The sequence below is a fragment of the Macaca nemestrina genome, chromosome 6 (assembly GCF_043159975.1).
Source record: "Macaca nemestrina isolate mMacNem1 chromosome 6, mMacNem.hap1, whole genome shotgun sequence".
Taxonomy (NCBI): Eukaryota; Metazoa; Chordata; class Mammalia; order Primates; family Cercopithecidae; genus Macaca; species Macaca nemestrina.
Genome location: NC_092130.1, coordinates 153,822,407 through 154,110,764, shown reverse-complemented (window position 1 = coordinate 154,110,764; position 288,358 = coordinate 153,822,407). Strand labels below are relative to the sequence as shown.

At 33.9% G+C, this 288,358-nt stretch overlaps 1 protein-coding gene across 3 annotated transcripts; it reads right to left on the bottom strand.

Moving 5' to 3' along the window:
• Positions 1 to 114,813: 114,813 nt before the first annotated feature.
• LOC105472991 (cadherin 9) lies at positions 114,814 to 281,114 on the bottom strand. Of its 3 annotated transcripts, XM_071099071.1 has the most exons (12): positions 280,766 to 281,112; positions 231,283 to 231,559; positions 157,449 to 157,743; positions 149,105 to 149,224; positions 148,362 to 148,529; positions 145,694 to 145,881; positions 144,539 to 144,792; positions 126,482 to 126,618; positions 125,886 to 126,007; positions 122,012 to 122,129; positions 121,659 to 121,910; positions 114,814 to 117,630 (listed from the first exon to the last, which is right to left on the bottom strand). In XM_071099071.1, exons 2-12 carry the CDS (start codon positions 231,508 to 231,510, stop codon positions 117,143 to 117,145), a joined length of 2,370 nt encoding a protein of 789 aa, XP_070955172.1. In that variant the 5' UTR covers positions 231,511 to 231,559; positions 280,766 to 281,112; the 3' UTR covers positions 114,814 to 117,142. The 3 variants fall into 3 exon arrangements, with proteins under 3 accessions (XP_070955172.1, XP_070955173.1, XP_024645875.1); XM_071099072.1 differs by lacking the exons at positions 145,694 to 145,881; positions 148,362 to 148,529; positions 149,105 to 149,224; positions 157,449 to 157,743 and having other exon boundaries at positions 280,766 to 281,114; XM_024790107.2 differs by lacking the exons at positions 125,886 to 126,007; positions 126,482 to 126,618; positions 144,539 to 144,792; ... (4 more) ...; positions 231,283 to 231,559; positions 280,766 to 281,112 and adding an exon at positions 126,070 to 126,146.
• Between the last annotated feature and the right edge of the window lie 7,244 nt (positions 281,115 to 288,358).

Here is a 288,358-nt window from a genome sequence, read left to right as displayed (position 1 = left end):
TTTTTTGTTTGTTTGTTTGTTTGTTTTTTGAGACGGAGTCTCTGTCGCCCAGGCTGGAGGGCCGTGGTGCAATCTTGGCTCATTGCAAGTTTTGCCTCCTGGGTTCACATCATTCTCCAGCCTCAGCCTCCCCAGCAGCTGGGACTACAGGCGCCCGCCACCAGGCCTGGCTAATTTTTTTATTTTTAGTAGAGACGGGGTTTCACCGTATTAGCCAGGATGGTCTCGATCTGCTAACCTTGTGATCCGGCCGCTTCAGCCTCCCAAAGTGCTGGGATTACAGGCGTGAGCCACCGCGCCCGGCGGAATTCATGATTTTTAAAGTGATTTATAATCTTATATCTGAAATACAAGTGGAAGAAAGATGAGAGGTTGAAGTGAAATTGTCCCCAGCTAAAAACAATACACAAAGACTTTCTGAATTAACTGACTCCTTTGCAGTCACCAAACCTACAAATAATTCTGTATTCTGAGAAAGCTAATGGGGAAATTAGTTTAGGGGCTTTTTACATTAAGCATCTAACATGTACTTAGTATAAAATAATTTCATAATGTTCTTAAGAAAAAAATTAATTGAAGTAGATATCAGAGTTGCATTTAAGTGATCTTATTAACTATTTCTCCCTATGTTCTTAATATATAGTTAATTGCAAGTCTATTCTTATTTCTCCTAATTTTTCATATGGACTACAGAGGTGAACTAATCTCTAACATGAAAACCACATTTAATAACAGAAAAGCATGCTCAGATGTATTTTAATCACCAACAGTCATTCTCAATGATAACTCTTTATAGCAAATTTGAGCACATAAAATTCCAAAGGAGTTAACGTAAGTAAAAATAAAACAGAAGATAATGTCAACCTACTGATAAACAGCTGGAAGCATAAACTCTATTGATTGCATTGTTAATGCCATTTGTTTAATCATAACTTTTCAGAATTTTACTGAATTTCTACTTGAAGATGAACATGTAAGCATAATGTTGTGAAGATAAATTACAAAGTTTGAAAATTGCGACAGTTCTAACTCTAGAATAGAAAGGCAGAAAATGTAGTTAGTGAAGAGAAAATTAAACAAAAGAAACTTCTCTTTCAAAACATAGGCAAAATTCAAATGCACAAGTGCAAAGAAATAGTCCTGAGTTATCAGAAACAAGATGAATAGAGAGGAAAAAGTTCCATCAAAACACATTTTGAAGTGATATTCCTTTTTTTGTAAGAAATTCTACAAAATTGGCAATTAGCAACTCTTGTTTATTGTGCAACTGGAATTCTATTTTAGTCATGTTTGGAAGAAAGCCCAAAACTGAAATTGCATAGTTAAGAGTCTTTAAAAGAAGACTAAGATATTTTGATAACCCTAAAAAAGCATATGTTATGATTCAGATGACTGGGTTAAATGGCTTTTTATGTAAAAGGTTTATGGAAACAAGAATAAATGTTCCACACAATAACAGCCAAAGGGCAGATGGGGGACACTGGTGTCTAGAGAAAGGATAATTGGAATTATGGAACACAATTTATATGTCTTGCAATTGGCAAGGAACATTTTCTTAATTTTTCACATGTACACTCCATGTTTACAAAGACAGGAGGAACACATTTAAATGAATAACACAAGAATTAATTTATTGTAATTGCCTGAAAGTATTTTATCTAAAGCACAGGCTTAGTCTGAATAATAGCCCTTTATATCTGCTTTTGTCTTCCAGGGTTGTTCCAAAATTTTCCTTTCCTGAAATCTACTAGAGTCAGAAAATAAGCTAATATCAAAATCTATGTGTTTTTAATTTTTGGCTTGAGGAAAAATGTTATGTAGCTTTTATGTATTTTACTACTTTATGTGCATAACTGGTCACATTTATCCCCAACTCCATCTTATTTATACTGCATTTAAATATTTTTATTTTTATTCAACCAAAAAGGTACCTCTTGGAACTATAGAACATTTACATGACCTTTTCTGGTATTTTTAGTTTTGTCTGGATTGAATTCACCAGTTACCTAGTAACGCAAACTTAAAAAGCATATTTTTCTAATGAAAATATTACAATGAAACAGTAGGTTGTGCTTTCCTTAAGCCCGAGGGCAAGGAGAAAAAAGTGACTACACATGTATGTTTACCTAACATTTTTTTGATACAACCATCCTTATTCTATTATACTGTGGAAATAATCCACTTAACAAGATATACTCATAGAAGTGTATGGCTCCTTACTCTAACAATATAAATGACTTTCTTCTTCCCCCTACTGCTTCATTTTTGTTTCTATTGTTTTAGATTTTTATTTTATACAAATAGAGTATTAGTTTCAGATTAATAGCAATTTATCCTCTTAATTGAAAACTTGAAAAATATCAAAGATTATCAAAAAGGAAAAAAAAAAAAAAACAAAACCCAAAAGGCATCAGTAATATCTATCACCATATGAAGATAACCACTGCTAATTTAGGTAGACTTTATGATTTAAAAACTAAATTTGAACAAATGTTAAATGTACAGTTCCATCAACTTTTCCAAAATGACCTCATCTTTGACACCACATCTTAATCATGATATACAATATCAACATTCAAAACCTCTTTGAGGATCCATGCTAATTAGTACTGCATCTGAGAATAAGCAATATTCTAGCTTCTAAGCCCTACACATGTATTTTTAAATTTATATAAATGAAATCACACTCCATTTTCGTGCCTGGATTCTTTTGACATTTCTTTCTTTTTTTTTTTTTTTAAGATTCATCCATCTATTGTGCGTAGTTGCAGTTTGTGACTTGATTCCATAATATGAAATTACTGTAATTAATAAACATTTAGGTTGCTTTTAACATTTGCCCCTTATGAATTATGCTGCTATAGACATGTTTGTGCATGTCTGTTGGCAAACATATACACATTCCTTTAGGGACAATATATAGATAAATTATGTCTGTGTTCAATTTTTTAAAAGATACCGTCAAGTAATTTTCCAAAGTATTTGTGCCAATTTATACTCTCATCGACATGTAAGAGGGTTCCGGCTGCTTTATACGTTTATCAAAACTCAGTATCATCTGTCTTCCAATTTGGCCATAGGTAGTATCTACGTGTGTTTTCAATTTATGTAGTTTTTCTTATTGACGACAAATTGGATAACTACACTTTTATATGGTTATTTATCCAGCACTGTTTATTTAAAGTGTCTTTTTTACTCACTGTCTTTTAAGGTCATTTTATAATATCAAGTGCCCTGACAGGTGTGGGTCTGTTTTGGAATTTAAAGGAGTATATTGCTTCTTTCCTATATAGTCTTGTCTATGACTAATACCAAAGTATCTTTGTTATTGGAGCTTTGTAGCAATTCTTGATACCTTGTAGTTTAGGTACACCAGTGAACACTGTGCTCTAATTTTTTTTTTTTTTTTTTTAGTCCTTTGATTTCTGTGAAATTTTAATAACTTTCTCAACTCCTACTTTTTTATTTCAACTTTTATTTTAGACACAGATGGTATATATTTGGGTATATTACATACGTATATTGCACCCAGGTAACGAGCATAGTACTCATTAGGCAGTTTTTCAGCCCATTATCCCCTCTTTATCTCCCTGATCGAGTAGTCCACAGTGACTGTTGTTTCCATGTTTACATCTATGTGTGCTGAATGTTTGGTTCCCATTTTTAAGTGAGAGTATGTGTTATTGGCTTTCTGTTCCTGTGTTAATTTGCTTAGGATAATAGCCTCCAGCTGCCTCTATGTTGCTGCGATTAACATGATTTCATCCTTTTTATGGCTGCATGATATTCCATGGTGTATAGGTAGAACATTTTCTTTATTGGATCTACTATTGATAAGTATCGAGGTTGATTCCATGTCTATTCTCTTGTGAACAATGCTGCAATGAACTTAGGAATGCCATTTCTCTTTTTGGTATAGTGATCTATTTTCTTTTGGGTACACACACAGTAATGGGATTGTTGGGTTGAATGGTAGTTCTGTTGTAAGTTCTTTGAGAAATCTCCAAACTGCTTTTTACAGTGTCTGAACTAATTCACATTTCCACCATCAGTGTATAAGCATTCATTTTTCTCCACACCCTTGCCAGGATCTGTTGTATTTTGACTTTCTAATAAAAGTCATTCAGACTTGTGTGAGATGGTATCTCATTGTGCTTTTGATTTACATTTCTCTGATGATTAGTGATGTACATCATTGTTTGCAAATATTTGTTGGTTACTTGCATGTCCTCTTTTAAAGAGGACATGCAAGTAACCAACAAATATTTGCATGTCTGTTCATGCCTTTTGCCCATTCTTCAATGGGTTATTTGTTTTTTGCATGTTCAATCCTATAGATTCTGAATATTAGACCAATTAGACCATTGTCAGATACACAGCTTGAAAATATTTTCCCCATTATTTAGGTGTTCTGTTTACTCTGTTGATAGTTTATTTTGCTATGCAAAAGCTCTTTAGTTTAATTAGGGTCTATATGTATGTTTGTTGCAATTGCTTTTAGGGACTTAGCCAAAAATTATTTGCCAAGACTGATGTCAAGAAGTGTATTTCCTAAATTTTCTTCTAAGATTTTTATACTTTGAGGTCTTACATTTAAATCTTTAAACTTTAAATCTTCACTCCTTCCTGAGTTGATATTTATGTATGCTGAAAGGTAAAGATCAAGTTTTAGTCTTCTGCATATTGCTAGCTAGTGATTCCAGCACCATTTATTGAATAGTGAACCCTTTTCCTATTTTTTTTTTTGTTGGTACAATTTAATATCAGATGGTTGTAGGTGTGTAGCATTATTTTTGAGTTCTCTATTGTATTCCATTTGTCTATGTGTTTATTTTTGTACCAGTAACGTTCTCTTTTAATTACTGTAGCCTTGTGGTATAGTTTGAAGTTAGATAATGTGATAGTTTTGTCTTTGTTCCTTTTGCTTTGAATTACTTTGGCTATTCAGGCTCTTTTTTGGTTTCATATAAATTTTATAATAGTTTTTTATTCCTAATTCTGGAAAGAATGACATTGGTAATTTGATAGGAAGATCATTGAATCTGTGAGTTGTTTTGCGCAGTATGACCATTTCAGCGATATTGATTTTTCTAATCCATGAGTTTTGAATGTTTTTTCCATTTATTTGTGCCATCTCTGATTTCTTCAGCATTGTTTTATAGTTCTCCTTACAGAGATCTTTTATCTCCATGGTTAGCTGTGTTCCTAGATATTTCATTTTCTTCATAGCTATTGAAAATGGATTTGTGTTCTTGATTTAACTCTCAGTCTGGATGCTTTTGGGGTATAGAAATGCTACTATATTTTGCACATTGATTTTTTTATCCTGAAATGTTACTAAAATTTTGTATCAGTTCTAGTAGCCTTTTGGTGGGGTCTTGAGAGTTTTCTAGGTGTAGAACCATATTGTCAGTGAAGAGAGATAGTTTGACTTCTTCTTTTTTTTATTTGGATGCCTTTATTTTTTTTTTTTCTATTGTCTGATTTCTCCGGCTAAGACTTGCAGTATTACATTGAGTAGGAGTGGTGAAAGTGGACATCTTTGTCTTGTTCCAATTCTCAAGAGGAATGGTTCCAGATTTTGCCCATTTAGTATGATGTTGGCTGTGGGGATGTCATAGATGGCTCTTATTATTTTGAGGTATGTTTCTTCATCCATTAAGAGTTTGTTATGTAGGGATGTGAGATTTTCTTGAAAGTTTTTACTGTGTCTGTTGAGATGATATTATTTTCATTGTTTTTAATTGTTTATATGGTGAATCAATTTATTGATTTGCATATACTGAAGATGTTTATTAACATGGGTATAGATCACTTCCAGTCAATTAGGATCTGTACCAAATCAGGCAGATGTGTAGACTAAATACACCACAGTCATTGATAGGGTTTGGATCTGTGTCCCTGCCAAAATGTCATGTGGAATTGTAATCCTCAGTGTTGGAGGTGGGGCCTGGTTGGAGGTGAATTGAACCATGGGGGCAGTTTCGCAGTTTCTCATGGTTCAACACCATCCAGACTTGATACTGTCATCGTGATAATGAGTTCTTGTGAGATCTGGTTGTTTAAAAGTGTAGGGCACCTCCTCCCTGTTTTTACCTCCTGTTCTGGCCATGTGAAGTGCTTGCTTCCCCTTCAACTTCTGCCATAATTGGAAGCTTCCTGAGGTCAAACAGATGCTGTCATGCTTCTTGTACAGCCTGCAGAATGGTGGAATAAGTAAACATCTTTTCTTCATAAATTACCAAGTCTCAGGTATTTCATTACAGCGGTGCAAAAACGGACTAATACAGTCATCTTCTAGTTTACCAGAGTCCTTAAACAATGTCCTCCAAAGTCTGAAATTGAATCCAATTGTGATATTGATAGCTCACCCTTAACTGATACTACACTTATATTTTAGGTTGTCTCAGTGCCAAAAGGGTCGCAGAAAATCTTCACTGAGAGTGAAAACTTCTACATGAGAATCAAGGGCTCATTGTGGAACTCACATATTTGTATGTCTCTTTTCTCTCTGGAATTTTGGACCCTAATATTCGACTTTTGTAACCCTTATATCCAATTGTTATGGACTGAATTCTGTGAGACTGTCCAAAGCACTGCTTTTACTTAGCATACTACTCTCCTCTGCCAGGATTATTAAACTTCTACTCTAAGACAAACATTAGAAAATAGGTAGGAATTGCAGATGCAGGAAGCTGAGATTGACTAACATAAATTAACCATACTCTTTGCATCTAGCCTCTCAAGACCTGCCTTCATCAGTAGATCTCACATATCATGAAACAGATGATTTTGTTATTGTTGTTTGCTTTTGTATCACTTGTGAGATGGTTAATATTGACTGACAACTAGATTGGATTGAAGGATGCAATGTATTGATCTTGGGTGTGTCTGTGAGGGTGCTGTCAAAGGAGATTAATATTTGAGTCAGTGGGCTGGGAAAGGCAGACTCACCCTTATTCTGGGTGGGCACAATCTAATCAGCTGCCAGCACAGCTAGAATATAAAGCAGGAAGAAAAATGTGAAAATACTAGACTGGCCTAGCCTCTCAAGCTACATCTTTTTTCCCGTGCTGGATGTTTTCTGTCCTCAAACATCAGACTCCAAGTTCTTCAAATATGGGTCTTGGACTGGCTTTCCTTGCTCCTCAGCTTGCAGATGGTCTATTTTGGGACCTTGTGATTGTGTGAGTTAATACTTCTGTCCCTCCAGAAAACTCTGACTAATACAGATTTTGGTACCAGGAGTTGTTCTAGAGGAACATAATATTAAGGATGGACTTCTTTCATCGTTTTGGGGGTTGCTAGAGTTGGCTGCTTTATATGATTAGACCTGAAAATTCTAATGACACTACTTGTAATAGTATGGAGAACACTGATCATGCTTGCATAAACTTTTTAGAGAGTTATGTAAAATAAATGCATTTGACACTCCTGATTCACTGCTCATGAGAGGCAAGGAATATAGGTACTCTTTACATAATACCTTTGACCATATGTGGAAAACCATGGAGCATAATGAAACTAGTTAGTGGATCCTAAGTTCACTGGACAAAGTGATGAAAGAAAATGATGAACTCAGGGATTCTAACTCCCAGCTTCAGAAGCAGATACTCAAATCTGCTAAGATTGCCCTGAGTGAGAGTCTTATCTCCTGTAGAGAAAGAACTGAAATTTTGGAAAAGCCTACAAAAGCTCTTATCATGCAAATGGCTGACCTGCAACGAAAGGTGCATGCTTCGCCTTGCCAGGTATCTACTGTCCAAGTGACAGCACTGATTGGAAAAGAATGGGAACTTGCAACTTGGAATGAGAATGTGGGGGAGGACCCTTATGAAGCTGAAGACACTGGGTTTGTAAACTCTGGCAAATCTTCTCTGACAGAAGAAATAGCTTCCCCATCCCCAGTAGTGGCAACATCCCCTCTCTGACCCATGCTGCCATCAGGCTTTCCGCCCTTGTCTGAGAAGATAAACCTTGCACTGCCTGAGGCAACAGTAATGCCTGAGGCGGTTACCAGGCAAGATAATGTTGATTCTCGTCATGACCCATCCCCAACACCACTTTTTTCTTCCAGACCAATAACTAAAGTCCTAGTGGGCCCCTAGAGATGACGTTCGGAGTGTGACCCATAAGGAGGTGCATGAGACTTGCAAAGAACTTCTTGAGTTTTCCAATTCATGGAAGAAGAAATCTGGAGAACACAATGAGAGTGGATATTAAGGGTGTCAGATAATGGTAGAAGGAACATAGAGCTGAATCAGACTGAATTTATTGATTTAGGCCCACTAGGGACAATGAATTTAATGTTGCAGCTTGGAAAGTTAAAAAAGGTGTTAATAGTTTATGTGCTTGGCTAGCTGAAATATAGATTAAAAGATGGCCCACTGAGTACAAGCTGAAAATGCCTGATCTTTCTTGGTGTAATGTAGAGGAAGACATCCAAAGGCTTAGGGATATTGGGATGGTGGAGTGGATTAGTCACTTTAGACCTATTCATTACAGCTGGGAGGATCCAGAAAATATACCCTTAATCAATGACTGGTGAAATAGATTTGTGAGAGCAACACCTGCATCTTTGAAGAGACCTGTAATTGCTCTTTTCTGTATGTCATATCTAACAGTGGGAACCACAGTCACTCAACTACAAAATGTAAATGCAGTGGGAATAATTTGATCCCAAAGTGTCAGAGGCCAAGTGGCAGCACTCAACCATCAAGGGCAAAGTGGGTGTGGCTACTGTAATGGACAGCAGAGGCAAAGCAGCAATCAGAATAGTCTGACTTATGTAGAGCTCCATCATTGGCTAATTAATCACAGTGTTCCTAGAAGTTAAATTCATAAAAAGCCTTCCAGAATCCATACTTAATTTATATAAGCAGAAAACTACTCAGTCAAATGGACAAAAAGACTAATTTGAATTATAAAAGCAGAGACCCATGGCCCCTCAATCAATTTCCAGACTTGAGCTAGTTTACAGACCCAGAACACCTTGAATGAAGGGCAGGCAGTGTCCTCTTAAGGAAGAACCCCACTACACTACCGAAAATTTATGCAATGAATCTTTCGCCCATCCTTCCCCAAGGAGACCTCTGACCTTTTACCAGGGTAACTGTGCACAGGGGAAAGGGAAATGATCAGACATTTCTGGGACTATTTCACAATGGATCTGAGCTGACATTGATTTCAAGGGACCCAAAACGTCATTGTAGTCCTCCAGTTAAAGTAGAGGTTTGCAGAGTTAATATAATTAATGGAATTTTACCTTAAGTCCAACTTACAGTGGGTACAGTGAGTCCCCAGACTCATCCTGTGGTCATTTCTCCAGTGCCAGAATGCATTTTTGGCATAAGCATACTTAGCAGTGGACAGAACCTCCACATTGGCTCCATAACTGGTAGGGTTAGGGCTATTATGGCGGTGAAAGGCAAATGGAAGCAATTACACCGGACTCTATATAGAAAAACAGTAACTCAAAACAATACTGCATTCCTGGAGGGATTACAGAGATTTGTGCCACCATCAAGGACTTGAAAGACATGGGGGGGGTGATTACCACCACAATATCCCCATTCAACTCTCCCATTTGGTCTGTGTAGAAGACAGAGAGACCTTGGAGAATGACAGTGGAATATTGTAAGCTTAACCAAATAGTGACTCCAATTGCAGCTGCTGTACCAGATGTAGTTTCATTGCTTGAGCAAGTTAACACATCTCCTGGCACCTGCTATGCAGCCATTGACTTGGCAAATGTCTTTATCACCATTCCTGTCCATAAGGCCCACCAAAAGCAATTTGCCTTCAGCTGGCAAGACCAGCAATATACCTTTACTGTCCTACCTCAAGGGGAATATTAACTCTCCGGCTTTGTGTCACAATCTTATTGGGAGAGACCTTGATCGCTTTGTGCTTCCACAAGATTTCACACTGGTCCATTACATTGATGACATTATGCTGATTGGATCCAGTGAGTTCAAAATAGCAAACATACTGGATTCATTGATGAGACATTTGCATGCCAGAGAATGGGAAATAAACCCAACTAAAATTCAGGGAACTTCTTTCTTCGGTAAAATTTCTAGGGCTCCAGTGGTGTGGGGCCTGTTGAGATATTTCTTGTAAGGTGAAAGATAAGTTGCCGCATTTAGCCCCTCCTACAACCAAGAAAGAACAATGCCTAGTGGACCTATGTGAATTTTGGAGGCAACACATTTCTCATTTGGGTGTATTACTTCAGCCCAATTATCGAGTGAACTGAAAGGCTGCCAGTTTTGAGTGGGGTCCAGAACAGGAGAAGGCTCTGTAACAGGTCCAGGCTGCTGTGCAAACTGCTCTGCCACTTGGACCGTATGACCCAGCAGATCCAATGGTGCTTGATGCGTCAGTGGCAGATAGGGATGCTGTTTGGAGCTTCAGGCAGGCCCCCATAGGTGAATCACAGTGGAGGCCTCCAGGATTTTGGAACAAGGCCCTGTCATCTTCTGCAGATAACTACTCTCCTTTTGAGAGATAGCTCTTGGCCTTTTGCTGGGCTTTGGCAGAAACTGAACGTTTCACTATGGGTCATTAAGTCACCACGCAACCTGAACTACCTATCATGAACTGAGTGCTTTCTTATACACCTAGCCATAAAGTGGGTCATGCACAACAGCATTACCTGATCAAATGGAAGTGGTATATATGTGATCAGACTCAAGCAGGTGCTAAAGGCACAAGTAAGTTAAATAAGGAAGCGGCTCAAATGCCCATGGTCTACACTCTTATCACCCTGCTTTCTCTCCCCCAGCCTGCAACAATGGCCTCATGGGGAGTTCTTGATGATCAGTTAACAGAGGAAGAGAAGACTAGGGCTTGTTTCACAGATAGTTCTGCACGATATGCAGGCACTGCCCGAAAGTGGGCAGCTGCAGCACTACAGCTCCATTATAGGACATCCCTAAAGGACAGTGGTGAAGGGAAATATTCCCAGTGGACAGAACTTCAAGTAGTGCACCTGGTTGTGTACTTTGCATGGAAGGAGAAATGGTCAGATGTGTGATTATATACTGATTTATCGGCTATAGCCAATGGTTAGGCTGGATGATCAGGGACTTGGAAGAAGCACGATTGGAAAATTAGTGACAAAAAAATTTGGGGAACAGGTATGTGGATGGACCTCTCTGAGTGGTGAAACACCATGAAGATGTTTGTATGCAAGTGCTCACCAATGTGTGACCTCAGAAGAGGAGGGGCTTAATAATCAAATGGATAGGATCACCTTTCCCCAGCCACCCCTGTCATCACCCAATGGGCCCATGAACAAAGTGGCCATGGTGGTAGGAATGGAGGTTATGCATAGGTTCAGCAATATGAACTTCCACTCACCAAGGCTGATCTGGCTATGGCCACTACTGAGTGCCCAATTTTCCACCAGCAGAGACCAACACAAAGCCCTTGATATGGAACCATTTCTCAGGGTGATCAGTCAGCTACCTGGTGGCAGGTTGATTATATTGGACCTCTTCCATCATAGAAAGGGCAGAGGTTTGTCCTCGCTAGAATAGACACTTACTCCAGATATGGTTTTGCCTATCCTGCATGGAATCCTTCTGCCAAGACTACCATTGCTGGAATCACAGAATGCCTTATCCACCATCATGGTATTTCACACAACATTGCCTCTGACCAAGACACGCACTTTACAGCTAAAGGATTATGGCAGTGGGCTCATACTCATGAAATTCACTGGTCTTACCATGTTCCCTATCATCCTGAAGCAGCTGGATTGATAAAACAGTGGAATTGCCTTTTGAAGTCGCAATTACAATGCAAACTAGGTGACAATACTTTGCAGGGCTAGGGTAAAGTTTCTCCGATAGCCAGGATTCCCGCGTCTAGGAATCAAAGGGTGAAAGTGGAAGTGGCACCACTCACCATCACCCCTAGTGACCCACTAGTGAAATTTTTGCTTCCTTCCTGTTCCCATGACATTATGTTCTGTTGGCCTAAAAGTCTTAGTTCCAGAGGGAGGAACACTGCCACCAGAAGACATGACAATGATTCCATTAAACTGGAAGTTAAGACTGCCAATTGGTGCCTTTGGGCTCTTGCTACCTGTAAGTCAACAGTCTAAGAAGGGATTTACAGTGTGGGCTGGGGTGATTGACCCAAGCTATCAAGGTGAAATCAGTCTTCTATTCCACAATGGAGGTAAGGAAGAGTATTTGTGAAATACAGGAGATCCATTAGGGTGTCTATTAATGTTACCATTCCCTGTGATTAACGTAACTACACCATCCCAATCCAGGCAAGACTACAAATGGCCCAGACCCTTCGGGAATGAAGGTTTGGGATACTCCACTAGGAAAAAACTGTGATCTGATGAGGTGCTTGCCAAAGGCAAAGGGAATACAGAATGGATAGTAGAAGAGGCTAGTCATCAATACCAGCTATGATCACATGACCAGCCGCAGAAACGAGGACTATTATTGTCATAAGTATTTACTCCTTCTTTTGTTAAAAACGTGTTTGTGCATGTATACACTTGTACTGAGAAAATATTTTCACTTAATTTCCTTTTTCCTTTATCAGGTGACATAAGGTTTATTGACTTCGTATCAGCATTTAAGTATCGTAAACTGTATGTAATAGCATTTGGGTTTGGGATTGGTGAATTTCCGGTTATAGGAAGTACAGTTGTAATATGTTAGGCATAATTATGACCTTATTATTGTCTTTATTTGAAGATTATGCATGATCTCAGGAGATGTGTATGTGTTCTAGCTGACAAAATGTGGACTCGTGATGGTTAATACTGAGCCTGAACTTGATTGGATTGAAGGATGCAAAGTAGTGATCCTGGATGTGCCTGTGACGGTGTTGCCAAAGGAGATTAACATTTGAGTCAGTGGGCTAAGAACGGTAGACCCATGCTTAATCTGGGTGAGCACAATCGGATCAACGGCTAGAGCAGCTAGAATATAAAGCAGGCAGAGGAATGTGAAAATACTAGACTGGCCTAGCCTGACAGCCTACATCTTTCTCCCATTGTGGATGCTTCCTGCCATTGAACATTGGACTGCAAGCTCTTCAGTTTTGGGACTTGGACTGGCTCTCATTTCTCCTCAGCTTGCAGATGGCCTATTATGGACCTTGTGATCATGTGAGTTAATACTTAATAAACTCCCCTTTCTATCTATCATCTGTCTATCTATCTATCTATCTATCTATCTATCTATCTATCTATCTATCATCTATCTTATTAGTTCTGTTCCTCTAGAGAACCCTGACTAATACAATCTGCTTTTCTAGTCTTCATTGAGGTAATTATTTGGCTAGAAGCTACTTGAAGGTAGTAGAATTAAAAATAACTCAGTTTTTAAAATATTGAACATGTAGTTTGTAATATTTAAGATACATTATAACATGTTATATGATTTTTATTACAGATTTCACTTATAAAAATCTATTTCATATGTTGCTAAAGTTCTTAGACATTTCTTTTACTACTGATTTTTTAAAAATGCAATATAAATCTTTCATCGACTACCCACCCCCAGAATATAATGAGTCCTCTAAATTTTTTTATCTGATTTTTTTTAAAGTTCAGAAAAGCATAGTTTAATTTTACTGATATTTGTACTACTCTCTGGGTCTTCTAGTTATCCATAGAGCTGTATCTATGCTTTTATTATATATAGCTTAGTTGTTTCTCTTATTATCTTTATTTTTCAGTTTCTCGGCATTTTAAAGTATATTTCACATTTTATGTATGTATTATCTATATCCCCTATATATTTTTTCTGACATGGAAATTTTAATAATTTTATTTAGTCAGTGTCATTTTTATGATATTTTACTTTTATTCAATATTTATGTTTATTTATGAGTTTATTTTCTCCCAAGGCTCACAAGTTTGCAGAACACATTTAATTTGTAGCCTAATTCTTTGTAACATGTTTCCCTAACTTGTGCAATAAAGATATTTTTTATAATTTTCTCTGTAAGTTTTTGTCACTAATTTTCATAATGCTAAATGTTTCCTTGGTCTTATTTTTGAGATTTATTTTTTACTTACCATTATTATATTAAAGAATATATCCACATATGCATTCTCTTTATACCTCTTTTCTATCCATCTGAGCTCAGGAAATTGTCTCCACATTTTAAGCTAGAGTAGATGTACGTATTTCATGAATTATTTTCCAGCTAATGTAAAACAATTGTGATGTGTGTGTGTGTTTGTACACACACTGTGAACATAATTAGATTCATCGATAGCTTAATAAATTGAAATCAACAATTATTAATTGTTTTAATGTATTAATGCATAAACATGTTATAGTGGCAAATTATATATTTTATTTATTTTAATGAGATAGTTCACCATATTTATGTTAGTACTATGGTTGTTCAGCTATACATTTCATTAGAGTTATATTAATTTTTTATGACATGAAATTAAGACAAATTAACTCCAGCTATTACTAAGCAGGTGTTTCTTTGTATTAAACTGATATGTATATACCTTTAATAATTAGAATTTAAAATTGAAAAGAACTTGTATTATTTTTATTTGTTACCACAATGTATAAATTTCCATTTTTCTATGCTTAGATAATGTTTTAAATTATGCAGATGAAATTTAAAATGTAAAGTGATACTGCAAAAAATATCTTTCTTTACTATTACACAAAATTCCAGTCTTACAGGTTGAATATTTGAGATTGGAAGAAATGCAAATAGATAGCATATACTTATTCTATAAGCATGCTAACATTAATTTTAATCTTACAAACAGGGTTTCCTGGAGAGAAGAAAAATATTGCGCTAGACAAAGTAAATTTCAGTGAAAACAAATTGACTGAGGAAAGTGGTGAGGATCCTGCAACAACTTATTGCATTAACGACTTACTCTCACCTCAAAATGCAACTTCAATTTCTAGTAATACAAGAGGTAATATAATTCCCAAGATTTAGTGCCTGTTTTATCTATTTTAATTCTTTCTTATTTGCATTCTCTCTTCATTACAGATATGTATTTCTCGTTCATACCCTGTGATCCCTCCACTTGAAGATTCTAGACTATGAATGGGTCTTAGGGTACTAAAAACATGTCAGGTAAATCTATGGAACATTGGAGACTTCAGACAATTTTTTTTTTTTTTTTTTTTTTATAAATTCAACCTGTAACATACATTGTTCAACTGCAAAAAATAAATAACTGATTATTCAATTAATTTAGTATTGAGTCTATAAATAGCAACAATTATAAGAAAACTACATAATAGTCCATCTCTGAGAATAAAGAAAGATCATATCAATGTCTAGCAACTACTGGTTTAAGTTAATAGAAAGAATGAAGGCCGGGCCGGGCGCGGTGGCTCACGCCTGTAATCCCAGCACTTTGGGAGGCCGAGACGGGCGGATCACGACGTCAGGAGATCGAGACCATCCTGGCCTACACGGTGAAACCCCATCTCTACTAAAAAATACAAAAAACTAGCCAGGCAAGGTGGCAGGCGCCTGTAGTCCCAGCTACTTGGGAGGCTGAGGCAGGAGAATGGCGTAAACCCGGGAGGCGGAGCTTGCAGTGAGCTGAGATCCGGCCACTGCACTCCAGCCTGGGCGACAGAGCATGACTCTGTCTCAAAAAAAAAAAAAAAAAAAAAAAAAAAAATAGAAAGAATGAAAGAGAAAGGGAGAAAGAAAGAGAGAAAGAAGGAGAAAAAAGAAATGATGAGTAGTAAAGAAGTACAGAAAAAAGAGGGAAAAGAAAGAAGGAAATTGTAACACAAATTTCAAATTAAAATACACTAGTACAATCAGAAATTTAAGTCTCACCTTAAACCTATGTACAGAATGAAGACAAAGAAGAAAATATTTGCTTGTATCTTTATACAAATTTTATAAATAATTTTTAATTTCAAGCTCCGGGGTCAATGAGAACTACTTAGGAAAATATGTTATTATGTATTAAGTTATGTGCCAATCAAAAACACAAGTAAAATAAATAGAAATCTATTAAATCAATGTTTTAGTGAACTTTAAATAAAAATATTTGTATTTTATAGGATTTTTATGTAAATTGTTATTTGTCATTTCCCTTGTAGATTATTACGCTGAAATATCAAAAACAGTGTCAAAGTTTAAGTTACATCCTAAATTATTGTCCAACTCTTCATAAACAAGTTTATTTAGCTTCTTCAGGCATAATCATTCTATACAGAAACAAAAATAAGATAAAATTATTAATTATTGCAATACCTATCATCAAATGAGTTTTGCAATATGCTGAAATCATTAAGAATCAGTGATTTCAGTGATTAGTACCTATGCCATACACAAAATTTAATAGGCCAGTAAACATGTTGTTTTGATGTATATATTAGCAAACGAGAGAGTTTGACTTAATCTAACAGTGTTATTTAAAAATTACTAAGACATGAACTAGGCACTGAAAGATTAAGACATAAAGTATTTCTGTAGCTTATTTCCAAACATAGAGAATAATTTAAAAATATTTTCTTGATTAAAACCCGTGTATGGAAATAGACAACATACATTCTTTCATTAATATATCAGATTATTTCATATTCTATTAATTAACTTTTATTTCATATTATTAGAATATGAAATGTTATTTCATATTCTATTAATTAACTTTTAGTCCATAACAGTTATTGGACCCAAATATTTTGCCCTGAATCTAATATCTTAAAACAACAATCAAATTCAGCTCATTATTCTTTGGTTGTCAATTTGACTGTACTCAGCTGAGAAGTGCTTCTGGTGATCTGGACTGAGCTCAGTCATGCATTTGTGCTCAGCTGCCAACCATCTACCAGCAAGGTGTCATCAGTTGATGAAGCAAGCTTGCCCAGGCTGGATTATACAATTTTGGAAAGGTCCCAAATACAGCAAGATATGTTTCATGGCCAACCTCAGAGTCAACATAGGAGAATACTACCAAAGGCATAGTCTCAGAGAGAGGAATAACTTATGACTGTACTAGTATTCTAACACATGTGTGCTCTGTCTTATTTGAAAGTCCTCGTGTGTACCCTCTTCCCTCAATTTGAATAAAAGTGTAGTCCTCTAAGCAAAACTTGTTCTGAACGATGAACAACCATGTCCTCTGCTAAAGCACATAGTTATTAAACTACAGTTATATTCTCTGGTAAATAATAGTCATGTGCAATGCTAAATGTGATGGGACATGAAATTTATTATATTTAGTGTAAAGTATTTTTAATAGGTAAAAGTTACAGGGAATATTTTAGTTGACAACTATGTACTTCTCTTTCAGTTTAAGAAAATATTATGAATAAAGTAAAAAGGAAGCCTCTGTTTCACTGAATACGTCTCCCTCATAAAGAGATATCATTACATCAATTTTGAGATTTATTATTCTTATTCATGCATTCAGATATGTATAGAATGTATATATCCTATTATATCTCTGTCCAAAATTGTCAATGTTGAATATATTAATTGAAAAATTATCTATATTATTACACAAGCCTTCTTTTTCACTAAATGTATTGTTGTTAGATGGATCCTTGTTAATAACGTAGTGCTAATGCATTGAAAATCACTGTTGAATTCTATTCGATTTTATGAGTAGACAGCACCATATGCATTTCCTTGTGGATGATTTTTGTTGTGCAAAGGAGTGATTAGATACTGTGTGTGTCCCTGATTTTAAAAACAAATGAACGGTTTATACTGGTTGAATTAATTAGAGGTAGATAATTTATGTTATTGTTAATGTTAGTCATTATGTTTTTGAATGAAATCAATATCTTATATAAATATAGACTATGATAATGAGTGTACATTTGAAAACACTTGGCTAAATTCAACATTTCATATATTTTCTCCTGTATATATATACACATAGTATTTGTACATATATACACATATATACATATACTATATATATACACACATATCTATATATACATATTCCGTGTGTGTATATGTATACACACACACAGGATAAAATTTATATTTATGTCTAAATTCATTTTAAATTTTTATATACAGTCATAAATTAATCTTTTTGCTTGTGGACATTTGTTTCACCACCATTAGTTGAATAAACTTGTTTCTTCATTGCACCTTTTTTATAAATCAGATGACTCCATTGTGTGGTTAATTCAGACTCTCTATTCTGTTTTTTTTTTGATATATGCATATCTATACTTTCATCAATACTATACTATCTTAATTACTAGCTATCTTGATTACTGTCTAAATTACTTAATTACTAAATTTTCAAATTGAGTAATACAAATCTTTTAACTTTGTTCTTTTCTATAATTGTTTGGCCTATTAAGGTTTCTTTTTTGCTTTGAATAAATTTTTAATTCACTTTTTTGGGATATTGAATTGCATTAGATCTATAATCAAATAATGGATGATTAACATCATAACAATATTGAGTCTTCCAATGCATGAACATAGTATATCTCTTGATTTATTTAGATCATCTTTAATTCTTTCGTAAAGGCTTTACAACTTGTAACAAGTGTGTATTGCACATATTCTGTTAGATTTAGGCAAAACTATTTTATTTTTGTGGGAGCTATTGCATTTTAAAAATTCTGATAACTAGTGTGCAGTGCTAGCATAGTATAATTAACTTTCATATGTAGATGTTTTATACCACAACATTTCTAAACTCATTTATAAATTCTAGAAAAGTTTTATGTATTTTGTGGGATTTTCTACATAAAAATTAAGTCATCTGCAAATACGGAAAATTTTTGTTCCTTTATTTCTATTCATTTTCTAGCCTTGTTGCACTGTCCACTATCTAGGACTTCCACTTGTTAAATTAAAAAAAAAAAAAATAGTCTGGTGCGGTGGCTCTCGCCTGTAATCCCACCACTTTGGGAGGCCCAGGTGGGTGGATCACTTGAGGATCACTTGAGGTCAAGAGTTTGAGACCAGACTGGTCAACATAGTGAAACACCATCACTGTCTACTAAAAATACAAAAATTAGCTGGGCATGGTGGTGTGCGCTTGTAATCCTAGCTACTCGGGAGCCATGAGGCTGGAGAATCACTTGAACCCGTTGAGGCGGAGATTGCAGTTAGCCACAGTCATGCCACTGCACTCCAGCCTGGGCGACAGAGTGAAACTCTGTCTCAAAAAATAAATAAATAAAAATAAACAATGAGAAGTCATCAGATAAAATTATCTTCAAATATATCAAATTTATCTGGGAATAAGCAAAGAGGATTATAATCTGCGATGCCTGGCCGTGGCAAGCCACAAGGTGCGTCCAGTGAGAGAAAAGTAAAGGGAAGCAGGGAGAAGTTCGCCTAAGAGGTTTTGAATCAAAGTTTGCTGGTTTCATAGACTCGGAGTCAGAGTGGTTGTCAGTTTAGTAGTGGAGATGCTGTTATTGGGCAAGTATTATTTTGAGAACATCTTATCTGAATAGCTGTGTCTTACTGAATGTTTAGAGAAAACTCTGACACAGAAGTATTTTCATAGTGTGAAACGTGCAAGCAGGAGATGTGTGAAGGACATGAAGGAATTTTGTGTGAGACTTTTAGAAAGTCTTTGAAAACAGTTATTTCAGACACGTAAGCATGAGTCCCCCTCTTTCATGCCTTTCTGGCCCTATTTTTTCTGGGTCTGACTAGTGACTTTATCCTCATTGCTGTAGCTGTTATACAGTATGATTTTGAAGAGGAGTAGGGAGAATTAACATCCTTGCTTTTTCCAGAAACTTATGGGGTGTATTAGTATGCTAGAGCCACCATAGCAAAAGACCACAGACTAGGAGGCTTAAACAACAGAAATTTATTTTTACAAAGTTCTGGAGCCTGGAATTCCAAGATCAAGATGGTGACAGGTTTGGTTTCTCCCAAGACCTTTCTCTAGGTCTTGCAGAAGGCCACTTTCTTGCTATGTCCTCACATGACCTTTTTTCTCTGCATGGGCATTGCTGGTGTTGGATGAAGACCCCAGCCTTACGACCTTTAAGGATTTATTTTCAGACACAGTCACATTGGGGTTTAGGGCTTCAACATATGAATTTTGAGGGGAGACAACTCAGTCCACAACAGTGGGAAGGTAATCACCGTGTCACCATTAAACGAGATGGTAGCTGTAGATTGTAGTAGATACCCATTATTAGGTAAGGACAAGGAGCTAACATTTCTATTTTACTGAGAGATTTTATCATGGATGAGTTCTGAGTCTGAATGAGTGTTTCTTCTGCATCTATTGGGATAATCATACAATTTAATTGTCTTATTTAGTCTGCTAATATGGTGAATGACATGGATTGATTTTTGGTTGTAGAACAACCTTTGTATTCCTGAGATGAATTCCATGGTCATTACAGGATTATCATTTTATATATTGCTATTACAGATTAAATTTGCTGATATATTATTGAGGATATTCACATCTATTTCCATGAGAGATATTAGTCTGTAAACATTATCTTCATTTCAATGGTTTTATTGGTTTGGTTATGTGACAGTCACTCTCTAAGAGGGTCCCTAATGATTTCCATATACTGGTATTTAGTGTCTAGTGCAAGCCCCTCCCTTAAAGTAATGTGCTTCTAATAGAACAGAGCAACACTGAGGGATGTTATATCTGTTATTAGGTTACAAAAACTATGACATCCATAGCACCAATAGATTCTCTTAACACTGGTTCTAATGAAGTAAATTCTTATGTTTGAGTCCCATTTGGCAAGAAACTGTAGGTGCAATTTTAATGAAAATTTTATTATAACTTTTATAAGTTGACAATACAGTGTAACAGGAAAATAAGTACTAATGGTTGATAAAATCCTATAAAATAAGACATGGAGAATCATTAAAAACAAATTTCAAAAAATATTAAGGAAAAGATATTATGAGATGTATACATTTAATATATGGCAAATTTAGTATTTTGATCACTGGTGGAGAGGCTGTAATATACAGTGCTTTATATTTAATGGATTGTCTTAATAATTTAAACAACTACATTTAATTTTACTTTATATACAATGCAACTTATAGATCAAAAACTTAAAATAAACATAAAATATTTAAAAATATTGGGGACATTTTTATTGGTATGGAACCAATTAATAATTTTGAGATTACAAACCACCATGGGAGAACAGTTTCTATTAAATAAAAAGCTACATGTTGCATTTGAAATAGTATTTGCGACATGTATTATATTAAAAATATATCCAAAAGCAACAAGGCAACCACAAAGAGATAATAGTGTATGTTCAAATAATATATAAAGGCAATTTATACCAGAAAAAAAGGGAAATAAACATAGGCAAAGAGCTAAAAAGTGATAAAAATAGGGACATTGAAATCAACGCATTCACTTTATTTTACTTTTTCACTTTCCTTTTAGAAAACAGTAAAAAATATTTTGTTAAATGCTAATAATGACTATTTTGGGAGAAACACCCCATAACAGACTTAATGAGATTTACAGTTTCTAACCCATACCTCAAGGGGAATTTGGCAATACTTACTTATTTGTAACATGCACATAACTTTGACAATATGTATATGAATAGATATGCAATAATATTAGATTAAAATTATTCGTAGATGAGGAAATAATAAATTTACATGGCGATTTCCACCATATAACGATTTTCTTGATTCCCTTCATAAACTAGGACAAAGGGATATTACTAAACAAGTTTTTATAAACCAATGGCTTAAGGGTTTGTTTAGGTTTAATTTTTAGCTCCCTCATTTATTTCTAAAATATCCTCTAATTCTTTCTCCCCATTCTCCTCTCTCTTACATTTATCTCTTAAGTCCTTTTATACTATTATAAATGAAGAAAAGGAGTTTCAAGGAGTTACGAGACTTACCCACGGTCATAGACTTTAATATGTGTTAGAAACAAATGTAAATTTAAGCATAGGTAACTATAAAACCAGCAATCTATCTGATATACTAGAAAGGACTAATTCTGGCCAATATTAATCTACTTATGAGAGTAATAGTAAGGTAATCTTTTTCTTCAAGTATGCAGATACCATATAAAATTTTCATGCCTAGTATTGTTTAAAATACTTGAAATATAGCAGTGTATATACAGAACCAGAACATGTATGTACTAAATATGTCTTTAGTTTTCATAGAAAGAATATGTCACATTTTGTTTAACACACTAGAATAATTGTTGTTCAATCACTTCCATACCTAAGACCCTAGCTGGTAGTGATTTGTGAATCATTACATTTATTCATTAAGTAATTTAAAAATGCTTTTTCTTTTTTTCTATAAAACTCATTTATAAAACCATTGGATAAGAACAGAGCTCCATAATTACTACAACATTTAACCCTTACACAAATTTTGAGGGTAGTGAAAGCAGGAATTATTTTCTGAGGAGTAAATTAAGGTTCAGAGCTCTTAAGTTTCCGTTTTTACTACCTGGTGGTGTGGGCACAAAAATACCAGTCGTTGAATGCCCTATCAGCTTTCTCACCATTTGTGTGTTTCTCCTGAATGTCATCTACAGATGTTAGCAAATGAAATACGGAGAAGTAAAAAGGCAAACAAACAAACAAACAAACAAAAAAAACTGTCCAAGACAAAGTAAAATTTGTCTTGGGTAGACAAAGGAAAGAAATATGTCAAACCTCTATCACTCACATATGATTAAATCCTTTATTTCAGAGTTTTATTGATTTTAATTTTTCAAATTATCTAGAAGTAGTCTTGTAGATAGATATATATATTGAACTTCTTGTACAACCTGTGGCCTTCTTTTTATACTTTGTTTTTTTGGTCATTTACATGGTTGCTTTATGTAGTACAATATCTAAAATAAATGAATAAATAAATAAATAATAGATGTATTCATTTATTTTTTTCTGAGAAGACCAAAGTGGAGAAAATGTGCATTATTTTTTCAGGTATCCCTTTGGAATGATCCTCTTTTAAGTCAAGTAGAAAAAAATCTCTTTTCCATTCCACTAACATGTTTAACCATTAGATTCTGGGTAGCTGTGAGTCATTACCTTGTGTTTAGTTTCCTAAAAATCAAATGCATAGGCAAAACACAAAGCAAGATGCATTCTTCTAAATATACATATATATATCATGTCTAGGATTTTAAAAATACTAGAACAGCAGCAATATAACTGTCTAGTTAACTCAATTCTACTCCATTTCTTTAGTTAGCATTTTCAAACTATTTCTAAGTTTATTATTTGCACCTGCATGTAAATCACACTGTTATTCACCTGAACAGCTTCTTTTGGATAGCTTCCCAGATTGGAGCCATTCATACACAAAATTGCCTTTTTGGCAGAAATTCTAAGTGAAGTAAATAGTCTTGATTGGTCGGTACATAAAATCCACAAATGTACAGTTAGGAAAGGAAGAGTCTGTACTGTAATTGTCCAAAAAGCAGTGCGTGGCAGTTGTTAAGTGAAGTATTTTTATTGGATATTTCTATACTAAGAAGTAGACAAGATTGCAGTTTTCATTTAGTGAATGGAATAAATTCAACCCTTGTAATTTCCCATTCACTTGAAGATCTTTGTTGCCATAGTGCCATGAGAGCGATACTCCACATTGATTTGTATTACTGCAGCTGAACCTCACCAGGCTTTTAGGAGCTACATAAGTGCTTACTGACTCTGTTTCATATTTGTATGTTTACAATTATACCAGCTTCTTTTTTATCTAGGATAAGTGAGAAAGACTGTATCAGGCTACTAATGAAGAGTATTAACATGTATTATACATTGTAGTTAAAAGCAAAGGATTTAAACTATTTGGATTTAAATCTTGCTCAAAAGGTGAAATCATGGGCAAGTTCAAGGGCAACTTACCTGATCTCTACAGGATTCAGATTCTTCAGCCTTTATGACAAGCAAAAATTAAGGGCATGTCTAATAGGGTAAGTGTGAGGAGCAAATGAGGGAATAAGTGAAAATAATTCATAAATGATCCATAATATGTATTTCTCTTCATGATAGTAGTAGTAGGTTAATATTAGCATTATTTAAATCCACTTAAATCTTTTGAAGTTAACATTGTAATAATTTAAAAATATAGTATTAACCCCTATTTTATGGTTAGAGAAAATTAAGTCCAGGGACATTGAGTCACCCCTTACAGGTCAAGCAGGAAAAGCAAACCCCAAAGAAAAAAAGTCTGTTTTTCTATTGCATGTGATTTAATATAAGAATAAGCATCCAATATTTGAGGGCTTTCTTATTTTTTTTCCAAATAAACATTCTTTCGGGTTCTTGTAATGCTTTAGTTTTATCATTCTAAGCACCAGTTATCATTCTGAAGTCCTATAATAGGACCGAACTTTTTACTTAGGTATTTTGTGCTTTAGATTGTAAAGTCCGTATATCATAATATACTTAATCTTAAATATGAGGGTATTTAGTTACTTCTTTCCCATTAAATCACAACAGAAAATTTGACTTAATAACCAGCAGAAGTTGTATGTGATACTGAAAAGAATCTCTCATACAATAAAACATAAATAACAATAATATATAAATAATCATAGTAACAAAATTGGCTTTTCTCAACAATATATTTATTACTTTTTAAAGTAGGAAATCAACAGCAGCATGAAATAGGAGACATATTATCGTAGAAAAATTATTCAAAATTATTAATTTGAAAGAAATGTTGCTAAATATTATTCTTGTCCACTGAAAATTTTGCATACTAAAAATATGCTCATTTTCAATATTTTCCTGAGTTAAATATGTATCCCTAAATTGCTGAACAATTTATAATATACTTTTTTTACTCATTTATTTATTAATACATATTTAAGGTAATGCTATATTTAAAACTGTTAAACACAAAAAAACACAAATCTGGTTGAAAGGTTCTTACAATTTTCTTGAAAAGATATCTATATTGAGAAACATTATTATGAAAACATTATAATGTATAAAATCATAAAATATGCATTAAAGAATCCAGAATTTTAAAAGAACCAAATTCTACAGTGTTATGAAATAGAACACTAAAATAGATAAAAACAAATACTATGTGATTGGCAGAAAATAAGGAGTAGAACAGTGAATTGTTGGAGGAAACACATCATGAAGATGTTCCAAATAATCTCTATTGACACAAGGGGAAAAGATTCTCACTTTCTGTGATTTGTCAGGAGAGTTTCAGTATTAGAGTCAGACAAATTTGATTATAACTGTAGAGCCACAAGCTGCCAGTGTATAATACTGTGCTTCAATTGCATCATCAGCAAAATAGAGATAACATTTACCTTATTGAGCTGCTCAGATGATTACATAAAGCAACACATTAAAGTATCAGAATTCTATTAATTGAAAATTTTTAGGAAATTTTAATCTCCTGTTCAATAATTCCTAAAGAAATATGTCACAGACGATGGAAGAGAGAATTACAAGGAAAACATATTCAGCTTCTGAAGACTTTGAGGAAAGATATAACAGTTTCAGAGAGAGCAGGTATTTTTCCTATTCATCTTTACCCATAGTAGCTGATCATATAAACAGAGCCTGTTTTACACATTTTAGTGTTTAAAAGTCTTTTAGTCTTACGTTAGTGGAAGAGACAGACTTTTAGTACATTATCCACTTTAAACATGCCCTGCACAAAGGTTAAGAGGTACACTGAATTAGGAGACCCTCCCTAAAAGAGAATATATCACAGGGGATTTAAAGATTAATTTCTTGAGAAGGGAAGGCTTGTTCTGACATGTGAAGAATGGGAAAGAGTGAACCATGTATAGAGGAGATTATAAGGAAATCTTACAGGAAAAACCTTGCTAACAGAAGAATGATGATAGATAGAAGAGAATGGAGAAAAAGGCCAACATGATTGAAACGGAAAAATCAATGGATAAGACAGGGAGGAAGAGAGAAAGAAAGAGAAGGGGGGGGAGAGAGAGAGAGAGAGAGAGAGAGAGAAGGGCTAATTTCAAGATCTTTCAGGATAATGCAAGTAATATTTGGAGCAAGATGAGTTTCTCAGATTTGCATGTTAGGAAGTGCTCTGCAATTTCAAGAAATTATTAGTATGGGGGCAGTGTGATAAGACTCAATGGTAGTAGATCATTTGGAAATTTAGATAATTATTTTAGAAAAATATAATGGTGTTCTAATAGAAGTGTTATGATTGACTAAGTTATTGTTGACCAATATTTGTTTAATTTGTGGGGGATAATTAAACTTCTTTTTATAGCCTGGTTTATACCTGTGACACATTTTGACCACAGAATTACATGGGAAAATGTCACTTAATAGAAGAAGAAGCTACAAGGAGCAGTATGTTCTCTTTTCTCACTGCCGGGAGACCAGCAATGTTCCAGTTAGAGAATACTCTTGTCAACCTATGTCTCTGAATTAAGACAACATAGAGCAAGGATGAAGCCAACCTGAAATCATCTTATAGTACAGGAGAGTTAAATTTTAAGCCACTTACATTTTGCAGTCATTGTTACTGGCATATATTATCCTGATTGATACAGTGGAAACATTGCACATGAAGATAAGTGATTCAGTTTGAGGGATATTTCTCATGTAAAATGGATTAACAACATGATGAATTGGATAATAGGTCTGTGTCAGTGACTAGTGTGAAGTTAAACTCCATCTGGTTTCACAACTGAGAACCAGATGGATAGAGATGACTGAGCTTAGATAGAAAAGAGAAGAAGATATAAATTATTGATCAGAATTAATTCTGGATCTCTGTTCCTTAAGACAATGCATTGCAGTTATCTTAACTATCTTATTCCAGCATTCGTATGAATCCAATTAAGTAATTATTAAACATAAAAGATCCTCTGGTGTCAAAGAGACTTTTGGACATGATAGTCATATTCATGAGTGTAATGAATGAAAGCACCTGTGACCATGGAAATGTTACTCTGGTTAAGAATTTCTCTTTCCAGAATTAAAGCTAAAGGTTTCAGAGTTCTAATATATTTTCAATAGATAATGTCAAGAATGATATTTCCTGCTTAATTCATGGGATATGAGTGTCACATGCTGGATGACAGTATTGTGCATGAATCATACCCGAATGACTTCTCTTCAATGTCTTCTCTTTAGCATTAACAATTATAATTGTCACGTTTTGAATAAGAGGAGTATTTCTAAATAATTCAACTTTTTACACAACTCGTTACTGGTGCCTCATAATAGTCTCTAAAATATGCCAACCATCAGTAATAGTTTCTGATAAATAAATAAAAATATTTATACTTTAAATAGCATTTTTATTTATATTACCTAAGTTTTCCATACTTACAATCTGTACTATAATCCACCTTTAGCTGAGGGAAGCAAAGGTGGACATTGATTTTGATATTGTGTGGTTCACAAGAGCACAGAATTTTTGTAAACATTAATCTGTAGCCTTATCTTTACATGTGAATAGAATCTTTTTTACTCCATTAAGGATGTGCCCATTCATTAATTATACTGTAGTAAGCGATTCATAGAGAGATGAAACCAGCAGACAGAACATGTGCATGTATTTTGCTTAAACTTGATTAATAGTTAATTATGAAATTAGAACTTCTTAAGGTGATTTCATGATGTAGTTGAACAGTGTAAAATGTAGTGCTAGTATAGATATATATAAAGGAAATGTAATAGGACATTATTAGCAGATCAATCCATGAATATACATTTTAAATACACACACACTTCTGTTTAGCACTAGAGTGCTAAATAATTGAGTTTATAAATGAGATTTTTGTTTCACTGTGAAAAAAGTTTCAACTTCAGAGTGTCATGGGTCTCTTTTATATGTACTCTTTTAGACAATATCATCTATTCTTTCCAAATTGAAGAAAATTTGTAATATAAAAGATAAAGTTTGCCAAATGTAATATCAATGTATTGATTAATCACTTTACTTGTGTTGAAAATGCCTAGATTAGATTTACTGACTATTAATAATTCTGTACATGTTTCATTAATTTACTTGCACTTTTATGATACTCTCTAAAATATCTCTGATCTTATCCACAACATAACGCTCCGATTTTAAACAAACTGCATTCCACTAATGGAAACAGAGCAATCTTTTCTTCAGTCCTGAGCTTTACCCTTTAAGTTCTACTTCTATTCCTGAGGAATTCTGAGTGCAAAACTTTCTTTCTGTAGTTCTACCACTTATTCAAACATGCATTAGCAGATTGAGCATATGATTTTCAGAATTTTAATGGAAAACTTGCTGAAAGCATTATTTTTCCTTTTATGCTTTTCTAGGAATTCACGTATTTTCTAAAAATTTTAAAAGGATTTTCACACAGCTAGAAATAACATGCACTTATTTTTTTCTCCCTGTCTCCCTTCTTTTTCAGTTGTCCACAGAATTATCCATTTTATTAGATTTTAAAATACAGCGTTTATGTTTGTTGATAATCTGTTGCAATTTCATTCCCTATTTAGTTTGATTTCCTGAATTAAATATTGTATATGTCCACTTATTTTTAGTGTCTAGAGGCAAATACATAGAAAATTGACTTTAAAAAAAAATAATGAAGTGTAATTTATATAACAAAAGGCTAAATCTTAAATACACAGATCATATAGTTTTTTCATAGTACACTCCTATATACCTACCACTCAAAACAAGACATCAAACATTATTTATCATTCAAGATCTTCAGAGATCCTTCACATTCATCAACGGTCACAGAGTAATCACTTTTGAAGACAGGGTTTCAGGATCTTTGTGTAAAGACTGCGAAAATCTGTTACTTGATGACAGCAAAGAGAAAATAGGGCAACACTTTCAAAATTAATTTTATCAAAGCTCTGAAAATTAACCTAAGACTCAAAAATCGAATGTGGGCCTCAAGAAAAGTGGCTGGATCTCAATAAAAATTTCAAGTTTTGTTGCATTTTAACCTGACTTGCTCTAGGGCGGAAAGCCACACAGGAAGTTCACCAACAAATATTCATGGGCAAGTCCATGAATATGCAGCATATAGCACATCTGCTATATGGTATACACATATGTGATATACATATAGCAGATGTGCTATATGCTATACAAATATATGTACATAGCAGATCTGCTATATGATATACATGAGAGCTATATGATATATATATAGCAGATCTGCTGTTTTGTGTATATATACATACAGCAGAAGTGGCTATATGTATATAGCTCTCCCTTGGTTTTCATTTACATGGAGTACCTTTATCCATCCATTCACTTTCAGTTTCTGTGGAGACTGGAGAATTTAATTCATTTATATTTAAGATTATTATTAAGAGCCAAGGACTTACTACTGCTATTTTATTCTTTTATAGTTGCTTTATAGATTATTTTCCTCCTTTCTTTCTATTTTGTTGTCTTCTTTTACGGTCAAGTGATTTTCTCCAGGAGCATGTTTTGATTACTTGCTATTTGCATTTTGTGTATTTACTATAGCTTGTTGCTTTTAGTTATGAATCTTACAAAAATCATTTTATAGTTACAGCACATTATTCTAAGCTCATAAAAAATGTATTAGTTTCTCAAGGAAGAAATCTCAAGGTAGATAAAAAATATGTTTTGAGGTAAGAACAAAACCGTAACAAACCAAAACTTATGGGATGCAGCCAAGCAGTGCTAAAGGAAAATTTATAGCAGTAAATGCCCAAATTGAAGAAAAAAGGGACAAATTTAATAAAGTAAACTTCTGCTATTAGAAACTAGAATTCCTAGTTTCTAAAAAAAAATCTAAAGAAATGAAATGGAAGGCGGAAATGAGGATTAGTACACCAATAAATGAAAAAGAGAGTAGAAAGCAGTATAAAATATCAAAAAATCAAGTCTCTTATTAAAAAAAAAAAAGAAAAATTGACAAACCTTAAACTATATATCCAGGACAAAGCAAGATTATAATTAATCAAATCTTGAATGAAAGAGCATCATCATTACGAAACTTACAGAAATAACAAGGATTGTAGAGAAATATTTTAAAAACTCTATTTGAAAAAAATGGATGACTACACATCAATGTGCTTTATAACTAACGACACAAAAATTTTGAACATTCTACCAAACCAGAACCAACACTGTATAAAAAGGATTACACAACACGACTAAGAAAAATTTATTCCAGGAATGCAAAGTGGTTTAACCTGTAAAATCATTCAACGCAATACATGACAGTAATTGAACAAAGGACAAAAAAAAAAAAAAATGGTAATCTCAATAGAAATAAAGAAAAATTTTTGACAAATTCCACCATGCTTTCTTTATTAAAATGTAGTACCAAACTGAGTGTAGAAAATAACTCTCAATCTGAAACTAATTGGCTTTTCTGAAAAATAACAATTAACATCATACATAATGATGAGACTTAAATGCTTCCCCTCTAAGACAGCAAACAAGAACAAAATGTCTGCTCTTGCTACTTATACTTAACATTATTCTAGAGCTTCAAGACTGGGCCATTAATACAGATCAAAGATATAATATCTATCCTGATGGACTGGAAATAAAGAAATAAAACTATCCCTCTTCACAGATGCCATGATCTAACATAAATGGAAAACTCCTAAGGAATACATACATACACACACACACACACACACCCCCCACAGACAAAACTATTATAACTAACATACAAGTTTATAAAATTGACAGAATTCAAGATCAGTGTACAAAAATCAGTTTTATGTATAGATACAAAGTGAAAATGTTATTAAAACATATTTGTTTATAATGGGTTTAAAAATATTTAAGAATAAGTATGGAGATTGACTTCTAACATGTATGTAATTTTGTTGCTGTTGTTATTTTTATGGTGATAAAATCTTTCTAAAATTAGATACTGCTATTAGTTGAACAACTTTGTGAATATTGTGAAAACCATTAAATTATACATTTTAAAAGCTGAAGTTTCTGATACATAAATTACATCTGATTAATGCTGTTATAATTACTCTTCTGAATTCTAGCATTATATATTATTTTTCACTGTTCCAGAAGTGCATTTAAATGAAGTAATATAGATTATAATCTTTTGTCTGTCTTCTTATATACAAAAAATAACTGCAAGATTCATACATACTGTTGCATATATCATTATTTCATTCTTGTTCTTGCTATGTAATATTCTATTACATAAATATATCAGAAATATTTATCCATAAATTTATAAATGTCTGCCTGGTTTTTAGTCTGGACTATCATGTGTAAATGCTAGGAAATCATTCTATATATCATTTTGTCACCGCATACATTTATTTCTCCTGTGAGAAGATATAAAACTGCCATGCTTGGAGCATAGGGTAGGTATATGCTTGGATTTATTACACATAGTAAGTCATCAAAAATGGTTAAATAAACATCCTCTCCCACCAACAATGCGTGAAAATTTCAATTATGTAATACAACACAGTGAAACTCTTTTAAAAAATTGATCTGTCACCAACTTTTGAATTTAATAGATATCGTGATTCATTTTAAGTCTTCTGTTTTTGCTATTCATCTCCTCTCTTCTTTGTTCTATAATTTTTCTGGTTTTCTGCCTACTTTCAGTTTAGCAATTAGCTATTACATGCAGTCTATGCTTTCATATTTTAATTGAATTTCATTTTCTTTACATATTGAAGTCTAATAAGTGATTAGATAACTCAATAAAGCATTTTAAATAATTAAATTATAATCCTAATAAGAAAGTCACCTATCATGAAAAGCACATCACAAAGTTTTTTCAATTTGTACGTGTAAATACAAAAATCTGAGACCTGAAGAACTGAATTTCTAAATCTAGCACTATAGTTTCTGTATTGACATACATTTTGTAGATAATCCAGATAAGGCCATAACTTTTATAGAGAAACATGCAGTCTTTGAAGGACGATTTTGTTTTACAGGCTACATTGAGGCAACCGTGCACCTAAGATTCAAGACTTTCACTGGTCTAATGCCAGAACAGCAATGATATCATATTGACATAACTTATTTATTGCTTCAAAAATATTTTTCTTTCTAGTACATGAAATTTCTGACAGGACAAAGTTACATTGTTACTTTGCATTTCTTCTGATTCTTCCATAAAATGATAGGGAGAAATGAAAAATCTATGGAACAGAACATTTTTTTATTCTTTTCTTTGAGACAGAGTCTCGCTCTGTCACCCAGGCTGGAGTGCCGGATCGCGCGGCTCACTGCAAGCTCCGCCTCCCGGGTTCACGCCATTCTCCTGCCTCAGCCTCCAGAGTAGCTGGGACTACAGGCGCCCGCCACCACGCCCGGCTAGTTTTTTTGTATTTTTTGTAGAGATGGGTTTTCACCATGTTAGGCAGGAGGAACAGAATAATTTTTAAAATTTATTACTGTGATTCTTTAATACGAAAAAATTAAAATATGTCATTTTGTCTCTTTTAATTTTATACAAACATCAGAATATATACTAATTTAAAGTTATAAGAATTTGTTTCTAAGTTATCAATTATTAATACAAAACTTGGCCTGGGTGGTGGCTCACACCTGTAATCCCAGCACTTTGGGAGGCCAAGGCAGATGGATCAGGAGGTCAGGAGATCCAGACCATCCTGGTTAACATTGTGAAACCCCGTCTCTACTAAAAATACGAAAAGAAAATTAGCCAGGAGTGGTGGTGGGCACCTCTAGTGCCAGCTACTGGAGAGGCTGAGGCAGATGAATGGCGTGAACCCTGGAGGCAGAGGTTGCAGTGAGCCGAGATCGCACCACTGCACACCAGCCTAGGTGACAGAGCGAGACTCCATCAAAACAAACAAACAACAACAACAACAAAAAACAGTTGAAGTATAAATTTTCCAAAAGGTCTAGGATGCAATATACCTCTAATAAAAATAACAGGTTTTAGATTTTTTATTCTTAAAATTTACGTTTACATTAAATGGAAACAAAAAGTATATCTGAGATTCTAATGCATAAATATCCCATATAAAAAAATTAAAACTGGTCGGGAGTGGTGGCTTGCACCTGTAAGCCCAGCACTTTGAGAGGCTGAGGCAGGAGCATCAATTGTCAGGACTTCAAGGCAAGCCTGGCCAATAAATAAAACTTACTTGTTTCTTAGTAAATATAAAGCACTTTCTAAAACCATTGCACATAGTGACTTGGGCAAGGAAGTCCATTGTGGTTTCCGACGAACACTTAACCAGGCAATATCAGTTAATTTTACTGATATACCATCCTAGAATATAAATTTATCTAATTGTAATTGTTGGATTTTACCATTATTAAATTACCGTTATACCACTTATGCACTTTGATTACATTATTTTTGCCTGTCTAGAAACAATAAACTTGAATAAAATCAGTATGAAATGCCTTAAATTGTTTCAAAATTAAAATATTTTTATTATGCTTGTGCAAATTTTCTTAAATGACCATGTAAAGCCATCAACATTTTCCCAAAATGTTGTGTGTTGTATGTGTGTTGTATTTGTCTATATCTCCTGGCAGAAATTAATGACTGAGATGGAAAGAGGAAGAGAGAGAGAGAGGGAGGAAGGGGGGGGGAGAGAGAGAGATTGAGAGAGAGAGAGAGAGACAGAAAAATGGAACCATACACCTGCCTGGCTCAGATGAATGATGTAACATAGATTTGGTTTTGAAATAATTACTTAGAAATTGTATTAAATTATTTGGTGGAGTAGCCACTTGTTTCATTCATTCGTGTGATTAAACTGAAAGCTACAGCACAGGCTGTCTTATTCAGAGGCAAAGCATTGTGTGCTGACTATACAAGGTTATTAAGTGACTGACTTGATTCTCCTTCAGACTGAGGTCAACGCCTACCCGAATTGGTGGAGTTTCCTTGCCTCCAAACCCTTTTAAAGCTTAAAATGTAAAATTTCTTTCTAAATGTAATGATTAAATGTCTCATATTTTTTTGTGTTTCACTTCATATCATTCCAACTTCTTGGACAACACTATTAAACACAGTATTATTTGAAATATAAAAATGAACGTTCCATTTAGCTATGGTGTATAGACCACTGTGAATTAACCTGATATCAATGATTTCAGATTTTTTTCCCAGGCATTTTTGAAGGGATCCTATAAAAGGTGACATTTCTACTTTACTGGAATACATTTTAAATAACTGTCAATATTTTAATTATTATATGGTGGTTAACCTAGATAAACCCCATTAGGGCATATTTTTTTCCATCAAGACCCAGTTTTGTCACTATCAACCCCTCTCTAGGTCCTTTCTGTGGTCAGAGGAGAAAACACTTGACATTCATGGAATGTTTAAAAACTTCTGAAAATTCTGAGTTATGTGTTGCTTTCAGTAGGACTCTATACAGCCTTTGTACCAAGACAGGTCTGAGGGTGACTCTATACAGCCTTTGTACCAAGACAGGTCTGAGGGTGACTCTATACAGCCTTTGTACCAAGACAGGTCTGAGGGTGACTCTATACAGCCTTTGTACCAAGACAGGTCTGAGGGTGACTCTATACAGCCTTTGTACCAAGACAGGTCTGAGGGTGACTCTATACAGCCTTTGTACCAAGACAGGTCTTCAGGTCTTCGGAGGGTCTTCTGCACAATACTCCCAAATCTTCATCCTCGTCATCCAGAAGAGTATTCTCGCATTGTGCGAAAAAGAAGGCTGTAATATAAGTAAAGGTCCTGAGTACTTAAAGTGCCTAAAATCTGTGCTTTTGGATCCCACCCTCCATGTCCATTGAAGTGAGTGGTTCCAAGGAAGGAAAGTTGTCAACGTGAAAAGAACAAAGGAGAGATGTACAGGTAGAATGCAGACAGTGTATCTAGAGACTAGCACCCTGTAACAAATTAGACAGCACATATGTAAAGAGGCAAAATACAGGCATCAGGAAGTGGCTGCAATAGAGAGTAAAATAATCCCCTCCTATCTTATTTCTATCTCTTCAGTGATGTATATTTGGAAAGTTGTCTTTTCTATAGCCAAAACCTGTCATACTACACAAGGAAGCTTCATGAAAATTATCATATCACAAAATATTTTTGAGGTATATGCCTACAAAGAGTTAGCACAGTCCAAGCCCATATATATACACACACATGTGTGTGTATATATATGTATGTGTGTATATATATGTAAAATTCTGGTAATTTTCTAAAAGGTCTAGGATGCAATATACCTCTAATTAAAATAACAGATATGTATATATACATATATATGTAAAATATATATACACACATACATATATATGTATGTATATATGTATATGTTGTATATATGTAAAACATATATGTATATGTATGTGTGTATATATATGTAAAAGAAATCATTTTGGCCTGGCACAGTGGCTCAAACCTATAATCTCAACACTTTGGGAGGCCAAGGAGGGTGGATCAGCTGAGGTCAGGAGTTCAAGACCAGCCTGGTCAACAAGGTGAAACCCTGTCTCTACAAAAAAATACAAAAAAAATTAGCCAGGAGTGGTGGTGGGCACCAGTAATCCCAGCTACTTGGGAGGCTGAGGCAGGAGAGTCGCTTGAACCAGAGAGGCAGAGGTTGCAGTGAGCCGAGATCATGCCACAGCATTCCAGCCTGGGCAACAAGAGCGAAACTCTGTCTCAAAAAATAAATAAATAAAAATGAAAGAGAAATCTTTTTGTATTAGCTCATATTTTCACAGAATACTACTTACATTAAAAACATAAAATATTGTCGTACAACATAACATACACTGTGCTAAAAAATACACAGGTTTGAATTTTTCACGTGAACTTTAAAAATCATTTTGAAAATGTAAGACATTTCAGGCTTTGCTCCAGGAATCATCCAATTCTCTCACACCTGAAGCTTGGCATATTTAATATGTAAGCACCTGGTAAATTGTCTGTTTTCAAAAAATTAATTTCTGAGATCTCCAAATGAAAAGATTTTTTTTGGAACAGAAAATAGAAAAAGATTGTGAATGTGTAAATGTATATGTGTGTGTTTGGAGAGGCTAGAGTTATTTTATGTGATTATGTGAAGACTACTTCACTCTCTAAACAGCTAATACAAAAATATTTTCAATTAGAGGCTGGTCTTCATTGAGAAAATACTTTTAGGATCTCAACATCTAGAACCTGATTGCTTGCTCATAAACAAAGAAGCAACGCTGAAACACAAGGGAGATAAAAATGTAAAGTTTTTGCAGAGTGAGCAGGCAGTTTGCCACAGTGCTCCAGGCAGAAGACAATTAAGATATCTAATGCTTACTACAATTTTAAAGTTTTTTCTGGGGCAAACCTATCTTGCTAAATTCAAGTCTTACAAAATCATATAGTAAAGTCCACATTGTTCATGAAGGTTTCCATGTGTTATTTCTCCGTGATAAGCTAGAAAAAAAAATTAGGATTCTTCGCACAGGTAGATTCTGGATTAATGAAAAGAAAGCATACTTGGCCAAAAAAAGCAGAACTTGAGAGAATTGCTTATGTTGTTATAAAATTATAAAATTGTTCCAGTGAATGCCTGATTCTGGTACTGGTAAAGTTGCGGTGTAATTATTATGTGCTACTGTGTGTTCCGTTTGTCTAAGCTAAGTACCTTCTTTGTAAAAATGCTGAAGTATATTCTAATAACATTTCCACCTGGAAAAACAAAATAAACTTATTCAAATATAATTATTAGTTCTTCTTCTCCTCCTACCTAACTCTCTTTGCAGAAGGTTCAACCAATATCTTTAAAAGACAAAACTAACAGTTTTATTTCAAGTCTCTAAAGTCAAAAACTGACGTTTATTTATATCTCTTGACTTGCTTATTACATTATTAAGAAAACCTACTAACAACAAACAAGCCAACTCATTATATATAAAATAGCCATGTGTTCATGACATTGTTAATTGTATATGATCTATTATAGTGTTAATTTACAAAATTTAGTATAAGTTGGCAGTATAAAATACCAGCTGAAAAAGATAATGTAGTTGTCACAAGGTAAATATTAAACAAAATGTGCACATAATTATTTTAATAGAAGTCTCTAATTATATCTCACAATTATTTGAAATAATTTACTTCTTTAAGACATTAGAAATGTCATATCATAGAGTCCAAAATTTAAGTGAAAGATTAACTTAGAGATATACAAATGCTTGCTGTAGCTCATTTGATTTCTATTTTGTTTTATTCATTTACTTTTCTAATAACAATTGGAAAAAAATTGAGTTTTGTTGGCAAGTGCCTATTTTCCACTAATTACAGTCTCATTGCTGTTAGTTTACATATTTTCTTTTTGTCCAGAAGATGCTGCTGCTGCTGCATAGATGCTCATACAACTTTGGCTACTGGCTGTTCATAGTCTCACTGTCACATTCATCGTTGACTAAAAAGGAGATTGATACACTTTTTTCTCAATGACTTTGTTTTTCATTCCACTCCTTGATTACTGTAATCTTAGAAAACAAGGTATCATAAAACATAAAGGGTCTTTTAAGAAATCCATTTATGTTATCTGATCCAGGAGAGAAACAAAAAAGAAGATTGGATTAAGATGAGATCAGGCGCTGAAGATTTACAATAGAAAGGGTAAAGATAGTAACCAATGTACATTTTCAAACACTAGAAAACACTTGAATAAACTGTTTTAATTGAAAAGCCAGTTTTCAGCTATAGAATATGCTGTAATAATTCAGAATGTCATGTTGAAAAACAGAAAAAAATAAAATCACAATAAGATAAGGAATAAGTAAAATATATTTTTCTTTTTTTGCTAACATGTTAAAACATACCATGCTGAAAATATATATATACATTTAAAAGTCCTCATTATAATTTAAGGAACTATTGTGTATGATCATGTTCATTTATATGCCCTATTCTATGTTTTCTAATTATGGAATTGAATTAATTAATTAGAAAAACAAGTTGAGAGGGATTCTGAAATAGTATAGCTCCACTCTTACTCTGAAGAAGTTGAAGGGATCTTCCAAGTAATACACATGTTCCATCCCCTGACCTTCTTGTTCATAAAATTGCTGAAATAATCACAATGTCTCTAAGTCTCCTCCATGCATATACATATGTGCATGCACACACATATACACACAAATGTAGATTAATAATTTAGGTAGAAATTTTTGGTTAGCTGCTACATATGGTGTCCTTTAGATAAAATGTATATCTTTTCACATTTGTGGTCCTAAAGTGGCAGTTTTAAAATAAAATAGGAGCTTTCAAAATGTGGTTATGTAGATGTATGAGTTATGAGTAGTATTAAAAATATTAACTTAGTATTTGTTTAAAAAATACTGAGATTTGATATGGCCAAGAGTTGATATACAGCATAAAATTTATTTTTGAAATAAATTTTAATAAAGATTACATTTAAAAGATTACTTGGGAAAATAGTAATTCTTTTTCATTCAAGTACAGAGTGTATTAAAGTTGACCATGTGTTTACAACAAAAGAAGACTTAGCAAATGCCAGATAAGAAAATCATACACAACTTCTTCCTAAGCTATAATGTGAAAATGAAATTGATAACAGTAAGTTAGTCAAAATAGCATAATTTTTGAACTGGAAGATACTTCAGAACACCGCATAAATAAAATAATAAATAAAAAATAAGATAATATAAATTTAGAACTAAAACAACAACAAAAAAATTTTTTTTAAGTGTTTGAAATAAGCATGAATATGTCCTATATGCCAAGACTTGTTCTGAACAATAACAACAAAAATTATGCAGCACACAAAAAGGTAGCAAAAACCAATTATGAGAAACAGGGTCAGACATGACATAAATATAGGACTGACATGGTAATTAAAATAACTATGCTTCATATACTAAAGCCTCTAATAGCAAAGAGAGCCCCAGAGAGATAGTTCCAGCCACAAAATGGAAACCGTAAGAGAAAAATCAAGTAGAAAATATAGAAATCACAACAATGTGTAGAAATGAAGATCTTCAATAAACTCATAAGTAGACTCAGCGTAGTTGAGGAAAAAAATCAGTAATGTTGAATAAACAATGATTAAACAGCCCAATTAAAATGAAAAGAAAAGAAACAAAAAAATTCTAGATCTTTGACACAATATCAAATATTCTAATTTATGCATAATTGGAATTTTTAAAGAATAATTGTTTAATGAAATAATGGGTGACACATTTTCAGAAGTAATGCCAAGCTGCACACTATTGTTCTAAGGTAAGTTAGTATCAAACTGGATAAAACCCAAAATATACAAACAGACTTGCATATACATACATGTGCGAATGTGCAGACACACACACACACACACACACACACACACACACATAAACATACAGCCCTAAGCATTTTGTAGTCAAACTGCTGACTGGTGAAGGCTATGAGAAAATTTTTAAGACATATAAAGAGGCATTTTGCTTTCAGAGAGCCAATGATAAGAAATACAGCTGACTGACCATCAAAAGTCATGTGAATAAGAAGACAATGGAGTGATATCTCTGACATATTAAACAAAACACCTGTCAACCTCAAACTCAATACCAGTGAAAGAATCTTTCCAAATTACAATTAAAAAAACATACCATGACAAACAAAACCTGAGTGATTTGTTCATTTCTGTATTCATTACCAGTAGAACTACACTACAGACAATGTTTAAGAAAGTTCTTCAAGCAGAAAAAAAAAAAAATGTGATGCAGTCAGAAACTTGGATCTATACTGAACAGACATTTGACTGTGGAATAAATTATACTTGATTCTTTAATGCAAAATGGTTACAGTATACATGTGTACTTATGCATATATAATAATATATATGTATAAAATTAAAATAACTGTAACAGAATATGGATTGAGAGAAAGATATTGGAATCATAAGGTCAATAAAATGTATGTGAGTGGCATAATATTATGTTAATATAGCCTCTGATTATTTACAAATGTATATTGTAAACCATAGAGATACTGCTGAAAAAAAGATAAAAAATATGAAAATAGACATATAAAAGCCACAAAGCTATAATACACTTAGTTAAAACCTGAGATGATTGGAAAAGTGAGAAAGAAACAAATAGAATACTGTTGGAGAAATGATATATTTTAATCAAATTTTTTTGATAATCAGATTAAATGTGAATGGTCTAAACTCAGTTGTTAAGAGATAGATTGTTAAATCAGATAAAGAAATGTAGAACTCAGCTATATTCTTACTACAACATTTCAATATGAATAAAAAGATACAGAGTTTTTCTTAAAAGGATGAAGAAAAATATTCCATTTAAATACGAATTCAAAATAAAGCTAGATTGGCTATATTAATTTCAGACAAAGTAGATTTCAAAACAAGAGCATTTACAAGAGACAAAGAGTGACGTTAGATAATTGTAAAGATAACAATTATTATTATCTAAGAAGATATACCAATCCTGTGCATGTATGTAACTAACAACAGACATTCAAGATTTGTGAGGCCAAGAAAATGCTGCATCTGAAAGGAGTAGTAGATATGTCCACAATTACAATGTAATTTTTTACCTATTTTTCAGTAAACTACAGAAAAGCCAGCAGAAAACAAGCAACAATTTCTATGACATGAAAAATCAGCTTGATCTAATTGACATTTTAGAACACGACACCCAATGAGAATAAAGAAACACATTCCTCTCAAGAGGACATTGATGATTCACCACAATAGATTATACTTGAGGGTCATTAAATAAACCTTAATACAACAAATACACACATTGAAATCCTATAAAATATGCTCTAAAAACAAGAAAATTTAATTAGAAATCAATAACCTAAATATATCTGGAAATTACTTAATACATGGAAATTAAACACACAGATAAACACAGAATCCAAGAGCAACATTCAAGAAAAATGTAAAATTTCTTAAATACATATATTTTCAAAAATTGAAAGTAAAGAATTAAACATCACAATTTGTGAACTGAAATTAAAGCAGTGTTTAGTGAAAATCATATAACATTAAAGGTTTATATTAGAAAAAGAAAGATTTAAAATCACTACCCTCTGCTTCCATCTGAAGAGACAAGAGGCAGAAAAGCAAAATGAACTCAAAGCAAATAGAGGGAAGAAAATGATTTTGATAGCACAAAAATCAATAGATTGAAAATTAAATGAATAAAAAGTCAATTCAAATAATCAATGAAGTCAACACACAAAAAATTAGATAGGACAACAATTATCTTAAGAGGCTGAACAATGGCCCATCTACAGAGGCCCACTAATTCCCAGAAATTTTGAATACTGCTTTACATGGAAACAGGGTCTTTGCTGATGTGATTAACATATGAGTCTTGAAATGAAGAGAGTATCCTGGGCTAAAAGGGTAGGCCCTAATGCAACCCTTTGTATTATCATAAGAGGGAGATTTGACAGAGGTAAGAGAAGTCAATTTGACTATGGGGGCAGACATTGAAGTGTCATGATGATGGAAGTGGCTACCCATCTGGCTGTGTGCTCCTCAGAGCTGGCAGGAGCCAGGAGCAGGTGAGAGCCCCAACCCCTACCAAGTTGGCTGGGTAGAAGCCCCACGTTCCTGGGCACAGATGCAGATGCCCAGCCGCAGCTCTGGACCTGGGCATCCCTGCCCTGTCAGGGTCCAGGAAGTCCCCCTTGCTCCTGCAAGGCTCCGAAGCACCTGCTCTTGCTCCCTGGCCTCTCCCTGCTCCTAGCTCTTATTTTGGAGTAAAGCTGTGACCAAGCATAGGTGCTGTTGCAATCCGGCCATGTGTGCGTGTGTTCAGGGCAGCTCTGACACACAAGATCACCTCTGCCACCTCTGCCCCTCAAGACTTTAAGCACAGGAGGGAGGCATGGGTGGGGAGGGTATTGGAATGCTGAGGGCAGCTCGGAACTGGCTCACACTCAGCCCTTGGTGTAAATAGCCAGGTGGCCATTGGTGGTGGGAGGCAGACAGGTTCCTGGGCAGAAAGGGGCCATTCCCCAAGTGATACTCCACCTTTAAGCCAGAGACAGCCTGAAGCCTGGGGACTGGGCTATCAGTTCCAGGTACAGGCCATGGCCCAGACTGAGAACTCATGGTGCTTTTTCCAGGCCCACCCATGGACCAATCAGCATATACTTCCTCCCTTCTGAGCCCACGAAAAAACCCTGGACTCAGCCAGACTCACACAGATGTCACGAATACCAGCTGTGGGAAGGAGTGACCCACTTTGGGTCTCCTGAACTCCTGGGGATGGTCTGTCTGCTGATAGAAGCTACCCACACTGTGTCTCCTCTCACCTGAGGGCTGCACTTATCAGGATGACCTGCCTGTGGAAAGGAGCTACCCACTGCAGGTCTCCTGAGAACTGTTCTGTTGATCAATGAAGCTCTCTCTGCTTGCTCACCCTCCAGTTGTCCACACACCTCATTCTTCCTGGAGGTGGGACATGAAGCCAGGACCTGCCAAATGTCAGGATTGAAAAGGCTGTAATAAAAACAAGGCTGAGCCGGGCGCGGTGGCTCAAGCCTGTAATCCCAGCACTTTGGGAGGCCGAGGCGGGTGGATTACGAGGTCAGGAGATCGAGACTATCCTGGCTAACATGGTGAAACCCCGTCTCTACTAAAAATACAAAAAACTAGCCGGGCGTGGTGGCGGGCGCCTGTAGTCTCAGCTACTTGGGAGGCTGAGGCGGGAGAATGGCGTAAACCCGGGAGGCGGAGCTTGCAGTGAGCCGAGATCACGCCACTGCACTCCAGCCTGGGAGACACAGCGAGACTCCGTCTCAAAAAAAAAAAAAAAAAAAAAAAAAAAAAAAAAAAAAAAAACAACAACAACAACAACAAAAAAAAACAAGGCTGAAACACATGCCCCACTTGCCATGTTGTGGATGACAAGAAGGAGAGGAGAGAGAAAAAGAGAAGAGAGAAAGAGAAAAGAGAGAAAGAAGACAGAAGGAGAGAAGAGGTGTCCCCCTTTGGGAAGTCCAGACCTAGGAGCTTCCTGAGGGAGGGCCATGACACCCTTTGGGGATCTGCGGTTCCTGGTGTATCCAAGCTTCTGACAACCATCGTGTTCTCCATTGTCTGCAGTGGAAGCCGCCTGTGGTATGCCTAGTTCAGCCACCACCTCACCAGGAAACGGTGTCTGTGCCAGAGACTGGAGCTGGCTGCCCCACTGCAACTGACGTGCCTGGCTGTGCACAGTGGCCAGACCCTACACTCACTCACAAACCCTTCACTACTGCGCACCTGGTTCAGTCTTGGCAGAGTTGGGATCTGGTAGTGTAAGCAGAGCGCAGCCTACTGGGCTCAGTGGGTAGAATGAACCCCACAGGCATAAGTAAACCCGGACAAAGGCATATTGGCCACAGAGATATTGAGCTGGAAACCTAACACCCTAAGGATACTGTGACAGTCAAACACATTCAAGGCATGTGGGCAGCTAAGAGGCCAGGAGTGATTTGCCCCCTAGAGCCTCTAGAGGGAACATGCCAAGGCTGGCACTGATTTTCAAGCAGTAAAACTGAGTTCAGACTTCTAGATTCCACAACTATAAGAACATAAATTTAATCTTTGTGGTCATTTGCTAAAACAACCACAGGAAATGAATACATTATCATATCAGGAATTGAAGAGAGAGCATCACTATCAATCCCACAGTCATTTAGAGAATAATAAAATTATACTGGGATATACTGTACATCTGTAAATTTGATAATTTAGAAGGGATAGACTTATAATTAATAGAAAAGTTAAATTTTATTAGTATATGTAGATAAATATATGTAGATGATATAAATATAGCTAACATAAACATATGTGTAAAACTAAATGCAACAGGATAGTCTGGGTTGAGTTCTGAAATAGAAAAATAATTTTAGTTAAAGAACTATTAAAATATAAAATAATGTTCATTATTTAATTAATGGAATTTGACTAAATAAAATGTCTTAATTTAGACAGATATACTATGTTTACATTATGGTATCGTTAAGGGAAGTTGAGTGAGGATGCATGGTTGCTTTCTGTACCGTCTAATTTTGCTATCAATCTACAATTATTTCAAAAATATTTTTGGCCAGGCGCGGTGGCTCATGCCTGTAATTCCAGCACTTTGGGAGGCTGAGGCAGGCAGATCACAAGGTCAGGAGATCCAGACCATTCTGGCCAACATGGTGAAACCCTGTCTCTACCAAAAATACTAAAATTGTCTGGGCGCGGTGGTGCTTCTCTGTAATCCCAGGTACTCCAGAGGATGAGGCAGGAGAATTTCTTGAACCAGGGAGTCAGAGGTTGCAGTGAGCCAATACTGCGCCACTGCACTCCAGCCTGGCAACAGAGCAAGACTCCATCTCAAATAATAATAATAATAATAATAATAATAATAGTAAAATTTATAAGAACATAAAGCAGTGATTTTTAGTCAATGGTTGGCCAGAAAATATCTACTAGGCCGTATACTTACAATGATCTATCATTAGAGATGGTCAGAAAATTTGGAACTATTGTCATCTGTTTGTGTAGAAAAAAAAAAAATATATATATATATCTAATTTTTAAGTGTACTTTTTTTTTTTTTTCTTTTTTTGAGGCAGAGACTCACTCTGTCGCGCAGGCTAAAGTGCAGTGGCGCGATCTTGGCTCACTACATGCTCCGCCTCTCGGGTTCACGCCATTTTCCTGCTTCAGCCTCCGGAGTAGCTGGGACTACAGGCGCCCGTCCGCACGCCCGGCTAATTTTTTGTATTTTTACTTGAGACAGGGTTTCACAGTGTTAGTCAGGATGGTCTCGTTTTCCTGACCTTGTGATCTGCCCACCTCGGCCTCCCAAAGTTCTGGGATAACAGGCGTGATCTACCGCCCCCACCAGTTTAACTCTTTAAAATATGCCTTTACTAAAAAAACATTGGTCTTAATTTTAAATACTATAAATAATCTACTGACTACATGTCTTATTTTTTATAAAATAAACCACCTCAATGTTAAAATGTAAAATAATAAATAATCGACGATGTTTAAAATAATTTATTTCATCCTTTGAACTACATAGGTAACCAAAAATAGTTTTTTTAAAAAATATTTAAATGGATAGTTAATATTTAATCAGATGTAGTTAATTTTTGGAATGTATTTGGCACATATGTCAAAAGTATTTTTATATAAAGTGTATTAAATATGCCTTTCTATGCACATTTTTAAAACAGAAGAATTAACTGAACAATGAAGAAGTTTTCCAATATGCTCTAAGAAAATAAATTCAGGCTTATGTCTGCAATCACAGCACTTGGGGAGACCGAGACAGGTGGTTCACTTGAGCTCAAGAGTTCAAGAGCAGTTGGGCAACATGGCAAAAACCCATTTCCACACACACAAATACACAAAACAAAATACAAAAATTAGTCAGGTATGGTGGCTCATGGCTGTGATCCTAGCTATTCAGGACATTGAGGTGGTAGAATCAATTGAGCCCAGAGAAGTTGAGACTGCAATGAGCTGAGATCAGGCCACCGCACTCCAGCCTTGGTAACAGAGCAAGACACTGCCTCAAAACAAAAACAACATATTATTTCAGAATTTTCTGTTTTTAAAAATATGAACATACATCAAGCAGTGCATCAAAGTATTCTGTATGATAATTATAATACAACAACCTACAAAAACACAAGGTTCACGTGATTACTGTATCTTAAGGATAACCTTAAAATGAGAATATCTATTTTGTATCTTAAAAATGAATCACAACACTATAGTGTTTTTAGTAACCTTCAGAAATGCCTGGTAACTTATTTTTCATCCTGTTTTCTGTTCCAAGGAACTTAAATGGATGACATCAATGATTCTGTTTAATCGGTCCTCAGATCACAGTGATGGGTTGCTACATTGTCCTTGTCTGGTTAATCTTTGTCATTTTTTAACAATAAACCAGCACAGCCAAGGGAAATAATAAAGCAAAGAAATGTAAAATCATTAAGTTATTCAGATAGTCTGTGGATAAGTTATTTCAATTGTGCATTCATTAATGATTATTTCTAAGCTAAAATTACAATTAAATTTGACAATTGAGGATACTAAACACTTTTATAGACTAATGTAAAATGTAATAGGGTCTTACAATTTTCTATTAAAATGTTTAAAAACCACCATAATAAAAAGAGTGATATTTTATATAAAATATTACCACATTAGATCCTTCAAAACTCAAATGAAGAGAGTGATTAAAATAAATACCTATAGATGAATTTTAATGGGCATACACTTTACCAAACCTTTTACGTACTTCATCTAATTGAATCTCATGATAATCCTGGGAAGTAAATGCTTTTATCTATATTTTACAGAGGAGAAAATTAGCAAAGTAAGGTTATGTGAGGTACGAAATTTCTACCTTTTGTAACTATGTGTTTTATGTATTTAGTAAAAGTGATGTATAATACTTCTAGTATGTTTTGCAATCTAGTCTTTTATTTAGAAAAATAACTTGTTTTAATGAATACAGACAGGTATATATGTATATAATTATGTATACATGTATGTATACATGTATGTGTATTTGTATATTTACATGTGTATCTATATGTGTGTATGTATATATGTATGTGTATGTATATATGCATACATATACATATATGTATATGTGTGTTTATGTATATATGCATACATATACATATATGTGTGTTTATGTATATATGTATATATACATATATAGTTGTATTTAAATATATAACTGTAGATAGTGTATGTGTGTATATATACACACACACATAGTGTGTGTACATGTATAAAATATAGATTTTGTGTGTGTATATATATACACATATATAGTTAATTTGGAAACTGTACCTTGAAGAAGCATAAAATGAAAAAGGAAAGAGTATTTTAAAGTAAGATCCTTTATTAAGATACTAGAATAAAAGCCCTGTAACAAAGACAAAGCTTGTATTAAAATTGTGGTAAGAGAAACAGAGTAGACATTCACAGAGATTGCATATTGTAGTGATGGAAAGAGAGAAGAGAGGATATAAAAAATACTTTCTCTTTTCCTGTTGTCATTTAAGTTAGTTTCTGGGAAATGTTGCCATATAATTAAGCTTAAAAAAATAAAATAAATAAATAAAAGAGGAAATAAGAATAAGTTTTTTGGGGGAAAGAATGAGAATTCTATCTTAAGCATATTTTTTGTTGAAACATTTTAAAACATCCAATTTAACTGTTAAAAAGTCATTTGGAATTTTGAAGAATCTGAACCTCAACAAAAATTGTAAGGTACAAAAGCAAATTCAAGGTAATTGTTATATAGGATGGCATCACCAGGGAGAGAATACAGGAGTACATTTTCCTAGGATTGGGCCTTGAGCTATTCTAGGAGCTTATTTTTGAAAGAGGCAAAGTCAACTAGGGATAATGGACCATATCAACTTGAAAAACGCGACAGCACAGAAGATTGTTGTAGAAACAGAGGAATAATTGTGCTATAAGAACTCAAATTGAGTAAGATGAGAATAGAAATTAAATTGACAGAGAAGCTGTGATTCTTTAAAAATGTAGATTCCAAGAAACGGTGAAAAGGAAATGCTGATTGCTTTGGTTTGATTATGTGAACAAATAAAGTATTCCATGTTTTTTGAAGGGGGAGAGGCATAAAAGGGGTGGTACACTGGTGAAAGAGGCAGAACTAAGATTGCATTTAATACAACTTTCAGTGGCCAGTTTTGGTGTTCTTTTCCAGCAACACAACTTTGAGGACTATCACTAAGTAATTCAAAGGGGAGGAGCCAAGACGACCAGTTAGACAAAACTGCAGTGTGTGGCTCTCACCGAGAAGAATGAAAACAACAAGTGAATCCTGCTCCATCAACTGAGGTATCCAGGTCCTCTCACTGGGAATGACTAGCCAGTTGTCACAACCCATGGAGAGCCAGGAAAAGCAGGGTGGAGCAATGACCCAGGAACCACCTGGGATAAAGGGAACTCGCACACTCAACCAAAGGAGGTGATGAGTGAATGTGCTACCCCACCTGGGAAACCAAGCGTTTTCCATGGACCTTGGAATCCCTCAGATCAGGAGATCCCTTTATGAGCCTATGCCACCAGGTCTTTGAGTCTCACGCAAAGAACGGTACAACCCACTCAGGTTATGGCCTGTGGCAGCAGGCTGGGCACTGCCTAAGATGACTGAGTTCCTGCTGGAAGGGTGGGCCACCATCACTGCGGCTCCAGTCAACCGTTTCCCACTGCTGGAGTCAGGGAGATTGGGCAGTTTGTACTGAGAGGAATTTTGCACAGCACAGCACAGTGGCTGTGGCAGATTGTGGCCAGACTGTTTCTAAAGGTGAGACCCGATTCATCCCTCCTCACCAGGCAGGGCCTCCCTACAGGAACTACAGCAACTCCAGCCAGGAGGTTACGGACAGAACTCTGATATCCCTGGGAAGGAACCTTTTGGGGTTGAGGCAGACACAGTCTTGTAACCAGTTCAACAAACCTAGTCTTTCCTGCCTACTGGCAGTCTGGATGAGGGAGATCCTCCCTAGTGCAGCTGAACATACTCAGCAAAAGGATAGCCAGACTGCTTTTTAAAGCGGGTCCGGATCTCATGCCTCCTGACTTGGTAAGAACTGCCAGCAGGGGTCGCCAGACACCTCATACAGGAGCATTCTGGCCAGCGTCAGCTCAGGCCCCTCTGGAATTTGTCACCACCAGGCCTGCCTTGCAAGAGCTCCTGAAGAAAACACTAAATATAGAAAGGAAATGTATTACCAGCCACTATAAAAACACACAACTACACAGACCATTGACACTATAAAGCAACTACATTAACAAGTCTGTAAAATAAATAGCCACCATCATGAAGATAGGATCAAATTCACACATAACAAGTTCAACCTTGTATGTAACTGGGCTAAATGTCCCAGGTAAAAAACCCAGAATGGCAAGCTGGATAGAAAGAAAAGACCCATCAGTATGCTGCATTCACAAGACCCATCTCGTGCAAAGATACAGATAGGCTCAAAATAAAGAGATAGAGGAAAGTTTAACCAAGAAAATTACAGCAGAAAAAATCAGGGGTTGCAATCCTTGTTTCCGAAAAAACAGACTTTAAACTAACAAAGATCAAAAAACACAAAGAAGAGCATTGCATAATGGTAAAGGATTGAATTTAACAAGAAGAGTTAACTATACTAAATATATATTCACCCAACACAGGAACACCAGATCCATAAAACAAGTTATTAGAGACCTACAAATAGTCTTAGACTCCCAGATTTTAACACCCCACTGTCAATATTAGATCATTGGAATAAAAAATTAAAAAATATATTTAGGCTTGGACTCTTCTCTGAATCAAGTGAAACTGATAGATATCTACAGAACTCTCTACCCAAAAGCAACAGAATGTACATTCTTCTTTGCACCATGTAGCATTTACTCTAAAATTGATTCCATAATTGGAAATAAATTGCTCCTCAGCAAATGAAAAAACTGAAATCATAAGAAAGAGTCTCTCAGACCACAGTGCAGTCAAATTAGAATGAAAGATCAAGAAACTCACTGGAATCCACACAACTACAAGGAAATTGAACAACTTGCATCTGAATGACTCCTGGGTAAATAATGAAATTAAGGAAGAATTCAATAAGTTCTTTGAAATCAATAAGAAGAAAGAGACAATGTACCATCTTGGGGATGCAGCTAAAACAATATTAAGAGGGAACTGTACAGCACTAAGTGCCCACATCAAGAAGCTAGAAAGATCTCAAATTGACATCCTAACATCACAACTAAAAGAACCAAAGAACCAAGAGCAAATAAACCCCACAGCTAGCAGAAGACAAGAAATAACCAGTATCAGAGTAGAACTGAAGGAGATGGAGACACACAAAAAAGTCCTTCAAAAAAATCAACAAATCCAAGAGCTGTTTTTTTGAAAAAACTGATTAAAAAATGGATTGCTAGCTAGACTAATAAAGAAGAAATCAGAGAAGAATTATCAGACACGATAAAAATTGATAGAGGATATTACCACTGACTACACAGAAATACAAACAACAATAAGATAATATTATAAACACCTCTATGCATGTAAACTAGGAAACCTGGAAAAAATGGATATATTCCGAGAAGCATACACCCTCCCAAGACTGAACCAGGAAGAAGTTGAATTCCTGAATAGACTATTAACTAATTCTGAAAGTAAGGCAGTAATGATCTACCAATCAAAGAAAGCTCAGGACCAGATGGATTTACAGCTGAATTCTACCAGAGGTACAAAGAAGAGCTGGTACCAATTTTTTCTGAAACCATTTCAAACAATTGAAAAGGAGAGACTCCTCTCTAGCTCATTTTTTGAGGCCAGCGTTATCTTGATACCAACGCCTGGCAGAGATATAACAACAACAGCAAAAAGACACAAAAGAAAACAATAAAAATAAACAAATAAACAAAAAAAGCCACTTCAAGTTAATACCCCTGATGAGCATCGATGCAAAAATTCTCAATAAAATACTGGCAAACCTAATCCAGCAACACATCAAAAAGCTTATCCACCACTATTAAGTTGGCTTTATTCCCAAGATGCTAGGCTGATTCAATATATTCAAAATAAATAAACATAATTCATCACGTAAACAGAACTAAAGACAACAACCACCTGATTATCTCAATAGATGCAGAAAAGACCTTCAATAAAATTCAACATGCTTTCATGCTAAAAACTCTCAATAAACTAGGTATTGAAGGAACATACCTAAAATAATAAAAGCCATTTTTGTCAAACCCACAGCTAATATCATACTGAATGAGTAAAAGATGGAATCATTCCCTTGAAAATCAGCACAAGATAAGGATGTCCTCTCTCACAACTCCTATTCAAAACAGTATTGGAAGTTCTGGCAAAGGCAATCAGGCAAGAGAAAGAAATAAAGGGTATTCAAATAGGAAGAGAGGTAGTCAGATATTCTTTCTTAGCAGATGACATGATTCTATATGTAGAAAATTCCATCATCAAAGCCCCCAAACTCCTTAAGCTGGTAAGCAACTGCAGCAAAGTCTCAGGATACAAAATCAATGTGCAAAAATCACAAGTATTCCTACACACAAACAGCAAGCAAGCAGAGAGCCAAATAATGAATGAACTCCCATTCACAATTGCTACAAAGATAATAAAACACCTAGGAATACAGCTAACAAGGGAAATGAAGGGCAACTTTAAGGAGGACTATAAACCACTGCTCAAGGAAATCAGAGAGGACACAAACAAATGGAAAAACATTCCATTCTCATGGATTGAAAGAATCAACATTCTGAAAATTTCCACAATGCCCAAAGTAATTTATAAATTCAGTGCCATTCTCCTCAAGCTACTATTGACATTCTTCACAGAATTAGATAAAACTACTTTAAAATTCATATGGAACCAAAAAAAGAGCCTGTATAGCCAAAACAAGCCTAAGCAAAAAGAACAAATCTGGAGGCATCATGCTACCTGTCTTCAAACTATACTGCAAGGCTACAGTAATCAAAACAGCATGGTACTGGTACCAAAACAGACACATAGACCAAAAGAACAGAATAGAGAACTCAGAAATAAGACTGCACATCTATAATCATGTGATCTTACACAAACCTAACAAAAACAAGCAATGGAAAAAGAATTTCCTATTTAATAAATGGTAATGGGAAAACTGGCTAGCCACATGCAGAAAACTGAAATTGGACCTGTTCTTTACACCTTATAAAAAAATTAACTCAACATGGATTAAATACTTAAATGTAAAACCTAGAACTATGAAAACCAAAAAAGAACATCTAGGCAATGTCATTCAGAACATAGGTACATACGAAGATTTATTGATATAAACAGCAAAAGCAATGCAAAAAAAAGGGAAAAATTGACAAATGAAATTGAATTAAACTAAAGAGCTTCTGCACAGCAAAAGAAAATATAATCTGAGTAAATAGACAACCTAAAAAATGGGAGAATTTTTTTGCAATCTATCCATATGACAAAGGTCTAAATACAGAGTCTACAAGAAACTTAAACAGATTTACAACAACAACAAAAAAGACTCCATTAATAAGTGGGTAAAGAATATAAACAGACATTTATCAAAAGAAGACATTTATGCTGCAAACAAACGTATGAAAAAATGTTCTTCATCACTGATCATGAGAGAAAAGCATATTAAAACCACAATGAGATACCATCTCACACCAGTTAGAATGACAATTATTAAAATGTCAAAAAACAACAAATGTTGGTGAGACTGCAAAAAAATAGAAATGCTTTTACACTGTCAGTGGGAATGTAAATTAGTTCAACCGTTGTGGAAGACAGTGTGGTGATTCCTCAAAGACCTCAAACCAGGAATACTATTTGACTGAGCAATCCCATTAATGGTTTATACCCAAAGGAATATAAATTATTCTGTTTTAAGGATACATGCATGCATATGTTCATTGCAGCACTATTCACAATAGCAAAGACATGGAATCAACCCAAATGCCCATCAATGATGGAGTACATAAAGAAAATGTGGTACGTATACACCATGGAATACTATGCAGTCATAAAAAGGAAGCAGATCATGTCCTTTGCAGAGACATTGATGGAGCTGAAAGTCATTGTTCTCAGCAAACTAATGCAGGAACAGAAAACCAAACACCGCATGTTCCCACTTATAAGTGGCTGTGGAACAATAAGAACACATGGACACAGGGAGAGTAACACACATTGGGGCCTGTTGGGGTTGGGTTGTGGGGAGGAAGAGCATCAGGAAAAATAGCTAATGCATGTTCGGCTTAATACTTAGGTGACGATTGATAGGTGCAGCAAAGCATCATGGCACATGTTTTCCTACATAAGAAACCTGCCCATCCTGCACATGTACCCAGGAATGTAAAATTACTTTTAATTTAATTTAAAAAGTGATACAGATATTTAAGGCGGTTTGAAATTAAAAGGTTAGTGTGTGTGTTTTAAGACGTGAGCTATTAGAATCTGTTTAGATGTGGATAAAATGATCTAATATCAAGGTAAAATCGTGAGTTAGCAAAAGACATCTTTAGGATGGAAGACAGCTGTGGATCCAGACTGCAAGAAGAAACTAACTGTAGGCAAGAAAAATAAAATACCTCTCAGTGTGTATGGGAGGGCTATAGGTAGAACTTCAGATTGTGCATTGGGAAGATGCATTAAATACATTTAAATGGTATATTTTCTTGGCAATGGTACAAGGCAAGACGATCTACTATGTGTGAGGAAGAAGGTGTGTGAGAAAAGTTATAGAGGCGAAATAATCACTTCAGAGTTTGATATATCAAATAATAGAATGCTGGGCATTGCTTAGTGTCTATTTGAGGCTTATAATTATGAATTTTAAATGAACTTATGTAAAGACATTATTGTTTTAAATGAGAATGAATGGGAATAGGTACCATGGGTTTATTTAGATATGCTTTTTATATCATTTCCAATAGTTTGTTAAAAGCATACTAGTATCTTAGCTTCATTAAATATTTTATGATTCCACATCTTATGATTTGAGGGGTGACTATTTCCTTGTCTTATAAATTTTATGAAGTTCTTATTATCAATTTATATTAGTAATAACAATAATTCCATAATGATTACCAGGCAATATTATATTTTGCCTTTATTTACCCAGATAAATCACACAAGAAAAATATGAAGTAGATACTGTATCTTCTTGACAGATTAATAAGTAGAAACAAAAAGAGTTAAATAACTTTCTCAAAGTCATAGTAATTGTTGGAAGAATTATGGCATGTTGACAAGTAGGCAAAAAAAAAAATTATTTTTTTTGAACAAAATGTGATACCTGGTTAAATGTTTTGCAAATGTCTATCACATTTTGAATCTCATGTGCCAAATAAACACACTTGAAATAGGTAAGATATTTAAAAATTTTAAAGTATTTTCAGATTTGGAATGAACTGAATAATTCTTAAGCAATAGTTTGCGTGAAGACACAACAAATAACACTGAATAAATTAGCAAGTTTCGGACTACAGAGAAAAGAAAAAGGTAGTCACAGAGAAGGTCAGATCACTTAAGTTTCAAAACCAGTTTTATAGAGAAAAAAAGTAAAAACTGGAGTAAACAGTATTAATAGATTGGTAATGTTGTGAGCATGAGAAACAATATTAAGGAAGATATAGTGATAGAATTTTGAATTTAAAGAAAGAAGGAAAATATGGTACATAGTTATAATGTGAAAATACACCAATAGAAAAGCTTATTGGTACAGTTTTTAACAAATATTGCTGTTTTTCTAATCTGCTCATTCTTGATATTGGATTCGTAGTTGCAGTTGGTATTTATGGATCTTCCAACTCCATAGTCATTATGCTAAAGTAGCTAAATATATTTTTATTTAAAATGCATGTAATTGACAAAAATATATTGAGAAATCATTTACTATTAATACAATGCAGATGGCTAAATATATTTAATGTTCTTTTAGAATTAAGCACATTTGCATATATAGCAGATAAAAAATTCAATTGAGCGTGTTGCTAATATTAACTTGAATAATTTTACGAATTAAGTGATAGACTTAGGGATGAATAATGATGGTATGTTGTTGTTCTGATAACCATTTCGTTTTTGGCTTAATCCTTTTATAGCAGATCTTTTTCCCAGGCCAGTGTGCATTTGAGTGGCTTGTTATCTAGAATCTGAGCATTTATTGCCTACTTAATATAGCTCAATTTACTTTTGTGAGTAATTGCCTGAAATTTAAACTTCAAATGGTCTTCAAAGGATGAGTTTAGTGAAAAATCATTTATTGCATTGTCTTCTACGTATTGGCACTGTGTTTCTTTGCTTAATGTAATTAAGAGAACAAGGGCAGACAGTCTGGGGCTGAATCTAAATTTCAGTAAATATTATTTGCATAATTTTGGATAATTTATTCTCCCATGAATCTACGATATCATTCTTTCTAAGATATTTAAACATTATTCAGAAATGTTTAAATTTGCAAAAAATATATCTCAATAAAACGTGGCCTTTGGTGTATCGAATTTTATCCTCTGTTAAAAAAAGACAGGGTGAGAGAGAGATAATGAGTGGAACTCCCTTTTAGGCTGGTTGAGAGTATTAATGAGTTAGGGTATGTAAAGTGCTTAGAAAAGTACCTAGTATATCATAAACAATAAATAAAAGCCATTTTATGGTTATTTTGTAATAGCGTCTCCTCATTTGTGCCATGTTCTAGCTCTCAGCTTTAATGTTCTGCCTCGTTCTCCACTGTAGCTCAATTCTGCAAATGCCTCTTTACGAAGTAGGTCTGGCAGGTTCTTTATAATGAGATTGGAAGGCTCTAGGAAATGAGAGTAACATCTTCCAGGCTCAATTCAAGTTGAAGAAGGGCAGGTTCTATTTTCTAGAAATTTATTTTGCTGACTCCCATTAAACATTCTCTTTCTTTAGGAAATTTTATTGGTTAATTTTTTCATTGCTTCCATATAATTATTTACAAAGCAAAGGCTTACAAGATACAGACAAAATTATTTGGAGTATGTTTTGCTTAAGAATTTTCCTGAAAACTCAATTATAACTTTTTGTTAAAATATCTCATTATATCTGTACTAGATACAAAGAAAAGCAACTTTTATGAATAAGTACATGTATACATTAAAATTAGATTAAGGAAATGGTAATATCTAATATTTTATTTAGTTTTGGTGATTTGGAGAAGAAAGCCAAATATATTTTTAAATTTATAATCTATTTTAAACTTAGAAAATCAAATTTGGACTCTATCTCTAAAAATTTACTATCAGAAGTTCAAAAATTAAAAAAAAAATAAACATTTCTCAGAATTGTCTTAATTGGTATTAAAGTATCTTCAATTTGTTAAATAGAAATTAGTTTTGATTTATTTACTATGCGTTCAAAATATGTATGCCCACATTATTAGACACTATGATTGCTTCAGTTATGCTTATATATAGGAAATTGCATACAATTCCATGTTTTAAAGCCATCTCGGTTTGTATTTAACAAAATGCAATATAAATTAGTCTAACTTGAACTTTTTAAATCCTGCTTTTTAAAATGTTGTGGGTTTCAATGAAGGTTTTCTTACTGCTTAGGTTATCTAAAGCAACTGAGCTAAAGTTATCTAACCAAGATTTATTGTTCAGTTACACAATGAAATGACAAGATTTAATATCACTAAATAAATATTAGGGGTCAGGATGAGAATATAATACAGTTGTAGGTATTACCAATTGTAAAGAAGGTCAACTATTAATCCATATTAAACAAAACAAAATTATCCTAAATTTGATAGTATGAGATTAAACTAACTTGTTAGGAGATATACTAGATTTAAAGGAAAATGATTATTTTAGAATTTTAGGATTGGGTTATATTGAACAAGCTGTCACTTGCATATTTTTGAAAAAATTAAATAAATTATAAACCAACAATCAAACTACAAATATGGACATGTGCAAAATGTCCATATTTGTTAGTGTTAGGTGGTGTTAGTGCACATTTAGAATAATTTATGTGTGTTTCTAAATATAATCTAAAATTCAGGGTTTACTAGTGGGCATTTTTGTTTGTTTGTTTGTTTTGTATTTTTCATTTGGGAAAGAGTTTTAATACAAAAGTTAACATTAAGTATAAAACCAATATTTCTTAAATGTGTCATGTGTCTTAGAGAAATGTTTCTTGTATTTTAAGATTTTATTCAACAGTAAACTTATAAAAATAACTTATTTTAATGGTAAAGACATTACAAACATAGGACAAAAAAATAAGCAAAATTTATTTGAACACACTGCATTACTTGTGCTGGTTTCATTGATACCTTTTTCTTGAGTAGCTATATAATACAATAAGATTAAATTTCATGGTTAAATTAACAAACCCCAATCTTTACAGAAAGACTAGTTCATATAGATTTGCTGTCAAAAAGAAAAGCAAATCCAATATTATATGCAAATGTAATTATTTAAATTAAGCTAAAAATTCTGAAAGATAATATCTTGCAAGACTCAATTATTCATTGCCTTTTCTTCATCGGGACCAAAAATAAATTGGTTTTGATCAGTCAGGAGTCTGACAAAAATGGTACCAGGCATTTCTCAGTGAGCTTTCAGTTGATTTGTACATTTCAGGATCCTCTCAACAAAGGTTGAAAAGCAATGTATGTGTTTCCCTCCTAAGGATGGTGTCTTAAATAAATAGAAGCCGTGCAAAAGCATCAGTATAGACGTATGTTTGTAAAACACATCAGAGAAAATAAATCAATAGATTATTTTAGAAATTGGCCTCCTTCCCTACTTCTCCCCTTATTTTGATGTTTCTATACATTGCCCTAAAGATTTGATGCAAGCTTTGCACTAGGACTACCTCAAAACAGTAAACATTTAATTCCTTTCTAGATGTTTCAACTAAGAATTATTGACAGAGTTTCACTTCATTAAGACTGGGATATGACAGTGGTATATCAATTAGAACATTTCATACACCAATATATAGAAAGGATATAACATCTTTTTAAAAACTGAACTTACTTTGAAAGTGAGACTGGCAAATCCATTCATATTCCATAGAACTAGTGATACTCTGATACTAGTGAATTCCGACATAAACTACAATTAAAGTTGCCTTAAATTTTATATAGAAAATACTTTGAAAAAGGTGATATAAAGTCCATTTAAAATATCAGAACACAATGTAAATTTGAAAAGAATAATGGTAACCATATTTATAGAATGCTATAACGTTACTCCATACAGTATTTTAAGTAAAATTTATTATTAATAATTTTTGTATAATAATGTTCATGAACATATTTTTATGAATTTGCTACTTATTTCACTGTTGATATTCTTGTCAGTACTCATAGCTAACACATCTTGACATACGGATAATCAATACCTATTTGATAAATGAATTACTAAATGAATAGTAGGACATTATTTTACTCTATATTAAGCAAATTCTCAGCATAGAAGAAAATAGGTAAAAAATAATTTATTACATACCTAATCTTGCCTCTAAGTCTGCCTCTTCCTCTTTGCACCTAAAATTATTTTTGTCTATTTTTTTTTCTCCTGGCTTAGACCAGCATTTTCAAAGCACTTTATGTGGAATATTTATTATTTAGTACGCTAAATAATTTTTACTAGCTAAAAGTCATAAGTATCAAATATGTTTGCAATATTAAGGGTTCATTTTAATGTAATTTTTGTGATCTCAGAAATCTGATTAAAGTGCAGATGCAGAAGTTATCACAGGTAATTTTACATGTAACTTAAGTTTCCCAACTATAACCACTGCTGATAGATTTTCTTTTTCTTCATCGTTTGCTTATTATTTGTCCATTTCTTTGCATTGTACCTAATTTATATAGTGCTTGCAAGAAAAAATGAAAATGCTAGGTTAAATGGCAAATAAAAGTGGAAATTAAACAATAACTAAAAAATTAGTACATGAAAACATATGCTCTTAGATCATGTATAATTTTTAGATTCGTTCTACTAAGTCAGTTACAAGATTCTTTCTGACACAGAAAAATAATCAGAATCTGTTACAAAAAGAAAAACTAGTTAAATAAGAAAACCTTGAGAAGTCCCTATTTTCAAGACAATGAAAGTTGAGAATAATTTTCTTCTTATCGAATCTCATGAAAAAGAGAGAACAAGATTTCTAAAATATGTTCCATATTAAAAGTCTCATGACTATCTTTTATAATACTCAAAATATAAACTTATATATCAAGATTGAACTAATAGAATATCCAAGAGATTAATAAAGTATAGTGTTCTTCTTGTATTATATTTTATGATTTTCAGGTTCTATCCAATGATATTATTTCACTAGTTCAAATATTAAATATAAGTAAAAAATACTAAATTGTGTTCTATTAAATTGACTATAAGTTATTAACTTCCACTTCTCTACTAGAGCTATTTAATATTATTCTGGATGCCATATTTATTCAAATACATTCAACAAAGGGTCTAGCATAACATTGGGAGTGATTTTACTATTACAATTATCACCTTTTATTCACCCAATGATGCTGCCATATACTGGAAAAATAAAAAGATCTCTGAACTGTATTTTTTTTAATTCTGAGTATAATATAGAGAGCATAACAAAAGCTTATAACTTATTTCCACATATTTTTACTGTTCAGCTGTGTAAAAACCATATGCAAAAAAATGCTGGAAAATGTCTTTCAAATACTTTATGTTATTTTATTTTAATTTTTGCTTTCGTGATGACCTTACAGATTTTTAACTCAGAATGCTATTATAATGAGAAACAACAGTCATCACCCTTATGTGTCAACTGAAAGCTGATACTAATTTGGCATTTGGAGTAAAAGAATGATAGCTACAGGAGCAGCTACATCCTATACAGCCATCTGTAGTCTCTTAAACACTTTAACAACAGGTCTTGATCAGAAGCTGGCATTTTTAAAGGTCATCTGGCTTCTCAGTGCTAGTCAATTACTGAACAAGGGAGTACCACTGACAGTTAAACACTGCGGAATTAGCTAAAGCACTATAGAAAGACACCAAGCACTTCTTACAGAAATATTCTGCATACATTTCAGAAAATCCCCCTGGAATTTTCAAATCAGCTTACGTTCAGCTGTACATAAACAATTCTATTTCTGTCTCCAAAGAAACTCTTAAACTACAGGTTGTAGAAAATGGTCAGAATTTCAATCATTATTTCTGTTTTGAGGTCTGATTTGGAATTCTTCCTTTAATGTTTTCTTACAATAATATTTTGAGATATCCTTAAAAATGAATTTAATTCTATAGTAATAATATTACGTAACAGATATAATCTATCTTCGCCTACATACATATGTAGTATCCAAGATACTGTGGTGAAGTCCACATAGAATATAAATTTATCACTAGACTACAATCTTTATGAGTGTAGATTTTTTTTTTGTCAGTTTTGTTCGGTGCCTAGATCAATGCCTAGCTTTGAATAGTTAATAAATATCAATTGAAGTAAAGAATGAAAAAAAAGAGAGAGAAAAAAATGGAATTGGCCATCTTTTAAATATCAAATTATTGAGCAACCAGAATAAGCATAATAATGAGGTAAGCATTAATATTTAGGAAGTGGCTCTTATGTAATGAAAATAACACAAACAATGGGGTTTGAAGAAAGATTTTTACATGTTTGTGACATCTAGCTTGTTTTTGAGCTCTGAATTGAAACAATGTGAGTCAGAATTCCAATTCTAACTGCAACTTGTTGAATGGCTGTGTATAACATATTTTATTTCTTGTTCAACGGGTTTTTAAATAAAAGGCAAGGCAAAAATTATTAAATACTTACCTCCTTGGGTTAATCTGAAGATTGAATAAGGTAATAGATTAAAATTATTTGTCATCTACAGAGGGTTGAGTTGTGTCTCCCCAAAAGACATGTTCAAGTTCTCACCTCTGGTCCTCTGGTACCTGTGAATATGAGCTTTTGAGATAGGGTCTTTCTACATATAATAAAGCTAAGATGAAATCATATAGGAATACTGTGGGCCCTCAATCCACTAACAGGTCCCCTTACAAGAGGAGAGGACACAAAGAGAAATAGGGAAGAGGGCTACGTGAAGATGGAGGCAGAATGTGGAGCAATACAGCTGCAAACCAAGGAATGCCAGAAACCACCAGAACCAAGGAGAAGGCAAAGAAGGACTCCTTCCTGGAAACTTTGCAGAGGTCATGGCCCTTCTGACAACTTTGTTTTAAAATTCTTGCTTCCAGAACTCAAGAAAATAAGTTTATGTTGTATTAAGCTACCCAGTTTGTGGTAATTTACAGGGCAGGTCTAGGAAAATGATAGGTGTAGTTAAAGTTCAATAAATATTATCTCTTTATAAAATATTATCACTCCATGACATTATTTTCTCATACAAATAAAACATAATAACATCTAACTTGCTATATTAATGTCAGGATGTTTTAAAACTATGTTATCAACTGCTTTCTTGTACTGATCTCTGATAGATGTTGATATAGTTTGGCTCTGTGTCCCTGCCCAAATCTCTTGTTGAATTGTAATCCCCAATTTTGAAGGAGGGGCCTAGTAGGAGGTAATTGGATCATGGGGGAGGATTTTCCATTTGCTGTTCTTGTGATAGTGAATGAGTTCTCACCAGATCTTTTTGTTCGAAAGTGTGCAGCATGTCCCCCTTTCTCTCTCTCTCTCTCTGTCTCTCTCTATCTCCTGCCAGCCATGTGAACATGTGCTTGCTTACCTTTCACCTTTTGCCTTGATTGCAAGTTTCCTGAGGTCTCCCCAGAAGTAGAATTGCTTTTGAGTTCTGTACAGTCCACAGAACCTTAAGCCAATTAAATCTATTTTTTTTTCTAAAGTACCCAGTTTCAGGTATGCCTGTTTAGCAGTGTGAGAATAGAATAAGACAGATGTTATCAGGAGAACATATTTTAACTATAGATTTTATGAAAGAAATATTTTTGAGGAGTAGGTCTTGTGAGAGCATATATCCATGTGCAATGGAGATATATACCTACCAAAAGGCAAATCACTGTATATTTTAATCAGTATCTTAGAAAACTTGGTGTACAATTTTGTGCACGAGTGCCTTAATAAATACTCTCTGATAATTCTCACTGATATAAGTGGTACTGAACAGTTCTCTTTAAGTTAGTATTTTTGAAGCTAATATTATTAGCATGAGAGATTATGGAGGAAAAACATCTTAAAGCAAATACAAACATTCAAAATTATGCAGACTATGAAACTTTAAAGTAAAGCATGTAATTTATTTTCCCCCTATGTTTGATATCTAGCAGAAAAAAAAAAATCCTACTGAATTAAGAATGGTAATCCAGATAGATGACTGTCCCTTTGGCCCCAGATAGCTCTGACATAAAACTCATCCCTTCATTGGCTTCAAAACAGCATCTAATCATAGAAAGATAATTTATTTTTTATGATTTGATTCATGATACGTGGGGTTACAAGAAGGACCAAATTGCACTGTGCACTCAATACTGCATTTTATTTGAACAATTCCACTGTCATTGTTTTTTCTCTAATTTGTTATTTATTTATTTATTTATTTATTTATTTATTTATTTATTTATTTATTTTCTGGCTGCTCTTACCCAAGTAATACCCAGCTCTCTGGCTTTCTTTTCTTTCTTCAAGAGAAAGTGCACCTGGCTCCTTCAGTTCCATTAAATTTACCTTTGATTAAGTAAAACAATTAGTCTGTTTCTCTGTTACTTCTATATGCAAGTATTTCAATACCGAAAGGTTTTTAGCAAGAAAAAGTCTTAACATATATTTGGCAAAACTTCACATCCTCACTTAGAACTCACTGTCTCTTTCACATCCTTCCAGGAAAAATAGATTATTTTAAGAATAAAATCACAATCATGTTTAAACTTTACCTTGCTCTATTTCTTTCACTCTAAAAGAAAACTCTTTTTACATATTCTGTGATACTAATACAGTACCTTAGAAAGGAAAACAGGCTTACGGTATAATTTCTCACTAATTATCCATCTGGAATCATAGGATACAAATGGTGTCTACTATCAGGCTCTTTCTTTCCTCAAATATATTTCTACTTGTCTGAGACTCTGATAGCAAATTTTGTCAAACACACAAAATAAAAAGAAAAGATGCTTAGGTATCTAGCCTCTGCCTCGATATATATTGATTCTCTAGGTACCTTAAAATAGAGTTAAGATTCAGCACACATCTAGAGAAAATCTGCTCCAAGGGGCAATATATTTGGAAGCTATGGAAATAGGGTTAAGTAGAGCCCTCAGTGAGCTCAAACTGTGAGAGGATAGACACATATGTAACTAAGCAACAAACAGATGATACATGTGCGGTTAGAGGGCTCCAAAATCAAAAGTTGTTTTTAAAAACATGGTTCCACTACTCACTTTTTGAAACTGAGTAATTTTCTTAACATCTTTGTGCCTCAGTTTGTATATATGTGAAAAAGGAGTCCTAATAACGCTCAACTCAGAGGGAGGTTACAGTCATACAGGAGGACTTAGCTCTGGTGTTGCACAGTAGGGTGACTACAGTTGACGATAATGTATTTTTTTTCCTAGCTAAGAAAGAGGATTTTGAATGTTCTCATCACAATAAAAAATAAATGACAAGTATTTGAGGTGATGGATATGCTAATTACCCTGATTTGATTATTACCCAGTGTATACATGTATTGAAATATCACCCTGTACGCACAAATATATAAAAGTATGAATCAAAACCAAAATAGGACTTTAATAAGTGATACAATTCCTATAAAACTCTTTGATTCCTGTGTGGTATATTTTAAGTACAAAATACATGTTTGCTGTTATTAATGCTGTTATTCATATGACGAATGAATAAATAAAATTTGAACCCATTTTTTCTCTTCTAAAACTTGATTGTTTTCCTTTTCTTTGTTCTCAGCTGATACCCTTCCCATTTATATTATGAAGATATCAAGGAAAGAAGATGCCAATGCTTTTAATTTTTCAAAATTACACAAAATAATAAGTGTACATACTTGAACTGCAGTTGCACCACATTCTCCACTTTTTCTCCTCTTATAAAGAAAAAGCATATATTTTCTTATTCAAGACCAAATCCTAGCCCTTTCTTATGTAAAGTACAATTGAAGGGCAAAATTTCCCCAGCTCAACCAGTTCACGTAAATTGAATTAGAATGTTCAGTATTTCTCCAACTTTCATGAATTACATATGAATTCCTGGGAATCTTGTTAAAACGCAGATTCTGATTTCATAGGTCAGGGATGGGGATAGGTATTGTTTTTCTAACAATCTTCCAGAAGCTGATAATGCTGCTGGTCCATGGACCTCATTTTCCTTAGCAAGAACCTCACAGAGAGATTCCCGTATCCCACAAGGATTCCCTCTTTTCTGTAACACTTTTCATGCAGTGTAACAAACTATCCCTATGCAACAGATCAATTATAATTTTATAACTATTCTAGCCTCTCTTTCGTAAAATAATATTTCTCCACCTAATTTTCAATGTTCTGTCAAACTGGCACTCTCTTAATTTGTAACCGAGACAAGCTATTTTCCTCCCTGGAAACTTTATCCCTGTATTTCACTATTACCAGAAGAATACAGTCTAGCTAAATCTCCATTGTGTCTTTAAATATTTGATTCCTTCTATTTTTATGTCTCACCTTAAGTGTCACAGATATAATTTAACTTTGTGTCTCCACCCAAATCTCATCTACAATTATATCCCCACATCAAGGGAGGGACTTGGTGGGAGGTGATTGGATTATGAGGGCGATTTTCTCCATGCTGTTCTCATTATAGTGAGTGAGTTCTCAAGAGAGCTAATGGTTTAAAAGTATTAGGCAATACCGCCTTTTCTCTCTCTCTCTCTCTTACTCTGCCTTTGTAGGAAGTGCCTTGTTTTCCCTTCACCTTGTACCGTGATTGTAGGTTTCCTGAGGCATCACCACTCATGTGCAACTGTAAGTCAATTAAACCTCTTCTTCTATAAGTTATCCAACCTCAGGTAGTTCTTTATAGCAGCGCAAAAATGGACTAATCCAGTCATCTCTTTGAAGAGCCCTTTAAGAATATCCAAAGAAAAGCAATTTAGCATCCCAGTTATATTCTGTCTTCAGCAATGGTACAACTCTGTTTTTTATTATTTTTTTTATTTTTTTTATTTATTTTTTTCTTTTAGATGGAGTTTCGCTCTTGTCGCCCTAGACTGGAGTGCAATGGCAGCATCTTGGCTTAATGCAACCTCCGCCTCCAGGGTTCAACAGATTCTCTGGCCTCAGCCTCTCTAATAGCTGGGATTACAGGCATCTGCCACCATGCCAGGCAAATTTTTGCATTTTTAGTAGAGGTGGAGTGTCATCATGTTGGCTAGGCTGCTCTCGAACTCTTGGCCTCAAGTGGTCCACCCATGTTGCCCTCCTAAAGTGCTGGGATTACAGGCATGAGCCACCACGCCAGGCCCAACCCTCTGTTTTCTTTGTTACGGATACTGTCTGGATGTTTGTCCTCTCCAAATCTCATGTTGAACTGTAATTCTCACTTGAGTTAATTTTTGTACATGTTGTCAGAAAGAGATTCAGTTTCAATCTTCTGCATATGGCTAGCCAGAAAAAGAAAACCAAATACTGCGTGATCTCCCTTATAAATGGGATCTAAATGATGAGAACACATGGACACATAGACGGAAACAATAGACATTGGTACCTTTTCTAGGGTGGAGGGTGGGAGGAGAGAGAGGATAAGGAAAAATAACTAATGGATAGTAGGCTTAATACGTGGTTTATGAAGTGATATGTACAAAAACCCCCATGACAGAAGTTTACCTTTCTAGCAAACTTGCAGTTGTATCTCTGAACTTATTATTATTATTTTTTTAATACAAAGAAACGTAATTTCCAGTGTTGAAGGTGGGCCTTCATGTATTGCTTAATACAATCTCCTTACTGCTGAGTGAGTTCTTGCTCAGTTAATTCACACAACATGTGGGTGTTTTATTTTAAAGAGTCTGGAAGCTCCTCCTTTGTGCTCATAGTCTCCCTCCTGCTAAGTGCCATGCTGTCCAACATGATTGTAAGCTTCCTGAAGCCTTCACCGGAAGCTGAACAGATGTTAGCACCATGCGTCCTGTACAGACTGCAGAACCATAAGCCAATCGAACCTCTTTTCTTGATAAATTACCCAGGCTCAGGTATTTTATACCGACGCAAAAACAGCCTAACAGTTGAATTGGACTCACTTATGCAATCCTACAACTCTCTCTTTAGTCATCTCTCAGAGATAGTGCTTCACCAAATGAATACTAATTTGTGTTAATTTCCTAATGCTGTCTTAGAAGTCACTACAAAGTTAATGACTTAAAATGGCACATATTTATAATTTACAGTTCTGGAGCCCTGAAATCTAAAATGAATTGGAGGAGCTCTAGGACCCATTGTGCCCACTTTCTGTTTGTGAAGACAAATAGTTGATTAGAGGAGCTAAGTGCTATCCACTAGCCATACGTTAAGGTATCTACCTGAACCAGCACTATGTTGTTTCAAGTATTTATTTCTCTCTCTCTCTCTCTCTCTCTCTCTCTCTCTGTGTGTGTGTGTGTGTGTTCATGTAAAGACAGATCAGGTTGTGTTTGGGTGATGAGCAGAGTTGTATGAACAAGAGTTTAAGAGATATATTTCCAAATTTGAAAGAAATTTAGATAGGATTTTGCTTTGTTCATTTCTGTTTGTTTGGCTGGTTTTGAAAAAAAATAGATAATAGATCTGCTATTTAAAAAATTTTAAATAACATTTTAAAAAATGTTTCCATCCGTTCCATCAGAAAGTATGTGATTTTAGAGCACCTGTTGCGTCAATATTAGCATTCACACAAGGAATTACTCGGTAAACAGTATTAGGGTACATAAAGACAGGTGGAAGACAGTAAACTTAGGCAAGGTGGAGCTATAGCTAGAACAACTGTATAGTAGACACTTCATGGTGATTCTCATTATCAGACTCATTTGTGGTAACAGTAATACCCTGGTTTTATTTAATTTCTCAGAAATTCCAGTTGAAATCTGGATGGAACTTTTCATGAGGTTTAGGATTAGGTAAAGCTATTGAACTGATGGGTGCTTAAGGACATGCCATTAGACATTAATATCAATTATGAACTTTGTATCCACAATGATGGTCATTCTTTAATTGCCTTAAATCTTTCTAGCCCCATTTTCTATGTGTTATGTTTGCTGCATAAAGCTTGACTAAACCTGGAAAAAAAGTAACCTGAGTTATAATGAAACAGGTTCCTTTGAGGGCCCTGGGTTTTCTAATTGATGATACCCTAGTTAGTTGCTTGCACGCAAAGACAAAAAAAAAAAAAAAAAAAAAAAAAAAAGGTCAGGGAAGAAAAAATGAGGTTTCCTATCTGAAAGGAGACAAATAATAAAAGTCTAGTAATATCTTACTTCCTTCTCAGTAAAATTGAGCCCAATAACAAAATAATTTTTCACTTTGTTTAAAGTGAAAAAAAAAGTATTAATCTTTTGCACAATGAGTTTGACATACTTGAAGATATTAGTAAATGAGTGTTATGGGCCCCAAACTTGAAGCTAGAAGCTAGAGAATTTCTATATTACTTTGTCTAAATAAAAAGGATGGTCATTAATTACCTGACATTGAGAACATTTCAAGTTATGCGGGACAGATTTAGAAATAAAGCAAAGTAAATGATTTCCCTAGGTTCTGTGAGGTTTGTTTCTGCTACTTTTTACATGCTGTTCTTCGAATAAGCATCTTGTACAAGACTGTGTCTGAGAAAATAACTCTGCCATACTCATCCCAAAATTAATCACTTTAGTGTGAATGACACATCCAGTGTGTGACTCACTGAGAGTTGCATGCAAATTGGAAAGAATCTGAGTTTAGAGCTCTCCCCACTTTTCCATGTATCTTTGAATTCTGTTATTTCTGTTTGCACTAATAACAGTTACTTACACACCACTTTCCTCAAAGCAAAGAGACAGAGGGTATGACTCATCACTAAATTTAAGCTGGAGAGAGGAGCCTGATGCAAGGTCATAATGCTTTCCAAATTGTGAAATTACCCTCATGAATTCTCTCTGCTGCTGAAATATTCCCAAGGATCTTTATTTCAATTTCATAAAAGGAGGAAACGATTATTTGTGTATGGCAATCACGAGGGTCCGGTGCCTCATATAAACTGTATCTTCCTCACTCATTTCTCTCATGGCAGAAAAAAAGTAGGTCACCATAGTTCTTGAAGAAAAAAATTATTTTCAAGAATATTTCTCTTGAAGAATATGACAGGGAAAGAGACATATTCATGCCAACTGCTTTCTAATGAGAACTGGTAATATAGACTCTGCTACATGGAAGTCAACAGCCACAAAAACCTCTACACTTTGAATAACAGATTTGGTTTGGTACAAAAAAATGAAATATTTTATGGGGGGATTTATGAAAAAGAGCAGCCATCTGGAGGTCCAGCTAGGAAGAGAAGATTGTGAAAGGTATTTAGTAAAATAACACCTGTAGAATATTTTATGTTCATCCAAATAATATTTCTCATAGAACTCAACATTTTTATGAAGTAAACTTTCCTAGAGTAGTGATTGCATAAACATTGATTAATGGTATGTGTAATCTTTACCCTATTCAAGGGATCCCCAGCCCCCAGGCCACAGATGGGTACTGGTGCATGGCCTGTTAGGAACCAGGCTGCATAGCAGATGGTGAGAGGTGGGAGAGTGAGCATTCCGCCTCCTGTGGGATCAGCTGCGACATTAGATTCTTATAGAAGCATGAACCCTATTGTGAACTGTGCATGTGAGGGATCTAGGTTGTGCACTCCTTATGAGAATCTAATGCCTGATGATCTGAGGGGGAACAGTTTCACCATGAAACCATCACCCATCACTCCTCACCTCCATCCCTGGAAAATTGTCTTCCACAAAACTGGTCCCTGGTGCCAAAATGGTTGAGAACTGCTGCCCTACCTCATGCTATAAACACACCAGGGATTCAACTGTCTTCTTTGTAGTTTTTCTACCAAGAGCGTTACACTAGCTGCTTCCTTTTTCTAAAAATTTTTGGACTTATTCTGTAATTGATGAGAAATAACTGAATGTGGTAACACACTCCTCCAGAGTGAACCCAGAGTTTGCTCTTCCAACCAGAAGCAAGTTCTCTGGCTCACACAGGTTCTGAATGCAATGGAAACCTTAACAATTGAATGAGATTTTTTTCATGCATGGTAAAAAAGCTTACTCATCCAGACCTTGTATGATAAAATCTTATTCCAAATAGAATACTGTATTACATTTTAAAAAAATTATATTCTGATCCTCAAGCTTCTTCAGGAAACTTGAGTGATCTTCCCTATAAGTAAAATCAAAAGAAGAATTTGAAGAATCCTATGTGTAACAGTGAACTAGTGCAAGATCCCTAGTCACACACTTATTTTGAGTGGGCTAGGAAATGAGACTTATTCATTGGCCCAATGTAGTGGAGCATTCCTTCAATCATTCAATCCAAATTCTGTTAGAGTATTAACATAAAAACTGAATTTTAGAGAAATATATAATTAATTTTCATTATATTTTTTCTTTCCTGGGATTCTTAGCCCCCAAGAGCATAAGCAGTGAACTTCATCTCCAGGTATTCATATTTTTATGTAGTCCTCTCTCACTTAAACATGACTGATTTGTAGAATTAATAGCACACTGTGGCTTTCAAGATTAGGTTATAAAAGAAATTGTGACTTCGTTTTGTTTTATTTAATACTTTGCTCTGAGGGAAGCCTACTGCCATGTTGTAAGGACATTCAAACAGCCATATAAAGAGGTTTAAATGGTCTGAAGCTGTCGCCTTTTGTTGATGGCCAAGACCAACTTAACATCCATGTTAACCAGCCATCTTGGATACAAATCTTCAAGCCATAGTGGAGCCTTACCATGACTGTAGTCTTGGCTAAAATCTTAACTGCAACTTCCTGTGATTCTCCAAAGCAGGACAATTAAATTTTTATGCACCTGATTTTCTGACCCAGAAACAATGAAGGAAAAAAACACATTTATTATTTTAAGCTACTAAATTGTGAGGAAATTTATCATACAGAAATAGATCATCAATAGCCCTTTTTCCTTATATTTCTTCTTTTCTTTTCTCTTTCTTCTATGTTTTAATTCTAATCATCCAAAATAATGTATTTTCTTACAATCAGTAATCTGGAGTATAAATAAGCATATTAAGTCTTGCCTTCATAATGAGCTTACTAGAACATCCACATTTCATAGTTATCATAAGAAAACTCTATTCTTGCAAATTATAGTTGGATTTCAAAAGAAAAAAATGTATATATACACATATTCATGTATAGTATGTATTTACATATATAAAATATATCTATTTACATACATTAAAGTATTATATATATTTATATATATTAATAAAGTAGGAACCTGAGATAAATAGACTTTAGCTGAGGAAGTTATCTTTTGGCTTTGTTAGATACTATTCTCTTTGTTTTCCCTTTTGTTTTTATGATTTGATTTGTTACTGTGTTTTACAGGCACAAAAATATTTATCTTTCAAACTGCAGCAATAATAGTATCCAATATATAATTTTACAAATAGCTACTGACTTTTTTCTCTGACTTTAACATTAAGCACTGACAGTTCAGTTTTTATAGTTTATTTACAATGTAATTAGGGTGAGTAAATTTCCTATTAAGATAAAATGAACAGAAAAATATTACCAAAAATAACAAACGGAAAATGGAATGTGATACAATATAAAACTGTACGTAACAGAAAATAGAGCATGTTAATATTGACAAGTTGATGTGAAGTGTGGAGATCAATTTAAAAAATGAAATCACACCCTTTATTCAGACTTTAAAGCTAAAATAACCTAAGACGGTAGAATATTTCTTATTTATCTCTTAACTCCTGGGTTAGTTTCCAGATTATTATCATAATATTAATTTGCTTAATACATGTTTTGTAAGTTTAGTTTCATTTCAAGGATTTCTTCAGAATTTCCATTTATGATTTTTACTGTTTTATTAATGTTATTGACATTTTTATTATTATTTATAGTACAAGTTCTTTCTTGTTTGGGTGCTTCGCTACTTTGTAAGTAAAGAATTATCCCTACAACTGCTTGCATTTCCACTCACCTTCTTATACTGAAAAACAAAATTGACAAATTACTATAGTATACGATAAAAACTTTTTAGTATGTTATAACATTATAAATAGTATACAATAAAATTTTCCCAAGTGATTCCTGACTTTTAATTACTTATTTATATATGTTTTTTTTTCCAGTCCAAAAATCTTTCTTGGACTTCTTTTTATTAGACTATCTAGAAACCAGGATTCTTTTTAAAGGAATAATTATGACATCTCACAAATGTAGCTTGTCTTTTATATTCCAGTGTATTCTGCCCTTTTTTATGGCTCTTTCTGTGTTTTTTCCAAAACTTTTTCAGAAGTAGATATTAGATTTTGCTTTCCTGAAATTATGCAAGTTTTTCAGTATCTTTTTTTTGACATTATTTTGTTATTGCATGTGTGTGTTTATGTGTGTATTTCTGTGTGTTTCATGTGTTTGATGTTTATCATGTTTGCAGTGTGGTCATGTTTGGCTGAGAAGTTTGTGAATAATATAGCTTAAGAATTCATAGATTTTTATGTATAGTGTATTGGACGAAAATATCCATTTCTTCTCAGATGTAGAGAAAGGAGACTGGGGAAAGAGAGTGACCAAATCATTAATCACTGAGATAATTAAAATGGAAATAGTCCTGGAAGGCACCTGTTGTGGCCTTTCCTGAAAGTATCTTTGTTCAGATATGTTTAATGCCTAAGTCCTAACGGAGATAAGCTTAATTATGTCTAGTACATGTTTTAAATATTAGAAATGTTACTTGAAATAAAGACATTTTGAATTTAACTAATTATGACAGTATTTATGAGCACTTATCATGAATCTTAGAATTGTCACCAAGAGTTAAAATTATTATGTTATTTCTGAGTAAACTTTATAATTATTGCAAAAGGTCATCCAGTAGAGTTTAGTTAAAATCATTTATCTTAGCAATAAATGTAAAATATTTCTACTTGCTATTAAGGAAAATATAGAAATAGAAATGAGCTTTCATTTAAATTATTTATATATATAGACAGATTTTTGAATTGAACTTTTGTCTGTGGGTCTCATGAACAATAGCTTTGGCATAATTTACAGTAATCATTCTAAAATTTAAAAATTTCCAGCAAATGTAAGAAAAACAAAAGATGACGAATCCAAAATTCTTATCCCAAATTTTGTGACAATCGCCACACCCTCCCTGAAGGCCCTTGAATCTCTGATTTTATTTGAGTGGCCTAGAGGTTGACACAGTTTAACAGTGAAATAGGTTAGCTTTAGTTTTTCATTTGATAATAAAAGCCATAGGAGTAGCCAAGAGACATCAGGAAGAATGATCATATATACATTAGTATCCCTGTTGGATTTCATAATCTTCACAATTTTAAAATTTTTTTCCAAACCCAGTCCCTTAACCATGGACAACCCATATCTAGCCAAATATCTTGTAGCTAAAAGTCAGCAATGCCCAGGACACAGATACAATACTTTTGTTTGAAGAATGAATAAAGACTAGAGCTGCCTGCGGACCCAGGTAAGTTGATTAGTCATTCCAATTTGACTAGAACAGAAGGTATAGCAACACACTGGACTTTTGGTGATAAAATTGGTACAGTCTTGAGTGAAAAGGGAAAGCTGGTCTTCCTAGGAGTATTCATGTAGGAATTAATATCACTGCCATAACTTAAGCACATATGTTATTGGTCAGTTTGGTAGACAGAATAATAACTCCATAAAGATATCTACCTCCTAATTTCAAGAGCACATGAAGTGTAACTTTAAATGACAAAAGCGATTTTGCAGATGAGATTAAGATTCTTGAGAGAGGGAAAATATTTTGGATTTTTGAGGTGGTGCAATATAATCACAAGCACTTTTACAAAAGAGAAGTAGAATGGTCAGAAGTAGAAAGCTATTGTGATTATGGAAGCAGGGGGAGATTTGAAGATGCAAAGCCTCTGGTTTTGAAGATGAAGAAAGATCGGATGATCTAAGAAATCAAGGTAGCCTCCAGATGCTGGAAAAGGAAAGAAATGGATTGTCACCTAGAGACTCCAGAAGAGACTAGCCGTGAAGTCATAATGACTTTAGCCTTCAGAGATTAATTCCGGACTTCCCACATCCAGCATTGTATAATAGTAAAATTTTGCTGCCTTAAGCCATTCAGTTTGTGAAAATTTGTTAGAGCAGCAATAAGAAACTAAATAAAGTCAAATTAACTGAGGTTTGTTGTTATTTCTTGGGCAGTTTAAATGCTTTTGAAAATTTGTGTTTCCTTTTATCCATATGATTAAAAACATATATTAGCTATTTACTAATATCTTACTTTTGCAAATAATTATGTGCATGATAATATCTGCTTGGTTAAAATGCAATTTCTAACATCCTTTTCCTGTTTTCCATAATTTTATTTCTGACTAACCTATCAGAGTCACAGGAAAAATGTTGTTGAGTCATCAAAACCATGCAGCACATTGGAATGTGAGATTTGTATTTAAAACTTGATTTTAACATTAATAGCTTAGACAATTAACACAATGCATTTAATCAGCCAGAATCAGGCCTTGTGTCCAACTCTAGCTATAAGAGAGGTGAGGAATTTTGTAACTGTCTTTTTTAACCTGCAGAGGATGGACAGAGCACTGTTGCAAGAAAGACTCAGTTGAGAACTATTGGTATTTAGGTAGCCAACAGAGTCTGCCAAAGGGTTGGTCCTATAGCCCCAAGGGAGATACAACTCTGTTAGGGGTCCCACATGTACAATAACAACAGCTCATTGGAGGGTTTGGGTGGCACTAGGAATTAAGACTTGATTTTATAGACAGACTATATGGCTGGAAATCAATTGTAAGAATTTTAAAAAAAAATTGTAAAGAATTGTAAATCTTTAAATTCCACAATTTAAAGAATTTGTGGAAAAAAGTAATTCTGCAAAAAATAATGAGGCTGTAAAAATGGTATGGTCAATATCATAGAATAATTTGTCAATTGTTTTCAAAAGAGAAAATTGTTAACATATTGGAAAAGTATTAATAAATGTAAAGGCATGCATGGATTTGCTCAGTTTGGACTTTGTTACTTATTAGCTTTTTAATGTTGAACACATTATATCACCCTTTTGAGTTTAATTTCCTCACAGACGTTGAAATTGATATTAATATTTGGTTATTAAAATGAAATAAAATAAGTAGACATATATAATGCAGCTACTAATCCCTGGAAAGTCTTCTGAATATTTTTTCCATTCTTCATCCTATACATCGTTTATTTTTTCTCCTTAAAAATTATTCATTAACAAGGACTCAATAATTTTCAGTTCATAAAAACCTAGTCAATGGGCCAGGAGTGGTGGCTCACGCCTGTAATCACAGCACTTTGGGAGGCCGAGGTGGGCAAATCAGGAGGTCAGGATATCGAGACCATCCTGGCTGAAACGTTGAAACCTCGTCTCTAATAAAAATACAAAAAAAAAAAAAAAATTAGCTTGGCGTGGAGGCGAGTGCCTGTAGTCCCAGCTACTCGGGAGGCTGAGGCAGGAGAATGGCCTGAACTCGGGAGGTGGAGCTTGCAGTGAGCCAAGATCGCGCCACTACACTCCTGCCTAAGCAAAAGAGCAAGACTCCGTCTCAACCAAAAATAAATAAGAAAATAAAAACCTAGTCAGTGGATTACAGTCTAGCTTGTTATGAAAAAATGTGTTTTCTTAACAAAACAGAGTCGTAAAATATCTCTTATTAAACTATTAGTTACTGATATATTGAAAATGATCTTTCATCAATGCACATTGTCAATAGTAGTAAGCAATATTTAGATAATCTCATATTTTTAAGTAAAAGAATTAAAAAGTTTGTAGGTGTGAAAAAGTCATTTTCTTCACTGATAGCCAGGTTCCTGGATGAGGCACCTATAATAAAAGAGATTAGCAAGAGAAAAGCAAACAGATTTAGTTAATATAAATTTTACACGACATGTGAGCCTCCAGAAATGTTTCCAGAGAAATAGGGGCCCCTGTGTACTTCAGATTTGATGAGGAGTGGTCAGTTGTGAGGAAGTATCATTGGACAAAAGATACGTTCTGATGGTAATGATCTGGTGGTACTTAGTAGGCCTGTTCATTCAGATGTTTGTTGACATCTGTGTGTCTTTGAGGATGAGAATGTTTCTTTCCTCTGGATATAGGGAGGCTACCTGTGGAAAAAGATCTTTTGACCTGCTTCAGGGGAGAATGGAGAGAGAAAGGGGACAGTGGACTCCCTATTTCTTCTATTTTCTCAAATGCCAGTGTGCTGTACTGGGGAGTGTGTCCTGAAACTCATCAAGTGAAAGTCATACTTGAAATTCATCTTCTTAGAAGTAGACCCCTTGGAAATTTTATTTTATTTTATTTATTCTTTTATTTATTTTTTTTGAAAAGGCGAGGTTTTTCCATGTTGTCCAGATTAGTCTTGAACTCCTGGATTCAAGCAGTCCATCCACCTTGGCCTCCCAAAATGCTGGGATTACAGGCATGAGTCACCATGCTAGGCCAAAAATTTTATAAGAATGTAAACATAATGCTATTGCTATACTATTTTTTAACTCAATTTTGAGTTGCCTTTGGTGCATACACTCATAATTAGAAAGTTTGAGGTAAATATTGAAGACCAATTAAGGGTTTCAAATGATTAATAAGTGTGAGATTATTAACCTGCAAAATGACATCTATGGTCAATAAAACAATGCAAGTAAATTATAATGCACAAAAAAAACAAACAAATACAAAAGGAACTATAACAAAGGGATGATAATTTTTGATATAGAACCACTTAAAATTGGCAATATTACAAGGTAGACATGATTCTTGCTGTGTACTTTACAAATGCCAGTGTTATTACCTTTTATTCACATTGAATAATGATGAATCCTTGCAGTCAATTTCCTATAACCCTCAGGATGTGATATATGTGATATACGAGCTAGGGTCAAATTTTATTTCATAAATCAAAAGAATGTGTCTTTCAGTGACACGAATACAATTTAAAGGTTAAGTAAGTGCTTCATCTTCTAGACTATCAGGCTAGAACTGTATATTTATGAAAAGTCTTTAAATATTTTTCCATTTCCATATTTTATTAAAAACAAATATTATTTTGTTTCTCTTTAAATGTCATGTTTTAGTTTGTAGTTGTGTATCACATGTAAATAGAAAGATAGAAACATATTTTCACTGTAATAAGGATCTTGGTTTTATTCCATAATATTTAATCACTAAAATAGAATTTTGAAAAAGTGTAAAACATTCACTTCCATAAAACACCCAGAGTCTTTGCATTTATGTTTCTAAATCATTACACATGATTCATTATGTATCAGTGAAAATGTCAAACATTTAAAATGATCTCAGTTCATTTAATGAGTCATTTAAGATGCTATTTTATTTTTTCTTTCTGTAGAAACCATTGAATGGTAATTCAAATAAGTATATCACACATTGTCATATTTTTACAGTATTGCATATGTAATGACTGTACTACTAAATCAAGTTTAAATAGTCATAGTATAGTTTAACCAGAAATCAACAACCAACAACATTGTCACTCAGGGAAACAAAACAAACAAAAAACATGCTTCCAGGGCACCTCTATTCCTTTTTTATTTTTGTTCCTCTATTTATAACTACCTCCCTTCCCTTAAAGACTTTGCTTATGCCCCACTCCCACCCCCTCACTGTATCACTCATCTTATTTCTGTTTCTGGATTTTGCTACTCTTCCTTTCTCCTTCAAACCATACTTTTCAGCTTGGAACTATCTATATATTTATTTAGTAATTTACACTGACTTATGTATGTTCTTGGTACTCATTTCCATCCACACACAGATTTTGACCTTTTGCACTGACCACTGAGATGTTGTTTCTCAAACTGGTTAATCGTAATAATAACTTAATAATATGTAGCAAACAGGAATCCCTATAAATTCAAAACTTTTCACCCAAGATACAGAATTCTCTAAAAATCACTGGCTTTATTTTTCAAATTTATGGTAAAGTTGTTATTTCACTCTGTGATATGTTGACTACATAGCTGATATTGTGAAATGCAAATTTTCTTAAACCAGGACAGGCACCGTGGCTCACTCCAGTAGTTCCAACACTTGGAGACCAAGGAGGGCAGATGGCTTGAGCCTAGGAGTTCGAAAGCAGTTTGGGCAACAAGATGACACCCCATCTCTACATGTCTATAGCCCCAGCACTCAGGAGGTTGAGGAGGGAGGATCACCTAAACCCAGGGAGGCAGTGGCTTCAGTGAGCTGTGACAGCCTGGGTGACAGAGAGGAGACCCTGTCTAAAACAAAACAAAACAAAACAAAACAAAACAAAACAAAATCCAGATTTTTTTGATCTGAAAACACCAAAACAGATGATTTGGTATGAAGTATTTGTAGTGTTAATTTTCTCTGTTTACATGAATACGGGCGTTTTATTGCATATATATGATGTGTTTGTTTAGCTATACAATACACTACACTACACAGTATATGCATCAAATTTGATTTAAGAAATCCAAACAATTAATTTGAAACACATTTTGCTGCATGGATTTCTATGTAATGCGGACCAGAACCAGCTAAATTGCATAATAATCCTTTGCTTTTATTTGAAAGTATAATTATGGCTTTCGGGTTTCTTCTGGTTAATTAGCTCATATGTGGAGGTCAGAGTGAGGGCGAGGTTCTATTTGGAGAAGAAATGATCTATATCTTACAAATGTATTATGAGTGCAGGTGTTAACTCTTCTTTGCAAATGTGGAGACTGAGAAAAGGAAAGACGAGATAGCTTGCCTAAGATCATATTACCAGGTCACCACTGAATCACAGTGAAGCGCCTTCCTCAATGAATATATTATTGCTTTTCTCTCTCTCATCTATAATTCCTGTAGTATTCTTCTCTGAGATAGGATTCTTAGTCTCAGAAATGACTGTAAGCTGTGATATTACTAGGTGACAATAGTTAGAAAACATCAATATTTTATCAGCAGGTTTCAGTTGCCTGTAATATGGCAATATGGCAAGCCCCAAGGAAGAGATACATATATTTTTTAATGTGGTTCTATTGTTGATACTTATGGAAGATCATCATGAGCTCAATATCTGATTCTTGTGTTTAGTGAAAATCAAGGTTAGGTGAATTTAGGGTGCTACTATTTCTGGGAAAAAATGATTGCATGATTAATTGATTCATTATTGTTAAGTAGTCTTGTCTTTTTATATCCATGCTAATTTATACTTTAAGATTTCTATACAGAAGTATTTTCAAGAAATTGAAGCACTATTGAGTTAAAGGCAATAAAAAATGTCACAACAGTTCAAATCAGTGGTAAATACAAGTCATGGAGAAGATTATTATTACATTACTCATCGTAACTTAAGAATTAAAGGTATTCTTTTGCTTACAATGTCACCTGTGCTTTTTCAAGTACATTTCATTTAAATAAAATAAAGAAAAATATAAAATACCACAAATAAGCCACCTTCCAAGTATTCATGCATCATGGGTACTGAGGTCCCATAAGAAATGAAAATTTTTAAATCAGTAAATAGCTCACATACTCTTATTTATATAGTTTATTGCAGTATTTTGCTTTAGTAAATTTTTAAATTATACTTTATTGTCTGGTAATACAAATATGACTAAATGACAGGTTGTTTTTCATGTTTCAAATATAAATGAATATAATCATGTCAAATAATTTAACATGGGCCTTTAAAACTACATATAAATATGTTTTAAAGTTTTATCTTAGTCCATTTAGGCTGATATCAAAAAAGTACCCCAAACTGGGTAGGTAATAAACAACAGAAATTGTTTCTTACAATTCTGGAGGTTGGAAAGTCCAAGATCAGGTCACCAGCAGATTCACTGGTGAGAACCTACTTCCTGGTTCATAGAATGTGATCCTTTCATTGTGTTTTCATATTGTGGATATGGCAGAAAACTCCCTTGGGCCTTTCTTATAAAACCACTCATTCCATTCATAAGGGCAAAGCCCTGATATCCTAATCACCAACAAAAATGTCCCAACTCCTAATACCATCACACTGAGCATTAGGATTTCAACATATGCATTTTGGGAGGACACAAAAATTCAGACACAAAAATAATATACCACTTACAATTTCATGTTTATAAACTGACATTTATTCTTAAGGGAAAAAGTATTTGTTTACAAAGAGTTTTATAACTACTTATGTTACTGTAATTTATTAAATGAACTCAGTTTTTAAATAACCTTAGGATACATGAAAAACGAAGCATTATCAGAAGACAATATACAGTCATGAATTGCTTAACATGGATACATTTTGAGAAATGCATCATTAGGCAATTTTGCCACTGGGCCAACATCATAGCATGTACTTTCACATACACAACACAAACCTCTATTGTATAGCATACAACCCAACTAAGCTGGATGGTACAGCTTATGACTCCTAGGCTACAAACCTGCACAGCAGGTTACTATACTGAATATTGTAGGTGATTATAACACAATGATAAGTACTTGGGCATCTAAACACAGAAAATGTATAGGCAAATATGGTATAAAAGACAAAAAATCGTACACCTGTATAGGATAACTCCACTATAATCTTATGGGACCACCATCATATATGTGGCTCATTGCTGACTGAAACATCCTTATGTGACACATGAATAACTACTTTTCTGAGAACCACACATTCTGGTCTAGGTTTTATTCAATAATAAAACTGTTTTCTTTCTTTACTACCTTTGCAGAAGAGTTTTCTTGATTCTTCTACCCTTTATTACATATATGTAAAGGCTACGAATGCATTTGAAGAGAAACTTTATTGAAATTTTCTATTGGATTCCAGGCTGTGCTGATTGGAAGTGTAGTTCCGTCAACCAAATTTTGAGCCAAGTCACCATTCATAGAGCATTAGCATCTGGGTTTTTGTTCTAGGTACAGGGAGTGAGAATGGACAGTAGCAAAGTCTCCATTTACTGCAATCTGTTGAGTAACTGCATCAGCAAGAATCATTTATTTGAGGCAAAATATCACATTAATTACCTTCTTGTGAAATCTGGGGCTTTGGCTAGCCACTGCCTTATGATACGTCAGAATTTTTAGTAGAGAAATTCCCACCCAAGACACTAGGAAATGTCAAAATCAAAGATCAGGTAAAACTATGAGTACAGTGGGAAAACAAAGTAAACATAAACCAGAGCAAGGACCAGAGAATTGGTAAATTAGAAGAAACAGGAGATGTACAAGAACTAAATGTGACTATCAAAACATAAAAGCCAAGAGAATAAGTGCAGAAGCCAGCAGATCAAGAGCAAGTCTAAAAAGTTTAAAATAATACCTAAAAGAGGTTATTTTTGTCAAAGTTGAAACAAAAAAAAAGTGCATATGCCCAAGGTGTGTAGTTATTTATTTATAAAAAGAATTAAGTCAATATTTTCCAGCTGTTATGTTGTATATGAATGGGTTACTAAACTTTAAGAATTTGGAGTAGAACATTAAAATATCTTATTCTAAGTTAAATTAAATGCATTAAAATTACAGACTAATTTTGTAATTCAAAAAATACTTTGGAAACTAAATTAACTATGGGGTCTCAGCTCACATAAAGAATAGAATTAACAATGTTGACATAGTGTAATGTACAGTTTGAATGCTATTGTATACAAAGTGAATACTATCTTAAGGCAAATTGTTGATCCATTTCAGATTCTGTACTCTGTTATATATCAGAGATGCACTATATTAAAAATACAAATTCAGGAAAGAAAAGGCAATAAGCGGTGAAGAGATGGAAAATTCCTTAAAATGGTTAATTACATCAAATTGGTAGATCAGAGGAATGCCACAATCTGATAACAGTTGACCCTCGAACAATGTGGGGGTTAGGGGTATCAATCCCCCCAACAGGTTGAAAACATGTGTGTAGATTTTTACTCCCTCAAAACTTAAATATTAATTATAACCTACTGTTAGTTATCCAGAAGCCTTGCTGATAACATGTCAATTACTACATATTTTGTATGTGATATGTATTGTATACTGTATTCTTGTAATAAAGCTAGCTGGGGAGAATGATATTAAGAATATCGTAAGAAAGAAAAAATATATTTACTATTCAATGAGTGGAATTGGATCACCATAAAGGTCTTAATCCTCTTCATTTTCATTTTAAGTAGGCTGAGGAGGAGGAGGGAGAAGAGAGGTTGGGCTTGCTGTCTTAGAGGTGGCAAAGGCAGAAGAAAATCTACTTATGAGTGGGTCCTCACTGTTCAAATATGTGTTGTTTGATGGGCAACTATAGACGGAATACACGAAATATATTGAATATAACATTACCTAATTCAAAGTGCTCCAGGAGTGTACATTACAAACATACAAACACAAAGCCTCCAAAACTTTTATGTAAAGAACCATTAGCTAGTCAAAAGAGAAATTAAATCTTGATTGATTGTGGGGATCAGTCAGAGTGGTGGGAAAAAGTACAGGGAAAGGAGGCAAATCTTCTAGGTCGGAAGGTTCTTCAGAGCCCCAGGGGAGAATAGCGGAAGGCAGCTGTTACAATATTTTTATATATACTGTTGCTGTTGAGCTGATAACTGTTTCCCCATGATGAAATCCTAACTTTATAATCGCCTAGAACTTGGAAATCCCCAGCAGGCACCAATTACTTACTGTGCAGTCACTTCACTTTCGTTTTCTAGGGTTCCCTTGCAATCCACTGCAGAGTTCCTCACATTGGGCACCACCTGCCAGGTCTGTCCAGCAGACCTTGACAAATGGATGAAATGAGTACTCAGACACAGGTATGCCATTTAAGAGCAGCTAGGGCTAGGTGACTGACCCACTCTAGTGGCCAGAGAGCAGCCCTGAGAAGCTGGAGCTGCTTGCTTTCATCCAATGCAGGCACACTGCTGAAAACCTGGAGCCAACCAACCTGTAGGTAATCAACATTTATTGTTCCCCTTTCAGGGAATGTAATGTGTGTGGATGACCAAAGAAATTAGCAAGCCTGTTTAAGATAAATTCCCCTACACTCTTTTGTACCTACTCCTTGCCCTCTGCCTCAGGGTATAGAACAACTGCCTACAGCTAGTCTACCTTGGGGCTCTGCAGAACCTTGCAACCATTCAGAAGGTTTCTGTCCTTTCCCTATAGTTTTTCCCACCACTCTGACTGATTCCCTACAGTTAATTTCTCTGACTGAGTATCTGTGATTGATTATTAGCAAGAAAAATATATGTTAGAGGATAATTTTATTCCACGATGTGTGCTCTGACTTTGTGGCACATATGTGTCTGAATATTTATCTTCCTGCTTGTAAATGTGTGTAAATGTGTGCTTGTAAATGTGTGTAACTGCATACACACACACACACACATATATATATACGCACACATATATATGAATATAAATGTGATTTTATCTTACTTGCAGATGTAGAAGTTAACTTCTACATTGATCAAATGCATAGAAAGATGAAACATGTTCTAGTTTCAAATATACAAGGTTTTTGTTTTTGTTGGTCTTCACTTCCCTGAAGAGAATTTTTTTAAATAGTTTCTAAGGAAGATAATAATGCAGTATCCCTGAGTGACTGTCTCATCTTGAGACAGCACAAATTATAGTTTCTAAATGATAATGAATTCGAATTAAATTTTGGCTCAGTAATGAGGTTGCACCATTTCATGCTTTGTCCTTGCTTCAATCTTTGTTTTGAAAAGAAAGTGTAAGACTGTTAACAGCTGATATTATCAAAGCAGATAATTGTAATATAGACATCTTTTCTGAGAGATTTTGACAGAATGCATGCCATAGAAACAATCTCTCAGCAACAAAATTGTTCAAATTGGGAAATAGTGCCTGGGTCTACTTATCCTTTTCACTTACACATTTGTGATTTTCTTTAAGCTATTCTAATTTCCCTATTAAGAAAACTCCAAGGATAAAAATACAGACTGCATTAATACTGTGTTCTATTTGAATTAGAAAATCAGAGCAGAGAATCATTACTTGAATGTTCCCTTAGATATAATCAAAAGTAGCACATTCATTTTAGATAGGAGAAAACCAAGATACAGGATGCCAGTGTGCATTGCCCAGGGCCATTTAGCTACTGACTGGCAGAGCCTCCAGGGAAATAGAATTATCCTTATTCTTTGTGAGCAGCTATCTTACTTAACTGGTAACAAATGTGGAAAATAAATTGAAGAACCCATAGGCATTATTAGGAATGAAGTATACTTTACACAACATTTATTTATTTATTTATTTATTTATTTATTTATTTATTTATTTATTTGATGGAGTCTCACTCTGACGCCCAGGCTGAAGTGCAATGGTGCAGTCTCCACTCACTGTAAACTCCATGTCCAGGTTCAAGTGATTGTCCTGCCTCAGCCTCCTGAGTAGTTGGGACTACAGGCACCTACCACCACAACCAGCTAATTATTGTACTTTCAGTAGAAACAGCATTTCGCCATGGTGTCCAGGTTGTTCTCGAACTCCTGACCTCAGGTGATTCACCCACCTCAGCCTACCAAAGTGCTGGGATTACAGGCATAAGCCACTACACCCCAGCCTAGTTTTAAGAAAGATTTGATTCTAGAAAATACTTTCCTTATAAATCCTTTCTGTTAATACTATGTGTGAAACTCACAGTGATTAAGAGTATAAAGAATTTGGCTGGGCGCGGTGGCTCAAGCCTGTAATCCCAGCACTTTGGGAGGCCGAGACAGGCGGATCATGAGGTCAGGAGATCGAGACCATCCTGGCTAACATGGTGAAACCCCGTCTCTACTAAAAAATACAAAAAAAAAAACTAGCCGGGCGAGGTGGCGGGCGCCTGTAGTCCCAGCTACTCGGGAGGCTGAGGCGGGAGAATGGCGTAAACCCGGGAGGCGGAGCTTGCAGTGAGCTGAGATCCGGCCACTGCACTCCAGCCTGGGCGACAGAGTGAGACTCCGTCTCAAAAAAAAAAAAAAAAAAAAAAGAGTATAAAGAATTTAAACATTATAGAAAATAATGTTTCATTAAATAAGCCCTCAATGAAAAGCCCTCATTAAATATCACACTGTACATTTTTTAAGACCATCTAGAAAATGATTACATATAAGAAGTTGCTTACAATTGTAAAAGAGTCTTATTTCAGATTATACTATGAAAACCAAAACCTTTGAATAATGATATTTTATTTGTACAAATTTAAAGGGTACAAGAGCAATTTTTTTACATAATTATATTGTGTAGTGGTGAAGACTGGGGTTTTAGTGTATGCATCACTCAAATAATGTACATGGTACCCACTAAATTATCTCTCATTTTCTACTGCCCTCTCATACCCCTAACTTTCTAAGTATTCACTATCTAATTTTTCATTCTCAATGTCCATGTGAACACAGGAATCATGATTTATGATCAATTATTAAAAATATAAATGCTTCCTGTATTCTATAAGTATATTATCATCCACATAAATTTATTTGATGTTAATTGATTTCATTTTGTTTACATAGCATGTATTTTCTTATATGAGCAGCTGCAATCTGTTCAAATATAAAAAGAATCCAGAATGCTCCTTTAGCTGTGCAATTCTGAACAATTAGTTCCAGTGTTGCCTCTGGCACTTTGGATCTAAAAATATAAAGAAAGAAAGCAAAAGAAAATATGCTTTAGTTAGTTTAAAACCAGAATGCTTCCATATATTTATAATAGCTATGTCTTTGGAAACTATAATATAGTCTATAGAGTCAACACATTATTGCAGCCAATACAATTGTATTTCTGTGTACTTTTATTAGTCATTCTTTCAACAAGTATTTAATGAAGATATTTTATGTGCTAGGTTCTATGTACATTGGTGGAATGATGGTGAACAAAAGCATGCAAGATTCTTAACAACCTAAAGTTTCATTCTAATAAAATAGACATTAACCTATCAAATGATCACAAAAACATGCAAATACATATAAAAATACCATAGTTCTGATGAAACAGTATATGATGTTGCCTTGAAAGGGTACAAGAAGAGGACTTTATCCTTTCAAACAGGTCAAGGAAATCTCTCTGGAAAATGTGAAATTTAAGCTAATATTAGAAAGAAGATTACAATTTAACAAAGCAGAAGGATGTGTGAGGAGGTAGAGTGAATAATGTCCCAAGATATGGAGATAATGAAAGTGATTTTGGACAGAAGGGTCACGTTTGCAGTAAAAGGACAGACTAACTGATGTCTGGAGATAATGGAAAGGGCATTGTAAGGCAAAGCTGGAGAGGCCTATGGGGGCAGACCTTCTATGTTCTGCTGATGAGCTTAAGAGAAATGGGAATACATTGATTTGTGTTTTTTAATTTTATTTTTAAACATACAGAGTAATATAAATAAGAGTTAAACTTTGTAAAAATATTGCTGAATTCAGAATAAATAAAGCGGTTTGAAGGGGGCCAAAGTATTTGGAAGCAAATTTAAAAGGTATTGCTGAACTCCAGGAATTATGTGTCTAGATCTTAGAGTGAAAATGTAGTTTTACTTGTGAAAATAGATGATTTTAAACAAAATTTAAGAGAAAAATAAATGACAGGTCGTCATGATGGATTGGATCATGAAGACTGCAGGAACGTGATAGCATGCTTTCCTGCTTGTATAATTGTGTGGAATCAGTTGTCATTTACTGGGACAGGCAATGCCAGAAAATAACCACTTTTGAGGGTGGAAATATCATAAGTCCATTTGGTTTTGTTGGGTCTAATCTACCCTTTAGTCTGCCAGGAGTGATTCCAGTAGCCATGTTTGTTATAGATCTGGAGCTAAGAGTATTTTAAATGAAAGAGTTATACACGGAAGCTGTTCTGACTAGAGGTAACTGTTTTGTAAGAAGTAACTTTGGCTGACAATGTAGAGCTGTCATTAAAATTGTGTTCATCTCAAGCTAATTTAATGCAATCACTTCCTAAAATCCACTCACAAATATGACTTTTATGCAAATGAGTAGAATCTGCTTCATTCTGAAATTAGCGCTAATCTTCAATTTACTACTTAAGGACATACTGAAATTTGAACTACAGTCTAATTGAAACAAATAGCATTATCTGAATAGAATTTTTTATTTACATATGGGTTCAAATATATGCCAAAATAGAGTTCATCACCCAAGACAAGTACATTTGACTGATTTGCCTGAGTAGTGAAGACTCTGGTATCTAAAGCACTAAAACGTATTTTAATTACTCCTGATGGATTGTTGAAGATATTGTTGCTTATATTCTAGATTCCTGCAACTATCAATAGTGTAATTTGGGATGGTTCTTAGTTATCATGCTGTGGGAGTCACCTTATATGTGAACCTTATGAAAAAGGCTTCAAATGTTATCTCTTAACTAAGACTTCATCATTACATATGGTATCGTTTGGTCTTTTAATTTAACATATAGAAAGAGATTATATGATAAGCACCAGGCATACCACAAATAATAAGACAAAAGTTCTTACCTCTGAGTCACTTACAGTCTCTCAGAGTGAGAACACTATAAATTTAAAGTGCTAGAAAGTTGTTATGGGAGGAACACAGGATTCAGGGTCAAGTAATAACCCAGAGGAAACGGTGGTCAATTTTCTTGGAGGTGAAGCTTAAAGTCTTGAAAGGGTAAAAAGGAAAGTGTTGTTTCTTCAGATAGGATTAAGTAGAGCTGATGGCAGAGATGCATCTTCTTAGAGATCTATGTCACAGCTTCTCCTCTCTTCTAAATCACCTACAACTTTCTTTTACTGCCTTATTCCAAGATAGATATTTTCACTAAGATAATGGAAGGAATGAGAGGAAACTTTCTACAGGTATTTACTATCAGGTCTATTAAATCTCTCTGAATCTATGTTCTTTGTCTTCCTATCACAATGAATACACTGTTTGCTTTCTTATTTCAGGCCAAAATATCCACTGGTACATTTTATCCCTTCCCTTCTCTACCATCACTTCATGAGCTTTCCTGTCTCCCTCCCTCCCTCCCTCCCTCCGTCCCTCCCTCCCTCCCTCCCTCCCTCCCTCCCTCCCTCCCTTCCTTCCTTCCTTCCTTCCTTCCTTCCTTCCTTCCTTCCTTCCTTCCTTCCTTCCTTCCTTCCTTCCTTCCTTCCTTCCTTCCTTCCTTCCTTCCGTGAAGCCAGCTAGGCTTCTGGGTCTGGTGGGGACTTAAAGAACTTTTCTGTCTAGCTAAAGTATTGTAAACACACTAATCCGCACTCTGTGTCTAGCTAACGGTTTGTAAATGCATCAATCAGCACTCTGTAAAAATACACCAATCAGCGCTCTGTGTCTAGCTAAAGTTTTGTAAACACACCAATCAGCACTCTGTAAAATGGATTAATCAGCAGGATGTGGGTGGGGCCAAATAAGGGAATAAAAGCTGGCCACTGGTGCCCGCAGCAGCAAACTGCTCAGGTCCTCTTCCACACTGTGGAAGCTTTGTTCTTTCCCTCTTCACAATAAATCTTACTGCTGCTCACTCTTTGGGTCCACACTAACTTTAGAGCTGTAACACTCACTGCAAAGGTCTGCGGCTTCACTCCTAAAGTCAGCGAGACCACAAACCAACCAGAAGGAAGAAACTCCGGACACATCTGAACATCTGAAGGAACAAACTCCGGACACACCATCTTTAAGAACTGGAACACTCACCGTGGGGGTCCACAGCTTCATTGTTGAAGTCAGTGAGACCAAGAATCCACTGGAAGGAATAAATTCTGGACTTCAATCCTTCCTTCCTTCTTTCCTTCCTTCCTTCCTTCCTTCCTTCCTTCCTTCCTTCCTTCCTTCCTTCTTGTTTTTTGATGGAGTCTCACCCTGTCACCCAGGCTGCAGTGCAATGGCACGATCTCAGCTCACTGAAACTTCTGCCTCCCGGGTTCAAGGGATTCTCCTGCCTCAGCCTTCTGAGTAGCTGAGATTACAGGCATGAGCCAACACGCCGAGCTAAGTTTTGTATTTTTAGTAGAGACAGGGTTTCATCATGTTTGCCAGGCTGGTCTTGAACTCTTGACCTTGTGATCTGGCCACCTCTACCTCCCAAGTTGCTGGAATTACTAGGCATGAGCCACCACGCCCAGATGACTGTCCGGTCTATTTGCCCTACCAGTCTGTTTTCTATTGAGTCATTTGCATCAATATAAACACTGGTTTTAATCTCCCACCTTTGAGAACTCTTTTTAGATTCCAAATTCCTACCAATTAATATAAACTTCATTAGCTCCTCATATAAAAGAAATGATTTTAACTTTAATAACTGCTGGTTTCCTTCTTTCTTTGTTCTTTGTACACACTTCAGTAGTGATTAAATTCCCACTACTCCACTGGTATGACTCGTGTTGAAATTACTAATGGATTCCAGATGACAAATCCAATGGAAAGCTTAAGACCTCCTCATCTTTCTCAACTGTCAGTAGCTTTTGACAAAAATAATTATTATCTGATAAAGTCTCTTGAATTTTAAAATAATTTATATAATGATGAGTTTCAAATTTATGTCTCAAGCAAAGATCATACTCCTTAACTCCAGAAAAATACTTTCTCAGTTACTTGCACTTATATGTCTAAGAGACTTCAAACTTAATGTGAACAAAAAAAAGTTGTTTGTAAACCCCTATCAAAACTAAACTTTCTGCGGTACACCAACCTCAATGAAAACACATTTTTATTATTTCACTTGCTCAGAACAAATATAAAGAATCATCCTTGAACCTTCATCATATTTCATATTCAATACATCGAAAATACCATTGTTTGTTCCACTAAAATTTAGCTCATATTTTTTTTGTTTTTATTTTACTACTACTCACCATTTCCACTGCAGCCATCCACGTCTGTGACACTAAGTTTGGTTCTTTATAAACATGTCACATCATATCACCCAAGTGTGTTTAGAAAAATGCAAACATTAAACTGACTCCAGAATATAGTTAGAATGTGTTTGTGTTTTAGTCATTTTGGAATGCAATAACAGAATGCCATAAACAAGATAGTTTAAACAGTATTTTTTTTTTTTTTCCTCATGAGTTCTGTTTGCTGGAAATTCCAAGATAAAAGTGCTGGTGGATCTGCTGTCTGCTTTGCAGATGGTCATTATCTTGCATTGTCCTCACATCATGGCTGTGTGTGTGTGTGTGTGTGTGTGTGTGTGTGTCCACTTTGCATTGCTATGAAAATACCTGAGGCTGGGCAATGTATAAAGAAAATAGATTTATTTTTCTTATGGTTCTGACAACTGTACAATAAACATGGTGCCAGCATCTCCTGCTGGTGAGGCCTCATGAAGTATATAATCATGACAGAAAGCAAAGGGGAAGCAGGCATGATTTTAACATCCAAGATTCAATGGCAGTGAAAGCATTGTGTAGAAATTCCCATTCCGTACTATTCAGTCATAAAAAAATAACGAAATAATGTCGTTTGGAACAAGGGATGGAGTTGGAGGCCATAATTCTAAGTGAAATAACTCAGAAATGAAACCAAATACTATATGTTTTCACCTACAAGCTATCGGTAGGCAACAGCATACATACAAAGTGGCACAATGTACATTGGAAACTCAGAAGTAGGGAGGATTGGGGGGATTAGGGAAAAAAAAAACTATATATTGGGTACCATGTATACTACTTGGGTGACAGGTGCAATAAAATCTCAGACTTTACCACTGTACAATTCATCCATGTCACCAAAGTCCACTTGACCCTCAAAATTATTGTAATAAAAATATGTATCAAAAAAGGAAAATAAAATAATGATGATGAAAAAAGAGAAATTACCATTTCAAAAGGAAGACAGGGCCTAAAGAAAGGGACAACAGACCCCATGCAACTCTAAACCTCAGCAGGGCAGACATTGCATACTGAAACTCCAAAACAATCTCCCTTGACTCCAGGTCCCACTACTGGTGCAATGAGTGGGCTTCCAAAGAATTGTGAAACCCCATTATTATGGCTTTGCTGGGTACATCTCACACGACTGCTGTCATGCTTTGGGCTTGAATGCCTATGGCTTTTTCAGGCTGAAGGAGCACACTGATGGTGTTCCTACTATTCTGGGGTCTGGAGGTTGGTGGTCCCCTTCTCATAGCTCTACTAGGCAGTGCCCTGCTGGGGACTTTGTATGAGGGCTCCAACTCTACATTTTCTCTTGGCATTGATGTAGTAGGGTATCTCTGTGGGGGCTCCCCTGCCTAAGCACTCAGGCTTTCCCATACATCCTCTGAAATCTGGCTGAGAGCTGCAAAGCCTCCTTTATTCTTGCATTCTGTGTGCCTGCAGGATCTATACTACATGGAAACTGTCAAGGCTTATGCCCTCCAAAACAGTGGCCTGAGTTATATCTAGGGCCTTTTGAGCTAAGGATGGAGTCAGAGTGGTGGGTGGGATGTGGGAAGCAGTGTTCTGAGGCAGCACAGGGCAGTGGTAGCCCAGACCTGGCACCTGAAGCCAGTCTGTTCTTTTAAGTCTCTGGGCTTCTGATGAGAGGGATGGTCTCAATGATTCCTAAAATACCTTTGAGTTCTTTTTCTCATTGTCTTGAATATTAGCACTTGGCTCCCTTTTAGTTAAGCTAATCTCTTTAGAAAATAGTGGCTCAGTAGGCTGTTTGGATTCTTCTCCTGAAACTGCTCTTTCCTTCTCAACCACATGGCCACCCTGCAAATTTTCCACATTTGTATGCTTTTCTTTTCTTTTCTTTCAATTACAAGTTTCAATTTTAAGTCATTTTTTGCTCCCATATCTGTTCATAGACTGTGAGAAGCAGCCAGACCATTTTTTATCACTTTGCTGCTTAGAATTTTCTTCCATTAGATACTCCAAGTCATCACCGTTAAGTTCAGCCTTCCAACAAGTCATCAAGTATGTACATCATACAGCCAAGTTATTTGCTGAGGTGTGACAGGGTGACGTCTTCACTCTATTTCCAAAAAAAAAAAAATTGTTATTTCCATCTGAGACTTCATCATCCTAGACTTCATTATCAATATTTCTATCAGCATTTTTGTTACAATTACTTAACCAGTCTCTAAGAAGTTAAAACTTTCCTTTATCTTTCTGCTTTCTTCTGAGCCCTCCAAACTTCTCCAACCTCTGTCCATTAGCTAGGTCCAAAGCCGCTTCCACAATTTTAGGCATCCCACTCCAGGTACCAACTGCTTGTATTTGTATTAGTCTGTTTTGCGTTGCTATAAAGAAACACTTGAGATGAGGTAATTTACAAAGAAAACAGGTTTATTTTGCTCGTGATTCTGACAACCGTACAAGAAGCATGGTGCCCATATCTGTTTCTGATGAGGCCTCAGGGAGCTTACAATCATGGAAGAAGGCACAGAGGGAGCAGGTGTGTCACATGGCAAGAGAGTGATCAAGAGAGGGGGAGAAAGTGCCAAGCTTTTTTTAACAATCAGATCTTATGTAAACAAATAGAGGGAGAACTCCTTTATTACCATGGGGAGGGCAGGAAGTCAGTCCTAAGAAATCTGTTGCTGTAATTCAAACACTTCCCATTATGCCCCTCCTCCAACATTGGTGGGCTCACATTCCAACATGAAACTAAGAATGACAAATATGTAAACTAGATCTCTCACTGTTTCTCTCTCTCTGCACGTGTGTGTGTGTGTGTGTGTGTGTGTGTGTGTGTGAAAGAGAGAGAGAGAGAGAGCAGAGGGCATGCTTTCCTTTGTTTCCTTATTCCATTATGAGCCTTTATTCCACTACAAGGGCTCAACTTTAACGACATAATTACCTCTTAAATATCCCATCTCCAACTTCAAGTTCCATTACATTGGAGATTAGGTTTTAATATATAATATATGAATTGTGAGGGGATATAAGTATTCCATCTATAGAAGTTTGTATAGGGAAAACAAATGGCTGATTATTGTTTTTCCCCCAGTGAACTATTGCAATTTCTTTACAGTCTTCTGTAAAATCTCAAGGTTCTGTTTTATTCCGTATTTTCTGATATAAATAAATAATTATATGAGCCTATCATGTGTTTGGCATCACATTAAGTAACAGGTATACAAAATGAATGAAAAAGACAAGATATCGTTGACTACAGAAAACAACCATCACGTAATTTCTACATGGAAAAACAAGTACTATGATTGGAGGGCATAGTTTTAAAGTATACTTAACAGAGGAATTTGAGATGCTCTTTATTCTAGACTCCACAGACCTAATAATCAGGTAAACTAAATACTTGTGTAAGCATCAACAAGGCAAGGATATCAGCTAAATAAATACACCTATTAAGTTCTTATATTCTTAAAAAGTCTCCAAGAACTTTTAAAACTGCCTCTGTTTCCTTGCTTCTTAAAGTGGTAGAACGCACAAAAGTCTTTAACCACATTTTTCCAAGAATAATTCCACATCCTTAATTGTATTAGCATATATTCAGTACTAGAGCCTTTCATTTAATGCTTATGACTACATTTACCTAAAAACAGAAAAGAGCATTATTGAATTCTGATGGGTAGAGCCATATGCCATTTCAAACCTAAAATTCTGCTGTACTGACCAATTAAATTTATATGTGGTAGACCATAAAAAGTTAGAAGCAAATGTGTTCTTATTCCAGTTCCTACTTACCCCTACTCTAATGGCTTATTTGACCCGGCCAGGGGCTTTAATTGGGACTTTAGAGTGAGACAACCAGGAGCTTCATAGTCAGAGGAGTAAATTTTTTTCCCTGAGGTTGTGGTTATCCTTTTTGTATTTTGTCAAAGAGCATGTTTAAATTCAAATATAGAATCCTGGAACAGATATAATGTTCCTACTGTGCAAAAAGGGGTAAAATAATGATGACCCAAAAGTAAAGTTAAAAAGAGATCACACTACACAATGGAGTGTCTGTTTTTCATTGATGTTAGTAATACAAGAAGTGAGGTGGAAGTAGAAGAAAAGATAGACCAATATGGCAGAAATAGAATCTTCAAAGAGCAAAATAAAAAAAAAAAATTAAAAAAAAAATGTGGGGGAAAAGAGAGCAAAGGATATAGAGAACTTATATACATTTTCTCAGTGAGTACAGCAAAGTTTTAATAGAATTAATAGTTTTCACACATTGGTTTGTTTCAGAGGGAGGCATTGTAGAGAGAGCCCTTTCAAAGCACACAGGAAGTGGCTGAAGTCAATAAAGAAACAGAAGAACAATTTGAGCCGGGCGCGGTGGCTCACGCCTGTAATCCCAGCACTTTGGGAGGCCGAGGCGGGCGGATCACAAGGTCAGGAGATCGAGACCACGGTGAAACCCCGTCTCTACTAAAAATACAAAAAATTAGCCGGGCGCGGTTGTGGGCGCCTGTAGTCCCAGCTACTCGGGAGGCTGAGGCAGGAGAATGGCGTGAACCCGGGAGGCGGAGCTTGCAGTGAGCCGAGATCGCGCCACTGCACTCCAGCCTGGGCGACAGAGCGAGACTCCGTCTCAAAAAAAAAAAAAAAAAAAAAGAACAATTTGAATGAAGATGGATCAAAAAGAAGACAGACATTTCTTAAAAGCCATCTTTAAATAAAATTTTACAAGCTCCCTAGTAAATATCTCAAGACAAAATTGGATGACTACACATTTAGCATGTTATCATGATGATTTGAAAATATGTATGTGTACACATATATGTAATATGTATACACAAAATGTATAACATATTTCATATGATAATAAATATAAATGTAAATATAAATTTGACTTAAGAAGGGAATATATGTTGATAAAACTGAAGTAAGCTTAGCTCATCAGCTTAAATGTTGTTACTGTCTTTGTTGCCATAGAATAAACACTTAAAGATAAATAACAACTTAGCTTTAAGTTTGGAGCATTTTTTTTTTTGACCCTGGGATTATTGACTGGAGAGATTAATATGTATTTACCTTATTTCTTTTGTAAAATTTAAGTTATTTTTAAACAGTTATTTTATTTACACATAATGTCAAGCCGACACCTGGAACAATAAATGTGGAGTTTTATTATAAACTTGATCCAAGTATCTGAAACTCAATTTTTACAGTGCTAATTGATATATTACATCATTCTGAGAATTTAGAAGAAGGAAATAATAATTTAAGATGATATCAAAATAAATATTACAAATTCCCACTATTCCCTTTTTGGGGTAATTGAATAGTTGCTGAATTTATACCAAAAAAGTTGAATTTAGATGAGATTAGAAATCATGCTATTAAGCTGACCTTATGTAGAAGTAATGCACACTTTGGGGGAAAATTTTCTTTCAGCTGGACTTGAAGAAATCCTTCAACTTCTTAAATTATACATTTGGAACATTTACTTAAATAAATAGTCATAAAATTCTGTGAACCTTAAAGGCTCCTACCTTTGGTCCCCATTATCTTCCACTCTGAAATGTAATTGGCAATCATTTCACCATGAGCCTCTGATAAACTCACCATATGGGAAAAGAGTAAATGTTTTCCAGTCATATCTACAAAAAATATGACTATGACTTTTGGTGATCAGAAGTAAGCATACATCTCTTAGTTGTTGGAAAATAAGCTTGTCCTTGCCATAACCTCTCTCCATATATTTTTTCCTGCTAACATGGTTTCACAGCAGAACCGAAAGTGAGTCAGTTCACAATCATACACATGCCGTTCGGCTTGATAGTTTTAAGACTTGAGATAATTGTGTTTGATGGTTATATGTCTAGAGAGAGAACAAACTGAATGGACATAATCAATCTTTTTATTTTGAGAATGTCATAACAATCGCTAACACTTGAGAAATACATAATAAAGCCTGTGCTGTCTCATGTGGCTTCTATGAAATGCTAAATCCAATGGCATTTAAACATGGACAAAGAAAGTTAAGTTCTAAATGTTTTAGATGAATCACTGGGTTAAACAATTGGTTATGTGACAGTTTACAACACCAAAATCAGATGCCATAAGATGCTATTCTGAGAATCTTTATTGAATATGCAGGTAATGCTTTCTAAATTTAACCACAGAATATTTTATTCATAATGCATCTTGCAAGATGGATATTCCTTGAAATATAATTTGAGAAATTCTAGTCAGCTGTTTCAAACTTAATTATTTTCTTCAGATTTTCCATTTCTAGCACTCCTCAGTTAACAGTAAACAACCCAAGTCATTAAATAGAAACTCACTAAAATTTTTGTCAAAATTTCAGCAAAATTGTTTGTACTTGCATCAATTTGTTTCGCTCATCTCCTACTTGAAAAAATGCCTCCAACTATGCAGTGAGTTCCATTGACTCTTGTTTCTCAGAATTCTCTTTCATCTCAGTTCTTTCCTATGTCTTCAGTTTCTCGAATCTTACTTACTGTCCCCATTATCACTTAAACATAATTTTCTCTTTTGAAGTTCTACAGAAAGGCATTATGATATGACTCACGCTGCATCTCAAAGCAGGATCATCCCCAAAGACAAATTGTCAGAATTGTTGCCCTAGAAACTCTGATGTGACTGAGTCAGAGATCTCTGACCCAAACTAAAATATTAACATTTTGAAAGTGCCTTAGTAGCGTGGATTTTTAGCAGAAATATTTGGAGTGCTCTATTTTGAAATTATCAGACATTTTTCTTACAAAAAGAAGTAAATGGAGAGAGACTGAAGTCACTGAAGTTTGGGAGAAACACTTGCCTGAGTTTGTCAGAGAATAGCTATTATTCTGTCTACTAATTCACAAAAATCATTTCTCTTTCTTCCTGAAACTATATCTAGATTATAGTTTCCAACTTTCCTTGCATGTGGTTATGTGTTTGCATTTTGGCCACCTTAATGTGGAAGGAAATCAGGTATAACACTTCCAACCTATTCAAAAAAGCCCCATACAAAACTCTCTATTTTTCTCTCTCTCCCTCTTACTCTTTAATTATCTCTTCTGTTCTCTCCTTATCTCTATTTCAGTCTCCATCTCTATCTCTTTCTCTTTTGCCTACAAGCCAAATGCAAAGGATGTTGTAATTACAAGATTGAAGGGATCAGTTGAGTTCTTGAGTTGCCGTGTGGAAAATCGCTTTCAGTAAAAATACACAGAACTGTTAAATGAGCACAAAATAAACCTCACTTATCTTGAATTACCTCAATGAGACTTGAAGGTTGTTTCTCTCTTATTTATTCATGAAGAATAACTTTTGCTTATGGTATTTGGATGGCATAAGAGTTATACTGATGAGATTCTTTGAAAGCGCTGTGATGTAGGAAGAATCTGCTACATTTGGGAAGGAAATTCTTAGTCAAAAAGTTTCAAGATAATGTATGTGTTTGTTTACATGTACAACATGCAGACTATAGAGAACAAAGAGCTGAGTTATTTTATAGCACTACATTTAAGGTGCCAACTTTCTTATCTCCTCTTTCTTTCTTAATTTTTTTTTTTTTTTTTTTTTTGTGATCCACACCTGGGAAGGTCAAGAATATCAGTTAGCAGGTGAGGAAGAAAATGATCAAAAGATTTGGTGGACTAACCTCCATAACAAATGATTAATCCACAGGAGACTCTGGCTGGAGTAGCTGAGGGTATTAGACCATAAAACAAGTTCTGAGTTTTGATGTGTGTACTATCTATTGTTTCTGCTCTTACTATGTTTTTGGCCTCAAAATTTAAGAGCAAAGTCAAGTGAGTACCAATAGTGTTTACTCTTCAGATCCTTGAGTCTCTTTTTATGTAATGCTGAAAATTTACATAAATAGTTCACTTAATACTTATGATTAAAAATACCCCTGGTTTTTAAAAAACGCACAACCAAGATCTGACTGTGGAAAGCAATAATTAAACTCTGCTCTTTTTCTAGCTTGTCGGGTTTGCTAAATGATCTCAGTCTGGGTCAAAATCAGAATTGAATGAATATTATATTGTTTTCACAGATGCAGCACATATTACAAGAGAAAATAAGAATGTCCTATGAAGAATTCAATAGAGAAACTGGTCTATATTCTGATATTGGAATAAATAAACAGCCTGGGAGATAGCAGATAAAGTAGGAGAGTAGGTGTCTTGACTAGATTTCTGTATAGAATTTGCTAAGCATGAGGCATTTCACTTAATGGCATAAGGATCCTAAGGACTAAATTTGGTAGATGTTCCCAAATCTAAAATCACTTCTATTCCATGTTTGGAGGATGGCTAATGGATAAGCTAGATTCAATATTTTTCTTCCAAAAGAGTATCTTGAGAATTTGGAGGATTGTTAATGGATAAACTAGATTTCATTTTTTTTTTCTTCCAAAACAGTATTTTTGATACTGTTAGTTATATCTTTTTCTAATTAGAAGACTTGATCTGAATTATTTCATAATAACTTTGGGAGGATTTATGATAAAATTAGCCTCTAACAGAAAGATCCAAAAATAACTTAGTTACTTAAAAATGATATACATTTCTTTTTCTTCTGTATATTAACTCAATGTCCATCTCAGTTTTTCCAGTGACTGACAGTGGAAAGCTCTGTTCTGTATGGTCTTCAGCGTCACGATTCTCCTTGATATTTGAGGCCTGTTTATTTTCCCATTATATACTAATATATTTAACTTCCTCAGTCACTATTTTCTTCTTCAGACTCCATGATTTCATTAACCCTTAAGCAAGCAAATTTTGGGATTGAATAAAGTCTGCTTTTTGGGAGCTAGATTGGTCTTCCGATAAAATATTCCTGAATTATAATATAGTGATTATATCTGCAGAACTTGGAGGCAGATTGTCTAGGCAAAATAACCAGCTTTGTTATTTATTAACTGTGAGAACTTATTTAACCTCTCTGTGCCTGTTTACTCATCTAAAAAAATTGTCTCTAATAATAACACCAACCTCATTGGAGAATTAAATCAATTAATAAATTTAAGGAACATATAATAGTGGCAAAGCCATAGTAAATGCTCAGTAAGTAGTATTGAATATTATCCACTATAATAACAAGTATCTTTAGGGAAGGTAAAGAATGAGGTAGGTTGTTATTCTCTTTCTGTCTCTTTTCATTGCTTTGTTTGCACTCCCCAAAGTGCCTGGCATATATTAGACACTGAAATATTTGTTGAGTTAATCAATTTCAAGTATTCCAAAGTATTATTTCATTATATAACTATTCATTAATACAAAGAATCCAGAGCTCAAAGCTCATGTAATATAATTGATATAGCTTAACATTTGTGAGCTAAAATATCCATATCATGATGAGATTTTCTGAATTTGAATCCTCGACCTGCCACTCTCTAAGTTTTATTTAACCTCCCTGAGCCTCATTTATCTGATCAATAATGTAGGATTAAAAATAGTACATCCTTTAAATGTATGATCAAGTAAGATTATATACCTAAAGTATTTAACTTCATGCTTGGGAAAACAATAAATGCAGTATAGGTACTTTTATTAGTATATTACTGTTATTTACCACTTAAATACTCATTAAAAGCGTAGGTACTCTATGCTGTAATTACATTAACGTTCACTAGGCCTACTTTATTCCCGTGTTGCTTTGTCTTTCATTAACTTTTAAAATGCTTGCTTCCTCAGTAGATATGTTTCATACCATTTTATATTCCATCTGCTCTCACTGGTATATGACTGCAATGAATGCCAACTGGTGATTCATTCTAGTGATTTAGAGAAACAGTATTCTTTAGATATAAAATCAAGTAAACCATTTTCTCCATGATCGATTACTCATGTCTTTTTTCCTAAAAAGAGATATTATTTAACAGGGCTGCCATTCAGGAACCTCTCAGAGACATGATCTTCTCCCAATATCTTCTTCATTTAAATGAAGTATTTTTGCCATTGTGTCCCAGAATAGCAATCCTCTCAGGCATTGGTTCACTGATGCTGTAACCACAGTTGCTAAGAGAGGTCTTCACAGATTTTTTTTCCATGTATTGCCTTTTGTTAATTCTCTCACTGATAAAGGACAAGCAGGTGAGCTTTTACTCTATCATCATTATTATTATTATTCATGATTCTTGGTAGTAGAGATAATTCCTTTGGAAATATTGCTATCCCTCCTTTAGTTTTCTCTCTTCAGCATCACTTGGAACACGCTCTAACTTTTATGAGGTAAGCTATTTCTAATATCCTCCAGTCTCTTAAAACAAGGGTTATTCACCCCAAATATCTATTATTCATATTTTGTGTGTGTGTGTGTATATATATATATATATATCTCAGTTTACATATATATCTCAGTTTGCATATACATCTCAGTTTATGTATATGCATCATACACACACACACACACACACACACACACACACACACACACACACACATGATATTAACTGATTCTGGAGCATAGGCATATGCTATGACCTAAATATAAATGAACAAGTAGGATTTGATTTCTACTCTCCTGGACCTAACACACCAATGAGAGAGATGCTGAATTTAAATAAAATGAAGTTATGCAGCTGGTGCATTTAAAGCAAATATCAGAGAGATCTAATGCATTCAATTTTGAAAAATGAAGGGAAATGTATACATCTTACGATGTTAATTGAGCTGACTTTTGAAATTCTTGAATTTTCCTTACGTTATTGCTGGTCATTATATTTTAAAAGACCATCTATTACCAAGAAGTAGGAATCATTTATTTTAGATATACAAGCTTTTTCTTTCTCATATTTTCTACAGAAAGAGTGCCAAGATGAATAAAGGACAAAACTCAATTAAAAATCACATTTCATGAGGATTTATTAACTCTCAAATTTTAGGAAGCCAATTGTCTTTACATTTTTGTACACTTATTAATAGGAAAATGTTATTGCCATCTGTGCTAAGATCTAATACTTCCAAAATAACCTTTTTGTCTTAAGTACGGTACTTTTTGAAGTATGGAATACTTGCATAATTATAAAAGTTTGACCTACAAAATGTTTAATAACAATAGATGTCTGTACACATAGAAAAATTGTTTTTCTACATATTTTGATTAATTAGAATGGTGTTACTATTAACAGAGAAGTTTGTGATTCTATCTTAGAGATTTAGAATTGAGAACAAATTAAATTTCCAAATTCCTTATGAAAATTGAAATCATACAGATTTATACAAATTGAGTATTTTGGTAATATTATCCTGAAAAAATAATTTGAAGTTGTTTTCACTTTAGATTATCCTTTGATTTATAACTTACATGGCAACTTTATTTAAAATTTTTAGAGCAAATCACAGTCCTATAATATCATATTCAGGTTGTTTTATTGTCTGCCTTTCATTAGAAGAATGTTTTCCTGAATTAGGTCCTTTGGAAAGAGTTGACACAAAATTTTTCAGCTTGTTCAGAATCCACTTAGGAGACAGAACTCACATATTTAGGTCAATTGAATGATCAGCTGGCTGAACAGCTATTAGGTATGCATTAAACAAGTTTTAGTACAAAGCACTATGTTAGAGTTTGCTTCTGGGTTTTAGGGAAGAGATGTTACAGAATCTCCAGGGTACAAAGAGCATGGGGTTCTCCTCCTCTCTGAACAAGCATGTGGCCCATGGGGCTCTGCTAGTTGAGCCAGCTCAGTGTTTGTGGAGAATAATATGGAAGTAGTGCACGTATCTATCTGGGTTCTTTTTGACAATCTACTTTAATATAAGCCCATGAACTTCAGTGGTGCTTCTTAGTGCTATGTATGTTAGGTTGGTTAGGCTTATTTCAACAGCAATGATTCCACACAATTCTTTGAACACAATGCAAAGGATCAATCAAATCATACATTCTGGAACCACAATGTCTTTCTTTTAAATCCTCAGTCTTCTGGCTTTTATTTTGTGGCCAAATACATCTATGTGCTTCTGTTTCCTCAACTGCGTAATAGAGATAAAAATGACAGCAACCTCAAAGTATTTTCAAGCGAATAAATGTATATGTAAACAAAAGTACCCAACACAATGTCCAGTACCTAAGATCACACAGTAAACATTTTTATATGTATAGAGTGTGGGGAAGTTGGATAGGACTTTCACCATGGTCTCCTAAGAGACAGTCCTACTGGCTCTTTTTTTTTTCTTTTTTGTCCTTTCTAGATCCGTTTTCCATGTTTCTATAATCTGCTCTGTGTTGATGAGTTCCATTCTGCTGGCTCCTAAAATCTATAGACTGCATCACTGGACTCTCTTGTCTTCAAGTTTCTCATAGGGTTTCACCAATGGGAAGCACCAGTAGATAAGAGAGCAAATGGGGAGAAAGGGCAATATATTGTTGTCTCTCCTTCCACTGGTAAGGTATTAGACTGATTCCCCTGCCACAGATACTGACTAAGGGCCATACTCCAGTGTTGTTCTTGAAACACTGCTTTTCTCCTTATTTTTCGGGACTCTGGGGGAAAGTCTTTTGTCACTGGTCCCTGGGTGTTTCACTGCTCTTTGTTGGTTCTCTTAATTCTGTAAACTCTTTCATATAAAATCTCTTTCTTCAATTAAATACACTGAACATGTTGAATATGACATCTTTCTGTTTTGATGAATTAAATACAAGGGCAAAAATGTGTCATTAAAAACTTTTTTGAGAGTCACTAAAATATCCCTAAAATGTCTCTGCTTTCCAATTGTGAAGCATCTTCCTTCATCTATTTGTATGTGCTTAATATTATAAAGAAGCAAGGGGTTAACCATGAAATGTCAGAGGTTACAAAAATATCTTGTTCATGGAAAATTGATATTTTGATCCTCTTCAAAGAGGAAATTATTCTTCTTCTAGCTGTTGCTATATAAAAAGTCCCTCTAATACATAATGGCACAAAACCAACCATTTCATTTGGACCACCATTCCATGTATTGGCAATTTGTCCTAGGTTTTCATGGGTGGCCCTTCTCATATTGACTTAGATATCATTTTCTAGGCTTAATAATAGTTCTAGAGCATTAACTAGAATAGCTAAGAGTCTCCCTTTACATAAGTTTGAACTCTTATCCTCCAGGAGGCTAGTCAGGCTTGTTCCCATGGTGGAGGAATGTTTCTTGGGGCAAGGGCAGAAGCTAAAGGTCCTCTTGAGGTTCAGAACTGGCACAGAATACTTCTTTCCTAGTCTATAGGATTAATGAAAATTAGCTCAGATTCCCTTAAGGGATGAGGGAATAGATAACAATTTTGGGTAAGAGAGGTTGTAGAGAATCTGTGTCCATTTTTTCAATCTACCCCATTCCTAAATCCCAAAATCAGGTGAAGGATTGCTCTGAAAAAAGCAATCATTATTCACAACACCGATGAGGGATATCTTTTAGAAAATGCAATTCAGCTTCTTTTCTCCCCTTAACTAGACATTATTAAGCTCTTGAATAAGTGATTTTCACTACTGTTATAATCATGGCATAACAGAGCATAGTGAGAATATTTTGGGGGGAAATCTGACATGTTTCCTATGGACGTGATTCTGGAGGCAGTTTTCACTAATGTTTAGGTATTGAAAGTTTTGATACTTAGTGAAACAGCCCATGAGGGTACGGACAATGTGGAATAACACTGCATTTTCAAAGAGGGAGGCCCTCTCCCGACTCCTCAGTGCTACCCCTCTCCACATTCTCCATTACTCTTAGGGGCCAAAGAAGAGTATCTTAGAACTCTGTAGTTTCAGTAGTCCCCTGGGAAGGTGCTCAGAAGCCTAAAGAGTTTACCCAGAGTAAAGGGACAAATGATCTCTAGAAAATGGGAGAACATTGATTTGTGTTCTCAATGTTCACAACTGAATATGAAGACAGTAGTTGGTCAATTTAGTAAGTCGTACTATACAAAATTGATTCAGTGCTTACTGAAGGAGATGATGTTTTCATAGACATTATTAGAATTTGATAGTTTTTTTAAAATGTTATCTTTGTAAGTGTTGCCTTGAGTCTTTAAGTTTCTTCAGCAGTCCTATCAAAAATTTAATATTTAAAATAATGCTATTAGCCCAAACATTTGACCATCTTATGGTAATGGGTACATACATTTTGTCAGACATTGAACTTTAAAGGAGTCTGATTGCCACTTTTCTTTACCTAATCTCCAACATACTACCTTGCTCACACTGGAGTCTCAAACACCTTTAGAAGACAAACATATTAAAACCTTGTGTTCACATGAAAGGCCCCAGTTTATTATAGAACAGATTTTAGCACAATGGTTTTCACAATAATTTTTGTAATGCTTACAATGGTAAATAAGTGTTTATTTTTCCCTGAAACTACCTGTTAGAAGCTAATCAGAATACAATTAAGTTGCATGATCTTGACATATTAATCTTAACTTAAAAACATAATTATATAGATACGCCTTGAATTATAAAGAGGTTAACCTATGTGAGCTGAAGATATTGCAAGAAACTTAACACATTGAACATCATAGCTTAACTTAGCCTACCTTACATATGCTCAGAACACTTTGCCTAGAGTTGGGCAGTTACCTGGCAACAACAGTACACTGTAGTATATCCGTTGTTTACCCTCATGATCATGTGGCTGACTGACAGCTAAGGCTCACTGCTGCTGCCCAGAACAGTGAGAGAGGATCCCACTGCTCACTACTAAATGTGTATGGCTTCTGCAACCATGGGAAAATCACAAAATTGTAAGTTGAACCACTGTAAGAGGACTCTTTGTATACATACATGGAAATTATATATATATATAATATATATACATATATTATATATAATATATACATATAATATATACACATATTATATATAACATATACACATATGTATATATCCATATATATTATATATACACATATGTATATATCCATATATATTTCATTCTCAATGGAAATGCTATACTTGTTCCAGGGAAGTAAGTGTCGATGAAGCTTCATCAGGATTTTGATTACAGAATTATTTTGGTCCCATGCAGTTGACAATTACATTACACATATTTATATGTGCTTATTCATCTTATTATAAAAAACAGTTTCAGAAGGAAAGATTTCTCTATTGGATAAGTATAGTACTAAGGAAACTAATCACTTAGAAGATTAGCACTTCAACAGCTCCAAAAGTGGAAATGGAAAAAATAGCAGTTTAAGTAAGATAAGCAAGACAAACAAGGGAAGATCAAGCATTTTTTTCTTGCTGCTCAATGTCTCCCAGTTACCATTATTTTCCTCCTGTCAATACGAATTGTTAGCTTTTGTACTCATAAAGTTCATTTGGCTAGAAAGATGATAAATGCTGTAAGAGCACATGAGAACTTTTGTAAGAGCATATTCTTTTTTAAATCATTGTCATCTTGGTTCTTAGCGGGTTAGAATTCCACTCATTTCTATGGTTGGTTTTTCTATATCTGGGATTTAATTTTAAATTAAATTTTAATGAAGTAGTTTCCTTCTCCTCATAAATTGAAGAAAAATGAGAATCAACTTTCTTCTGGTTTCCTCAGAATAGACTTCTGCTTCTACAATACTTGAAAATACAACTACCCTAGAGATTTGTCACACATTTTTTAGCTTGGGGCTTTCCTTTCTGATCACTTGCATTTACCACTTTTCCTCTTGGACTCTTCAGAGAAATCTGTAAAATGAGCTTTTCCATCAAAGATGAGCAGAATTTCCACTTAATCTTAAATTAATATTTTAATCCCAATTCACAAATGTTGTTTTTGCTGCATATGCAGAAATTTATCAAAAATAGGTGCCTGAAATTGTTAAGTACACATTTGTTTTTCTTCTGAAATATTATTTTATTTGTAGGCTTCTGTTGCCTGGTGGCATGCATATTTATCCTTAAATGGAAAAAGAATATAGTATTTTGAGGATAATAGAACACGTTTTTAAACTACTGAAAAAATAGCAAATCATGCTAATTAATTAATTTGTCATACGTAAGCCAATAGCAAGCAGTTTAGTTCTATTAGTTTCAATTGAATTAGAGCAGATTTTAGCATAAAAATTTTTAGAAATTCCAATCACTCTTACAATTACCATAGATCTATATTTAAATATCTTTTAGCATTTGTCCTAAATTACTTGTTATTCAGTGAGCAAAGCTAATGGTTATTGCATTGGAGATTTAATAAATAAAAGTTGAGAACATTTAATAAAATTTCATGATAATAAGTATGAGAGTACATTAATAATGAAAAAATGCAGAATGAGATTTTTCATCATAGCTGGAAGGTTAAGGAATTAATTTTACAGAGCATGAAATGGAAATAACTTCCCCACCATATTATTAACCAATGCTTAGATCAGTGTAATCAACTTCTTTATTCAGAGCATATCTATTCTCATATTTAGTGGCACTAAATAGGCATTTCCATCAGTTCAATAGGTTAATATGATTCAATAAATAATATCCAAGTAAGAAGTAGATCACATCATGTGATGATTCCTTGATAAGATGCCTTATTTTATTAAGCAAATACATCAACAATTCTGAAGCTAATGTAAGTGTAATTTTGTTAGCTACATTTTTACAAGTTACAAAGTATATTAGCATGCTGCCACTAGTACAGAATGTGACCATTGTAGTGAATGGAAAATAAATGAGATATTTAGAAAATGATGTTTCCCAGATAGATTTTTCCCAGTGAATGATGAATTGTGATTCAAACTGTGGATTATGTTTCTATAAAAATTAAAATATCAGTTTTTAAACATATTCAGATAACATATAAGAACAACCCTCCACACTGTCAAAATATATTGTTATATAGATATCAGCATATGACAGGGAACCAATACATTAACTTCTGTTTAACAAAATGTTATACTAGTTTTTGCCCCTGGCAGTGTATGGAGCTTTCTGTCATTACACAAAGTTGCCTCAGCACTGTAGAAAATATTTGCACTTTGACACATTTAAAGTCATGCTGGAAAAATGGGTGGATATGTGTGGAGCAGAGCAAAGGACTGCTAAAATACCTCCTTGGTTCACCTCTGAGATTTTATTTAATTGAATATCATTGACAAAAAACAAAACAAATAAACAAAACAAAACAAAAACACAGCATCTTATTCAGAGGCCAGAGAAAAATAAATATTGAAATCAGCGTCACCACTGTTCATTTATCTAGTTTCTCATTTCCCCGGAAAGATGTTCTTAAATTCCAGGCTGTTCTCTTTGTGATGGATGTAGCTAATAATAGGTGTGATGTTCAATATTATTTCTTAGAATTAGACTTAACTGCTGCTAGTCCCCATCTTCATTTGATTGCTCCGCAGATTAATTCAAAAACGCTCTTTCACAGTTTTAAAGCATCATACGGAAATGTCAGATATATGATCTTACTCCTGATCTCAAATCTCTGTTTGTCATAGTGCTTCCTATCTGTCTTCAAAGTGTGAACACAAATTTATCTATTAATGTTTGTTTTAGCAGAAGTCTCAGACACTTCAGCTTTGAATGAAAAGTGGACTTATATCTAACCCTACAAACACGCTACATGATTTATCCAAGGTGAAATAATATTGTACAAAATTCTGTGGGAATTTCTCCAATCAGAGTTTAAATTTTCCCTTTGAGAGGGATAGTTGACAGAAATTTTCCAACGTGCTGCATTTTAGCTTTACTGTTATGATTTTTTGGACATCGATTTTATAGTTACTAAAATTATTTGTTAACAATTTGGATGTTTTCTGTAAGGCAGGTATTATTATATTGTTCTTTAATACTATGCATTTCAATGACATTTCTCATTTTTCCACCTAGCCTATCCTTACTTTCAGCCATTCAAGAATGGTAATGAAGTACTCAATTCCTAGCCTAATATAAGTACACAGTAAATCTTCTTTGCAGGTGCTATACTAAACTGCTTGCTTTATACTACAACAGTGGACATTGCTTTAATATACTGCAGTTTTAAGTTAGCTTTGGCTATTTATTATTAGACTTTTAATGGCATCAGATTCAGATATTATTCTGATCAATAACTTCTTTGTGTAATTTCAGATCCTTTCTTTACAAGAAAAATGTCGTATTTTTTGTTTTTTCAAAACTCTGAACTCTTATTAGACCATTGATTATTTTTTCTTTTCTTTCAGCAATTGAATATAAAATTATATTATCTGAGAAAAACAATCTGATCAGACAGTTCCCAGCTCAATGCCACCATCCTCTGAGTTTTATACAATGATGATAATCTGGAATAGTATACTGATTAAAACGAAAGTCTACTGAGTCAGATTGTCTGAATTTAAAACTTTCCTCCACATTTTACCAACTTGTGATATTATATAGGTTTCAGTTTCCTATTATGTAGGATGGAGATAAGAATTATAACTAAAGGAAAGAGTTTTAAGAATTCAGAGCGTAATCCCCGTAAAATGTAAAATGATTAGTACAGTGCCTGGCACTTATTAAGTATTCAATGCATTTCCATTGGGCTTCACATATGTTAATGCATGTTGATATTTTATGCCTCTATTTATGAAACTCTTTAGTCTTTTAATAATCAAATGTAAATCACCCTATAGTTAAAATCACAAATACATTCTATACTAATATATTGTAGTTAACAAATAAATACAATAAAATTTTGAGCCGTTTCTTTATAAGAAAATCATTAGAAGATATTATCATTAAAGTATTGTGAAGATGGGGATAAAAGACAATGCAAAATATTTATCTTTAAATGTTTATCAAAGTTCTGTGTGTATTAAGTGGCAGTTAGCCTAATCAAATGACCATTTTAAGACATCAGTAACTTCGCAAAGGCTGACGGACCTTCACTTACAGTTTGGTATGGACATTGACGCTGATGATGCTCCCCACACACCAACAGGTTATGGAAAGGTTGATCATTTATGTAATTGAGGTCTCTGGGGAGAGCAGGAAGGCCTCTCAGGAGGATCCTAAATGACTAAAGAGAGGAAGGAAAGAGACCTGCCTAGGTTTTTATTGCACAGACTGGTGAGAGTTTGCTCATGTAGGGAGGACTTATGAGATTTGAATTTCTTGCCTGCATCAAAGGAGGGAACACCAGGGCTTTCTTACCAGCTTGTCCAGAAGCGGGGATCAAGGAGAAAAGGGAAGGATGAGGCTTAAAAGTTATCAGCAATGAAACATCAACAAATGGAGTCAGACTCCTTGTTAACAAACTGTGACTTTAAATTTTAGTGGAAAAAGTGGCTGAGTTTAATCAACCAGAGAGTGTCTTACATATGTTATTCAAAAGTACCTTTGACTGGTTTTTACTGGATATAGTAATCTTCATTCAACAGTTTTTAAACAATATAATGTGATATGAAAACTCCTAAAAATGTGAAGCCAAAAACACCTTTTGTTAATTTCCTTGTTATTTTTAAGCCCTTATCACATACCACTTTATATTTTAGTTAATTGTGTTTATTGAATTGAATTACAAAATCTTAAGAAAATAAAAGGTGTGCATTGTACTGTTTTAAATTTCTTACATGGCTTTGTTTAATGCCAGTATTTAAAAAGAATTTATAAAATTAATAAATCAATTAATTATTCACTTACATAAGACTCTATCCATGGACTTTTTTTGACATAGCATCCTGAAGAAAATGAATTAAAATTTGAAGCATCAAGAATACTTTTGATTAAAATCATTACTTTTATAAGTATAATAATCCTACATTTAATAAAAAAGGCTCTAATGTATTTTCTATGAAAAAAAGTTTGAAACTACCATGTCATACAACTGAAGCATTCTTAAGAAGTTAAATTATAAAGTGGTTATAAATGTGACATGCTCTGATAATTAGAAATCCTAATTCAAGTAAATATATAGGAAGTGTATACTTGACCTGGTTTCATTTGCTGCCATATAAATGCTGTTCTGGATCGTGTTATAATCGACTATTAAATGAATGTGTGCATAATAAATTTCTAATATATGAAAAACATTAAATGAATCTAGAATACAATGCACTGAAAAGTAGTATTGAATGAATGTGAAGACAAATAAAAAATTCTGAATACTTATATTCATTCCAAGAACATAATCACCTAATATATATTTTTCTTATAATTTTCTACATATGAATCTCTTATTTGCTAATACTAAAAAAGATTATGTATTAGACTTAAAATCATCAAAAATAAAAAAATGAGGTATTTATTAACAGCATTTATAACATTTAAAACAGTTGTTGCTAATGTTACATAATAGGAGTTACCAACTTAAATGCTCAATACCTACAAGGAGCAGGCAGATAATATAAATTTAATGAAACAGTGTGTAAATATCCATAAGAGAGATTTCTGATGACCAAGGAACTAAGACACATCCTTCCTTCTAGCAGAATTCCAAAGTGCCCAATACAGCCAGAGCAAAAAGCACAATTGATTACCAAGGAATATTTTTAGTTTAAAGTACAACAAAGCTATAATATTAGAAAAAAATAAACAATAGCATCATTTGGGAGATGTGTAGTCCGAATTATCTTATACTCGGGAGGAGGTGGAGCAAGGAAAAGGAACAGAATGTGCTTGATATGGGATATGGGGCTCAGGACTCTAGCTCTTCAGGGGAAATCAAGGCCATCCCCAGTTGCTGGTAAAACAAAACACCAGAATGAGGGCTCAGCGCAGATAGAGTGAGGAACTGGTCTGTCCAGACTAGAGCAGTTCAGCAAACTGTAGGAGAGATTTCCTCAAGAATCTAAAATCCATTCCCTACTTGTTTGTGTCTGAAGCTGAAATTTAGACAATTGCCATAGAGTTTGGGGCAGAATTAGTAATAAGGAAACATAGAAGACCAAGTCAAAAATGTCATAGAATAGCATACATCATAACATATATATTTTTGGTTACACTAAAATTAAATATAATAAAAATATAAGCCTCTTATTTGTGAAATATAGTTATAATATATGTCGTTGAAAAATTATTACTCTCAAGAGTTTTGTACTTATCTGTTCAGAAATAATAAGAATATTAAAACATCTAAAAGAAAACTGTCACAGACATGAAGTGGCAAGTTATAAAATCACCTTAGTGGAACATAAATATAACAAATAAATGCTTAAATTAACTTCACTGATATATTATTTAAGAAAATCTAGAGAGATTAATTTATAGGTAAAGTATCTTGATTTTTAAGTGTGGTCAATAGTATGGTAACTTGTTACAGTTTTTAACACAATGTGAGCTAACAATATACTTTCCAAAACAAACAAAACTAAACAAAACAAAAAGCTGACTACAAGTCAGATGAGGTTCAAGGTCATTTTTGTTGTTGTTGTTATTGTTGTTTTTGAGATGGAGTTTTGCTCTTACTACCCAAACTGGAGTGTAATGGTGTGATCTTGGCTCACTGCAACCTCTGCCTCCGGGGTTCAAGTAATTCTCCTGCCTCATCCTCCCGAGTAGCTGGGATTACAGGTGCGTGACACCAAGCCCGGCTATTTTTTTATTTTTTATTTTTAGTGGAAATAAGATTTTACCATGTTAGCCAGGCTGGTCTGAAACTCCTGGCCTCAGGTGATCTGCCTGCTTCTGCCTCCCAAAGTTCTGGAATTACAGACGTGAGCCAATGCGTCTGGCTGCTATTTTCACCATACAGATTGAAGTAGCTGATATTTCCCCTGCATTATAAACAATTATTTAAATGTATTTATTCTTAAAAAAAAAAGTCCCAATATTTTTATTGAAATTTGGGAAGAAATTAAGCATATTTAAGTAAGACAACATTTTCTTAGAGCTTAACTGTTCAGCTTGCCAGAAACCGTATCACACGACCCAAGTACAAGACAACAGTGGGCTAAGAGCTGCCCAGTGACTAGGCTGTTGTAAAGTTAATTATGACTGCAGAAAAGAAGGATATACATATTTTATTCCTTCTCTGTGTGCGCTTGTGTTTGATTCTGACATTTAGAATTGATGGTCTGAAATGCAGTAAAATTCCATTACCATTATCTTTTAGAAACCAAGATGATTAAATACAGCTTTAGTTGTGTCAAGTTTTTATTTTTTAACTTGAAAAATTATTCAAGTTTTTCAGAACTTTTTAAAAGATTCTTTCAAATAATAATTTAATTGTGATCAACCAGAATTTAGTAAACTATATTTCAATTTAACAATCTAGAGTATATTCAATATTGTGTTGAAGGCAGGTACATTGCTATAAATTTGAGTATAATTTTCCCTTTTTTCACATATGTTTCTGTGTGTGTGTATGTATGTTTGAGACAGGGTCTTGCTCTGTTGCTTAGGCTGGAGTGCAGTGGTGTGATTATAGCCCGCTGCAGCCTTGAACTCCTGGGCTCAAGCGGTCCTCCTGACTCAGCCTTCAAATTAACTAGGACTACAGGCACGCACAACTCCACCTAGCTAATTTTTTTTTAATATGTAAAATAGGTTTTCCCCTGTGTTGCCCAGGCTGGTCTCGAACTCCTGACCTCAGCAATTCTGCCACCTCAGTCTCCCAAAGTTCTGTGATTATAGGCATGAGCCACCATGACCAGACACATTTGATTTTTTCATCTCCCATGTATTTATAATATTCCACAAAATTTTTAAAATGCTCATATATAAATACTGAGCATTTTGTTCAACATTGAGCAAGTATTTTCTGCATGCCAACAAGGTATGAAACAACAATCTGGGCACATGAGATACTTTAATGAATAATATCTATAAAAATTATTGTCCAGAGAGATCAAGCATTTTAGTAACAGTAGACACACAAAAAATTAAAGGATAAACAAATTCTATATCAAGTTGATTGGTAATATGTGCTGTGGCAAACAATTATTTTTAAAAATAGAGAAAGGAGAAATGGATGTGGAGGATTGTGATTTTATTTTTTTTTATTTTATTTTTTTTATCAGCTTTGATTTTATTTTTTTAATTTTATTTATTTATTTTTTTAATTTATTTATTATTATTATACTTTAAGTTGTAGGGTACATGTGCATAACGTGCAGGTTTGTTACATATGTATACTTGTGCCATGTTGGTGTGCTGCACCCATCAACTCATCATTTACATCAGGTATAACTCCCAATGCAATCCCTCCCCCCTCCCCCTCCCCATGATAGGCCCCTGTGTGTGATGTTCCCCTTCCTGAGTCCAAGTGATCTCATTGTTCAGTTCCCACCTATGAGTGAGAACATGCGGTGTTTGGTTTTCTGTTTTTGTGATAGTTTGCTAAGAATGATGGTTTCCAGCTGCATCCATGTCCCTACAAAGGACGCAAACTCATCCTTTTTGATGGCTGCATAGTATTCCATGGTGTATATGTGCCACATTTTCTTAATCCAATCTGTCACTGATGGACATTTGGGTTGATTCCAAGTCTTTGCTATTGTGAATAGTGCTGCAATAAACATACGTGTGCATGTGTCTTTATAGCAGCATAATTTATAATCCTTTGGGTATATACCCAGTAATGGGACGGCTGGGTCATATGGTACATCTAGTTCTAGATCCTTGAGGAATCGCCATACTGTTTTCCATAATGGTTGAACTAGTTTACAATCCCACCAACAGTGTAAAAGTGTTCCTATTTCTCCACATCCTCTCCAGCACCTGTTGTTTCCTGACTTTTTAATGATCGCCATTCTAACTGGTGTGAGATGGTATCTCATTGTGGTTTTGATTTGCATTTCTCTGATGGCCAGTGATGATGAGCATTTTTTCATGTGTCTGTTGGCTGTATGAATGTCTTCTTTTGAGAAATGTCTGTTCATATCCTTTGCCCACTTTTTGATGGGGTTGTTTGTTTTTTTCTTGTAAATTTGTTTGAGTTCTTTGTAGGTTCTGGATATTAGCCCTTTGTCAGATAAGTAGAACTACAAACCACTGCTCAGTGAAATAAAAGAGGACACAAACAAATGGAAGAACATACCATGCTCATGGATAGGAAGAATCAATATCGTGAAAATGGCCATACTGCCCAAGGTAATTTATAGATTCAATGCCATCCCCATCAAGCTCCCAATGAGTTTCTTCACAGAATTGGAAAAAACTGCTTTAAAGTTCATATGGAACCAAAAAAGAGCCCGCATCTCCAAGACAATCCTAAGTCAAAAGAACAAAGCTGGAGGCATCACGCTACCTGACTTCAAACTATACTACAAGGCTACAGTAACCAAAACAGCATGGTACTGGTACCAAAAGAGAGATATAGACCAATGGAACAGAACAGAGTCCTCAGAAATAATACCACACATCTACAGCCATCTGATGTTTGACAAACCTGAGAGAAACAAGAAATGGGGAAAGGATTCCCTATTTAATAAATGGTGCTGGGAAAATTGGCTAGCCATAAGTAGAAAGCTGAAACTGGATCCTTTCCTTACTCCTTATATGAAAATTAATTCCAGATGGATTAGAGACTTAAATGTTAGACCTAATACCATACAAATCCTAGAGGAAAACCTAGGTAGTACCATTCAGGACATAGGCATGGGCAAAGACTTCATGTCTAAAACACCAAAAGCAACGGCAGCAAAAGCCAAAATTGACAAATGGGATCTCATTAAATTAAAGAGCTTCTGCACAGCAAAAGAAACTACCATCAGAGTGAACAGGCAACCTACAGAATGGGAGAGGATTGTGATTTTAATTAGACTGACCAATGTAGTTCTCACTAAGAAAGTCACATTAAAAAGTGGTCTTGAACGTAGTTATGAAGTTAACTTTGTGGATATCCAAGGAAAGATTATTCCAGAGAAAGTCAATCGAATGGAAAAAAAAAAGTGCTAGCCAGTTTTGAGGTAAAACAAGGAGACCAGGATAATCGAATTAAAATGAATGAAAGAAATGAGAATAATTTATCAGAGAAATAATGGGAATCTGATCTGACCAGTCCTTAGAGGCCACTGTGAGGACTGTCTCTCACTGCAAGTGAACAATTGGTAAGTTCTGAAAAGAGAAGTGAGATGTCCAAACTTATCTAGTTAAAAAAAAAAAAAACATATCTGCTCTGTATTGGGTTGAAAATAGATGGCAGGAGCAGAAGCTAGTGAGAAGAAACACTTAGAAGAACACTGCAATAATCCAAGTATGGTTATTAGACCAGCATTGTAGCAGGTGATATGATGAAAGATCATTGTATAGCAGTTAAATTTTGAAGGTATCATTCATAGGATTTTCTACAGTATTAGATATGGAAGATAACAGATTGAAATGAATGAAGATTGACTGCTTGGTTTATGGCATGGACAATTAGAAGGATAGAGCTGACATTAACTGAGATGGGGCAAGCTGAGAAAAGATAGGAGTGAAAATTAGTAATTAAAATTTGGACATGTTACTTTTGATATGTTTATTCAAGTAGAAATTTAGAATAGTTTGGATTATTACATAGAGGTGAAAGTGGGAGGTATAAAATCAGAAAATTTCAATCTATATCTTAGATACAGATATAGATATAGACAGGTATAGTAACATGGAAAATTGGTAAGAATACCAGAGACTTGAATTTAACCAGAAAAGAAAAAAGCCTGGACAACTCTAAAATAGAGAGCTAGAAAAGAAGAGAAAGAACCAATAAAGAAGATTGGGTAAAGTTAAAGTACAACCAACAGAATAAAGAATTCCGGAGGCTAATTATGATACTTGTGCCAAAGTGACAGGAATGATCAATATCCACCACTACTAAGGTAAGATATTATTACTTTTTTGTTCCTGTTTGTTTGCTTGCTTTTATTGTTAATACTATTTTATTTTCTTTGCTAAGTTTGGTATTTAAGTCATTGAAATTGATTCAATGTGCTTGAGAGCAAAATTGAATGGAATAATATCCAGACTGTGTATTAACATGCAAATAGTGTAGATAGGTTATTCATACTGAAAGAAATTCAGATATAAATATAGACATATTCTGAAAATTATTGAACTTTCTAAATAAAACAATGAAATTAAGTTTATATTTGGGATAATGGTTACTCAATTGATTTTAATTTAATACTATTTTAGTTTGAAATAATCAGAGCTAATTAATTTAGTTTGGCAAGTACACATTAAGAATAAATTATCTTCAACATTTAACAACCCCATAGTTCATGAGAATAAAGTAATAGAATCAAATCTTACTGAGGATATTATGTGCATCTAGTAAAATAAATTCCAAATCCAATAGGGTGAATGTTGTGATGTGTGTTTTCCTGAAGAATTTCAATGATTCATTTAGTTTGCTAGTAAGGAAATAATAAAATCTGGTCCATCTGGCTCCTGAATGCATTTTACCTACTATGGACATTTCATAGATTATTGGAAAAGGATAGGAAGTATTAGTGTTACACAGATCTGTTAATTTCCTTGATTCAATCAGATCCTCTGATTCATAGCATTTAAGTCAGGTATATAAAAACAATCACATACCAGTTAATATTAATTCTTCTAGCTCTGTGCTTCTTACAAAGACTTCCATAGGTCAGTCATTTCACAGATCAAGGAAAGGGAGAACTTTGAAACTAACTTCATTAGTTCTCAAAAAGATACAGCCAAATAATATTTTGCAAGTTAAAATATTTAATGTTTTATTCTATCTAATGACAATATTACTCTCTCATGTCAATCACAGATCTACACCTTGTAGGTAAGTTTGTTTGTTGCAGTGCTCTTAGTATTTCAAGCATGGTAAGCCCAGGCAAGCTATGTAACTACCAATTTATTCAACTCTCCCGCCACATAATGTCTTCGTTTTTTAAACAACCACTACATGGACAGTCAGTATAGGTCTTCTTAGAATTGATTTACTTATTGTTATTTAACCTTGTAGTGATTATAGAACAAAGTGATTACAAGACGCCTTGCTCAATGTCTAACTTATTTTTTAATTACCTCAAGTCACTCTATATATCCTATTAGGTATTTGTCTATCTATGATGGATGAGCTTTGGCAATGAGGAAACTAATTCCTTTCTAAGGTAAAACTAAAATATCTAATCAAAACTAAAACTAAAAATCTTTCTGTTTTCTGGGTGATTGTGTCCTGAGAAATATATCAAGTAATTCTCAATAGTCCAGTATGTCTTTTTCTTAGCGTTAAATTAAATCTTAATAAATATTTAATGTGTGCTACATATAGAAGATAAAGTTCTTGAGTTAGTCTTGGTCTACAAAAACTTTACAACATAGTGATATAGCAACAAATAAGTACATGTTTATAATTTGGTATTTGCTCCTTAAAACCTCTTGGTAACAGACTAGACAAAGTTAAATTTCTCCTATATGAATTCCACCTAGGAATCACCATAAGCATGACATTTGCTGCCTAAACTATGAATAATTGAAGAGGAATAAAAGGTGAATTCTTGGCACAGAAAATAGATAACATGCAATCTCTCTGTGAAGTTCCCATATCTTGGTTGAAATTTTATACTGTGAGCCATATCAGGGCCAGATTATACACGGCAGTCTTTCAAATATTCGCAGATGATGATTGCTTACGATTCCCATCTCTTCTTCTTTCCCATGGTTTGAGGTGCCTATATTCTATTTTCTGAACAATCGCAATAATTAGGAAACCATCACATTCTTTTAAGTCTCTTTTCTCTACTTTTCCTTAGCTTTTTCAAAACTTTCTCAACTATAATGACTTGGAATTTCCTCAATAAAATAATAAATTTAAAAACAAACTCTCTACTCTTCAATACACATTTTAAACATGTTACGCACACCTGAGCATATATCCCATGAATTGCCTCATCATGAAGAAAAAAAAAAAAATCAGAACTATGATTTCTCATTTTGAAAACTATACTACTGAGAGAAGATTGATTTCGATTTTTTCTATGTCTACATAACATTACTGACACATACTTCATTTACTCTCAAATATAATCCACTGGTTGATCCCATAGTAAAGTAAAGACTTGCAAAAAAAAAAAACACTTAAAGTTTATTATCCACAACTCTATATATATATAATATTTTATATTCCAAATGTGTCTCATACTCTATTGATGGTTAGACATCAGTGGTTCTATAAACATTAGTCAATATTTAAGTGATGAAACGGAAAAATAACAATTGGTACCAAAGTTATTTTATAGTTTCACTACATTGTAGGTCCAAATCCATGCAGTAGTTTCTGAACTGCTTATTCCCTGAGTGAACCATGTTTTACATTTAAAGGTGTAAAACATTTTTGTTATAAATGAGATCAGATCTGCCTCTAGGAATTAAATAAAATGAAATGTATTTTATAAATACTAGTTTATTTCATAAAAATACAAAAATATAAATATACATTTATAAAAATATGAATGAATTAACACAAAGACATTCTTCAACTAAATAAATATGGCAGTAATAGTCATTCCTATGTCATTAGGGATATATCTTTTCCATATTAATTTACAAAGCGGTTGCACAATGTTTAGTTTAATAGTAAAGGTGACTGAAAGTCAGTTAAGAAAACATTTATAAATTATTATACCTAAGAAAAGGCACAAAAAGCCTTTTAAGTATTTTTATTGATTATTGATGTGATATATTTCCTTCCGAGATTGTTAGGCAAAGAGGGTGAACTGGTTATTATTTTTTAAAAAATCTATATCATTCGTATTCATTCACGAAAACTTACTGATTAAGCAAATCCCTACTAAGACAACACCTACGTATTGTTTGTAATTTCAATTTTTGAAAAATTTCCTCCCAGGAAGAGAATGCAGGCCACTCAATCTAATAACATAGACAGTACTTCCACTAATGTTGATCAAGTCAAACAATCCTCTTAGTCTCGGTCACTATCATCACCCCCGTACATATCGGCAAGTTTTTTAAAACGAGGCCCCCAGTCACTGAGGTAATCATAATCTTGGTTACAATCAGCTGTGAGGGATTCTAAAGAGCTGAGCGAATCTGCTATGGAATCATTCCCTTCATAGGCATACGTTGCCAGTGAATCATATGGAGGTGCACTTGGGTCTGCGTCGTTTTCTTTTAGTCTTCGATGGATAAAATCTTGTACATCAATATTTTCCCATAGAGGCACAGTCCTCCTTATCTGAAAAATAGTTTCGGGCATTACATCCCGTCTAAGTTTACTGTCTTCTCTTGCCTCTGGATTTCTTAATGTGCCAATGTCAAAAGCCTGGGTATCTTCTTCCCCACCGCCTTCGTCGTTATAGGTGACAATGTTGTCCCGGACATCGTCTTTTGAAATTATCAGAGGTTCCTTTTTCCTTTGCCTCTTCAATGCAGCAAACAGCACGACTAAAACTATTAATAAGAAATGGGAAAATAGTGAGATTTCATGAGTCTGGATAAAATAGAGTACACTTCTGAGTGTGACATTTGTTTGGTACAGGAGATATTAAGATTAATCGAATAAAAATAATTAACCGCCCTGTAGAAATACAGAGTTTCTCAAGGCAAGGACTGGATGCACTATATTGATAAAGGAGCAGATATTACCATGCCATTAATTTACTGTCAAGACGTACTCTCCTATGAACTTCTGGCATTGAAAAAGCTTTATTCAAGTACAATTATTATATTTATCCAACTGCAATTGCCTGACACATCGGCAGTCTTTCCAAATGTGCACTTGTTTCAAATACAAAAACGCTAAAACTCTACTCATGATATTGATCATTCCTTTCACTTTGGCACAAGTATCATTTCTTAATGATTCAAGGGAATATATGCAAAACATTACTCATCTATAGATATATATATTTGTATATGCATTATATTCCTATATGATGCGTGTACATATGCACACACATGAATATGTCATGAATATGTATGTGTCACTGATTTTGTCACTTCCCAAATCTCATAGGTTTAACTAAATTCCTTTACTGGTCTAATTTTGTAGTGGGCTTAGAAAGCTGAACTATAACTCTAAAAGTTACAACATGAAATTCAAACTCATCTTTAACTTATCTTACAAAACACCTCAGACTGTATCTTGTTAATGAGGACTTCCTTGACATACAAGGTCTGATTTAAACTTTTGGAATGAAATGTTAATTGTATTCTCTCTACTTACTGTATTAGTTTTATTGTTTACATGCCTGTTACAAAGTTAACTGTGAACTTCTCTTTGTATAATATATTTTCTTATTTCTCATCATAATACTGGAATTCAAATTATGTGTACTGGAAGATGAACCTATTTTCTAATAAATGCATGCTGCAATTAATAACATTCATTTAAAAAGAAGCAAACACGATTTCAAAATACAAATTTTCCATTAAAAATTGGACAAACCCATAATGTTACATATAAGAAATGTGAGAATAAAATCAAGAAAATATCATCAAAACACACTTCAGCATTACCAGGGAAAAACACAAACTAGGTTTCCTTTACTTTAGGGAACTTAACTGTGTGTCGGTATTATTTATGCTTCACAGAAAATAAGAAAATGTTGGCTATTATTCCTTTTCTCAATTGTTACATCGAGATTAAACAAAGCATACTCACTGTCGTTGAGACTACACTTCAACATGGCCCGTAAGGCCCCTATAACTATACTAAAGCCCTGTCCAATGTTATTTTCATATTGACCAGCAAACTTTTCTCAGCTCTTCCTAACTGAAAGTAAGATTTTACAAAAGATAATTAAAGATTATCTTTAATGTCGTAAAAGTAAGATTTTATGAAAGATAATTAAAGATAATTAAATATAATTACGAAAGTTAAAGAAGTATCAGTAGTTAGACTTCACAGAATGGGCTTTGGGAGCTGAGCTATATTCAGGATCATCTTAGAGATATTAAAAAAAGAAAACTGCAGTAAAGATGAGACCTCTATACTCTCCTTTTAAAAGATGGGCATACGCTTAATTAAGTCCAACATGGATCTGACATCTATCAAATTTCAGCCACACACTAGAAAAAGAGATTTCTTTCTAAATTTAAGGTTAAATAAATTTATAAGTTATCTACTTTTTAATCAATAAAATAACAATTGTGTAGTCAATTATTAAGTATTAAGGGTTCCTTAACTAATAAAAACTTACTAATTCCCACAAATGGTCCGTAGAATCTGTTCTGAGCTTTCCTTTTCTACCATATTAATATTATCAGATCATTTCTTAGATTGAGGTTATTAATCTGGAACATGTGAACAGAATTCAGAAAGAATAGGATAAGAAATGAAAAAAAAAAAGTACCTCATTATTTCCATCCATCTGTAACTCAAATTTAGCATTTCTTTTCAATAGGATTATTGGCATAAACTATGGTGATAGTGGCAATATGTGTGACAGATATTTTATATTGCATCACAGTTTGACAGATAAATCAAACCATAGTTAGACTTGCTCCAGAACATGGCATGCATGATTTGATAAGCAAGCACAGTTTTCTTCGTGTTTTTTATTTCATTTGTGTAAGTGTATTTCCTTTTTGTCTTACATGTTTTACTCTAATAAATTTAAATCGTCATTCTGGCTAGGTCCATTCGCTTCATCAGGCTGCCAAAAGTGTCCCTACAACCAAAAAGTTTAAAATCCCAGCCCTAGATTTTAATCTTCCATCTTGCCTTATAAAACAGATATAAGCTAAGAGTTAGATTTCTTCAAAATGTATGAAAGTACATTTAAAATATTATTGTCAGTGTTATGTCACTATCTTATAAAAAGCAAACTCTCTTAACTATAGAAATGCAGTAACTATGTCCAGCCATTACCATAAAGACTCACAATAACAATAAAGTGCTTTAGTAACTTTGAAAATATAAATTTCTGAATTAGAAGCAATTTTAACTACAATAATAGAAAATTACTCCACATTTAGGCAATGAACTGGGAAAGTGAAAAATAAGAAATTAGGGCTTTCCATATTGCTCAAGGAACAAAGGTGGCTGACTTTGCAGAATATAAGAAGAAACTTTCTAGGATTTCTGCATAGAAAAAAATAGTATCAAATTTAGTTTGAGAATGTTCAAATATCTAAACTTACTTGGGGGGATGCTTTCGGTTCCCTATGTGTGCATGAGTATCTTTGTGTGCGTATGTACATTATATTAATACAGAAATTTTTCAAATGATCTAACAATAACGTATTTTCATGTGGTTCTAAATTAGGAAAGTGGAACTTCCTGAGTGAATAAAACAACGTGAAATCAGTAGCACTTAGCTAAAAGGCTAAGCCAAATTTTTATCTCCGTAGGGATACAAAAATATTTTACAAAGGAGTTGAACCCTCTAGCTGTAGGTGGGGATTGAAATTGCTGATGGCGGTGGTAGCAGTGTATTTGTTCTAAACCACACTGAGAAAATGTTTTTCTAAATAGTTGGATCATCTTAACTGAGACAAATGTTTTTCCCCACTTTCATCAATCCCCTACTGAAGTCCTGCAAGGATATCTGGCCAAAGGGATTTCATCCAGATAGCTTGAAAGGATTTGCAGAGAAAAGGAGCCAGCACATATGAGCATTAGAACATAAATTTGGCTAGCTCCCCTGCCCTAAGCATAAGCATTTGGGCTGAATATTTGATAGAAACAATTTTTTTTTGGAATGTTTTCCAGTGGAACAACTGTTTAATTGAATTAAATAGTTGTCCTGTTAGTGCATGTTCAAATAAAACATTAGCTGTTGGAACATGACTTTATTTAGAAAATATTGCAGGGCTAGGTATGACCACAGTGATATAGTGATATTTTTAAAACAGAACTTTAACTTCTTAATTTAATATGTCACACCAATGTATAACAAGCTATATAGGGGAAAATGTCTAACTGTGACAACTTTAATGCATTTGCATGTCAGACATCTGAGATAGATAACTCAGAATATGTTAGTAACTGTTATTTGTAAGGGCAACGTAGTCTTTAATTTGGGAATAATAGAAAGGAGAAGTCTATAGTAATCTGTGTTTGAATGCTAGCTAAAGCCTTTTCTAAATGAGTGACTTTGAGTAAATTATGTAGCCTTTCTCTAGAAGAAAAGTATTTACCTTATACAGTTGATGGAAAGATGAAATCAATGAAATCAAATGCCCTTAGAACAGTGAACAAAGTCAAAGATATAATACCAAATGATATAAAATATATTTTTTAAATACACATGTGTATAGCATTTGTTAGATCTTTATTTTTGGTCTCTGGAAAGCTGGGACTATCCCCACACACAAAAACTCTTACTTTTTCCTAATTGAAAGAACCATTTTAATAAAAAGTGAAAATGTTCTATCTTTATCTGTAGAGAAAAGTGTTATTCAGTGCACCATCCTCGGACCGTGAGGGAGAGATTTTTGTGAATTAAAGGATCATTCAGAGGGACAGAGCTTACTAAGCAGTATGAGGACACAGAGGAGAATCGCAACGAGAGCTCCCGTGCTCAGGCCGGCTGAAAGGATCAAGGCTTCTGCCGTGCAGGATTGCATGTTTCCTTGATTATCGCAGGCACACACCCGAATAGTGAGTGTGCCAGTGCTGCTTTGAATCGGATAATCGTTGTCAAAGATTAAAATTGGCAATAAGTAGGTGCTCATTTTGTTGCGACTGTAGCCATCTTTTCGAGTCATGATTCCTGCTGTGTTATCTGGTGGAGAAAAACATGTAAAAAACCAAAAACTTTCATATGTGTTTTTAACTATGTATCTTAAAGTTTCATGATTTTTAGTTTTAGAAATTTTCTTATACCTTTATTATCTACAATGGTGAAATTCGGATTGAGAGTAAATTCTGGCACTGGTTCAAAATAGAATTTGTGACCTCGGGGAGGGTCATCCTTATCCATGACACTGACAGTCTGAATCAACTGAAAGCAACATAAATAAATTAATTAATTAAGCCTAAGGCAATTTTCTTGTTATTAGACGATATCTTAAATCCAGGTATTTGTGCTTTAAATACATCACAAAAACAAAGCAACAAAACAAAATAAATGCCATTTAAAGAAAATTGGCCAATGCCTTATTTTTTATGGTTTTGTCTTAGGTAACTTATTTAGTTAAGAGTGAAAGACACCCAGTAAGCCCAATGGTTTTCAAGGCATCTTAAAGCATTATTGCTTTATACCTGGCCAGCTTAAAGAAAAATTCAATCCCTGCAATACCTATCCTCTTTTGATATTGTTGAAAGGCACAGCCCATTTTATTATTAATTGATGAGCAATCCGTTACATCCACTAGAAAATAATTCTTCAAAGGATGAGTACATAGAAGATGCATTTTTTAAAACACCAATGCTTAGCGCAATCACTCCTATATATTAACATTATTAATATATTTTTAAAATAATAAATCAATTTGTCATGTACTATCAGAAAGAAAATGATTTTGAAGCTATGGATACCATTACTACAACTTAACTATTTTACTTAAATTGCTTGCTTTTCCTTTAATAGTATTTGCAAAGACAGATATACAAAGAAATACTTTTAAGATTTTGTACAATCAATGTTGAGGTTTCAAAATTAGAACACCTCTTGGCTGAGCTAGTGTAAATAAATAAGAAGTGTGCCCTAATGGAATATGGAACAGCCAACTATGGGTTGGGCAAAAAAAATTTCACTGAGCATTTTATAGTGGAAAAAACACTGAGCTACACATTTGGGTGCCTCTCATCTGTGTGATTTGAAATCACAGTCATTTAATTACTCTGATTTTAACGTTCTGTTCTACAAAAACAAACAGGTTTCATAGTCTAACATTATGTGGTGAACAGTTATTGAAATTCACAATAGTTTAAGCTTTCCATTATTTCACTGTATACCTTTTATTACCATACTAACCTACATACTCACTAGTCAGTGCTACTTTCACTTTAATTTTATATTAATGATAATTATATCATTTTGACAGGGTGATATGTAACTGTATTTTTAATAAAGTCCTTTTGAAAGTGTACAATTATTAACAAAAAATTAATAAACTTTTCTCTTTAGAAAATTGGAACATAAGAAAATAATTATATAAGATCTAATATTTTGCTCAACCTTCTGTTCCTAAATAGCAATAACAAATCTGACTTTTAGTAATAATTTAAATCATAAAAAGTTGATCTTTTAATTATACGACATTTGAGGCCTTGAAATTATTGGATGGGCTTTGTATAAGTATATTTTATGAGGATATACATATACTTAATATCCATTTTATTTTTAACTTGGTTAAATTCAATGAGTAATATGTATTAAATAATTATAATTAGTTAATATAAATTATACTTAATTTTTATAAAATATTAGCATATAATATATCAACACACATGAATCAGTAAAAGATAAGCATACTAATAGCTATGTGAGTAAAGAATATTTATAGGTGATTGTAGTTTGACTTGTGCTCCCCCAAAAGATCTGTTCAAGTCCTAAATCCCAGTACCTGTGAATGTGACTTATTTGGAAATAGGCTCTTTGCAGATAAAATCAAGTTAAAATAAGATCATTCTAAATTAGAGGGGACTCTAATTCAATGACTGGAGTCTTCATAAGAAGAAGCAAATTTGGACACAGAAACAGATACAGGAAGAATGCCATGAAATGATGGAGAGAGATATTGGAGTAATTGGTGTCCACAAGCCAAAAGATGTCAAGGATGGCTGGCAAGCTCATGAAGCTAGAAAGTGCCAAGGGAGGATAGTCTCCTAGAGCTTTTAGAGAGAGTACAGCCCTGTTGCATGTTGATTTTATACTTCCAGCCTCCAAAACTATGAGAAATAAAATTCTGTGTTTTAAGTCATTCTGTTTGTGGTAATTTGTCATGGCAAGCTTTGGAACTAATACAGCTGTAAATTATTTTTAAGTCCATGTTTGTATGAAAAAAAAAGTTTGGCCTTAATGAGTTTACAAGAATTCACACTAAAAGTGTTACGAGAAATTTACATATTGGCAGATATTTAAAATCTAGGGTTGCCAAATACGTAGGCAATCATAGGTATTTGGTGGGAATATCACCTAGTTTATGACAGATTTGGAGAACTATTCGGGAACATTTATTAATATTTATAGATATAATTTAATTATTCCTACTTTGAGAATTATATCAAAGGAAAGTAGTACCAGGTGGTAAACAAGCAAAATGTACTACAATGCTCATTATAGTATGACTGGGATAGTGCTAGGGTAACATTTTGTGAAACCAAATTTCCATTAAGAAGGAAGTAATTGAATAAGTAATAATGTAACTATGCTATGAATATTAAGCATCAAATTCAAAAAATCATTTACTAAACTGAGATGCCCATTGTATGCTGTAAAATAAAGAGGAAAAGCAAATTTTTATCTAAATAGCTATGTAACAATTTCATGTTATTACAAACAAAAATCTCATTTGTATTTTTGTATATGTAGGTGGAATGTGTTATGTACCTCTGTCTTAGTCAGCTGGGATGCCATAACAATTCCACACACACTTAATGGCTTAAACAACAGAAATGCATTTTCTCACAGTTCTGGAGAATGTAAGGTTGAGATCTAGAGGCTAGTGTGGTTGACTTCTGGTGAGGGCTTGCTAATATATTAATAGCTGCCTTCTCCCTGAGTGCTCTCATGTGGTTTTTCCTTGGTCCATAAATTCAGGGACAGGAGAAGGGGAGAGCATGAGCTCTCTGTTATCTCTTCTTTGTATGCTAATCCCATCAGATCAGGATCTATCCCCTTATAACCTCACTTCATCTTAATGACTTCATTGAAACACCATCTCCAAATACAATGACACTAGGGTTGCATTTTCAAGATTTGAATTTGGACGAGGGCCACAAACATTCAGTTCATAATATTCTCTATTAGAATAGAAGAAAACCTGTATTTTAGATTATTTTCTGCCTTAAGGAGACATGATGGAATTATAGATGATTCTTCACATCTACCTATTTTATTTTCAAAGTAGTTAACTAAATGGTTAAGTTAATTTGGGTAAAATGTATGCAGTTACTGTTATAGAAAAATACTATATTTTTGCCAAAAATGAGCATATTCTGCATTTACTTAGAATTACTTTATATACATTTGAAAGAATTACTTTGTAAGAAGACTTTCTAATTCTTTTACATACAAATCTACTTCATTTCAATGATATGAAACTTTAAAGTTTAAAACTTACAAAATATCACTCATATCAAAATCTCCTAAAACTATTAAAAGTGGCAAAATGTAATCAAGAAAACAATGATTATGATTACCTTTATAGTAACATGAAACAATTTCATTTTCATACTTCATGTGTTATTTAATGATATATTTTCATTCTATTAGTGAAGATAACTCAGCATAAGCATAATTATGAATGTACGTAACAGCTTCTACATATGTGATACTCACTATAAACCTAGTATATAAATTAAAACATATGTTATAATATTCCCTACTATATTATTGATTACATTATAAAAACATTTTTAAATGGCTTTTTAAAAAATCACTGTGAGTTCTTTGTTAAGGATAAATAAATGGTGGACAAGAAGTATTGACAATAGTTTGCACAAAAGAAATCCTGCAAATAAAGTGATGTAATGTCATTTGACTTTGTAAAGAGAAAATATATTCTTTTAAGTTTTTAATGATTTTATTTACCTGCCCAGGTTTTGCATTTTCACAAACAAATGTTTCATAATACATGGCAAATTCCGGAGCATGGTCATTTATATCTAGAATTCTGATGAAGACAGGGATGTGGCTACTTTGTTTTGGGTTATCTGCAACGAGAACATGTGTAAGATTTCAGTCTCATTTACACAGAAGCAGTGAAACCACTCACCCATTTGTAGCTTAGCAACAGATCCTTTTTGTGGTGTTCACTTTCTCAATTGGGCTGCTGATGAATATCTCAGCTCTCTTACATGGTCCAAATGAAAAGCACAATGAAATTGAGGAAAACATAATTGAGAATGAGGTATTATTTGTAATAGATAATTTTCTTAGATTATTTTTATGAGGTTAAATTATATTTCTCTCTTATATAAGGTGTAAAAGAAAAGCAAATTTGAAATGAATGAATTATTTGATAATCCTTAAAAACAATTTAAAAATGTGTTGACATTCTAAGCCATTTCTCTAAGATCTTGCTAAGGATACAATCATACCACTCAAGAAAATGAGTCTAGCTAGTGCTATTATTTTACCACTTTGATGAAAGACGGTGTGTTCAGGTAGATGTAGCTCTGACTTACTTATTTCTGTGGCTGTAACAGTGATGTTATGCCAAGGAGATGATTCTCGGTCAAGGGCTTTCAAAGTGAAGATAGAGCCATTTTCTGAGTGGATGCCGAAAATACGGTCCATATCAGTATACCGATCAACAGAGTACCTGGCAGAAGAGACTCATAAATCCAGCATTCTTCTAAGGTTACTAGTTCTACTCTTTCTGAAAGTTATAGGTAATTTCCACAATGATCTGACAAATACATGAACTGTAAAATGCTAACAACTTTCTTGAATTTTTATTTTATGGAATTCTTATTTGAACAATTTCATATATTTGACTCTTTCCACTTACTATTCCACAGCCATGTGTACTTTAGAACTGTTATTTATGCACATGTATCCCGGTGGCAGCTGTTAAAGTGAGTTCTTAAGTATCACTTGGTTCACTTATCCTATCATAGGCCTACTGCAGTGCTTGAGACACATTAAACAGTAATGTTAAACTTGACCGAGCCAATAGTAATGAGTACATCGAAAGTATGTTAAAAAATACATAACTGTGTCACGAGTCCTCTATAAGCAAATATCGAGAAGGCTATTATAAAATACATTGCTCTTGAATGGCTTTTTATTCAAGGAACATCCAGCTGAATCAAGGGCTTCCTCTAATCTATCCCTCCAACTTATTTCAAATCAAAATGAAATGTTATATCACCACAGAGTTCTGTGACTTTCTCATCAGGGCTGTATGCGGAAGACGTCATTGTAAGCTTTGTAGCACTCTGCAGTTGGCAAAATAATATCTCTTCTCCCTAAGATGTCTATACCTTAATCCCCAGAACCTGTGAAGATGTTGTTTTACACAGCAAAAGTAATTTTGCAGATGTCATTCAGGTTCAAAACACTGAAACAGAGAATTACCCTGATTATCAAGGCGTGCCTAGTTTAATCCTACGAGCCCTTAAAAGTGGAATAGGAAGACCAGGCGCAGTGGCTCACGCCTATAATCCCAAAACTTTGGGAGGTAGAGGTGAATGGATCATCTGAAGTCAGGAGTTCGAGACCAGTCTGACCAACATGGTGAAACCCCGTATCTACTAAAAATACAAAAATTACCCGGGCATGGTGGCGGACGCCTGTAGTCCCAGCTACTTTGGGGGGCTGAGGAAAGAGAATCTCTTGAACCCCAGAGGCAGAGGTTGCAGTGACCTGAGATGGCTCCACTGCACTTCATCCTGCGTGACAGAGTGAGACTGCCTCTCAAAAATAAACAAACAAAGTGAAATGGGAAGGCAGAAAATTGGTTTAGAGAGATGAAACAGAAGAAAAAAAGAGAACAGATTTGAAGAATGAGAAATACTTGACCCATTGTCGCTAGCTTTAAAGCTGAAGGAATGGAGCCACAAACCAATAAACAATGAACATAGGCAGCCTCTAGAAACTGCGAGTAGTCCTTAAGCTGACATCCAGCAAGGAAACAGGGGCCTCGCCCATACAACTGCAAGGACTTGAAATCTGCTCACAACCTAAATGATCCAGAAAGCAATTCCCTGCCTAGAATATACAGAAAGAAATATGGCCCTGTTCACACCACCACCTTGACTTTGCCCAGTGAGACACATACTGAACTTCTGATGTACAGAAATTCAGACCTATCTGTAAGATAATACATTGGTAGTATTTTTTTTGTGGCAGCAATAGAAATCTAATATATCCTTAAAAGATAAATTTTTGAAAAGATTAATTTATATGAAAGTCCTTCAGTTACATCAGACCATGTTATGCCATACTAGCTATTTTTTTTTTTTTTTTTTTTTTTTTACATCTTTTTGAGATTTCTGTTGCGGTCTTTGATTGAGCCATGTCAGAAAGTGAGTGCTTCTCAAACATTAATATTTAAATGAATCACATATGAATCCTGTTAAAAACAGAATTTGATTCAGTAGGTCTGGGGTGGGAGCTGGGATTGTGCGTTTTAAACAAACTCTTAGATGAATCCTATGCTGTAGCTCCACAGGCTAGGTTTTATATAGCAGTTTTAGACTACGGGATAAAGTGATTAGAATAAGAACAGAAACAGGAAAAGCAATGAAGGACGATTAACAGGCTAATCAGCCTCTGATGTAGTCCTCATTTTTCTAGGTATCTTATTAAATGCATCTTATTACGAGTTCCTTTTTGATCAAGTGTATTGGAAAATTACAGTTCCCACTATAAATCTTAAATATATTCACACTTTGGAACTGGCTTTGGCAAACATAAGTAATAGATATTTAGGTTTTATTTTATTTATTTTTATTTTCATTTTTATTTTTTGTTTGAGACGGAGTCTCGCTCTGTCGCCCAGGCTGGAGTGCAGTGTGGCACAATCTCGGCTCACTGCAAGCTCCGCCTCCCGCGTTCTCGCCATTCTCCTGCCTCAGCCTCCCGAGTAGCTGGGACTACAGGCGCCCGCCACTTCGCCCGGCTAGTTTTTTGTATTTTTAGTGGAGACGGGGTTTCATCGTGTTAGCCCAGATGGTCTCAATCTCCTGACCTTGTGATCCTCCTGCCTCGGCCTCTGAAAGTACTGGGATTACATGGCGTGAGCCACCGCGCCCAGCCGATATTTAGGTTTTAAAACGTTATGAAGTATTGGCAATTTTTAAATTATTGGGTGAACATATATTAACATAAATTGTATGACTTTTTTGTTTGAACTGTTTATTAAAAGACATACTATTTAATCTATTGTTTAAGCATTATGCTGAACTTCAGGGATCTATTAAGTGAACGGGTCTAATCATAATTTTAACAATTTAATATAGTACATGAAGATACTTGCTTAATTTATTTTCTGCCAAATTTTATAAAACGATTATTGCAGAGTCATAAACACTGCTTCAAAAAGAGTATTTGGTCCTTTGGTAAAAAAGTTATCGGGTGTCATCTCAATCATGGAATGGCTATAAAACTTATATAGCTGGTCTCAGGTTTTACCTCACTCCCTGTACATGGAACCACTTCAGTCATCTCTGTTTTGTCATTTAGCAGGATTCTACAACGCACAACAGAAGTACATGCAAATGACAGTATTCCCTCAGTTTTTCAATAATCATTATTTTAATCTTTTCACATGGTGTTATGAAAAGAATTTAGGCACTTAAAATACACTCATTTGACATAGGATCACTGCCCAAGATTAGCCTATATTTCTTGGGTGGGAAGTCCTAAGGGGATAAAGGAGAAATAGAAACCTAGATATAAAAATGTATAATAATGCACAACAGCATACATACATATATACATATATATAGATATATTTTTTTTTCTAGAAGCAAATGTCATACTGGCTTTTAGCCAACAATTCTTTGTCAGATTCTTTTCAGAGATAGATCTGATTTGCAAAATCACAATGTAGTAAAATTGAGCATGCAAGTCACATTGAAATTTTTCTTTTAAACCTCTATTTCCAGTTGTGCTAACATGAAACAAAATATTATGTTTCCTACCTATAGGTTTCAACCCTCTTACAATTCCTGATGTGGGCTTTACTGACATTGGGACCAAATCACTATTAAAAGGTTTTTGAGAGAAAAGCAAATAAAATCACTGGAACAACAAAAATATTTTATTTTCCTTAGCTACACAAATTCTGCTTATGAATAAAAATAAACCTAAAATGTACACAAAGAAAGTGGAAGCAAAAGAACATAACTACAGCTGTGCATTGAATGAAGCTCGATTCATAATATTCACCTGTTAATATTTCTCTCTATTGTTGGAAAGGTCAATAGTTAACCATTACCTGCTTATATCTGAATAGATCTGGGATTTCTTCCTACTGTTTGCATTGAAGATCAAAGAGGAAAATAAAATTTCCTTTTGTGCTCATTGCTAGTTGCCCTAGTGTTTAGCCTAGAGATTTCGATGATATTTCTATTACTGAGAAATAGCTAACAATTGCAACATGATAAAAATCAAGCTTTGATACACTTGTATATTTTTTTCAGGATCAAAATAGATTTAGGCTTCTGGCCACCTTACTCTTAGGTACAACCTTGAAAGACACTATTTTTCACATTAAGAATTCGTGAAGGAAACTCACAGATGATACAGAAATAGCTCACTTTTAACTTTGACAGTGCCAACTTCCAGGTCTACGTTCAAATTTTTGTTTCCAGTGCAAATGATGTCTCACAATTTGTCAAAGTTCAGGGATAAATTTCTTTTATTTAGCAGCCAAACTTCTATTTTCACCCAAAATGGGACATTCTGATTTACTTATTAATAATAAATACACTGGATTACCACAAATGACCAGAAAGAGCCTGATAAACCCTTAACACAGAACAAAGCTATCTCTATGTTCCAGCAGATGGCCTACTCTAACAACAATATTTTATTGATTCCCCCTGCATTGAATTTTGAACAATCAGTTTAAAAAGGCCATTGTCATAATTTTTGGTATGAATACTTTCTCCAGAGACACGATCCAATCATATAGGGCTCAAATAACATGTGAAAGAGAGCTCAGGGTCTCTCTTCCCGTGGAAGCTGAACTCTGCTTTTCATTTTTCTTATTTGCTTTACATTTTTGTGTTCTATCATTAAAAGTCAAGCATGTATCAGATATCTATATTTTTACCTAGCATAAATAATCTAAACTCAATTACAGACACCAGAACGAATGAGTGATATGCAGAAATATGTCAAGAATTCATTCCTTTTTCTCTACTAGATTCCATATATTTCTTCCACTGACTAAGTCAATTGAGCTAGAACATCATTTGGTTTTTACTTTTCAGCTACTGCTTTCCAGAAACATGTTCCTCATAGCTGTGGTCTAGCCAACCTTCATTACACCTCAAAAATGAATGTTGAGTATTAGCTGTACAATGATATTATTTATAATTTCATTTGAAAAATTAGTTCAAATCTTTTTTGCAGAGATTCATGATATTCTTGTTAGATTATTATTATTTTACTTTTTGCAATAAAATCAAACAAATATGAGAGAAGCACTACTATACAAATGTACTTGCACATTTATTCCAGTTTATTTTGAAGTCATGGACATTTTATTGAGGCATAATTAAATCCCTCACCAGAAAGTTTGTTTTGTTGCTTTTCAATTCCACAGCAGTAGAAAGTAACTTTTAAAAATCATTGAACTTTAAATACGTTAAGCATAAAATAGGTGTAAAATGAGGCAACATGTTCTTTCAGATCTTGTAAAGCTATAATCAACCCCATAACTTTGGAGATCCATGATTACTAATGAGGTGAAGCAGAGCTGACAACAGCTGCTAATTGTAACCATAATCTCATGTTGCAAGTGGCAGATGTATTTCAGAAAATATATTTGATGAACAGATTTAATCGTGGATGAGAATTAGTTCCCAATCTTTCCCTGGAAAAATGTTTCTCTGTGATGCTTATCATAGCCTATTTCTGCTCTGAGATCAGTCATCCTTCTAAATTTGATCTTCGCAAACAAAACAGTCCCATGTTACAATGTTGCATTCTTGTTGAATTATTGCTGATTTTTCTTCACACTATAATTGGCTATCTAAAGCTTTTTCGCACACATTTTAAATGCTAACAGGAACCATCCTCTATGCTATGCTTTCCGGTATGGCCTTATAAATTGGCAGAATTGGTAGTACTATCTGAAGAATACAATTTGAGATTAATTTCTCTCAATATTTTCCCTCTCCCTACAATAATTCTTGAGATGTTACAGGTTAAATTATAATTGATTATCTCTAGGACTTGAGTACCCTATACAAAACAGAGATTTCTGGAGGACCTTTAAACTGAACTTTTTTAAAGCCATTTTTTAAACACTGGGAAGCAAGGTTGCAAATTTTACTATCGGTCTTTGAATGAGAAATTTTACTTTTGAAATTATGTCTGTGGGAAATTGTCAGATATAGGAGAGGTTTTATATACACACATGAAAATTATCATATATAGGGGAGATTTTATATACATACACACCAAGTACATGTGTGTATGTAAAGATCGAATATATCTCTAATCTAAACATTTATTTATGATGTATAATATATATGATAGTATATTATTTATACAATAGAAGTTTAAGAGTTTTAATGTCATTAGAAAATAAAATTTTAAAAATCTATGGACATATATGTATAACAAATTCAATCATATATAAGTGAGATAGCAGATTGACAAAGTGTATGAAAAAAATGGAATATTTGGTGGAAAGCAGTTTAATAACACTAGAATATCTATGGAGGAGAGAATCATGGTTGTCTTATGGGCTACAGAATTTCTTGGGTCATCCATGTCCTTTAAAATGAATTACTACAATTATGTCAGCAGGGATATGTTTAAAAATATTTTTCCCTAAATTCCTCTTTTGGCAAACATGTATACAGGTGCTGGATTTACCATACTACTAAAACACAAAAAATCAGAAAAAAATGCATTAAACAATAATTCTTAAAGTACCGGACGTAAGAAAATAAGACAATCACCCCTGAGAGAAGGGAAATAAATGAGATAATCCCTAAAACTTACCCATTGTGCTGTCTGAATAGGGTTTTCATAATGCAGGACATGGGGACAGAGATGGAGTTTGCCAATCTCCCTGAGTTGAGCAGGGAAATTAATGTGGCTAAAGTTTGCAGGAAGAAGTAACAGAGAGAGCTACAGAAATCTAAAGAGAATCTCATTCAGCTTTTCAGCTGACTACCTATGAGAATACGAGTGGACACAGGAAACAAGAAATGCCAGAGGTAACTAATCACAAGGATTAGAGGGAGAAAAATTATGAACTGTGAATGGAGCTAGTCTTCACCAGGCAAAGTAGAAAACCTCATAATTTGCAAGACTTTTCGTAGACTACTCAGAAAGATACTACTTGATTAATGGGGCAAAATTAGTCCTAGATTAAGGTTTGCTACAAAACCAAGATTCAAAAGAATTAAGCTGTTTTAAGAAATCTAATCTTCTATCAGAGCAAAACTCAGTAATATTTATTAAAATATGAAGCTGTTTAGCTTCACATGGTAAAACTCACAATGTCTGTAATCCAATCAGAAATTACAACCAGGGAAAGAAGAAGAAAGATGTGAATGTAAAGAAAAATTTATTAATTAAAAATAGCCCCCAAAGACACCATTGATATAATTAAATATGATATTTTAAATGTTAATCGGCATGCTAGAGAGACACATTTTTAAAAGCATATATGTGGCCGGGTGCGGTGGCTCACGCCTGTAATCCCAGCACTTTGGGAGCCGGAGGCGGCGGATCATGATGTCAGGAGATCGATACCATTCTGGCTAACACGGTGAAACCCCGTCTCTACTAAAAGTGCAAAAAATTAGCCGGGCATGGTGGCAGGTGCCTGTAGTCCCAGCTACTTGGGAGGCTGAGGCAGAAGAATAGCATGAACCCGGGAGGCGGAGCTTGCAGTGAGCCGAAATCACGCCACTGCACTTCAGCCTGGGAGACAGCCAGACTCCGTCTCAAAACAAAACAAAACAAAACACAAAACAAAACAAACAAACAAAATATATGTATGTCTTAATATATATAATATGTATATAATATGTGTACTATATTAAAGAACACTTGAAGAAAAGACTACAGATCTAAGATTCAAAAAAACTCTGGATGAAATTAAAGCAGATAAGATGTTGAAGAAAAAAAGTTAGTGAACTTGAAGGCATATATATATGTATATATGCCTTAATATATAAAATATGTATACCACGTTAAGGAACTCTTTTTTTCTCCTTCTATAGTTATTTTTCTGCTTCCTTTTATTGCCTAACCTCATTTTTAAAAACTTCATTTTTTTTTTAATTACAAAAGTAATATACACCTCAGAAAACTTGGAAAACCAAGAGCTCAAAGGAAGAACATCCACAGTTGAAAGATTATTAACATTGTAGGGTATATTCTTACATTATTTTTCTAATACTGTACTTTTTTCTGTGACAAATATGGTATTATTCAGTTTACATATATCTCATAGTGCACATTACATATTGTGATATATTGGCAACATCTTCTCATGTCATTATTTTTGTTTGCTTATTTGTTTGCTTCAATGTTATTTTAATGGCTACATAACATGCTATTGTATAAATATACCAAAATTTATGTAGCAACTTCATACATTTTCTTACTGCTACTAGAAATTTTATATTTATTGTTTAGTGTTTTGGTTTTTTTTTTTTAGAAAAGACTACATATCTAAGATTCAAAAATACTCTGGATAAAATTAAAGCAGATAAGATGTTGCAGAAAAAAAAATAGTGAACTTCTTCTCATAATGGAGATGAATAAATTATTTTCTTCTTTTCCTTTTTGCCATTTTGAATAGATCCAAAATGTCATTGAATAGACTCAAAATGACAAAAAGGAAAAGAATGAAAAAAAAAAAACAAACAATAAAAACAGAGACCCAGTGAGCAGTGATTAAAGGAGAAGAGAGTTGGGCAAAACATATTGAAGAGAAAATGACCACAAATTTTCTACATTTAAGAAAAGGTGGCCGGGCGCGGTGGCTCAAGCCTGTAATCCCAGCACTTTGGGAGGCCGAGACGGGCGGATCACGAGTTCAGGAGATCGAGACCATCCTGGCTAACAAGGTGAAACCCCGTCTCTACTAAAATACAAAAAAAATTAGCCGGGCGAGGTGGCGGGTGCCTGTACTCCCAGCTACTCGGGAGGCTGAGGCAGGAGAATGGCGTGAACCCGGGAGGCGGGGCTTGCAGTGAGCTGAGATCCGGCCACTGCACTCCAGCCTGGGCAACAGAGCTAGACTCCGTCTCAAAAAAAAAAAAAAAAAAAAAAAAGAAAAGGTGTACACTCATATACACTCAGAAATTGAAGAAGCTCAATTAACTCCAAGAGAAAAAAAAGTAAATCCTACTAGAGTAAGACATGTAATAATTAAACTGCTCAAAACTAGTGACAAATTAAAAGCATAGTGAGAAACAAGTAATGTAACAAAGATAGAAACAAATATAAGGACACAGCAAAATCTTACTGTACTGATAAGAAATGTCCAATCAAAAAGTCTACGTTCAGCAAAAATACTTAAAAAGAGTGATAACAGGCCAAAAAAGAAATGAGATAGAATAAAACATACTGTATTAACCCAAATAAGGCAAACAGTAAGAAAGAAGAAACAAATAAGAGATGGAAAAATCAGAAAACAAACAGCAAAATGATAATTAAATGTAACAGTATCAATAATCATATTAAATATAAGTGGTTTAAACACTTCAATGTAAAGTCATAGAATGTTAAATGAGATGACAATACATGGCCCACCTACGTGCCTGTTAGAGAGATAATGTTTTACCAAAAAATACTGAGTAATTTTAAAAATGGAGTGTATTTACTAATATCAGAATACTGTGAAAAGTGCCTATGGCTATACTTAGAAGGAAATTTACATTACTATAATGTACATATTGGAAAAATACCAAGTCTTTAATAAATGACCTCAGCTTGCAAGTCGAAAAACAGAAGAGAACAAATGAAATCCCTAAAAAATAAAGAACAAAAAATAATAAAACAGAAAAGTATTGTTTAAGAATGTATAAAACCCTCTCTGGACTCCTCCTGTCTAGGCAAGACATCTCTGGAAAAAAGCAGCAGCCCCAGTCAGGGGCCTATAGGTAAAATTCCCATATCCCTGGGACAGAGCACCCGGGGGGAAGGGGTGGCTATGGGCACAGCTTCAGTAGACATAAAAGCTCCTGCCTTTCAGCTCAGGAGAGAGCAGCAGATTTCCCAGAATGGCGTTCTTATAAGAGACAGACTGCCTCTTCAAGTGGGTCCCTGACCCCCATGCCTCCTGACTGGGAGACAACTCCCAGCAGGGGTCGACAGACACTTATACAGGAGAGCTCCAGCTGGCATCTGGTGGTTCCTTTCTGGTACAAAGCTTCCAGATGAAGGAACAGGAAGCAATCTTTGCTGTTCTGCAGCCTCCACTGGTGATAATCAGGCAAGATAAACAGCATCTGTGGTGGACCTCCAGCAAACTCCAGCAGACCCATAGCAGAGGCTCCTGACCATAGAAGAAAGACTAACAGAAAGGAATAGAATCAACATCAACAAAAAGTACATCCACACAACAACACCATCTGTTGATGACCATCATCAAAGACCAAAGGTAGATACGTCCACGAAGATGAGGAATAAACAGTGCAAAAAGGCTGAAATTTCCAAAAACCAGAATGCCTCTTCTCTTCCAAAGGACCACAACTCCTCTCCAGCAAGGGAACAAAACTGGACAGAGAATGAATTTGACTAATTGACAGAAGTATTGTTCAGGAGGTGGGTAAAACTCCACTGAGTTAAAGAAGCATGTTCTAACCCAATGCACGTTAGCTAAGAACCTTGAAAAAAGGCTAGAGGAATTGCTAAGTAGAATAACCAGTTTAGAGAAGAACATAAATGACCTGATGGAACTGACAAACACAGCATGAGAACTGCATGAAGCATACACAGGTATCAATAGCCGAATCGATCAGATGGAAGAAAGGATATTAGAGGTTGAAGATGAACTTAGTGAAATAAAGCATGAAGACAAGATTAGAGAAAAAAGAATGAAAATGAATGAGCAAAGCCTCTAAAAAACATGGGATTATGTGAAAAGACCAAACCTATATTTGATTGGTGTACCTGAAAGTGACGGGGAGAATAGAACCAAGTTGGAAAACACTCTTCAGGATATTATCCAGGAGAACTTCACCAAATTAGCAAGACAGGCCAACATTCAAATTCAGGAAATACACAGAACACCACAAAGATACCCCTCGAGAAGAGCAACCCCAAGACACATAATCACCAGCTTCACCAAGGTTGAAATGGAGGAAAAAATGTTAAGGACATCCAGAGAAAAGGTAGGGTTACCCACAAAGGGAAGCCTATCAGACTAACAGCAGAGCTCTCTGAAGAAATTCTACAAGCCAGGAAAGAGTAGGGGCCAATATTCAGCATTGTTAAAGAAAAGAATTTTCAACCCAGAATTTCATATCCAGACAAACTAAACTTCATAAACAAAGGAGAAATAAAATCCTTTACAAACAAGCGAATGTGAACAGATTTTGTTACCACCAGGCCTGCCTTACAAGAGCTCCAGGAGGAAGAACTAAATATCAAAAGGAAAAATCAGTACCAGCCACTGCAAAAACATACCAAATTGTAAAGGCCATCGGCATTATGAAGAAATTGTACCAACTAATGGGCAAAATAACCAGCTAGCTTCATAATGACAGGATCAAATTCACACATAAGAATGCTAACCTTAAATGTAAATGGGCTAAATGCCCCAATTAAAAGACACAGACTGGCAAATTGGATAAAGAGTCAAGACCCATAGGAGTGATGTACTCTGGCAACCCATCTCATATGCGAAGACACACATAAGCTCAAAATAAAGGATGGAGGAATATTTACCAAGAAAAAGGAAAGCAAAAAAAAAAAAAAAAAAAAAATAGCAGGGGTGGCAATCCTAATCTCTGATAAAACAGACTTTAAACCAACAAAGATCAAAAAAGACAAAGAAGGGCATTACATAATGGTAAAGGGATAAATGCAAAAAGAAGAGCTAACTATTCTAAATATATATGCACCCCAAACAGGAGCACCCGGATTTATAAAGCAAGTACTTAGAGACCTACAAAGGGACTTAGATTCCCATACAATAATAGTGGGAGACATTAACACACCACTGTTAATATTAGACAGATCAATGAGACAGAAATTTAACAAGGATATTCAGGAATTGAACTCAGCTCTGCACCAAGCAGATCTAAGAAGCATCTACAGAATTCTCCACTCCAAATCTACAGAGTATAGATTGTTCTCAGTACCACATTGCACTTATTCAAAAATTGACCGCATAATTGGAAGTAAAACACTCCTCAGCAAATGCAAAAGAATGTAAATCATAACAGTCTCTCACAACACAATGAAATCAAATTAGAACTCAGGATTAAGAAACGCACTCAAAACCACACAACTACATAGAAACTGAACATCCTGCTCCTGAAAGACTACTGGGTAAATAATGAAATGAAGGCAGAAATAAATAAGTTATTTGAAACCAATAAGAACAAAGACACATGTAACAGAATCTCTGGAACACAGCTAAAGCAGTATTTAGAGGGAAAATTATAGCACTAAATGCCCACAGGAGAAAGTGGGAAAGAGCTAAACTTGACACACTACCATCACAATTAAAAGAACTAGAGAAGCAAGAGAAAGCAAATTCAAAAGCTAGCAGAAAACGAGAAATACCTAAGATCAGAGCAGAGCTGAAGGAGATACAGACATAAAAAATCCCTCAAAAAATCAATTAATTGAAGAGCTGTGTTTTTGAAAAGATTAAAAAATAGATGGACCACTTGCCAGACTAATAAAGAAGAGAGAAAAATCAAATAGACACAATAAAAAATGATGAAGGGGATATATCCAGTGATCCCACAAAAATACAAACTACCATTAGAGAATACTATAAAAACCTCTATGCAAATAAATTAAGAAATCTAGAAGAGATTGATAAATTCCTGGACATATACACCCTCCAAAGACTAAACCAGGAAGAAGGCGAATCCCTGAATAGACCAATAACAAATTCTGAAATGCATGCAGTAATTAATAACCTACCAACCATAAAAAGCCCAGGACCAGGCAGATTCACAGCCCAATTCTACCAGAGGTACATAGAGGAGCTGGTATCATTCCTTCTGAAACTATTGCAAACAATAGAAAAAGAGGGAATCCTCCCAACTCATTTTATGAGGCCAGCATCTTTCTGACAACAAAACATGGCAGAGACACAACAAGAAAAAGAAAAGTTCAGGCCAATAACTCTGATAAACATTGATGTGAAAATCCTCAATAATATACTGGCAAACTCAATGCAGCAGCACATCAAAAAGCTTATCGATCACGATCAAGTTGGCTTCATCCCTGGGATGCAAGGCTGGCTCAATAAGTACCAATCAATAAAGTAAGCCATCACATAAACAGAACCAGGCCGGGCGCGGTGGCTCAAGCCTGTAATCCCAGCACTTTGGGAGGCCGAGACGGGCGGATCACGAGGTCAGGAGATCGAGACCATCCTGGCTAACACAATGAAACCCCGTCTCCACTAAAAATACAAAAAAATTAGCCGGGCGTGGTGGCGGCGCCTGTAGTCCCAGCTACTCGGGAGGCTGAGGCAGGAGAATGGCGGGAACCCGGGAGGCGGAGCTTGCAGTGGGCCGAGATGGCGCCACTGCACTCCAGCCTGGGTGACAGAGCGAGACTCCGCCTCAAAAAAAAAAAAAAAAAAAAAAAACAGAACCAAAGACAAAAGCCACACAATTATCTCAACAGATGCAGAAAAGGTCTTCAATAAAATTCAACACCCCTTCATGCTATAGGCTTTCAATAAACTAGGTATGGATGGAAAGTATCTCAAAATAAAAAGAGCTATTTATGACAGATCCACAGCCAATATCATACCGAATGGGCAAAAGCTAGAAACATTCCCTTTGAAAACCAGCGCAAGACAAGGATGTCCTCTCTCACTACTCCTATCCATTCAACATAGTATTGGAAGTTCTAGCCAGGGCAATTAGCCAAGAGAAAGGAATAAAGCGTATTCAAATAGGAAGAGAGGAAGTCAAATTGTGTCTGTTTGCAGATGATATGATTGTATATTTAGAAAACCCCATCATCTCAGCCTCAAAACTTCTTAACCTGATAAGCAATTTCAGCAAAGTCTGAGGATACAAAATCAACGTGCAAAAATCACAAGCATTCCTATACAACAATAACAGACAAACAGAGAGCCAAATCATGAGTGAACTCCCATTCACAATTACTACAAAGAGAATAAAATACCTAGGAATATAGCTTACAAGGGATGTGAAGGACCTCTTCAAGGAAAACTACAAATCACTGCTCAAGGAAATAAGGGAGGACACAAACAAATGGAAAAACATTCCATGCTCATGGATAGGAAGAATCAGTATCGTGAATATGGCCATACTGCTCAAAGTAATTGATAGATTCAATGCTATCCCCATCAAGCTACCATTGACCTTCCTCACAGAATTAGAAAAAACAAGTTTAAATTTCATATGGAACCAAAAAAGAGCCCTTATAGCAAAGACAATCCTAAACAAAAATAACAAAGCTGGAGGCATCACGCTACCTGACTTCAAACTATACTACAAGGCTTCAGTAACCAAAACAGCATGGTACTAACACCAAAACAGATATATAGACCAATGGAACAGAACAGAGCCCTCAGCAATAATGCCACACATCTACAGACATCAGATCTTTGACAAACCTGATAAAAACAAGAAAGGCGGAAAGGAGTCCCTATTTAATAAATGGTGTTGGGAAAACTGGCTAGCCGTATGCGGAAAACTGAATCCAGATCCTTTCCTTACACCTTATACAAAAATTCACTCAAGATGGATTAAAGACCTAAACGTAAGAACTAAAACCATAAAAACCCTAGAAGAAAACCTAGGCAATACCATTCAGGACATAGGCGTATGCAAAGACTTCATGACTAAAACACCAAAAGCAATAACAACAAAAGACAAAATTGATAAATGGGATCTAATTAAACTAAAGAGATTCTGCACAGGAAAAGAAACTACCATCAGAGTGATCAGGCAAACCACAGAATGGGAGAAAATTTTTGCAATCTATCTATCTGACAAAGGGTAAATATCCAGAATCTACAAAAACTTAAACACATTTACAAGAAAAAAATGAACAATCTTATGAAAAGGTGAGTGAAGGATATGAACAGACACTTCTCAAAAGAAGACATTTATGTGGTCAACAAACGTATGAAAAAAAGCTCATTATCACTGGTGATTAGAGAAATGCAAATCAAAACCACAATGAGACACCATCTCACACCAGTTAGAATGGCAATCATTAAAAAGTGAGGAAGCAACAGATGCTGGATAGTATGTGGAGAAATAGGAATACTTTTACACTTTTGGTAGGAACGTAAATTAGTTCAACCATTGTGGAAGACAGTGTGGCAATTCCTCAAGGATCTAGAACCAGAAATACCATTTGACCCAGCAATCCCACTACTGGGTATACACCCAAAAGATTATAAATCATTCTACTATAAAGACACATACATATGTATGTTTATTGTACCACTATTCACAATAACAAAGACTTGGAACCAACCCAAATGTCCATCAATGATAGACTGGATATACACCATGAAATACTATACAGCCATAAAAATAATGAGTTACTGTCCTGTGTAGGGACATGGATGAAGCTGGAAACCGTCATTCTCAACAAATTAACACAGGAACAGAAAACCAAACACCACATGTTCTCACTCATAAATGGGAATTGAACAATGAGAACACATGGACACAAGGAGGGGAACATCACATACCAGGGCCTGTCGGGGGTTGGGGGACCTAGGGGAGGGATTGATGGGTGCAGCAACCCACCCTAGCACATGTATATCTATGTAACAAACCTGCCGGTTAAACACATGTATCACATAACTTAATGTATAATTTTTTTAAAAAAGAAAAAAATAAGTAAAACAATATAAAACCAGAAGTTACATTTTTTTGAGAAAATAAATACATTTCAAAAAAGTTTTGTCACACTGATCAGGATAAAGCAGAGAAAAGTTAACGATATTAAAGATAGCTTTCATCACTACAGATATCAAAAGGATAATGTGAAAATATTTTGAACAACTTTATGTTAATACATTTGACAACTTAGATGAGATTTACAAATTCCCTGAGAGATAAAAAATTAAAAACAAAACTCATTGAATAATTAGATAACCAGAATAATTCTGAAACTACTAGAGAAATAAAATACATAGGTACAACTCATATAAAAAACAAAATTACAGCCCCAAATATTGTCACTTTTAAATCCTACCAAACATTAAGAAAACATTCTAATTCCATGCAAACTCTTTCAGAAAATTAAAGAGCATATTATATATCCTACTGTATTCTATGAAGCAGTACTTTCATTATCCCAAATTTAGACCAAAACATTATAGAAAAACAAAACTATAGAAGAGTATCTTTTATAAGCATAATGCAAAAGTGACTAAGTGGCTAATCTATTTTATAAAATAAACAGCCTTGGTGACGTAGAGGGGGCATCATGCCTCTTGCAAGGTGCCCAGCATTTACTGAACTCCTAATAAGCAAATATGCTAGATGAATGAAGAAAAGATAATGTGGATTATTATGAAGATTTGGTCTCATTCAGACTCAAAAATGTTCAATTGTCCAGCAATAATATGGCTCATCATCTAAGTTGATATAATGTCATTGTTTACAGTTTTCTGACAATGTGTGATTGCACTGAAAAAAGTTACAATCGATTACTTCTAAAATGAATGTAGGATTTCTAGCATAGACATATGGTGCAACAGACACTAGGGAGAAATAAAGATACAAACAACGTTGATGATTTTTTTGAAACATGACAAAAACTATAAAACACAGACACTTATTGAGCATTTGTAGCTACTGATATGACTAACCCCTTGTCCTTTAAAAAAATAGATAAATACTTATTTCCATTTCATTACTGCAGAAAATGTAAAAATAATTTACACTCTTTTCTAATAAACCCTCAAACAAAAGACACCAACAAGCACTCATATACCATTTCAATAAAACACAAATATAAATTGCTTTGGATATGAACATGCTAGTGCATATACATTGATCATTGGACAGCTAGATTAATTTTTCATTTTATTTCAAGAGTTTTACTTTAAGCAATATGAACATTTTAAACTAAGCATTTTATGTATTATGGTAAAAATCCTGCCAGACTAAAATAATCCCCAATAATAACAAGAAGGTGTGTTTCAAAATGATGTTAAACAATATAACAAATACATAATTTGATACTGATAATTTATTTTTTAAAAACAGATGCTCAGTGAATTATACGGTAATAAACCTAAAACTAACCCTAATTTTCAAGCTAATGTAAGCTCTAGGCATTAACTACACATTGGATTTTATGGAGTGTTTCTTAATTACAAAGGTTAACATGTTCTTAATCTCACCAACAAATTAAATCATCATTAAAATATATTTAGTGCAGCAATTTGCTTTGTAAATTAACATATTTGGATAGTCCTAAAATGAAAATTAAATGGTTATATATTTAGTATTGTGATTATTAATTTGCTATGTGTAAAGGACAACATGAAATGAATTTAACCATTTATTTTCCCTAACTAAATTTTAAGCAAAGTAGAATTTTAGATAATTTATTAGCTGCATATTTAACAGATTAATGTATTGTCTATCTCTTCAGCTGTCTATATGTTCCTCCACATATCCACCTATCATTATCCATCCCATGCATTAATCTATATATGCCCCAACTCCATTTAAATTCCCCTTTGAACAATATATGAGATTCGTTTATGTTTCTGACATATTTAAAGCCCTTAAAATGGTGAAAACTACTCAAAATTTGGAAAGATATACTATACAAATTAATACCTTTACCTTTCTTATTGACTTAAATGTCATTATCTCTTCAGCAATACTCTGTTATGAGAATATAATTGACATGATATTCTTCAAAAGATTTGATATGTGTTAGGCCTTAGTAACAATTTTCAAAAGAAAATCATAATTTATAGGAAAACTTTTTTTCTAATTTATTTATTTAGTTCATTATTTACGTCACCTTTTATTTAACCAAGAGGGATAATGAGACAAGGACTACAGTAAGGATAAAGGTATTAAAATCATTGACTCTGGCATTAAACTGCTTGGTTCTTACACTCAGCTTTGCTAATAAACAATGGGCAAGTTACTTAAGTACTTGGAGCCTCAGTTTTATCATCTCCAAAAAACGTTTACAATACTATCTACCTTGTACCCAGAGCATTTAAAAGAGAGCCAAGCTAAGAATCTGTGGTCTGGAAGTGTTCAGTGTTATTACTGTGCTTGATTATACATTGTGCAACCATTTTTTCACGCAGTTTGTAAATAGTGAGATCATTATATTTCTAAAAACATAATAAATGTTTTCAAAGTACTTACTTTATTAAATTGTTCCTGGCATCTGGGTCGTACGCTGTAACCTGTCCAATGATACTGCCCTCCTTTACATCTTCATCTACTTCTATCAAGTAAGAGACTTTACTGAACACAGGAGGTTCATCTATATCTTCCACAGATATTTTGACCACAGCTGTGTCTTTGAAAGGTCCCAGGTGCAAGAATCGTGGATCAGGGTGGGTGTTACTTGCATCCACTCTTAAAGTGTAGAGCATTTGATTTTCAAAATCTAAATTCTGAAGTTAAATAAAATAAAAGAAATTAGCGTAATTCAGAAGATATGACAACGGAAGACGATTTCAAAGTTTAATAGCCAGCGATTATACGAACAATTCTGTTTAAATGACTTTCTCAATGGTTGCTTCATAGGTATACGCAATAAATTTATAAATATGTGTTTTGCCATACACTTCACAGAGGGTTAACTTAATATAATGGCATACACATTGATTTTGATTCTCAGTAATATGCTTCATTTTTTTTGGTGACATGTAAATGAAGTATTATCTAATGGATGTATACAATATGTGTTATCATTATTAAAGTTATATAGTAACAATCAGAAGAAAAATATAAAATAGAAGTATAGAATAAAACTTATTTCTATTTCAATTATTTGAGAGCTTGTTGAAGGTAAGATATGCATAAAAAGTGAAATAAGGACAATACGAAATGATACTATTGAGCTGTATTATTAGATGTAAAGATTCAGAATGTTCTCCCACACTGCATTGAAAATCATGGCAACCAATGGAAAACACAGAGCATCTTCAGGTTATATTTATTTAAATAGATCATCACACTTAACAATGAAAATATTTTGAAAAGTACATGAAATAATGATGGCTGCATGTTTATTTTTTCCTCTATGGAGAAATACAAACAAGTACCTTGAAGTTTATCTAATTTTAATTTGACTGTTTTCTAGTGTAAGCATAAGCAACTGAGGTTTTAAGTGTCAATTATGAAGACATTTAACTTGTTTGAAGTGATATCACAACTATTCCCATTTATCTGAAGGATAGACAGCATGTAAAAGATTGGAGAAAATAAATCCCAGGCTTTTTCCCCCTTTACTGAAAAGCAAAAATGAATTATAAAGCACTCAATGAAAAAATGAAGACAGTGAAAGGAAACCTGTTTGACAGTTATAATCCCTTCCTGTGTATCCTTGTCAGTGATGACATCGAACATATCTGCACCATCTCCTTCAGCAATTCTATACTCCATCTCTGCATTTTCCCCCACGTCAGGGTCATTGGCTTTTATCCTTCCAAGATGAGTTCCAAGAGGTACAGACTCAGGGGAATTAAATTGATACGTACCTATAAATTAAGTAAGAGCTGTTTTGACATTTCATCTTTAGATAACAACCTTCTTTCATTTCCTCTGCATTTTTAACTTAAATACATTAATTTTAAATAGGGAGAGTTTTTATCATATTGAATTGTAAGCTGTCAAAATTATATATTTATTAATTTGGAAAAATAATTTTTAAAACACAACACTCTCATTTTGTAAATGAGAAGTGTAAGTCCCAGAAAAAAAATTACAGAATGTCCCAAGGTTATTTAGACTATAGATGGTAGGCCTGATATAAGAATCCAGTAGTTTTGACTTATAAGAACATGAAAAACAATTATTTACTGCTCATCTGGGGCTTTCAAAACAGTCATCACACTTTTTTTACATATATTCAGTTACATTTTAAAAATCCATTTATTATTTTATTCAGGAATAAAAAATAATGCCATACAGACCAATATTTCCTTTTTTTTTTTTTTTTTGCCTGTTTGTTTTAGTTTTAATATATTTTAGTGGGGCATGGATTTTTCTACTTTTTGTAGGTTCACGCAAATATTATATTATATTCTGGTGTCCCTAAAAGCATTTTAGTTTCTGGCTACCTATTCAAGACACAATAGAAAAAAAAAAAAAAAAAAAAAAAAAACTTTAATGTTAATGAAGGTCAGAAATATTTTTAAACATTTACAATGTGCTGCAGTCTATACAAGGTCAAAGGGCTTATATGCTAATTTATTTAATCCTCACACTAGTTCTCAAAGGACCAATTTAGCCGTATCATCTTCAGGGGCAGGCCTTAAGGAAATTATCCTGCAGACTTGGGAAAGGGAGAATGCAAAAACTAATTCTTTCTGACTTCAAAGTCTGTATTCTTTACAATTGATTTGGTGATTAAGAATATGAGTATATAAATCCAATTGCCTGGGTCTGAATTCTGACCACCTGGCCAGTTAGTTAAATTCTCTAAACTTTGATGTCCGCATCTAAGAAACAAGGATGATAATGATAGTAATTCACTCATAGGTTTGTTTTAGGGATGACATAAATTTAGCTCTGGGTGTAGTCCTTAACTATTGTAGTTCCAGAGTTTTGTTAACATTATTATAGATAGCAGAATTACAGAATGTCAAATTAAAAATGCATCGAGTGTCACTCTTTATAAAGGAATATGAATGCAAAGTTTAGGTTTATGTTATTTAGGCTTATTATTTATGTTCTCAGCAAACTTTATAGTCTTACATATATCATATAAATATGTCCACCAATCAAAGCTCGATAAAACATTTTCAATATAATTGGCCTGGAAAACTGTTTTACTGTTTTGAGATTAGTGATATGAATTTAAGTTTCAGCTTTTAATTGAATATTTCAAAATAGGACTCCTTATATATTTATTCTCTGCAAAATAACAAATTTCAGTGGAGAATGGAAATCTTTTTCTACAGGACGTCATGAAATGAAAAGCATCCATGGTTTAATGTCCATCCTAAAATGGTGACAACTGAAAGAGCGTTAACTGATGTAATCTTCATAACTTGGTAGCAGAGATACTACCAAACTTGAATATGTCTAAAATGCCCTCACAAATGTGGTAAACCATAACTCTATGGGCCACTAGGAAAATATAAAAATAATGCTAAATAAGCCAATCTGCGCTGATGTTTTTACAATATCGAAAAGTCTGTGTTTCACAATCAATTAGATAAGAGATTTTAAGTTTTACATGCCAGCAGGGTAGCTGAGGTAAGACAAGTGAGAGACACAGGATTTGAATCCAGATAGCCAGACAAGAGAGTCCACACTCCTAATCAGGAGGAGGATCCAAAGGAAAATGTTAAGACAATCTTAGTGAATGTTGAGAAAGGAAGTCTGGAAAACTTTATAATGCTTCAAAATTAGAAAAGTTAATTAAAAAGTTGCCAGAGAGGCCGAGCACGGTGGCTCAAGCCTGTAATCACAGCACTTTGGGAGGCTGAGGCGGGCGGATCACAAGGTCAGGCATTCCAGACCAGCCTGGCCAACATGGTGAAACTCCGTCTCTACTAAAAATACAAAAATTAGCCAGGTGTGGTGGCGCTCACTGGTAATCCCAGCTACTCAAGAGGCTGAGGCAGGAGAATTGCTTGAACCCAGGAGTCAGAGGTTGCAGTGAGCCGAGATCACACCACTGCACTCCAGCCTGGGCGACAGAGTGAGACTCTGTCTCAAAAAAAAAACAAAAAACAAAACAACAACAACAACAACAACAAAAACTTGCCAGAGAAGCTTAATCCTTTGTTCTCTCACACTACATACCCCCAAAAATGATGAAAATAATCACCATCACTCTCTATTTGTGGGAAATTGTGATTTTTTTTTCTTTTTGTAGAGGAATGGATTGTGGTTTTTCCTTTATGCATCAACCAATAGCAAAACTACTAGCATGAAGCATGAATATTAAACTCGGCTACTAGTGTGTTTGAGAAGTTTTCGGACATGAGATCACTGAAACATTCCTTACTCTGAGGAAATCGAGGAGGGTTGTTGTTGACATCTGTCAGTGTGATGTTCACTGTGGTTGTTCCAGAAAGGCCTCCCATCTGGCCACCCATGTCTTTGGCCTGTATAACAACCTGGTACTGCTCTCTATTTTCTCTGCTCATGTCTGGTAATGCAGTTTTTATTATGCCTTTTGGAAAAAGCAGACAAAAGTTTAGTTTTTAAATTAAGCTAGACAAGATTCATTTTACAGAAGTTGATTATAACAAACATAAAATGTCAATGTATTTAAATATGTCTTTCAATCCATAACTACTTTAACATAATTCACAGAACAAGAAGGATTTTGCCATGGGCTATTGTTCATGAAATGGGTTTTGCTAAATCAATGTATTTATTTTTTTGATTACAAAAATTAACTTCAGTCAAAAATCTTTAGACAAATACAGTTGTCTAATTTTGATAATTGTCATATCCAAGGTGTAAGTATTCTCTATGCCACATAATGTGCTGAATCTCTGTGAAATTTTGTATTTAGTGTTTCAGATTTAAACCCAATGAATAATAGTTTAAAGAGCTAAGGGTTCAAATAAGTTATTAAAATAATAGAAAGTTTGCATTTTTTCACATTCAATAATGAGAGGAAACAAATAGAAACATGAAACTGAATGAATAATGATTTAAAAATATTTTTAAAATCTCTAAATTAATTATGCATCTTAACGTATTGTACAATAAGAAGTCGACCAAGTTTAAATGTTGTACCTGATTCTGGGTCCACTGAAAAATATGGCTGTCCTTGCAATATGCTATAGACCACTTTGGCACTATTTCCATAGTTGGCGTCATCTGCATCTGTTGCAGTTACTTGTATAACAGATGTACCTACATGAAACCCCATCCCCAAACAGACACATTTACATACTTCCAAATTTGAAATAATCTTTCTTAAAAATATGTTGCTGTCAGTGTTTTGTATTAGACAATGTGGTATGTTTGAAGAAATTTATTTAGATACATCCCCAAAAAGTTACTTTTCTTTCTCATTTTCTATAAACTTGAGTATTTCTTAATTTTTTGTCTAAGAAAAGTATCAAAATATATTTATCAGTAAGGTGAATATAATGAGATTAGTTAATACATTGCATTTTTAATTGATTGGAAATGTTTTAGGGCAAACATTCTTAAAATGAATATAACACACATGAAATTTGTAATTTAATACATTTGCTGCTAACTGGAAACATGTATTTAAAAGACGAATCCAACATTTTTTAACCTGCTACTGCTTTTTACTCTGATATATTTGACTGTGAATGGTAAATAAAATAAAAAATAAAGAGACAATTTCTATGAAGAAACAAACCAAAATGCTGTAAAATTGACTTGCAAGATATTTTTTGTTCCTAAGATATATCTAATTATGAAGGGACTATGCCTCTCTTTTAAATATATATACTACGGTTGCTTATGATTACCCTTATTGATATGCTGCATAATACTGGTTATTTGATGCACATTTGTAAATCATTATTCTCCAAAAGAAGCTGTATGGTGTGTAATTCTGTGTCACAATCGATACTGCAATTTAAGCTTACTATCTAATTTCATATCATTAAATTTAAATTATGTTAAATTTTGTTTCAAGTCTTTCAAAACATAGAAGTGCTTTAAAAGCAGGGATCAACATAATAAAATATACTGATGAATTTTTCAAATTATTTTTTCCTGAATTTCTATAAAGATTCAAAGCATGGTTCTAACATCACCCTTAGCTGAAGCCTACTAGGTGTGCCCTTGGACAAAGCTACATTGTAGGACATTTTTCAGTATATTTTACATAATTTCTAAAAGTTTGAGTCTGACTCTTACACACATTTTAAAGTTTTTGAAAACAGGAAGATTCCATATTGGCTCTACCACCTAATTTAATAGCCCACATACATTACACACTCAGTAACTTGTCTAATTGAATTACGGTGGATGTTTCTCAAATGTTGTGTGTATATGTGTATGCCGATTCCAAAAATTAATATATAGTAATTAAGATCAATATTGACAGCTCATTTCCTGTCAATATATTTGAATGTTAACACATGAATTGAGCAAGACTTTTTAATGTTTTATCAGAATTAATTAGCATAACGATGACAACTTGAGCTCATTCTCTTGAGGCCCCTGTTTTCTCAACTGTAATGGAATTGATGTGTCCTGTGAGTGAATGGAAACATTACATATTTACTTAATCCATCCCAGTTGTAAGCTTTTATCATTAAAAAATTATCCACCCATGTGTTTATTAGATGAAAGCAAAAATGATAAAGTGATTTTATTCCCCCCACACAAATCACTTTATGATGTGCAGAAATCCAACAGTGTTTTTTTAAAAAAATTTGCATGTAATGTCCTTTTTATATAACCCTATATGATATATATTAGAATAAATGTGGTTTTCACAATTGGAGGTTATTGAAATATGAATTATTAAGCATTACCAATATGCTGAAAGTACAAGTAGTTCATTCATCAATTTTAGGACGTTTCTTGAATTACCCCTTTTATTTTTCTTTTAACGTGAGCATTACTGTAAGCTTTCTTAATGGGTACAGGTAAAAACAATCTTCTATATTTATTTGACTCTTTCAAATAATATTTTTGTGGAATTTTAGTTTTGATTATTAGCTCTGTTAATGGATAGATGATCTTTGAAGTTACGCCAAGATGCATGACAAAGATAAATAAGTTAATATAAACAACAGAAATAAATTCTATGATGTGGCCAAAAAGCTGAAAGCACACATGTAAAATACTTGTTCCACCTGTCAGAGCTCTGGTAATACTTAAGAATGCTTTTAAACACTGGTAGTCACTGATAAAATATCATTGATATGTTGTTTTTTAGCAAACTGAGAGACAATGTGTTGGATTATAGGGAATACACAGTTATAGTTTTTTCAGAAGTGTAATGACTCTTTACACAGTTAAAAGTTTTTAGTAATAAAATTAAATGGAAATTGGTTTATATGTTTTATGTTAATTTTATAAATGTTTGTTTATAAAGAAAAAATAAAAGAGAATACACATGGAAATTTACATCCCTCTAAATTTTCCAAAATATGTATAAATTTTATTTGTTCTTTAGTTATTTAAAATAAATATTTTATTTTCATATTAAAGATAAAAATATACTAAGTAAAATATAGTGAAATTTGAATGACAAATTTATATATTGCATCTCATATAAAAGAGATGAACATGATTTTGAGATCATTATTTTTGCAATTCACATTTTTATAAGAGTTTTGCATATATCTTAAATAGAAACTATCTTAAGGAATCAAAGAAGTTTACTGTAATTCTTAATTCATTATTTACTTAACTATATAATTAATAATCTTTAGGAAAAATTCCAAAGACATTTTGTAAATCGTGAAGAAATGTTAAAAGCCAATAAATAAATAACTTGGTGGCTAAAGATTTTGGGGAACCAAAAGCATTCCTCTGGATATGGAAGAAAAATTCATCAATATTAGTATTATTATTATTTAAAGATAAGAAAAGTTTAGATTACACAATGTGACCAAGCTATGCCAGTTGGTCTTACGTATATATTTATACGTATTAGAGGAAGTTAAATCAATTCAGTTTATTACACTATACAAAATAAACTTCATATACAAAAGAAAAAAATCCCTCTATATATTTGTGCCTTATATGCAAATATGAAAATGTTTTGAATCTAGTGTTTGAAATATTTGAAATCGTAAATGTAATTGACCCCGTGACCCCAAAACATAGGTAGCCTAAGGCCTACCTTTTGAGCACTGTAGAAAACAGACTGGAATATTTTGACTTGGCTCAATGTGAGAATAAGGTAATGAAAGTTACAGAAAGTGAAAAAGGAGTTTATTCTTCACACCTTTCTATGAATCTGGTTTGGATAGAGTCAACTGTTTGCTTCTGCAATAGGGCAATGACAGCCATTAACTTGAGGACCAGAGGTAAACAGTGCCCCTGACATAAATGTTTGTGCTGTGGGGGCCACTAATAAGAGAAGTGGCGGTAATGTTTTCAGACAGTGTCGTGGAATTATAAGGGGTCCATTAATTAGATGTCCATGAATTCAAATCATGCTTTGTTACATACAAGTTTATTTTCCTGTGAAATGCAAACTCTTTAAGGGCAGAGTCCATATCTAATTTGTTCAACGTTTTATATTTAAAACCCAGCAGAGAATCTAGTGCAAAATCATAAGAACTAACTTTCACAGAATGCTTAATGTAGACTAGGCATAGTTCTCAGCACCTGATTGATTTTTATTACTTTATCTTCATGATACATTTGGGATGTGGGCCTTGGGCACATAGAAGTTGCTAAAGACCACAAACCCAGTGTGTGATAGTGTTGGACTAGGTCTAAGTCCGTTCTAGATATATTTGGTCAAGAAATTTCCTTATAAATGCTTTACCAAATGGCCTCTCTCTGGTGTTACAAATGTAATTGGATACATTATTGAATCCACACGCAGTGAACCTCTGGGACATGAAGAATTCATTGCCTGAGTTATTTTTGTTGTCTGTAAAAAAATTACAAAACGATTCCTGGTTGGGGGTCAAGGTGTTAGGAGAAGGACTAGATAGGTTTTTGAGAGTGAAAGTAAGGGAAATTTCCAGTCATTGAGAAAGGATGCATCCCAAATCACCAAATTTACACAACAAGAATTTGCCTAGGTGAAGACGAAAGGATGCACATGAAGCAAGTTGATAGAAAATATTTAATCAATAGTATAATGATCACAAGAAATAAAAAAATACAGAAAGTAGAAATAGAAAAGGAAAATACAAAACGTTGTAATCGAAATGTATCCCATTATCTTTAAATATATATCTTTATATATCTTCCAAATTATGTGTTCTGATTAGAATATGCTAATGTATTTCAGATTTCATGAGTTTATTGGAGTCATTTTAATTTAACTGAAAATGGGTTGAGCATTTGGCACTAAAAATCCAATGTGAAATATGGCATATGATTGTGACAGACAGAAATTGAAGCAGAAGGAAACAACAAGGGAAATAGTTGTTGAGAGAGAAGAGGAAGAAACAAATAATTTAAGAAATAAAAATGAATGAAAATAAGCGACAGATAAATGGAGATCACCAGAAAATAGCATCGTATTTTTTTTTTTTTTTTTTTGAGACGGAGTCTCGCTCTGCCACCCAGGCTGGAGTGCAGTGGCCAGATCTCAGCTCACTGCAAGCTCCGCCTCCTGGGTTTACGCCATTCTCCTGCCTCAGCCTCCCAAGTAGCTGGGACTATAGGCGCCCGCCACGTCGCCCGGCTATTTTTTTTTTTTTTTTTTTTTTTTTTTTTTTGTATTTTTAGTAGAGACGGGGTTTCACCGTGTTAGCCAGGATGGTCTCGATCTCCTGACCTCGTGATCCGCCCGTCTCGGCCTCCCAAAGTGCTGGAATTACAGGCTTGAGCCACCGCGCCCGGCCAGAAAATACCATTGTAAAGAAGGGTAGGTCAATAATAAATAAAACTTATCTTATTCCATAAGACTCTATTTCTTAACAAAGCTAATACTTGTAGTCTTTAACTCTTTGATTTAAATGAAAATATCTTGTACTATCTGAAAATAATTTGAGAATTAAATCATTGTGTATTACTTTATTTATAGATGTATTCTTAATTCTTTGATTATGCATCAGATTTAACTGTTAACATATGGGATACACAAGGCATGGCAGAGTTCCTAAATATACTTGTTAGCTTTCCTATGTAAATTGGTTTATTTGGATACATAGCAGTAAAAGAAATCACACCCGTAATAATTATATTTAGTCTTTTATTCTCCTTTAAATAAGATAGGAGAGTTACAATAAAAGATCAACACAAGTTTAGGAGGTAAAATACATCTACTTTTTATTTAGACATATTTATATGGTTATATATAGTGATATATGTGGTTATATATAGTTTTATATATATATATATATACAGTTATATATAGATATGTATGTATTAAAATGCAAGGGGTTTATCCCCTTATATTCTTATTTAGATTTAATTTGAATGAGAAGGGCATTTGATTTAAAGTAATAAATAACAAAGATACTAATTTAGAGGAGTTACTCACAATGTAATAAATTAAAAGATTTCCAGACTAGATTTTGAATAATAAACATCACTATTTAACAGAGAAAAATAGTAAGGCATTAAAATTGTCCAGCTATCTCTGTGATACGGTTTGACTATGTTCTCACCCAGATATCATCTTGAATTGTAACTCCCACAATTCCCATGTGTCATGGGAGGAACCCGATTGGAGGAGACTGAATTATGGGGGCGGGTCTTTTCTGCATCTTTCTCTGGATAGTGAATGAGTCTCAAGACATCTGATGGTTTTAAAAACAGGAGTTTCCACGCACAAGCTCTCTTTCTTTGCCTGCTGCTGTCCATGTAAGACATAATTTGCTCCTCCTTGCCTTCTGCCACAATTGTGAGGCCTCCCCAGCCATGTGGAACTGTAATTCCATTAAATCTCTTTTTCTTCCCAGTCTCGGATATGACTTTATCAGCAGCATGAAAATGGACTAATACACTCTGCATCTATTAACTTTTCTTTTTCTTTTTAAAATTAGGCTAGTAGTAAGTTGACCAAGTCAGTTTAATTATTTTGGGCTCATGTTTATTTATTTATTAAAATAGGCAATTAAACCAAGTCTAGTATTTTCTGCAAATGCATATTATATATAATATATTATACATTTATATTTAAGTAATGGAAGTACATACAAAGTTATAGGTGAACCAAAGTGGAAGCAAGTAATATAATGTTAGTATTAGTAATGAAGAATAACAATTGTCCTCTACAAATAAGATTAAAATTTATCTGTATTCTTAAATCTTTATTTTTTAGTTCCAAAAGCTGCAGCCTTAGCCATACATCTGCCTGCTACTATATTATTTGTCTCATTTCGTGGGAATTCTAGCCATGTAGCGAATGCAACTGACAATGGCTCAAATCCTTGTATTTGCAACCTACATTAATCCGAAGTTGTACTGCTTACACTTTAAAGCTTACGTAAATGAAATATAGATTGTCTTACAGAAAGAGATTTTGTACAATATAAACTACAAAGCATCTTTCATGCATAAACTTATATATTGTATATTTTATTATTAGTGATGGAACCAGTGAAGGATTTAAAAAAATACATATATGTATGTGTGTGTGTATATATGTGTGTGTGTGTGTTTATTTCAGTTCTGATATTGTTACTCAACAAATATTAATAGAACCTAGATGTATTACTATTTCAAACGAGACAAAATACATTTGAATTATGTACACAGGTGACAAACAGCAATACACAGAGTAAAATATAATAGTTCATTAAGTATCAGAAAATAATGTAGGAGAAAATACAGGTTATGGGCGATTAAATATCAATAGTCTCTGATAGGGAAATATTTGCTTTTTTTCCACAAAAATGGGGTATTTCTTTGAAATATTTTGAGTATTCACATTTAAAACAATCATTCTTAAAGTTTCTCATATTCAAATATTTCCATTATCTTAATTATACCTTTTACTTTTCTAAGTATGTGAAATCTTTCTGAGGAAGGACAAGTGAAACTTTTGTATTGTAAAGTTTCAACATATCTGGTAAAATGATATGTACACAAGAGAAACAATATTTTTCAAAAGATACTAAAAAACAGAAATACTTTAAAATAATAATCAATAGGAAGTTGATGAGTATAATTTTACGTGCACCTTAATCTCACATATAAACCCATTAAAAAACAAAACAAAACAAAACAAAAAGCATGATATGTGTCTAAATTAACCCACTGGTTGTCCTATACAAACCTATCTAGTACTTCCCATGCAACTAAGGTCCTGAAAAATATAACAAGAAACATATCCACTCATGTTTTGTATTAGAGCTTTATGATTTCACAGGACTCTTGTCTAATTTGATAAATTCTTTTGTTTTATTAGAGTGAATACCTGAAAGGGCTATTTCAGTTCTATTTAACTGTTTTTTCCTCGTTAGATGAGATTTCATTGGAGGTGAGAATAAATAAGTTTTTAAAAAACTCTTGGTTCTTCCTGCTAAATGACATAGTTAACATTTTGTATTAAACATTCAGTAAAAGTGAGTAAGTTTGTTTTTCATTGTATATAAATTATTTTAGACTGAAACATATATTAGTTAAAAGAATGTCAAAATCATACACTGAAAACTGGTTTTTAAATAGTGTTCAATTAAATTGCATCAAATTTGGGAAATTGGTTGCAGATCTTATAAATTAAGTTTGTATCAGTTATTTTAGAAATATTTTTATGATGTGAATCAGTTCTCATTGTCTCACTAACAAATCTAAACCTTTTATATTAATAGAGTTAAATGTAGTCATACACAGATAAAACTTCGCACAAGTGGCATCTAAAATGGTGGGCAGCCTTAAGAAGTGAAACTATTATTTTCAGTTTGCATAAGCCAATGTTCAGCAGTGGAATGTGCACAAAAATAACGTAAAAAGACTTGTAATCTTGTCATGATGCCGCCAAGTTATTTGATCTTAATTCAGTTGCTTAATCTTTCTGAATCTTGAATTTCTAATTAACAGAATAGGGATTTAAAGTTCTATTTCTCATGCCTACCACATAAATTGGCTTTAAAGATCAAATGAGAAAACATTTCAACAGAAATATGCCAATTGAGAGCATTAACTGTTATTCAAATAATGCAAGCAAAATTGTCCAAAACTACTGATACAATTATTCTTTTGATTTCTGATAGATATACATTCCACTTGACTGCCATTTGAATGCCAATTGAGTAGAGTTGAGGGTATTGATTGAAATAAAATGAATTAACTGCTATCGATAATAATATTTTATATGAATTACAACATAGCAGAATTAAGATATACAGAAATAAAAATAGAAGAGTTAGTTTAAGCTAAATAGTAGTTTCCAGTTATAACTCTTATTTTGAAAGAGGCCACATATCATAACCACATGTCATTAATGATTACCTGAGCAAACAAACAAATAAAAAGTAGTTTACGTGGATTAGAGTATACCTACCGACTCCAGACATTTCAGGAACACTGGCAGTGTATAAGTCTTTTGTAAATTTTGGCTCATTGTCATTGATATCATGAATTTTAATGATAAATTCTGATTCCGGTTCCACCTGCCGCCCAGTTTTTCTGTCTATAGCCTTGGCACGAAGAATGTACAGAGATTTTTCTTCTCTGTCTAGTTTCTTTGCAGCATGAATGTCTCCTGTATTTTCATCTATAACAAATAGACTGCCAGCCCCATCTCCTGTTAGTATGTACTTTAAATTTCCATCTCCTTTATCTTGGTCAGTGTGAAGCTTTAGAGAGGTAGAAAAGAAGAGTTCTGTAAATATATGCATTATCATTACATAAAACATAATTTTGGCACTATCAATTTGTGTCCATATAACAGCTCTGCAATGATTATCTTAATGGTTACCTTGACTTTCACTGTAGGAGGGAGAGGGAGTTATATATTTCAGTTCTTATTATACTCAAAATTTTTAACAGTCATATTTAGACATCATAAGGGACTAGATTTCAAATAAAGTGAAAATTAATATGTATCTGTTAAAACAAAGATATTTATGAATAAAATGTTACCAAGATTTAAAACTTTAGTGCATTAAAAAAATCCATTAACCTACCTCTTGAGTGTAAAATATTAATTAATGTTGATTACATTTAAAATGACTAAGTTCTAAGATATGATATGAGAAATCTCTGAAATTATTTTAATGGCAAGTTTAGAATAGCTACCTTAAGTTTTAACTGATTTTATTCCCCTTGAGTACAGAGTATCTTTGTAAGTGGATCCCTGAAACTGTGGATACTACTGAACCCTGTATATATTATATTTTTTCCTGTATGTACCTTCCTATGGTAAAATTTAATAAGTTAGGCACAATAAGAGATGAACAATAACTAATGATAAAATGGAACAATTATAACCATATACTGTAACAAAAGTTATGTGAATGGTCTATCTTTCTCTCTCAAAATAGCTTGTTGTTATTTACTGCAGGTAATCGAAATCTCAGAAAGTGAAACCATGATTAAGGGGGAACTACCGTATAACACTGTAGAAGCACAGACTCTGTATTCAGAGAGACTAATCAGAGAGAGAAAGAGATTTGTAATTACTTATTTTCTGTGTGACTCTGGGAGAATACATTTTCAACCACCATGTTCTCATGTTTAGGAAATGTTATATTTTTTGTACCTTTTAAATTTCAAGTAATATAAAACTCACGGCTTGTCCTCTGGCCATATGTACTATGTATTAGGAAAAAATAGTATTTTTTTCATAAATAGTGTTCTTTTCATTGATAAATGCCCATCTGTAAAAATAATGTCTTAATGTAGTAGACTGATGATTGAATATTTAAAACAGACCATGTACTCCTAGAAATTATGAATTGTAAAACAACCTTAAAGATTTTACAATCCTAACACGATTCTGAAATTATAAATTTTTAAACATTAATTGAAAATAGTCATTGTTTATATCATAAAATCATGGGTACATTATAATATTTTGATATATGCTTATGTTATAAATTAAATCAAACTAATTAACAAATCCGTCACCTCACATACTTATCTTTTGGTTTTTATGGTAAGAACGTTTACAAGGATGTGGATGGAGGTGGGAGATATTGATCAAAGAATGCAAAATTGTATTTATTCAGGGGTAATAAGCTTCAGTGGTCTTTTGCCCTGCATGGTGATTATAATAAATGATAATAAACTGTATAATCAAAATTACCAAGAGAGTAAATTTTAAACTGGAGTTTTAACTAGCTTATCCCTGCTGTGTTGACTTACATCATATACTTTACAATTCCCATTTACATCCTGCCCTCACCTATTTCTTGAGCACTCCATTTTATCTTTGAATTATTTGACTCTTTAAATTCTGTTTTTTAAACATAGCCAAAATTAGAGATGTTTCATGTTTTACACCTCCTTTGCAAGCTCAGCACCAAAATAATTATCACATGTAGCCTTCCCATCTCTGAAATATCTTCTCAAGACATCTGTGTTCATCTCTATGGCTACATCATATCTTTTCCTTCATCTTATCGTCTCCGGACCACCAGAGAAATCTTCTAATCATACTGCCTCCACTCTTGCTCTACTCCAAGCAATTTTTCATACCAAAGGGGTGATTTTTCCACATCACAAATGTAGTCATATCAGAATCTAGGTTAAAAATCTTCAAGTCACAGCATTTACGAACTATAAAGCTGAAGTCATAAAAACCAGGGTTAGCGTCATGCGTATTTCAGTGTTATATTGGCCATGTGGCTTGCTTGTTTTTAAATCTCTTTTATTAAAAAAGTATAATTTTTTTAAATCTTTACTTTTATTGTTATTGTAATTCCTTGAATCTATGACCTTATTTATACATCCTGGATCATCTGGCCCCGAATCCCAGAGGCATCTCTGCCTCTTTTCCCTCTTGCCATACACTTAATACATAGCAATTGTTTTGTTTTGTCTTTATGTCTCAGAAGGCCTGTCCTAGCTTTCAAGCCTGATGTTTGCATCTGTTTCCCTCACCTTTTTACACCTTTCCCTTCTTTTTGTATTTTCCTCTAACTAAATGTTTGCCATATCTCATTTTCAATTTCCTCCTTAGGGAGGCCTTTCCTGACTCACTAGATTAGGATGGATGAACCTGCTCTTGACTTAGATAACATATTTCATTCCCTATCATGATACTCATCACATTTGATGTAATTGTTTACCATGCCCACTAAGCTGTAAAATACATAAGGGAAAGACTGATATTCTTCTATTAAATCATTCAACATATATTTCTTGAAAACCGGAAATACTTCCTCTTTTTTAACACTAACTTTTCACATAAATACAATTAGAAAAGTCAGATCATAAATAAAACTTGCCTTTTTAACATGAGTTACATCTTATAAATCTCTATGTGTTAACGATACTGTTAACGACTATCTTTTTGAAATGCCTTTTTCAAACCATTTATAATTAATATTTTTGTACCTTTATCTTTGCATTACCAGTCATGTTGTTTTAAGAGGATAGAAAAAAAAATACATAATTTGATGAAAGGAAACAAATAGTAAAAGATGAAAAAGGTGGATAAGTAGAGAATGTTATGTATTAGAAGCCCAATTATATTACTTTTTAAACATGCTATTATTTTTCAACAGTATTATTTTAGTTTTGCCTTAATGCAGGATTTTTTTGTTTGTTTTTAGAAATTTGAGAAATTAAACATGTACATACAGGACAAACTAAAAAATTTAAATAAATCTGTGATGGTTAATTTTATGTGTCAGCTTGATTGGGCCGTGAGATGCAGAGATATTCAGTTAAACAATATTCTGGGTGTATTTGTGAGGATGTTTTTGGATGAAATTAGTATTTGAATCAGTAGTCTAAATACAACAGATTGACCTTCTCAATATGTGTGTGTCTCATCCAATCCTTTGAAGATAGGACCCTCTCATAGATAGAGTTCTGGGGAAAAAAAAAAAAAAAAAAAAAACGTGCTATTGTCAGCAGGTAACTGCGTTCTCTTTGAGAGGTAGTCTTGGTCTGCTACTGAGCCATAAACTCTGAACATTTAACTATTGTCTACCAATTTACCATGTGATCTGAGTGAGTGTACTATTACCTGACTTACCAAGTCATAAAGTTGGACATGCACTACAGAGTTCCATCATCAAATGGATGTTGTATATAGGTGACATGGCCTCAGTAGGCCTTGAAGGCACAAATAAGTTACGTGAAGAAGTAGCACAAATTTCCACTGTCCCCACTCCTTCTCTCTCAGACTTCTCTCTCTCAGACTTCCTCTGTGGCCTCATAGATAATTCCCTGTGATCAGTTTTACTAAATAAAAGAAGGTTCAGGCCTGTTTTGCAGATGGTGCTGCAAAATATGCAGGTACCAACTGAATGTGGACAGCCATAGCATATAGCCCCTTTCTATAACATTTGTGAATAGAAATGATGAAGCGAAACCTTGCTAGTGGCAGAATTTGAGCAATGCTCCTGGTTTTTCACTTTGCTTGGAAGGAGTAATGGCCACCTGTGCAATTGTGTACCAATTCACAGGCTGTGACTAATGGTATGGTTCTATGACTAGGACCTTGGGAAGAGCATGGTTGAAAAATTGGTGATGAGGAAATTTGGGGAAGTGGTATGTGGACAGATCAATCTGAATGGGCAAAAATGTGAACACCCGTGCTCATTTTCACCAAGTGATAACCTCAACATACCAGCAGTTTAATAATGAAGTGGACAGGATAGCCTGTTCTATGAATACCAGCCAGCCTCTTTGCCCAGTCACTTCTGTCATCAGCTGGTGAGCTTATGAATAAAGTGGCTATGATGGCTGGGATGGAAATTATGCTTGGGATTAGGAATATGAACTTCCATTCACCAAAGCCAATCTCACTACAGCCACTGCTGAATGCTGAAGCTCTCAGCCATAGAAACCGAAACTGAGCCTTCAATATGACACCATCCTCCAAATGATCAGTCAGCTACATCAGGGCAGGATAATTACATTGGTTGACTTCCATTTTGGAAGAGATAATGTTTTGTCCTTAGTAAATACTAAATAGGCATTTACACTGGATAGAGATTTGCCTTCCCTGCAGGCAATACCTCTGCCAAAACTACCATACTTGCGCTTGCAGAATTTGCAGAATGCTTCCTGATATTCCAAATGGCATTGCTTCTGACAAAGGAGCTCAATTCACAGAAAAAAAAAAAAAAAAAAGCATAAATGGGCCCATGCTCATGTAGTTTCTGACGCCACCATGATCTTCATCACTCTGTGGCAGCCGATTTAATAGAATGATGGAAAGGCCTATTAAAATTTAGTTTCTTTGCCAACTGGTTGGCAATACCTTGCGGAGTTGGGCCAAGGTTCTCTAGAAGGTTGTATATGCTTTGAATTAATGCCTAATATATGGTGCTGTTTTTCCTGTAGCTGGGATTCACAGGTTTAGGAATCAAGACCTAGAAATAAGAGTGACATCGTGTGTTATTATCTGTAATGACCCACTAGAAAATTTTGCTTACTCTTTGCACATTCTTGTGCTCTGCCAGGTTAGAGGTCTTACCTCCAAAGATAGGAAAGCTGATACTGAAAGATACATCAACAATTTTTTTGAACTGGAAGTAAATAATGCTGCCTAGACACTTCGGGCTCCTCATGCATCTAAGTCAACAGGGAAAGAAGAGAGTTACTGTGCTGGCTGCAGAGATTAAACTTGATGACTGAGGGGAAATGCAGCAGCTAATCCACAATGGAGATAAGGAAGAGTGTGTCTGGCATACAGGGGTTCCTTCAGATCATATCTTAGTGCTCCCATACTCTGTATTTAAAGTCAATGAAAATTACAACAACCCAATCCCTTCAGGACTACTAATGATACAAATCCTTCAGGAATGAAGGGTTCAGTAACTCCACCAGATGAAAAATCATGTCCTGCTGAGGTGTTTGCTGAATGTAAACAAAATATAAAATGGGCCATGTAAAAAGTACCAACTATAACCATATCACCAGTTAGAAAAATAAAGACATAATTGTGATGAATATTTCCTCCTTATTTTGTCATGAATATGTGTGTATATTTCAAATCTTTGTTCTCTTCATTCTCTTATCCCCTTATCATGTAACATAAGACATATTAACTTTACCTTAAAATATTTCATTATTAATTTATCATTATAGCATGCAACCTATGAGATACCAAGGAAGAAAGTATGCATTACTCAAGGTCTTTACCTTCTCTTCTCGGAAAGGGGTCAGTGTGTTTTTGGTTTTATGCAAAATAGTTATGTCATATTAGGTGGATTTATGACCTTCTTGCTGTCCTTCCTTCCTTCTTTCCTTCCTTCCTTCCTTCCTTCCTTCCTTCCTTCCTTCCTTCCTTCCTTCCTTCCTTCCTTCCTTTCTTCCTTCCTTCCTTCCTTCTTTTATTTTTTTTTTGTGGGGGGACTATGTATGGTTGAAGAAGATGCATATGCATACCAAGTTGACAAGTGGTATATTTGTGATAGTTAACTTTGTGTGTCCAGATAGGGCCATAGAGTGTCCAGATATCTGGTTAAACATTATTCTGGATGGGTCTGTGAGGAATAGAAGAAAGAAAAATTTGAATGGATAGACTTAGTAAAGTAGATTGCACACCTCAGTATGGGTGACTAGTCTTTAAACAATCCCTTAAAGTCCTGAGTACAAAATAAAAAGCTGAGTAAGAGAGAATTTACTCTCTTTGCCTATCTGCAAGCCAATGTATCAATCCTCTCCTGCCTTTGGACTCAGACTCAATCTGGAACTCAATACGACATACTCTCTAGCATTTCAGTATTTTGGACTCACACTGAAACTATACCATATTTCTCCTGTACCTTCAGCTTGCCAACTGCAGCTGTTGGAACTTTCTGGCCTCCATAACCTTGATAATCAATTCCTTTTAATAAAATTACATATGATTTATGTGTCTCTGGAGAATCCAGGCTAATAAAATATCTGAGTTTAACATTTTAAAGAATTTGATTTGTGGCAGGGGAGTTGGAGTAAGGTGTCCAAGTACAAGCCTACAGTGATCATTCCTCCCACAGGAACATCAGATTGAATAACTATCCACAATAAAAGCATCTTCATAAGAGTGAAAAATCAGGTGAGTGACCACAGTACTTGATTTTACCATCATATTAATAAAAGAGGCACTGAAAAGCGTAGAAAGGGCAGTCTTGAATTGACTGGACCACTCTTCTCTCATCCTCTTGCAGGAACCACATGGTGAGAAGAGAGAATCTATGTGTTGGAGAAGGTGAATGTAGAGATTATGAAACTTTGCATTGGAACTCAATGCTGCCCTGTCACAGTGGAAAACAACATGGGATAGAACTCAGCTGGCACCCATGGAGAAAGCATTTAGACTAACCCTGGCCAGAGGGGAATTGCCCATCCCAGTGGTCAGAAGTCAAATGCCAACAAGTCCTGCCACCATGGGCTATAGTGTTCTGGGGTCTAAAATAAACTTGCAAGCCAGTGTAGGCCACAAGAACTGTAATTCTTGGACAAGTCCTGGTGCTTTGCTGGGCTCAGAATGGACTTGGGGGTGGGGGGTGTGACCTAGAGAGACACCAACTCACCAACTGGGGTAGCCAAATGTGTACTTCTGCCACCTCTCTCCAAACCGCCAACAGCACAACCAGCACCTCTGAGAGAGACCCTTTCCTCTGCTTGAAAATAGGAGATGGGAGGTTAAAGAGGATTTTGTCTTGCAACTTGGATTCCAGCTCAGCCACGGTAGGATAAGGCAAAGACCTGAGGCCCCCAATTTCAGGCCCTAGCTACTGCATGACATTTCCAGACACACCCTGGGCCAGAAGGGAACCCACTATCCTTAAGGGAAGAATCCAATTCCAGCAGAACTCATCACCTGCTGACTAAAGGAGCCCCTGGACCCTGAATTATCAGCAGTGGTAGGCAAGCAGTACTTGCTGTGGGCCTTGGATAAGACTCAGAACTATACTGCCTTCAGGTGTGACCAAGCACATTCCCAGCTGTGGTGGTCATGGGGAGAGAATCCTGCTTGAAGAAAGCAGAGGGACTTTATCTTGCAGCTGGTGGACCAGATTGACCACAGTGCGGTAGAGCACCAAAAGTAATCCTGGGATACCAATTATGGGCCTTGGCTCTTGAACAGCATTTCTGAACCTGTCTGGGAGCAGAGGGAAGCCCATTTCCCTGAAGGGAGAGACCCAGGCCTGGCAGCTGACAAAAGAGCCCTTGGACCTTGAGTGAACATTGGCGGTAGCTAGGCAGTACTTGTCATGGACCTGAAGTGGTATGACTACAGGGAAAGATTCCTCTGCTTGAGGAAAGTGGGAGGAGAGAATGAGGGATTTTTTTCATGTGGTTTGGATGACAGCTTAGCTTCAGTATAGTAGAGAACCCACATAGATTTCTAAGGTTCCTGACTTCAGGTCTTGAATCCTGGGTGACATCTCTGGGCCCACCCAGGACCAGGGGAAACTCACTGCCCTGAAAAGAAGAATATAAGCCTGGCTAGATTCACCACATGTTGATTTTAGAGCCCTCCAAACTTGAGTGAACATAGATAGCCAAGCAGTGGTTATTGTGGGCCTTGGGAGACAACCAGTGCAGTCCCTGTGGTGGGAGCCACAGGGGTGCTTGTGTCACCCCTACTTCAACTGCAGGCAGCTCAGAACAGAGAGACAGACTCCGTTTGCTTGAAGAAAAGTGAGAAAAGAAAGAAAGCAAGAGCCTTTGCCTGGTAATGCAGGTAATTCTCCCAGATCTCACTCAAGACCACCAAAGCAGTACCTCTATGAGTCTGCAAGAGCCACAGCATTAATTACTGAGCCTGGGATTCTCTTATGCAGATATGACTTCAGTGACCAAAGACACCAACGATTACAACACCCATGTTCCTTCAAATACTTACGAAGCCTTCCCAAGAAGGATGAGTCAAACAAGCACAGACTGAAAAGACTACAATAAATACTAAACTCTTTAATGCCCAGACACTGATGAACATCTTCAAGTATTAAGACTAATCAGGAAAACATGACTTCATCAAATGAACTAAATAGGGCACCAGGTACTAATTCTGGAAAGACAGCGCTATGTGACCTTTCAAACAGAGGATTCATAATAGCTGTTTTTGTTAGAGTAGGCAGATAGCTATACATGAGCATGAGAGAGAGCCCCTGAGAAAAGGGAGGTCTGGAAAATCTCACATACCAGAGACCACCTAAAACATGCATGCCGGATATAAGAGAGGATGGGAAGTACCTATGCTGAAAAGAACACCGTTAAGATGCCCAGTAATTATTCTGTAGTTAACCTGTCAGAATATAAGGAAGAGAAGAGGGCAAAGGATAAATTCTTAAGAGATACAAAGGCACAATACGTATAGATTTGACCACTATTCAACCTTCCTGGGTTGACAGGAATGAGCAATGCAGCCATTGGGTAGAATTGGTGTCCAACACCGGGCCCACACATGCACACCAAGTAATAGTCACTGAGAATCCCACCACCCAGGGATGGGAACTAGTTAGGGACTAATGCAGAAGTGGGAAAAGTAGACAAATAAAAACATGGAGACTTAAGACAGAGGCAGAAACTTCAAGAAAATATCTGGCGTCAATGAAACCCAATGCAGAACTCTCAGGGCTGCTGCTGGCTCATTCACTTTCAACAGCCTTCTGGGCTTCATCTTCGAGTGTACTGTCTCTCTAAATAAACTCTCTGCTCTCTACTTTTCTTCAGTAAATTCTCCCTTTTTGCCTAAGTGGTCTCTTTGCTGAATTCCTTCTCCCAAGTAAGTCTAAGAACCGAGGACTCCACACTCCCTGGTAATATATTGAGGAAACTCAAGAAAACACAGAGAAGGAATTCAGAATTCTATCAGATAAATTTAACAAAGAGATTAAAACAACTAAAAGGAATCAAGCAGAAATTCTGGAGCTGAAAAAATGCACACTGAAGAATGCATTAGAGTATCTTAAGAGCAGGATTGATTAAACAGAAGAAAGAATTAGGCTGAAGACAGGCTATTTGAGAAAACACAGAATAGACCACCGCCCCCCTCAAAAAAGAGAGAGAATAAAAATGAATGAAGGATGTCTACAAGATCTAGAAACCTGCCTCAAAAGGGAAAATTAAGAGTTATTGGCCTTAAAGAGGAGAGAGAGATATGAGAGTAGAAAGTTTATTCAAAGAGATAATAACAGAGAACTTCTAAAACTTAGAGAAAAATATTAATATTCAAGGACAAAAAGTTTATAGAACACAAAGCAGATTTAACCCAAATAAGACTAACAAGGCATTTACTAATCAAACTTCCAAAGGTCAAGGACACATAAAGAAAGCATCTTGAAATCAGCAAGAGAAAATAAACAAAAAACGTACAAAGGAGCTGAAATGCACCTGGCAACAGATTTCTCACTGGAAATAGAAATCTGAGGACGAGAGCGGCATGACATATTTATAGTGCTAAACAAACAAACAAACAAAAAATCACTTTTCTTCTAAAATAGTATATCCAGTAGAAATATCCTTCAGAATTGAAGGTAAAATAAAGACTTACATAGACAAACAAAAGTCAAAAGACTTCATCAACACCAGACCTAACCTACAAGAAATGCTAAAGGGAGTTCCTTAATGTAAAGGAAACATGTTAATTAGCAATAAGAAATCATCTGAAGGTACAAAACACACTAGCAATAGTAAGTACCCAGAAAGACACAGAATATTATAACATATTATAACACTGTAATTATTGTGTATAAACTACTCGTATCTTGACTAGAAAGTTAAAAAAAAACAATTAAAAATAACTATAACAATGTTTTAAGACATAGAATAATAAGATATAAACAGAAAAACAGAAAGTTAAAAAACAAGCAGAAGAAGTTAAAATGTAGAGTTTTTGTTAGTTTTCTCTTTGCTTGCTTGTTTGTATTTTTATGCAATTAGTTTTGAGTGGATAATGAGGTTAAACAAATAAGAAAGAAAGGAATAAAGGAAGACAAACAACCAGAAAAAAAAAATGGAGGAGTAAATCCCTACTTCTCAATAATAACAATAGATGTAAATGGTTTGAACCTTCCTATCTAAGACATAGTATAGTTACATGAATTTAAAAAAAAACAAAAACAAAAAAACAAAAAACAAAACAAAACAAAAAACCAAAAAAACAAGACCCAACAATCTGGTTGAATGGATAAAAAAAGAAAGATAAAACAACCTATTGTGTACAGGAAACACTACATCTATAAAATAAAGAGATGGAAAATAAGGCATGGAAAAACGTATTCTATGCTAGTGAAAACAACAACAAAAAAGCAAGAGTAACTATATTTAGACAAAATAGATGTCAAGACAGAAATATAAGAAGACACAAAGAAAATTATTTCTTTATTATGATAAAGGGAACAATTCAGCAAGAAGATAGAACACTTGTAAATTGAGCAACCTATATATACAATCATAGAGCACTTATATATATGAAGTATTTTTTTCTTTTTTTTGTCTTTGTAGCTAAAGAGGAAAACAGCTCTTAATACAATAATAGCTAGAGACTTCAACATATCACTTTCAGCAATGGAAAGATCATCTAGACGAAAAAAATCAACAAATAAACATTGGAACTTTAATCTGTACTGTAAACCAAATGGACACAATCAATATTTACAGAAGATTTTATCTAATGACTGCAGAACACATATTCTTATTTCTCATTTTCAAGGGTAGATCATGTGTTAGGCCACAAAACATGTTTTGAAAATCTAAACAATTGAAATAATATCAAGTATGTTCTCTGACCATAATGGAATAAAACTAGCAAACACATGAGGAATTTTAGAAACTATACAAACACTTCAAAATTAATCAATATGCTCCAGAATGATAAGTGGATCAATGAATAAATTAAGAAGAAAAATAGAAAAGTTCTTGAAACTAACGAAACCTACTAAAACCTACAGAATACAGAAAAGCAATAGGAAAAGGAAAGCTTGTAGCAATAAGCACTTACATCAAAAAAGTAGAAACACTTCAAAGAAGCGACCTAATAATACATCTTAAGACACTGAAAAAGCAAGAGAAAACTAAGCCCAAAGTTAGTAAAAGAAAAAAAATAATAAAGATCAGAACAGAAATAAATGAAATTGAAATAAGAAAAAACAATACAGAAGATCATTGAAACAGAAACATGGTTTGTTGAAAAGATTAACAAAATCAACAATCACGTATCCAGGCTAAATAAAAAAGGAAGAGAAGTAAATAATTAAAATCAAAGATAAATGACATATTACAACTGAGACCAGAGAAATTCAAAGAATCATTACAGGCTCTAAGAGCAAATATATTCCAATAAATTGGAAAACCTAGAAGAAATGAATAAATTCCCAGACACATTCAACCCACCAAGATGGGATCATGAAGAAATCTAAAACCTGAATGGATGAATAATAATGAATAATACTACAGTTGTAATAAAAAGGTGTTCCAAAAAGAAAAGCCCAAGACCAATGACTTCACTGCTGAATTTTACCAATCTAAAAATAATTCAAACCAACTATAGTCAAACTATTTCAAAAAATAGAGGACGAAATACATATATATATATAAAATATATATTATATATATACACACACACGTATACATGTGTGTGTATATATACACACACATATACACATATATATTTTGTTATACTTTAAGTTCTAGGGTACATGTGCACAAAGCGCAGGTTTGTTACATAGGTATACACGTGCCTTGTTGTTTTACTGCACTCATTAACTCATCATTTACATTAAGTGTTTCTCCTAATGCTATCTATTCCTTCCTCAGGCCCCCACCTCAGGTTAGTCCGCAGTGTGTGATGTTCCCTACCCTGTGTCCAAGTGTTCTCACTGGACACAATTCCCACCTATAAGTGGGAATATGCAGTGTTTGGTTTTCTGTCCTTGTGATAGTTTGCCAAGAATGATGGTTTTCAGCTTCATCCATGTCCCTGCAAAGGACATGACCTCATCTTTTTTATGGCTGCATAGTATTCCATTGTGTATATGTGCCACATTTTCTTAATCCAGTCTATCATTGATGGACATTTGGGTTGGTTCCAAGTCTTTGCTATTGTGAATAGTGCCGCAATAAACATCGTGTGTACATATGTCTTTGTAGTAGCATGATTTATAATCCTTTGGTTATATACCCAATATTGGGATGGCTAGGTCAAATGGTATTTCTAGTTCTAGATTCTTGAGGAATTGCCATACTGTCTTCCACAATGGTTGAACTAGTTTACGGTCCCACCAACAGTGTAAAAGTGTTCCTATTTCTCCACATCCTCTCCAGCATTTGTTGTGTCCTGACTTTTTGATGATCGCCATTCTAACTAGTGTGAGATGGGATCTCATTGTGGTTTTGATTTGCATTTCTCTGATGACCAGTGATGATGAGCATTTTTTCATGTGTCTGTTGGCTGCATGGATGTCTTCTTTTAGGAAGTGTCTGTTCATATCCTTTGCCCACTTTTTGACGCGGTCGTTTGTTTTTTTCTTGTAAATTTGTTTAAGTTCTTGTAGATTACGGATATTAGTCCTTTGTCAGATGTGTAAATTGCAAACATTTTCTCTCATTCTGTAGGTTGCGTGTTCACTCTCGTGGTAGTTTTTTTGCTGTGCAGAAGCTCTTTAGTTGAACTACATCCCATCTGTCTATTTTGGCTTTTGTTGTCATTGCTTTTGGTGTTTTAGTTATGAAGTCCTTGCCCATGCCTATGTCCTGAATTATATTGCCTAGGTTTTCTTCTAGGGTTTTTATGATTTTAGTCTAACATTTAAGTCTTTAATCCATCGTGAATTAATTTTTGTATAAAATGTAAGGAAGGGATCCAGTTTCAGCTTTCTACATATGGCTAGCCAGTTTTCCCAGGAGCATTTTTTAAATAGGGAATCCTTTCCCCATTTCTTGTTTTTGTCAGATTTGCCACACGATTGTCTCAATAGATGCAGCAAACACCTTGGACAAAACTCAACAGTCCTTCATGCTAAAAATTCTCAGTAAACTAGGTATTGATGGAACGTATCTCAAAATAATAAGAGCTATTTATGACAAACTCAGGCTGATATCATACTAAATGGGCAAAAACTAGAAGCATTCCCTTTTAAAACTGGCACAAGGCAGGGATGCCCTCTCTCACCATTCCTATTCAACATAGTGTTGGAAGTTCTGGCCAGGGCAATCAGGCAAGAGAAAGAAATAAAGTGTATACAATTAGGAAAAGAGGAAGTCAAATTGTCCCTGTTTGCAGATGACATGATTGTATAGTTAGAAAACCCCATCATCTCAGCCCCAAATCTCCTTAACCTGAAAGCAACTTCAGCAAAGTCTCAGGATACAAAATCAATGTGCAAAAATCACAGGCATTCCTATACACCAATAACAGAAAAACAGAGCCAAATCATGAATGAATTCCCATTCAAAATTGCTACAAAGAGAATAAAATACATAGGAATCCAACTTACGAGAGACATGAAGGACTTCTTCAAGGAAAACTACAAATCACTGCTCAACGAAATAAAAGAGGACACAAACATATAGAAGAACATTTCATGCTCATGGATAGGAAGAATTAATATCCTGAAAATAGCCATACTGTCCAAGGTCATGTATAGATTCAATGCCATCCCCATCAAGCTACCAATGAGTTTCTTCACAGAATTGGAAAAAACTGCTTTAAAGTTCATATGGAACCAAAAAAGAGCCTGCATAGCCAAGACAATCCTAAGCAAAAAGAACAAAGCTGGAGGCATCATGCTACCTGACTTCAAACTATACTACAAGGTTACAGTAACCAAAACAGCATGTTACTGGTACCAAAGCAGACATATAGACCAATGAAACCGAACAGAGGCCTCAAAAAGAACACCACACATCTACAACCGTCTGATCATTGACAAACTTGACAAAAAAAAAAAAAAAAAAAAGAAACGGAAAAAGAAGGAAATACTTCTAAACTCATTATGTGAGGCCAATATTACCCTGATACCATAGTCAGGCAAAAATACAGGGGGGGAAAAAAAAAAAAAAAAAAAAAAAAACCTGCAGGCCAACATCCTTGATAAATATTGGTATGAAAATCCTCAATAAATTCTAGCAAACTGAATTCAACAACACATTAAAAAGAATATTCATCCTGTCCAAATGGGAATTATGCCTGGGATGCAAGGATGGTTCAACACATGCAACCCAAGCAATGTGATACAGTATATCAAAAGAATAAAGGAAAAACCTTGTGGTTATTCAAAATGATGTTGAAAAAAAGCATTTAATATAATTCAATATCCCTTCATGATAAAAACCCTAAAAACCTAGGGATAGAAAAAAATGTAATTAACAAAACACAAGCCGTATATGGCTGATCCCCAGCTAGTATACTGGAGACAAAGTGAAATTATTTCCTCTAAGATTTGGAAGAAGACAAGGATGCCAAAATTCACCACTGGTATTTGACATAGCAGTGTAAGTCACAGTTAGAGCAGTTAAACAAGAGAAAGACATAAACGGCATCCAATGTGGAAATGAAGAAGTTAAATTATATATGTTTTTAGATAATAAAATCTTACATTTTGAAAAACCTAAAGACCCCACCGAAAAACTGTTAGAACTAATAAAACCAATTCAGTAAACTTGTAGGTTATAAAATGAACATACAAAAATCAGTAACATTTTTATACTCCAACAGTAAGCAATCTGAAAAAGAAATGAAGAAATTAATTCCATTTTCTATAGCTACAAATGAAATAAAATACATAAAAGTTTACTTCACAAAAGAAGTGAGAGATCTCTACAATAAAACCTATAAAACATTAATGCAAGAAATTGCAGAGGATGCAATAAAATAGAAAAAATTTATGTTCAGGGTTTGGAAGGATCAATATTGTTAAAATATCCACACTACTCAAAGAAATACACGGAGTCAATATAATCCGAGTGTAAATACCAACGACATTCTTCTTAAGAAAAGAAAAAGAATCTTAAATTTTTTATGAAATCACAGAAGACCTAGAGTAGCCAAAGCTATCGTGAGGACAAAGAACCAAACTATAGGTATAACATTACCTGTATTCAAATGATACTGGAGTTATAGTAACCAGAAAAGCATCGTACTGGTGTAAAAACAGACATAGACCAATCTAACAGAATAGAGAACCCAGAAATAAATCCATATATCTGCAGCAAACTCATTTTCAACAAAGGTGCCAAGAATATGTACTGGGGAAAGGACAGCCTTTTCAATAAATAATTTTAGGAAAACTGGATAGTCATATAAAGAAGAATAAAACTAGACTCCTATCTCTCACCATATACAAAAATTATATCAAAATGAACTAAAAACTTAAATCTAAGATTTCAAGTTAATAAACTACTAAAAGAAAACATTTGACAACCTCTCCAGGACATTGGTTTGGGCAAAAATTAGTTAAGCAATACCCCATAAGCACAGGCAACAAAAGCAAAAATGGACAAATGGGACTACATCAAGTTAAAAAGCATCTGTGCAGCAAAAGAAAAAATCAACAAAGCAAAGAGATAACCCAAAGAATGAGAAAAAAAATGCAAACTGTTCATCTGACAAGGGATTAATAACTAGAATATGTAATGAGCTCAAATAACTCTGTGAGAAAGAAAATCTAAGTATCAGATTTACAAATGGAAGAAAGATCGGAATCAACATTTTCAAAAGAAGAAATGCAAATGGCAAACACATATGTGAAAATATATTCAACATCATTGATCATCAGAGAAATGTAAATCAAACCTACAATGAGATATCATCTAATTCCAGTTTAAATGGCTTTTATCCAAAAGACAAACAATAACAGATGCTGGTGAGGATATCAGGAAAAGACAAGACTTGTATATTGTTGGCAGGAATGTAAATTAGTACCAACACTATGGAAAGCAGTTTAGAGGTTCTTCAAAAAACTAGAAATAGAACTAGCATATGATTTGACAATCCCACAGATACATACATAGCCAAGATAAAGGAAAACAGCATGTTGAAGAGACATCTGCACTCTCATGTTTAATTGAGGCACTATTCACCATAGCCAAGATTTAGAAGCAACCTAGTGTCCGTCAACAGGAAAATGGATAAAGAAAGTGAGGTACATGTACACAATGGAGTACTACTCAGCCATAAAAAAAAACAGTGAGATTCTGTCATTTCAAAAACACAGATGGAACTGGAGGTCATTATGTCAAGTGGAATGAGCCAGGCACAGAAAAACCAACTTTACATATTCTCATTTATTTGTGGGATCTATAAATTAAAACCATTGAGTTCATGGAGATAAAGAGTAGACTGATGGTTACCAGAGGCTGGCAAGTTTAGTAGTGAATGGGGAGGAAGGGGAGTGATTAATGGGCACAAAAATATAGTCAGGAGGAATGAATAAGATCTAGTATTTGATAGCACAACAAGGATTGTCAAAAATAATTTATTGCACATTTAAAAATAACTAAAAGAGTATAATTGGGTTGTTTATAACACAGATAAAGCATAAAAGCTTGAGGTAGTGGACATGCCATTTACTCTGCTGTGATTATTATGCATTGTATGCCTGTATCAAAATATCTCATGTGTCCCACAAATATATACACCTGCTATGTACCTACAAACATATAAAAAAATTCAAATACTTATATAAAAATATTTTATAAATTAGGCCAAATTACTTCCCAATCAAGTTTTCTTAAAAATTAGGAGTAAAGTTTGCTTTGGTTGTTGGTTTTTTCTTTTTGTTTGTTATAAGTTTCTGGAGATAAAATTGACAGCCAACAAAAACGGCACATGTTTAAAGTATATAAAATTGTCACTTGCTATAGATGGAGGATTGGTTCCAGGGCTTTATATATGCCAAAATTTGAGCATACTCTAGTCACGCAGTTGGCCCTGTGGAAATCACATATGTGAAAAGTTGGCCCTTCATATATTTGGGTTTCACGTCCTGCAAACATTCTATTTTTCATCCATGTGTGGTTGAAAAAAATCTGCATGTAAGTGGACCTGAACAATTGAAACCCGTGTTGTTCAAGGGGGAAATGTAATTTGATCAGTTGGACATATGCATAGAGCGGTCATGGATATGTTTACTAACATCATGGTGGTAGTGATACAACAGTCATTTTACTTCTTGTTTAAACTGTTATTAATTGCAAATGTGTGACAAACTGCCCAACTCTTATCATCAGCTATTCTTAACTTTTCTTAAAATTTCTAACTTCTTATCCAATTTTAATTAGGAAAACCATAGAGTAATTGTAGCCTTTATAATACAATAATGATAAAATTTATTTCCAAGACATGTTTTAGAATAGTATGCTTCACTTCAACCGTAAATGTATTTATTTGTTTATTTTAGATAAATTTTCTTGTATCTTTAAGCCAACTCGTGTTAGATATTCGCTTCATAATTTTGTAGTTTTAAAATGAAAGAAAACCAATTATTATACTACTTCTATGCAATGTATTTCTACTATAAAGATTTTCAGTTTAGGCTAAGATGGGTTACTTGTACTTGAGCTCTCATAGTAAACTACTATAAGCCTGGACAGAATACATAAATTCGCTGTTTTTAGAAATTGGACAGCAGAAGAGAAGCAACATGACAAGGTATACATTCCCTCTAGCATTCTGTCTGGACAAGAATTTTACTGTAGGGAAGTCGAGTATGTGCAGAGGTTGGAAATCCTGCTGCGAGGAGAAAACAGATCAGAATTCAGGGCTGCTATTGTGGAACTAGTTGGCAGGGCAGAGTACAAAGGGAAAACAGCCACAGAGAAGACCGCAATCAAGACATCTTTGTAAGAGTTTTCTTAACATTTGTATTGGAATCATAAACTGTGCATAAATAGTATACCTGAAATTTTAACAAATAACTTCACAGTGTAGAAAATACAGAAAGAGGTGAAAGTTTGGACACACCAGAATGGTCTAGTCTTAAATAAACATTGAGAACACTAACATAAGATTTGACAAAAATCATGCCTTAGAAGTAAAACCTGCAATGCGTGAGTAAAGAGTACCTCATAAGAAAAAAAATTCAAGCTAAAGTAGACCCACTTAAAGCTTAAAATCAAGACTTGGAAGGGCATTGTATCATTAAAATGTCCAGAATATAATAATATAAAAATTACTACACTTAGGAAGTACCAAAAGAATGTGTGATATGAAATATATGTATATGAAGTGTGTGTGTGTTTGTGTCTGTATGTGTGTGTGGTACATCAGTGGAAGCAGATGTGCAGTCAGCCCAGACATGGGAATTAACAGACATGCATGTAATTAGACTGCAAATAATATATGAAAATTTGCAATCAGAAAATGAAGAAAAGAGTATGACACAGAAGAATTTTTTAAAAAGAGATAATGGTGACCTGTTTCAAGTTAGAAAATCAGTCCTTACATCCTTGTTCAGTGAATTTCAACCAAGACAATTACAAATAAATGTAAACATAGGCACAATATAGTCAAATTGATGAAAGCTGAAGTTTCAGATAGAATATTTGTGTTTCCTAAATTCTTCATGATTACATCAGTAATTATTTAGAAGTGTTATCACTTTTCAAATATTTGAATATTATTATATTTTTATTATTGGTTTCTAGTTTGATTCTGTTGTCAAAAAAACTTAAAAACATCCAAGGAATAAACATATGCTCAGAAAACAGAGTAAGAGAGACACCTGACTTCACATCAGAAATACTAGAAGGCAGATTTGTTCAGTAAAAATATATTTCAAAAGTATTTATTTTTTTACAAATTTAATAGATGAAATGAATAATTTGAAAAAAAAAGACCTGAATGTAATGATAAGAAAAGCAGCAAATATTTTTCATACAAGCCCCAGTATGCATTAACAATAAAAGAAAAAAAAAATATTTGTAATGTCATCAAAATTAAGATGATGATATCAAAAGAAAATCCATTTTGATGGTGTTCTGATAAGTGTAGGGATGTTAAGAATTGCAATGTTTTCCCAAAGAACCAATCTTCTTATCATTATGTGATGTTCCAATTTATCTATGATAATTTTCCTTGTTCTGCCTTCTTTGATTAGAGTTAGATTAGGAATGTCTTTCTCTATCTCTTTCATCTATATTTGACTTTATATTTAAAGTGTGTTTATTGAAGACAGTATATTGTTGAGCTTTGAATTTTAAATACGCTCTATTTCTGTCATTTGTATATTTAGACTATTCACATTTAAATAAATTATTGTCTCATTGGATTCATATCCCTCATATTTGTAAGTATTTTCTGTTAATGTCCCTGATTATCTGTCTTGTTCAGTCTTCATTTTAGTTTTCAAATTTTTCCTGCCTTGTCTAGGTATAATTAAGCCTTGTCTATGATTCCATTTCCTTTCCACTCTAAGCAAATTAATCATAATAACTTAAAATATTTGGTAGTTGCTTTAGAGTATTTTATGTATTATCTATATCATTATATAGATAAAAACTTAGAAATGCTATTTATAATTATATGGTATAAACATGTTTTATTTGTATTTAAGTTAAATATAAATATAATCATATATTATGTACATTACATAGAATTATATATAAATAAATATATAACTTAAATATAAATGTATAACAAAAATATGATTTTATGTAACTATATAAATGTATTACAAAAGGAAATAATATAAAATTCATGGTGTAAAATTTCACCTTGGAAAACTAAAAAAGATGAGTAAATTAAACCTGAGGTAAATTCAGCATTCCTGACACTTTGATCTTAAACTTCCACCCTCTAGAACCATGAAAAATATATATATTTTTTTAAGTCCCAAAAAATAAATAGGAAGGGAGAAAGTAGTCAATGAAATTGACAAAAGGAGATTATAAAGGAATCAATGAAACTAAAAGCTGGAAATACAAATAAAATGGAAAAAACTCTAGCCAGGCTAACTAAAGAAAAGAGTCTGGGGAGTGGTGGTTCACGCCTGTAATCCCAGCACTTTGAGAGGCTGAGGTGGGCAGATCACAAGGTCAAGAGGTGGAGACCATCCAGGCCAACGTGGTGAAACCCCGTCTCTACTAAAAATACAAAAATCAGCTGGGTGTGGGGGTGCGCATCTGTAGTCCCAACTACTTTGGAGGCTGACGCAGGAGAATCGCTTGAACCTGGGAGGAGGACATTGCTGTGAGTCAAGATCAAGCCACTGAACTCCAGTCTGGCGACAGAGCAAGACTCTGTCTTAAAAAAATAAATAAATAAAAAAGAGAGAGAAGACACACATTATTACTATTAGATACTATTGGATATCATGACTAACTCCATGAACAAAGGATAGTAAATAAATATTATAAACAATTCTGCCTTAATTCATTTGTGTTGCTATGAAGGAATTCCTGATCCCTAGTAATTTATAAAGAAAAGTGGTTTATTTGGCTCAGAGTTCTTCAGTTTGTATAAGAAGCATGGTGCCAGCATTTGCATCGCATGAGGGCCTCGGATAGCTACCACTAACAGCAGAAGACAAAGGAGAGCAGGCATTGTATGACAAGAAAGAAAGAAAGAGAGAGGGGAGAAAGTTGCCAGGTTCTTTTCAATAACCTGTTCTTGATGGAACTAAGAGTAAGAACTCAAGGCTACCAGTAATCCCAACACTTTAGGAGACTGAGGCAGGCAGATGTCTTGATCCAATGAGTTTGTGACCAGCCTGAACAAAATCATGATACTCCGTCTCTAAAATAACTACAAAAATTAACCAGGCATTGTGGTGTGCGCCTGTAGTCCCAGATACTAGGGAGGATGAGGTGGGAGGATTGCTTGAGCCTGGGAAATTGAGGCTATAGTGAACTGTGATTGAGCCACTGCACTCTAGACTGGGCTACAGAAAAATACCTGTCTCAAATAAATAAATAAATAAATAAAATAAAAGAGTAAGAATTCATTCACTCCTGGGAGAATAGCACCAAGTCATTAGTGAAGTTCCCGCCCCCTTGATTCAAGGGACCCCACCTCCAAATACGGGGATCAAATTTCAACATGAGACTTGGTGTAGCCAAACAAACTATCTCCAGTCATTCTATGCCCACAAATTTGATAACTTAGATGAAATGAACCAATTCATTAAACGCCATCATCTACCACTCTTACATCGAGAGAACTAGTCTAAATAGGCTTATAGAGAAAATAAACTAACAGTTAGTATCCTTAAAAAAGAGAAAGCACCCAGCCCAGATGGCTGCACTGGTGAATTCTATCCAACATTGAAGAAAGAATTGCTACCCATTCTCTAAAATCTGTTTCAGAAAGTAGAAGCAGAGGAACATATTTTAACTATAAGAGGCCAGAATTACCCTAATACAAAAATAAACCAAAGATACTGAATAAAAAAACACAGATTGTTGTCTCTCATGAACATGGATGTAAAAATTCTCAAAATAAATTATCAAATATAATCCAATGGTGTATACAAATAATTATAACATGACCAGGTGGAGGTTATTCCAGGTATACAAGACTAACTGAACTCTCAGAAGTGAATTAGGTAATATGTCATACCAAGAAGCTAAAAAAAAGTCGTATGATCACACAAATAGATTTAGAAAAAGTATTTAACCGTTTCTAAAACATATTCATGATAAAATGCTAGTAAGAGCAAGCCAAGAATAAAGGAGAATATTTTCTAAATGATGACAAAGGACATGTACAATTTTTTTTTCAGCCAATATACTTAATGGTGAAAATCTAGATGCTTTACCCCTAATATGAGAAACAAGGCAACAATGTACCCTCTTAATCACTCCTATTCAACGTGTTACTAGACATCTTACCTAATGCCATAACACCAGAAAGGAAAATAGTAAGCACACAGATTGTGAAGGAAGACATAAAACTCTCTTTGTATGCATATGATATGATTGTTCCTTTACAAAATCTCAAATTATCCAAAACAACAAATTTCTGGATCTAATCAGCGAAATGTAAATTAAAACCACAATGAGATACTACTTTACTTCTGCAAGAATGGCCACAACTAAAAAGTCAAAAAATAATAGATGTTGGTGGAGACGTGGTGAAAAGGGAATACTTTTAAACTGCTGGAGGGAATGTAAACCAGTACAACTGCTATGGAAAACAGTATGAAGACCCCTTAAAGAACTAAAAGTAGAACTACCATTGGATCCAGCAATCCCACTACTGGGTATCTAACCAATGAAAAAAAAGTCATTATATGAAATAGACACATGCACATGCATGTTTGTAGCAGTACCATTTGCAATTGCAAAACTATGGAATAAACCTTAGTGCCTATCAATCAACAAGTGAATAAAGAAAATGTGGCATATATATGCTGTGGAATACTACTCAGTCATGAAAAGGAATGAAATAATGTCTTTCACAGCAACATGGATACAAATGGAGACCATTATGGAAAGGCCAAATAATGGGATGGAAAATCAAATATCATATATTCTTATTCATAAATGGGGGCTAAACTATAAGGATGCCAAGGCATGAGAATGATATAATGGACTTTTAGGATTTGGTGGGGAAGGGTGGGGGAGTGAGAGGAATAAAGTGTACATACTGGATACAGTGTACACTGCTAGAGTGATGGGTGCACCAAAATCTCAGAAATCACCACTAAAGAACTTAGGCATGTAGCCAAAATCATCTGTATTCACAAGTTATTGTAATAAAAAATTTAAAAATATACAAAATTCAGTATATTTCTATAGCAATTACCGCTTGAAATTGTAATTAAAAAGACAAGATTATCTACATTAATGCCACAAAAGTAAAATATTTATGTATAAACTTAATATATGTTACAAGTATAAAACTCCTGATGAAAGAAATCTAGAAACTTAATAAATGGAAACGGAATAAATATTCCATGTTGCTGAATAGGACTACTCAATATTTTAAAGAGTCTTTCCAACTTGATCTATAGATTCAATGCAATTCCAGTCAAAGTTAAAGCAAAGGTAACTACCTCTAATGTTTACATGAAAAGGCAAAAAATTCAGCATAACCAATATAATATGGAGAAAATGAAAGTTGTATAACTGACATTACTCGAAGTAAAGACTTACTATAAAAATACAGTAATGAAGACAGTGTAATATTGGTGAATAGGTAAACAAATACATCAATGGAACAGAATACAGATCCCAGAAATAAACAAATATAGTCAACTAATCTCTCACAAACAAGAAAAGACAGTCTTTTCAAAAAATTATTCTGGACAACTGGGCATCTGCATTGAAAAATTAATATAGATCTTAAAGTCTTCACACACACACACACACAAACGCACACGCACACACACACCCCACTCAAAATGTGTTTTTAGATCATAGGCCTAAAAGTAAAATGTAATGTATAAACTTTTAGGCAATAACATAAGAGTATGTCACTCGCGTTTGAAGTATTTTTTAGATACAACACCGAAAGAATGATCCATGAAAGAAAAATTGATAAATTGAACTTCATTAAAGTTCAAATCATCTACTCGATGAAAGATAGTGGTAGGGTAATATAAAGAAAAGCCACATACTGAAAAATAAAATGTTAGCCAAACATATATGTGGCAAAACCTTGTATCCAAAATACACAAAGAACTCTTAAGAAAATAAATAGCCCAATTAGAAAATGGCTAAAAATCTGAACGGGCACCTCACCAAAGAAGACATACATGGCACATAAACATATGAAAAATGTGCAACATCATATTTTATTAGTGAATGGAAAACTAAAACAATGAGACAGCACTACACGCCTGTGTATTGTACAGAATGCATGAAGTCCAAACTACGGACAACACTAAATGCTGGTAAGGATTTGGAGCAATGGGAACTCAGTCATTACTGGTAAAAACGCTTTAATAAAATACTAAAGTTACTTTGGTGGACAGTTTTTGAGTTTCCCACAAAGCTAAACAGTCACAGCATATGATCTAGCAACTATATTACCTTGTTTAAAAATCTGTTGAGTGAATGTGTATAGCAAGTTTATTCATAATTGGAATCAACCAAGATGTCCCTCAATAGTTGAAGTAATAAACAAATCATGGTACATCCCTATAATGGAATATTATTCAGCAATAAAAAATGAGCTGTCAATCTACAAAAAGACTTAGAAGGAAATTAAATTCATGTTGCTAAGAGAAAGAAGCTAGTCTGAAAAAGACTATATACCGTAGGATTCTAATTATATGACATCTGGGAAAGGCAAGACTATGAAGCAAATACAATGTTCAGTGATTGCGAGGACCTCAGGAGGAGTTAGGGAGAGAGGAATAGATGGGTCACAGGGGAATTTTTAGGCAGTGAAATTAGTCTGTATAATACCAAAATGGTGGATGCAAGACATTATCCATTTGGGAAAACCCACTGAACTGCACAACACACACAAAAATGAACCCTGATGTAAACTATGGACTTTAGTTAATAATAACATAGTAATATTGATATATCATTGTAAAAAATGTACCATGATAATGCAAGATATTTATAATATAAAAAATTCTACTGGGGGCAAAGTGTATAGGGAGGATATAGAAACTCTTTGTATTTCCTGCTTAATTTTTCTGTAAACCTAAAACTTCTCTAAAAAAGAAATCTATTAATTCAAAACAAACAAATATACATAGTTACAAAAAAAATCAATGTAAAAAAGTAAAAAATAAAGCCAGAGGCTGGAATAAAATATTTAGAGAGTATATATTTAAAAAGAACTCATTATCTATTATATATATTTACACATACATTATAAATCAATGAGCAGAAGACAAATAATTGAACCAATACAAAATAGGTAAAAGAAAAACAGGCATTTTACTAAATTAGATGCTTGTATATTCAAAAAACTTAAAATCTTGCTCAACACATTATGCTTTAGTCAAATGTAGGTGGAAATCTCAGGGTAGGATACTATGTATATTATAGAAAAGCTATAGTTAATTAAATTTTTAAAAATCGGGTGTGCAAAATACTGTAATTTGAAGTATAAATTATTTTACTTTTCTAATAAACTCTTTGGCAATTTTGAATAAAATTAATTATACACCTAACCTAGGAGAGTAAGTGCATTCTTTGACATTTGCACATATATGTCAATATCAATGCTCTCTTCAAATACATGTATAAAAATATTCATTTAAGTTTTATTTATGACAGCCCAATAACCAACAGGGGAACTGATCAGCAAATTGGGGTATGTTCTTGTAACAAAATACTACTCACCAATTAAAAAATAAAACACTGATGCATTCAGCAACTGTATGTTCTGAAGTATATCGACCACAAAAGTCAAATGTATAAATGTGCATCTTGTATGATTCCAATTATATAAAGTTGAAAAACAGAAAAAAAATTATAAGAGTAACTCAGTTGATACTAGTTTTCCTTGACTACAGCAGTGACTGCAGAAAATAAAATGAAGAGAAATAGTAACAACAACAATTTAAAATATTGTGTGAAATTTCAATAAATTTGTAGGATTTATATCAAGAAAATATATCTTCAGGATTTGACATAAATAATTTAAATAGAGGAATAATTTCACCAAGTTATTGGAAAGAAATGCTTAATATTTTAAATATGTAGATTCTCCCAATGTCACTTTCTTAAAGTGTAATGATTATTTTTAAATTCAATCTATTACAAACTTCAGCTGGAATCTGAAAAATGTCAAAAATTAATGCAAAAAATAGGAACTGGTAATTTTTTAAAAATATATGTATCAATTAGTATTGTTAATATGAAATGAGCTCTTATACTTAAATACAAAAACAAACACTAAATGAAAACTCGATTCAGAAGGTAATCGCATTTCACAAAAGAAATTATAAATAACAAATAAGAAAAAAAATGTATTTAAACTGGTTACCAAAAGTTTAGTAAAGTATATATACATATATATACTGTCCCTACTGTTAATAAATATATATATATTTTCTCAAATTTACAGTGATAAAATAATGATTAAAGATGATGTTAGGAAGCAATAATAGAAATATTAACTCCTAATCGATATGTGAATCTGTTCAAAAAATGCAGCAAGCAAATGATTTCTTTTAAATTAAATATGCATGCTTTTTGGCGCAATTATCCCAATGCAGTTTTTTTCTACTTAGAAAATATAAAAAACACATACCTCTAAGTATATTTATGAAGATACTTGTCTTAATTATGTTTTATTAAAATAAGAACAATAATATACCATAGAGAATTGTTTAGGCATGCATGCACGGCTTTTTCCCTATCATTCAGTAGAAGAAATAAAAGTAAAACTAATTTGTAAAAAACATATACGGCCAGGCATAGTGGCTCACCCTGTAATCCCTGCTCTTTGGGAGGCTGAGGCGACTGGATCACTTGAGACCAGGAGTTTGAGACCAGCCTGGCCAACAGTAGAAGCCCTGTCTCTACTGTTAATAAAAATGCAAAAACTTACCCAGGCATGGTGGCACGTGCCTGTAATCCCAGCTAGTCAGGAGACTGAGGCAGGAGAATAGTTTGAACCCAGGAAGCAGAGGTTGCAGTGAGCCGAGATCGCACCACTGCATGCTAGCCTGGGCAATAGAGCGAGACTCAGTCGCAAAAAAAAAAAAAAAAAAAAAAAAAAAAAAAAGGAAAGCAGAAGGCTTATTTTGACAAATTATCTAGTAAAAATTGAGAGTATATATAGGATGGATGGCATAATTCCTAGAACATGATATAATGTATTTTTTTTCTAAAAGGTGAAGAAAGACACTGGCAAAAGACTTGAACATTTTCAGAGACTTTTAACTTGCTTCACTTTACCTAAAAAGATTCCCAGCATGGTCGGGTGTAGTGGCTCATGCCTGTAATCCCAGGACTATGGGAGGCTGATGTCAAGAGTTTAAGACCAGCCTGGCCAATATGATGAAACCCTGTCTCTACTAAAAATACAAAAATTAGCTGGGCGTGGTGGCAGGTGCCTGTAATCCCAGCTACGTGGGAGGCTGAGGCAGGAGAATCGTTTGAACCCATGAGGTGGAGGGTGCAGTGAGTCGAGATTATGCCATTGCACTCCAGCCTGGGGGACAAGAGTGAGACTTCATCTAAAAAAAAAAAAAAAAAAAAAAGGAAAAAAATCCCAGGATCCTGTAGTAGTAGTCAAAAAGGAGCTATCTATTTAAAATAATGCAAAATTGATAAAAGGCACACGTTATAAAAAAACTAGATATTTGAAGAAAATTCAGGGCCAGGAGATTCACAATTGTTAAAGCTGTCATTAGAATATCCTACCAAAAGGTTATAAAAGTGATGACATCTGATATGTGGGTTTCAGGACCTGGCCCAAGCTCAAAGGTCTCTTTTATTAAGGAAATATCCAATACCACTCTAGTAGATATCCAGGAATTATTGCTATTTCAGTGACAAAAACATATCTTCTGTTCAGACACTAACAGGGAGCAAAGCCATTGTCTACATATATATTAAGTCACAAGAGATCTGAAATAAGACAAGCAACATGGAACAACAGAATTGGAACTGATTTTGAAAAATGAGGTACAATTAAACTGGTAAGAACAATTAACCTGAAAATATTACTGTAGGAAATTAATTTGTATTAAAAAACCAAGGGCACCTTGCTTGCTTAGTAAAACTAATTCAGAAACATTTGAGAGAGGCAGTATTTTCTACCTCCCATAGCGTGTTACTGAAAATAAACTTATTCAGGCTGAAACTGATGTAACAGATAGGGTTTTCACAGAACTCAAATTGTGCTTAGTACAGAGTATGGGTTTAATAAATAATCTTTGAATGAGAAAATGAATGAATGTCTTCCACCAACTCACATAAACATACCTTCTTATACTAGTGACTTTCAGATGGCTTCAAACAACTTAGGATTGCTCAGTTTTAAATCAGAATTAATGTCACATCATTGGATTGTCAGAGAGTGACTCTTGCTAGATACAAACAATGATGAATAATCAATCCACCTGATTCTGCGAACACATTACTGTTCCATGAGATGAATGCAGATTGGTTTTGATGCTTTCTATATAGGCATACATTTGTTATGTCATCAAGGGTCGTTTACTCAGCTGCAGGTAATTTTTCCATAGGAGAGAACTTCCAGGTTCTTTGAAACCATGAGGAAACATCCGCTTGTTTTCTATGCCCCTTCGAGGTAACAGCATTGTGCTGGTCACACCTCAGGGATTTGGTATCCCTGTCATCTCATACAGATTTTTCCACTCAACTGCTCCCTGTCACTGTGACACAGAAAATATGAACCAGACTATTGCCTATCACAGTTAGGGATGGAAAGTAGGATATGCTCCTCTTGTCCTTTCTAAACTCTAAAGTTTTCTGTGAGTTCAGTATTCTGAGGGCAAGTCCCAAAACAAAAGTTGATGGAAAAACCTTGCAACAGAAACTGATAGAATATCTCCACATCTTTCACAGAGCAGGTAATGTTGTGCGTTTGGGTAGTGATGAGCAGATATGGGGAAAGGAAAAATAGCCCTGAATGACTAGATATTCTATGAAAAATTTTACTGTCCCACACTTGCTGCTTTATCTTGCTTATAACAGTCAAGGAAACGGGGTAATTTACAAAGAATAGGAATTTATTTATTACAGTTATGGAGGCTGGGAAGTCCAAGGTGCAGAGGACACATCTGATGAGAGTCTTCTTGCCAGTGGGAACTCTCTGAAGAGTACCTAAGTGGCACAGGGCGTCCCATGGCAAGGGGGCTATGCATGCTATAGTGCTAGCTACGATCTCTCTTCTTATAAAGCCACCAGTTCCCCTCCTGTGATAACCTCTTCACATTGCTTATGAAGACATACTTATGATTGGGCAATTTATTAAGGAAAGAGGTTTAATTGACTCACAGTTCAGCATGGCTGGGGAGGCCTCAGGAAACTTACAATCGTGGGGGAAGGGGAAGCAAACACATCCGTATTTACATGATGGCAGCAAGAAGTGTTGAGCAAAAGGGAAAACGTCCCTTATAAAACCATCAGACTTCCTGAGAACTCACTCAGTATCACAAGAACAGAAGCAGGGCAGTAACTGCGCCCATGATTCAATTACCTCCCACTGGGTCCCTCCCACAACACGTGGGGATTGTGGGAACTACAATTCAAGATGAGATTTGGGTGGGGACGCAGCCAAACCATATCAACCTCTTAATCTATAAATAGATTAATCCATGTATGAGGTCACAGCCCTCATGATTTAATCCCCTCTTAAAGGCCCCACATTTCAGTAATGACACACTGAGGTTAAGTTTCAACATCAGTTCTGAAGAGGACATTTAAACCATAGTACTTGCTTACAACAGTTGCCTTAAACTGGACAATGATAATTCTATGCTTATTCCCAGGATGCAACAAAAGTTTGGTACTGACTTTTGGCCAAGACAGGATGAGATAAGCAAGCAACTGATTCATAATATGCTGTTAAAAGTTCTAAACTCCCTGGGTGGCGTCCTGAGTCATTTTGTTTATAGTGTTTAGGATCCTGTAGATACATGCCTTATGTCTGGTTTAACCAGTTACATAGACTAACTTGCCTACATAATCTCAGAGATATAAATGATCTCTTTGGGAACTTTTGCCAAAGCTACTCTAAAACCAAATATTTTGCACATATCTTGATGTTTCACTGACTAAGATTTTGACTTTTTGTTTCTGTTTTGTTTTCAATAATTGTAATGCAAAGGATGTGTTCCTTATATCTAGAAGTCCCTGCTGCTGGTGAAAATTATGGATAGTAATGAAGAAATACAATTTTAAAGATCACATTAATTAATTATCCTGTTATATGGGACAAGATCAAATAGCAGAGTGATATGGGATGGAATGAAGTTACGTTCCTGAAATACTAGCATAAAATTTTGCCCAGATGCTTTAAGGAAACAAAGCAAAACAAACAAAAACCAAAAATGCAAACTCAAAACCTTGATCTTTCAACGCTCCTCATAGACACCTCATACCCCAACCACACGTCACTGGAGAAAATAGCTAACTCAGGGGCCGGGTGTAGTAGCTCATGTCTGTAATCCCAGCACTTTGGGAGGCCAAGGCAGGGGATCACCTAAGGTCGGCAGTTAGAGACCAGCCTGACCAACATGGAGAAACCCCACCTCTACTAAAAAAATACAAAATTAGCCGGGCGTGGTGGCACATGCCTGTAATTTCAGCTACTCAGGAGACTGAGGCAGGAGAATCACTTGAAACTTGGAGGCGGAGGTTGTGTTGAGCCGAGATTGAGCCACTGTACTCCAGTCTTGGTGACAGAGTGAGACTCTGTCTCAAACAAACAAACAAGCAAACAAAAGGTAACTTAGGAATTTCTATTTCATGAGTCTCCAAGAGGGCAAGGTGGCCTGGTGAAAAGAGAATATATCAGGATTATACTAGACAAATATTTCAAAGGGCTAAGACTGTTTAAAGACAGATACTTCAATTGAGGCTGTGAACCTGAATAAATGGATGCAAAATCTATAGCACATGTTGTTGGAAATTGATTGAGATACGGAAGTGGGAAGGTGATGGCAGGAAGATAACAGAGGATGCATGATACACAAGCATACTTTCTAAAACATATGCCTCCAAGAGACAATTAAATCCCATTCAAGTGACAACTAAGTAATGCTAATCACATCAGTGTTATTTAAAGTTTACATGAGATAATGTTTGCAAAGTCTTAGCTCAGTTTCTATTATATAACACACATTCAATATATTAGAGTGTGATTAAAACTCCTCTTTGGTTATGTTTACATTAAAGTCTGCATATGAAATTTGATTATTATATTTCTAATTATTCTAATTCACAACAATTGCATTCTCTCATTTTTATTGATCGTATCTACCATGCTTCCTGTTATTTTTGCTTTGCTCGTGATTATTTTTAGTCCATATTATGGTACATTTTTTCTTCTCATTCACTAATTCATGTGCTTGGATTTGATTTTTCCTCTGTGAATGCTGCTTTTTACTTCCTCCAATGTAATCACATTTTAAATGTCTTTGGATTCCTGCTATATCTCACTGATTTTCCATTTCCTATCTTTATTTTCTTTTTTTACTTTATATCTATCTTTTATTTTATTTTTATCCTTGACTCTTTTCTGTAGAGACAGTTCTATTTTGAGGAAAATCAAATGGCTTTCCAAAATATCTTGTCTCTAAACAGGATAACTTGGCTGGGCACAATCTAATTCCTGTAATCCCAGCACTTTGGGAGGCTGGGGCAAGAGGATCGCTTGAGCCCAAGAGTTTGAGACCAGCCTGGAAAACATAGAAGACTCTCTCTCCCCCCAAACTTTTTAAAACATTAGCTGGGCACAGTGGCACATGCCTGTAGTTTCAGCTACTCAGGAGCCTGAGACAGGAGGATTGCTTGAGCCCAGGAAGTCAAGACTGCAGTCAGCCATGATCCTACCACTGCACTCCAGCCTGACAGAGTAAGACACTGTCTCACAAAACAAATAGATAAACAAATAAAACAAAATAAAAAGATAATTTATTATTAGCTGTTCCTTTGAAATTATTGCATACTTGCACATTCAAATATATCAGTATTTTAAATCCTGATTTATCTGTTTTTTTCCTTTACTTATATTTCCAAAAATATGTATTTCAGCTCCATTTCCTGCACTGACAGGAAGCTAGTCTCATGTAATCTTACTTTCTCTTCTTAACTTATAATATTTAATAGTAAAATAAAATTATATGACAATAAAGCTAAAATTATAATAATAATAAAACTTAAAACTTTGATATACACTATTAGTAGAACTCTGAGTGAAACTCTATCCCCCAGGAGGGTTGGTGTTGGATGTCCCCTTAAAACACTTCTCCTGATTGTACTCTAGCGTGTTATAGAGTTGCCATCTAATGTTTTATACGGAAAATTTGAGAAATAAAAGTCTGTTGGTTTTAAATTTTTATTTTTTTTTTAGCTAATATGGGGAGGAATTTTATGATTTGACACCAATTGTCCTCTTGAACCTCTTAAACCAGAATTACCATTCTGTTATTTATCAAATATGGTTTTCAATATGTTCTTACAAGGTTTAACTCAAGAATCGTCTTTTTTTTCATTAAAATAATGCATATCAGTTATTGCACGCATATCAAAAAGGAAATATTTTTTCAAAAAGGTTAATATTCATTTAAATAAATAATTCATTAGCAAATAAAAAAGTTTCTTTATTGATATACATCCGACTATTACTTTTTAATTCTTAATTGTTTTATGGTTATAACTTTGTTGTAATGTTACTGATGAATTGCAATAATTACTGTATTTAGCTCCAATTTCTTATGTCACTATTTTAAAATTAGCATTTAGACTTGCCCCTCAAATAGCTTAAGAATCAGTTACCTAATCAAACAAATTTTCAAGTCCACAATAAAAAAATACATGCGGTCATATCGCATTTTCTGATATTATTGATTATTTTAATTTTTTAAACAAAATACTCTGCTGGGGAAGAGTTTAGATCAAAAACTCTAAATTAAAAATTGTCAGTGATAATAGTGGAAACCTGGAAAGAGAAAGAGCTAGGTCAAATAAAGAATATGAAAGATTTATGGCTTATGGTAATGAGAAAGCAGATAATTAGCAGGCTTGCTATCCATTCTTTTCCGTCACTGGAGGAACATGCTTTAGAAAGCAAGAAGGTAGGTGACCTTGGTGTAATTTCCTTGCAAGTGGATTATTTAACAAATAAACTAAGAGAAAACTAAGAAGAAAATCTTGAGCCATGTAATTCTTTAACAGGAGATCCATGGCTTAGGATTGCTATTTTAAAATTCCTAGACACTATGAGTAATGGGATATGGCTTTCTGTATAATGTTACATAAGCTACATAATTATCTGAGTAAAAAATTGAGATGTTTGATAACTTGAAAGTTTCTAGCTGTGTGAAAGAGACAATCACACCTCTCTCTTAGAAGCCTTGTATTTTGAGCTGGGCTAGAGGGAATTCTCCACGCAGGAAGGAAGATCTCGTGACTTACTTGAACATCCCAGACTCCTTCCTGATTCCTCTGCATTCTTGATTGTTTGTATGCTTGAGTTTAATAGCAAAGTTTGATATCGAGCAATATATCTGAATAATTTGTCTTGTTTATAAACACTTTTTTTTGCTCAGACTGATGCTATTGGGCAGGACTGCATTGAAACCCACTAATTATCATAGCTAACATACCCTTTTAGAAGGAAAAAAAAAAAGGTGGGGAGAAGATATGTATGATAAAGATTTAATGCCAAGAAGTGAGGCTACCTATAATTTGCTAGTAAGTGGCAAGTTTTGAAGCAGATGATGACATGTCTCACCAACTGAATTTAAAGATAATAGCTTTAAAGCTTTATAAACAGATTAAGGGAATTAAACAATGAAGAAAGTAATTTTAAAAAGGCAGCAAAAATCTTATTCTCCGGCAGTTAATTATCATCACTGGTACAAGCCTCACTTTTCAAAGAGAAGGAATTGGTAGCAGGCCTTCTCATGATTCTGTGGCTACTTGGGAAGATGTCCTATTTACTCACAAAGTAACAAAAGAACACTAATGTCCTGAAAAACTGAATAGGTAGCTGTAGGTAAAAAATAAATGACTATGGAATCCTGAGCTCATTCTATTAAGCAGTGAGAAAACTGTAGATAAATACCATCAGGAGTCAGGCAAACCCTCACTGGGATACATTCTTAAAATTAACAGTGGTGAGACGGTGTCAGGGAGGGACTCTTGAATGCAAAGTGTGCTAAAGAGATTTTTCAGTGATTGTATAACTTTTATTTGCTACATAATTGTGACAGATATTATTATGTATGAAGATGACCTGCTGACTTTACTTTTTTTCACAGAAGTGTTTGACTACATATGCCATTCAACCAGATTTAATGGCAATCTTTCAATTGTCCTAGTCCTCTTTGGTGGAAAACATTAAGCAATATAGAATTTAGGGAATTAAGCTATATATCACTCCTAAGGTTAAGGAAATGATCACGCTGAGAAATTTGTTTTGGATCTCCAAGATGTAGGGTTGCCTTGCTCTTTGGCAATTAGAATAAATACTATTTACAGATGATAAAACTGTAATTGAAAAAAGTAAAGGAAATTTTGAATACCAAGAGTCGAAAGCTCTCCATTTATTGGTGGAAGAGAAATTGGTCCCCACTATCAGGGAAGTACTAGGATATTCACAGAGTTTTGAGCTATAGCCTTGCTCTGTGGTCAGGTAAATCAAAGGGAGACTTAATTTATTCTTAAAGTCCAAGCAGTCTACATGTATCCTTAATGTAGATCGTTTATGAATGCCAAACAATGAAACAGCAAGAACAACAACACACAGTTGACGGTTCATAAAGGAAATGAAATGCTAAGGCAGTGCCTTAGGCAGACTAGAGTTGTTTGGGTTCCTAAAGGAAAACAATATTTGGTGCTTAGCCAATTACTGATGGGCCAAGAGATGAAATATTTTTCTAGAATTCAACAAAATATTCAGTGTGCCCAGAAACTCACCCAATATCAACAGAAGAAACATTTCTTGGAAATGTCTGTGGTTCTAAGTCCCCAAAGACTGGGATGGCAAATTTCTCATCAGCTTGGAGTGGAGGTGAGAAGGGGTGCCGAGAGGTGTTAGTAAGGTGGCCCTTATTACCAGATTTGTGGGTGAATGATATAGCTGCTGCATTTAAAAGTCAACTTGAGGTGGAAGAAAATGTCATAAGTTGAAATGGGAGATATAACACATGGAAAATATAATCATAAAAGGATTAATATTCTAAGGACGACAGCATCTACAAATTAAACAATGAACATCTCAGCACAAGACAATAAAACTCTTAGTTATTTCTCTCAGATCTGACAATGACCAATGGCAAGCTGTGGGAGAAAACTCAGGACTTGTTATTCTCACAGAAGAAACATTGAACTCATGTTCATCATGCCACAGCAGCAACATATATGATGACCTCATCACCACTGGCCCCATTTTTCTAAATATTCTTTGGGCATATTTTAGGAACTCATCTTGGATACTGAGTAGGATTGAAATAACATTCCGAGAAGGTTGTCAACATGATGAAAAAGTCTTGCTCATTAACACAAATAAGGACATAAGGAAGTATCTCTTTTGTAGGAGACTTTCCACGGCTGGAAATTAGTCATGAGAGAAAACTCTAATTGTATAAATTAATTTATAAGAACTTCAGCAGAGGTCTCAAAATAGTGGAAAACAGCTTATTCATTAAAAAGAAAGGTTATGAGATATCATAATCACTGATGTCTTTATGGTTAGTGACTGTGTGGCTTAGAGAGCCAAAGGAATTTCAGTTGTTTGAATAATTATGTTAAACTTAAGTGTAGTAGGACATCATAGTGAATTGTGGCTTTAGTCATTTTTTTTTTTTCTAATGGTTTGGATATCCCACAGAAAAAGGATTTTTCTTGCCCGTCATGCAACTGGGTTTGAACGATAGAGAGGCAAAACTGTTATTGCTACTGGGTATAGACAGATCAGGCAAGACATTCACACTGGAAGCTTATATTCTACAATGTTTCCCGTGATAAGTGGAATATTGTTATGTCCACAAACAAAATGAACTCCAGAATTCACAGAATGATGTCCTTTGGTCACTATCTCAGTCCCTGGAAATGTATGGGACATGGAAAAATATTACATTTATGCCTCTGACAAAGGTATATGATGAACAAAGCATTTGATAATTCATTTATATAATTTAAATTAAAGCCAGATTATATAAATGATAATTCCTCAAGATGAAAAAATATTTTATGTTCTGAATAGAAGTCATCACTTGCTAAAATGCCTCTGGAAACTTTCCAGAGGAGGAAGTAAAGTTGGTCTCATAAAAATTAATGCTAACATTCTTCTGACTTTTTGATAGTTTTACAATCACATCAGTTCCTGCTGCATCAGTGATGATTTTAATAAAAATAAAAAATGAAACATTTTGTATAAAAATTACACATTCCATAAATACTGACATCAATATACATGGAAAAAAAGATCAAATAACTATGGTAGGTAGGGGAATACATATAATTACACTGATAAAATAATATTAAAACAAATCTGGAGTATCATTATGTTTAACAAATTTTGTGAAGAAAACTCTTGTTAAAATTACGTGAGTAAAATCCAATTTATTATTAGGATTTCAGATTACTCTTTACAGAAAATATAGCACAGAGCATAAGGCATAATATAGAGGTGTAATTTCAAAATATATAGTAGAGATGCTGACTAAGCAAGAGGGTAGACTAAGAAGTTAAACAGCTGTTATGTTCTGCATTTTTTTTTGCATTGCTGGGGAGATACTCCTTGGAATAATAAAAGGCATGTGCTGGCTCACACCTATAATCTCAACACTTTGGGAAGCCAAGGCGGGCAGATCATGAAGTCAGGAGTTCGAGGCCAGTTTGACCAACATGGTGAAATCCCGTCCCTACTAAAAATACAAAAAATTAGCCAGGTGTGGTGGCACATGCCTGTAATCCCAGCTACTCAGGAGGCTGAGGCAGGAGAATCACTTGAACCTGGGAGGTGGAGGTTGCAGTGAGCAGAGATCACGCCATTGCACTATATCCTGGGTGACAGAGCGAGACTCTGTCTCAAAAAAAAAAAAAAAAAAAAAAAAAGCATGTGCATATGATCTAATCTCCTCATAACCATGCTCAGAACAGATGTCCTAAAAACAAATTAATGGTATTTGGTAGGAGGAGAATATTTACCTTTAGATGCTTTAGTGGAATGTCCCCACTTTAGGGTTGCTTTTGGTAATTAAATCAAGAATCTGTGATTAATTTGGCATATTCCCTGAAAAATGTCACATAAGCTATATAAGTATAAAATGGAGATGTTTCATAACCTAAATATATTTTCTAAAGCAAGTGACTTCCCATCTTACTTGAGGACCTGTTCTTTACATGTGGGTGGACAGTACATTCTACAGAGATCTAGGGAGCCGCACAGAATATTCTGAACTTTTTCTTACATATCTTTCTCTGGATCGTATATCCTTGAAATCATTAAATAAGTTTTATGTTGTGTAGTATCTCTGATCCATATGAATCTGATTTAACAATAGTTACTTGACTTAGCATAGAAGGAAAGGACATTTATTTATAATTTAATTAGAGATATCCTCAAGTTGTTTTCACAGATTTCTCTTTTCTTGGCACAAATGTGTCCATAAAACTTTCTTCTTCAACACGTATGCTATGGCTCATATATTTGTCCCCTTTCAATACTCATGTTGAATTTTATTTTATTTTATTTTATTTTATTTTGAGATAGAATATTGCTCTGTTGCCCAGGCTGGAGTACAGTGGCACGATGTCGGCTCACTGCAACCTCCACCTCCCAGATTCAAGCCTCCCCAGTGGCTGAGACTACAGGAGTCTGTCACCACACCTGGCTAATGTTTGTATTTTTCATAGAGATGGGATTTAACCTTGTTGGCCAAGCTGGTCTCAAATTCCTAACCTCAAGTGATCTGCCTGCCTTGGCTTCCTAAAGTGCTGGGATCACAGGCGTGAGCCACCGCACCCAGCCTCATGTTGAAATTGAATTAACTCAGTGTGGCAGCATTGACAGGGAGGTCCTTTAAGAGGTGATTGGGTCGTGAGGGCTTGGACCTCATGAAAAGTGGTCCTCACGAATAGATGAATCCACTCATAGATTAATGGATTAATGGGTTAATGGACAAATGGTATATCATGGGAGTGATACTGGAGGCTTCATAAGAAAAAGAAGAGAGACCTGAGCTCAGTCTGAGAATCTTGCTGGTTATAAGAATAATTTTCACTGAGTTCAACCAAAAATGCTTCTATTCCAAAACAAACAAACAAACAAAAACAGTTTAAGGAGAATACAGTCAAAGTTGAATGGTGAAGCAATTTTAAAACAGTAAAGAAAAAGAAAATTATTTCATAATTAGGAAGCATGTTATATAATTGATATTCTATGCAGTGTCAGCATAAAGCATGCTGCCTGCTATAGTTTCTTCACATTAACTTCAGTGTATCTTAGTAGATTTTTGTTGTAAAACATTAAAGTTCCTACTTAGCAATATATCAAACACTATTCTTTAGAAAACCTAAAGAGCCAACCATCTGACATATACAGATTATGCTCTAATTTTGATTTAATTATTATTTAGTGGATTTGAAAATATAACTATTATTCTGATAAATATTTCAATACTGTGCTTCAAAAATATTTTCTAAAAACAAACTAAAACTTAGGCACTTGTACACTACAATTGTAATCATAATGCATTTTCTCCTAGACATTACCATGGATATTGCTTTAATGAATTTGTTATTATACCAAAATAAAAATCCTTATTCCTCTTTTCTATTTGTACTTTCTCCCTAAGTCATTTAACCAGTCGAATGACAAGACAACCATGTGTAATGACTCTCACAACCACATCTCCATGCTGACTGTTCGATTGATTTGTTTGAATCCGATGTTTAAATGCCTGCCTTGCATTCCCACCAAGGTCAAATGAGCCATTTAAAACTTTATATGGAAAATTCTCTATTTCTCTCCAAGTTATCCACTACGCATGCCTATACTTTTTGTTTCCTCCCTCTCATCCCTTCATTCCGTCCATCAGAAAGTTCTATATCTTAATCTCTTCTGCTAACATTTAAGTGCAAGTCACCACTGTTGACCACCTAATTATTTCAATGGCTTCCTAAAAACCCTAAAAACCAGGCTCCCTGAACCCCTCTCTCCTCTAGAATCCATGTTCCACACAACAACCAGAATGTTCCTTTTCAAAATATGAATCAGTTTTTAGAATTACTTGCTTAAAATGCACCCATAGCTTTTCTGTGTACTAAATGAAGCACACAACACACACACACACACACAGACACACACACACACACACCCCTCCAATAAATAAATAAATAAATAACAAAAGATTACCATGGATTCCAAAAACTTACATTAGCTTGGCTATTACTACCTTTCCAAACTTACCTGGTCATTATTTCTCTCCACAATCATTAAACTATATACAAAATGGCTTTTGTTCTTTACCATGTATCTCAATATAATTTGGTACAAGCTCTTTAATTCAGTGACGGCTGGATTACCAGGTCTCTGTTGGAATTTTATCATGAAAGGTATTTAAATGAAGATTTTTCTGACTATTCATTGTTCTTCATTTCTTTCTGTAAGTGTATAAATTTCAACTAGCAACAATGCTTCCCATGCTTCCTTCACTGGTGATTAACTGTCAATTTTAATATTAATCCTAATATCAGTTTTGCACATTTCTAAAGCTTTTCACTATTATAACAGCCTTTTTTTCCATTCTTGAAAAAAAAAAATATCACCACTCTTTGGTTTTAAGAACTCCCTTATTGTGGTGAGGATAATGGTAAAAATTAAAGTGTAAAAATATAAACTAAAATAAATCTAACAAAATCTCAAAATATTAAATGCAGACTGTGTCATGCATGGCATCATAAGATTCAACATAAATAATTCATAATGAGCCAGGTGTGGTGACTTATACCTGTAATTCCAACACTTTAGGAGGCCGAGGCGGGAGGGTTCCCTGAGCCCAGGACTTCCGGACCAGCCTGGGCAACATAGTGACACCTCATTTCCACACACACACACAAAAAAACTTAAAAATTAGCCAAGCATGATTGTGGATGCCTGTACAGTCCCAGCTACTTGAGAGTCTGAGATGGGAAGACTGTTTCAACCTGGGATATTGAGGCTGATATTGACCTGTGATTGCACCACTATACGCCAGCCTGGCAGCAGAGTGAGAACATTACTCAAAAAATTTATTTTTAATTTTCATAGATTGTTTGGATGTCATCCTAATAAGCTGTTACTTGCTGTAACTTAAAACCAAGAATCTCCGTATACAATTTCTCAACTCTTCTTTTCTAACTTTCTTTACAAATATCAGACCCAACTATCTGAAATGTTTTATCTCCTCTTCTTTCATAAATTTCTGGTATTACTTCAAGGAGAGGTTAAATGCAGCAACCATGAGAATCCCTTATTTATGTCCTGGATAAATTTCCTACTGCTGCTGTAACAGGCAACCACAACTTTAGTGTCCTAAGGCAACATAAATGTGTTATCTTGCAATTCTCCTGGTCTGACAAGTGTAACTAAGCTAAAATCAAGTTATCAGCAGGGCCACATTCCTTTCCTCAGGGCTCAAGGGGAGAATTCATTTCCATGCCTTTTTAAGTTTTTTGGGGGCTGCCTGAATTCCTTGGCTCATAGCCCCATTCTAAAAACAGCAAGAGCAGGTCCAGTAATTTTCACATGATATCTCTCAGATGTTTCTTTTGTGACATTATCTGTGTGTGTGTGTGTGTGTGTGTATGTGTGTTTCTCACTATTTCAGCTTCAGCTGACTAACAATATCAATTCCCTTTTGTCATAAATGGAACTAGAGTCACAGATTCTGGGATTTAGGCATACTCAGGAGCCGTCATTCATCTTATCACATATCTTCACAGTTTCTCACTCTAGTCTTTCTACACTTAGCGATGTACTACTCATATACTGTGCACTGGGCTAAACTGAACATCAGTATATGATAGCTCTTAAATGCATCTTATCAGAGGCAGACAGAATGGAGTCAAATCCTTGATCTGCAAATTCACACCTATGTGATTTGAGAGAAGAATTTAACCTTTTTTTTTTTAAATCTCCACGCTAGTGTTTGAATGTAGGTTTTTTCTAAAACTTATGCTAAAATTTAATTGCCATTTTAACAGTATTAAGACATGAGGCCGTGAAGGTTCTACCGTTGTTGATGGGATTGGTACTTGATATGATTTGGCTGTGTCCCCACCGAAATCTCATTTGGAATTGTAGCTCCCATAATTCCCATGAATTGTGGGAGGGACCTGGTGGAAGATAATTACATTATGGGGACAGGTCTTTCTCATGCTGTTCTCGGGATAGTGAATAAGTCTTATGAGAGCTGACGGTTTTATAAAGGGGAGTTTCTTTGTACAAATTCTCTTCTCTTGTCTGCTGCTGTGTGAGATGTGCTTTTTACCTTCTGCCATGATTGTGAGGCTTCCTAAGCCACGTGGAATTTTGAGTCCATCAAACTTTCTTTTTTTTTTTTGGTAAATTGCTCAGTCTCCGGTGTGTCTTTATCAGCAGTGTGAAAATGGACTAACACAGTACTGTTATAAAACAGCAAGTTTGTATTAGCCAAGAAGGAAAAGAAAGTACTTATCATTCTTTAATCAGAAACATCCTAAGGCTGTTTTCACATATATCACTTTCCTTGGGTCAAATATGCTCACAAAACTTTCATCTTCAGCATATAGGCTATGGTTTGAATATTTGTTCCCTCAAAAGTCATGTTGAAATTTAATCTCCATTGTGTCTGTATTAGCCCCCTGCCACCCTCCACAGATCCCAAAGGCTTTCTGCTTTCCACCATGGCATGACACAGCGAGAAGACCCTTACAAGATGGTAGCACCTTGATACTGGATTTCCTGGCCTCCGATATCCAATTTATTAAGCTAATAAATTTCTATTGATTAGAAATTACCCAGTTTCAGTCATTCTGTTATCGGATCCCAAATTAGACTGACACTCCCCTTTCCCCATAAAATCATCATGATAATAGCAACCACTATTAGTACTGGGGATTATATTTGTTAAAATATATAAACATTTAGAATAGTGTCTAGGTCATGGTTGTACTCAATAGTATTAGAGATAGTCATTAGCATATTGCAATGCAGTTGTCTTTCCATGTGCTGTTTTTTTTTCATTTTGCTTTGGCCATTTAATTACTTTGTTATCCTTAGTATTTGTTCTTTTATTTTTTCTACAATATTATAATAGAATTAGTAGAATATTATGATAGAGTATACTCGAGATTTTTATGTATTTTCCTGCACCATCAATAACTTATTTTGAGGGGTTAAATTTTGGGGGGTTAAATTCTGCCACAATCATGGCAGAAGATAAGCACATCTCACATGCAGCAGACAAGAGGACAGAATTTGTACAATGAAACTCCCCTTTATAAAATCATTAGCTCTCGTGAGACTTATTCACTATCCCCAGAACATCACGAGAAAGACCTGTCCCCATAATTGATTTTTGATTTTTGTCTAAAATACTAAAGGAAACAAATGACTCTATGAAATTTTTTATCACATTTGTTGTAGGAGTGCTGTGAAGGCATTTTATATGTTATTATTGAGAAGCATTTATATATAATCCAGATGAGAAATGTTTTTTAAAAATCATAGACTGTAAATAATAAAATCTGGTTATTGAAAATTATCTTTGGCAGGGCACGGTGGCTCACATCTGTAATCCCAGCACTTTGGGAGGCCGAGGCTGGCAGATCACCTGAGGTCAGGAGTTCCAGAAAAGCCTAGCCAACATGGTGAAACCCTGTCTCTACCAAAAATACAAAAATTAGCCAGGCATGGAGGTGTGTGCCTGTAATCCCAGTTACTCAGGAGGCTGAGGAAGAATTGCTTGAACTTGGGAGGCGCAGGTTGCAGTGAGCCGAGATAACGCCACTGCACTCCAGCCTGGGTGACAGAGCAAGACTGTCATGAAGAAGAAAAAAAGAAAATTATCTTTGTTTCTTGTTGAATTAATATTTCTTTGAATATTCTGAATTACATGTTTTTTCCTTTGATGACAAATTTGATGCACAATAATAGGCATAATGCAGATTCCATGGTATAAAAATGTATGCTTTCTTTCCAAAAATTAATTAATGTGTTCTGGTATTGCTTATATTTCAAGCAAATTGCCGTTATTTTACATATGGATTGTATTTAAATATTATCTCAATGTTATTGTGAGACTTCTGATTTAAAATGACAGATGAAGCAAACAAAGTTAGTCTCCCATTCAGTTTCACACTTATTGGAATATAAAAAAATTACAGTAAATTCCTTCATAATAGTTTTGAGAAGAAATTCTAGCAAGTTCCTGGAGAGGAGCAAATGAGTGAGACTTACTAATACATGATTCAGAGAAAAGAGACAAAAGATTCAGAAAACAACAACAGCAACAAAGAATACTTGAGTGAGGAATGGAAGAGTCTTTATTTTGCTGTTAAGTACATGTGAATCTCTGAGGTTAGCAGCAGAGGAGAGTGAAAATGAGAAGAAAATGAACATTAGTGGACATTAATCAAAGAACAGTCTGTACATGACACCTTTGTTTGGTTGGTTTCTATTACTCATCTTCCCCAAACCAACGTTGTGAAAGAGATGGTTTGTATCCAAATCAAAATAAGGCATATGCTTTCTGAGAAAATCAGAACTTTCTTACACAAGTCTTTCTTGTTTATGTAACTAAACGATGACCTCCCCGTTTGCCTGCCTGATCTCCCTGCATGCCTCCTGAGATAAAGTCTGTCATTCCATAGGCATCTTTAAGACATACAAAGCTGAAGTTCAGCTGTAAGTCAGAAAACGTGGCAGTAATATCAGTTATAGATATAAACAGACAAAAAATTCTCATGATATATTTGAGGAAAACTGGCGACCTGCCAATAATTTTATATTGAAAAATAAACCAAGAAGACACAGCCTCAGTACAGGAAAAAGTTGTTTTAAACAAATTCTAGATTGTGTGTTTAGTATAGGCAGAAATAACTTACATTCATTTATGCGAAAGAGTTCACTGTAAAAGAAGGATAAAAAGAAATGAGATGTAGAAATAATTTAGCTAATAAAAAGCATGCAGAAATATTAACATGAATTACTGGACAAAAATAAGGATATAATAAAATAATGCCAAAACATAACTCAAAATAGATCAATGGCCTATGTTTAAGAACTACAAATTCAGAGCTCTTAGGAGAAAACATAAAGGCAAATCTTCATGACCTGGATTTGGCAATATATTCTTGATATGACGTCAAAAACACAAACAACAAAAGACAATATATATACATTGAACTTCATAAAAACAAACTATTGTACATCAAAAAACACTACCAAAAAGATAAATAGATAACTTTCATAATGAGGAGAATTATTTGCAAAACATATATCTTATAAGTGTCTAGGATTTGTAATATATAAAGAACCCTTGGAACTCAACAACAAAAAGACAACACCATTTTTAAACAAAGGAATAAATGGCTTGAAAAGAAATTTCCTCAAAGAAAATATACAAATGACCAACAAAAATATATAAAATATATAAAATCCTCTATGAGATTAGTCATTAGGTAAATGCTAAACAAAACCAAACTGAGATACCACTGCACACTGAATAGAGTATGCATATTTTAAAAATGGGAACTAGTAAGTCTAGGCAAGGTTGTAGAGAAATTGGAATACAAATATATTGCTGGTGGGCATATAAGTGGGTGAAACCACTGTTGAAAAACAGGTTGATGGTACCTCAAAAAGTTAAACAGAATTATTATATGACCCAGCAATTCTATTTCTTCTTATTTACCCCAAATAATTGAAAACACGTTTTCACATAAATACTTGTATGTAAATGTTCAAAGCTGCCTTATTTGTAATAGCCAAAAGAAGAAACCAAAGATCTATCAATGGATGAATGGCTAAACAAAATGCCATGTATCAATTCACACAATGGAATATTACTCAATCTTAAAAATGAAGTACTGATACAAGACACAGTGTTGATAAACCTCACAAATGTTTTGCTAAGTGAACGAAGCCAGTAGCAAAAGGTCACCTAATGTATGATTTTTTTTTATATTATATATAAAAGAAATACAAAATATCCAGAATAGGTAAATACATTGTGGCAGAAAACATATTAGTGATTGTCAGTGTTTGGGAATTGAGGCTACTAGGGAGTGATTATTTAATGTGTATAGGGTTTCTTTTTGGGGTGATAAAAATGTTTTGGAACTAAATGGGGTGTAAGTTCATCACCATTGAAAATGTACTAAATTCCACTGAATAGTGAACTTCAAAATGGTTAATTTTATGTTAATAACACCTCAAAAAGTAAATTTATGAAACATAGGAATTTGAATCATCTTTAATTTAATTGTTTTTCTCTTCTATTATGAAATTGCAAAATATTATGTAAACAGAAGACATCCTAAATGTTTTCAGAGAGAAAAAACAAGAAAATCACCTGTCCAGGAATGTGTATTATCTGAACAGTAAACATTCTAACAATGACCCCGGACACTGAAATATAAAGAAATGATCAATGCTGGTCATGTTCTAAGGATACACTATTTTGAAACTTCAATTGCATAATTTTAAAAATTATGAATTAAATGTGAAGATAAAATCAAGAATTTACCTCCTATATACTGCTTCTAAAATAACTGAAAGGTTGAGACAACATAAAAGTTTCCAGTCACTAGTATGCTTATGATACTAAAGGTTTTCTGTTGAGGATAGCATTTTCACATTTCTATATATAAAGACAATCAGTTACTTTGAAAATAAAAATCTCTGGAAAGTATTCACAGTTCAATTAGAAAACAAATGAAAAAGTAACATGATTTTAGATTAGGGAAGAAGATTTCTATGATCTTGAAACTTTGACTGCTTTCATTTCAGTCATTTATGCAACACCATTTTATTGAAAATATATGCTAATAAATGAAATAACATTTTCTATATAGGCACTAGTATATAAAAATAAATTTTAAATAATTATAATTGTAAATCTTATTTAATATGAGGTTCTTGTCCAGAATCTTTCACTAGCATGTGAAATAATTATAAAAATAAATTACCTAAAATTTTCATTGTAAAAGTAATTCTATACACACTGAAAATCTGGGCATCCTTGGGATTTTATTTCCACATGCATGTGTATTTTACTACTAATACTAATAATTTAAAACACATAAATTACTTTGTAAAACTACTAAATCTTTTGTAAAGCAAAAAGTAAACACCAAATCAAAAGCACATGCACATTTGACTCCTAATTTATGCTTTCGTAAGATAACTTGATTTCAATGGCTGGAAAGTAGAGTCCTTCCTCTCTTCTTGCTCCTTGTCCTCCTTCTCTTACAGCTGATTGCCCACTTCTCAGGCCATCACTGATTAACATTGATTGATAGTCATTAATTTTATTTCCTATGTATTTTAAGTTGACAAATATAATTTGTATATATTTCTGGTAAGCAACAAGGTGTTTTGATATATTCATACACTGTGGAATGACTAAATCGAGCTAATGAACATACACACATCCTTACCATTTTTTTGTGGAGAAAACACTCAAAATCTACTCTCAGCAATTTTTAAGTATGCAACACATCATTATCAGCTACAGTTACCACATTGTGCGCTAGATCTTTTGAACTTATTCGTCCGAAATAAAATTTTGTATTCTTGGGCCAACATCTCTCCAATCACCCCTCAATGGTTATAATTTTGAAGATATGTACTATAGCTTCAATTGTAAACTGAGTGAGTATGAGTTGGTATAATCTGACCTCTTAAAATTCTAGACATAATTTCATAAACTCTTTCTATGTCCCATTGAATTACAAAGCCCTCTTCGTTAGCTGAACAAGTAAGTAGGATACCTATATTCTATCACTTTTCATCATCTTGGTTGTTTTCCATGTAACTCCAAATATTTTAATTAAAAAATAAAGAAAAAAAAGTAATCCATTCAATTTTCAGTCAAACCAAACAATTAACCAACCAACTTGTATGCACTTTTTATTGTGTTGTAGGAGATCATATTTATTATATGAAAGACTTAGTATGCAGTTTTGTCACTACCCATAAACCTAGCACCATGAGTACATTACCTAGAAGCCCTTTTTTTTTTTTCTTATTGTTATACTTTAAGTTCTGGGATACATGTGCACAGCATGCAGGTTTGTTACATAGGTATACACGTGCCATGTTGGTTTGCTACACCACATTTTCTTTATCCAATCTATCCTTGATGAGCATTTGTGTTGGTTCCAAGTCTTTGCTATTGTGAACAGTGCCACAATAAACATACGTGTGCATATGTCTTTATAGTAGAATGGTTTATAATACTTTGGATATATACCCAGTGTCTTTATAGTAGAATGGTTTATAATACTTTGGATATATACCCAGTAATGGGATTGCTGGGTCAAATGGTATTTCCAGTTCTAGATCCTTGAGGAATCGCCACACTGTCTTCCACAGTGGTTGAACTAATTTACCTTCTCACCGACAGTGTAAAAGTGTTCGTATTTCTCCCCATCATCTCCAGTATCTGATGTTTCCTGACTTCGTAATGATCGCCATTCTAATTGGCGCAAGATGGTATCTCATTGTGGTTTTGATTTGCATTTCTCTAATGACCAGTGATGATGAGCACTTTTTATAAGTTTGCTGGCTGCATAAATGTCTTCTTTTGAGAAGTGTCTGTTGAAGCCCTATTTATTAACAACCTGAAGTGTTCTTACTGACTCTCACTCTCACGCCTCTCTACAGAAAGAGGTGACAGTCTTCTGTCACTGTAGTCTTCTTAATCTCTGTCCTCTTCTGTTGCGCTGCCTTCCCATCAGATAAAAGTAACGTTTCTCATTTTAACTATTTTTTTGTTGGTTTAGACACTGCTCACTTTCTCAAGATATCATTCTCTAATCAGTTTATCAATTTTTTAAACCAAAATTTTCTTAATAAAAGGAACTCTCCTGACAACTAACTCAATATATTTTCTTACAGAAAAATTTATTCTCTTGAACATGCTTACCTACACAGTGATTTTATAAAACTCTAAAATAATGTTTTAAAATAACCCATGTTAGTATTAAACGATTTCAAAACAATTATTATGATGTAGATAAATACTGAGTTATTATTAGTCAGAACTTATTAAATCACATTAGAATTAATCACACAGAAATACCAGTAATAAAACATGCATTTAGACTTTTGCCTTTTTAGAGAAACAGTGCTAGTTATGCCTGGAGGAAAAAGTAAAAGAAGTGCGGTAAAAACAGTAAAATAATGTACCTCCTAGAAGGATAGCAGTGGATCTAGCTTCTGGCTCTAGTCCCCTTTGAGGTGCTAAATTGGACTAATTTTTAGTTGATTTTGTGTTAGTCAATTACATCTTAGACTCTCAAAATGTATATAGAAAATAGAGTTAAGTATAAAGGTATTGAATGCCAATTCTACCTGTTTTGGTTTATGATGATAGCAATTGTTCATTGTGGATATTTGAGACCACGGAGAACATTTTTTATAACTTATTGAAAAGCTGTAAAATTAGCACCAAATGAATAGATAAGTGAGTAAATAAAATAATAGCCACCATTGCCCTTCTTTCAAATGGTTCTGAGATAGAGAAACTTGGGAGATTTTATTTCATTATTTTGTATATTTTTCCTAGAAAAATGAGCACAAATTCAAATGGACCCTTACCATATACCCTGCGAACATTAGTGCACATCGGTGATTATGTCTTTGACCTTCTTTTAAAAAAGATACATCATTTCAATGGATATTATGATGTAATTCCCAGAGATTAGGAAACTGGATGAATGTTAATTAAATTACAAAATAAGGGGAAAAATGCATCTTTAATTGCAATATAAAGGTTAATAGAAAGAAATAACACCGATAGGGAGTTTGAAAAGCTTTCACAAGACTAGTATGATCTTAGAAAAAACAATTAATCTATGTTGCTAACTTGAAGAGCTTTTATCAAATTATATGTGAGGTCCAAGGCAGATTTAACATTAAAATTTTCCATAAAATAAAAAAGAAAATAGGAGTGTTCATGTTAAATATAATAAAAAATTGTGAAGAGTATTTTCACAAGCTCTATAGTAAGGCTCTCATACTGTTTTATACTTTATTGTTTTGTTCAAGAAAAGACTCTCTTATCTTCAAAAAACTTACATTCAGTAGGAAGCGTGACTCTATGATGATTAATACACACAAACCCACACACACACACAAACACGCACACACACAAACACACACACAAACACATGCATTCATGGTAGAACATGGGGAAATACTTTTCAATTCTATATTTCACTAAAGCCAGGTTTCTAAGAGCACCAAAAAGAAACAGTTGTTTCTACTCTCTGAGAATTTGCTCCACTGAGTTATGGTGTTTCCTTTCTCAATGAATGCACAGAATGTAAAATCATAAAATATGTACGACTATAAATTATGTGTTGTTATATCTCTTTTCCAAAAAAATTAAGTGCGTTGATTGAATGGTAATAGTAGAACTACTAAATTTCTACTCAACCAACCAATGAACCAACCAACCTATTTGCAATTTTTATTGTGTTGTAGGAGATCATATTTATTATATGAAAGACTTAGCATACAGTTTCATCACCACCCATAAACCTAGCACCATGAGTGCATTATCTTGAAGACTTTTTGAAATTTATTTTTATACTTTAAATTCCTGAATACATGTGCACAACATGCAGGTTTGTTACATAGGTATACACTTGGCATGTTGGTTTGCTGCACCCATCAACTCATCATTTACCTTAGGTATTTCTCCTAATGCTATCCCTCCCTCCCGCCCAACCCCCCAACAGGCCCGGTGTGTGATGTTCCCCTCCCTGTGTCCATGTGTTTTCATTGTTCAACTCCCACTTATGAGTGAGAACATGCAGTGTTTGATTTTGCTTTCATGAATCTAACACCTTTTCTAAACACCTTTTCTATATACTGTTATATTTAAGCATCTGGAATTATTTTTCCCTTACAAAATAATTAAAACAGCTCCTAATTTAGCAAAATTCCAAATGCTTATGTCTGTGGTAAAAACTTCCAACTACTAACTATTATTCTTATTGGTCTTTTAGTGATTTTACAAGGGACAGACTCTGAGCAGATTCATCAATTACTATAAGACTTTCAGAATATCCTTTACCTGTAATATCCCCTCTTAATAGAACAATTAAATTCTTCTATCAAAAAAATGAAATCTTTTAAAATTAAAACATTCACATAGTATTAATAGTGATATTTACATAGGCCAAATCTATTAAATAGCTTATTGCATTTCATCCTTATAAAATATTTCCAGCTGGGCACAGTGGTTCACACCTGTAATCCCAGCACTTTGGGAGACTGAGGTGGGCAGATTACCCGAGGTCAGAAGTTCGCAACCAGCCTGGCCAACATAGTGAAACCCCATCTCTAGTAAAAATACAAAAATTAGTCAGGCATGGCGGCAGGTGCCTGTAATCCCAGCTACTCAGGAGGCTGAGGCAGGAGAATTGCTTGAATCTGGGAGTCAAAGGTTCCAGTGAGCCAAGATTGTGCCATTGGAATCCAGGCTGGATGACAGAGTGAGACTCTGTCTTAATAATAATAATAATAACAACAACAACAATAAAATATTTCTCTTCAACAGTTGGAGATACATTTATGAGCTTTATGAACAGGAAACAAAAATTGGACAACTAGAAATTATATTAATTATTTTAGCCTAATTATTTGATCATTTCTGGTCTTTACCCGAGAAATGAAGAACACAGAGTGACAGTAAGAGCCACAGTACTAGATTACTTTGATTCGTTTTTGCGCCAAGATGTGTATAGAACAGATTCACAAGCATTGCTACAGTGATAGCAAAAATATCAAACTCATAGATATTAAATTAGTCTATGACAATATAGCATAGAAAGGAAAACACTTTCTACTTTCACAAGCATTTAAAATGTTGAATAATCACATACAACTTTTTGATGAGCTTATGTTATATCATATCACATAGTATTTTTCACAATGGAAATTTGAGGCTATAAACCTGTGTTTTCTAATCAACCTGATCTCCCTTTCTGAACTAGGCACTTATTTTCCCAGCTCCACTGATGTGCTTCTCTATAGTCATTGCTGCTTAGGGAAAGGGAGCCATTTCACCTAAGTCCTACCCTGGGGTTCCTCACATCCAGTGGCTGATTGATTCGGGATACAAAGGGCCGGTCTCCGTGTCTCAATCTGGGGCAGCTCTGCAAAGCAAGTCCAGCCCTGAATTTCCTCATGAGATTGACTCTGGCAAGTGTATCACATTTCAACTTCTCTTCTGTCCAGTCCTGACCCCTGCAATGCCTCACAGGTCTTGTTCCAAGAAGGCTCTAATAAAATTCCCTCATGCAAATCTCAGCCTCAACATCTGCCTCCCAAGGAGCAATCTAAGTTGCAACCATTATTCAAAGTATTCTTCTGAACACAGGTCACCCAATCTCTTGTAATTATATTTGCAAATCATAAAAATACTTTATTTGCATGGTTGTAACCTAAAATGTCATTTCTTTTTTTCCTTTTTACTTTTCCTGCAATAAAAGAGGGGTCTCTATTAGCTTTCTTCAAATTTTCTTCAATATTCCTTAGAGATTTCTTCACAATTTGCCTTCTACTCACAACAGTAAAATGTTCTTTCAGAGTTAACAAACCCAATATTTATCTTCATCTAGTTAAATGAATAACACACATTTATAGCAAATTATCCTTGCTTAAGCTTTATGATATTACATTCTTCTGATTCCCCTGTAGCCTCTTCTCAGATTCACTTCTTACACTCTTTCAGGAATTACTAGTTCTTTTTCTGCTCCCCAAACATACATCATAAGTGGTTAGTCTATCTTCTATTGACTTGTCGTTTCTTCCCTTGTCTATTTTGTCTTATCTTCTCTCTCTTTTTTTATTTTTTTAAAGTTAATTTATTTATTTAAAATTTGTTTATTTGTTTGTTTTGTGACAGGCTGTCACTCTGTTTCCCAGGCTGGAGTGCAGTGGTGAGGTCACAGCTCATTGCAGCCTGGACCTCCTAGGCTTAAGTGATCCTCTTACCTCAGCCTTCCAAGTAGCTGGGACCACATACATGCCACACCATGCCTGGCTAATTTTTTTTTTCTTTTTTTCTGTAGATACAGGTTCTCACTACCTTTCCCAGGCTGGTCTTGAACTGCTAGGCTCAAGTGATCCTCCTGCCTATACCTCCCGAAATGCTGGGATTGCAGGCATGAGCCACTGCACCTGGCTTGTCTTTTCTTCTATCCTTTTCTCTTTTCCTCCCAAACTTGTTGCTCTGGTAATTTAATTCCCACCAGTGTCATCAAGCACTAGATTTATCTAAGTTTTTCTAAAACAGTAGCCTTGCTCATGAGTTTCAGGACCAGGCGTCTGTTGAACTTGTGCCTGGATTACTCCTCTGGAAAATGAAATTATATCAATCCAAATTTAAAGTAATTTTAAGTTAATATTGTTAGAAAAGTTATTTAATTATTCTAATTACCAGTCTCCTCAGAAAAAGTATTTATGAACGTATTCACTTATTAACTATCAAAATACATTCAAGGTACCTTTTTGAGTACTGGAAATATCGCAATAAGTCACACAAATAAAACTGCCTGATGAATGGAGCTTACATTCTAGATGTACTCACAACATCCTATTTTAAGTTACAAGCATTGCTTTAAACATCAATTTTTTACACCTTTTTTTTTTTTTTTTTTTCCAGTGCTGGGTCTTCCTCTGTCACTCAGACTGTAGTATAGTGACACAACCATAGCTCACTGTAACAGCAAATTCCTGGGCTCAAGCAAGCCTCCACTTCAGCCTCCCAAATAGCTGGGACTATAGATGTCAGGTGCCACCATGTCTGGCTTTTTCTTTTTTAAAATTTTTTGCAGAGGTGGAGTCTTCCTATGTTGCCCAGACTGGTCTTGAACTCTCGGCCTTGAGCACTTCTCTCATCTCTGCCTCCCAAACTGCTGTGATTACAGACCTGAGCCACTGCATGTACCTATTTTTCATATATCATAATCTTTTTTGCATCATGATTTATTAAAAGTTTTAGTACCTATTGTATTTTAGTAATTATGCTCTACGTTATATTTGCAGAGATAACACAACAATTAATGTAATGGAATTCACATTTTAGTTGGATGTCAAACATAGAACTACAGAATGCTATTAGTAAAGTATATACAAAATAAATTCAGGAAAGAGAAGAAATCCAGAGACTATTACAGGGAATTGTTTCTGGAATTGATGGTGTATGAGGTTTTTTTTGTTGTTGTTTTTTGTTTCTTTTTCCTTTTGAGACGGAGTCTCACTCTGTTGCCCAGGCTGGAGTGCAGTGGCACGATCTCAGCTTACTGCAACCTCTACTTCTCAGGTTCAAGTGATTCTCCAGCCTCAGCCTCCTGAGTAGCTGGGACTACAGGTGTGCACCACTGCACACAGCTGATTTTTGTATTTTTACTAGAGATGGTGTTTCATCACGTTGACCAGGCTCGTCTTGAACTCCTGACCTCAGGAGATCCACCCACTTTGGCCTCTCAAAGTGCTGGTGGTAAATTTTTAAAACTGAATAGTTATTTTCTCAAGTAAATGGCAAGCCAAATGGGTAAAGATGGTCCAAGGCATTTAAAAATCAGCAAACTATAAAATCCCTGGAAATATGAGAAGCATGGTATGATATTAAGATAATAAACATTTCAGTATGGCTGGGGACAAATCTTTGGCAGGGCAAGTTTCTAGAATTCAGAGAGGGAAATGGGGCCACATTTAGACACATTTTCATGCCTTCAAAATGGATAGAAGTGTTAGTACTGTTCCTTAATATAAAAACAATATGTGAATATGGTAAATAATTAAGATACTAAACATGTATATAAAGCAAAGTTAATGCAATTGATCCCATCTGTCACCTCACTGAACTGAAACACACAGTCTGATATAACAGAAGTTATAAATATGTAGTTATTAACTGACGTTTGCCCTCCTAAAACCTAAAATCCCGTGCACTCTTCTTTTTACTAAACAATTCATCTCAGAAAGATCCTCATATCACTTATGTAGTTCTACATACTCATTTTCCACAGTGAAGAAATTTTTCATTCTTTTTAAACAACCTTCAATGAATTGATAGTTAGGTGGTTCCTTTGTTATTATCATTAGCTATTTTATTTAGTACAATAATGGATATTCTTGTACATGTATTTTCACATATAGCTAAGAATATATCTGCTGAATAAATCTGTAGCTGGAGAATTGTCCCAAGTATAAACTATTATTTTATGTTTTGTTATTTTTGGATACTCTAGCTAAAATGTACTTCATAATCCATGCTAAGTGTTAAATTTCTTTATTTTACAACAGTGATTGGAGAAGAACTACATTTTACTATTGTTTTAATATTATTATTGTCATTGTGAGTGAAGCCAAAAATCTGTTCATATGTTAATTGATCAGAAAAGGATGATGATCATTTCAAATGTTTGAAAAATCAGTGTGATAAATTAAAACATGGAAATAAGGCAAAATGAAGGTGTATATTTTAGTAGGGTTTGAAACAAAATAATGTTTTCATTTGTTAATATGTTCCTGCTCCCAATGCCACTGGACTCTATGATTCTTGTAAACAGTCATTGTAAAACTGAAATGTCACAGAGAAGGGCTTAAAACTAACATATTTAATCCATAGCTGTATAGTTTGATTGCACTGGTATTAATACTTCAATAACTCACAAGCTTTTTTGCCTGATATCTATGTTCATTAATTCTGTTGATTCTCCTTTCCTTGCTTTATTGATAATTGTCATCAAAGACCTTAGATTTTCATTGTCCTTGTCCTTTGCTGATTTTACTGGCTGGTTAAAAAAGATGTGTGTAACTTGTGTGTGTGTCTGTGAGTGCATATGCACATATAAACACACACACACACACACACACACACACATATACACCAATGCAACTGACACGGAGTCATCTTATTCTCAATACTTCTTTATACCCAAACCAATTTTAAGTCTAGAAGGTTTATTTTTATATTTTTAAGTTATAGCAAAGTTAATAATATAGTTACGAGATTGATTAATTAATCTAATTAAGTTAAATATAATGGTGTAATTAAGTTAAATATAGTTATTAAATTAATAAAGTTAAGGAATATAATTAAAATACTTAAAAATACTGAATTATAATATTTAACATGAATATATTTTTTGTTGTTTTTATGAAAATGTCACCAAACTAAATGTTTATTCATTTTTCCCTTTATATATACAGGGTAAATTATTGTTATTGATCTTATTATTCTTTCTGATCAATTCTTTTTTCAAGTAACTACGTAAAGAAATGACCATGAGTCACGTTATTTTACGGTAAAGAATAATCCTATTAGGTTTATCTATAGTTTTCTAACAATTTTCCTAACCTGAGAAGTGTGAAGAGAAACAACCTCATTGCATCTATATATACACATACACGTGATTGACATGATTTCATGTATTGTATAAATGTTTCTCCCAATGTATTTTTGCCTCATGATCAAGCTTTATTGTTCAAGTTACATCCTATTTAGTTGACTTGTTAACCTAAAATAAGCATAGAAAATAGAAAATGATTGCAATAACTCCAAGGAAGTATGATAGAATAATTGACTACCCCTTGAAATTTATGCAGTTGTAATCAGAACCTTCATTGCTCTGCCTTCACTGAATGTTTTTCCATATATTTACATAGGCTAGACCTCATTTATTTTCTTAAAAAATCTCATTTCGCAAAATTGACCTTGACCTGTATGCCTGTATAAATATAAATAAGATGATTTTTCTTATAAAACTTGTAGGTCCTACAGTGATTCAAATGTCTAGTGTAAATACAGTAGGAATGATCCTGGGATGTTCACATATAATTCAAATTGAATACCAACATAAACTCTCATTTCCTCTAAATTTTCTGATCCATAGAGGGGAAAAGAATGTTAGCAGTAAAAACATTAGAAATGCTTATGACCTAGAAGGGGCCATTCTTATCACAATTCCCACATTTCAGCTACCTTTTGTCCTATGAAGTTCCTTTTGACATAAATGCAAGCTCTGCTTCTTTTCAGCTTTATGCAAAGCTAAAATGGGAGCCTGTGCTTCTAGCCTTGACCAAAAAGTCAGAAAAGAGAATGTGTACTTTATGATTCCAGCATTATTCACCATGAAAATGGTCAAGATGAAGCACGCATTACCAGGAGTGAAATGGCATGAGAGAAAATTAGGATTCACTCATCGGTCATATTATATCTCATAGAATACAAACGAAGGTTATAGCCTTGAACACATCATTTTCAAGAGGCAATTTTTACACTCTGGGGAGTGCTAACTACAGAAATATATTTTCACTCTCACTATTTCCTTCCAACTTTAGAGAAATACCTGCTTAGTAGGATCAGCATTAAGTAATCCATTGTGCTCTCAATGTATGAAATTCATTAAATATAAGAACTACAGTAGAAAAAGAAAGAGTTTAGAGTGAATCATTATCTTGCAACATATTATTTGTATATGTTGCTAAAATCAACTACATGGCTGAAATGTAGGATTTGCTTTAGGATGTTTGCTTCTGAAGTTTAATCTCTTTACAATGAAATCTGTTTGTACTGATCTGACAAATGTGTTTCTGTGCATGTGTGTGTATATATGCCTGCACTGTGCTAAGGGGATGGGAAACATAAGGGGGTTAGGTAATTTTTCTTTTCTCAGTCTGCACACAAGTGCTTTCAAATATGCACACACACAAACATACATACAGACACACAATTATGTGATAAGAAATTATAAAAATGCTACAAAATACATAACAACAGAACACAGAGACAGCAGCCACTGACTGGCAGGTGAGAAAATGGCTCACAAAAAGTGACATCAGATGAACACCTTTTAAATCTCAACAGGATTTACTATTCATAGAATAAAATGGAAGGTATGAATAAACTGGGAAGGTGAAGTGATTAAATGGTAAATTAAATATTGGTGTGATTAGGGGTTAACAATAGTGAGTGTCCTATTTTAAAGGTTTTAAAAGAATGGCAATCTAGATGTATTTGAGCATTTTCTCTATGCAAAAGACATTAAAATCTTTGAGGAGGATAACATTGGGATATGTAATTTAGGGAAAACGTACTCTAGTGACAGGACAAAAAACTTATTTCAAAGAGGAAAAGGAAACCAGATGTAATAAGACCAGTTAGGGGTCTAATATAAGAAAGTCAAATGGAAACATTGAAAGATTAACTGCTGTCCGCCGCAACTGATATGCAACCACATTGAAGAGTTTGGAAGAGCAATCAAAAGAACCAGATTAATCACAGGAGTCATAAAAAGGTAGAGACATCAATAATAAACGCAATGCATTTTGCTTTTTGGGAATCTAGTTTCCTTATACAGTTGTATATACATATACACATACAGTATATGTGGGGAACGGGTTCCAGGAAATCCACATATATCAAAATCTGAGAATACTCAAGTTCTGCCTGTGGCCCTGTGGAACCCCCCTAAAAGAAAACTTAGCCGAAAAAGTCAGCCCTCCCTATATAAGGATTTCTCTTCCCACTTTTCAATCTGAGTTTGGGTGGAAAGTCTGCCTACAAGTGGACATATACAGTTAAACCAGTGTTGTTAAAGGATCACTTGTACTTTCTCTACTGGATGCTTTTCAGTGGTCCTGTGACATGAAATATTAAAACAGTTTCTACCAGGCTTTAACAACATATGGTCAAACACTGAAAAAAGTCCTCCGCTCCTGCACTTTAGTTGCAGATTTTAGGTGGGAGGAAGAAACTAAGATGTAAGAATGATCACACTTAATTTTGATGCTAACGGTAGCAAAGTAATAGTAAACTCAGATTTTTTTTTTTTTTTTTTTTAGATGAAGTCTCACTCTGTCACCCAGGCTAGAGTGCTGTGACACCATCTAAGCTCACTGTAACCTCTGCCTCCCAGGTTCAAGCAGTTCTGCTGCCTCAGCCTCCCAAGTAGCTGCAACTACAAATGTGCGCTGCCACGCTCGGCTAATTTTTGTATTTTTAGTAGAGATGGGGTTTCACCATGTTGGCCAGGCTGGTCTCGAACTCCTGACCTCATGATCTGCCTGCCTCAGCCTCCCAAAGTGCTGGGATTACTGGGGTGAGCCACCACACCCAGTCTTATAGATTTTTATCCAACTTGGAAGCAATACCTGTTCACTGGGTATCAGTGGGACTTTAAATTGATTATTGGAGTTCTAAAATTAACTACTGAATGTACTCTCTATACCAGATCTATATTATGACTTCAGTTAATGACCTAACAAATTGGAAAACCTGAACCACAATTGTCTGTTTAGCCTCTGGAATGTCCCACTAGGTATCTGATTGCATCAACCTATCATTTTCTTTATACATTAGTTTGCAATCCCCCTTTTAGTATCTATTTTATTTTGTGTGTGTGTGTGTGTTTTTTTTCAAAAGATTTTCCTTGAAGATCAGCAGCACAAGACATATTAACAACTGATGTTACTTGAAATTCAAGACTGAATTTAAATTTATTGCAAACATGTGATTATATAATACTATTCATCAATTTCAACCTCTTCCATGACCAAAGCTTTTTGAGGAATTACAACTAGAAGAAATATCACCAATTTGAGTGTCTCTCTCTCTCTGCCCTAATACCTCTTAGGGAGCAAGTGTTAATAAATATTTCTTGGAATGGATTTTCTTTGTTTTTGTGTTATTATCTCATTTTCTGTTTTAATATGATTAACACATTTAAGATTCAAAACAGTGTTTACAATGCATTTTTATATTTTAAAATGCAGTGAAATACCAACAAAACAATATGTAATGTCTAATTATTTAATATGCCTCCATTTTAATTATTTTGCATAGTATATTTTAAAACTTAATTTTTTCCTGCTTTGTTCTGTTTGTTAAGATCATTTATTCATATTAAGAAAAAGCTGTCTATGGCTAGGTGTGGTGGCTCATGCCTGTAATCCTAACACTTTGGGAGGTCAAGGCAGGCAGATCACCTGAGGTCAGGAGTTCAAGACCAGCCTGGCTAACATGTGAAACCTCATCTCTACTAAAATACAAAAATTAGCTGGGCATGATAGTGGGTGGCTGTATACCCAGCTACTTGTGAAGCTGCGACTGGAGAATCGCTTAAACCCGGGAGACAGTGGTTGCAGTGAGGGGCAACTGAGTGAGACTCCATCTTAAAAAAAAAACAAAAAGCGCACACACACACACACACACACAAACAAACAACAACAACAACAAAACAGAAGAAAAGAAAAGGCCATCTATAGCAAGCAAAATAATGAGCTTGTACTTATGAAGAAAAATAAGTAAAAGAAACATGATGGGTGCTTTTTTTTTCTTTATAGAATTCCAATAAAGCAGTTCTATAGGTTTGAAAGACATTTGTCTGTTCATTTTAGATTTCCTATCTTGTGTTTAATCAGTGCAGTGATTACAATAGTGATAAAGAATATTACAGTTCTGTGCTCAAAAAACCTAGATTAAAATCAACAATGAATTGAGTGAATATGTGCCAGGCACTGAAGTGGCTGGTGAGGCTTCTATATTTTCAGGAATAAACTTGTCTGAATGGACTTCGATGGGAGTATGTTTATAAAATACAAAAGACAAAACAGTGATGTGAGTGTTAAATTATTTTGATTTTTCCAACATTTATTGAGGTATACAAATGACAAATACAAAATGTGTCTACTTAAGGTGTACAATGTGATGTTTTGATATACATGTAAATTATGAAGTGAGCACACTTAAGCTAATTAACATATCCATCACCACATATAGTTACCCTTGTGTGTGTGTGTGTGTGTGTGTGTGTGTGTGCATGTGTTGAGGAAACAGTATCTACTCTCTTAGCAAATTTCAAGTATACAACAGAGTATTATAACTGTAGTCACCATGCTGTACATTTGATCTCTGGAATGTATCCATCCTACCACTTTTGACCCTTGGACAAACAGCTCTCCATTTTCCCCACCCTCAGCCCCATATCTGTTATATGCATATAATAAAATAAAAGAACAGAAAGTCTACAAGATAAAGGCTATGGTCTTTGACATCTGCCCTCACTTTCTGATTGACATGTGAGTGGAGGTGCTCACAGAATTGCCCTGGAAAGAAGGGAAGCTACTTCCTGATCTCACAGCCACTTGAGGCATTGTTACCAGAAGAGCAGGGATGTGACTCTCTAACAGACTTGGGAGATCTAGACAAGAAGAGATTAGAAAATATTTACACAAGGCCAAGGCAGATTCCCATTTGAAGATCTGAATTATTTCCTAATAAGGAAACAGTGAACTCTCATATTTCTTAACATGCTAGAGCACCTCAAAATATGCAAAGTATTGTTCTTAAGAGTAACATATCAAAATAAGGGAATGAGTCATATTATCACCTACAATATAAAACTCTCTACCTAATGTATTGAAACATGAACCCAAAATAATAAGTATAGCTTTGGGATAAACAACAAGAGTGTTTACTTTGACTTAGCACATTTGAAAAATTTTTAAATATTACAATACTGTAAGCCTTAGTGTGATACCTGCATATTCACAATGTGCTGCGTTTCTCAAAAGCAATCCTGGTGTTCAGGTTTTTGTCTTCACAAAGCAGTTGTGTTGGATAAATATACCCATTGAGGATAATTAAGACAGTCTGACCCAAACAAACAAATATACAGATAGACAAAAATTTATTGACACTGGACACCAACCAAAGAGGAAGAACTGCAAAATTTATGGCCTTAATTTAAGCTTCTTATGGCCTATACCATAACCAGAGTCTGGTTATGATATACCAGAGGGTCATACCCTCTGAGGGTAATTCCCAGTTGTGGGTAGTAGAGACTGTTATAGATGGAGCTCAAACAGAGAGAAACAATATTATTGTGCTGAGGAGACCGAGGTTAGCGTTTGAGCCTGAGACAGTGGTAAGAAATTGGAAGGCACGATCTTAGAGAGGAGTCACAGAGAGTGGAACTTCCAGGTCTCTTCTTACAATGCCCAACTGTTTTGTGGTTGTCTAAACTTCACATGCACAAGACAGAAATCCAAGTAACTTAGTCAAAAAGGTTGTCAAGAAGTCTAAGGAAATGAACATAAATTTAATTAGGAGGAAACAGAAATTAGAGTTCAATCTTCCATCAAGTTAGTGTGAATTTGAAAGTGCTTCAAACGTTCTGTAGATCTCAAGCAGGGACAAGTTCTAGACGTAATGAAAAACCTGAACTATTTCTACCTTAACATAAACTCTTTATGAACATAAATAGCGATGAAACAAATTGGATGAAATATTGATAATCAGTGAATCTGGCTGAAGAGTGTACAGAAGTTGAAAGAATTTGAATGACCCTCCTATAAGATTGAAACAGGTAAGTTACCAGAAATACACAGGCATATTGATTGTGATGATATTTAATCTTTAGGTTATTTTACAGTCCTCTATTTTTTTATTTGTTTGTTTTGTTATTTGAGACAGGGTCTCACCCCTGTTGGAGTACAGTGGTGTGATATTGGCTCAAGCAATCCTCCCACCTCGGCCTCCCTTAATAGCGGAGACCAGAGGCTCAGGACACCACACTAGTCTAATTTTGTGTATTTTTGGGTAAAGATGAGGTTTCACCATGTTGCACAGGCTGGTCTTGAACTCCTGAGCTCAAGTAGTCTTCTAATTTTATGCATACTTTATTTCTCCATTTATTACCTCCTTTTATGTTTCTAGCATTTTTAATTGTTGAACATCTTATTATGCATACTGGCCACTTGGATATCATCTTTTGTAAAGTATCTATGAAGTCATTTTGCTCTAATTTATATCTTCTCTTATCTTTTTCGCATCGTTAAAAATATTTGTATATATAAGATATTTTGTCATCTGTATTATTGTATGTAGTATATTTATTAAAATTATTTTCACTTATTTGCAGATATATTATTTGTTTATACCACTAAATGAAGATTTCAGAATCTACAATCTAAGAGCAAGGAAAGAGTCTAATATAATCACAGTATTATTATAAATTTAAATTAAAGAATTTTAGCCATAGAATTATATTCCACATTAGAAGAAACAGTCCATCTTCAAATATGCCCATTGTTCTAGTAACACCATTATGGCAATTCCTCATTTAAATCCAAGATTCAATGCAAGATTATACATTTTCTTAAATAGGCATTTCATGTTAGTTTCTTTACTCTCAAACAGTTTCTCAGACTAATGGAAACTGACAAGATAATTTTATGAAAATCTGAAGGACTTTGAAAGTCACAGTGATCTTCTAAAGGAGGACTACAATTGGGGAACTTACATGACCAGACTGACAAATGAAACCATAATGCTTCAATAATTAAGGCAATTTGGTATTGACATCAAATATAACTGACCCTTTTTAAAAATAACAATAAGTAACATTCTACAAATTTCATTAAAATTTTATATAGAAACATATATATGTATGTGCATGTATATATACATGGCACTAAATAATAACCAGGAGTGAACAAAGACTGGAAGGATTACAAGCAAACAGGGGATAAAGTGAATTCTACATTAATTTCTTTGAGGGAATATTTCATTTCATGTGTCATGTAAAACATGAAGTTTAAGAACTAAGGGTCAGGATTCAAGGCTGCCATATTGGTTAACAATTGAGAGGAGAAAGATCCAGGAATGGAGGAAGCCACAGAGGAGGTCGCCCTAAAACTGACATACACATGCATGACTTCTAAACTGAACGTGTATACAGTAAGACATGAGTAAGAGCTGAGAGAGATTTGAAGCACTTCAGATACTGAGAAGAAGAGTTTAAAATTCAAGTTCCTTTTAGGTAGACATGCTTGGTAAACATTTTGGGATTTCGAGGGAAACATTAGTAATGTAATAACTTAAGAGTAAGGAAGCTGTACTAAGAAGGGTTATACTACAGGACTCAGGGAATAAACAAAATAATAGTCTGCCTAGAAATTTCTAAAACCACACCTACACAGGATCAAAGTAACATCCAGTGCAATTTTACTGCCTGCTGGGATGAAACTCAACACTGTTTAAAGCAAGATAATAGAATTTCTGTAATGTGTTATTCACAATGTCTAGTATATAATCTAAGCTTTCTAGAGATTAAAAAAGCAGAAACAGTCTAACACATAATTTTTAAAAAAGTAGTGAATAGAAATAGACTTAAAGAAGACTCTGATATTGAATTTAATGGGACAAAGACTTATAAATAATTATCATCAATATATTGAAGAATTTATAGAGCATACTAAAATAATGGGGAAGTAAATGAGAAATGTCATAAAGTTTGTAAAAAATATAATAGATAATAAAGGAAACCCAGAACTGAAAATATAATAACTGAATTAAAAATGTATAATGGTAGATTAGGCACTGAAACATAAGAAACAATAAATCTGAAGATAAATTTTCCAAATTTAAGCACAGAAACAATATTATATTAACCAAAAATAGTTTCCAACGATGAGACAATATGAAATGCCCTGAAATACTTGTATTTGAAGTTTCCAAAAGGAAGATATAAAGAACACAAAAATAACTTTTTTAAAAAATGACCATTTAATTTTAAATTTCTGATGAAAAATAACTCACTGATCTAAGGAGGCCAGTGAATTCCAAACAGGACAAACAAAAATCACACCCAGGTGTCAAATTAAGAATACCGAAAGCAAAGCTATAAATGGAACTTTAAAAGAAGCCAGAAAAACATACATATTACATATAGGGCAGCAACAATAAGAATAATGGCTAATTTTTTATTAAAAGTAATAGAATTCACAATACAATGTAACAACAATTTTAAGTGCTAAAAGGAAAATAAACTGTCAGATTAACTCACGGTTTTATATCCAGTTAAAATATTTTTCAAAAATGAAAATGAAATAAAGATATTTCAAATAACGAAAAGCTAAGAAAACTTGTTTCCAGCAAACCCACACTACAAGTAATGCTAAAAGAATCCTTCAAGGTGAAGGCAAATGTTGTCACACAGAAATTCTGAACTATAGATAAGAATGAAAAACACTGACTAGACATTTTTATATAAATTAATATAAAAGATTACCCTTATTTCTAAAAGTTTTAAATAAATAATGAATTGTTTAATAAGCATTAACAATGCATTGTGAAGTTTACAATATATACAAGAAAAATATATTACAAAAATAGAACAAAGTCTTGAAAGATAAATTATACTATTGTAAGCTGAGTGTATTAAATGCTAAAACATACATTATTAATTCAATTTATACTGTAACAAATTAAGAATCTTGAGATGCCTTAAATACATACTAAAAACATAAAAACACAAAGAAGTATAGCTAAGAATAGCCAATAAAGAGCATAAACATAGGTGTTTAAACAAATACTTAACTGTTCCAAAAGATGATAGACAAAAACAAAACACAAAACAAAACAAAACAAAACAAAAAACAGAAACAAAGTTATAAAGAACAACTGAAGGGAACAGAAAACAAGAAAATGACAGACTTAAATCCAAATATATCAATAAGGGCATTATATATGAATGAGTTTAAGCCAATTAAATGTCAAATATTGTCAGACTGCACAAAAAGAATAAACCAACTCTGACCTCTTTATAAGACAATAAATCTTTACAGCTGGATTTTTTTTTTTTTTTTTTTTTTTTTTTTTTGAGACGGAGTCTCGCTCTGTCGCCCAGGCTGGAGTGCAGTGGCCGGATCTCAGCTCACTGCAAGCTCCGCCTCCTGGGTTCACGCCATTCTCCTGCCTCAGCCTCCCGAGTAGCTGGGACTTCAGGCACCCGCCACCTCGCCCGGCTAGTTTTTTGTATTTTTTTTTAGTAGAGACGGAGTTTCACTGGGTTAGCCAGGATGGTCTCGATCTCCTGACCTCGTGATCCGCCCGTCTCGGCCTCCCAAAGTGCTGGGATTACAGGCTTGAGCCACCGCGCCCGGCCTATAGCTGGATTTTTTATAGAATTATACAGAGAGGCTGAGAGCAAAAGAATGATAAAAGTTAAACCACACAAGAACATTCATGAGAGAAGTTGTGTGGGTAAATTCTTAGCAGGCAAAGTTAACCCCAAGTAAGTAGTATTATCACAGATAAAGGGTGGTATTCATAAAGATGAAATATTTAATCAGAAATATAAAAAGGTCAATGGATATGTATCTGATAACTGCATTAAAATAAATGAGAAAAAAAATGACAGAGTTAAAGAGAAAATTTTTTAAATGGAGCATTTAAACGCTTACTCCCAGGAAGAATTTGAATATGGAAACACAAAACATGGAATGCTAGAGAATTCAACAACACCATTGTCATATTTTTTTCTAAAATTCTTTTCCTAAGAATACTATACCCAGCAAGTACGTAATAAACATTCAAGTATATAAGAAACATTTACCAAAGTAGTTTTAAAATGTAGTTTTATCTAAAAAATCTGCGGGAGAATATTATTAAAATTTTTCAAGAGAAACATTTGTTGTTGGCAAACATTGAGGGAGTTGGAAATTTCACAAAATAGCCATGTACGAATATTTTCTCTTTTTTGTAGAAAAGAAAGGCCTCTTCTTAGATTTGCCTAGTCACTCACTTATTCACTATTATTGAACAGCTTTTCTTGTGCATCTGTTTTTAACATAAATTTCTGATATGATGAGTTAGTAATCACCTTCCTTGGAAGTTCTGGCTATGAATTAGAATATTTACTGAGTAAATTTTAATAAGCATATAATCAATTATTGTCTATCTAAAGTGACCCCAATTACCTCAAAAAAACTTGTTTAAAGAAAGTTAGATATTTTCACAATATTTTCCAGGCATTTTTTTCCATGAATACCACTACTGCTCCTATAAGACTCTTAGTATGAGTTATTAGGATTTATAGTGCAGAAATTATAAAAGATTTGCTTGAGTACAGTTTGAATATTTGTGAATATCTGGTACAAATATCTGGTCATCAGAAAAAGGAAACATGGCAGTTTCTAAACAAACAAACATGTGCACATTATTAATTTGGAGATGATTTTAGTGCAGAATTAAGCTAAATAGAGTTTATGTGTTAAGAATTCAGTCTATTGAGTCACAAAAAAATTGTCTACTTTTTTAGAATTGAGGCTATTAGCAGGTCTTTCTTACAGCAATGAGCAATAGTAGCATTGCATTTATAATAGAGGAATTCCTTAAGATAAGGACAAATTAATCTTATTTACTACTATTTCTAGGACTTAACATAGTGCTCCACAACGTACGTGCTCAGTTTTTTTCAAAATTAATTGAACAATAATATTATACAGGACTAAATTTCACATTAAAATACAGTCACAACCAGACAAACAAATATGTAGCATAACTAATGCCCCACGTCGGTACATCGGTTTTTTGTTGGTAGAAGAGAAGTGGTATAAATTTTTGAAATGCCATTGGCTAATATGTACCCAGAACTTTAAAACTATTCATATATTTCAATTTCGAGAATTCTCCCTCCAGTAATCTAGCCTTAACAAGGATAATGTATAATACATAATCATCCCTTGGTATCCGTGGGTGATTGGTTCCAGGAATCCCTGCAGATATCAAAATGTGCAAATGCTCAAGTCCCTATATAAAATGGTGTAGAATTTACATTTAACCGATGCATATCATTCTATTTACTTTAAATCATTTCTAGATTATTTATAATACCTAATACCCTCTAAATACAATGTAAACAATTGTTATACTATATTGTTTAGGGAATAATGACAAGAAAAAAAGTCTGTACATTTTCACTAAAGGTGCAACGATCTTTTATTTTTCTCTGAATATTTTCAGTCTACTGTTGGTTGAATAAACATATGTGGAATCCACATATATGGAGAGCCAACTGCAATAAAAATATCAAGTACAAAATTTGGGAGGCGGAGGCAGGTGGATCATGTTTTTATACATGTTTGCATGTATAAAACCGGAGAGAGTCTAAACAAAATATGTGGAAAAATTTTAACTTTTTATGATTTTATATATGACATAATATGACATGGCTAATACTAACATTTTAACAATATGCCAGAACGTAGAATTGACAGAGAAAAGCAAGATAAAACAGGTATGAAAACAATAGAAAATCAAGTGTTAAAAATAAAACCAATAGACAGGTAGAAAAATATTTAGACAACTTACCCTTGTCTTAGTGATATCATTATAAATATCTTAGATTTTTAAAAATTATTTTTAAATTTTATGTTCCTGGTTTTTAACAGGGAGCACATACTGCTTTTATAGTGACATCATAATCACCATAATTTATGGCCTTGTATGTAAAGAGTTTTCCCCATCCCTCTCTCCATACCCTGCTAAAGATAATGTCACTTCTGACATTTGTTGTTTCCCTCCCTCCGTCCCATCCTTCCTCATGAGTATATAAGGGTGGATTCGATCATCTGCAAGTTTTTCACTCCCTCCCACCCTTCCTGTTTTCCTTCCTCCCTTCCTTCCTCCTTTCTCCCTTGTTGATGAGTATATAAAGGTGCATTTGATCATGTGCAAGTTTAGAAGATGAGGAAGAGTATGTTGGAATATTAGAAGTAGTTCAAAAACACTGAAATTAGTGGTGGAAGTGTAAAAAAAAATTAAACATACAACTTGGTAGCCATATTAAGAACCATTTTCCACCACAATTAATATTTTTAAATAGTTTCACAGTTATGAGAACCCTCTGATATAATGGAAATATAGGAAAGGAATTGGAAGAACAACAAAGGAAGTTTGGCTTTGATGTACCATTTGTCAGAAAAAGGGAACATATTTCTGTAAAATTTTCTCTGCTTTTTCTGTTTTTCATAAGGCCAATTTCTCAGGATTCAGATTAATAAAGAATAAAGATTTTTAAAATAGCAGCTGACTATTAATTTTGAGTAAACCTATTATGTCAAAAATTTGGGGAAAGAAAATAAATCCAACACAGACTCAAAGCCCAAATGTCACAGAATCTAGGAGACAATATAGAAGATATATCCAAATAATTGAACTTGTGCTATGAATAAGATTGGTTTTTTTCTGAGATAGAATTTTGCTCTGTCACCCAGGCTAGAGTCCAGTGGTGCGACTTTGGCTCCCTGCAACCTCTGCCTCCTGGGTTCAAGCGATTCTCCTGCCTCAGCCTCCCGAGTAGCTAGGATTACAGGCACCACCACCACGCCTGGCTAATACTTGTATTTTTTTTAGTAGAGATGGGGTTTCACCATCTTGCCAAGGCTGGTCTCAAACTCCTGACCTCGTGATTTACCCGCCTCCACCTCCCAAAGTGTTAGGATTGCAGGTGTGAACCACGTGCCTGGCCTACGAATAAGATTTTAAGAGAGGATCTCATAGTTTTGAGGGATAATTCCAGCCAGGGAAAATGAAATGGGTTTTATGTAAGATTGTGCACAGAAGTTGTGGTAGGACATAGAGTGAATAACAACAACAACAAAAAACAGATATGAGATTATGAAAAAGTGGGTAAGATACACCCTGGGAAGGGGTCTGTGGACATGATGAAAAAAAGTCAGGTGTATGGAAGAAGAAATATCATGTTGTCTAGAACTCAGGTTACAAAGTTATGGGGAGATAGAACATAGGCTGGAATTTGCAAGAATACTAATGGACACTTTGAATTCAACCTAAGTGAATTTCAGTTAATTTTTTAGAGGTATTTTTGTGCTAGAGATTGGGATTATTCAAGAGATATTGTGTAAACTGCTTCTGATCATTAAAAAAAAAAAGTATAAATAAAGTCAAGAAAAAGATAAGTTTAGTGTGCTAAAGCAGTTGTCCAGCAAAGTGATTATAAAGTATTGGCAGTGAAAATTAAAAGATGGAGCTGTATGTTAACAGTGAATTTTTATAGAACTCAGGGCTAAACATGCCTCAGTATGCTGTCCTTAAAGTCTTGTCATAATTTTTAATTTTTTGTGTGTTCTGAGTTATAAACAACTAATGCATAAAGATAATTTTGGAATATAATGTATTTACAAATCAAAAGCAACTGCTCCATGTACTGCACCATAAGTAATGATACTTACAAACTTTCATCAACATATTTTACTTAGATTCTGGAAAACACTGTGATATACTATAACAACTCATCAAAACTCTTTAAATAAATTTGAGAGTTTATTTCTGTTTCTAGTTTCTATTCCATCAGTTACTTGTACACTTCAAACTGCCATACCTGAAAAGCATAAGAAAAAATAACCTATTCAAGTCCATTATTTTATATATACTTCAGCTATATATTAATATTTAGTGTACAAACCAGTAAATGTGAAAGAGTGTCACTCCACCTTTTGATACACCATCAAATATAAAACAGACTCCTACCAATTTTTCTTTTGTTAATTGTGTTTCCCGTTGCTTTAGGTAACATATAAACCAATTGTAACCATGAAGACAGAGTTCAATCTATGTTAAAATCCCTTTCCACTCTAGATTCTATTATTACACTCATGATTTCAGAATGGGATAACAAAAGTTTCTAAATTAAAATTATAAAGACTTCAGAGGTAACTCTGCGACAAAGGTACCTTATTTAATAGTGGCTACCTACAGGTGGCTCCGTAGCTCCATGTTCCTTGCTCTGCACAAAGCAAGTGCTAAATACATATTTTTAAATTAAAATGTAATGGTCAATTAAGTTGATATTCCAATTTATTAAATGAATCTTCACAATTGTGAAAAATAACCACTGTTTTATTCCTTTTAAAAAATAAATACTATGTCTGGTGTGTCTGAGTATTGGGTTTCTCTTCATAAAATAAATGTGATTTAACAACTAGATATTAAAATCAAATAGGTAAATTCTATTCAATTCTCACTTGATCTTAGCCAAAAGGCCGAGAAGCGATCTATTCAATTCTCAATACTAATTGGGATGTAGTTAATGATTATTGATCCATGATAAGCAGGGATTATTCTGGACTTTCAACTTATGTATAACAAACTAAAGTGCTACAGAGATTCTCTAAAAGAATAGTAGGGACATTTGCTATGCTTCTTGTTATTTTAATTTCTCTCTTGAGCAGTATTAAGATTCTACCTAAATAATTCAGTCACACGTGCCTATTCAAGTTATAGAGAAGCTAGATGACAATTATTATGACTTTGTTTTCTTCTTCGGTAATGATACAAAGTTTTCCTTATTATATAAAACAATATTAGTAAATTTCTGATAGTTTCAGTCAAGAATGATCAACCAAATATCAAATTGCATTATTGCAAAAAACAAAAACTTGCTATATATTCCAACATTTCTGACTTTTTTGTCCTATATTTCAAATGTCTAAAATGCTATAACAATTCTGCAGTATTGCCTTATTAAAATTATCTTACTTCATTTTCTTACTCTTCTAATCCATCCTGAACAATGAAAGAAAACTGATTATTTCAGTTCTGTGCTCCCTTCATAACTGATTTGTACAAAGGCTTTTAACAGATTATTTACATTTCATGCTATATGTAAAAAAAACCCATCCTAGAATTCTGGACCTTTCACAGTGAAGGTCTAACTTTATACTATTAGAATAGCCTCTTTTTTTCTTTATTGTGCTATATACATGCAATTCCACCCTCTTAGATTTGTCCAGATGCACATATTTACAAAAATCTTTCTGGCTCTTTTTGTCCCTAATGACAGCCCTCTCCAAAATCTTAGAAAAGACCAGAAATTTGGAATTAAATAAATCTTAATGACAATGTAAATTAACCCAACAAGAATCTGACGGTTGGCAAGTTTAAACAACTTCTAAATTACAATAGTTACTGTGTGCCACAATTAAGACTAAATCTTGTAAGTTGCATGTTTGTGTGTATACATGTATATAATTTATTAAATTTTGCTGCACTACTGTATTTTTCTAAAACTGCTTTCTCTCAATTCAGGATCAAACCCAGTTTTTAACCTCTAAAAATATGTCTTCCCAATTTTATGCAATTTTACAGCACTTGTAAATTAATATTTTCTATGATACCTAGCTTCCATAAAACTATAAAGAAACCATGGAGATTTCTTCCCATTAGAAGCTACTTAGCCCTTCCCAATCCTGGCGCAGGGTGAATACGACAGGCCTTTTCTTTACGGGATGTGCTACCAATGCAGTGGATCCTGGAAGACTAGATTGAGGTCTACCTGGGGAGACCAGAAATATTGTGGTCAAAAAGACAATCTGCGAGGTGCTCAAGAAGTTAAGTCCTTATCAGAATTCATATGTTTGACTAAGTTTAGAGTTAAGGGTCCAGTCAGCCACTGTATATGCAAATAAATAGTGATGTCAAAAGCCAGAAAAGCAAGATAATGAGAGTAAATGCCCTTAATAACTTAGTAAAAGCTAAGATGTGGTTGAAATCCAGCCCACTTTTATAATGAACTAGCTATGTGGTAATGGCATATCCTAGATAAGTCCCTATTAAAAAAAACAGAAAGAGTTTTATTTTTTCTTTAAAAAGTAATAAAAGTATTTTATTTTGCTGAGGTGTCTATTTCATATACATATTACCCATTGGAAACACAGAAATAGTTGACAGGTGGTTTTGGTTTCATTGTGTTTATTTTCTCCAAACATCTCATATTATAATGAGTGTTCCATTTGTGGTTCATAACCTTGTTGTCAAGAATAAATTGGCAAAAAAATCACACACCCTAACTTGTCCATGCCTAAATCCAAAATGCCATTTTTCCAACACAAATGAAAAAAAAATTATGAAAAGTAATTAAACAAAACTATGCATGGATATTTCATAATTGTTTATGACAGATTATAGAATTAATTAAAAAGGAAGCATGATTGTGCACAAAATTTTAAACCGTAATGTATACTTAAAATGTGAGAGCAGGAATGGTGGTCAATTTAGAAATTAATTAATGTACACTCAATTTTTAGGGGAAGTATTTTTGTTTTCAGCTTAAAATAAATGCTTGCTGTAGAGCCTTAACTGCCTTAAGATTATGAGCATCTCTTTTATCTGTGGCTATTCTTCTGTATTTGTGAATCTCCAAGGATAAAACTGTTTCTGTAAGGCCCTGTGACCTCAATGTGTCCTTTATACACTTCCTTGGAGAATCATAAGGCAATTTCACGTCCTTAGACAAAAAACATTTGCTTGCTGAACTTGAATTTCCTGATGTTAGTTATTAACTGTAGTGTGAAAAGTGTTGTTAAATGAGGGATGCCTGAGGATGCCATATGACCAACCTGAGAAGAAATAACAGGCAAAAAGGAACCAGCAAGCGAACTGAATGGGGTGGAATGAGCATGACCTATGGAATCAGAAAAGATAAATTTCAAAAGAAGAGGAAATAATAGGCTTCTGATAAAGGAGGCTGCATTTGATTGGCCCACACACGCAAGGAGGAATTAGATCAAAATTTTGGCAATTTCACAGAGCAAATGTATTTCTGTTTTAAAAGGTACAAGAATGACATTTGTGATGTTAGGTACTTGGGTGTTTTTCTTTCTTTTTTTTCATTTTTAGCCTGCTCTAATTTATGTGCCTGGTGGTGTCAGTGAGTCAAACAATACGCAAATCATTACAGTCCCTCCAAGTACATATATGACATGACTCAAAAAAAAAAATTATGATCTGTAGACTGCTAGCATTTAAAACTGTTTTGTTGTAAAAATTTTAACATACTTCAGCAACGGGTGTAAATTGGGAATAATTATACTTAACAAAAGAATTGTCCTGAGTTTATAATAGTATGAATGTGATTGGTAAGGAAAAGGATGATAGATATATAGAAAATTATGGATGTCAGAAAGGTCATGCCACTAAAAAAAGAAAATTAGAGAGATAATGAGCTAAAGAAAAAGAAGTCTCTAAACACCAATGAAAGAGAGGCCATGAATCTGCTTCCTCTAAATTGAACACAAGAAGGGAGTTACATATTCTCTATTATTGTGTGCTTCTTATTGCTAATGAGCAACTTTGCTCCTGCTAACACAGAAGCATATCTTCTTAAAGATAGTGTCTTCTTTCTCCTTTTTTAATCTTGTCTTTATCCTTCTGCCTTAAACACTTACGTCTAGATTACAAGCAGGAAGCTCACCCTAGCTGATATTAAGAAATAGAAACAACTGGAATTACTTTATTTCTCATGCACAGTATACTATTCCTAATTATGATAAACTATTTATCAACAGATTTCAAGGAGAGTTTTATTTAGATAATACACATATGATTAAATAATATCTAGCTGATTAATAATGAATCACATCCATCCACATATGACTTAGTAGTTTATGCTTATTATTGATAATTGATTTACATTTAGAATCCAAATATGGTCCCTTGTTCTTCCCCACTAAAATAATTTGCAATATCACACCTTCTGAACATAATTAGTTAAATATTTTTAATAATCACTAGTGATGTGAAAACTTACTGTAAAAAATAAATAGCTGTCACTTTCAGCTTTTAGATTTCTCATACAAAAATTCTTACCTTGCCTACATATTGTGTGTCAGTACCTGTGTACTCTTCCAATAAGAAGAACTGATTCCACATCCAGCCACGCTTGGTGCGACGTAGCATTTTGCCATCATCTTTTGTCAGACCCACTATCTTTTTGCTTGATAAATAACTGTTAGGTTTTTCTTGTAATAGGATGGTATCAACTGTATGGAACATATAGGTCCAGATGAGTAATGGTATACAATGGTAAGTCCTCATTATCTGCAACTTCAGCTGGTTGTCAAATTAAATGTATTGTTTGTTTTTCCTAGAGAGTAAGGAGAAAAAAAAATGACTGTATTAGCTTGAGTTTCACTTTCCCAGAACGTGTATACCGAAAAACTTATTCCAGACATTATTTAAATTTTCTTATGTACTATATGTACATTATATTTCTACATCAGTGAACGGTCATGAAAAACTCATTTATCACATAGATAAGTGGAAAGACATACATAGCTCAAGTAGACTAAGCAGGAATTTAGCAGCTAATTTAAGATTACTCAATCAGATACGTATTAATATTTTTGTAATTTAAAACACTAAATATTTTGAAAAAAAAGCTCTACAGTATGCAAATTATCACAGCAAATGTCCCATAGTCCTTAAGACTAATAAAAGTAGAATGTTTATTAGCATATACATACATATATGAAATTACATATTTTAAAGAGAACTTCCCATAATCCATCATTTTTAGTAAACGGTTTTTCTACTCTGCTCCCTATCTTCCTCTTTATAATCCTTCTCCTCCATCAGGTTGAAATGTTGCCTCAAGGCAAATTATATGGTACCTAATATACTCAGGATTGTGTCTTGCAATATTTAGCACCATGTCGATCTTTTCCAATCAATAACTATTTTTCCAACAATTAATCTAGTAGGACACTCAAATTTATTTGAGACTGAGGAGTACATGCTCTAAATAAAAACATTTTACATGGTAATTAAGAACAAATTTATTCTCCTAAATAATAAGAAAAAAATTAGCATACAAAGTTGGTATTGCAAAATTAGATAACGCATGTTATCTATAGAATAATCTGATCCAGAATTTTGAAATAATATCTCCCTGTTAATATAATAAGTTGATTATTCTTGTATGAGGGTCATAGTTCATTTGATATTTCAGAATTAGTTTTATTTGTCATCAAATTGGTTTTAATTTGTATGATATTTAATTTAGAAGATGTAAGATGACAATGGCTATGATCTATTAAGCAATGGAAACTAATCTCAAACTAGTAGGCAAAAATGTCATTGGGTTATAAAATCAAATTAAGTGTTGAAAAGAAAATAATAAAAGGAGCAAAGAAGCACTTGGGCATTTCCTTATTATGAAAATTAGAATTAGGGGCTTGAGTATTATATTCTTTTGCTCTTCTCTGTCTCTCTCTCTCTCTCTCTCTCTCTCTCTCTCTCTCATTTTATCTCTCACCCTGACTAAACCTCCTCAACCTGAATAAATTGTGTGAGTGATAATATCTCCTGAACTCAGATTTGAAATCTTCAATTTCAGAAAGCAACTGATAGTCTTTTCTAATTGGAGTTTTAAAAATCCTGGGAATGGGCTCCCATTTACCTGATTTAAGCCAGAAACCCAGTGTTGGACCAAGCACCTATGAATTCAGTAATGGGAATAACACGGTATAAAGGTCAAATATAAGGATCTAGCTTGGATTTTTGCCTTAGTATCTGTGATATTTTCGAATACCGACCTATATCACTTGGTCTTAATTGGTACCGATCCACAAGGTGGTGTTGTTAATTGTATTTTAAACTTTTATCAATACAAAGTAATAGTCTTGTACATTACAATGACTTATTTTATTTTGAAGATAGCAAATCTGAGGCATGATGAATTTAAGTAGCATGACAAAAATCATACAGGTAATAAGTATTAGAACCAGGTTTCAGATACACAGTCTTAAACACCATTTTTAATATAAGACAATACCTGTAGAAGAGTTAGCACAGTGCTAGCACACAACTCAGCATATTAGCATTATCATCATGATCATCACAGCATCATCATTATCATTGTCATCATCAAGCATGGTTGCCCCTACTATAGGCATAGAGATATAGGTCCAACTCAGCAGAAAGGAGAATGGTAAGTGAGAGGTGGTATTATAGATTCTTGCTATGGTCCAGAGCTACAGATTCTGTCCAACACATCTATGTACCTTAATTTCCATATCTATTATTTTAAAAATTTGTCACTCTTAGCTCTTAATACAAACATATGGTTACAAATATATGCTGCTCTTAATACATACATATGATTAAACTCCAGAATTACAATAATCCAAAATTACACCATTTTTCAATGCCAAAATCTCAGGTTATGGTTATTATCATCAGCCTTTATGTGGCTATTTGTAATCCTGTAAACTATGGAATAATTGGTAAATTTGACCACAGCCAATATAAAACCCTGAATTAGATATCAGAAATTTACAATGTTAAATAATGCTTAGAAAAATGTGTAATGGAAGAGTAACACCTAGTGGTCACTGACCCAGAATACACTGTTTTGTAGCTCAATGATGCTGTAGTGGAAAATGAACAGTCAGAGAATCTCAAGGATAACTGTCATCTCATTGTGATACAACAAATTCCTTCGTTGACCACACTGTTTACCCTGGTTTCTTCCCACTGGTAGAATTTGTTTTGATCATTGACCTTGCTTATAAGCCTTGCCAGAGAAATCAAAGGGTATTCTTTATTTTCTGGGGTCAGTTCTAACTATGATGCCCATTTTGTGTAGAACGTAGGCCTTTGAGTGGAACAATCTAGTTTTATTAGATGGGGCAATAGACTTAGGCAGGCGCTAGGATCCCATAGGCATCTATAAACTACAGTAAGAAATTCTCATTCATTTTCGGTGCGATTGAAAGCAGTTGGAAAATTTTAACATATGTTTAGAAAAGATCAATCTGGCACAGACTAGAAAATAGGTTAGAGGGCAGGAAAGGGATTTGGTTAAGAGAGAGATCAGTTAGGGTCTATTACTCTAGTCCAGTATGAGATGATGAAGGCATATAGAGAAGTGGTTTGAAGTAGACACTGAAACGCTGCTCAGATTCCCTTTCATCCTTTAATGTGGCCACACACCCACACTACATACACTACAGTTTTTCTATGTCTTTGCTTATAATGGTCTGCACCTGCAACTGTCTTTGAACAAGTTCCCTTGGCTACTGGAACCACTTTGCCCACATGGACAGGATGCCTAATGTGCCTCCAAGTTTACAAACATCTATAATATCCCATTGCCAGTATGTAACAGGTGCCGAAGTATGAAACCCAACATACTATTTACATTCTAGAGCTTTCCTACAGAATCGTAATGAAGCTGGGACTTTGATGCCTTTGTTTGGCTTCTTTTCCATCCGTGTCCTATTACTCCAATTAATCCTGCAATTTCTTACCTGGAACAAAATTTTCAACCAATCAATTACACACAAACCCTTGTCTCAGGGTTTGTTTCTGGGAAATCAGACCTAAAATGTGGATCTAATTCACATATGTAGATATTCAAAAACATAGATATTATCATCTTATATATTGGTTATGGAGGGTGAAGAAAAAATAAATATAAGGTATAACTTCTAGATTATTTATGAACTAGGTGGATGACTGAGTGATTTCTTGAGTGTCATTTATATCAGGAGAAAAGCAGATCTATTGGAAAAATAAAGAATCCATTCTTTTCTTATTCTTGGTCAAAATAAAGAAGTAATTTTTATACTTCTATCACTAATACCATTTGGGCATAATTAAAAATAGGGAGCAAAGTGGTTCTAATGATTTTATACTATAACTTGAATACGTACACACACACATATATATTGCATATACATATGGATACATATACAGATAAATATATAAACGCATATGTACAAATGTATGTATGTATCATCAGGCATTGGATTCACATAAGCAGCACGCAACCTAGATCCCTCACATGCGCAGCTCACAATAGGGTTTGCACTCCAATGGGAATCGAATGCTGCTGCTGATCTCAAAAGAGGCAGAGCTCAAGTGGTAATGCTCTCCTGCCTGCTGCTCACCTCCTGCTGTGCAGCCTGGTCCCTAACAGACCATGGACCAGTACTGGTTTGCAGACTGGGGGTTGAGGGACCCTGCTCAAGGTGATAATAATAGGAATGGAGCCATTGGGAGGTGATTATTTCACAGAGGTAGAGCTCTTATGAATGAGATGGTGCCCTTGTAAGAGACATGAGAGGGTTCTCTTGCCTTTTGATCATGTGAAGACACAGCAGAACAATGGCCATCTATGAACCAGGAAACTGACCCTCACCAGACACTAAATCTGCCATGCCTTGCTTGATGTTAGACTTCCCAGGCTTCAGCACTGTGAGAAATAAATTTCTGCTGTTTATAAGCCACCTAGTAAACCATAATTTGTTATAGCAGCACAAACTAAGATTAATACCAGAAGTGGTTTGCTACTATAACAAATATCTAAAAATGTGGAAGTGGCTTTGGAACTGGGTAATAATAGGTAAAGGCTGAGGGAGTTTTAAGGTGCATGCTAGAAAAAGTCTGCATTGCTGTGAATAGATCATTGAGGATGATTCTGGTGAGGTCACAGAAAGAAAAGAGAACAATCGAGAAATGCTTAATCTTCTTGAAGAATATCTAAATAATAGCCAGGAGTGGTGGCTCAAGCCTGTAACCCTAGCACATTAGAAGGCCGAGGCAGGTGGATCATCTGAGGTCAAGAGTTCGAGACCAGCCTGATCAACATGGAGAAACCCTGTCTCTACTAAAAATACAAAATTAACCTGGCATAGTGGCGCATGCCTGTAATCCCAGCTACTCGGGAGGCTAAGGCAGGAGAATCACTTGAACCCAGGAGGAGGAAGTTGCAGTGAGCCGAGATCATGCCATTGCACTGCAGCCTGGGCAGCAAGGGTGAAATTCCGACTCAAAAAAAAAAAAAAAAAAAAAGAATATCTAAATAACGTGGTAACATGGAACAGAATGTTGATAGAAATATGGACAGTAAATGCCATTCTAGTGAACTTCCAGATGGAAACGGGGAACATGTTATTAGAAACTTGAGAAAAGGGTATCCTTGTTATAAAGTAGAAAAGTACTTGGCTAAATTGTATTTATGTTCTAGTGTTTTACAGAATGTAAAATTTGGGAGCAGTGAAATAGAATACATAGCTAAAGAGATTTCTAAGAAAATTGTTGAAGGAGCATCTTAGTTTCCCTTGAATGCTTATAGTAAAATGTGAGACACAAAAATTACTTAAAATGGAATTGTTTAGCAAGAATGAAGGAAAGTTTAAAGATTTGAAAAATTTTCAGGCTCTTCATATTACAAAAATGAGAAAATGTTTGAGAGAGAATACTAAAGGTGTGGCTAAGTGTCTTTTGATAAAGGTGTTAGTAGGGATGTGAACCATAGATTTAGTATGACACCCCAGGAAGAAAGCTGCCAGTTTGAACTGAAGAAGAAGGATATGGGAAGGAATGAAAGAAGGTTGATGGATTTCTTGGATTCTATAGGCCAGCTCCATATTATTCAGCTGCAAAAAAAAAAAAAAAAAAAAAAAAAAAAAAAAGAACTATTATTCAAGACAAGAGAAGAATGACTCCAAAGATAATTCAGGCATGTGTTGTTGGTTTCAAAGGCGGGACCATTGCCTCACTTTCAACATGCTAGATGGCTTTTTCATAGAGTTTCAGGGTGGAGGTGGTCACCCAGAACCATGGGGATGGGACTGCTATGCCAGGAGGTTCAGAAAGTGAGACTACTGCCCCAGTGGACTTGGACTGCAGAGCACTAAGCCAAAGAGAAGTATTCTCAAGGCTTAGGATCTCATGGAGTTTGCCTTGTTGGGTTTTAAACTTTCTTTGCACTTGTCATCCTTTCCTTCTTTCCTATTCCTCCCTTTTAGAATAAGTATATTTATCTTACCATTGCTTATCACATTACTGTATTTTGAGAGTACATTGCTTGCTTGTAATCACTGGTTCATATGCAGAGAAAAATTTTATTCTGGATAAATAATACCTGTGTCTCATCCGTATCTTATTTACATGATATTAGATGAGATTTTGGACTTTAGACTATAGAGTTGATACTGGAATAAGTATAGACTTTGGGGGCTATTGGGATAAAATGAATGTGTTTTATATGTGAAAATGACATGAATTTGGGGGGAACTAGGGTGGAATATTATAAACTAAATATTTGTGGCCCACGAAAATTCATATGCTAAAATCTTAACCCCCAAACTGATAGTATTAGGAGGTGGGGCCTTTTAGGAGATACTAGGGTTAGATTAGATCATGAGAGTGGAGCCTCTAATGATTAATTTATTCCCCTTAGAAGGACATGAAGATACCTGAGCTTTTCTTTTTTTTTCTCTCTCTCGGCTATGTGAAGATACAATGAGAAAATGGTTGTCTGTAAACCAGAAAGAGTGCTCTCATCAGACAGCAGACCTGCTGGTGCTTTGATCTTGGATTTTCCAGTTTCCAGAATTGTCAGAAATAAAAATTTGTGGTTTAAGCTACTTAGTCTGTGGTATCTTGATATAGCAGCACGGACTGACTAGAACAAAGTGATACTGCTCCCTGTGCGCCCACCTGAAGACCTCCCATGTGTTTTAAGCACTTGTTCAATTCATGGACTTCTTGCCTTTGCTCATGCTCTGACCTGGGTCTATCTTATCTTGCTCATCCATAGCCATCTCCTCATTCCTTCAGTTTTTATATTATATTCTGTTTTGGAGGAAGTCTCTGAATAACCTTTTGAAAAATAGCTTACCCCGTTTTAGTCTCTATTGCTTTCTGTTATACCATCCATTCATTTCCTTCACATGATTTACCACAACTTTTATTATCTCTTTCATTTAATAGATTATATGCTTATTGACTTTTTCCACTAGTCTAAATGTAACACATATAGTGGTAAATAATTTGCTAATTATTGTGTCCTGCGTAAAAGTTATTGACATGCAGACTGCACCTAATATGTATTTGCAAAATTAATTGGTTAATTTATTAATGCCTGATGTAAATAATTACTAATTTGAGCCTGGGATCATGTATGACATTGACTTAACATTCCAGTGCATAAACAAACTGATAGAGAAATAGAAAGAGTTGAACTGGGAGAAAATAGGCCTTTAGAATACATTCGGGTTTTTTTTTCCCCCTAACAAATGGGAAAAAATCTGCAGCGAGGTAGAGTAATTCTCATAAAAATTTGCATAGCATGAGATTCTGTATAAACTTCACAACATGATTGGTATAAATTACAAAATGTTTGCTTCAACTTTATAGTCCTTTGATGGTATATCTTCTTTATTTTTCTCATAATTCTTTCTAAATTTATTTCTTATTTAGGGAACGTCAGTGCAACTCTCTTGGGGCCAATTTAACACCTGTACATTCCTCTGCTTTTGGACAAAAGTGCACACCCAAAAGGATTTTCTGTTGTATTTTTATTTTAAAGATAGCAAGCTTTTTATCCTGTGGGATTTATTAAAAATTCTTCATATTATTATTCAATAGGAAAAAGCTGATTACTCAGTTTTCTCTGCCTAATTATTTGTCAGCATTAAATGCTTTGCATTTTAATCACATTTTTGTTGATAAATACATACTTTCAGATGTACTATAAAGTACAATGTTTTAAATGTGGTTCAACTTTGATTTTGTAATCAGGGAACTCACTCGAATCTTGTTAACTTTAAAAACTGAAAATAGTTTCCTTATTATTCCTTTACTCTCTTAATTATATTCCAATTATATTTGAGAAAAATGACTATTAAATATTTGTATGTCAAAAAAGGTGCATTACTGTAATTAAATAGGATTTTCAGCATATAAAATACACATCTAAAATTAAATTATGTGCTTTCTCCTCTCTATAGCTATGCATATACAGTTGTAGAAGTTTTAACTCAGATAAGGTATTTTGATTATTCTAATCCTGTTCTTCAAAGTTTCTCAGATGAAATGTACAAATAACACAAGTGTTTGTGATTAATTTTAATATTATAATACTATTTTGATCAATAATGAACTTCAACATACATTAATCTATTGATCTTGAAAATGCAAAACAAAACAAAACTGTGTGATACGGTCATATAATTTAAATATTTTTTCAAATGATATTTCTGATGTTTGGATAGATGAAACAAATTATTTCTCATCACCCAATAATTTTGTAGTTTTGGAAAATGTCATACATATGTTGTTTGATTCCTAGATTCCTGTGATTTTTCCAATATTCTGTTTTGTCTCTCATATGATTTGGGGAGAAGTCTTGACAGCTTAGGTAAGCAAATAACACATATATAAAGAACACAGTCTATAAATATAAGTAACACTAAAATGAGGTATCATCTAAAATCAAATAACTTTGAGGGATATATGCTTAAATTTATTTTTTCTTATTAATTAACAGTGGTTACATTTATTATATAACCATATATGTGCACATGTATAAATGCATACATATTTAATCATTAGTTTGTTAAGCTTAATATCTATATCTCCTATCTATTGTCTATATATCTATACAGATTTATATATATAGATATATTCATATGGATATCTATATTTATATCTATAAATATATATATAGATCTATATAGCTATCTATATCTATATGTATAGATAACAAAATTGATATAGATATCTCTATAGATATAGATATGCTTTTTAAAACCATTTACTGAATTTTGAGAACTCTGTGCCCAAGTACTGGCATGTAATTTGGTATACTACCTTTATCCAAATTAATGGTGTAAAATTAGTTTAAAGAAAACAGAATTAGACAAATGAAATATGACCTGCCCCTTGATATAAGCAATCCTTGATGACTATCACCATCAAATGTCCAGCTTTAAAAATTCAGCTTCATGCCTTCCCTAAGGCAAAAAATCTAGTATCAGAAAAGAAGCTCTTGAATGAGCTTTTGCTAATAGTCAATCAAAATAAAAATAATGACATCATATATTATTAAATATAATGATATGTATAGAATATATGAAATGATAGAATATAAAGATTCAAAAACAACCCATTGCCAGAATATGAGAAAATTAACTGTTGTCTACAGTGATATTGGAGCTAGTTTAATAAACAAGGATCAATTACTTTCTGAGATACGTGTGTGTGTAAACATGTGTGTGTGTGTCTACACATATATATACACATATATATTTATATATATATAAACAAGTCCACTTTCAATTTAAAGGACAGAGGTAAGCAATTTTTCTGACAATATTGGATGGACCCCCTGAATGAGAAACCAGGGAATCAAAAAATTGTATATGGTCTTCCATTGCAAAGATGTCTGTCTTGGAGATGGCCAAGATACTATTATATCTATTGAATTAATACAGCCTTAGAATAAAACAGCACAAAGAAAAAATAGAAAATGGAGAGTGACATAATATTGGATATCTTTTAACTTGGACATATACCTTATGAGCAAATCATTCTAATCAGTGTCAGAGATGGAAAAACAACAGTTAGGAGAAAACTGTCTACGGTCCTGACATGTTTAAGATTTTTGGCTAAAAGGTATTAGTGGTGGAGCAAGTAGAATTTGTTATTATCACAGACAAATTTTTTTTGTGGTTTTTTTTTTTTTTTTTTTTTATGAGATGGAATCCACTATGTCACCAGCCTGGAGTCCTGTGGTGTGGTCTCAGCTCACCACAACCTCTGCCTCCTGGGTTCAAGTGATCCTCCTGCCTCAGACTCCCAAGTAGCTGGGGCTACAGGCGCCCGCCACCACATCCAGCTAATTTTTGTATTTTTAGTAGAGACGGGGTTTCACCGTGTTAGCCAGGATGGTCTCGATCTCTTGACCTCGTGATCCGCCCTCCTCAACTTACCAAAGTGCTGGGATTACAGGATTGAGCCACTGCGCCTGGTCGGTTAATGTTTTTAAATACTAGAAACTGTAGAAAAGGTTTTAAAGTTGGTATGCCAAAAGATGTAATATGGAGCATGAAATTGGACTATAATAAAGCCAAGGGCATTCCACACCCAGCATATAAGCACAAGTCCATGTGTTAACACTTGCCTTTGAGCAATAAGAAAAAAACAATGACCAACAGGGCTTCTACACACAACAGATTGGGGTCTGTGAACCCATAGAAAATCGGAGGAAAATAAAGCTTTACAAGGGAAGGAGCAAATAAGCTGATGTAAAAGACAGAAGTATTCAGTTTCACCACATCCTACCATCTGAGTGGCCTTCCCTTAAGATTACAGAAGATTTTATGATAAATGAGTCAATATCATTAATATATTAAAAAGTTATTAAAAATGGGAACAAAATAAGATATATATCTACGTCTTTTAAAAATATACATGAGGCCAGGCGCGGTGGTTCACGTCTGTAATCCCAGCACTTTGGGAGGCCAGGAGATCGAGACCATCCTGGCAAACATGGTGAAACCCTGTCTCTACTAAAAATACAAATATTAGCTGGGCGTGGTGGTGTGCACCTGTGGTTCCAGCTACTTAGGAGGCTGAGGCAAGGGAATCACCTGAACCCAGGAAGCAGAGGTTGCAGTGAGCCATGATTGTGCCACTGCCCTCTAGCCTGGTGACAGGGCAAGACTCTGTCAAAAAAAAAAAAAAAAGGGGGGGGAAAATAAATACACATGAGCTATAATATTCATTCTCCAAAGTTAATACAAATCATGTCATATGCAATGACTTCTTCTCTTCATACGAGGATAGCAGTGAGTTAAACAGAGACTCTTGTTCAAAAGAGATGGTGACAGAAGAAAAACAAGCAATAAATTTAATGGCAAATGTTACCAAGTGTTATGAATAAAAACAGAGAAAAATAATTTCCAAACTTACTATATAGTTTAAGTAATCATTATAGCATGGTATTGCTGAAAGAACAGATGATAGGGTCATTGAATAGAATAGAGACCAGAATTAGACCCACACAAATATTGTCAACTCTCATTTGACAAAGGGACAAAGGCAATTCAATGCAGAAAGAATAATCTTCTCAACAAATAGTGCTGAAAACACTGAGCATCAATATGCAAAAAAAAAAAAAAGAAAGAAAGAAAATAAATAGATACAGAGAGCTTTTACTTTTTCACTTGAAGTAACACAAAATGGATCCTAGTTATAAATCTAAAATTACAAATTTTATTTATTTTCCAATCGTGTAGAAGGCTTTTCCAGAGGACAAAAGGACTTTGTCTTCACAGGAAACAAATCCTATCCTTTGCTTTATGATGCAGATACAAATATTACAAAATTTCTTGAAGAAAATGCTGAAGAATATCTTAGTGACCTTGGGTTTGGCAGTGAGTTTTAGAAAAAACTCCAAATGCCAAAAGTATCTTGGGTCTGACGATGAATTTTAGATATAACACCAAAAGTATGATTCATTAAAAAAAAATTGATAACACAGATTCTATTAAAATTGAAAACCTATTTTTTGTGTAAAACAGTGTTAAGAGAATGGAAAGATAAGGCAGACTGGAAGAAAATATTTGTAACATATATCTGATAAGGACTTTTATCTAAAATATACAAAGAACACTGAAAACTCTACAATAAGAATACAAAAATATCAACGAAAGTTCTGCAAAGATACCTTATCAAAGAAGATATACATATGACAAATAAGCACAAAAATGTTCCAAATGATTTGCAGTTAGTGAATTGCAAATTAAAACAGGATGCTATGACATACCCATTATATTTGAACGGTGAAAATCCAAAAATTGAGAATCTCAAATGCTGTCATGGATATGGAGTGACAGTAACTCTTTCGCTGCTGATGAGAATGCAAAATGGTACTGCTACTTTGGAAAACTCTTTGGAAGATTCTACACACCCATACACTCAATAAAACAAAGATACTATATTGATGTGTTTTAAAGGGATATAGGATGAATCAATCACAGTGACCAAAGTTGGAACAACTTAAGCCCCAGTTAAGCTTTCTAGTAAACCATAAAACATAGGAATCACACTTACATATACACTTGATTGAAAAATAATGTCCACAGGAAAACCTACATATTAATGTTTATAGAACCTTTATTCTTAATCTCCAAAAATTGATGGAAAAAAACCTAGATTTTTAAATAGATGAATAGATAAACAGATTGTGATAGATTCCTATAATTGAACATTACTCAGTAATTAAACGAGATGACCTACCAAGTCACACAAAGACAAAAGGAAATTTCAATTTAAAATGCTGAGTGAGAGCATCTTGTCTGAAAAGGCTAGAAACTGAATGATTTGAATTATATGACATTCTGCAATAGGCAAAACTTTGGATATAGTAAAAGATGAGTGGTTTCCAGTGGTTGAAAAGACAAGAAGGATGAACAGGTGAAGCAAAGGAGACATTTTGGTCAGTGACACTATTGTGTATAATACTGCAATAGTAGATGCATGACAACTTGCATTTACCAAAACCCACAGAACTTTATATCAAGGCTTATTATGAGTGAACCTTAATGTATACAAATTAAAAGAAAAAAATCATTTAGTAGGTAGGAGCTGAAAAGATGGCTTCAGGAAAGAATTCAGGCTGAAACAAGATAATCTAACCGTATTATAAATGTGTGAAACAACCTCAGTGAAGAGAGTGGGAGGAAAACATGCTGGCCTAAGTAACTTTCCAAAGTTGAGTGGAGTTTCTAAGACTAAATGGAAAAGAAATTACACAGAGGTACTGGACTTTAGTTAATAAAGTTGTTTTCTGCAAAGGTATGCGTTGACAATTCTCATGCTGCTCTATTTGTATACTGGAACTGAACAATTAAGTAAGTAGTTGGCAGATGTTGGGATTCAGGTTTCTCATTTTTGGCATGAGAATTTACAGATAACCAAGAGGAGGTTACCAGGATCCATGTGGTAATAAATGAATTGAAGACATCAATGTAAAATCATTTATTTTAATATAGATATAGATGGCTACATTTTGAAATATTTATAGATATGTATATTTACACAAGTTAGTAAATACACATATATATTATTTACTCTGTGAGCTGAGATGGTCTAAAAGCAATGTCACCCGGTACTAATGAACTCATCTATAATCTAGCTGTTAGTGTCTAATACCATTTTCCATCAAAATGAATCAGGATCCTTCAAAAACTGGCTAAGATTAGAGAAGGAAATCCATGATGAACTTGGAGCATCTCATAGTGTCAGAAATTAAAGCAGTGCTTAACACACACACACACACACACACACACACACACACACACACACTCAACAAAACAAAGCTGCTACATTGATGGAGGTTTTCTAAAGGGAAAGGTTGGACCCATTCGCAGTGACCAAAGTTGGAAAAACTTGAGCAACAGAATAAATAAGGAAGCATTGTGTTACAACACAATAGGTTGAAATAAATTCAGGTTAAGTATTCTTTAAATAAAATGTTTCACACCAGAAGTGTTTCGGTTTTGGATCTTTTCGGATTTTGAAATATTTACATTATATTTATAGGTTGAACATTTCAAATCTGAAAAACCCAAATTCAAAATGTGCCAATGGGCATTTTGTTTGAGCATCAGGTTGGCACTCAAACAGTATTGAATTTTGGAGCATTTCAGATTTCAGATTTTGAATTTTGGATGGTCAACCTGTATCTGTAAGTTTATACTGATACAAATAAACAACTGAACCAATAGATAATTGGGCAAGGAGATAATTTCTCTTAAAAATGAATTCTAAATAATGCTTCTAAATACTCTGCCCTCAAAGAGGAAGAGTGTAAATCCTCAATTCCTAAGTGTAGGATGCACCGAGTAATTTCCTTCCAAAAAGGACAGTGTAGAAATTGCAAGAAACAAATAACTTTCCAGTGGAGAAATCTGACAAGCTACCTCAACCAGGTAATCGAGTCCAATATCACAATATTAAAACAAGAATAGTAAATACCCTCCTTACGATAGGCTGAAAATGGCACATGATCTCCGTGGTCCTTCACCCCAGACCCATGAGCTCAGTGAAAACAAAACAAAACAAAATAACAAACAAACAAACAAAATTTGAGGAAATTCCAACAAAGTGGCATTCTACAAAATACCTGACGAGTACTTCTTAACAATGCCAAAGTCATCAACAATAATACATTTTCTCAGAAATTAGAGAAAATGTCTTTCCCAAGAGAAGCATAAGAAGACATCACTACTAAATGAAATGTGGCATCCTGGATGGAATCTTAGAAGAAAAAACATAGGAGGTATAAATTAAGGAAATCTGAATAAATGATAAGGTTTAAATATAAAATATATCAATATTTCTTCATGAATTGTAAAATACGTACCATACCAATGTAACATGTTAATAATAGGCAAAACTGGTTGAAAGGTATATTTAAATATTATATACTAGCTTCTCAGTTTTTATGTAAATCTAAAACTGTTCTAAAAGTTAAGTATAAGAAGAATAAAGCATGTTGAGCGGGGGAGGATAAATTGAGGAGGTAGTTACTTTTGATACTATGGTCAAAGAAGACCTCTCTGAAAAAAAAAAGAGGACCTCTCTCTTATGGTGACATTTGAGCAGAAAGCTGAAGAGAGAAAGGGCATGAGCCATGATGACATCAATGGGAACAGCATTCCAGAGAAAAGGTCCAGCAAAATGTATGTGTGAGACAAGGTGAGCGGAGAAAGGATGTTTAGAGCAGAAACTTACAAGTCACAGAAGGAACAAAAGCGTCCCTACAACTCAGTGAATAAGGAGAGCTTTATAGACAGTAAGATTGAAGCGACAGCAGGATTTCAGAGTCTTGCAACCCATAAATTGTTTTAATCTTCATGATATCTAAATCACATGAGGATTTGTGGCAGAAGAGGATCACGACATAACTTAAATATTAAATGGTAGCTCTGGCTGCTACATAAAACATAGACATTACAAGCTATGAAAAGAGGAAGAGAAAATAATGAGGAGATTGAAATATCCTATTCAAAAAAATGGCGAGGAGAGACAGCAGGGAATAAATTAATAGAAGTGCAGGAGTGAGGGATGAATTTAAGGCTTTGCCTTGAACAACAGATTAGTGCTGTCATTTACTAATGAGAGACACATGAGATGTTCAGGTTGTATGTGGGTGTAGGAAGTCAAGGTTTTGATTTTGAATGTTAAGATCTATCAGTATGATCTATTTAACATCCAAGTGGAAATAATAACTCAAATATGCATTTAACACCCAAGTGGAAATATCAAACATGCATTTGGATAATGGAGTCTGGAATTTACAGCAGACTTTAATACTGAGATTTATCAGTATATTACATAGTTATTAAAAATATGGAAGTGGTTGAAATTTTACATTAAATAAAAAACAATAATGCAATTTCAGTATCGATGGAGAGCAGCAAAATGAAAATGTTAAAATTGAAGTTTGAGCTTATAAGATTTGATATTTGGCAGAATATTTCAGCTAATATGCTGGGAAAAAAGGCACAAACATGGACAGTATTCAGTGCTATTAAGTGGGTAATGGGATGGACAATTCTTAGTATAAAAGAGAAACTAAAATAATTCTTTAAATATTATTAATGATGAGAGCAAAATACATTCAATTCTTTTTCAAATTAATTTAGACAATACATCAAAGTTTTAAAATTGTGTTCAGTATTTGATTAACTCAAATTCTAGAAAGTTTCCTAAGAAATTAGTCATGTGCAACCTAGGCAATACCATCCTGGACATGGGAAGGGCAAAGATTTCATGACAAAAACACCAAAAGCAACTGCTGCGGAAGCTAAGAACATGAACTGACACTTCTCAAAAGAAGACATACATGCAGCCAACAGCATATGAAGAAAAGCTCAGTATCACTGATCTTTAGAAAAACACAAATGAAAACCACAATAAGATCCCATCTCACACCAGTCAGAATGGCCATTATTAAAAAGTCAAAAAATAACACATGCTGACGAGGTTGTGGAGAAAAGCAAATGCATGCACTGATGGTGGGGGTGTAAACTAGTTCAACTACTGTGGAAAGCAGGATGGCAATATCTCAAAGAGCTAAAAGCAGAATTACCATTCGATCCAGCAATCCCATTACTAGTTCTATATCCAGAGGAATATAAATTATTCTACCACAAAGACACATGTATGTGTATATTCTTTGCAGCACTGTTCAGAAAAGCAAAGACATAGAACCAATTGAAATGCCCATCAATGACAGACTGGATAAAAAAAAAAAATGTGGTACATATATACCATGGAATACTATGTAACCATAAGAAGGAATACAGTGATGTCTTTTGCTTGAACATGGATGGAGCTGGAAGCTATTATCCTAAGCAAGCTGATGCAGGAATAGAAACCAAATATCACATATTGACACTTATAAGTAGGAGCTAAATGATAAGAACTCATGAAGACCAGAAAGGAAATGACAGACAATAGGAGCTACTTGGAGGTGGAGGCTGGAAGCAGGGAGTAGAGTAGAAAAGATAACTGTTGGGTACTTGGCTTAATACCTGGGTAACTACATAATCTGTACAGCAAACCTTTGTGACACAAATGTACCTTTGTAACAAACCTTCACAAAAACCCTCAAACCTATAATACAACTTTTTTAAAAAATAAAATAAAACAAAATTAGTCATATGAAAGAGAGGTTTAAATAAACATGTTTATCAAATCATCACTTATTATTAGATTTATGAGAAATTATGTTTACTCTTCGATTCATTCTCAGGTCTTCTTCATTTTGTTCAGTGCTGCAAAAGGTAAACTCTGAGAACTGTATACCTGGGCTCACTAGTTCATTAGTACTGGGTTGGGTTTAGCCAGTGTGAAGCACAGGCAGGGGATTAAGGGTAGCAGGAGGGGAGGTCTATTCTCCTCTCTGCAGCACTGCTAAGAGTTGGCTGCTTTTCTCTACAATGAGCCACAGCTTCTTTCAGATGATGCTCTGCTAGTATAACTGGATGCTCTCTCTGGAGGAATATCTGCTCCCAACCGGTGTTACTTCAGGGCCAGGATGGGTAAGAGGCTCATTCTGTTCAGAATTCCTGCTTTAATAGCATCCCTAGTCAGATCCCTTAACCATACCCACATCCTCTGTTCAGCTCTTCCCAGTGATTGCATTTGAGTATGTCATCTGCTTCCTGAAAATACCTTGGCAGATGCATTAGGGAAGGGTGAATAGATCATGCTGTTCCCATGAGATAGAGTATCATATCATGAAGTCATCAAAAAATCTATGTATTATTTTCACCCTTTCATCAAATAAATACGAAATGTCTGCTGATTTTCTAGGCATTTTTCTTGGTGGACAGAACAACAGACTCCTTCAGGAGTTTTCATTTTAGAAACATAGTCTACATACATAACAAGAGAGTTTACGACACATCCCTGAATAGAATACTGCCCCTAGAAGTCATTTATTGAATAATATTTAATCTACTGAGAAAATGAAAGAAAAACTTGGATTTATATAGCAAGTTTTTAATCAGCAGAGAAAGTTATAAATGAATTTTCAGCCTATGGTTTCATGTCAGCTTCCAGCTTCAGAAATGAACATCAGAGTTTGTCAGATGCAAGCTAATGAGTGTCTTACATGAGCCAACCTACACAAAGTACTTTTCATTTGAGAAAAAGCACACAGTGTTAAAAATTGTCTATATTTAAAACTGTATTTGATTTGACAGAGTTTCTGTCTTAAGTTAGCTGGAGAAAGCAATAGTTTAGCCCAAACTGTTAGCCAGCTTATGTCTGTGGATAGGGAGGGGAGGATGGCAATGGGTAGGTGGATGGGGAGGGTGTGCATGACAATACTGAGAAGAGAAAAGGAAATTAAACAGCTATATAAGGGCAAATTATAAAATGTATGCAAATTTATAATAACTTATTATAAAAGTAGAGATACACATGATACATAATATAGTAATCAAATATTCAAGAGTTTATTATGAATTTTTAAGATAAATCTTAACTTTTCTCCTTCAATGAAACTTTTTGTCAGCCTGGTGACAGAATTATATTTTTAAAGCACACATAAATATATAAAATATGTACTATTACATAGGAAACCAATTATATTAAAATAGAACTATGAAATACTTTTTAAAACAATTATGGTAAAATAATACCTGTGTATCTTAATTAATACAATAAATAACAAAACCAAGCAGCAGGTCTAATCCTTGCCAAAATTTCAAAGAAGTAATGCACATACAAGGTATTTAGTAAAATATTTGTTTTCTACTGATGATAAAGTCATGGATATTTCTCATACTGTTGTGAATTGATACCCATAGTCATAATTGGGGAGGACACTAAATTTCAATTAGATATTAGGATGAATCTTAATTTTTTTCATTTTAAATTTATGGGCTCCATGTTAACCAGACTTAGAAAAACTTTCCAAAAAAAAAAAAAAAGACTTACATTTGGATAACTATATAATTTTACATAGATGTTATACATGTGGAACAGAAAAACTGAATGAACAGTAAACCTGGAATGAGGAGATATGGATTAATATTCTGAGTTTGTCAAAATTTTGATGAGTTTACTTGAATGTATTAACTAGTTTTTATTTTTATTATATCTAGCATGGGGGTCATGAGCTGACCTTACAAGGAGATAAGTTGACTAAATAAAACTGTGTGTATAAACCGGGCACAATGGCTCACGCCTGTAATCCCAGCACTTTGGGAGGTTGAGGCGGGTGGATCACTTGAGACCTGAAGTTTGAGACCAGCCTGGCCAACATGGTGAAACCCCGTCTCCACTAAAAACACAAACATTAGTTGAGCGTGGTGGCAGGTGCCTGTAATACCAGCTACTTGAGAGGCTAAGTCATGATAATCACTTGAACCGGGGAGGCATTGATTACAGTGAGCTGACATTGCACCACTGCACTCCAGCCTGGCCAACAGAGTGAGACCCTCTCTCTCTCAAAAAAAAAAAAAAAAATAGTGTATGTGTAGAAAGAACCTAAGAAATAAGTGCATCCATAATATACAACTACAGTTGTTTTCTTTCAAAAATAAATTATTGATTAGGTCACAATATAATTATATTCTATTAAAGGGCAATAAAAATAATGTGTATTTACCCAGAACACTATAAATGATATTTGAGAGCGTCCTTGTAAACTATTACATTTGCTATTTTAAAGGCATAAGCACATTCAGTTTATAGTAAGTGTTAATGTGATTGCATGGTAGATGCTGCAGTGCTCCCTGCAGCTCTCATTTACCAAGCCAGTCCACAAATATTATGAACTGTACTATGACAGCTTCTTGTTTGTAATGCCACTATAATTATTTGTTCTACCTCTGCCAAGGCAAGGAAAATAACTTTGCAATTGAAGTTCAATCTTACAACATCTCCACCCAGAATTGACACTCATGGATTCCAGTAAATTTTCATTAATCAAATAAGGATACTTTGTCTAACCTCAAAGGCATTAGTGAAGAACCATCTTATCATGCACTTAGAAGTTAGAAATATTTGGTAAATAACATGATGATCATGGTGACTCACCCCGAGGTTACCAAATATGAGAATTATTCTTTCTCTCGCAGAAAAAATATTCAAGAAAGGCAGCTCACAAGCCATATCCAGGCTTGTTATCAAGTTCAAATTGATGGGTTTGATAGTTTATACATTGATCTAGTTTGTGTTTGGGGTGGAGGGTTGGGGATAGTGAGGGAGTGAGGAGGAAAAAATAATAAGCTGCAGTTTCTACATCAGACTTAGAGGAAGCATCACAAGACAAAGAAACCTATGCATTAAAAGATATTGTGTCTGCTCTCCCACATGCAATAAACAGTGGTGACACAGAGGTAGCATAAACACGATAATGCTTTATTTCTAAAAGGAGAAGAAAGAGAAACACATGGTAGCCAATGGAATGTTGTCCTATTGCAAGCCCCCCTAATCTGGGAGTTGAGAATTAGACAGAAAAATTCTTCAATTTTTCTGCTAAGAGGGGCTCCCCTATCTACTATTCTGTGGGTCCATTCACCTTCCGGAATACTTTCATTTTCATTAACCTCATTGGCCAACACTCAAGAAGGCAGTAGATATTATATATGCACTCCTTGAGAGTTGTACAGATTTCTCAGCCAGCTTACTGGCTGTGGAAATTGATGACCCTGGGATTATTTCAGACTCAACAAGACTCAGACTTCCTTTGTCTGGCCTAGAGGTTTCTTTGGCAGGATAACTCTCAAAAATGAAAGGCCTTATCTATTTGACTCCAGTCAGTTTCATGTGTCAAGAGACATGCCACAGAAATAGTACTTTTTAAACATACTTCTTAGATTTTCTGTATTTATTTTCTTACTCTGACTCCGTAGACTTTGCTGTGTCTACTTAAATTATGGGTCCCTTGGGCTTATTGAGATTTGTTATGTGAGAGACAGATTTAACGTGAGGCATTTTGTCCAATTAAAAGGATTTACTGGGAACTGAACCCATAGCGGAGTCCTTAATCTTCCTTATATAATTATTCAGAAGTTTAAAAATAGATGTAACAGCCATTCGCTTGATATGAGATCTATCCTGTTAACAAATTGTTAAATGTACAGTGTATTATTGTTAACCATAAGGACAATATTATACTATAGCTCTCTAGAATTTTTTTCATTTGAAATAACTGAAACATTAGACTCTTTGAACAACAGTTATACCAATATTTCCCTCCCCTCAGAAACTGGTAACCTCCATTCTACTTTCTGCTGTTATTAGTTTAATCACTTTAGATCCTCATGTACATGGAATCATGATGTATTTGTCTTTATAACAAATGATATTAACTCGTTACACACAAAGGTGTGTCCTTATTTCTACCTTTCATCAAGGAGTGTCAGAGATATTTGTATCTTTCCTGTACCCCAGCAGTCCCTCATATGTGCCTCATCTTCATTATCTTACATTCTTGCCAATAATTCGTCAAAAGACTTTCTGAATTTATCCCTTTCTTAGAGTACCTTGAAAATATAGCCTTAGTGACAAGCACACCCTAGGAATATTCTGTTTTCCCACATTTTGCCCTAAGATCCTACACTGAGTGCAGGATCTGCCTTCCAAGTTATCACAAGTGACAGTTTTACCAAATATTACACCTTCGAGCAAAATTCATCTTCATCTTTTTAGACTTGAATGAGGCTTTCTTCACTGCTGGATGACCAGGCCTTAAGCCAATGCTGTAAATTTCATACATATTTTTAAGACAGCATTTCATTTCTGGTAGATATATGTGCACCAGTTGCAGTGGGATGAGTTATTCTGCGGAAACAGATAAATCTCAAAATCACGATGTCTTTAAAAGCAAATATTTATTCTTGTTTATGCTATATGACCACTGTGGTTTTCCAGGGAGGCTGATAACACTTTATCAACAGAAATCTAAGGGATGGGAAGTTCCATCACCATGCTCCCATCATTGTCGGGAAAAGAGAGGGAACCTGGAAAATCTCATGACCCTTAAGCCCTCCACAGGGGAGACACATTCACTTGTATTCACATTTTAATGGGCATGAAGAATTCCATGATTATTCCAACATTTGGAGGTGGGGGAGAAGTGCAATCAAGTCTATGATCTCCATAAGTGAGAGAAAGCCAGAAATATTTGGTCAGCAGTTCTGATGATTATTTTGCTGGCATATGAACATGTTTTTTATAGGTTGAACTGTGTCTCACTGAAAGATGTATGTAAGTCCCAATCCCTGGCACCCAGGAATCTGACCTTACGTGGAAACAGAACTATTGACAATGTAATCAGGTTAAGATGAAGTCTTCCTGCATTGGAATGGACCATAACTCAATATGACTGGGGTTCTTAAAAGAAGAGCAGAAGAGACACAGACAGCAGGCACAGAGGGAAGATGACCATGTGAAGAAAGAGACAGAGATTGCACAAGAAACCAAAACACCAAAACCAGAAAAGACAAAGAAAGATGCTACAATCCTTGGAGGGACTATGGACCTATCAACACCTTGATTTCAGATTGAGGCCTCCAGAACTGGAGAGAACACATTTCTGCTGTTTTAAGCCACCTAGTTTGTCCTGCATTGTTATGGTAGCCTTAGGAAACATATAGTGCTAAAGTTAATATTTATTATTCATGTATAATATCTCCTTAACTATTGCAGGTAAAGGTAAGAGATTTTTCAGCTATGCTTTAGCAGCACTGAGTCCATATTACAAAGAGCAGAGGTTAATATGAATAGTTTTAAAGTTCTACTTGTAAATACTTGCAAACGTCCCAGAAAGCTGTGCTACTCACTAGTTGTGTAACTTTTGCCAAGGCACCAATCTCTCTTTCTGCCTCTGTTTCTTAATTTTTTTCCTAATTTGCAAAATAAGATTTGTTATAATAATAGTAAAACTCATGACATTGATGCAAATTCTCTTAAAAGCTTAACAAAAAAATGCTCTTTTAAATGACTTAGCACTGTCTCTTTTCTACACTATGATTCCCAAACAGAATAGGGACTTTTCAAATCTATATACAATCCTGCCTCATTATCCACAGGGACTAGGTTCCAGTATGCCCTTAGATAATCAAACTTGGAGATGTTCAGTTTCCTTATATAAAATGGTATATTACCAGCATACAACCTATGCACTTCTGCCATATACTTAAAAGCATCTCCAGATTACTTAAAATATGTAATTCTATTTAAATGCTGTATAAAAAGCTGTTATACTTTGTTGTTTTTGTGTTTTTTTATTGTATTTTTAAAAATATTTTCAATCTACCATTGGCTGAATCTGTAGATGGCAATTATGAATATTTCATTAAAATTTTATCTAAATAATCTATTATTATGCTTGAAACACATTTTAAAAATCTCTTTTCTTTAGTCTATATGTATGAAAACACCAGCAGAATTCCCTTTATATTCCGGAGCTGTACTGTAAAATACATGTTATCAGTTCAATAATAAAAATTTCTTGGTACCAATGCCAATTTAAATGTTACTATAGCAACACCATGGTAATGCTTTCAATTAGTCTCCAGCATAACATGAGTCTAATGCACCATTTGGCAACATCATAATGGATCTACAGATTATTTATTTGTGCCACCCAAATAAAATCTACAAGACCCAAAACATCAAACAAGAAACAACTAAGAAATTATCCCTTGGTTTCAAAGTGTAAAAAAATACTCTAACTTAATTTCAAAAGTATTTTAATGTAAAAACACGTTAGCATGTTTTCCTTTGCCAATCACCTATTAGAACTCAGTAAAATTACAAAGAATGTTTCCTTAATATCTTGATTCCAAACACTGATATTAAAATTCTAGTATTCATTTCAGCTGGAAAGCCCATCTGAAAATGAGCAAACTCGCATGTTGTTTGAACCGCTATTACTAAAATCTGTGGGAGGGTGAGTGCAAAAAGGAGATGATAATAATAGTCATTTATTAGTGTTATAGCCAGCGTTTATTAAGCATGGGCCAGGCATTGTCCTAAGTGCCTCACAGTTTGCGGTGGCCATTTGTTTGTTAAAATAATCAATTTGGAGGTCATTAGATTAAGGCAACTCCAGCACCCTGGGTCTCTACATGAGCAAACCTAAACCCAACTCATTGTAAATGGTCATATCCTAGGAATACAAAACTTGAGCACACCCAGTCAAAAACTGGTACCTAAAGTTTAGGAACTTTAAGATACTTTTCCAGTTTAGTCAGTCAAATATTTTCTTTTTCTGACTTCTGCAAACATTTGTAGAAGTTTTCTCCTTGCACTCCATCAGTGAAGCTCAACTGCTTGAGGTCTGGTGCTGCCTGATCCATGAATTGGTGTCTGCTAAAATAAACTCTTTAGAATTTTAATATGCCTACATTTATCTTTTAACATACTCTATTCACAAACAACCCTATGTTTCCCTCTTTCAGAACGTAGGATGAGGCTTCACCAGCATCTAGCTATTATATGTGACTATTTGGTCATTGAAGTTTGAGTGAATATGCTAAGTTATTTCTGGAAAAAGGGTTTATGAGCTTCTCCATGATTGTGCCACGGGCTTTTTCCTTTACCATGCCAATTAGCACCACTTTCCAGCCTAGATTCCAAAATGAAGACAAGAATCTACCTCTACAGCCCTACTAACAGACTGTGACGAATATATATTGCAAGAAACAAATACTATTTTAATTTGTTTTAAGCTCACTGAGATTTCAAGGCTCTTTCTTACCATTTTAACTGTAGTTTTTAGTTTATTAATGACACATATTTTAAATTATATAACAGTGTCTAAATTCACTTGAGGAAGGTCCTATTATTCCCATTCTATATCCCATACAAAATGAAAATTCAGAGCAATTAAATATATTTCCTGAGATAACACATCTATTATGTGGTAAAGAAGAAAGAAAAAAATAAACTTTGAGAACTGATATCTCACACACTCCCTGGCAACTAGGAACTAGGTTCTGGTTTTCTCTGCTGAACACTAACAACTTAACAGAATATCATCATCAACTGAGCTCATTCAACAGCTGTGATTGAACAGACAAAAGCAAGGCCACTGTACTTCTCAAATATGACCAAATATCTTCCTTTCCTGGTTACTGCTTCGTTATCAATCACATCAAACTGTGTTTTTCCAGCTTCCCAAATAGAAATTAATATACAAGTACAGAATTACCGCCACTTTCCTGACAGTACCCAATCAAGGATAGATAAAGCTTTTTAAAGCTCCTCAGGTGTCCCCACCATTTTTGAAGCTCTACTACTTCTATGTTAACTTCCAGCGACCAAACATCTGAAATGGTCCCATGATGGCAGTAAGTCTTGCTACAGGAAGTTAATGCACCTAACTGTGATTGACTATAGCTGCGTTCCTGGGAATCTTGTGAGAGCTGGGCTTTGTCAGTGGTAGTTGAGACTTATACTCAGGAAGTCTGTCTTCGGCACCCACGATGTAACCACTATGTTCTAATTCAAATAAAGCAGTATGAGTTTGGAAAATTAAAAAGATAATTATCACGGTGATTTCCTTTCTAAAACTATGTATGATAGACAGTTTTTATTGAATATATAATATATACATATATATATACACACACACACCAAATATGTACATCATACTTATATATCAGGTAAACATACAGACATATATAAATATAGATATAGATTTATAAAGAAGCATTGTTAAGGAATACATTTTGCAGAAGGTTGAACTATCTATACTACCAGTTCATGGATTATAATTATCATTGGTTCATACAAGAACCTTCTCTTGTTTCACTGTTTTGTTTTTATCCCGATCTGCCCACTCTGAACCCCTCAATTCATCTAAGAGTTTTTCAATAAATAAGAATCTGTGAATCCAAAGTGTTTTAAATAAAAATTAATTATCCTTATCATATCCACAGAATTTAATGTAGAAATATGATCTGCTTTGTAGGATAAATAATGGACCAAAAGTTAAAGTGACTTAATGTGCTCAGTCTGTGCTTTGGAAGACTGGGATGCGTGGATCACATAACCGTAAAAACTTTCAACAATTTGAATATTATCTTTCACTTTACAAATATTTCACATAATTGGATTCCATTTCTAAAACACTGTAAAGTTAAAAATGATTAAATTTTAATTAGAATTACTGCACAATTGAAGAAATTAATAGAGGTCTGACTGTAATATTTCTGCTACAAAATCACAGAATTCTACCCAAGGAGGTAGAATTATAATATAAATAATATCCAAGGAGGGTATTATTTTATCTCTAAATAATTATGTTCTCATTGTTGATCTTTATTAAGGCATTTTTTTCTATAAGAGGAAATCTAAAATGTGAAAATGTGTCAATGCTAATTTCTTAAAATCGGGCCTTGATGAAATTACTTATATCTCTTGTGCATACTTCTCTGTAGAAACCTCATTTAACTCTGCCACGAAATATGGGCAGTTTACTTTTTATTTTTTTCCCTTGTATTTAGCAAAGCAACATTTGTTTGTTGTTTAAACAGCGTCATTAGGCCTTAGATATATGAGATACCAAAATAAAATACATTTATCAAAGTCAATAACAAATATCTTCAAATGTTTTCCTCTTAGGAAGTTGCCTATTACTAAATATAAATATTAATTATAAAATATATGGTATGCTTTCTTAAATATTAATAATGATTCCCAGAATTATTTGAAGCGTGTTTCTACTGCATAATATTATAACCATGTGCTCTGCCAAACACTTGACACAAAAGCTTTTGCAAATGAGAGTCACCACTTTTCAGAGCTGTCTTTTATAATAGAATTCTGCTTATTAAGTATATGAGGGTCACCTGTGTCAACAGCACTACTCAGAACATTTACTATGTCATTATCTCCTGATAATGACAATGAAAAATTATTAGTAGTAGATGATTTTGTCATCCTAATCTAATGAGACATCATCAGTCATCATCAGAACCGACTTAGGTAAATAGAAAGGGGATTGTACAGACAAAGACGGATTCAAACATGTACTGACATCTTACATAATTTTATTAGTGAGATAATCTATCCTTTAACATTTCCACATGATTTAATATGAATAATCATTATTTTTAAACAGCTGTTTTCTCCTTAACTGTAACCATCCTCAGAAATGAATACTGTAATATCTCAATAAGTCTCCAACATGACAATACCAGCATGTGAGTATCTACTATTAACCAATTCTATCTTGGATTTTTGAGAATACTGATATAATGTCAAGTATAAGTTTTAGCCATGCATTTAAAAGTCATTTTTATCATTCAGTGATAGAATAAATAGACGTACTGGGTTGAGGAGAGATCATCGTTTGATGAAAAAGTACATTACTCATGAGAAAATGCCACCATGTGAGCACAAACAATTACAGGACTTATAAAAAGTTTAATTATTGTACATATTAGAGTATGCCATAAATTCAAAAAGAGAACCCATTTTTCCAATATACTTAAAATGCATATGCTATACATTTCATAAGAATGTATTTTTAAGGTTTAGGTATTTGTGAGCTTTGAGTTTTCCAAATATAGCATTTCAGAATCTGATAATTTAGTTCTGTCCATTTTGAAAGGAATTTTAGTATAATTGGCAGCATAATTTTCTCCAAAAGTAGTAGCTTTAAATCTAAAAGTGATTTAAAACCAATGTATAAATTATCCATAAAATAAATTTCTGTTATTTTTAGCCATTAAAAATGCATTTAAGAGTCAAAACACAGGTTATAAGCTTTTTATTTGTGAGATTTTGGTGAGATTGAGAGAAAAAATAAAGAAGCACATAGAAAGTTTCAAAGAGCACATTGTTTCTTGATCCACAGAAATAAAGGGAGCACTTTTATTCACTCAATATTAAATCTTTATGGTTTTCTAAACATTTGTGTCCACATCACTTGGAGCTCTGAAATCCGGAATGTTAACAAGTTTTGTCATTTTTAAATTATGTCTTTGTTTGTATCACAAGCTTCAAGTTTAATAACTGGAGAAACTCTTCAGGCCAAAACTGTTCTTCTTATTCTTCTTTCTGTCCTTTCTATGTTTCTTTCTATTCTTCTATTCTTCTTCACTGTTTGTTTTGTTTGTTGTTGCTGTTTGTCATATATATGTCAAAGCACTTTTCAAAAAATACTATTTCATTCTTGTATTACCTTAATCATAAGAGACACACATACTCTTCAGGTACATTGAGAATGAAGGAACAAAATAGTAGAGAAAGAAAGTTGAGGTGACAGAAAGACTCACTGTTATTTTTGGTATGTCCTTTATTTTCCTAACACCAAAAATATTATTGTTTTTCCTTAATTATTTCAATTAGTGGTCCTCAACTGAAGAAATGATTTCCACTCAAGGGAATTAAAAAAAAAATGCTCAGAGGGATTGCTTTTCTGTTTTACAATGCTTGGGTCCACTGAAAATATTTGGGGGGCAAGCTATATGCTCTGCAAAGACCAAAGGAGTCCCGAATGTCAAAGCATTTTCTCCTGCCGCACACTTAAATAGGTGAAAAGCCTGTTCACAACATATCTGCGCCTAAGATCTAACTTAGTCCTTCAGTGTTTTTTGTTAATTTGTTTGTTTTAGTTTTAGTTTTTATTTATTCAATGTTTTAACACTCAGTTATATCTATTTTGTCATCAAGTTTTGCATAAAGTATGCTGAATTTTCCAACTACCTCATAAATCAAGGGAAGACCAAAGTATATTTTGTTTAGAAACTTGTCATTAAAAAACATTTAGAAAGCCGCATTGCTGAAGGCAAAGGCACTCAGGAGGTAGAAGCTGGCAGGAATCCAGCATTCCTTGATCTATCTCCATTTCTACCTGTCTAATTCACATATAGATTCTTTTATTTATTTTTTTTAGTCTTTTTTTAAATTTTATTATTTTTTTAAATTATACTTTAATTTCTAAGGTACATGTGCACAACGTGCAGGTTTGTTACATATGTATACTTGTGACATGTTGGGGTGCTGTATCCATCAACTCGTCAGCACCCGTCAACTCATCATTTACATCAGGTTCTTTAATGTACATTATATTGTACTGGTGATGTAGTATGTATTTTAGTATGCATTGTTTCTTTATTTTCTCATTTATATTATGCTTTGAAAATTGCGTTGACAACTTTTGTGAAATGCTTTATATATGATGGTAATATTAACTTTGATTTTGTTTCTGTTCAGAACAGTAAAAACAAGCATCGGTTCTAATAAGGTTGAGAGACACAAATCATAATTTTCATTTACTTTTACAAAAAAAAAAACAGGTTAAGATCTATTTGCTTTTTCAGAAGATCATTTGGATTGACTTCTATATTACAAATGGGCTATTTCATAAATTTTGGCAACCCCAAAATTGAAAAGCCATTTAAACTGATTTAAGCTTCTATTTATAGACGGGAAGAGAATTTTTAAAATTTGTTTTCACATATTGTATATAGAATTTTCCTCAGGTATACATCATCTTTATTTAAATACATATACACATACATGTAAAATTATATATATATATATAATTCAGAGAGAAATAATATCAAATATTTCTGACCTTTATGTAGTTGTAATTAAAGACAAAATATTATTAACAAAATGTACAACATTTATTTCTAAGATTCCACTATTAGTAAGTTCAACTTGTCTTTATGGAAATCTCTTTCTGTTCCCAGGGAGCCCTCTAAATCATGTAATCAAGTAGATATATTTTAAGTGACGGTCCTACGCTTTTTAATAGAGACATCCAAACGCTTATGTGTCATACTGAGATATTAAGCATTCTCTTTAATAGTGTATTTTTTAATGTTGGTACCTCTGGGATAATATTATCAGAATAAATTATATTATTTTTGAAAATCTTGTCTTACAATCTGAGAAGGATTGAGGATTTTGGAGTCTCAAATTAAAATTTGTGTCAGGGTAGTACCTCTTGGTTAGGAAGATGTAAACCAGCTACACAACAGCAAGCAGAGAGCAAGGGACTCCTAGATGTCCAGAGTCCAGTCTGGACTGGGGCACTACCAGGACAACAGAATTTTGAGTTAGCAGTGATTTATTGGATTTTAGTCTTTATTTCCTCAGGCTTTGTGTTCCCTACATCATCTTCATTCCTTTGTCCCATTGTAAAGTTTGTTTTTATGATTATTACTATATTATTATGTCCTATTAATAGTACTGCTGGGATAAACAAGAAGAACCTAATTTAGGCTAAGCACTGAAATCCGCCCAGAAATTGTGGGAGGAATCCCAAAAAAGTAGTAACAGGTGAAATTCAGAATTGAAATAATTGGTGAAGTAGACTCAATTTCATAGAATGATGAACTAGAATGAAATATTTGGGTATGACGAGAAAGGAAAGCTATGGAAGAATGGAAAACCTAGATGTACATCTTCTATTACAGATGAGAGTACAGCAAGGAAGATGCAGATATTAATAAACTTGATGTCATAGTTTAGGTAGACTATCTCCAAATAATGACATTTTTGAATGTTTTCTAAAATTTGTTTTTTTGTTTTTGTCTAAAATGCTAACTTCATCTTAGTAATTTGTATGTAATATTTGAAAAATAACATTATTTAACACATTTTATAACCTATAATTAATCCCAGTCTACTTTGTAATTATTTCACTCTATTCTGTTACTGTCATTAGAAAATATTAGTAAATTATCTAGCGTTATTTTTTATGATCTTGGTGTCATTTTGTGAGCAGGTTGAGGTAATGTAATTGTTATATGTAGCATTTACATATGCTGAAACCAAGCTCATGGTAAAACTTTTGCATATTTCTTAACCCACACAGAGCAGAAAATGTAGTACAAAGATAGTACTCAGCTCCCATGTAGCTGGGAAAGCATTGGCCATTCACTTATGAAATACGTAAATAATAAATAAACCAACACAAATGAGGGAGAGTTTTAAATTCACTCGTTGGAAACAATAATTTTATATATCCTTTGAAATAAAATAAGTTTTAAATATAGTAGAAAATTTAAGACAGGGTCATTTCTCTACATGTGAAATTCTTAATATTCATCTACCACATATGGACTTTGAAGTATTTTCATATTATTGAATTCTCCAAACAATGATTGCAATTTAAAGTATCTGTGAAATGAAATACATTACAAGAAGTCAGCGTGTCGGAAGGTTGGGTTTAGAAAGCAGACATCCCTGGAATAGATGATATTAACTTATATTCTTTCTTCTGACTTCTCTGTGATAACATATTCATCACAATTTATTTTCTATAATTTGTGATGGCATTAATATTTCATAATATAGATTTATAGTATTTAAATATGTAAACTTAATTATCTGAATTGTCTACTATGTTATTTTGAGTACAAATAATGCCATGTCAATTAATATTTAATTTTTAAAAATAATTATTTAAAAAAGTTATTTGTTTCCAAAGGGTTAAACAAATACATTTAAATAGCTTAAAAATAAAAATGAAAATATACCTCTGCATTTATACTTTTAGATACTTAAAATAATAACTTAACTTCTTTTTTTCTGGAAACCAACAATTCCATGAATTTTATATTTACATAGTTAGCATTGACTGCTATTAAATATTAAATATTTTAATATTATACTTAATTACTGCAGAATAATAAACAAAAAAAAAACAAATGTGATGATAATTTGCTTTTTAGTAGCTTGAATTATTTTAGTGTTAGTTTGAATTATTTTAAGTGATACTATTATAAGATATATGTCTATCTTAAGTGTTTATGTGCATATTATTATTAATTATATATATATTTTTAAGAAAGTTGTACACACTTTTGTTTTATACATCTCAATCTTGATGTATTATTTTCTATGCCATTATGAAAATAACTGAGAAAAAACTTTAAGAACATTTAAGATAAGAATTCACCCAAAAAGAATATATATATGTGTGTATATATATATATATGTGTGTGTGTGTGTGTGTGTGTATATATATGCCTAGTGTTCAATACATTTTAAAGTTCTTCTTGGTTATTAAATGCTTGAAGGATAGCTAGTACATAGTTGGTGGGATAATAGAGCTCAGATATTTTATTTAGATAAATTGTATTTTAAAACACTCATAGAATTGACTGTTAATTCATTTAGAATAATGTGTATTAAAACACTCTTATCAAAATATATCCTTAATTTTGGGAAGTGTTCTATGACTGAGAAATCAACTAGCAAAACTATTTGTAAGTGTAGATTTGGCTTACTTTCTTTTGAAAAATGATTTAAATTATTATTTTATAGAGTTTAATCATGGAATAAAAATCATTGACTCAAATATTATAAAATGCCAGTAGAAATGAGGGCATATTAGGGCAGCTTCTCCTATTTTCATATTATAATCTGGGCCTTCCAAAAGAGGGAGCTAAAGCATTGTGTTAAGCAGTTTGGTTTTATGAATGTGAGGTTTAGAGCAGTTTTACACATGAATTGCACACTGTGTATATATGTACATTTAACTGAGTTTGATGTTGACTTATTAATGTTGACATATTAATAGTCAGTGCTTAACTTATGATCTGCAATTGTATATTCCCCCAGAAGAAAATTATTTTTCAACAATCAGAAAATAATAAAAATAAATTATAAAAGTAGGAAGAAATATTAACTAAAATTTCTTCTTAAATTTTGAGTCTTATAAAGGAAGGAGAAAAATCATATAAGCCTCATATAACTTCCATCATATGATTTATTTCTCTACACTTAAACAAGTAAGACTAATAACACTGAAGCTGTTTCCATACACATGAATAATCTTTTAAAATAGTATAAAATATGATGCAGTTATAAAGTACAGAACAGGAGTGTGTAAGATTTTGACAAAGAGATCCTGTATGCTAATTATGTGTGGTTTATCCAACACAGCTGCTCCTCAAGTTCCCCATAGACTCGGGCAAGATACCATTATAAATAAAGGTTCATTGCTAGAGTAAAAGAGAATCTGTAGAACTTTATTGTAAAATGGTATTTTACAACAGGATTAATTTAATTAGTGAATAGATTAATTTCCTTCTTCACAACATCAGAAAGAAATCTTTAACTCCAGAAGGAAATCATAAGGAGAGGAAATAATTTACCTATAAATAATTAATTTTCATGTAAACAGACTGTGAAAACAAAATGTTTAATTCACTATCGGATACTCGCGTGTTGTTATGTTTCCTCGAGACATTACATTGAAAGAGAGGGTGTTGCTCTTTTGTGAATTGGGGGTGCTTATCTTACACCTTCATGCTTTTCTTATTACTCCCATATCACTATAGATAAAACATGGTTAAGAATAGTAATTTCTGATGTGTCTAGTATCTGAAGTGCCTTACAGATAATTTTTTAAAATATATAAACCAATGAAATAACAGCAAGCACAGAATTTCAGAAACATGCCAATATGTAATCTCTCAATGAAATAACTAATTGTACATTGTTTTTTAAATCTAGTTTTTCAAGAATTGAGTTTTTTAAAGGATTCATTGGACATTAGAATTATTTATTCTTTGAATGATTCCAACATTTACCTTTAAAATTGTCAGACTGACATCTATACCTTGTGTTCTTCAAAGGATTGAACAGTTGTATTGACAAATTTCTCCATATCATACAATTCCTTGATATAAAAATAATTTGTATATGCAAATAGTAGCAAACATAGCACAATGTTACAGTCGCAGAAACATATATAGTGGGTTCAATCCAATGAGTTGATTACTAATTGAATTATCTGTACCACACAAATAATTTAAAATCGATAACTGATGACTGAAACATACGTTTCTTTGAGGTGGTTGATAACTGAATTTGTTACCAGGTAATGATAGATGTGACTGTCTGGACTGCACAGTTTAAGCAGAGTGTTCTGTAGACAGGGTAAACAAATACATTTCTGAATATGTGGGACAATAATGAAATTCTAAATCACATTCTTTTTACACACAGAAACACTGATATCAATGTGGGGAAATTTACACAATATGGAAGTCAATGGAACAGACTCAGTTCTGGTGCTAAACCGGTCACCAACTCAGAGGACTCCACATGTTAGAAAAGGTCTTCAAGGAGGTCAGGTCTGAGGCCATGATATTTAGGCTTTTGGATACTTTCAAGTAGTTCAGTTATTTGCATTTTTTTTTTTTTTTTTTTTACTTATAAGATGGAAGCTTATTACAAAAGTGGTTGAAAGTTTAATATAACTATTTTCAAGCAAAGTTGTAAATGACTTTGAAACTGAAAGAGCCCTTAGATGTCTTCTAGCCTCCTTCCATCATTTTAAAAATGAAGACATTAAGCCCCAGTGTGGAAAATGAATACAAGACCCCTCTCTCTGATCTTTTGACTCCCATCAGTTGCCCTCTTTACAATACTAATGGTGTAATGTGCATGGTGGAGTGTAATTCCACCACATATAATTTGGGAAAAGTTTAGTTAACTCTACTTTAGTACTGAAAGCCAGAATAGACACTTTGCATAAATCAATTCTTTCTTCTTCACTCGGGAGGCTCAGTTGATTCATCATACTTTTGTTTTAGAAAGAATTTCGTAAAAAGCCAGGCCCAACCACAGCAGTGAATTCAATGGTACTCATTTTTCTCTGTTTGTTACTCACGCTAAATACAATGCCATATTTTACATGTAAAGGATTATGAAACAAAAATAATTTTATAAAAATATGCAGATTCTCATTGATAATGCATTCTTATCTATGTAACTACTCCAGTAGGCCTGGATTCTACTCTTTTTTGTTTGTTTGTTTGTTGCAGGATCACTTTTTAAACAATTTATCTGGGTCTTGGTATTCTTACTTGTAAAATCAGTCAGTTAATTGAAATGTAAATTTGCTTTCTTCTTGCTGTAATAATCCGTGACCATATTGAATTATTCTTTTCTTAATTTAAAGATCTTTTATCCAATAGAAATAAAATCTTGTAGGATTAACATTTTTATTTAAAAATAGCATGTAAAGGTCAGGCATGGTGGCTTATGCCTGTAATCCCAGCACTTTGGGAGACTGAGGTCAGGAGTTCGAGACCAGTCTGGCCAACATGGTGAAACCCCATCTCTACTAAAAATACAAAACTTAGCTGGGCATGGTGGTGGGCACCTGCAGTCCCATCTACTCGGGAGGCTGAGGCAAGAGAACTGCTTGAACCCAGGAGGCTGAGATTGTGGTGAGCCACAGTCATGCCACGACACTCCAGCCTGGGTGACAAAGGCAGACTCTGCCTCAAAAAAAAAAAATAAATAAATAAATAAAATAAACATAGCATTTAATTTCATTAGAAACCATTTTAAATTGACTCTCTTTTTATTAATGATGAAAACTGGACAAATATTTTCTAAGAATCATATTTTTCTTACATTTTCAAATCTTTTTTCATACTCTCATAAAAGGGAGAGTTTTTTTATTCTCCATGTCCTTGGAAAGTATGACTGCTTATATAATTTTTAACAATTTTTCAATTTTTTCAATATGTTCTTATTGTTACTCCCACTCTGCATTCATGATTAATTATATGGTGTTTTTAAAAGCCAGTGTAAATTTCTTTTGAAAAAATGTAGTATCACATCAAGTAAAATCCTATTCAGGACAAAACACCTTTTCAATCATTTATTTTGAGGTATAATTACGTTTTGTTTTACACCTTCTTAAGAGTCTAGGCAAGAAAAACTAAAACATGTAAGGAAAAGTGTTACTACTCTTCTCAAACACAGTAGTGAAATTATCTTGAGTCACTATTAGAAACTGACAGTTTGAGTGTATATTTGAGTGAATATAATAATAATAAACAGGAATAACAATAAGCTCTTTGATACTTGCATTACCACAGTCATTAACAACAATTCCAAGAATTCTAATTATCTACATTTTTGCATGAGAAAACTGATATTTGGAGAAACGAAATAAATTAATTGCTATGACATTGGAAGCAAGAGATGAAACTTATGTTCTGACTAACAGCCTGAATTCTTAACCATTGCGTTTAATATTTAGGTATGCTAGAGTTGATTTCTACTCTAGCTGAAAACATAGGGCTAGCAGTTTGAGCTGGGAATGGAGGTTCAAGAAAGTAGGAGGCATAAAGTTGTTATTGGATCAAAAGTCATAAATACCATACCATTTACAATGCAACATATGATTTAGGATGATAGTTAAGCAATGAAGAAAAAATAATAATTTAGCAAAACATGATTTACCCAAAATACAGTGTTGCATTTCCTTATAGAAAATATCTATTAATTTTTTGTGATATAATCTTAAAAATCCAAATTGAGTTTTATTGATTTCTTACAACATTTCAGCCAAAATGTGCAATCTATTGTGTAGAATGAGAAGCATATTATCTGTGTGTTATTTGGGGAAAGAATATTGTCATTACAACTGTTTAATTCATACAAACGGTATAGACCTATCAATATATTTTGAGTAACTTGCTTGCAGGTATTTTTAAGGAAAGTTATCCAAGCATTCTGCTAAGAGCTTAAAGTTCAATGTTTAGTGGATACATTGTTTATCAGGAGATTCAAGAAAAGATGACTGGGCTCATAACCTAATACAGATATTGTAGGGAAAATAACTGGAGACCAATCAGGGTACTGACCTGAGTCCTGATACAAAGAAACACAGGTTACTTTAGTACAATTAGCTCAGAAAGCTAAACTGAAGATCATCAAAAGAATAAATCAATAAAGAGGGAAGAGAAGCCATAAAAGTACCAAAGAAATAAAGGTGGGCATGACACAATAGACAAAGTGCTAACAGTGGAACCTGCAAGACAACAGTTTCTGGGAAGTAGAGAAGAACTGCCATCATGTAATTAGCTTCCTTCTTTTGGAAACTGTACTAAAAGGATGGAAAATGTTCAAGGTAAAACATCACACAGATAGAGAAGGACTTGACCTTTGGCAACATTTGAGAGAAGTCTAGAGCAACAGGTTTTTATTCCCTCGTGCCTCCATGAAGAATAGAACCTTCCTCAACATTCAAACTAGAGGAGCATCAATCCTGTTACATAATTATATTTTTTGGAGAGTTGTAAGATTGTGTCCTGTATTATTATAAATAAACATACAGAAATAGACAGTGACATATACTGATATATATCCTTACACTAAGATCCCACTTCCTGCCTCAGCTTCAGTAAGTCTTTCACTTATAACCAGGAGGCACTGGAGAACTAAGTTTTTGGACACTCACAGTTAAAATTTTAATTCTCTATAATAGTTGTTTGAAATTTCTGCTTGAAATTTATTAAATAGCAATATTTAATGAAATTCTAACTTTGTATACATAAAAAGATGAGCATTACATCATATTGGAATATCTTATTTAATCAAGCAAGAAAAAATAGAAAAATGTAGGTTTTAATTAATAAAACACTGAAACAAGAAGTGGAAAGTGTCCAGTTCACATTCTTATTATACGTTTATAATTACTGAGATAAGCAAATATAACAATGTGGGATTTATGAATTAAATTAACTAGAATTAGAATTCTATTCTAGCATGGGTAAATTTCATTAACACACCAGGGTTGTGTCACCTGTCATTTTTTTCTACCCAAAATGGTGTGTGTCATAATATTTCCTTCTCCTCATTTGGATTCAATTCAAATGTCACCTTCTTCGAGAAACCTTCTCTTGCCACGTTCATAAATCTCTGCTTACCTCTCCAGTCACTCTCCATCATACTACCTGTTTCCACAGAATTTAAACATATTTTTCATTCCTCTTTTTGTTATTTGTATCACTGCTCTAGAAAATACCTTCTTATGATTAAAAACTTTGCATCATACTCACTGCTATAATACTGGCATCCAGAAAAATGCTTGATGCATAGTAATGTTTGAATAAACATTTGGTGCTAATGCTTCACTATAGAAAAAAATTAATAAGTAATATAAATTTAAATATTTTGTATATTTTATAAGCATTAACGCCAGTTGACAATGCATTGGAGAAACCAGTAAATCATTAACATTCACCAAAAAATACTGTTCAAATTAATTTTGGTGAATGTTACTTACAAGTATGCAATCATTATTACCATTTTTGTTAGAATCATATTTTTCAAACCACAATAAAATCCTTATATAAATGAATCATCTTTTATAAGTTATATTAATTTTAAGGTCACAAATGGCATTTACTTTATGGTTGTTAATGTAATTCAAAGACTAAAAAGGGGAAGTCATAAAAAGATTAAAAAAAACAAAGTCAAATACTTGGCATTAAAATAGATTATGATATGAGAGCTTATGAAATTTTATTATTATTGATTTAAAAGATTTTCATCATTCATTCATATCTCCAAGATCCATGAGTAATATACTCATTTTAACTTCAAGCGATAAAATATCTATGATATTAAGTATTCTATATTAATTTCAAGTAATACAACATGCAACACAAAATTGTTCAAAATATAAAGCATTTCTATTGTGTGCTATGTCAACTTAAGGAACCTTATGATGTGAATATTTACATTCAGACTTAGCTTATCTAATTTCAAGAACAATGAAATTAATCATTAAATTAATCTAGGCTTCTCTCCTACTTTTGCATATGGAGGGAACCAATACCCTTTACCCGGATATAAGAACCTGAACCATAACCTTCTTAAGAATAATGGTAGCCATTAAAGAAGCCATCAATTGTGTCTCCTCATAAAACCCTATAATGCAGTTACTGCTAATATCTTACTTTCGCCCAGAAAGCTTCTGGAGCGCCAAGGCATTAAAAGACTTTCTCAAACTCGCACATGAGGTATAGAGTAAAACTGGTTTTTGTAGGTAGGATGTCTGGCTCCAGGACTCTACCTGCCCTTACCCTGACTATCATAAAATACTGCCTGCTAAACTTCTTGTTTACTACATTTTACACATGAGACAATTTGCACCCAGAAGTAAAGATAACCTACTAGCAAAACGGAGTAAGTAAATGTGGGAGCTGGGAGGAGATCGCGGGTCTCCACGTGCATGGGGCTGGCATCATCAGCCTAGTGCACTTTTGTTTTTATTCTGATAAAATGGTGTTGTTGATCATAAATGTTTTAATTCATGAACTGTTAAGCAGTCCATACATTTTGGGGGGGATATAGAAACTCTCCATGGATAACATGAAAGCTGTAGCCTTTCTTCCAGTAAACTCAAATTAAAACATAAATACAGTATTTTTAGACAGATTTCAGAATAGTTTTGACTATTTAAAATGTTCATTTTGACATTATAGGGCAATAGCCGTCAGATTTTTGTGGTCAAGAATTTCTAGACCGGGCGCAGTGGCTCGCGCCTGTAATCCCAGCATTTTGGGAAGCTGAAGTGGGCAGATCACTTGTGTGCAGGAGTTCGAGACCAGCCTGGCAAACATCGTGAAATCCATCTCTACCAAAAAATACAAAAATTAGCTGGGCAAGGAAGCGCATACCTGTAGTCCCAGCTACTCGGGAGGTTGAAGTACAATAATCACTTGAACCCGGAAGGCAGAAATTGCAGTGACCTGAGATCCTGCCACTGTACTCCAGTCTGGTTGACAGAGTGAGACCTTGTCTCAAAATAAATAAATAAATAAATTCTTTGTAGAAGTAAATATCTTAGACCCTGCTTTCTGAATTTACTATATACTACATAGGGCTTGATAGATAGGTACTGTTGTAATGGACAGGTAGTTGAGAATGGCATTTGAATAACCGGGAATCATATGAAAAAGGGCATGGAGTCAGGCAAGGACAAGTCTTTTCCATAAAGTGTGGTATCTGTTTTGACGAGAGTGATTTTCACTAGAGTGATTTTTGAAAGTACACTTGGAGATAATTCAATTCCTAAAGTGTTTCCTGACAAAATTCTGCTTCAAGTATATTTTTAGGTACTGGTTTATAGATATAAATGAAAAACCATATTTTAAGACTCAGAATATAGCAGAAAAAATTAAAATACAGGAAAAAACCCAATTGCCAAAAACCAAAAACTTAGATTCAAGTCTGTAGAGTACTGACTTACATTTCTGGATGTGATAGAGTGTTTGTAGGGATTAGGAAAGAGAAGATTACTTGAAGACATTCCTACTTTACAAAATTATATTTTGTAGAATGTATCAGTAGTTAAAGGAATTGTTGGCCAGGGGAACAACTAAAAGATTGTTTAAATAATATGGCACAAAAGGTATTAATTTTCCAAAGAATGGTCCGAGGACTAAATAGGAAAGGCCAATTTAAGATATAGTAAAGATTATATCTCACTCCATTTGACAACGTCTTATTTTAAAAGAGATAATTACAAATTATGGAATTTTTTTTTTATGTGAAACTTCTGGAAGCATTGAGGAGTAATGAAAACATGACCTTAAACTAATGTGAAACGTTATAGTGTAATTACTGGGTTATTTCATATTAAGATTATTGGTTTCAATTTTAGAGGCAATATCAAAGAGAATTCACTTCACACAGGGTTAGTTACCAGTAGGGTATAATCTATAAAATATGTCTCATAGAATTGGAGCAATATTGGATGTTTGTACCAAAGAGAAAATATAGTATGCTAAGCAAAATTTTCTTGGAATGAATTTAATGTTATTAAATAGAAGTGGAATAAAGATCAGTTCCAAGCTATCTAGGCAAAACAAAGTCAGAGAGAGGTAGAGAGAAAGTTACAAGTAGATATCACAATGACAAGAAAGGAATCTCTATCTGAAGTTGTCTGAAACAGTGGTCTCCAAGCGAAGGTGGTTTTCCCAGTGCAGCAGGTGCAGCCTCACCACAGCACAGTGCCTAAGATGTGGTAATGTTCAATAAGGAGAAATTTTAAATGTAAGAAGATGAAATAATTAGCTAACAGATGGATGAATACATTATTACAAAAAAATCTAAGGATATTTTTCCTGATTGCGAGTCTAAATGATAGGAAAGTGAACGGCTCATACGGGATCCCAAATAGACTTATCCATGAACCTACACACATTTGGGAGATCACACTACAGTGGTGGTGTTAGGAGAAGCATTGCTTCCTACACCTGCAAATTATAAGATGGACTGACATTGCTATGAAATGGAAATGAGACACAAGATCAGCTTCTTAATGTGAAAGTTAGATACATCCATTATGGGGCTCCCGAGGCCAAGCAGCCAGTATAAAAACATTTTGTCAATTTGTCTCTCCACTCCACCTACCTCCGTTAAAGGTAGTAATAAGTATGCAAGGATATCCTTTGCTTTTCAAGCCTCAGTTTTTCTTAACAGTTCTCCAAAATCCTCATATACCTGTATACCTGCAGGGCTGCGTTGTTGGACGTGTGGACAGGTCCTCTTGTTAGTAAAAGTACTTCTCATTCTACTTATCTCTTCTCTGTGAATTGTGACCTTGGTAATACTCAACTGTCTCTAAGGTTCATTTCCCGTAGTAGAGAGAGACGGAGGAGAGGAGAAGAGCTTCTAAAGCTAACCATAAAATACGCTGACCCATTTTTATTAGTTTCCACACCTAAGGAGTTTCTTGTGTTGGAAAAGCCACTTTTTGTAGCAATTAACTGAGTAATCTCCCAAAATGAATGCCCAGTTAAAAAGGAGAAGCACTTTTAGTTAAATTTATTCTGTCTTTGAAGTAGAGGAGGAGTCGGGGTAGGGAATAATGAACCAGGGAAAGTAGAAAAGCAGGAGGGATGGAAACAGAAGTAGCAGAGAAGCAGGGATTAAAAAAAGCTGTACTGAATTAAGAAGCACAGGTGATCAAAAGCAAAAATATAAATAAGTCATCGCAGCTTATTGTAAGAAGAAAACCTATCTGCTTTCTAAGTATCAGTATAGATTTATGCTGAATCTGTTAGAAAGCAGTAGACGACATACAACCTAAGTCAACTTTACTTTAGCCATCAAATGATTTAGAATTAAAGCATAACAAAAAAAAATACAGAAGGAGATGAGTGTGGATATCTTTCCTCAAAGATTATAATTATATTTAAAGGAGCAAATACATATAACACTCAGCACATGAATCTAGCATATTAAATATGGTAACAGTAATTTTTTACATCTATATATAATTATATACTTGGTATATTATTTGATTTTTTTAGTATATATGTTATCTAGAACATTTTAAATCACATGCTAACTACTAAAAATATCTTCTGTAGTCTTAACTTATATACTTTCTTTTCTGTATGCTAACATTGGTTACAAATCTACTTTTTTCAAGTTGATTATTTAATATGTTTAAATTTTTCTCACAATGAAGGTAATTAAAGATCACTTTCATACAAAGCGCTTAACATAAGCCAAAATCTGAGAAAGAAATGTAAGTAAAACATCACATAAATAGAATTGGATATATGATTACAACTGCTATTTTAATAAAAAATTCATATCACTGAAGGTTTATAAAACATCTCTTCTTCATAGAAAGCCACTATGTTGTATGAATATACATAGAATTCTAAAATGATAAAATAGTTACTTATTTTTCAAGATATTCTTTCAAATTCATATTTTATAGAACAAAATAATACTTTTAAGTGGTCAGGATACATTCCTTCAAACAGATAACCTAAGTAGAATTTGCAATCTGGTTAGAATGTACTCACATTCTTTCTATATAGGCCTTTTACTCACATTTTCTTGTAATTTAGGAAGACTACAATTTATGATCTTTGCAATATAAATATAAGACATACATAAGTCGTATATTTATCCTACAATGACATTGTATTATTTCCTGAATGTGTGTTAAAAAAATTTATTTGGTGTAAGACTTCAACAGACCTAGTTTAGTTTTAGGTATATAGAAGAATTTTCTTGCCCATGTTTAATAAAGGGTTGCAGTGATTTCAAAGCCAATGCTTTATATGTCAACTAGCAAACTTGCATGCCTAATAGGTCTGGGAGGAGCAAAAGGTCTACAGTGGCAACATGTTTCAATGTAAACTGTTATGTGACTGTGCTACTGAATCTGCTGTGGACTCCCACCCCTCTCTTGTCTTCATTCTGTCATTTGGTCTCTGGAGGTTTCAACATTAATCTTTGGGTATAAATGCTTATGAACTCCCAGTAGCTTGCTGACACATACTTATTTCAAGAAATTTTATCAGAACAATTCTCTTCTTAATTTTCTAAAATCACATATGATTTCCAAAGTTGAAACTTACTTTCCTATTTAAGTAAAATAATCTGACATATTTAGCTATTGAAAAACCAAGTTTAACAAAGGTCATAGGTCCAAAGTTGTGAGGGTGAGACACATCACACATATTTATGTATCTAACTGTCTATATATAGAAAGATATATATAAATATGAACAGACTATTGATAAAAACTCTCCTTCTTACTATGCTGAAATAACCCTATAATATTTTTAAAAAGCACTTTATTATTGATATTCACAATTTGTATTTTAATAGAACTTCATATTTTAAACTAAAATTAACTATAATTATAAAGATAAATATTTTTATTGCAAGTATAATAATATTCTTTATTGTCAGTGATTGTATTAGGAATCTGAATTCTAAACTAAACAAAAAAGGTAAATATCATTTGAATAAACAAGTGTACATATTATTATAATACATTAATGATTTAATTTTTGGAAAATTATGTATTGTCAGAAATACAAATCTGAATTTTATTTAATGCTAGTATGTGAACAAAGCTGAATTCAAATCATATTTAATATATCACATCATCTAGATAAACTGGCAAAACTTAGGGGAGGCAGAAAACTATTTTCTTTCTTCCAACTGTTGGACCTATTCCACTCCCTGCTTAATACATGTGTAAATACTTTATTAAGTTGTAACATTAATAAGTTGTGATATTAATCTAGAAGAAGTCGTAGTAATAAAATATTTCTCTTTGTTTTATGAATTACTGTATATCACATATAAGAAAAAGCAACACTATTTAAACTTAGTATCATTTTTAATATAAAGTAAATATACAATCAAGCACATTGTTGATTTACCAAGTAATACAACAAATATTTAAGAGCTATTGACTCTCAGGGAAAATAGCCAAATAAGTATTTAAAAATTTCACCATATAATGTGTTTGCTTTGTATTATACATGACCAACGTAAAATTATAAAAATTTTATTTCCTGATAATTATCTACTTTTTATATAAACATAGTTTGATATAGCATTAACTTCTATGTTATATATTTCTCATCCACTGTAAATGTGGGTAAAATGATAATAAATTTTGTGAGGTTGTCAAGAATTGTGAACATTCAATAAAGAATAATTATTTCTAGATACAGTCTAAAAAATAAAATTCTAATTTTTCCTATTCAAAAAATTATCCAAGTCAACCATTTTAGATGGACTATAATTAAGTTTAAGGTTTCCCAAAAATAAAAAATGTTCAAATGGTATTTTATCACTCGTTTATAATATAATATAATACTGACTAATTAAGGAGTTACTTTAGTTCCTCCTATTACACCATTGTAATAATTAAATATGATAATTAATTTATGTGAACATTGAATGTTCACAATTTTTGAATTAATTGATTGTACTTTCTTTCTGTTTTCCATATGTATTCTGGATGCATACACACACAAACACACAGACATGGCTATAGATACAGACATACAGAAATATGAATGAAGAAACACATATATGCAGATATAGAGATAAAGTTTTAAAGATATAAATAGAAGATACATAGATGATAGATAGATAGATAGATACATAGATACATAGATACATAGATGACAGATAGATACATAGATGATAGATACATAGATTGATACATAGGTGATAGATAATAGATACATAGATGATAGATAGATAATAGATACATACATAGATGATAGATACATAGATGATAGATAGATACATAGATGATAGATAGAAACATAGATGATAGATACATAGATGATAGATACATACATAGATGATAGATACATACATATATAGATGATAGATAGATGATAGATAGATAGATAGATAGATAGATAGATAGATAGATAGATAGATACATAGATAGATACATAGATAGATACATAGATGTTAGTCTGTAATTTCAACTAAGTTTTCTGTTAACTTTCTGTTAAGTTTTCTTGAACTGTTAAGTTTTCTTTAACAGGAAACTGTTACATTTCTTCTGCAGCTTAATTACCATTAAAATTAAAAAGAAAACATTTTTCTTATATGTTCTTTATATTGTGAAGCATTTATAACATATAGATGTGAATATTTTAAAACATTTCTAGAAATTATGTAATAATACTACAATAACCTGCTTTGGTAGGAAAAAACAAGTACATTTTAGAGTTGGCTGATTGTCCGGGGAAAACTCCCTTAGACAACTTTTAAGACTCATTTCCCAGTTTTATAAAACTAGTGTATTTCATATCATGTCTTTTGACCTAGGAAGTGAATTACTGTTGCTCTTTTGCCTGGATTACACTTTGTTATATGCATTATTTGTTGTCTCCCCCATTATACAGCTTGCTGTGTATATCGTTTCTTTTTTCATATGACTTTCCAAAGATATTCTTTTATAAAATATGAGGAAAAAGTCTATTATGCTTTGGAAACTGTGTTAATAATATATAAAGTATGTCAAGGGCAGCATATTCTAATATAAATTCTGTTAGATATATATTTCTACCAACATCCAATACATTAATGAACATATTAAATCTTTCATATTCAAATTTAAATAATAACTATTAGTTACTATATTTCCACTGTAAATTGAATTAGTGTTTGGAGGAGAAATTAAAATGAAGTCATCCACACACTTCGGAATTGTAGAGCCAATTTCAAAATCTGATATGAGGGGTTGGCTTTTTAATCCATATTTATGAAACCATCATATGCTCTGGTGTTTCATCGATCAATTAGAGAGGTCAAAAATTACCTTGCTCATCAAGAGAAATGGAAGATATACAAAAATGCTTGTTTCTCCTGCAACTGGTTTATAATTTGCTAAATTAATAAGATAGAAGAAAATACTCAGAAAAACCTTGAATGTCATTTTAAGAAAATATTCAGCTCTTTTCTTTTTGTCTTTACTTTTCTTCCTGAAATATAAATAAATAATACATCTCTCTCACACACACACAAACACACACACTCACAAACACACAGAGCATCTGTGACCACAGCACCCCACGATGTTTCCACTTTCCTCTCACAGCCAATGAGATCCATTATAATGACTTTTATGTTTGGAGAGGTGTTCTTGGAAGTGCTAATATGAAGTCTCTTGGTCAGGCTCCAGAGACCCTGCTTTTGTTCAGGCACTTTGCATTTGTAATGTGACTAGAAGACCATGTCTTTCTAGTGCTAAATTTAGGGATAAGTGCATTAACATGGTAGGGCTGTTATGGAAATGTATAAGAGTGCTATAAAGACATTTTCCTCACTGTATACTCCTTACCATATTTTAATAATGAGGATAATGGTGCTTCCAGGCAGAGAAATTGAAACGACTCACAAGAGAAAAAAAAAAAAAAACCTTTTCAGATTGTTTATAACAATCCAGAATTCATTGTTTTCAATAGTCTATACATCTCTATCTATCTATCTATCTATCTATCTATCTATCTATCTATCTATCTATCATCTATGTATTTATCTATTATCTATCTATCTGCCTATCATCTCTTTATGTATTTTTCTATATTTCTAATTTGAGTTTCATGACTTAATACCTTAAGGTTCCACGTAATATTGCATATATATACATATATACACGTGTGTGTGTGTGTATATATATGTAAAACTTGACAGTCTTGGATATGTAACCTGATCTCTTTCTAAGCCTCTGCTTTCACATGTGTAAAATTAGAGATAGAGAGAGTTAAAACCCCTTTTCTAAAGTTCCAAAATTTTATATAAACACCTAAATAAGATAATGTTATGGTTATTGAGAGTTATTTGGGATATCTTTGAAAAGACAACTTGTTTCTGAAAACAAGTATGCAAGATACAGAGAAAGAAATTGCTTTATCTTAGGAAACATGTTTTATGTTCTATAAGAGAAATGACCACATTTATAAATTTAGCATCAGGTAAAAACAAACAAGACTCATTTTAAATCAATGTCCTTTTGATTCTATTTAGCATGCTTTCTTCTTCTTTAAGAAAATTTAACTTTAAGCAGATGATTTATAAGGTAAAATACCCAAGAAACTAAATAGAATTTTTATTACAAAAAAATCTCACCATGAATCAAAATTACTCTATGTTAATATTGCTATTGACTTGTGTGTGTGTGTGTGTGTGTGTGTGTGTGTGTGTGTGTGTGTGTGTGTATGTGAAGTCAAAAGTATTACACTGGACATTTTTTAAGACATCCTTTTTTTCTAATGTGAGATTATTTGTACATCATATTTAAATGTGTCTTTGAGTGAGCAAAATTAGTCTTAAAGAATATAGCAAATTAATAAGTTATATTGAAGTATCTACATTAATATTAAATAATTATCTATCTAGACTGTTTACTTTCATAGAGAACAAGTTACAGCCAATGTTTATTCATGACACATTCACACATTTTAAAAAATTAACTTTCACCTTAATCTATACTTTCTTGCATATTATATGCTGCCACACTAATTGCATATTTTATATTATATAATTCGTAAGCACTCTCTACAGCATTCTTATTAACTACATCCATATACTGTAGAAATATTGTGGGGAAGGAGCATCTGCCTCATATCACTATTGATGCCTAAATAGAGCTAAGCCAGTAGAATAAAAAAAAATTAATTAACTTTGCTTTAAAAATCTTACTTGGTGAATGTACCATGGAAGGCACGCAGCATTGGCTAAGCTTGGCATGTATAGGGGTTATAGGAAAACACCAGAACAAATCCCTCCATGCAGGATGACGTTCAGATGAGCTTCTGATTCAACACACGATTTATCAAGCTGAGCAACACAACATTTAAAAGAATAATTTCAAGATCAACTTTGATATAGTACTTTTCTGACACACAGGCAATGGTATGAGACATTTTTATTTCCTTTATGCAATGAATGCAATAACAGTAGCATGATTATGCAAACCATTTCAAAGATTTTTAAACTTTCAAATACTGTAATAAAAGAAAAATAGTATTTTTTATCCTAGAAAAATTATTATCTGACAGGACTATTGTTTTTATTAGTACTACCAAATCTGTCTAACTTCAGTGAATTACTCTTAAATTCATACTACTCTCTGCTTTCTCTAAAGCATTTTTTCTATTTATTTCCAGAATTGGATTTGCTCCTAGTATGTACTTATCTTACTTTCTTTTTCATTTTTCAAAACACGTATAGAGATGAAGGTATTTCAACATGTAAACATATATCTATTAAGTGCATATAATTATTTGTCTACTCCTCATTTGGAAAAACTTCAGTCAAACCCATAACATATTTGGTGACAAGACTACAAACACATGCTATTTATGTTATGTTCAAGTTCTTTGGTGCTATGTGCTGTAATAGCATGTTATTTCATTTTCCTTATCTTTCAAAAGATCTATGTTTCAAACCTGGACCAGCCAGTTTTATAGTTGCAAAAATGTGTTTCACAATTGACATAGCATTGCCTAAGCAATGATGTAGTGTTTGAATGTGAAAAATAGGATTCATCTTCTGCAGAATGTAGGAGAAGGTTTTTTACAAAATTGAGAATCTTGAATAATCAAAGTCATTCTTAACGACTGTGCCTGAAGATGGGCAATTCTTCTAAATTCATAGGTAAAGCAAAGAGAGATGAAGAAATATTCCCTTCTGTCTTGCAAAAGTTACCACTTTTTTTGATGTCACAAAATCATTCATTCTTCATGCTACAAAGATTTAGAAACCTTGTGAAAAAATCACTATTAGGAATCTCATATATCTATAATACAAAATATAAAATGACAACACATCTCCGGAGAAGACCACCAATTTCTCCTCAGATCTGTAGTCCATTGTATCTTCATCAAAAGTTGATGATACAAATAAATGTAAACTTATCTACTACAGTTAATAACTTTCTTTTTATGACACCTTTGTTATTTAAAACAGATTATGAAACTTTCACCCTGGTAACAATCTCTAACTGTCAATACTAAAGAATTTTGATGACTTTATAGCTAAAATCCAAGCCTTTATTGAGACAAGCATACCTGCACAAATTTATGTGGTGTGAATGGTCATCTTGAGCATGCGATGGAAAACACAATAAAACAATTATCCACCAAATCAATGTATTTCCCACATCACTTCAATTTTTTTCAATGCCAATTTTGCCTTAGAAACACTCTCCCTTTCTTGTGGCTTTCATCTAGTCGTCATGACATTAAGATATATTTGCCTACAATAATGGAAAACAATTATAGCTAACAGATATATACATTCAAAGTGTTGACCTCAGTGAGAGTCACAAATATGTGAAGAAACCTCTTTTACCAGGTAGAGTGATCACCTTAATCCTGACATCCAATATGCATCTGTGGCATTTTTACTATTCATACATTGTTTCATTGATAATATTGAAAATAAAGAAAGCATTTCTTATTCAATTATGAATAAAGATGCCCTTATTTTTGACAGTTTTGACTCAAATGATTTAAACAAAAGTTATGAGAAGACCAGGAGTCCATTTCAAATTAATATAATAATCATATACATGAACACATAAATATGTGAGTAATTGAAAGCCACCACGATCAACTGATACAATTTTAAGTTTAGTTTTATTTTTACAACAATATTCCATATGCAAATATGGGGACTATAAAAAGAGCTTGAGTAGGTATCAGCTTTGTAAAAGTAAAATAAGAAGCAAATGTTGCAAGTTTTGTCACTGAGCATGTAAACATTTTATTCAAATACTACTAAAATGTATTCTTATGTGCTTCCAAGTGTTGAGAGAGAGGAGAGAGAGAGAGAGCAAAATATAGCAACCAGGAGAAAAGCAATATTTGTACTACTTCGTTATAAGAAAGCAAAAACTGAATAGCTTACATTGTCAAGCAAAGTAAATAACACTTACCTTGCTTAACAATGGAACTGAGTTTAGCCCTACTCCGCACTAACAATTCCGTTGTTGCTTCTGTCTCGGTCCTTCTCTTCTCTTTTTATAGTATCTTCACAGCTGAATCTTCATGCATCTCAGTGTGGCTTTCTCTTCGAGCATCACTTTTAACTCAGACAGGCAGGAAGCTGAAGCCAAAGGAACTCTCTATCTGATTGGTTTCCATTCAGCGTTTCTGATTAATAAGAAACGTCCCTCAAATAGGAAGATACTGCCGCTGATGGCGCTGCAGGGCGCCAGGTTTGGGCTTGGGGGACTGAAGACCTCTTTGGACACAATGATTTGCAAGCGAATGAAGTGGGAGGACTCAGAAAGGAGGGCTTTGTCAAAGACCCCCCATAAGAAAAAACGACACAGTGTTTTTAGTCTCGGTTAATCAGCTCTCCTTAATCTGTTTGCAATTGGGAGAGAAAGGTCACAGCATGTCTGTAACCTGTAAATCATCTGTAGAAAATATATATCACAGGGAGAGTGCTGTTGCTCAAAAGAAATTTTGTGTATGGTTCCTGCAGAATTTACAACTACCTATTTCAATTCAGTGTCAAAATGTCAAGTTTAAGAAAAAGAGGAGAAAAAGAATTCAGATAATATTTATCATTAATAACGATGAATTTTTAACTTTGCCTCTATGAGTATATAATCTAAAATAATCTTTTGCAAACAATGTTAAACATCTAAAAATTAATGATTGACATATTTGCTTTCAGTAAAGATAATGGTTTTAATTATAATTTTAAATTTCTGGAACGACTTTGCTTTTTACCTGATCATGCAATCGAATGAGTTTCATCTTCCCTGGAAATAACCAAAAATAATGGTGACCAAACCACATCACAGAAACTACATGATCCACCTGTTAGAGTCCCTGTTGTACATTGTACAACTCTTAGAGAGCGTGAACCAAAGCTAAAGTCAAGCCCTGCTTTAGAGAGGAGTCTGTTTAGTACTTCTGGAAATGGCACAATAAGAAAGGTATTGATTAGTAGATAAATCCTTCTGAAAAGAAGTTCTAGTAATAGTTGTATGAAATGCACGATGGGGATATGGTTCACTTTATAATGGCTCGTTAAGTCACAGTAAGTAAATAGCTTAAGTGCGAAAAAATATCAATATCCTATTTGATGCTTCAAAGGAAAACTGACAATAGAAAAAACAATTCAACTTCTATTTTTTCCCCCAATGGTAAAGCTTATCCATGAAGGATATATAATAGAGGTGCCCATCAGAGGCTTGTGCATTATGTAAATTCGTTTCTTTAAAAGGAAAACAAATGTTTTTAAAAAAATACAATTTTACGTATCTCCAAATAAAATGTGACACTACTAAAACGTGGTGATTGAACATGGAGTGAATGGCTTTTAAATACTTGTATGTTTGAAGTGTAGGAGGTGGACAAAAAAGGGAACTTTATTTTGTTCATCTATAAATAAAGAAAAAGAAGGAAGAAATAAAGCCTTATGCATATTCCCAGGGCTAGATAGATTCAAGTGGTTAAGACAGCTTGGTGAATTCTTCATGGAGGCTAAGACTGTTTTCTTGAGGCGAAGACACTTAATTTAAAATTCACAGGCTCCTTTAGACTTATGTCCGCTGGGTCTACTTGCTCCTTTAAATAAAACTACATATTATAGAAGCCTCTTTATTAATACTGAGATAAAGTAATGTATGTAAAGTGAGAAAAAGGAACCAAACAAAATATTTTATCATAGTTTAAGGTAAATATTCACAAATAAAAGATTTAAATCCCTTATGTTGCATACATTTTATTTCCCACTGAAATCCAACTGTGGGAAAAGGCTGTTCTGTGTGAAATCCACAATTCAACAGAGCAGTCTAAATCCTGATTTGAAGTTATTTTTACTACTCTGCGAAAAAAAGGAAAAAGAAAAGGGTTGCCAAATGAAAGGTCTTCTACCTTTCTCTTGTTTGGTATGGAATTAGCATTTGAAAACGAATGACTTAAACCTTGGAATTGTCAAAGATTCTTTTATATCATGTGTATAGCTACTTGTAAGTTTTCAAATGTGAGTAGCATTCTATGTCACATGAAAACAACTTTTCATACTTGCAGCGATGTGTATGAATATTTAGCAAACAAGTTTGTACAAAAGTATTAGTCATTGTTTACATTAGTAGAGTATATGCCCTCCTTTTATGTATTTAGACATAAAAAGTTATTAACAGTAAATGTAAAATATTATTTGAAGTATTCTTTTCAAGATTAGTTTGAATTTACTTTCTCTCAATTATTTGGTATATTGAATGTATTACCTTATTGTGGAAAAAAATTATATGAATATTTATCTTTTCTTCTTCTTTGAACATAATGCATTGTCATACTTAAGGACTTCATCTATTTAATGCTGTTCAACAACATGGATACATCTCTGCCATATACAAAACTTCATTTTTTTTTTGCATTTTATCATTACAAATATATTCCATTGTATAATGGTAATTTTGCAAACTGTTGAGAAAGAAAAACTGAAAAAAAATAGACACAATGCTAATTTATCATGCACTGAAATAGAAAATAAACTTTATAGTCAAGCGAGTTTTTAAGCTTACAACTTAAGTCCTTCAGTCTTCAAACAGGTCCGTAAAGACATATTTATGGTATAGTACCAAGAAAATCTTGAGACAGAAGCTACCTGTGCTATGAGACCACTCATAGGAACACCCTGAAAAATAAGACCACCCTCTGCTCTTGGTAACACACATTCGCACCTTCCAAACTAAATCTGAAATACTTTGCACAACAGCTCTTGCATGTCACTACTCTAAATATTTCTTTCCAGACCTCAGCACCAAGGGTTTGCTCCTATGACCTGAAGATTAAGCTATACTTAAGAATCAAGCAAAAATTATAAATTCCCTTCTTTTCTCTAGCAAGCCATTGATATCAATCTCATCATTGTTCACATCTGATCATTTATCAGGCCTTCTCAAAAGTTTGAGCTTCTCCTGTCGTCTACCATCACCATGATTCTAATTACTCTCTGGCTTGGAATACCCTCAGGACTTACTGGAATCCCTTCAGTCCAATTATGACCATTGATGGATCTCAGTGTGACACCACAAAATCCTTTGAGTCCTTCAACTTTTCTTTGAACATTCTCTGCAGCTACCCTGTCTAACTGAAAGCTGGCTGTTTTCTGAAGATTCTTTTCTATTTTTGATTTCTCACAGGAAAAATGATATTACTCTCACAGCCATGTAAAACAATGCCTGGAGTTGGGATAGATGATCTTCTGCCTTGTCATTGCTGGGCCACTTTTCTTCACTCTTTTCTCCATGCTTGCTGTCAGCTTATTTGTTGTTTAACTCTACTTGTCAAAATCATTTGAAGACCAAATCATTACTCCTTTTCATTCATTGAAAGAGAATATCTGTGTTAGTATCTTATTATTATTTTTATCATGCTTTGTTATTTTGGTTTATGACTGTCCTCATTCTTAAGAAACTTAGTAGCCACTTACATGATCCTCAATAATAAACCCACCCCTTCCTTGTCTTGACTTTCACATTCCCAATAATCATTTCCTCCTCTCCATTCCAGTTTGCAACCCTATGGCCACACTTTATTGAGAAGAGAAAATTATTCTTTGTCTTCTGAACAACCATATTGGCTTTTCTCTATTCCGTGCCTCAAGGTGGACTAGCAATGAATTGACTCAGAACTAAACTGGATTAGCCTTAAAGGCTATTCGATTTCAACTTGCCTTTTGTGACTGGCAAATGGATTCCTCCAGAGGACAAAATCAGAGGGAAAAATGTTCATTTTATCCTTATGGCCTTATCTCAACAAGACAGATCAAAGGGTCTGGTACCCACTGCTCCCTCCTAGGGTGGAGATTCTCTTCAAGAGCATTCCCTGTGCACCTAGTCCAAGCACTCCTTTCTGTGAGATGGAAAAAAAACTAAGAAACTAAAAGCATTATATCGATTTTCTCTGTTACATTTTTTTTTTTTTTCTGGATAAACTTTGCTTTGCACTTATGTTGTATGTCATGGTCATGCTTGTTCCTGACGTTAATACCCAGACTTTTAATAAACAAAACCAGTATGACTTCTAAAATATGTTTTCTCAAAAATCCTAATTTTGTTCTTATGACCTCTATAATTAAGTCATTTTTTCTGTGATCTGATGCCAGCTATTCTTTCTTCCTTTAGGCTCTGCCATTGACTCCCCACTTCTTTTTTTTTTTTAATGTTTGTCATCTCTGTGAGATCTCCTTTCTCTGCTTATCTAGGTTTTTCCTGAAACCCATTATCAAAATCACACTCATACATACTTTCTGGTTTTGCTATCACTCTGTGATTGCATGAGTATGTAATAATTTTCTTACTGAAAAGATAAAGAAAGGGGGCTATATATTGTCTTTGTAGCAATAAAATACAGAGCAGGCACAGAATCTGGGATGCTTGGAATCATGGTTGATGGGGTGATCTGTATCCCAATAATGCAGCAACAGCAGCACTTTGGCATCAGAGTTTCTGTTCTCAGCTGCTCTTTTTTCTTCATTGTTCAGGGAGCTTCAACAAATTCCAGGTCTTATCTTGAAGATGAGAGTTCAGGAAGCTGAAAACATCCTTGAAGTCTATACTTGGATGTGCATAAACTATGCAGAACATGGATGGTTTCTAATAGTGACCCCCTAGTTTTTAAAATTCTGCTTATAGTTATGCTTATCTCCTGTATACGACTCTCATCATTACTAACATTATCCTACCATGACGACTAATGCCGTCACCACTAATAATAATAATAGCACTAATAATAATAGTAGCAATGGTTTTAATTTATTGTATACTTACATTAATAACTGTTAGCCTTCTATAAATGTCATTTCTTAAAACAGCTCTGTGAGGTAGATTTTGTTTTTTCTTGGTGGGGTATAAGGAAACCGATGCTCAGTAAGGTTATTTGTCAAAATCCACTTAGCTAGGCAGTTGATACAATCAGGAGTAGAAACCAGTCCTATTTAAGTTCACTGCCAATCCTGTTAACCACTACCCTATAAAGCTGACTTCAGTTGTCCCATCGGCAGCAAAGTGTATCACAACTAAGGTACTGATGGCCAAAGGTAAATGGAATACTTTATATCCCCTAGAAAAAATGTCTCATCCTCAAAGATTCTGTATGATATAAATATATCTCTAAAATGTTTGTCCTTGCTAATAATATTTTTTAATATAAAGCATTGGAAATTTTAGTAAGAAATTAGATTACAAAACAAGTACATTTATAAATAATTTGCCAAAAATTGTTTATAAAAGATGACAAATTATAAAAGATCTATGTGTATAAAGCATATTTTAAAAAATGTTTAGGTTCATAGGTGTGACTTTTGGAAATAATTTAAAATGCTTTTCCAGAACATGTTAGATAAGTATTCTAAAAAAAAAAAAAAAAATGTAATAACAAACATTTCTACATTAAGGAAAAATATATTTAAAATCTAAATTAGTTTTATTCAACTTTGTATCCTCTAAGCACATGGCAAAGCACAAAGTGGTCAACCATTAAATGGTACATTACGTGATTAATAGGTTTCAGGCATGTGTAAAAACACAGTCACCTGGTTTTTTTTAAAATTAAAATAACTTCATTATGTTCTTATGCAGGAATGCTGTGTGCTTATCTGAAAAGTCAAAAAACACAGAATACAATCAGAAAAACAAGGTGAAATCATTTGAAAACATACAATGTCTATTACCATAATTTTAGCATGCAATTAAACCATTCACATAATTAATTTTCTATAAATGGGATCATACTGCATATTGCTTTAATCATGCATGCTTCTTTTTACCACTGCATTTTTTTTTTTTTACTTTCTCCATTTTTATTCCTCTTTTATTTACCACTCCATTCTTCCAATGCAGGGACAGAAATTAGCAGCCTTTCTTATAATTTTCTGTACCCTAGATTGTCATATTAAAAATATATCTATCTATTGATCTATCTGCTGCTTATGTTTATTATTATTTTAATTAAAAAAGCAGCATATTTCAATATTTTCTGTGCATATTGCTTTCTACTTGACAATATAATGTATAAACCTCAAATTAACTGATACATTGTTTTAAGGGCTGCTAAATATCCGATTCTGCTTTGTATTCATGGACATTTTATTTCTTCAAGGTTTATATGTATCCATTATGGACATATATAAAGTACACAATTATTATTCTCTAATATGTTTAATGTTTCTGTTTGAAATTTTTTATGAAGAATATATTCAGAATATGATATCTGCATTGCATTGGGAATATTTTTAATAGATATTGAATGTTATATTACCTATACGCTATAGTTCCTATTTTCCTGAGGATTTTACTCTTTAATTTAATTTAATTTAATTTTATTTTGGTTGTTACTTGTGTTAAATTTCACTACCTAATAACTTACTATTAACCTTTTCAGTTACCTTTTCAATGAAGTGTCTATTCTTAATTTTTAATTAAAATATCACCTTTTGATATGTCAAATTCTCATACTTACTGGATTACATTTTATTATCCTTGAGAAAAATGAAAAACTGAATTTTAAAATTAGGCTGACACTACTCAGTGATCTTACGTACTCTCAAGCATTATGGATTATTTCAATAAGACAGGTAGACTCAGGCACGGTTGAATCTAGGAGAAATCTAGGGCCAGGTCACTTGTTACCACATCAGGGTTGCCTGGACTAGCTTTAAACATATAAAGCCTCCACCTAATATGCTGGAGTATATTACTCACAAGAATAGATCATTGAGTTCACAAAACATTTCTGTTTTACATTGTTAGATGACCCAGTTTTCAGTTATATTTACCACAGACAATTTTTAACAACTGGGTATATCTTGGTAAATGTGTTCTGTAAATAAGCAAATTATATTGATATATTAACCAGGATACATATTATCAGTGTATTTATAAGGAACTAGACTGGACCACCTTCTCTCTTTCTTGAGACATATGCTTCAATAATGAGAAAAAAATGTTCCACCAATCTTTTTTTGTACCGATACTTTGATGCTTTAATATTAGTGGCTTTGTACTACATTTACTAGTTGATATGTCAAATCCACCTCCTGATTCTTTAAATATTCCTTTTTTAATTTTTTTACAGCTTTACCTTCCTTGCATAAGAAATGATCAAGACAGGAAGTACACCAACAACTATGAGTTCTACTCTTTCTATTATATGGGGAGTAGACTTATACCACTTCATATTAGAGTGGCCTGGGACATAATGTCTTAGCACCTACCACCGTGTTACATAAAGTCTAGGGTCATCTTTGCTATTCATACAGATGCAGGTGTTCTTACCCATATAACAGTCTAACATTCAAGAAGACTCATTGTTATCAGAAGACATAATTCTTTATCACCGTGCCTTATTTCCTTTAATATAATCTAGTTAATAGGAACTGATTTCTTAACCTTGTGTTTACATTGTTATCCAGCTTGAGCTTTTGTGATGAAACTTAGCAGAGCCCTCTTGCTCCCCTGCTCGGGCCTTCCAAGTCAATTGCCTCATTCTTGTGCATTCTCATC

What these genes read in the sequence shown, in the direction of transcription:
- LOC105472991 (XM_071099071.1), bottom strand. Translation starts at nt 231,510, where the DNA reads ATGAGGACTTACCATTGTATACCATTACTCATCTGGACCTATATGTTC. An exon ending in TGTTACAGCCACAGAAATAA is followed by an intron (nt 126,008 to 126,481) that starts GTAAGTCAGAGC and finishes TTCTCGTTGCAG; the next exon opens with ATAACCCAAAACAAAGTAGC. An exon ending in CACCATTGTAGATAATAAAG is followed by an intron (nt 121,911 to 122,011) that starts GTATAAGAAAAT and finishes TTTCTCCACCAG; the next exon opens with ATAACACAGCAGGAATCATG.